We start from the raw sequence: 246,058 nt of genomic DNA, 5'->3' as shown, positions 1-246,058 counted from the left end.
ACATCCAGACTTTTCCCCGGACTCTCTCCCGGCTAGCCGTGGTGCACTAACCCCCTGCAGGCTGTGTTCACGACGCCAACCCGAGTCCTCTCCGTGAGCTCTGACCGAAGCCCGAGCCTCAGCTCCCAGCCCCGCCCGCCCCGGCGGGTGAGCAGACAAGCCTCTCGGGCTGGTGAGTGCCGGTCGGCCCTGATCCTCTGTGCTGGAATCTCCCCGCTTTGCCCTCCGCACCCCTGTTGCTGTGCTCTCCTCCACGGCTCTGAAACTTTCCCCCTCCGCCACCTGCAGTCTCCGCCCGTGAAGGGGCTTCCTAGTGTGTGGAAACCTTTCCTCCTTTACAGCTCCCTGCCACTGGTGCAGGTCCCGTCCCTATCCTTTTGTCTGTGTTTATTCTTTTTTCTTTTGCCCTACCCAGGTACGTGGGGACTTTCTTGCCTTTTGGGAGGTCTGAGGTCTTCTGCCAGCGTTCACTAGGTGTTCTGTAGGAGTTGTTCCACGTGTAGATGTATTTCTGGTGTATCTGTGGGGAGGAAGGTGATCTCCGCGTCTTACTCTTCCACCATCTTCCCCTCGTCTCTATACAATATATTTTCACCCTTAAAGTTTTATCATTAATGGTGTTCAAGCTCTATAACACAACTCAGATTGATCCTGAATCCAGAAGCATAAAGTTCTTGATCTTGCTCTCAAGTCCTTCATTTCGTTTTCTGATTATTTGCAATAGTAGCTCTCAAACACGGGTAATTTAGCCCTTCGGGGAATTTGGCAATGTCTGGAGAAATGTTTTGATTATCACAACTGGGGGTGCTACTGGCATCTAGTGAGTATAGGCCAGAGATGCTGCTAACCATCCTCTAATCCACAGAACCCTCCCATCTCCCACTGTTATCCCACCGAAAAGTCAACAGTGCTGAGTTGTGAAACACTGGTTTAAAAAAAACCTTACTGGGAACATTGCTTTTTTATCTTTCAGCTACTATAGAGGATTTTCTAGGTCCTATATGAAAAAAATGTCAGATTTATAAGAACTTATACATTCAAATGAAAGTTGTGCTTCAAAGTCAAAGGGACAATAGGGTGACAATGGAAATCAGAACCTAGGTTGAGGGGGTTTGTTTTCTTCCAGAAAATGGAGGCTTTTTCATAATGGAAGGAGGAAAGGAGGAATCAGTGGATGTAGGTGCAGATAATTTCGAAGATGTACAGATATAAAGTTGAGGTCACCTATTTAGAGGGAGGTGGCAGTGGTGTCCTAGGAGGTTTATAAATAATGGAAGTTGAAATATCCACTGTAGAGAATGGACAGTGGCTGTGCCCGAAGTTAAATGCGTCGGGGCATCACAGTTCAGGTAGCTCATCGAGTTAGTAGTGTTAAACATAGCCTTCAGGAGAAAGAGACTATGGAGGAATAAGGAAGGGCTCATTTCTTACCAAGTGGACCAGGGTACAGGACAGAGTCCTAGCCATAGCAAGGGGGGAAGTAGTAAAAGAGAGAAGCCCATTTATAATGGCTGGACAAAAACAGTGGTGGTCAAGGGAAACGATTGGAACTTGATGGGCATGGAAAAGCCCAAGCTTATACAACGAGATTAATTGTTAATCTCACCTGCAGATGGGAATGAAAATCTTATTCACATATGTTTCAAGCACTAGCTCCCACATTTATTGGAATAAAGGCTGGCACACTGTGGAGGCTCAATAAATATTTGTTGAATGCGTAAATGCTACACAGTGTTCTAGTACTGGAGATGCATACTTTGCTGAAGAAAATGGTCTTTTCTTGCTTAAACTGCTTTGATTTGTGTTTTCTGGCATTTTGGTACTGAAAGAGATATAACTGATACAAGGTACAAGCACACTGTACTCTGAGACCCAAAGGAGAGTCATTTGACAGCCTTGAGGGTTCAGGGGAGGCTTCCCAGAGGACGTGAGCTTTGAGTTTGTGTAAAGCATGCCAAGGATGAGGCAGGATCATTTTATTTTTGTAAGGATGGGTCCAGGTGGGTTGTGGTAGGCAAGGTTGACACTGAGAAATTCACCCTTTGCCCTAAATCCCTTTACCCTCCTGCCAGAGAAAAGTTGTGTAGGACAGGAATATCCAACAAAAGCTGTAAGTCTAGGGAGACCTTACACACGTTAATTGTGAGCCAGCTGCCTGTTTTACATACTTTACCAAGGACCATATGTATCAATTCCAAGGTCAAATTATACCAAATTAAGGACAGTCAATTGAAGAAATGGTGAAAGTCCTTAATGTGGGGATGGACAGCAAAGCTTTTGTATTGATGTCATCACTTGAGTAACGTCACTGAGCTGCTAAATATTCCTACCTCATTTTCCTTTTTAGCAGCATGAAATTTGTATTATCTCTTGACATTAATCAGTATCAAAAAAAAGAAATATTCAGAATGCTTGGAGTAAGGAGTAGAAAGTAAAATTTATTTTTCTATTCAAGATAAATATTCAGCTACATTATCCAGAAAACACATTTCTTTGTATTAATCCATAATTTAGATATTATGTTATAAAGCAGAAACAGCTGTATTTTTTGGCTGAGATAAAATACATTTTTGCTCCTTTAGGCTTGATGTTTTAAGTTGTTGGACCTAATTCTTGCTAACGTGTCTTTTCACATTTGATCTTGCAACAACTTGCAACAAGTAACCTGCTAATTATTAAAATACTTCCCAAGGAATCTGATGCACAAAATGGGGCCAAGGGAAAAAGTCCTTTGATGGCTTATACCAGATTCCAGAAATCTACTAGTCTGATGAAAAAAACTAAAAATGCATTTATTTTTTTAAAGCGTTTTGTGTTTTTCAAGATACTTTATCATATATTAATTTAATAACTCCACAATAATTGTGTGAATTAATAAGTATTATAATTTTACCCATTTTATAGTTTAGGAAGGTAAGGAGGTTAAAGAACTTGGCCTAAGACCCAGGGGCTACTGTGGTAGAGTCAAGTCACCAGCATTGCCTTTCTCATGGGTTTCATGTCCGTGCTACCTTCTTACTTGTGGAAAACCGTCCTCCCCTCCAACATGTGGTCTGATTGGCAGCTGCCTCATCTTATATAACCTCAATCTTCTGAGCTACCCTAACCAACCTTGGAGTGGCCACTTGACCTAAGCTGGACTAATAATAATAATCTTCCTGACCCAACTCATGAATGCACGAAGAGAGCCTGGAATCTCTCTTACAGATTAGAGTCTTTCCTTTTTAACTTGGATGAGAAGATGGATGGAGAAAGGTGAGAGAGGTGATGTGGGGAGAACATCCTCTTCTCTGATTGGGATGCTATTCAGATGAGAGCCAGAGGAAGCCACTGAAAGTTGTCGTGGTAGGCACATTGAGAGCGCTGGTCCATGAGAAGGAAGCTGACATACAGACAGAAACGGAGATGAAAGAGAGGGAGCTGACAGCATTCATGTCTCTGATCCAGTTGCCCCTGATGACAATTATGTTTTTATCCTTCTGCCCATTTGGTTTCCTGAGCCAATAAACGCCACCTTTTCCTTTGCCTAAGCTACTTCTAACTGGGTTTCTTCAACTTCAGACAAAAGTCCTGACTAACACAACTGTGAATAGGCAGAACCAAAATTTAAATGGATACTCTTATTCCAGTTTCCCTGCTATTTCCACCAAACCACAATATCCATCATGCCTCTACTCTGGGGTCCTCAGGTCCTTCTGGAATCAACATGTCATTTATACTGACAGTAGTAGACAAGTTGTGCCAGGTGCAAGTTTCTGGCTTTCTGTCTTGTCTCTCATGATTTATGCTATCTGATCATTCCAGACTGGTTTTTCTGGTAAGACAAGCTGAACATCCAGGTGGACTCAGGATAAGCTAAGTTCTGGGCTGAAGTTAAGTTGTTCAGATCTTGCACATTTAAAACTAGCTGGAAATCTTTGCTGTTAGGTCTCAGATCCAGTTTTCTCCCTTTGAGGAATTAAAGCCAAAGAAGTGGAAACATGAAGGATATTTTTCAAATGTGGATTTTAATGGTCTCCCAGAAGAATTAATTTTGGAACTACAGCCAGCTCATTTGGCCTAACTATATCCTTTGTCATCTTATTCATTAGAATAAGATGGCATGTTCTTCCTGAATGACAGAAAGTGGTTGTTTGTGCTTCTGAATTCACATTATAGCTATCATTACATATTCCAACAGCTTTTAAAAATCTTTAATCCATTTCATTTTTTTAAGGAAAATATTGGTTATTTTGTTATCATAGAATCCTTGACCGAGAACCTTAATTCCCAAATAACATTACTTAAAAGTAGATTTATACTGAAAAAATATTTATGTATTCATATACGTAAAATCATGTATTTCATATATGATGTAGACTTTAATAAATTGCAATTTTTTGCATAGAAATAAGACATTGAATTAAATGACTTACCTCAAGCCCCCAAATTCTGATTATACAGTATTCTTAATAATAACTCTCTGTGATTGATAAGTCCTTTTTAACTCTATTCAACTAGCAGGTGAAGAATTCATTTACAAGGGCTACGTAATGCACTCTATAGTATAAGTTAACATAGGATATATCATTCATGATAAGAAAACATATACACTTGGTTGTGCTTGACCATTTTCCCCCCTAAGGATTTACTCTCTTAACAAATTTCACATATAACATACAGCATTGTAAATTATATTTACCATTTTGTACATTACATCCATGTACTTATTTATCTTACAAAGTGTTTGTACTTTTTACTGCCTTCATCAAATTCCCCCTCCGTACATCTCCTGCCTCTGGTAACCACAAATCTGATCTCTTTTTCTATGAGTTTATGTGTTTGGTTGTTCATTTTTTGAAGTATAATTGACCTACAACATTATGTTAGTCCCTGTTACACAACATAGTGATTTGGTATTTCTATACATTTCAAAATGATCACCACGATAATTCTAGTTATAATATGTCACCATACAGAGATACTACATGGTTATTGACTATATTCCCCACACTCTACATTTCATACCTGTGACTCCTTTATTTTCCAACTGGAATTTTATTATCTCTTAATCTCCCTCACCTATTTCTTTCCTCCCCCCACCCCCTCATTCTTGGTAGCCACCTGTTTGTTCTCTGTATCTGTAATTCTGTTTCTGTTTTGTTGTGTTTGTTCAATTGTTTTGTTTTTAAGATTCAATTGTTTTGTTTTTAAGATATAAGTGAAATCATACAGTATTTGTCTTTCTCTCTATGACTTATTTCACTTAACACAATACTCTCTAGGTCCATTCATGTTGTTGCAAATGGCAAGATTTCATTCTTCTTTATAGCTGAGTAATGTTCCATTGTATATATACATACTACATCTTCTTTATCCATTCATTTTTTGATGGGCACTTGATTGCATCCATATCTTGACTATTGTAAATAATGCTGCAATGAACATAGGAGTGCATATATCTGTTCTAACTAGTGTTTTCATTTTCTTTGGATAAATACCCAGGAATGGAATTGCTGGATCATATGGTAGTTCTATTTTTATTTTTTGAGGAATCTCCAAACTGTTTTCCATAGTGGCTGTACCAATTTACATTCCCACCAATAGTGTATAAGACTTCTTTTTCTCCACATCCTCACCAATATTTGTTATTTGTTGTCTTTTTGATGATAGCTATTCTTCTGACAGGTCTGAGGTGATATCTCATTGTGGCTTTGATTTGCATTTCCCTGATTAGTGATGTTGAGCATCTTTTCATGTGCTTGTTGGGCATCTGTATTCTTTGGAAAAATGTCTATTCAGATCTTCTGCCTAGTTTTTAATCAGTTGTTTGTTTTTCTGATTTTGTGTTGTATGAAATCTTTGTATATTTTATATATTAACTGCTTGTCAGAAATATCTTTTGCAGATATGTTCTCCATTCAGTAAGTGACCTTTTTGTTTTGTTGATGGTTTCCTTTGCTGTGCAAAAGCTTTTTAGTTTGAGGTAGTCCCATTTGTTTATTTTTGCTTTTGTTTGCCTTGCCTGAGGAGACATATACAAAATAATATTACTAAGACTGATTTCAAAGATAGTATTGCCTATGTTTTCTTCTAGAAGTTTTATGGTTTCACGTCTTACATTTAAGTCTTCAATCCATTTTTAATTTGTATTTGTGCATGACATGAGAAAGTAGTTCAGTTTGATTCTTTTGCATGTAGCTGTCGAGTTTTCCCAGCACCACTTGTTGAAGAGACTGTCTTTTTTTCCATTGTATATTCTTGCCTCCTTTGTCAAAGGTTAATGGCCTATATAAGTGGACTCTCTGTTCTGTTCCATTGATCTATATGTCTGTTCTTGTGCCAGTACCCTACTGTTTTGATTACTCTAGCTTGGTAGTATAGTTTGAAATCTGGGAGCATGATAACTCCAGCTTTGTTCTTTCTCAAGATTGTTTTGGCTATTCAGGATCTTTTGTGTTTCCATACAAATTTTAGAATTATTTGTTCTAGTTCTGTGAAAAACGCCTTTGGTATTTTGATAAGGATTGCACTGAATCTGTAGATTGCCTTGAGTAGTAGGGCCATTTTAACAGTATTATTTCTTCCAATCCATGAACACGGTATATCTTTCCATCTGTTTGCATTGTCTTCAATTTCTTTAATCAGTGTCTAATAGTTTTCCAATTACAGGTCTTTTGCCCACTTACTTAGATTTAGTCTTAGGTATTTTATTCTTTTTTAAAAAATTTATTTATTATATTTATTTTAATTTTGGCTGTGTTGGGTCTGTTGCTGCATGCGGGCTTTCTCTAGTTGCGGTGAGTGGGGGCTACTCTTCATTACGGTGCGCGGGCTTCTCATTGTGGTGGCTTCTCTTATTGTGGAGTACGGGCTCTAGGTGAGTGGGTTCAGTAGTTGTGGCTCACTGGCTCAGTAGTTGTGGCTCACTGGCTCAGTAGTTGTGGCTCGCGGGCTCTAGAGTGAAGGCTCAGTAGTTTTGGCACATGGGCTTTGTTGCTCTGCAGCATGTGGAAATCTTCCCAGATGAGTGATCGAACCTGTGTCCCCTGCATTGGCAGTCAGACTCTTAACCACTGCACCACCAGGGAAGCCCCAAAGCTCAGGTACTTGACGTCTCATCGCAGAAAGAATTCAGCGAGAGACAAAGTGATAGGTAAGAAGTGGATTTATTCAGAGAGAAATACACTCCACAGACAGAGTATGGGCCATCTCAGAAGGTTAGAAAGGCCTTGGGAGGAACACACTCCCCAGAGTGTGGGCCATCTCAGAAGGTGAGAAAGGCCTATTTTATTCTTTTTAATGTTATTGTAAATGGGACTGTTTTCTTAATTTCTCTGATAGTTCATTGTTAGTGTACGGAAATGCAACAGAATTATGCATATTAATTTTGTATCCTGCAAGTTTACTGAGCTCATTGATGAGCTCTAGTTTTGGTGGCATCTTGAGGATTTTTTTATGTTTAGTATCATGTCATATGCAAACAGTGATAATTTTATTTCTTCCTTTCCACTTTATATTTCAATTTAGATTACAATTTAGATTTTCTTATCTGATTGCTATGGCTAGAATTTCCAATACTGTGTTGGATAAAATTGGTGAGAGTGGGCATCCTTGTCTTGTTCCTTATCTTAGAGGAAATGCCTTCAACTTTTCACTGTTGAGTATGATGTTAGCCGCCATGGGCTTGTCATATATGGCCTTTATTATGTTGAGGTATGTTCCCTCTATACCAACTTTGCTGAGAGGTTTTTTTTTTTTAATCATAAAAGGATGTTGAACTTTGTCAAAAGCTTCTACTGCATCTGTTGAGATGATCATATGGTTTTTCTTCAGTGTGTTAATGTGGTATATTGATTGATTTGAACCATTCTTGCATCCCTGGGATAAATCCCACTTGATCATTTGATCCTTTTAATGTATTGTTGAATTTAGTTTGCTAATATATTGTTGAGGATTTTTGCATTTATGTTCATTAGTGATATTGCCCTATAATTTTCTTTTTTTATGATATCTTTGGTTTTGGTATCAGTGTGATGCTGGTCTTGTAGAATGAGTTTGGAAGTTTTCCTTTCTCTTTGATTTTTTAAAACAGTTCGAGAAGGATAGGTGTTAACTCTTTTCTAAATGTGTGGTAGAATTCACTTCTGAAGCCATATGGTCCTGGACTTTTGTTTTTGGGGAGTTGTTTTATTACTGATCCAATTTTATTGCTGGTCATTGGTCTGTTCATATTTTCTATTTCTTCCTGGTTCAGTCTTGGAAGATTGTACATTTCTAGGAATTTGTGCATTTCTTGGCATATAATTGTTATATTTTCTTCTTGGATTGATCCCTTGATCATTATGTAGTGTCCTTCTTTGTCTCTTTTTACAGTTTTTGTTTTAAAGTCTCTTTTGTCTCATATAAGTATTGCTACTCCAGCTTTCTTTTCATTTCCATGCGCATGGAATATCTTTTTCCATCCCCTCACTTTCAGGCTGCATGTATCTTTAGATCTGAAGTGAGTCTCTTGTAGGCAGCATATGTATGGGTCTTGTTTTTGTACCTGTTCAGCCACTCTATGTCTTTTGATTAGAGCTTCATCCACTTACATTTAAAGTAATTATTGCTAGGTATGTACTTACTGGCATTTTGTTAATTGTTTTGTCTTTCTTTGTTGTTCCTTCTTTTTTTCTCTTCCCTTGTGATTTGATGATTATCTTTAGTGTTATATTTGGATTCCTTTCTTTTTTCTCTGTATCTTGTATAGATTTTTGGTTTGTGGTTACTGTGAGGTTTATATATAGCTATATACATACATACATATATAGATGTATGTGTGTGTATAATTATTTTAAGTTGCTGATCTCTTAAGTTTAAATGCATTTTAACAACCCTGAATTTTTACTCCCCTTCCTACCATGATTACAGTTTTTTTACATCATATTTTACATCATTTTATTTCATGTATCCCTTAACTATTTAATGTGGATGTGGATGATTTTACTACTTTTGTCTTTCAACTTTCCTACTAGGTTTTGTGTGGTTGATTTACTACCTTTACTGTATATTTACCTTTACCAGTGAGATTGTTCCTTTCATAATTTTCATGTTTCTAGTTATGGCTTTTTCTTTTTCACTTAGAGAAATCCCTTTAACATTTTTCATAAAGCTGGTTTGGTGGTGCTGAGCTCTTTTAGCTTTTGCTTGTCTATAAAACTTTGGTATCTCCAACAAATCTGAATGAAAACCTTGCCAGGTAGAGGGTCCTTGGTTGTAGGTTTTTCCCTTTCATCACTTTAAATATATAGTGCCACTCCCTTCCACCTGCAGAGTTTATGCTGAAAAGTCAGCTGGTAGCCTTATGTATGTAATTTGTATGTAATTTGTTGCTTTTCCTTGTTGCTTTTAATTTTCTCTCTTTATTGTTAATTTTGGCCATTCTAATTACAGTATGTATTGGGGTAGTCCTCTTTGGGTTGGGGCTCTTTGTGCTTCCTGGACCTGAATGTCTGTTTCCTTTCCCAGGTTAGGGAAGTTTGCAGCTATTATGTCTTCAGATATGTTCTCTGCTCCTTCCTTTCTCTCTTCTCCTTCTGGGACCCCAGTAATGCAAATGTTAGTACATTTGATGTTGTCCCAGAGGTCTCTTAAATTGTCCTCATTTCTTTTTATTCTTTTTGCCATTCAGATTCAGTTATTTACACTACTTTGTCTTCTAGCTTGCTGATCCATTCTTTCGTATCATCTAATCTACTATTGATTCCTTCTAGTGTATTTTTCATTTCGGTTGTTGTATTTTTAAGCTCGGTTTGGTACTTCTTTATATTTCTAACTCTTTGTTAAGAGGGAACAGAGAAATATGTTCCAAACAAAGGAACATATTTTGCCTAATTTGCTTTTTAAAATTTCTATGTATTTGGTAGGTTGGTTACATTTCCTAACCTTAGGGAAGTGGTCTTCTGTAGATGTTCTGTGCATCCCAGCAGCCCACTCCCCTCTGGTCACCAGAGCTATATGTTCTAGGGTTGCCTCCTATTTGGACTGTATGGGTACTTCTGTTGTGGTGGCCTGGCTACTGTGGGTGGTCTAGTAGGTGTGGCTAGTGCCTGGTTCAGTTGGTTGCCAGATCCTGTCTTGTACAGAGGTTGCTGTCCACTGTTGGGTAGGGCGTGGTCACACGGCTACTGTCTGTGGGGCCCTAGAGGATTTCAGGGCTGGTGCTGGGTCAATGGTGGACAGAGCTTGGTTCTGGAGTGGTTGGTTGCAGGGCCGGGGGTCCCAGATCTAGTGTCGACCTGCTGGTATGTTGGGCTGTTTCCTGAGACACTGGCTGCAGTGTCCAGGGTTCTCAAAGCTTGTGTTGGCCTGCTAATGAGTGGGGCTGGATTCCAGGGGCAGCTGGATGAGGGACCCAAGATCTCCCAGAGCTGCTGTTGGCTTGCTGGGGGTCACTGCTGGAGTCCAGGGTGTCCCAGGGCTGGGGCCTGCCTGCTGGCAGGTGGGCTGGGTCCTGGGGCTAGTAGCGGCCCACTGTTGGGCAGACTCGAGTCCTGGGATCTCTGGCTGCATGGCCCTGGGATTCTAGATCTGGTGTCAGCCTATTATTGGTGGACAGCTGAGGCCCATGGGGACACAGGGCTAGTGCTGGCTCACTCATGCGTAGAGCCAGGTATTGGGGTCTCTGGCTGCAGGACCCTGTGGGGGGGGTCCCATAGTTGGTGTTTGACCCACTAGTGGGAGAGGCCAGGGTCCAGGGCGTCCTGGAGCTAGTGCCTACTCACTGGTGGGTGGGGCTGGTCCTGGGGCTAGTGCCAGTGCACTGGTGTTCAGGGCCAGATCATGGGCTCTCTGGTGGACAGGGCTTGGATCTGGGGTGGCTGCAGGCTCAGAGGGTCATAAGGGAGCAGGCCTGCCAGTATGTGGCACTGTGTCTCTGCCTGGCTAGTTGCTTGGCCTTAGGCGTCCCAGTACTGGTACAGATAGGCTAGTGGGCAGTGCTGGGTCCTGGTGCTTACACTAGAGGGAGGATTTCAAAATGGAGCTTGCTAGCACCAGTGTCCATGTGGTGGAACGAGCTCCCAAAAATGGCTGCTGCCAGTGTCTATGTCCCCAGGGTGTGCTCCTGTTGCCTCCTGCCTCTCTGGGAGGCTCTCCAGTATCAGCAAGTGGGTCCGACCCAGTCCCCTTTCAGATTACTGTTTCTGCCACATGAGAGCTTGATGTGGGGCTCAGACCCCTCCCTTCTTGGCGAGAATCTCAGCAATTGTAATTATCCTCCCATTTGTGGGTCACACACCTGTGCTTATGGGCTTTGACTATACCACATCTTGACCCCTCCTACCCATCTCATTGTGGTTCCTTCTCTATATCTTTAGTTGTAGAAGATCTTTTCTCCTAGTCTTCTAAAACTTCTCATTAACAGTTGCTCTGTAAATATTTGTAATTTTGATGTGCCCATGGGAGGAGGTAAGCTCAGGGTATTCCTATTCTACCATCTTGGCCACTTCCTCCCAATGGTCTGTCCTTGACCATTTGGATGTGGCCATTTTTATTGAACTAATTATCAAAGCAGCAGTAACAACAATTACAACAACAAGTACTCATTTAATAAAAATATTCAGTGAAGAACATTAAAGACAAAACCAACCTCAGATCCATAATTCAGTTAAGAGAGAGACCAAAGTTACAGTGAAGAATTTAAAAAGGTCAGATCAAATTCTGTGTTCTCATTGACCTGCAGGACTGAGTGCCAAGTCAGCTTTAGCTATCTCTTTTTTTCCTTACCATGCTCACAGTTTCTTTTGCCATCAATAGAGATGATAAAAGGCAATAGGAGCAAGAGGCAAAAACAATAATAGGGCAGTAGACTCTTGCTTGTGTTTAAGTTTCTCATCAGTCCTGGTTTATGGGCTTTCCATGAATATACATGTTATTTATTTTTCTTTGCCAAGTCACCTGATTTCTCAAGTCCTGGCTTAGGAAATGTGACAGGCAAGGAGGCATGTCATTGGCTCTCAGAGAACAGTGTCACAAGTGCCTTTTGTTTTATTTTTATTGTACAAAGCATAAAGTGCTATGTAATTACAAGACTGGATTATTTATACTCTGAGGCTAAAGAAGGTAAGGATTAGTCCCTCTATTTTTTTTATTCCTATTTTTCCTAGACATTTCTGCTTTGCTAAACTCTTAGATTACAAGATATTATTTGCCAGAACAATGATCTACATTTTGATGTCTGATGTGCAAATACTAATCTCTTCAGAATAACTGAAAATTTTAATATTTTGAGGATATGAAATAATACTTTGAGGTAAGCTCTAGGATTTGATATAAAATTCATATTTGTCCCCAAGGAAAAGCAAAACACTGATGTGATACCTACTCAAAACTTGGTGGGTAATTGTGAGGAATTTGAGAAATTGCTTTCTAAAGAAAAATTTGTTAAAAGCATTGAGTAGCTGAAAAGTAAATAAATAAAATTATTCTAAACTCATGCTATATCTATATACTTTATGTGTAATTTTTTGTACACGTATTTTTCTTGTTTAACTATCACAGCAATATGAATGGATGAGGCTTCACTGCCCCCATTTTGCAAATAAGTCTGAGACAGAGTGATTAAGTAGCTTTCCTGCCACCTATAGCTAGTAAATAAAACCAGGATTTGAAGCCAGGTCTATAAGTTCTAAAATCTACATACTTAAGCCCTATGTTATACTCTTTCCTTTTTTATTTGTTTATTAAAAATAATAATAAAACAAATTTTTAAATCTACTTTTTATATTGTGGAAAAGTGACCTGCCTGAAGCCCTCACTCTTTCTAGTGACTAATCTGAATCCTAATAAGTGAGGTCATGCTTCCTGAACTAAAGCTGGAACTTTTGTTAAATTGGTGAGAGTTCTTTAACTAAACTAGCAGATTAGGACTCAGATTCATGAACACTCAGTATATGAATTCAGAAAAAGACACTGGCACACTATTCTCACCTAGACAAAGAGCCATAGTCTGAAAACCTGTTTGAGTAGAAAAAATTGAATCCTAGCTCTTGAATGAACTATTCCAGCACCCATACTAAAATACCTCAAAAAGAACATTTCTAGAGAAAATGTTAGTAACTTAGTGGTAGAGATACTATAATAAAGAATGAATTACTTTTGCTTTGTCGATCTTTCTTTCCTTCTTTTTTTCCTTAGTCATCCATTACTCTTAGCTGCTGGTAATCATAAAAAAGACATTGTCTCGGATTTTCAGGATTTCTTAGTATTAAGTCATTGTTACTAGGTGGAAGGAAGTTGACTACTTGGAATTTAAGTGACTTACTCAAGATTACAACAGTGAGTCATTTACTTAGCTGAAAAGGGCGCATGGAACTTCCTGGTTATAAGTGTTGTACGTTGGCAGCTCAATCTGCCTTTTCTCCATTGCTTCCCCTTCAAACCCATGGGCTTTTAGTGCAGGACAAGAGGGCTTGTTCTTCAGTGTGACCATCACTGCTGCTCTCTGACGGGACATCAGCTTGAATTAGGATTTGTTTCTATGCTCAGCATACAAACCTCATGGTTTTATTTTGAGAAGTTAGATCTTGAAGTGAAGATTCCTTGTCAGTTGCTAATTTCTTTGGACAAAAATTGCCTTAAGAGTTGATTGTTCCTGGAGAACAAAGGTTTTGAAGTTCAGGCAGTCTAGGGTCAAACTGTAAGCAGGCATAAGGAATGAGACAGCCCTTTGCCCTCTTATTTTGAAATACAGTTTACACCCACTAACTATCCACATGGTATGATGTAATATTTCAGGGGAGGCACTGTTAGCTGTGACTTACAGGTATCACTGTTGTCTGGACATGAGTGATTTCTAGAATTTATTTCTCATGAAGTAAGATTTTATATGTAGTGCTTTAGTGCTTAGAAATTAATGTTACATACATATTGATAATTCTTAAATATCGTTAATTTTTCTTTATATCTGTTCAATTCTGAACTATATACCATATTCTTTCCTATATTGCAGTTGTCTCTATCACAATTTTTCTCATGAGTTTTGATTACATAAAATTAATAGAAAACTTCACCTTTCTTTAAGTATTGCCTTTTACTTCTCCCTGCATGGCCCCCAGGGATAGATAATATTGCTGATTAAATATTTAAACTTTTAATAACATTTTCTGAATTCTTCTGCTCACTTCCTACTTTCCTTAAGTAATAACAGTCACTGCACATCAGAATACATGCTCTCAGTCAAGCAATGTGATTTTGATTCCTAAGTCCAGGTCATATGATATTCTTCAAAGCTGTTGCACCATCCACTAGTCATTCCCGGAATGTACTTCCTCCTCAACTACATCTCTTGCCTCCGTTAAAAACTGCTATTAAATTTCCTTCTATAGATTTCTTACCTGCCCACAATACTTACTGAATTTATTGTCTTCAGAGAATAAAGGATAGCAATAACACTAAGAGAAGAGGGTAAGTGTGTTCATTGTAGCCACTTTCCATCAGTGATCCAGGAAAACATCCACATTCTTCCAACCATATATGCCAACTTACCTGCTTCTGTAATGTTATATTTTGCCTTCTTTCCTATTATAACAGATTAATTATCCATGCTGTTATTTAGAATCAAACCCTCCACTTGTGCACTGGATCCTCTCTAACAGCCTCACTTCATTCAGGTTCACTGCTTCATTGTCATTACAAAGACCTTCTCTAACAATCTAAAATAACAGCTTTCCCACATCATTGCCTTCTATCCCCTCAGCCTGTTTTACTTTTCTTCAAGGCAGTTATCATTACCTGAAATGATACTATACATTTTCTTGTCTCCTTCCACTTAGAACAGAGGTTGGCAAACTATGGCTTGAAGGACAAATCTGCCTGCCATCCGTTTTAATTAAAAAATTTAATTTTAAAATTTAGGCTTTAAAATTTTTATTGGAACTCAACCATGGCCATTTGTCTGTCTTTCTCTGATGGCTTTGACATTTACAACAGAGTTAAGTAGTCATGAAAGAGACTGTATGGATCACAAAGCCTAAAATACTTTATAGAAAAAGTTGGCCCACCCGGCACTAGACCTCAAGCCACACAAAGGAAAGTACTTTATTTTGTTCCCTGCTGTATCCCCAGTGCCTAGAAGAATACATGGCACTCAATAATTATTTGTTGAAGAAAGAAAAAAAGAAAGAATGAATAAATGGATCATCCCTGCACCATCTTGATTCAGTCTTCTGTTCTCATTATCCTTCTATTTTCCATAAACTCTGTCCTCTGATTTGTTTCTTCCATTAACCTTTTTTTTTCCCCCCACATGCATCAAATTTCCAGTTGGAGGAAAAACCCTAAAAATAGCTAAGTAACTTCTGGAAATATGAAACTTAAGTTAGAGGAATTTTTTTTCTCTGGCAATAATATATATTTTTTTCTTTGCTAGCGTTTGTATCATTGTGTTCATTTTGGAGCAAAAACTCTGTCAGGAAGAAATGATATTTCTTTTAATAGTCATCCTTCACAACTAGTTACCTAACATATTTCTTGATACTCTTGGCAATTTTTGCTAATAATGTTGGCATTTTTTTAACCTTTTTTACTCATTTTATGGAGTTTGATTTTTATAGAGTAATCTCCTTTTATATTTGGTTGACTGAGCACTTTTTATTTTAATATGTATTATGTTTACCCCTTCTTCAGTTTTTGTTCATGAGTGTCTATCCAAAAAGTAAACTCTCCTGACACATGCAGTTGTTTTGATTTCACAACTTACCCATGCCGGAGATACTTTCCATACTAACTTTGATCTCTTGCAGATGGGGAGCAAAACCAGTACTAGATAAGCGAACTTTCTATGCCTATACTTAAAACAAAAGAAAACAAACACAAATCTCTGCTGGATCTGATTACTCCTAGGTGACTAAAAATTCTGTGAACCTGTGAAATCTGGAATGTGCTGGCAACAGAGAGCTGGGATTATCTATTAGAATCTTGGATTATGTATTTGAAATAGGAGGTTAAAGCTCTAATGTATCCAAAAACAATCTAAAGTGTGAGTTATTATTGCTCCCTTAGAGGGAAATTACAACTGTATGATATCTGTGGTAAAAATATGTGACTCTGAATATATAATTATTCACGTGATAAGAGTGGATGCACCAAATCAGATCCATCAGAGCTGTCCTGACATGATCACTTCTGTAATTTGCTTCTAATACCAAACAGACCTTCATGGTTCCTCAGTCAAGGTGATTTGCTGCTGCCTTATCATGAGTAATGATGAAGACACTTGTCTCCTCTCTCTGCCTCTAGCTCTGACCTCACTTATTTAAAATTCTGAGGTTCACTCCTGACAGATCTTCAGTTCACATTCCACCTCACCTACATACAGCTCTATAGCTCCTTAGTTATAATTTATTTGAGTCTCATAAGTAGTGATAATGGCCGAGAAGCCGGATGAAAAATTTTTATTTCTAAATATCTAAGTAAATTCCTAAGTCTATTTCAAAATATAAAGTTTGTAAATAATAAAAAATTTTTCTTTAATAATAATGACATCCCTAACTAACTTTGATGTTTCCTAGTTTTCTAATTACTGTGCTGGTAAAGACAACTAAGATACTGGGAAACAGAAAGATTAACCTACATCATGTAATGGAAAGTTTTTTTTTCTTAACTATTGGTTTTTGTTTTATTTTTGAACTCCAGTAGATTGTTTTTGCTTGTTTTTCATAAATCTCTGGCATTAGGTACTCAAAATAAACAAAATTTACCAAGTTTATTAAACATGTATATGATTTTTTGGTAAAAAGGGAACCTTCATATTACATGACAGCATAATATAATTGAAAGAAGTAAGTTCCTGGGAATCAGGAGACCTTGACCTGGAATTCCTTCCATTGTGTGATGCTAAACAGGTCACATAACTTCTCTGGGATTTGATTTCCTCATCAGTGATGGGCGAAGTTTGAATTACGTGATCTCTCTTCCCTTGCAGTCTTACACTGGAATAGTCTCACACTCTATTTTAAGGGCCTCTGTCATATGTGTTGTGGAAACAAACTCACAAGCTGGAATCCAGGTATATATTCCTACTTCCAATTTTTATTGCTTACTTTCAATATTTCGCTCAAAATGAGGATCAAATTAAATTCTTTTACTCATCTTTTGTTATTCCAAAGGCACACCCAAACATGGGTGTGTGAGAAAAATGTTCAAACATTTGTAAACAATCAACTTTCCTAATGTGAAGGCCAACCAAGCAAAATCCTAAACAGGGCAAGGCAATGAAAACAGTCTAAGTTCTGGCTTGGACTCCTTTAAGGGGTCCAGAGTTAGGATTCTTTGTTAACTGTATCTTTTTTATCTCTCATTTTTCTACAGCTGTGTTTTATTGCTTAAGGCAAAAATGGTGCAGAAAGATAATGCAACTGACTCATTGAAACATAAATCTCAGCATAATGATTTAAACACTATGACTTTGTATTAGGCTGATCACCAAGCAATGTGATCAGGCAACTTGACTCAACATCAGACTGCACAAACTGTGAAGGGCAACCTGACGTTTTGGGTGCCCAGACCAAGCCTGTTGCTAAAAACAGCTTAAAGCGTTGGTTGAAAAAACTCTTGATTGTTTGTATTCATGAGCTGGAATACTCAGGCCATGAAATCAGTGAAGTTGGGAAGCCAGAGAAGTAAGCATAGTACATCTTCTGAGTGTATTTTCTGACGTGGATGAACTTGAGGGTTGATTTTTACATCTTTGCAATTTTATGGGGATGGGTGACACCAGGAGGAGAAAGAATGGCACCTTTGCTAGTAACCTGGCAGGAAAGGGAATCTGGAAAAGAGAAATGGAAAAATGTCTACAAGGAATTTTCAAATGGTCAGCTCTGGAGTGTGTGCTCTGAACTTTCTCTTCCTTTGTTTCCATAAAATCCTTTGTCAAGTCCACATTTCTCAGCAATATTTTTCTGTGAAGTGGATTCATTATTTTGTGTGTGGTTGGGGGAGGATGTTGAGGAGCTCAAAGAGAAGGACCAGGAGACAGATGAAATCCGAGTTACATTTATACCCGATCTCCTAATTTAAGCTGCCAAGGATACTTTTTCAAACATAGGGGAGAGGGTGGGGAAGATTGAATGGGCTTTGAGTAAAAACAGGAAGGTTGTTTTCTCTGAAAACTCAGTATGATGTTTGGATAGTGCTGCTTAACCCAGACGCCAGAGTAAGACACAAACTGGGAAGACTCATCCTTCCCTCTCTGGCCAAAAGCTGGACATCCTCTGTGGAGGAAGTACACAGCCGTCTTTTTTGAACCCACAGTCCTGAGCAACCCTGAGCCACAGCACAAGATCTGGCAGTAAAACAGTCATGTGTGTCAGGAAATATACCCTGGGCATGTGGACTTGCTATTGTTAGCCTGGAGGAAATAGCAGGACAGAGAGGCTAAGAAACTTGCTCAAGGTCACAAAGCAAGGAAGTGACAGCACTGGGATTTGAACCTAGGCCACCTGACTGCAGAATCAGCTTCCTCACCACCATACTAGATCCTAGAGGATAGGTTCTGGAAATCAGATATCTGGGCTGTTCCCAGGCTCCACAACTGTATTCAATAGACTGCAAGCTCCATTGAAGTAAACTGGACAAGGCAAGGAGTATGTCTGCTCCACTCATCACTGTACACTCAGCAGCTGTTAAATGATAGGTATTCAGTGTAAGGCCAACTGGCCCGAGGCAGGGGAACACAATCAGATTCACAGGTTGCATCAGACCGAAACTCTCCGGACCACCCAGTTCCAGAAACTGACCTGGAGACATTCCGGACCACCCAGTTCCAGGCACTGACCTGCGGACTTTGCACCCGGCCCAGCTTACCGCCTTCCGAGGGGCGGGACTAACCGTTCCCCAGGATACCCGAAAAGACCACCAAATAAGGAATACCCTGCGCCCTCCCAGATTCACCACACCCCTTTCCCTTCTTCCCCTATAAAATCTTGCCCAACCCTCGCCCGGGTGCGACTTCTCTGGCCCCTTTCTCTCGGACCAGTGAACCTCGCCCGGGAGCGCTCCCTAATAAAGCTCCCTTGAAGCTTTCCTTTGTTTCGCGGTGCCGTTTGTTAAGATCCGACCTTACATTCAGTAAATATTTACAGAATGAGTAAAATGAAACATATCACTACATACACAGGATGTCTTCTCTCATCCAGACTGGAATTCTCTATGCTGTACAAGTCGGTAGGATGTACAAACTAGAGCAGAAGTACTTTATTTTATTTATTTTTTTAGTTTTGGCTGTGTTGGGTCTTTATTGCCGCTCGTGGGCTTTTCTCTGGTTGTGGCTAGCAGGGGCTACTCTTCATTGCGGTGTGCGGGCTTCTCACTGCAGTGGCTTCTATTGTTACGGAGCACGGGCTCTAGGCACGTGGGCTTCAGTAGTTGCAGCACGCGGGCTCTGTAGTTGTGGCTCACGGGCTCTAGAGCGCAGGCTCAGTAGTTGTGGTGAATGCGCTTAGCTGCTCCGCAGCATGTGGGATCTTCCCGGACCAGGGCTCGAACCCATGTCCCCTGCATTGGCAGGCGGACTCTTTTTTTTTTTTTTTAATAGATCTATTTATTTATTTTTGGCTGCGTTGGGTCTTCGTTGCTGTCCGCAGGCTTTCTCTAGTTGCAGCCAGCGGGGGCTGCTCTTCGTTGTGGTGTGCGGGCTTCTCATTGCGGTGGCCTCTCTTGTTGTGGAGCACGGGCTCTAGGTGCATGGGCTTCAGTAGTTGTGGTGCGTGGGCTCAGTAGTTGTGGCTCGTGGGCTCTAGAGCGCAGGCTAAGTAGTTGTGGCACATGGGCTTAGTTGCTCCGCGGCATGTGGGATCTTCCCCGACCGGGGCTCGAACCCGTGTCCCCTACATTGGCAGACAGACTCTTAACCACTGCGCCACCAGGGAAGCCCGGCAGGCAGACTCTTAACCACTGCGCTACCAGGGAAGCCCCAGAGCAGAAGTACTTTAAATTGTTATTTTGCTTTAAAAGATGAAAGAGAATGATCTCTGATAAACTCATAGAGATTAAAGGAATATGACACACCAACTTTATAAATGAGTGACCAGACCCAGAGTGATAAGGAACGCTGCCAAAATCACACCGTCAGTAAGGGCCAGGACGGTGTTAGAATAGGCAAACCAAGCATGTATCAGGGAGGGGAGAGAGAGAGAGAGATCAACTCTAACCAGCTCGTTCAAAATGTAAAACTCACAAAATCTAGAAAAACAGTAGTCCTAATTTCAGTGTACAGGTAAGTTATGTGTCATTAAAAATATTAAAGTGTTATTTGAATTACATAATGGGAGCCGTGGTGGACCCATAGTCTTTTCTGTGCTGGGACCTAGAAAGATCTAAGTCCTACCCAAGCCAGAACCAGGAAGTGGACTCAGACGCCTTTGCAGAAAAAGGCTTTAGTCTCCTAGGCCTTCCCTGATTTCCAAGGATTCAAGCAGTAACTAATAAGGGAAGTGAAAGAATGCAGAAACAAGGAAAAGCAGACAAACAATAATAGTTCAGTGATAAAACACAATCCTGGCCCTTACTGATGGTGTAAACTTGGAAGAGTCCCTTACCACTCTGGGTCTAGTTGCTCATTTATAAAGTTGGTATGTCATTTTCCTTTAATCCCTAGTTCCTCCTCAAGGGATACCCGTAACAATCCAACACGTATCTTTAAGTTGTTCTGCAGGAACTAAGACCCCCCCACCCAGGTGGAGGATGATGACTTCATGCTGAGCACAAGCTTGTAGACCCCAGACTGGTCAGACCCAGGTTGATGATTGAGATTCCTGAAACACCACCCTGTTACCTCACCACCAACCAATCAGAAGAAAGTCATGCACTCTGCAACCTTCACCCCAAATGTTGCCTTTAAAAACTCATCCCTGAAAGCCATCGAGAAGTTTGGGTCTTCTGAGTATGAGCTGCTTGTTCTCCTTGCTTGGCCCTCGCAATAAACCTTTCTCTGCTCCAAACTTGAATGTTTCGGTTTGTTTGGCCTCCCTGTGCGACAGGCACACAAACTTAGGTTCGCCAACACTCTTTCTCCCTTTTGTCACATGGAGCTATTGTGTCAAGGGCCTGGCTTGATTCTGAAGGAGATGCTGAAGGAGGGGTGAAGTAGGGAGAAGGAATGTGGATGACGGATTCCCAGCCCATTATTCCTTTTGCTCATTATTCCTTGAGGCCACAAATGACACAAGGAAGAACTGGACTCATTAGTCATGTTCTTTGTCTTTGTCATATGTCCTTCTTCCCTTTTTCTCCTGCTTCGAACCTCCCTCTTCCCCTCACTTCTTCACCACAGCAAACATGTTTTAATCTGAAATTTTAGTCAGGTCACAGGATCGGTGTGAACCTGATGACACTGAGTGAGCCAGCGTGATGCATTTTCTGTTCGTAGCTCAGAACCTCGGTATTCTGCTGTTCCTGAAGTATTTGTCACCTTTCTTTTCCTTCACTGTTTTCTAGTTCACTCCTCTTTTAGGGCATGTGGGTGGTAGGAAAGGAGGGAGACAGTAGGAGACTCTGGGTCGGAGGCCCCACCCTCCTGCTCTACTCCAGGGGAGGACTGGGGGGTGGCGCTGAGCCACTCCCACTCAGCGCTCCGTCTGTGGGCACAGGAGGAGGCCTGTGCCACGCCCGCAAACCCTCCCAAATCGCTGCTGACTTTTCTTTAGGCTTTATTTACAAAAATTTGTGACTACAGATAATCATCTAAGTCTTGGAACCAGAGGTGGGTGCAGGTTTTGTGGAGCCTCAAATATGTCCAAATTTGGGGCCCACTTTAAGAAAATAAAGACCTAAAGTTAAAAATATAAAATTAGCACAGAACTTTAGAAGGGGCCTCTATAAATCAAGTCCCTTAAACTACACGAAACCAGCTTAAACTATATTAACTTCAGGCTAAATCCTGGGAGGGCTTTTGACTTTTAGACTGAAGACTTTTATTTTGTGACTGTAAATAAGTTATGAGGGCAAAGATTGTTTCATATGCCTTTTCCACTTCTCCAACATTTAGCCACAGCACCTACTACTGCTGGATGATAAGTACTGGTCCATGAATTGTGTTGTTGTGGATGAAGCTATCTGATAGGCAGGCATCGTGCTAGACTGATGGGATCACTATAATGAATTGCTCTGGAAACATTTGGCCCTAGAAGTGGTGGGGACATAAGGGAGGAAAAGGTCAGTTCTATTTGGGGCAGAGACAGAGTAATCAAAAAAAACTTCAGAGACAAGTTGATCCGTGAGTTGAGACTCGAAAGATGGGTCGAGGTGTGGGGATAGTGTTGAAAGGCGTTTAAAGCAGAGAGAGAAGTATGAGCCGAAGCTTGCTGTCTGAAACCACATAAGGAGTTCATGGAATTGTAAGTAGTTTGGTGTGGGAGGAGCGTGAAGCACTAGAAGAAGAGGGGTTATTAGCAAAAGGTAAGGCTGAAAGGCAGGAAAAGATGAAATACCAGAGGGCTTCACAGGAGTTGGGACTTTAGTCTGTGAACCATGGGGAGCTGTTGATGGCTTTGATGCCAGGGAAGAACACGATGTGCATTTTTGCAATATTATTCTGGCACTTGTATGAAGAACAGACTGGGGATGCAGCAGCAAGACACTTAAGACCCCACTGCAGTAAAAGGCCGGGAAGGGCTGATCGAATGCTGTGACAATGGTGGTGGTAGGGCAGGCGAATAACCAGAGATGCTAAGGAGGGAGCTCACAGTGTTTGGTGACTGATGTGTTGAGTAAGGGCTGGGGTGAGGAGAAAACTAGGGCAATGATTTCAGTCCTGGCTTAGGTAGTTGGGTGGATGGTGGTGGAACCAGGGCATGTAGGAAAAGGAGCAGGCTATGGGGGAAGTGAAGTCTCTTCTGAATCGATGCTGTTTGAGAATCACTCAAGCAGTAAAGTCTAGTGTGATTCAGGGCTGAAGCTGAAGGGATCATTGAGTCAAGCTTGGATATGGATTATCTGTCATCAGGATGAGGTGGTTGTAATTGGGTTACTCAGGGAGAGCCTTCGGAAAGAGGAGGGCAGGGGCAGGGTTGGAGCACTCATGTTAAGAACAGGTAAAGGCATTTCCACATTTGCTCCGTTGGAAGTTTTGGAAACCTACTAGCTGCTACCTGTGTCAAATGGCACAAATGCTCCTGTAGCAGGTCCAAAGTACTCTGTCAGCTCCTTCTCTTCCCTGGCTAAGAAATATTGAGCTGTGTCCTGATTAAATCCTACCTACTGTCCCCCATGTAGGGTTGGGTCCCCCAGCCGTGTGTACTACATTCAGCACATATCACAGTTTAATTGGTGGTTTCATTTTTTTTTTGTCTCTGTCTCTAGTCGGGAGCTCCATGAAGGCAGGGAATCGTAGATCCCATGCTTACTCCAATGCCTGGCTCATTATAGGTGGTCAATAAATAGTTTCTGAAGTGGTAACTGTGGATGGAAATGGGTGCCTGCAGGTGATTGCCACTGGATAAGAGAGCTAAATGGGGATCCAGTTAATTCCTCTGGGAGAAGTCCTTGCTGAGCAGTAATCTCTACTTGGTGCCTAGTACATAATGTGATTTCTATAATGGCATTCATAAGAAAAGTTCTTTATTTTAGCAACAGATTTGTCATTTATTAAAAAATCAGTGTATAATAAATCTTATCATGTAATGTGTGGAGAGCTGTGCTCCTGTTGGTTTTATTTAGAAATAAGTAAGATTTAATTACATTCCTGGCACCAGGTCATTACTTTTTCTTTATACAGAGATTAAAAGGCCAGTCTCTGGAATCAGAATGCCTGGATTTGCATCCTGAATCTGCCACTTACAAATGTGAGGCCTTGGGGAGGTAACTTGACCATTCTATACCTTACTTTCCGTATCTGTAAAATGGAGGTCACAGGTCACGATAGTAACTTATTTATAGAGTGATTGTCTGGGGAATTATATAACTTAATATGTAAACAAAGGCTGACATGGTAAGCACCCAATGATCATTAGCCATTCTTACTGTTATCTGGAGGTTTGTTTACTTTAAGAGCAGTTTTCCATGGTAAAGTTTAAAATGTCCACTCTTAATATCAGTTCAGTATGTACAAACATAGAACTTTTTATTTTCCCTCCTAAATTTATTTCTCACTTTAAGTCTTCCTCATCTCAGTAAAATTATGCCATCCAACCAATGATTCAAACCATAAAATCTAAAAATAAACTGCAGTGCCTCCCTTTCCTTTTCTGCCCACGTCTAATACATTTCCAAGACCTGTTGAGTCTATCTTCCAAATATAACTAAAATCTGTATGTGTTTCTTCCATCTCCAGTGACTCCGCTTTAACCATTGTTTGCCTGGACTTCTGCAAGAACTTCCCAATTGGTCTTCCTATGGTTACCCTTGCCCTGCTTCAATTCATTTCCCTCATTTTTAAATGCACAGGTTAAATGTGCATTTAAATGCCAGTTCCACTGGCTAGGAACCCTTCCATAGCTCCCATGGTTTTTAGGAGGAAATCCAAATTCCTCATTATAGCCTACAAAGCATGCAAAGCATTCATGAGCTGTGGCTGCCCTTACCATCTTACCTCTCCAACCATTTTCACCAATGTGGCTAGAGCCACATAAGCCTCTTTCTTTCCTTGATCATAGTGATCATTTTCTTCCCTACTGCCTTGCAGTCCTCTCTGCCTGAAATGCTCTGCCCCAACTCTTTACCAGGCTAGACATCTTATCCTTGAGATCTTCATTAGAATACTAAGTGCTTGGAGAAGGCTTTTCTGACCCCTCTTTCTAAGATGGCCTTCCTCAGTTATTTGCTCTCTTATCTGCTATCTGTTACTTCCCTGGTATTATTTGCTTGTTATTTTCTGTTATCTGCATTTCTTGGTAGAAATAGCTCCATGAGGGCAGGGACATTATCTGCCTTTTTACCACTGTGACCCCTGTGCCTAGCAGAGTACCTGGCACAAAGAAATATAATGAATATTTACTGGAAGAACTAGAAGACTGAATGAAAGCTATTGTGGCAAAAATTGACTTGGAAATCAAGAAACCATAGTACTCTCAGTGTATTCATTCATTCATTCAAGCATGTATTGAAGACCTACTATGAGTCATCCATGTGATTTATTAGGTGTTAGAATAAAAGATAAGCAAGTCATTGTCTCTAATATTGAGTATAACTGAAATATTATAGAAATGCAGAGGAAGGAGTTTGGAGAACGAAATAATTTAATGAGTGATATTTTAGCTGCTTCTTGAAGGATGAACAAGTTCACAGGCTAGGAAAGGAGAAGGCATTTTAGACAGAGGGAAGAGTATACTCAAACACATAAGGGAAGGAACCCAAACAGCAGGATTGTGGAAATGGATTATTGACCAGCTGGAGCAGTGGTGGGAGCCAGAGCAGGAGGAAGGATAGATTGGTGCTTGATAAGGCAGAGCTGGGCCTTCAGGAAAAAGGAAGAGAAAACCATTATGAAGAGTTTAAGGAATTCAACATTAACAGGTCTGAGTTAATTATAATAGAATTATATATAAATATAATTATAATAGAAAATAATGGAACTGGGGATGGAGAGACACAGTATGATGCTATTTTAATAGTTCAGGTAACAGATGATGAGGACCTAGACTTGCAGAGTAGCACTAGGAGTAGAGAAAAGTGGTTCTGCACTCCACTGGGCATTTTGTCCTAGCTAGGTCTCAATTTTCTTTCTGCAAAATGAGAGTTTTGACTAGATAATCGCTATGATACTTTTCAGCATCATGATCCCATACATGCCTTAGAATTTTTCTTTTGTTGTAAATTTATCTATCTAGTTTCCTAAACATGGAGAGGCCATGCCGTCTACATCTTTTTATCATGTATATATAGGTAAGTGCAAATAGAATGGGCTGTGAAACAGAAATGGCCAAGTTCAAATCCTTGATCTACCACTTTCTGTTAGTATGACCCTGTCAGTTATTTATGCATTCTATGCCTCAGTTTTTTCATCTGTAAATGGGGATATTAACAGTATCAAACGTAAAAAGTTAGAAAGATTAAAGGAGACAATAGAGTTAAAATGTTTAATACAGGATTTGGTACATTTCCAGTATCTATAGTGACTATCATCATCATCACTCTTTCTACTTAGCGGAGTGCTTATCACCTAAAAAATACTTACTGTATTCTTTTTTTTTTTTTTTTACTTACTGTATTCTTGATGAGTGATTTCATGAATGCAGTGAAAGAGAATAATCATTCAAGTAAATTATGTCAAATAAATCTCTATTAATTGTTTTCTGGATTATTGAATAAGATTGTTGTTAATTCTGTGAAAGTAGATAAGCAACAGCTAAGTCTCCAGTGCAAATCTGCACCTTGCCATGTTTAAGAAGGTTCATTTAGATTGACATATGTGATGAAATCAGAGCAGATCAGAAGAATATGTGGCAGAATTGCCTAGATTTTGTGACACTTCTCCGATTTTTTTCTGTTTTTGAAAATCCATAATAATTAAACTCTTGTGACTTTGTCATAATTTTTCACATATCATCCTGTTGAAAGATTTTCACATCATTCTTGAACTTGAACTGTTTATTTATGTGGGTATAATAGACTGGCAATTTCCAGACTTCAGAGCTGCTTTAGTTAGAATGAGTTATTATTGTAGTCAACTCTGACTTTTTCTGCTTTACTCTTTTAGAAGCACAAATATTATACATCTTCCACTACTTCCACTCCTTCTCCTTCATTTTGTGTTTCTCCACTTTGGGAGGATTTTAGGATGGAGATAATGATAGAGTGCACCATAAAACTATCCCCTCGATTGCCAATGACATCATCTCTTGTCTGTAGAACAGGAAGGGAGGAGGGATGTTAACATGGGCCGTGTCTGGAACAACATAACATTGGTTCAGGTCTATACACATCAAGCGCCTTAAGAGCTTAAAATGGAATTGGTATTACAGCAACATTCATGTTTGAAAATGGCATTGTACCAAAGGTAGGATAATACTGTCGTCTTAAATTTAGCAGATATTGGGTTAGAAAAGCTCTGCAATCAATTCTTTGAAGAAGGAACACAACATTGAAAGGAAAGAACCTGGTACTCATTTTGGCTTTCAAAATCCCTCCTGTGTTTCATTATATGGTGTCTAGGTCCCCTTCTCATTTTAATAGTCCATGAGTTTTGGAAACTTACCAAAGATATTCCTATTTTAGTTCTTAATCTATTAAAATAATTTCAGTATCAAAGCGTTTTTGTGGCATATTTAATTTTAAATGCTTTGAAATCAAGACTATTTAGCAAAGGAGAAAATCTTAGATTATGCTGCAGGAAAAGAAGACGGCACATTACTTAATCTGCCAAATGCAAAAGAAAAAAAAAAGATTTATTCCTGTCAACTGGAAAATAAATGTTCCAAAGATTGTAACCACATCTGTAACATATATTGATGGCTTGGAGGAAGGCTGGGTCACCCTAGTGCTCACTCAGCCATTACCGTCTTCCCAGAAATTAGAGAAGTGGGGCTACTGGGGGTCACTCTTTCAGCACAATTCCCTGTTCTCTGTTCTGTTGAAAGAGTTTTAAAGAGCAGGCCAGCTGGCAGCCATGCTGTGTGTTTGGGACAGGGGTGGTGAGATGAGGAGGGTGAGGTGGGAGGAGGAGGCACTGTGGCAGAGAAGGGAGTGGGCAGTAATGGGGGAGGGAAGGGATGTTTAGGGGGTACCCTAGTGTTGACTGATTTAGTACAAAGTGTTCAAGGAGGCAAACCGTGCTTCCTTTTCACAGAAAAGACTTGACAGCTCTCCATGTCCTTCTTTCCTTGGACTCTCCTCTCTCAAATGTATCTTCCCCACTGCTGCCAAAATGAACTTCCTACCAAGAGGACTAGGTCAGGCCAGTTCCTGTTTAACATTCTTTAATGGCTCTCCATGGTTGCCTGACAGCAGGAATAGGCAAACTATGGCCAACAGCCCAAATTTGGCCTAATGCCTTATTTATTTATTTATTTATTTATGGCTGCATCGGATCTTAGTTGCAGCGCGTGGGATCTTCGTTGCTGCATGTGGGATCTTTTCGTTGCGGTGCGCGGGCTGGAAGCAACCCTTTGCTGACTTAAGTGGTTGGAAAAAAATTTTTTAATAATATTTGATGACTTGTGAAAATTATGTGAAATTTCAATTAGAGTCTCCATAAATAATATTTTATTACGCCAGGCTCATTCATTTTCATATTAGCTGTAGCCACTTTTGTAGAGTTGAGTCAAAGCCATATGCTTCTCTTAGCCGAAAGTACTTAGTATCTGGCCTTTTACAAAAAGAAAAAGTTTATCCTTCCCTGTGGGATAAAATCCACTGCTTTCTGACTCTCCCTTTATTATCCAGCAATAACACAGAACTGCCTGGAATTTATTAGCTGTGCCCTCTGTCTGGAATGGGCTCTTTCTTTGCTGTACTCACCTCTACCAATAGAGGTGAGTACAGTCACTCAATCTTTAAGACTCAACTCTGCCATGAATTCTTCTAAAAGGCTTCTCTGAGGACCTTTTCACCCTGCATACAGCAATCCTCCCACCCTTAAGGCTGGGGGTTTTTTTGTTTTGCTTTTTGCTCTTCTCTTAATCTCTGTGTACAATCCTATCAGTATTCTTGTCTCCTTACATTGTACCTTCTATTAGTACTATCAGCTCCCTGGGGACAGAGGCCACATTTTATTCACTAATACATCCCTGGCATGAAGCATTGTATTTAGCCCTGAGTAGGTAAATGATAAAGGGTTGCTGACTGATAAGTGAATGCATCCATCTCCCCGTGACAGTAGTTCCTGGAGCTGCCAACAAAAGGGCTTTATGTGCCCTGGTTAAAAGTGATACATTCTAGCGGAATTACTAAATGTCCACCAATTGTGACATTCCATTCTCCTTCCTCAGGTTCTCTTCTTAAAATCTGCAGAGTCTATAGCCATAGACTATGGTGAGCCCATTTATATTAGCTTTCCACTTAGAGAAAGGATTTGAATTTGCTCTTCCTTTAAACCCAATTCTGGGTACATTCACTGTACCAAGAAAAAAAGTCTAGGGCAGAACAGAAATATCATTCAGTGTTTTTAAACCTGCTCAGGCTGATAAAATTTAATGTTTCCTTTTGTCACAGAAATTAAAAATCAGGATGAGCATTACTTGCTGACCTTATCATTCTGCTGTATTCACCAAAGTCACAATTTTCTTAGATTAAAATCAAATCTTGCTATTGGTAACTTCAAATAATAATAACTTGGGAAAAATTCAAAGTTGGTTAATTTAATGCCTGAAGGGAGATCTCTTAAAGTGAGTGCAATGCATGTTTTATGGAAATATTTGTGCCATAAATATCAGTGTCTTCATGGTAGTAAAATCATTTGTTTTATACTTATGGCTAAAATTCACCCCCCTTTCTTTTTTATTCATCTTGGAATGGCCCTCTTTTAATGTGCTTTGTTAATTTTATAGCAGGGTAATGGTGAAATAAAAACGTGTTACAAATCATTTTGCAACTTCCTCAAGTAAAATATCTATAGAATTTGTTCATACCTCTGATTTTTTTCTACCTGATAGCACTTTAGTCCTTGAACAGTTAATTCTTATTTCTTTCTCAGTGCCTTCTTTTTTATGCAAAATTAGAAATCCAGATACTTTGCTTATTAAAACATCTTGTGGAAGTTGAATCTCTCTTGGAAACACTATAAGATTTTCAAACACCACTACTGCAGAACACTGCAGGACATGAAACCTCTGCCCTCTTTTTGGTTATTTTCTTTATCAAATTCATGCTGGACCTAGGGCTTGGCTTAGCTGAGCATTGAACTTTGGCTGTTTCATCACAAAATCAGGGTTCTTATTCCTCTTCTTAGCCCCCTAGTAAGTATCAGCTTCAATAAATTAAAGGCATTTTGTATTGCTGATAATCAGAGCTGTAGTTACTGTAGATAGAAACCGGAGAAGATATCATTCGAATTTAAGGACAAAATTTAACTGGCATAAAGTTCCAAATAAAACCAAGTTATGAAAAAATAGGTAAAACCCCTCCTTATTTATTTATTTATTTTAAAATTATTATTCTTCTCTGTCCTATTTACTTACTGGTCTGGCAGAAGGCTATGGTATGAATGACATGTAGAATAACAGGAAAAACTACCAACTTCTTGAAATGAGGCTAGTCCTGACTGGGTCAGGGATTGGCCCTGGGTCCTAAAAAGCTGATGTGGACTCCTGTCATAGATTTCTCTGCTGCTTAAAAAATGGTTGCTCCATCCAAGTGGGAGTAGGGGCAGTACAAACAGTGTATCTTCCCTAGTTTAAGGATGGCACTTTACTTTCCAGCGTGTGCACTATACCTGCAGAATACATCTATAGCTCAGTTGTCTAAATGGATAATTTTTTCTAGAAGAGGTGATGCTGACGAAAGGCTAAGCAGGATCCTCTGAATGTTCGTAGTAATGTAGACAGGGTTCTTCAAGGTCAGTTTGGGCTTACATAAAATTGTGCCTTTGCCTACATATACCCCATTATAATTTATTTGGTAATTTAGGGCAAACCTCACATTTATTCAAATCATCATGGTGAGGCAGTCCTGCTCTACAAAGCCTTTTCAGACCCTCAAGTAATAAGCATAAATCTCAAAATCCTGAAGAGGTGGTGAAGCTTTTTCCTCTTGGCTGGAGGTGGGAATGGAGGACAGTTTATTAAGAAGAGTGACAGAGGGACTTCCCTGGTGGCACAGTGGTTGGGAGTCCGCCTGCCAATGCAGGGGACACGGGTTCGAGCCCTGGTCTAGGAAGATCCCACATGCCGCGGGGCAACTAAGCCCGTGTGCCACAACTACTGAGACTACGTGCCTAGAGCCTGTGCTCCGGAACAAGAGAAGCCACCGCAGTGAGAGGCCCACACACCACAGTGAAGAGTGGCCCCTGCTCACCACAACTAGAGAAAGCCTGCACATAGCAATGAAGACCCAACGCAGCCAAAAATAAATATAAATAAATACATTAAAAAAAAAAAAGAAGAGTGACAGAAAAGTCAAGGACAAATAAGGTACAATGTAGCGACTCTTCACTACAACTTTAGAGAGGAAAAAAATATCAGAGCAAGATACACTGGTGGCATTTCCTCTTTAAGTGGTTTTCATAAAATTACTTGATTTTTATAGGGGGGATTGCCAGACTCTTTCTAGAAATATAAACTGTCACATTTTATAATGCTGTGAATAATGAAATGTCCCTTTGTGAAAAATACTGCTCCATTAAATTTGAGAAGTCACAGATCCTGTTATTTTCCAAAACCACTGAGGAAAAGTACTTTGCACTAAATACTTCTGGTATTATGTGGACTAGGGAAACACTGGCTAGTCCTGAAGCGTCTCTGTTGCTGTCTTCCTGGTGACTAGCCAGGGAATTGGACTCTCCTTGCCTCAGGCTGCCCGCTGGCTCCACGTGGAGATAACATAACTTATCTTTTGGCATGTTTTGAGATTTATAGTTTACTGAGTGCTAGGAATTCCTAAGAGAAAAGGGGCTTTTTCTATGGCATTAGCATCTTCAGTCATGTGAACAAAAAAAGAAGAGAGTGTCACTCATCATCTAGTTATACAAAGGGTTAAGTCGGAATCTACTGCAGTTGGCCCACCGACAGAACAGTGCACCCTGAGGAAAATACAGCATGGAAAAAATGTATGAGGCATTCTGTGCTTTGGATAAACAGGCCCCTAGGTAGTTAAGAAGCACATCTCAGGAAGAATTTCAGTGAGCCCAGTTTCTTGCAGAAAAGCACAAAAATCATTAATTTGAGATATCTGTTCTATGTGATTAGCAATAATCTTTTACTAAGATGTTTGCTTGACTACCAGTATTTCCTAGCAAAAAAATTCATAGGTATACTGGCTCCTACCCTGCCTCTTCAGAGCAGTTTCTCAGAGCTACTGAGAGACTGTCTTCCTGGCTGTAGTCCTCAGTAAGACCCCAAATAAAACTTAAACTCACAACTCTATGTTGTGTGTTTTTCTTTAAGTTGACAGACAGTATAGTGCTACTATCTCTTAAGTTATTTAAATCTTTAAAATGGTCCTCATTTTTAAAGAATGTTTCAAGTGCTGGCCCTTTAAAAAATACGTTTTATCAGAATGCCAAAAACAGCCATTTTATTCATAATTTTAAAAAAAAAGAAGTATCAAAAAGCTGTGCTGCATAATATCACTGACCAGGGAGCTCACATTCCAGCTGATGGTTTTAATAGTATGTAGGAAAATCCAAAGTCATTTTTTAAAAGCTTTACTTAAATATGCTTTATTATAATGAAACCTTCAGTTTAATCGAGGTGAGGGATCAGAAGCCCTGGAATGACAAACATGGTAGATTCTCTGAGTCCAGGGTGGTTTTAGAAATCCAATCAACACATTATCAAGTCATATTACCACTGGCCATGCTTGTGCTTAGGACTGATTTTCAATACTATGAAAGAAAGAATTAATAGAGAATAATATTAAATTAATAAAGAATAATATTCTAATATTAAAATATGGATCCAAAACCTCTTAACTTGCATGTGAAATTGATCATATTTTGAGGTAAATTTTTTTTTAAGTTTTTAAATGTTATAGCTAAAATGTTACCAACCAACATGAAATTCTTTTGATGTGTCTGGAAGCTGATACAGTAGAAACTAAAATTTAAAAATATGTAGTAGATAAGGTTAAATCTTTGGAGTGAAGACTATTTCAAAACAATTTTTTATAAGGAAAAATAAAAAGGCTGTTTAAGTTGATTTTCAAGTTAATATTTATTACTAATACAATTTTGATTTTCAGTATGCATCTTTCAAATACAGTCTATTGGGATTAACAAAGGTGGAAATGTTAAGCTAATAAGCAGGAGAACATAGTCTATTTTAGAAGAAAAGGTGTGGACAGTGTAGATACTTCTACTTTAAAAGGAAATCAAATGTGAAAATCTACTTTCTCTTAAAAACAAACATTTCTACAGTTCCTATCTAATTATAATAACTGAACCTATTTGATGTATTTTTTTATCCAAAGTTTCAATTGATTAATATATATATGTATATGCTTGAGCCCTAACTGTGTAGCCCTTTCCAGTGTGGGTGATGGGGCCAAAACATGAGACATATTCAGAGATAAATGGACTAGAATTGTGCAGTTATAAAACTTAAAATACAGCACAGTATTTAAATCATCTTAATAACAGACACTTCACACACATGCAATGATATATTTAAACTCAAGATGGAAAGGAGGTGCCAAATTAGTGTACTTTTAGAGAATGCTTTTTAATCCATGGTAGAACAGAACTCTGTACCTATGTGACTGCTACTAGTAGAAAAATGTCTTACAACACATGTGGTATATATTTACAAAGCAACAGCTCTTCTCTAAAAAGACTGTTATTTGGAATATAAGACAAACTGTTTTTATTTTTGTGAGAACAGTAGTTATCTAGGTATTCTCAAAAGGAATCAGATATCAGCATGGCAACCTTAGCTCAAACACTAGCTTGAGTGTAAGCAATCTAACTTTACTCCTTTTTGAGTAAACTGGAGATAAATACCCATACATTTTGTGATGATTTGACAATGGCACTTCTGCTTTTCAGAATTATGTCTGCAAAGTATGACTTCTTGAAACATTGACTTCTAATAAAAATATGAGACAGTCATTTCCTTGTGAATGAAAAATGCATAACTTTCCTGCCATGTACTGTCATTTTCATGATGTCTAGAATAAATTCAAATAGCTTAATACCATGATTATTTTGATCTAGTGCATGCAAAGAGGGAGATGGCTGTTTTACAATAATATTTAAGTTTAAAATGTCTGCTTCTCTCTATTTTGAGTCTAGTGAAAGTTTTAGTGAATAATATAATGTATATCAACTTCTGGAATTGAAGTATCTAAAATCTAAGGAGTAAAGGAAATAACTTCTAGCATCATAAAAGAAAGCAACAAAATAGGATATGATCCTGTCACACAAAATCTTTTCTGCTAAATTCTGCATGTCTTAAAACATTGACATGTAGAATAACTGAATCACTATAAGAATTTTTATGTGGGGATTCCTGAAAATTCCTGACAGATTAATCAATATACCAGACATTATTTTTTTAAGATTCCATAGGAATTCTTTAGGAATCAATAATTACATCTTATAATTTGAGAGAATTAATGCTGTATCAATTTAAGATAATTTAACACTATAAATTTAGAAAGTACTCTTCTTAATAACTGAACAAATTAGTATCTGGGTGACTCCATTACCAATAGAATTTACTGTGATTTCTTCAACTTTTTATTTCTTTGTTTCCAACATAAGGGATTACTTGTATCCTGGCAATTTTAAAAAATTTTATCCTGTGAAAGAGACCATCATAGTGATAAATTCAAGAGTCAAAAAAAGTAAAACAAAACAAAATAATCATATTTAGAAACCTAAGAAAGTTTTGAACACTCAAGATGTTTTCATTTTAAAATGTTCTCAATTCTTGTTTATGATGTAAAATACTTTGAATTTCCTTGTATTTAATACTTTGTGGGTATGGCAGTGAGGAGCAGGTGTTTGACTGATTGTCTCATGGTCATGCTAACAAGGCATGGGTCATGGAATTGTCCAAGCAACTGTTTAACTTCCTTTGAACATCCTAATGATGTCTTTCTAAAGAAGCACCACTTGTTGCATAGGCTTCTGTGGCATGCTTTCCATAACTAAATAAATGGTCATGACCTACGTTTGCATAATAACAGACACATCCTCTACCACTTCCTTAAATCCACTAATAGCTTTTTTTCTTCACATCAACCCTCACTCCACATAACACATAGCACAAAACCTGCCGCCCAACAATTCCTCTTGGACCTTTAATGATACATGTAGTGACAACAGGGACCTCATCCACTCCTAAACTTAATCTGATATTTATATGATGAGCAATAAAAATGCATACTGCATCAAGGGTCATTCTACAAATGAGAGAAACTCAGAATATCAGAGCTGTTAAGGATATAAGAGATTAAATAATCTGATATTCTCATTTGACAAATGAGAACGCCTGAACCCAGAATCTATTCCTGTCTCAGGCTATTGGCTTTAAGTAGATTAAAAATAAATCCTGTAGGGCTTCCCTGGTGGCGCAGTGGTTGAGAGTCCGCCTGCCGATGCGGGGAACGCGGATTCGTGCCCCGGTCCGGGAGGATCCCACATGCCGCGGAGCGGCCGGGCCCGTGAGCCGTGGCCGCTGAGAGGCCTGCGTACCGCAAAAAAAAAAAAAAAAAAAAAGTAAATCCTGTACCTAAATCTTTCTATTCCCCACATATTACGCCATTTATCTCAAAAATCCATCTGAAATGTATAATTGTCTTACTCTCAAATATTTATTTCTTTCTGAGAACATCTATATTTCAATTCCAAAAACCAAATTTTATCAGATTTTAAAATATATTTCAGAGAAATGCTTAAAATACCACCAAGGAAATCCTTTTTATGTAATTATTATTCATTGTCATATCCCCATTGAAAAATTCTCCAATGTTATATATTCTTGCTGTTACTGCTAATGACAATTAGCATACCATATTTCATTAATTCCATCCTAGACTAAGGCACATACAAGAAAATACTTAAATTTCATTTTAATTGAGAGAGTTTAGTTGCCTAGACTACTCCATATTAATGAAAAGAATGGAATTAAGATTATGAATTACGTATAAGTGCCATCAGCACAGAAAATGAATTTTTCTTCAAAGAAATTCTCTATGCATCTGCAGAGAAGGAAGTGATTCACACTCACATGTGCATATACACACACACACACACACACACACACACAAACTCAGATAAATGACCTATGAGAACAAGCCAAGATCAAAAGTGAATCTAAATCTGTTGGAAAAGTCAAAACCACTGCAAAGAAACATTAAAAAAAAATTATAAGTGGCACATGATCAGTTCTTCTAACTTTCATGTTTGGCGTCTCCATCCCCTAGGGTGTGGGTTATAGTTGCAATTGGTTACTGAAACACAGTAATCAGACCTGGTCTCCATGGACATTATTTCAGAATCATTTCTGGAAGGCTGCCTATAATATGCATATGGTACCTGTGAATCATGTTGGGAGTTGGTGGGCATACTATTATTGGGTAGGAATGCAACATTATACTCTTGCCTTCCAAATGAGCCCATATTGGCCTTCTGGGTTTGAGGGACATAGGACAGTCTTTCATTCCAATCCTCAGACGGCCCTGGAAGCACCTTCCTCCGAGCTGCTGAGACCACATTTGCCATAATGGATTCCTGAATGTTTCTGGGTCTGAAGGCATCATCCAGTAAACCAAAAGAAGACTTGGCTGCTGCTTCCCCAGGAGTTAGTCTCTTGTTTGCTTCCTCTAGCCCATCAGTTGGTTTGCTAGAGTAGCTATAAGCAGGCTGGTATACCCAAGGAGATGTTGTAGAGATGGTGGGTGGGACTGGTCTTCCAGGAAGAGAAAGAGAGCGTCCACTCTGCTAGAAATAATGAAAATGTTAATATATCTCATTCATGTTGGTTTATGCTGATTGACTGTTATTCCAATGTATTCTCCACACCATTACTAAGCACTATAAAAATCAAATCACCACAATGCTTAGTCCTAAAGCCAAGATAGGCTGCCTCTACCCGGTGTATTATTAATGCTGGTCTGGGACTTGGCCCTCATTTAGGACCTCCTCCTTGCTCTCCTTTTCTGAACCCATAGCTCCAATTGCTACCATCTTTCTTAGTTATAACCACCATGGCAGGTGCCCTGTCATCACTGGGAGCCACCCTTACTTCTGTCTGCACTCTTCATATTCATATCTATATCCACAGCCCACCCTCATTCTAATCCTGTTTTCCTGATACCAAATAAACTTAACATACTGATAACTCTGGAAACAGACCATGAGCTACTGGGCTTTGTACTTTTCCCAAGTGACTTTTAATATGTTATATTGATCCACTGATTACAGCAAAAACAAAGAAAAACTACTCAGATGTATTCAGTGTTACTGGTCTGATGGAGTAGATCGCCTTTCTCCAGCCAGATTCTTTTTATACAATAGTGAAAATCACATCAATCTTTATTTTCTGAGTGTGGTGTATTGCCCATGTCTTGAAGGAAACATTTCAGCCACGTGTTTCATTTGTGCTTTGGTTCCTTTTATGTGTATTACATTCCTTATTTCCTTGAGAGTGTGTGTCCCTGAAATATTCCCTTGTATATGCTAAATGTTCAGTTTGTCTAATATGCAGAAATATAAATTACTGAAAGCTCTTTTATTCTCTCTTTTTACCCATTCTGTATTTCCAGGGACCTTGAAGTCTGGTTATATACATTATATTCTCACACATTCCCATTCGCATGAGACCCTTAGACAAACTCTTGGCAAAAAGTATCAAAGGCACACTTAAGAGAAATGAGTCAACTTGGAAGTATCATAACATTGTGTTTCTTGAACAAAAAGCATTGCCATGCTTAAAAATGTGTTCAGATACTATAAATGGTTTCAACAGCTTTTCTTTCTTAATCAAGTTCTTAAATTTAAAATGAATAGCAACACCTGGATTTGGACAAAATGTCTCAGATTAAAATGTTTAGGTATTTCTGTTGTTGTTATTCCATTAGGCACACAAAGAAGGTGGGTGGTTCAATCTTGGTTTGCATATAAAGAATAAGGGAGTCAATATAATGAATCTTGATTCTCTCTTTTCAGTCATTAAAACTTTAGTAATAATGGGGAAATTTCCTGGCAGTCCATTGGTTAGGACTCAGCACTTTCACTGCGTGGGGCCCGGGTCCGATCCCTGGTGGGGGAACTAAGATCCCTCAAGGGATGCAGCCAAAAGAAAAAAAAAAACTTTAGTAATAATGGTTGACTTTTAGCAAAAACTTGTTTTCATTAATCTCCTTCTCTTAATCTAAATCCAGTAAGTCAGTATTTAAGGACTTGGTTTCTATTCCACATTGTTAGTGCATTGTTTTCATTCATTTATTCATTTAACAAAAATTTTATTGAATACCTAATGTTTCTAGGCACTTTCCCATGAGCAAAAGATACAAAGATGCTTCAGATAAAGTCCCTCTCCTCAGGAAGCATACAATCCAGTACAGTTTTTAGCTCTGCAATTGTGAGTTAGTCAATCAGAAGTCAATTTAGAGAAGAGACTCTTTACCTATCTTGACAGGACCAATAGCCAGTTTTGTACACTGTGAGAAGTATTAACATTCAGCATGATAAAGAGGAATTAGCTCTTCTCTCCCACAGTATGTGTCTATGTCTCCCTTTTGTCCTTATCTCTGGAAGAAAGAGAACAACATTGGTCTATAGAGTCCCTGGGACGCTTTTCACATTCCAATGATATCTGTTTTCCATCAGATACAGCACCTGCTTTAGTCTGGTCTTTAAAACAATAGAGACGTAAAGGATGGCAACAAAAAGACTCAGGTCTCCATAGAAATATAGGAGAGGCTCCTGAATATACATACAGGTAACTAACATCACTGGCTAATAACTGGAAAAATAAATAATTATCAGTATATTTGGAAGTATTAAGTACAATGTGAAGGCATACACCTCAGTGATAGGGCATGAAAAACACTGGATGAAAGAGAGAACTTTATTTTCTGGTCTTTGTTCTACCCACTTAGTTGGGAAATCTTCAGAAGAATGGAATCTTAACAGAAATGTAAAAGTTCAAAACACTGTTGAATGATACTCTAAAAACAAAGACATCAGGGATTGTTTTTCAGCTAAGGCAAAAAACATTAATCAGTTGAATGTGGGGAGAAAGAGTAAAACTTTGAAGTATAATGTTGAAAGAGTAAGTCATAGTTTTCTGAAGAGAAATTTAAAATAGCATTGAAGCTTTTAAGAAAAGTCTCATGTAGAATAGACATACGCCAAATATAGCAGCAGAGCAGGTCGTAAAGGAAGAGTGCAATGACCTCAATGAACAAAATGACAATTGCTCTTCTATATACTCCTCAGACTGCCAAATGTGACTTCATACTCCTTTAAATGCTAACAATAGAATAAAATTACAAATTGTCTTAGGTTAGAGATGCAACTGTGGTATAAATAAATAGTTCTTTAGGTACATTTTTGTTTCTGTTCGTGCCAAAAGTATTTCAGGCCTCTAGTCTCTGCCTGCACCCAAACCCCTAATTCTAACGTATTTCCCCAAAGCAATTTTCACATTTTGTTCTTTGGTGCTATTTCCTTCTGTCAATCTCTGTCCCAAGGCTCATGCTGTTCTCTGCTTGGCTGGCTAAATGAAGCCATGTGATCTATCCTGAGCCAGAAATGACCAAAGGGACCTGAAAATAACAGAAGTGTTTCTTCTGTTTTGGAGTTTAGATGTCTGATGGTAGAATCCTAGCCACACATGGGTTAGATTCTGTGTTGGAGTTTCTATCTTGGGTTGTATTATTATCAAAAGAATTTAGTTTTGATATGAGAGCACTTAACTGTAACCAGTATGTTAAATTGGTTATTTTTTTGTGTATTATTATGTATGATGTGTCATCAAAATGCTTATTTCTTTTTGTCTCCTAATACTATTTAAGTTTTTTTAATGAAAGAAATTTTTTCACTGCTGCTTATGAAACTTAGCAGGTCCTGGGACATTCTGCTTCCTTTTCGGACTAGTCCTATCATTACCTTAAGTTACCCAAACCACTTGATTTCAACATAGAATATTCCAGCCACTGGAATAACAAACTCCAATCTCCTCTTAGAGTTAAATCTCCTCTCCTTCCCCAACTGCGGCCCATTTCAGGAGGATCACCTTCCTTCAGGGAAGGCACTGTGGTTGGCTTCTTCATGCTTTCTTCCACTTCCTCTCCTAGCTTGCGAACCCTGACTTCCAGCCCCCTGGGGTTAGAATGACAGGATAGAGAAAGAAAGAGCAGAAAGAAATTTTTACTTGATTTGGTAACATCATATTCTGGCTTTTCACTCTTAGAGCCAGGGAGGCCCAGAGAAGAAAACTTTCAAGGGATATTTGAAGATTCTTATTCCTATCAGATAGCTCATCTGTAGTCCTCGGTTCATGCCAATTCATCTCAGTTCTAGGGGTTAACTTGTAACTCAATCTGCACCCCCTAGAAAGCTGTCTACCTACCGTTGTAGCTACTAGGGTCTGTTTGCACCCTTGGAGAGGCCCCAAGACGACCCCATCCAGCTCTTCCTTACTCCTGGACTGCTCTGGTCCATGGGGAATGCTCACATCATTTGCCTTTGGGAGTGCAGCAGCAGATTTCCTGGTTCTTTGCCAAAACAGTTTTTTACACCATCTCTCACCCTGTAGATATCCTGGGAGGGAGTCAGACTGACTGCAGCCCACCCACTCTGACCTCCCATCCATCTGCATGCTGACATCTTGGATCAAGTTCCCTAAGAAGCCACTTTGAAACTCTTTTCTCACAAGGCTGGAGGTGAGAGGGTAGGGCCCCCCAACTCCACCTACTCCAAACACACACTTGATCTGCAGCATTCCAGAATTCCTCCTCACAAAATCCTCTCTCCTTACCAGACTCTGACCCCCTTTAATAACCTGGACCTAAGGAGTTCAAGAATTGTGGAAGTGGTTTGCTATTCTGTGAACACACTGGGACACTCATGTCTGCTATTTTCTTTGTAAAGTCTATGTTTTAATCTGGAATCTCACTTCAGTGTGCAGCATCTCTTATATTTGAGGGCCTTGGGGGAAATTTCCACTTTAATATTCTGTTATATAACATTATCATTTTCAGTAGAGCATATAGTTCTTTCTCTTATTTTTCTTTTTAAAATGAAATATAGGTAAAAAATAGAATGAAATGTGTTCTTTTCTACTAATTAATTTCAAGAAATTTATCTAATAACTTCAAATAGTCTTAAAAGTTGAAACCTTATACCACACCCAGGCCTTGCCCTAGAGAAGGTGCCTCACTCACTTCCAGGGCATCTCAGGCAGTGCTTAAGCTCTAATCGTTGAGAACATCTTCCATATATTGAACCAAACTTTGCCTCCCATAACTTTACCCCATTGATCCTGATAACATAAAGTACATCTACTTATACTCCTCTCCAGCCATTCCTTCACATATTCCAGGCTGCTTCCGCTCTGTCGGAGCACCTTCACCACCTCATACTCTTCTTCACTTTTCCAACGAAGGGAAAATAACATCTATGGTGTTCACTCCCTCAGGTTTTCTGCATCCTTTTTCCGCCAGTTTGTTAGATAAAACTAATGCAGATATAATGTCTTGATCTCCTTAAGTAGATGTACTTCCAGAAACACAATCACCAGAAGCAAACCCATGAAGATATCATTCAAACTGACTGAGGGGCCATGTCATCTGGCAGGTGGCATAGTTAATATTGCACGTAGAACAAGTCTCTGTGTATTTAGACCAGTGTGCCATTTAAGTGTTGAATCCATGAGAGTACATGTCACTCTTTAGCTCATCCAATAAAATGCATGCATTAAAGGCTGCAAATATTCACACTGAACTCACGAATCACCTAGTGTTATGTATTCCCATCAGAAGGATAAACACAAAGGAAGCATTTTCCTGCTTCTGCCTTCAGCAATAGCCAACACTAGTAGATCACTTACTGTGTGCCCAGTGGCGGGTGCTAATTGCTTTGCGTGGAATATTTCATATATTCCTCATAACAACCCCATGAAGTAGGCACTTTTAAGATCCCTATTTTCCAGATGAGGACAGTGACACTTAAAGAGGGTAAGTAACTTCCGCAAGGGTAGAAAGCTAAAAAGTGCTAGAGTGGGGGGAGTTGAACTCAGGCAGTCTCATATCAGGGTTCTTAATCAAATACATATGACACTGTACTTGGAATGCAATTGTTTTGAAAAAATATCTTTTCAAAAAAAGATTTGAATCCAAGCAAACTAAATGGAATGAGATGTTAGAAATTTTGGAAAGGGTCATTGAAATCTTAATTTTGGATTAATTGATACTGGCATCTTGCCATTTGTCACAAGCACAGGTAGGCACCAGTGAGTAGGGAATACATCACATGAGATGTACTCCCTCTCTCTGAAGATGAGACACCGGGCACCCTGCATTCAGGTCAGCTGAAAAGTTCAGAGGAGCGGGGGGCCTTTCTCCGCTTGACATGAACTATCTTTTATGTCAATTAGATGTTGACTTATCCACATAGCTTGTTAATGAAGCAGCTTAGTGAGCTTCCTTGTTAAACTGTCCAGTAACCAATTTAGCTGCCAGGAAACACTTGACATTTAAAATAAGGAAAGGTCATCTGAGGTTTACCTAGGACAAAGAAGTGAATTCTAAAGCAATGCAAATAGCCCTAGAAGCCAAAGAAGTTGAATGTGATATACGTTTTGAAGTTCAAACTGTTTCATACCATAAACCTTATAAGCTAAAAAATTCTCTTGGCTGAAATCCTGCTTACACATACACAGTAGAGAATCTCCAGCTGACAAATGTTATTTCAACTCCTTCGACTCCTTTCTCTCTAAACACACATGATCAGTAAATATTCATCACAAACATATACTTTATCATAAGCAGATTCTAATAAAAGCCAACAGGAATAAATGGCATTTCTTTTGACTTATAAATCACTGATTAGAACTTCTACAAAGCAGAGGTCCATGAAAGGGCACATGAATAGAAGAAAGCACCAGGCATCTGCCAGTTTTCCATTTGCTCAGGTTAAAATATTTGGAGTGATTGTTGACTCCTCCCCATCTCTTACACTCCACACCTGAACTGTCAGCTTTAAAATACATCCAGCATCTGACTATTTCTTACCATCTCCATTGGTACCATCCTGGGCTAACCCACCATACTCTTTTGCCTGGATTATTGCTATAGTCTCCTAATTAGTTTCCCCAGTTCACCCTTGCTCCTTTAGTCTAGCCTCAATACGGCAGCCATATTGAGAATCCTGTTGAAACCTAAGTCAGATTATGTCACTTAGTCCTCTGTTTAAAACTCTGTCATCGCTTCTCATTTCACAACAGGAAACAAAGTTCTTCCACTGACCCACAAGGCCCTACAAAATCTGCTGGTTTCACCCCTCCTTATACCTCTGATTTCATCTCCTCCTGTTCTCTCCCTACCACTTTCCTCCAGCTACGCTGGCCTCTTTGCTATCCTTTGAACAGATCAGGTACCCTCATGCCTCAGGACCTTTATACTCGCTGATCCTCTGCCTGGAACACAGTACTCCAGATATTAGGGTGATCCTACTTCATTTCCTTCAGGCCTTACTCAGCTATCTTATGATCACTATTTGGCTATTCTCAATCTCTCCCTCTCTTCCCCCCAACCCCAAGATTCCCTATCCCCCTTCCCTGCTTTATTTCTCCCCTTAGGCTTATGCCTATCTAACATAATAAATGTTTATTTAATTATTTCGTTTATCTGCTTCTCCCCACTAGAATTTAGCTCCATCTAAAGTAGGGGTTAAAAAAATAAATAAATAAATAAAAATAAAGTAGGGGTTATTCCAATCCAACAATGGGCAGAAGACCTAAATAGGCACTTCTCCAAAGAAGACATACAGATGGCCAAGAAGCACATGAAAAGCTGCTCAACATCACTAATTATTAGAGAAATGCAAATCAAAACTACAATGAGGTATCACCTCACACCAGTTAGAATGGGCATCATCAGGAAATCTACAAACAACAAATGCTGGAGAGGGTGTGGAGAAAAGGGAGCCCTCTTGCACTGTTGGTGGGAATGTCAATTGATACAGCCACTATGGAGAACAGTATGGAGGTTCCTCAAAAAACTAAAAATAGAATTACCATATGACCCAGCAATCCCACTACTGGGCATATACCCAGAGAAAACCATAATTCTAAAAGACACATGCACCCCAATGTTCATTGCAGCACTATTTACAATAGCCAGGTCATGGAAGCAACCTAAATGCCCATCGACAGACGAATGGATAAAGAAGATGTGGTACATATATACAATGGAATATTACTCAGCCATATAAAGGAACAAAATTGGGTCATTTGTAGAGATGTGGATGAATCTAGAGACTCATACAGAGTGAAGTAAGTCAGAAAGAGAAAAACAAATATCGTATATTAACGCATATATGTGGAACCAAGAAAAATGGTACAGATGAACCAGTTTGCAGGGCAGAAATTGAGACAGATGTAGAGAACAAACATATGGACACCAAGGATGAATTGGGAGATTGGGATTGACCTGTATACACTGATGTTTATAAAATTGATGACTAATAAGAACCTGCTGTATAAAAAAATAAATAAAATTAAATTAAAAAAAATAAATTAGGGGTTATTGTTTTATTCATTAAGACATCCCTTGAACTAGAATGGTGCCTGCCAAGTAGATGTTTAGTAAGTATTTGTGAAATGAATGAATAATAATTTCTTTATCAGACTGCCATAATCAGGAAATTCAGTTATCTTCACCAAACTTTTTGGTCCTGTCCCAAGATGTAGCCCTTCTCACATGTCATTTACATGTGATGAGGAACTCACACAAATAGACCCATCCCACCACCCCGAATACATGCACACCAATATGCACATCAAGACATGTTTGGCAAGACAGATAGGATTAATCAATGTTTATGAAAAATCAGATTTTCTAAACAGGTAAAAGATTGTAACATGCTTCAAATAAATGATTTGCATTTAGGTCAGTGGAAGTGTAAGGGTTTTAAACTGCTTTGATTCCCCAAATGAGAAAAGTCTTAGAAAAATGATTCATGAATCCTAAAGACAGCCCAAAATCTACTTGTAAGATTTAAAAATAAAGACCAAAGAAGAAAAAGATAATGGAAATTGGGATAGGTTAGAGTTGGAGAAGAGAAAGCTGAAAGCTAATTTACCACTTATCGTGGGATTGCAAGCAGGTGTAGGAAATGGCAGTTTCTACTTATCTGATCTCTTGGGGCAATTCCAGCTCTGAAGAGTTTTCGATTACAATTTTCCTGACAATGGAAGCAGGTCAACATTGGAAGGAAGTTCTCCATAGGGATATAGAATTCCATTACCTAGAGATCTTTAAGTATAGGACAAATGCTCCCTTGATGTAATTTGGATACAATTAAGTAGTCAGGGAGATAGTAGAATTTTAAGGTCATTTTTGTTCTAGTCTCTTAATAAGACAGTCTCTATCACATATTCCCTGCCTTCTCAAGTGAACCTTAAATCTTCCTGGTGGAAGAAGTGGAGTTTTGGGAAATTCTGTTGTAGCTGTCTCTTATCTAAAAAATGGAAGTGTCCATTTTTTTAAACCGAAATCAGCAATATTATTCTGCTTACCAAGAATAGTGCAGATAACCAGGACTAATAAATTGTACTATTGAATAGAAAAGTAGCCAAGTAACCATACATTGCTTAAATAGTTCCATGAATGCAATAAACATACTTAGACATCAAAATAAGAGATAATGTCTTGTAGCTAGAGCTTCTCATCTTGGCTTTGCCATTAACCTTTTATCTTAATTCATCTTAGATTAACTATCAGATTAAATTTTTGGCTCTAAAACAATAAACTTTAAAAAATTTTTATTTTAGGTTTGAAGGCAGTCCCTTTGTGAGAGAGGCTAAGAGTTATAACTGACAATAGAAGCCAGCATGTTATATTGGAAAGAATGTGAATTTGGACATCACACTGACCTGGGAGTCCTGCCTTTGCCTCTTTTTACCCATATGATTCAACCTCTCCCAGCCTTACTTTCCTTGGTTGTAAAACGGTAAGAATGCTGGCTACTGTTTCAAGATTATGGGTAGAGTAGAGATTGTGTTTATAAATCAAATGCCACGTAGCACAACAGATTATTCTTGTTATTGTGAGAAGAGTCTGTGAGGCCTTAAAAGGTGTCAGAGACCTGGCAGAACCTTTTGTTCAAGAGGCAACTGCATAGGCAGGCTCCTGCCCTAGGATAAAAATAGGAGGGAGCTGCCTTTGAAGTGGCATTAGCACCGCACGCCTCAGATATTGCTGTGCCAGCCACTGACTCCCTCCCACCAGAACGCCGGCAGCAGGGCTGGCCAGAAACATCGCCACTGACCTCATCTCTCTGCTAGCTCTGGGTGGGCCAAAGTATAGACTTCTGGATCTTTTTTAACCTTCTGTTATAGAAGAATAAAAATAACCACATTAATTTAAGGTCATGAAGACTGATGTTAGGCAGGAATCTACACTTATACTTCTGTGGTCCCTTTCATCTTAGAAGCAATGATAACAATAACTAAAGTGTACAGAATTTTTACTATGTACTAGTCACAGTTTTAAGCATTTTGTCTATTAACTCATTTAATCCCCCCAACAATCCCCAATTTCTGCAAATATATAATCCCCAATTTCTGCAAATAAGGAAACTGAGGCATAGAAATTAGGTGATTTACCTGAAGTTACACAGCTCATTTTTGTAAAGGGAAATTGAAGAATTAAGGCCATAGATAATAAAATTTTATCTGAGTAATGTGTTTTAAGGCATTATATATGTTAGTGGAAAAGAATTACTACAGCAGCAATTTTTACCCTCTCATTTTCCTCTATCCTCAGAAAAGAAGTATGTCACTCTCAAAATTATAATCTGTGAAAATACTCCTATTAATATAGACTGTATTATATTTAAGTAGCTGGAATTGCCATTTTAATTTTTTATAATTCTTGGGGAAAAGCCTTACTTAAGTGCATTTTTGTAAAAGTCTAATTTGGTTTGAACATAAAAATAAAATCTTTTAAACACATTTCAAAATATTTTCTGAAAAGAAGTTTTCTCTCCTCAGAAGATTTAAACAGTGAAAGTTATATAGATTTCGCACTATTGAAAAGAATGAATAATAGCAAAAGTTCAGCTCTCATCAATTTCTATAGAGAATTTCACAATAAATAAAGGATGCTGATCCTGTATGAAATAAGTGAATTTTTGACCTTGTGGAAGGTTTTTGTAGAGAAAAATTATCAGTGCCTGGCATATAGAAAGCACTTCATAAAAGAGAGTCATGTGTATTAGTATAAAATTAATACTTATACTATATCCCTAAATAGAATTATATTTATGATAAATTATAAAACCCATTTAAGGGTTTCCCTAGTGGCGCAGTGGTTGGGAGCCGCATGCCAATGCGGGGGACACAGGTTCGAGACCTGGTCCGGGAGGATCCCACATGCCGCGGAGCAACTGAGCCCGCAGGCCACAGCTGCTGGGGCCCGCGCACCTGGAGCCAGTGCTCTGCAGCAGGAGGGGCCACCGCAGTGAGAGGCCCGTGCACCGCAGCGGGGAGCGGCCCCCACTCGCTGCAGCTGGAGGGGGCCCGTGCGCAGCAGCGGGGACCCAACGCAGCCAAAAATAAAATAAAATAAATTAATTTTAAAAAAGCATTTAAAATGGTTTAACTATGTGAATATAGCTTTAGCTGTCCATAATATTCTAAACATCTTCTTTCCTGAAACAAATCCAGGCAACCATCTCCTCCCTCCCTCATTCACAAAAAGAAAAGTTACCATGAATGTGCATTTGTCCCTAGAAGGAAAGTAGGGATAAGAGATATTTTTTATAGCTTATGTGCCTGCTATTTGAAGTGGAGCTAATATCCCTTAAGCAAACTCATTTCCCAACTAGAATGGCTTTCTCAGAGGAAAATTTTATCAGTTAAGGTATTAAGAACAATTCTTAAGATATGTGTGGGTGCTATAGAACAACCTTGCTCGGGCCCTCTGCATGATAACATTCTCCAAATTTCCTACTGGCAGCTTTTTAGGCAATCCTACTGTTACAATTCCTTATAACATTTTTAAAAAACAGGAAATCCAAGCTGGTTAATGGTAGTGACAGACACATCAACAACTACACAACACGTGACATTATCTCATAAGGATGCAGAGGATACAGCATGAAGAAAACAACTTACTTGATCTTTGTAACTGTTCTTCTATCCATTACGTTTTTAAGCTTATTAAATAGATCCTTTGATTCATATCCTGGGCCTTGGGGAAAATGTTTAACCTACTGTTCTTGGAAAGTTTAAGATTTTTTTTCAATATTTATACTGTGTTAGTTTCTGTTGTACAATAAAGTGAATCAGCCATATGCATACATATGTCCCCATATCCCCTCCCTCTTTAGCCTCCCTCCCATCCTCCCTATCCCACCCCTCTAGGTCATTGCAGAGCACCGAGCTGATCTCCCTGTGCTATACTGCTGCTTCCCACTAGCTATCTATTTTACATGTGGTAGTGTATATACGTTGATGCTACTCTCAACTCGCCCCAGCTTCCCCCTCCCACCCCATGTCCTCGAGTCCATTCTCTATGTCTACATCTTTATTCCTGCCAGAGAGAAAAACAAATACCATACGCTAACGCATATATAGGAATCTAAAAAAAAAAAAAAAAGTGGTACAGAAGTTTAAGATTTAGTGCCAAATCATATTTATGTTTCCTTTGTCAAAAACATGGCTCCAGAGTGATGTTTAAAATTAGGAATAATAAAAATATAACTCTTCATCTAGGAAATCACCAACTTGTTTCCTTAAGTGCAGAATAGATAAAAATTTTGCTTAATTGCCTTACCATATCTCTCTGGAACAAATGGTACATTTTATTTAATGATAACTTTCTAGTTTGAGGGAATTTACACAATAATTTCATATATGTCAGTTCATTTTAGAGACACAAGAACGCCATAAAGTAAGTGGGAGTTTCAAGTGAATGGTGGTTTTTCAAATGAAGAGATAAAAGACCACTAAGGGGGGCTTCCCTGGTGACGCAGTGGTTAAGAATCCGCCTGCCAATTCAGGGGACAAGGGTTCAAGCCCTAGTCCAGGAAGACCCCACATTCCATGGAGCAACTAAGCCCGTGCGCCACAACCACTGATCCTGCACTCTAGAGCCCACGAGCCACAACTACTGAGTCTGCGCATCACAACTACTGAAGCCCACGTGCCCTAGAGCACGTGCTCTGCAACAGGAGAAGCCACCGCAATGAGAAGCCCGCGAACCGCAACAGAGTGGCCCCCACTCGCCGCAACTAGAGAAAGCCCATGCACGGCAACGAAGACCCAAAACTATCCAAAAATAAACAACTAAAAAAAAAAGACCACTAAGGGATAAAATAGATTAAAGCAGAGTGTACAGTGATAGTCCTGATGGTGTGCTTTTCAAATGCAAATGGGAAATATGGAAACATCTTTTATCAGAAGTGCCCCAGGTACATTTCTTCAAAATTAGGAAGCATTTACTTTACTTGAAGATACTAATCCCAGGTATAAATGTAGTTCCATTAATGGTTCAAGGGGATGTCTCATAAGGTATTAGGATGCTTGTCTACTTATCAAACTTTCAAAATTAGAGAGCAAATTTTTTTTTTTTTTTTTTTTTGCTGTACGCGGGCCTCTCACTGTTGTGGCCTCTCCCATTGCGGAGCACAGGCTCTGGATGCGCAGGCTCAGCGGCCATGGCTCACGGGCCTAGCCGCTCTGCTGCATGTGGACCAGGGCACGAACCCGTGTCCCCTGCATCGGCAGGCGGACTCTCAATTATGCGCCACCAGGGAACCCCTAGAGAGCAAATATTTAATTTTGCCCTTGACATTAGTTATTACAGCTTTTCCTATTGGCATAGCTTTCTTAATGCACTTATAAAATGGCAGTATGTAATTATCTAGACATAATATTGCATATTAATACTACAGCAAATTTTTCTATGTGGGCCACTCATTTATTCAAAAGATCTCATTCCTTATTATTTCCCTGACCACTCCTCATTACCAAGTTCACCTTCATTTTGATATGATGTTAGGTAGCTATTGACTATCCACTTGCTAAACAATTGTTTCACTTTCAGTATTGATTCATACAAATGCATAGACGAATTAACAAAAGCCTTATGAACTAACTAACACTTCATCAACCCTCTAAGCCACTTTGGTTGTACAGTCTTAGCCTAATATAAAAGGTAAATTCTTCTGGAAGTATTAACATGTTTAGGCCATCATAAATATACATTTGAGATTGAGAGAAAAGAAGAGATCCTTCAGTAAGATGTATGTTTGAAGTTCTCAAGCAACTATCCATTAAAGAAAAGAAAAATGCTGGGGAAGGGATGGAAAAAAAATGTCCAGAGCTTATCTGTTTGTAAAAAGATTCCTTACTTATACCAGTCAAAAAGTTCCTATCAAATCTGTTTTGATCTGTTTTGCAAATATTATGAGACACTTTCTGATAGTGATATTCAGATTTTCCAGTTGATGGTTGTTTTCCCATTCCATTCTTGTCCTTATTCTTGCGTCTCCCAATATTGGTAAATCTAATGGGGATAAGTCCCTTTTAAAATATAATTAATAAGTCAGCGATGATTGACCACCTGGAATCACATATGCTAGTGACCTAGGCTAGAGCTTTTGTGTGTTTTAGCTGGGAGGAAATTTATCTCCCAATTCCTTCATTTAAAGAGCCTGAAGGAGGTGTGGGTAGGGGGAGCAATTCTTACAATTTCTCACTGTGGGTCAGATAGTCCCAGATGAAATCCAACTCTGATGTTACAACTAGTTGTCTAGACCAGTACATTTTTTGCAAAAAAAATGAAGTCTAGATGAGACAAAATGAAGTCTGACAATGCAATGCATCCCCATGATACACTGATAATTAAACATCTATGAACCATTCACAAAACAGGATTTTCACTTTGCCCGTGGTTGACAGGGGTAGGTAGAATATCACAGAAGTTTGGAAAAAAAAGACAACAAAACAGAGGTTGAATAGTGAAGCAAAGAAGGTAAATACTAAATGGTTCTTTGTAAAAAAGTGCTTTTTGTATGAATGCATAATATGTTTGACGTAATTTCATAAAATGGAAAATGCATTTGCTCTTAAAATGCATTTTAAGAGCAAAGGATGGAGATCTAGTGATTCAGGTGAAATGATAAGCAAAGAATAGCAGAAGTTCTGCTTTACAGAATTGCAAGCCCTTTTCTTACTTTACTCCAGTGTGCCTAATGGCTGCCCTAGGACTAGAGGCGTCTCTGAGTTTCAGAATGCTCTCCATTCTCAGGAAGTATCTGCGTGTGTGTCGAGAATAGACAGGAGGAATTATAGTCACACTTTACAGACACTGGAACCAAAGCAAATCTTCTGGTCAGGGCTTCAAGGAAAGAAAAATTATTCTCTAACCTCCTAAGCTCTGCTTTTTGTCTCATTAGAAAAATGATGTCTTTAAGATTTTTTCTTCAAATATTCTGGAATTAAAGTGGTAAGGAACAAACAAATTTTGTCTTGTGTTTTAAACTGACCTTGGTTTTTAAAAAGCATTGAACTGCATCAAAATACTCACAACACTTAAAACCCAAATGTTTTTAAGGAGCTATTTATATAGAGAATTATAAAATCTTAGAGATGAAAGGCATTTTAGAGATCCTGCAATCAAGCTTCCATGAGGTATAGGAGTTCCTTTTATAACACCCCTGATAGGCATTGCAATGGAAAAAGCACAGGCTATGAAAACAGATAGACTTGGATTCAGCTGGTGAGTCTGCCACCTTGCTGGCTGGGTGACTTTGGGCAATTTTCTTAAGCTCTCTGAGCTTCAATTTCCTTATCAATTAAAAAAAAATGAAGATAATTTCCACCAAATAAGGTCATTGTGAAAATTAAATACATGGATTAAGACCCTTAACACATTTTATATGTCTAACACATATGTTAGTTAGTTCCTTCTCCATTCCTTCCCCACAAGTTTTTGAAGTTTTCTTAAGTTAAACTGAAATTTACTGTCTTGTAACTTCCATTCACTAGTCCTGTTTTTCTTTTTCACAATGGAGACCTTTACTCTCTCATCCATACCAAAATTCCTCAAATATCCAGCTCTCCTACCTCCTTTTTAGTCTTTTCTCCTCCCACTGGTAAATGTACAAGCATATATCTCATGTTACAGAACTTCCAGACACATCACCATCCTTTTTGTTTTAGAAATAAACTTTAGTGCGTCAAAGGCCTGAAAACAATACTCCTGTTAGGATCAAAGCTGCTACTCATTGGGCCTACCTGTCCCTTTGTTCTGTTCACTCTTCTAATGTTTAAGCAGCCTCTTGACTGACTGCATTTTGTCAATCCAGCACACAATCTGATTGTCTTAATGTTAAGGTTAAACAAAAATATTGGGATCTTTCCCTGTGATCCATAAAGCGCACAAACTTCTTTTTAGTTTTGGAGATTTTACAATCATACTTGTTTCCATTTTAAAAAGCTAATTAGCATTCAAAGTGCTTCAAAATTCTCCTTTAGTCTAGATCCCAAAATAAGAATGTTTTGATTACTGCCAGAGAGATTTCAGTTATTAGTAAGAACATTTTTGATTGGAGATAAGAGACTCTACTGCCCTACGGCCAAGGGAAGTCATACAATCCCTTTGCCCAGAGATAAGAAAAATCAGCCAGGGAACTTTGTACAGTCGCTTCTCTAGATGATAAAATTGTGTCATTCTATTCCTAGAAATATTTATTCTCAGACTTGATTAGAAGCAGGGGGTTAGATAAAATCACATATCAAGGCCCTCTTTATTCTTCTATTTAAAAAACAAATTTAAAAGACTGTTCAAAGCAAATTATTTGCAACACACTTTAGAATGGTTGCCTGTGAAGCACTCTCTGAGCGGGAGGAGAGTTTGCTGCCACCTCCTGGGCTTTTAGAATAAAGCTGTCAAGATCAGCACTTCAGGGCCTGTTCCCTTCAGACAAGGCATCAAGAGCATTTGAACTCAGGTGCCATTTACAAGTCTGGCTGTCCCGGACTGAATGAACTAGAAAACTATTGATGGGTTTTAAAGAATAAAGTTGATTTCAGTGTTTTGTGTGTCAGAAAACTGGTTTTCAAAGTGAGGTTCACAGCCCATTACCATCAGAATCACCTGGGGTATATGTTACAAAAACAAATTCCTGGGCCCCATCCAGGGGCTACTAAAATCATAATTTCCCTGGGGCGAGGGGAATCTTAATTTTTCCCTGGGAACAAAAGTTGGAAAACTGCATATTAGAATACTGTGAAGTCAAAAAAATAATAATAATACCGTGAAGGCAATAGTTTGCTCACACTAAAACACTGTATATAAAGGAAATAGTTGGTGAACTGAAGTGAAAAACTAAAATTAAAAGTTCTAAGAGATATATTTTGTTTTGCTCTTAATTTCAGTAATACCACCTGAAATGAATTGTGACATTTTGCTGGACATTTCATAATGTAGAATTCAAAATCTATTTAGCCCATATTGAGTTTATATGAAGGATTATAAGTGGCACCATCTGATAAGCATTAACAAGTAGTCCAGTGGGCCAGACCATCAATAAATTCTGAGTGTGATTAAAACAAGAAAGAAACTTCCAACTGTGAAAGGGTTGGTATGATACTTTAAATTATCATTTTATTTATATCAGTCCAGCCAATTCCTTAGTGATTTTTAGCTCTAGAGGATGGTTTTGTGAATACTTCTTTATCAAACTGAGATATGCTAGCAGAAAAAAGAACTAATGCTATGTAAGAAAGAAACCTAGTTGTTTTTTACTTTTTAAGAAAAAGTGTAATTAAACGCCACAAAAGGAAAACTTAACTAAGTCAATTTAACTGTATTTGAAACTAAAGCAATTTTAGATTGAGACGAAGTTTTCAGAATCTATTCTTGTGATTTTTCTCTCTTCAAGATCGTCCTAACTTCTGCTTCTGACTCAGAAGAATTCTAGAAGTACCAGAAAACCCACAAAAATTCCCTGTGTTTGAAAGGCAGCTGGAATTTTAAGTTCCTCCCTACATCAGTCATTCAGCTTCTGAGAATTGTTTTTCATCACTTGCGCTGTGAGCTGGGAGTTTGCTCTGTTCAGACCGAGGTTTCACTCTTTCTGGTTTTGGAAACTGATCACGCTTCTCAGGCAAGGGGATCAATTACTCTAAAAAGACCAGGTTGCTGACCCTTCATCCTGGGACAGTGTTGAGGAGGAGGGATAAGAACAGCTGCCTGCTGCATCGTCAGAGGCCAGCCAGGTTCTCTCAGAGCCCCAACTGTTGCAGGCCTGAATTGGGGTAGCTTCGGGGATTGGGTTGCCAACTGTTCCACTTTCTGTGTGATAGGCCTAGTTAAGCTTCAACTGTCCTACTAGAACCTTGCTCAGGATACCAGCTATTCTATTTTGAGAATATATTTCATTTACAAGCATTTCCCCTAAGAATTCTCTCTATATTGCTAAATACACCACACTTATTTTCTTTAATATTGGTACTTTGAATTTATCACAGTCCCTTTATAGTGAGTCTCAAAGCTGATATTAAGTTTCTTTTTAAAAAAATACTGTACCAGTCTTTTTGAATCCTGGTCTCATCTTTGTATACCACTACAACAATGCTAGTACAATAGATGAAGACAAAAGAGAAAAAAATTGACCAATAGGCTGAATACAGAGGAATATAGAAAAATAAAACTTCAGTAAAAAGAAAACAGTAGAGAAGAAACAAAGCTGTCTCAGTAAAAGACTCCTGGGGATATATTATTCTTCATGTCAATATGAGATTTATACAGACACTGCTGCCGCTTTTTCTATTTTAGTTCTCTTAGATCCCTTAAACTGGGATTCATATTAACAGAGAAAACAAAAGAACTTTTTAAATCATTGTGTGTGTTTCCCTCCTTGGTAGTTTATGAAATAGTAGCTATTGTTTATTGAGTGCCCTTTATAAGAATATTAAAAGCTAACATATGTTGAATGCTTTCTATGTACCAGGCACTGTTTTATACCCACTGCACATATTGGTTTGTTTAATCTTCACAAATCGTGAGGTACACCTATTATTTTCTCCATTACATAGCAGAGGGTACTGAGACACAGAGAGGCTGAATCGTTTGCCTAATGTCTCCCAACAAGCAAGAGGCAGCCTGGGATTCAGCTACAGGCATTTTGGCCCAAGTCCACACGCTTACCCACTACAAAATATTGTCTCTGTATACTTGGTGTTTATGTGCATTATCTCACGTAATCATAGGTGAATTTCATTTAAAAAATGGTTACCTTATGCTTCCCCTAAATCAAATCATTGCTTTAATTTATTTATTTTTTAATTTAAATATTTGCAGGAACATTTTTCTGCATTATTGTTACTAAAATTTGAGGAATTTCTCATCACTATTCTTTTTTTCCTTAATTTACCTGGTGTAAATTAGCACAGCTGTAGTAATATATGATGGCTTGAAGTGGGTGTTTGAGGAATTTAGTCAAACACATCATGGGTATTCACTCAATGGAACTAGCAAAATGTTAGACTTCCCCCTACCATTTGAGTTATAAGCAAATAGGCTGGTAGAAATAAAAACGACACCTTTCTCCCTCCCCTTGTACCTGTTCACAAGTGTCTATCATTTGGGTCTACCAAACTCTAAGAAGTTTTTTCAACATTTCTTTCTTTGATTTGGAAGGTATAAAGTAACTTTTGAGTTATTCCTGAGACAAGTATAGCTCATCACCTCTGATGGGCAATTCCTTTCATATGTGACCTTTGTCTTGTGATCAAGTGAGGTAATGTAGCCTTGTGATTAGAGAATAGCTCTGGAGTCTGACTGTTGGGTCTTGAGTCTTAGCCTCATCACTTTAGACAAGTTTCTTAACTTTTCTTTACTGTATTTTCTCATCTGTAAAGTAGAATAATAATAGTACCTTCTTCATACACCAGTCATTTTGTGATGACTAAAAAAGTTAAAATTTGTTGTCTTTAGAATGGCACCTAGCATATAGTAAGTCCTCGTAATTATCACTGTATTAGTGGATCTATGGTTTTAAATTAAGGCAGTAAAGATCTGCAAATATAATGAGGGTTTTTTACAATTAACTCAGAAGTTCACATCTTCTCTCCTTGAAGTTAGTGACGAGAATGTTCATACCCACATTTAGAATCCATTACAGTAGTTCTTTAGGAGATGTTTCCAAAATGACAATGAGACATAGTTTAAAGCAAACAGAACAAAACAAAAAACTACTGGAAAAAACATAAGGTATAAAAATGTCCTCTCTGGGAACTTTTCAACAGAAATACCTGTTGAGAAACCTTCCATTGAGGACATTGCAGCAGGAAGGGTTTGCTGCCTCATCCATATCCAGGATGAATGCTAGCTCAGCCAGGAGACACTTCATGGAACTCTAAGATTCCAGTGACGACTGCTTTTTTGATATATTTTGAAACACTGAAAACTGTGATTCTCTCAGCATTATTCTGTGTAGACTTATTCCTGTTGAAATGTCTCAAGTTATTATTGGTTTAGTAGCAAACCAAGCTGGGTGCTGATTCACTATGATAAGCAAGTTCCCTGAATTACTTTTAGTGGGAAAGGCATGAAGCCAAGGGGAGTACTTCCTTTTATGTAGAGCCTTTGATTTTGCTTTATTTTTTTTTAATGACATTCCTCACCGCTCCCAGCCCATGAATATCACCTTTTCACCCTGATATAAGTGAAAGAATTTTGGGAACTCATACAAAATCACTGTCAAATCCATCATTTCTACTTATAAAACAGATGCTTATTTTTCAGAGACTGGTTTTCACTTCCAACATATTATCATAGCATCTGATTTTATGAGCAATCTTATGATAGTAGGGTCCTTTCTAATGTCTCTCAAGTGGTCAAAGCCATCCATTAAGCATATGTAGAGTAGGCTCTTGGTGGATGGTTTGCTGAACACATAATTAACAGGTCTCAGGGAGTGGGATTCTGGGGTCTAATGAGACTATGGAAATCTTGTGGTACTGAAGGGAGAGCCTGGACTTGGATGTCAGATAGTATGTAAGTCCAACCCCAGCCCACTACTTTATAAGCTTAGTGATTGCTGGACAAGTTGGTTAGCCTCTCTGGGCTTCAGATACCTTGTCTACGAAATGGAAATAATAATAATACCTTCATGTTCAGGGTAATTCTGAGGAGTAAATGAGATCACAGTGTAATTGGTTAAGGGTGTAGGTCCAGACCAAATCCAGGGTCCACTACTTAACGCTATGTGATCTTGGGCAAGATATTCAGCCTCTTTGTGCCTCAGAATCCCATCTATAATCTATACACTGAGGATTATGATGGTACCTATCTCATAAGGACTACTGATTAAAAAAGATAATCTATGGTGGTTGCCAGAGGGGTGGAGGTGTGGGTGGGCAAAATGGGTGAAGGTGGTTAAAGGTACAAACTTGAGGTTATCAGAAATAAGTTCTGGGGATGTAATGTACAGCATGGTGACTATAGTTAACAATACTGTATTGTATATTTGAAAGTTGCTAAGAGAGTAGATCTTAAAAGTTCTTATCACAAGAAAAAGAAATTTGTAACTATGTGTGATGTTAATTAGATCTATTGTGATGATCAATTTGCAGGATATACTAGTATCAAATCATTATTGTACACCTGAAACTAATGTGATGTTATATGTCAATTATATATCCATTTAAAAAAAAAAAAGAATCTATGAAGATACTTGGCACAATTCAGGGCCCAGAGTTTGTGCTCAGTTAGTGTTAGTTATTGTTATAATTTATGTAAAGTATTAACATTGTTCCTGGCTTTTAGTAGAAACTTAATACATCAACCCCCCCACCCTACCTTCTGTCTTTTTCTTAGACCTCATGAGCTTGTTTAAATGGCTGCCACAGCTTCCATCCCCACCCATGTCATCCTAACTGAGACCGTAATCTTGACTCAGGGCCTTTGGGTGTTCTTGAAAACAGATCATTCCACTAAATAAAGATACCAAAGAGCCTCCCTGACTTCTAAAATGTCTCCTGAAGAACAAAAAAAAAAACACTTTTGCTTTTTGATATTTACTTGCAAGAAGAAAAAATTTCTCAGTTTATACCTAAAATGTGCATTTCTTTTCAACTTAGAGCTAATTGCAAGTCTATGTTTGTTTGTTTGTTTTCCATGAACAACCATTAATAATTATCAAGGAGCTCAAGAAGTAGGGGCTGTGAAAGCAGGATTCCTCCATGGTATATTGGAATGTTATTATTTTAAATACTATTATTATTATCAGGTAGAGGAAGAAGGGTAGGCTGGAAAGTAGGTCCTTGTAATTATTTTTATTAGGACCCTGAATGTATATCTTACCAGTCATAACACACACATAATTTAGAAAAACGTGTCAAGAATGAGGTGTAAACAGAGATACACGTGAGGAACTTTACATTTAGAACCAAAAAATGAAAATTTAAGAAATTCTGTGTATCAATAACAAACAATTATTTAAACTATAGGACCCTGTAGAAGTCTAACTTTTTTTTGTACTTGAGAAATACTTTATTAGCTGGCATAGTTCTGATAAAATCAGGAATCTGACAGGATTTGATATTTTAAAATTAAATTTCTCTTCACTCAATTGCTTCTGAGTAGTGAGGTCTATGATTTCCAAGTGCCAAATGGTAATTTAGTGTACAAATATACATACCATAGAAACATTAAATTTTTTTTTTTAATTTAAGAAATTGGCTGTACCTGATAACATCAAGGAAAGAATAGTCTGATTTGGGGGCTCCTGGTTTTTATTGGTCTGATGCTCCACAGGATGGCCTGTAATTTTTTTCCTTTTTTTAAACTCAGACTGGCCTCTTTTAGCAATTTTGCCTGGTGTTTGGGTCCTGTGGGAATTTACTAGCTTGCTTTATGGCCTTTGGCCAATCCTGGTGGGAAGTCTAGAGAAGAATTCATTTCTGCTTTTTCCCAGAATACTTGTTGACAAACTCAGCGGCACTGAAGTGTTACACGAGTCTTTGTGTCCCCCAGAGTCCAGTGATAAGGGGATATGAGACCAGCAAGGGTCAGTGCTTCTGGGAATATAATGTTGGCTCTTAGAATTTACATATTTTTCTCATGAACTTTTAACAATTTTTAAAACAAACTCAACAACTGTGATTTTAGGAGGGAATGAGAACACAGCCCACTGCTTCCCTCTGGAAGCATTTTAAGCGTTTAGCTTTTCAGAAAACAATCACTTCTTTTTGATGATCATGACTTCAAATACCCTTCCTGCCAGGCCAGTGATGACTCATAAAATAGCAATGGATTTCAGGAATTCACTCTTTGAATTTGGGTGCTTGCAGGTTCTCAAATTTGTAACTGGATGAAATGATACACAGCAAGGGACTTCTGTTTGAAAGATTAAATGCAAACTCAGACACTAACAGCCATGTGTCTTGTGCTCTCAAGAAACGTCTGTGAAAGTGCTGCATTCTGAATGTTTGATATGCCTGTCAGCAGCAAAGAGCCTTCAAAATTTTTTAAGCTAGTAACTGTAAACAAAACAATGGCCCCACATCACTTAGTCCACTCCCTTTAAATGCAGATTATTTGTTCTTGACATCTCAGATGTGACTCTTGTGGCCAGGCTAGAATTCAACTGTGTGATAATACTCAGTTGCCCTATGAAACCCACTTTTTGAAAGGGGTCAGCACTATCTAGAAGAGTTAAAGAATCCTGGCTTACTCTCAAGAACTACTGTAACTCAGTCAGTTTTCCTGTGGTTAAAATGAGTTGCTTCTTGTGAAGATTAAATGAGGTACATGTAATCATTAACAATCGTGCTAGATATATTTTGAAGTACAAAATTTTACATGTTCCAGAATGACAGCCCCAATGTGTCTTATAAAACATATTCCTAAAAATGTATGCTTTATACTATCAATGAATAGTCAAAATGCAGAAACAGTGTGATTTTCCTCTCTCAAAGCAGAATGTGTTTATTATTGAAATGTTAGAAATAAGACTGTAACTGTTCTAAGATCAAAGCGGCAGTGCTCAGATTCTCAATCTTACCAGTTCTGTGATTCAATCTGCCCTCCTATAAGACTGAGAGGAATATGTATACTTACATTTACATAGCACATTTCTTCCTAGTATATCTAGTGTTGTTCACATTCACTATGGCACAACATTCCAGGAAGAGAGGTTTGAGACATCACTAAGGGGACACTGGTAGAAAGAAATTTGCATAAGGTCCTGCAGTAAGTGAGTGACTGTGATTACATTTTATTTTATATTCCAATGCCTGTTAACCATGCAGTGGATTCCTTAGGATAATGTATATAAGGCACCTATCATAACGCAAGCACTCAGTAAATGATCATTGCTATTGTGTTGACGATAACAACTGGACTTCATGGGTGGGGTGCTGTACCTAGAAATTAAGCTAACAAAGGACAAAGATAAAGGCAAGGTCCTAAACTAAACAAAAACTGCCTCCCCATACTCTCAAACTAGCCAAGCAACCAATCCGAATATCTGCCACCACAACAAAGCCAACACCCCAAATTCAAAGGGTGCCCAGTGGGAGGGAAGCTGAGGTCATGAGTCCTAAGTCTCCCACCTGCTGCACTGACATCATTTCCAGAACTCCAACCTGAAAGGTGGTACACCCAGCTTATTCTGCTTGCAAGCTCCCATGGGGCTCCGCGGCTGGGGAGAAGAGGCAAATAAATCCCTCCTTCTCCAGGGAGCTAGCTCAGTCCTTCTCCCTCCCAGCCCCCATCTCTCAGGGTGAGGTTAGACTCTGCTGTGGATACAATTTTGGAGGATTCCCATGCCTTTTCCACAATTTGGGACTGTATGGTTCCAGATGAGATCTGTGCTACCAGCTCCCAGTCGAAGCTGTGGATGCTTTTAGTGCATGCCTGACATGCTTCTTAGAAGCTTTTTGGGAACCCCATGACGTCTCAGTCATGTTAGTTGTGTCTTTAGTCATCAGCTCCAAACAGTGGCTCTGATAAGATGGCCACCTGTCCAACAGGAAATGGACCCCAAACACTTCTCATTCCTATATACCACAAACCACTGGACAACTGTAAATACTTGTGGGTCATTACCATTCTAGGCTACTGTTGAACCAGTGATCTCAAATTGACTACTTTGTGTTCCATTTTCTTCCCTCTAATTCATGCCGTTCTTTAAATGCTATGTTAAGAATGCAAAGTTACAAAAATGATCTCCTTTCCTGCCTCACCTTAAGATGCCTTTTTTGGTTGTTCTATTAGAAAAGAATGCAAAACGCACAGCATTCAACAGACTTCCTTTGCAAAGAACAAGTAATACAAACAATAGCCTTATATAATGGATAGATTGCTTTTTCCTTTATCCTGTATGAATCTTCCTAATTGATTTCCCAAAAAGGCAAATAAGAGGCCAAGCTACATCCTGTGGTTCTAACCTCTACATAAATTGCCACCAAAAGCAATGGAAGATTTTCCAGAGAAAAAGCAGAAGAATAAGCCCCATTGTTCTGTAGCTGACTTAATTCTCCTCTGTGTTATGTCATACAAATACCTACAACTTGCAGTTTTACAATGTACAGAGAAATGGAAATGTTCACAGAAAAGAAATTCAGATGTTTGGGAAGCAATATAAGAGAAATATCAGAGAAATGACTTAGGTCAGAACAGCTCATACAGGGAAGTATTTTTTTTTTTAATACATTGAACAGATTAAAGAAGAAAGTAATATTTTAATAGGGTAGTGAAAATATAGCAGATTGACAGTGACAGCAGAAAAAGAACAGGAATACAGATATTTTCAGAGGATTAAAATGGTACCATGTACCCTCACACCAGGCAAGCTTTTATGAGAGGTCTCTAGACATATCTCTTGTATCGAGTAGATGGTTTTCCTTGGAGCTGTCAAAAATGCTTTGTGGGGCTTCCCTGGTGGCGCAGTGGCTGAGAGTCCGCCTGCTGATGCAGGGGACACGGGTTCGTGCCCCGGTCCGGGATGATCCCACATGCCGCGGAGCGGCTGGGCCCGTGAGCCATGGCCGCTGAGCCTGCGCATCCAGAGCCTGTGCTCCGCAACGGGAGAGGCCACAACAGTGAGAGGCCTGCGTACCGCAAAAAAAAAAAAAATTGCTTTGTGGTTCTCTACATTAATTCATGTTGAATATTTTCCATGGTTGGTCGGACTTGGACTTAAAATAGATATGAGAAAGTTCTTCAGGTTTACTGTCAGTAACATTATTAACTTCAGAGCCAGCTGGATGATGGCATGGCATATGACCAATCCAAATTTAAAGGTAACCTTGTCTGAATCCTCCTGGTCCATCAAATATAAATAATAAAGTGAAGGTGCAGGAATAGAATTGCAAGGAACAGTGGGAGAAGCAGTCGTCAGAAAGCAAAACAAACACAAGAAAAAAAAATCTGTGACGTCACTCAGAAATGATGCTAATAATTGTGAGTTCTCACCCTACGGCCTCCACACACATGGGATTACTTGTGCTTCACAATCAGCCCCTGGAATCAGTAACCCTTCATGCCCCAATCATGTGATTTCCCAAAGGAAAACAATAGCCATATGTACCTTTAGCTGCAGCCTGCTCACCTTTTTATATGTTACTCCATTTTACTGTACTCTACCACTTGCCTCAGCGAGGAAAACAAACTTATGCCTTCATGGGCAATTGGAGATGTACTCAATTTCTTAGGTAACTGGGGAGAGAGGATGGGAATCAATCTCTAAGGATAATTATCCTTCTTACCCATCCAGTTTACTTTAAAGAAGTCTTCTGAAATGAGCTAATATATGTAAAACATCTGGCAAGGAGCCTAGTACATAATAAGTACTCTGTAATTATTAATCCCCTCTTTCTTACCTACCTTACTAAACTATGTACATTCCAACAGTCCCCAAGGTACCTTCTCTGCAACATCAAACAGGTGGCTGAGGTTGACAGACCAGAGCTGATCCCTGTCCTCGATAAATTTCTTATCCTTTAATACTAGTAATAGAGATAAAGCACTACTTAAAAAGGAAATGTCAGTCAATACATGCTATGTTTTCACTACATTTGAACCTTTTCACTGTAGGAACACAGCTGTTATGTTACATAAAGACTGTGTCCTAATGTTGATAACACTGATCACTGTTTTTTTTGTGGCTAAAGCATAAACCCTAAGGATCTGCTTACTTAATATAATGACCCATGTCTATTTAGGGGTGCTCCCAGACTTTTTAAGTGTGCAAAGAAGATAAATATGTTTTAAGTCAATCTGAGTTAGACTTTTGACTCATTAAAAATATTCTCCTTGGACCCAGATTGGGAGGTGACATCTGAAATTAACTTAAGTTGAGGACTTGCTAGACATTCTCAGGGACTCAAGTAACACTGCAAACAATTCGTTTCAAGCAAAGTGGACACTCAGCTTCAGCTACAAGATTACTCTTCCGCAACAGATGGTTTCCACACCTGAACTGTGACACCACTTTTCTTTGCTGAGAACTTCGGCCTTGGTGCCACAAAGTAAGATGTCGAGGCTGATTCTTGCTTTGGAGAGGTGGGAATGGCCACGGGCACTGGGGAGGCGCTTACTGGTGAGGTGGCCTCGGCAAAGAAGGAAGGCTGAGAGCTATAGGCTGGCACTGAGTACACAGACGAGGCCTGCACATTAGTGGGCGAGCCAGCATTCACTGGCCGAGGAGGAATAGCTTGCTTCATGGCTGGCAGTGAACTGACCTTGACTGATGACTTTGCAGGGAGGCCATCCTTTGCATCTGGAGGTTGGAAAGTAAACAAGGATGCATTTAACTGATAAGGTTGGTGCTTCATGACATCCAAAGCATTAAGGGGTTTCTTGCCCTTTTTCTTGCTTGATTTGGAGGCCTGTGGGGCTGATGGCTGGGACTTGACAGCAGCCAATGGGTAGGAGGGGGAGTGGATGGGATTGTAGGCCACAGGAGGAGGTGCTCGGACATTGGAGGAGTACTTCCAGCCGGCCGGGAGAGATGGAGTGGGAGACTGAGCACGGGCAGCATGGGCCTGCACGGTGTCTGAATCTACCACGTACTTTTTCATCCTCGACTGCCTTTTAGCAAAGAGCTGGGCTCCTTTCCCACTCATTCCTGGAAGCTCATTGGATGGTCCCATTGCGCCAGTATGAGCAGTGTTTACCGTTGGTGTGGGAGCTGATGGTTTGGGAGTGTAGTTCAGACTGGCTACCGATGCTTGTGGTCCTTTGAAGGGACCAGCCAGGCTCAGAGCACTAGCAGGCCGGGCAGTAGGGTAAGAAGGCTGCGCTATTTTGATGGAGGAAACAACGGTGCCATGTGATGGGTTGGATGTGGGGAAGGCAGGAGGTTGGGCTGGAGCCACTCCTGGCGACCAGACTGGAGAAACTGGAGTTACTGGTTGGGAGGATGAGGACTTGACAGAAGGCTTTGGAGCGACAGGAGGTGGGGTCTTTTGTTTTGCAGTGGGGCTTTGCATGAAATTACAAGCCTCTGCTCCTAAACTGAGGTAGTCTTCTTCTGGTCCGGAATCTCCTCCTGCCCCAGTGCCCTTTTTGCCTTCCGAATTTTGAAGAAGTGACAAGAGTTCAGGATTTGGGCTTACTTTGGGCTCTTTAAAAGTGAACATGGGTTTTGTCGTGCTTCTCCTTTTGGCCTCCTGCAATATTCCTGTTCTTTTTGCTGGCACCGCGATCCTTTCATCCCGGGAAGCTATTTGTTCAGATGAATCGTAAAAGGCTGGCTGGGACCATGGGCCAGGCTGGGGCCACGGAGGGAGCTGTGCTGGGCCAGCTGTCGGACTTGACACTGCTCTGGAGAAGGTTTCAGGTGGGGGTGTGACTGCAGAATAAGGTGGAGGCGCAGGAAAGTCAGCAATGGGACTGGTCATGTTTCGCGTTGGAGAGAATGGGGTTGCTGGCTGGTTCACGGACCCCGGGAAGGGTTTGGCCGTTCTATTCATAGGGATCATCCTCTGAGCCTCTGCTGTCTCGGACAACCCAGTGAAGCCATTCTGTTGGGGCACATGGCCAAGGCCATGGCTCACCTCGATGTAGCTTTTGCTTGCAGATCTCTGCACTCTCACCGATTCTTCTTCCTTCCTTTGGTAAGATATCATGGTTCTCAGGCCATCCATCTGGGCAGCATCTGGTTCTCTGCTTGGCATTCCACTCACCCTCTCCTCCTCTTTTTGGGCTGTGATCTGATCCATTCTCTCCCTCCTCTTAGCAAACATGAGGGCCCCCTTGCCTGTGGTGTCTGGCAACATCTCCATCTTGTCCCCTCTGCTCAGTTTCTTTTCAATGTCCACTAGTCCAGAATCCCAGTCAAAGTTCACAACTTGTGTGTTGTCGTCAGTGTCAGACAACAACTCTTCCTCCACCTCGGATTCGCTTGCACCCAGAAATGCTACTTCACATGTATCCTCTTTGTCGCCTTCTTCCTCCTCCTCCTCTGCCTCTCGATCAAGTTCACCAGTCCCGTAACTGACTAGGGTGTATTTCCTGGCCCTCCGACGGCGCTTCTTAAACATCAACACGCCCTTGGAGTTGGGGTTGGGGGCATGTGTCAGAAGGAGCGCAATGCTTTTGCATTTAGATTTTGCTTCTTTCACCTGCTTTTCTGATAGGCTTTCACTCCTCCTGAGCCCTAGGGAAAATACAAAAATTATACTGAGTTGGCGAGTTCAAGGAAGACTCCATGGCAACCCAGAAATCAACTCTCCTGGGGGAAAATGAATGCAGAAAAAACATGTTTACAGTTGGGTACTGAATTTTGAAACAATCCAACTCATTTCTCTTTCTTATTTCTTTCAAAATGTATACTTCTGTAATGATATACATGATGGTATAATACAGATATAATTTGTATATATATAATATGCCATTTCATTTTTTCCTGTAAATACATTTTATATATGTTGGTTAGAATATATGTTTCATAATTTGTTTCTGTATGGCTCCTTACACTTTAACAATAAACACTGGAAAATAAATGTCAGTTAGTCGGATGTAATTAAAATTACAAAGGAAAGAATTTAAGGACATCATATTTTCTGAAAACAAGTTAGGACATACCTTGCATTTCCATATTTAAAAAATAAAATGTTGATATAAAACATTTCCAAGCATTTTTAAAAAGTGGGAGGGGGAAACAAGAAAATACTGTTTACCTGAATGTTTCAATGTAATAAGTTTAAATATTTAAGTTTTCTGTTTCTTTTTTTTTTACTTTGCCATTCTCCCAAAGTCTTTGCATTCACAGCTACTAAATTAATATAAAGTCAAAAAACTGAATGAATAATAATTGAAGGTACCGAATCAATAATTAATAATAATTCAGAATACAAGATTATTGTGAATACATTTAAGAAATTTTAGCTACAAAGTTGTCTAGATAAATTTGTTTGTAAATGTATTACCATCTTGGAAATATAATACTACTTTAGTTGCAGCAAGAATAAGTGTAAATCTTGGGGAAATTTTTAAATTATATTACTAGTGACCCTTATAACTGTGGGTAAAAACTGATGCGGAAATTAAGTCATGTAAAATGAGAATTTGACAGTTTTAAAATAACAAAAAGCTATATTTCAATTTTTAATTTTATTATTATTGTTATAAAAAATAAATTGGTGGCAAATTAATTTATAGCACCAGCTAATTATAATCATGTGTTCCATGATAAATGAGCATGGTTCACAAATAATTTTTGAGTTCCTCAAAATAGTTAAATGGAAATTTCAGAAAATCTTTTTGAATATTTTTTTGACTGGAAATCAGCTCTATTTTTCACTGGAAAAAATCAGACTTAATGGTTACTTTTTCAAAAATAAAATAGAATCAGAATAGTTTTATAACAAAATTACAGATATTCACTGGTAATCAAATTTTATTTAGAGAATATAGTAAAAAGTGTGGTCATTCCTAAATGTAATTCCTTTTTTGACTCGTGTTATACAACTTACTATTAAATTGACAGTCACAGTTGTTGCTAACTTCACTGCCAACATGTAAAATATGTGTGAGTGCTGCCTTAATGCACTTGTTTAATATGCTATAAATGTGAAGATGCATACAGATGCTTAAAGTATAAGGAATGATTAACATCACTTGCCAATTCAACTACAAATGGTTATGCTAAAAATACGCTTTAAAAGGAATAACAATAGTTAGGAGACTTAATATACTTTGAATAACCAAGATCATTACTTTTGTGTATCATTCATACATTCAAGTGCCTTTGACAGTCAGTTTTTACTTCCTCAAATGAAATTCCAAATTTGTTTCTAAAAAGCACATGAAAGAAAATAGCAAAAATCATAAAACCTAACTGCCATTCTTATCTTCATTCTCCAATCTGTAATCGCTCCCCTGGGTAAAACAAAACACTGTAAAAAGCCTTGACTTTAAAATATATTTTGTGTTGGGGGACATTTAAATGCCTGCACATGGCCCTGGGGATTGACTTTTGTGTCTAGAAGGTAGATGAAATGCTTTGCGGTCTAGTGAAGACTTACAAAACGGAGAGGATCATGTAACTGCTTAGTATTCCACATGTCCTTGTCCGTCAAACTCACTTCTGCAAGCATCATCATGCTGCACAATGATTTTTTTTCAAAACGAGGATCTGCTTTTAATATCAGTGGTGGAGACTGTATTTTAAAGACACCTCTCAGCAGCAGACTCAACAGTTTTTGACAGTTAAACTCAGCATCCACATGACTTCAGATACCCTCAGATGCTATTTTAACATGAAATATCACAATATTCTGAGACAAATCAAAAAGGCACATTAACAGTATTATTTTCTTTAACAGTTCCTGTGTCTTTGGGAATAAAACAAAATGCATTAAAAACATTTAAATCTACTACAAATTTCAAACTTATTACTTCCAGTTCAGAAATTGGTATTTTCCACAATTTCATGTTTGTTATTTTGTGCATTAATAAATTTTTTAAAAAAAAGCCAATGAGAGATGTAAGAAAATCTTACCAAAAAAAAGAAAAAGAAATTCATGCAGGCAAAGCAGGAGCAAAATACCCTATCTCCCAAGCCCCTTCCAACAGCCCAGCAGTGGCCCCCAGGGCAGGACTTACGTGCGTGGCGTGCTCTGTGCTTGTGAGGTCTGCTGTGATCCCTTTCTGAGCGTGGATCTTCTCCCTGCTCTGTGCCTTCTGATGAGACTGCAAAGGATACCAGAGAAGGAGGTGCTTCTGACTGCCCTCCTTCCACTGGAGAATCCACACACCCCTTTCCTGCCTGAAGCCTGCTCCCTTCCGTCTTCTGCCTATCAGAGCAGTCGAAGATCACTTCCACTCGGGGCAGCCCGGTGTCTCCTGCTTCACTTCCCTGGATCACTCTCAACTCTTGGCCACTGGAGATCTGGATTATCTTGCTGGACCTCAGACAAGGCTCCCCTTTCTCATTAGTGGGGACAGAATTTATGTGGACGATCCCGTCATGCTGTAAATTAGGATCTTGGTCAGGAGGCTCAGATTTTTCAGTTCCCAGGAGAGCCACTACAGGGGCACTCGTGCGCTTGTGTCTCTCTTGTGAAAGGGACAGTTGTAGCTCAACCACAGTGCCTGGCCGCCCCGCTTCTGCCTTCTCCCTTAAGATAACCTCCTCTGGTAAGCGTCCACTTTTAGAGTCATACGTGTGAGGAGCCAGGCCTGTTTCTTCTTTTATGCTCCCAGAAAAACCAGCACCACTTGCTTGGTCCTCAGCTAGAGGAGCTCCACTCTTGACCTGGGCGATGTAGAACTCCCTGTACTGGCTCTTTGTGGCTGGTCGAATCTGTAGGGTGGTACTTTCCACGTACCCTTCATGGATGAGACGCTCGTGGTTTTTGTTTTCAGTTTCAGAGTTCAAAGTCTCACTTATTCCACTGGATGGTCTGCACACAGAAAAATCAGTCCAGACAGTTAAATCAGAGTGTGTTACACCTGCCAAAGAACTTCCTGACACTTTTATGATGTCTAATACAGGATACAGTAAAAATATTTCCTCTTAAATGTCAACTGCAACATATTTGAAAACAGAAATTGGCAACATGTTTATATTATTATTTAAAGATCTTCCAAATAAACTTGTCTTTTAAAGCAAAGCAAAAATGCTCACAAAAGGTTATGAAACGGAAATCCATCCTAAATTCAGCTTTTATTTTTTTCAAAGCACAAGTTATAGCTACATGGATGCCCTTCATCTATAATTATTGGGGTGTTTTCAAATAACCATGCTTGTTATAATATGACAAAGCATTTTAATGTCTTATTGACTAAGTTTAGGTCTGGACATTTTAAAGTCTCATAAACATATTCAGCAGCTTCAGAGCAATATTAATATACAGATAACTCAAGTAATTCTTTTAGAGGCTGTGCTTTCTTGAAAGGAATGAAATAGAAGCTGTTTTTTTAAGCTCCAATGAGCATGTGTTTTGTAATAAGTGGACCCCAGCCCAGTACTCTTGTGTAAAGAGAAATCCTTTCCATGCTGCAATGAATCATTGAGTCATGGAGTATTTATAATCTGAGATGTCTCCCCTTCTCTACTTGAACTTGCTCTCTTGGAGCATTTTCCTTATAGGATCTCTGAAGTCAAACTGTTCCTTAATCTCTCAGCTAAGGAGCCCACAGCTGTTCACCACAGTCCTTTGATTTTGACCTTTACCATTCCCAGATAGTTTTGCAAATTTGGGTTTGCAAGAAGCAGTGTCAGTTAAGGGTTAAACAACTTCTTGCTAAAACTCTAATTTAAACTCTAGCTGCTTTTAGAAGAGAAGCATCATTCACAGAACAGCTGTAGGAGATGCCTTCATTTCTTACATTTGTAAGTTTTTTAAAGAAGCAGCAGCGCCTATCTTGGCCCCTTTCTTCTTCCCACAAAATGTACCCTAACTAATGCAGGGTCATCAATTGAAGGGAGTGAGCCCCTACTTCTATTCTACTCAAGGGAATTTACCTTTGAATTTAAAATTTAAATTTAAATTTAAAATTTAAGACTAATATTCAAAATAATTACTCCTAACTTTGCTTTTGACTGCATTTAGCAAAACAAAAATAAACAAAACACAAACTAACAGTCAAATGAAATGCAGCTTTCTCTATGCAAATAATCTGTAAAGCTTCCTGGTAATACCAAAAAAAAATTATAATATAGTATTTTTTAAACATGTTGAAATGATGAATACACTGTATGCAACTGAATTTGAGGGTACCAAAAGGCCAGAGAGTTTTAATTTAGGAAGGCCTTGAGATGGAAGTAGATTAAATCACTTTGAATTATGTTAGCAATCAGTTATGAAGCTGAGAAGAGAAAAGTTTGAATTCGTTCCAGCCTTACACCCTGTAATACAGGCAAATGGGTCAGATAAATGTTAACATTTATTGGTAGCCAAGGTAAAATGGATAGCTGTACATGAATAAAAATCATAAAAGAACTAGAGGTTAAAGCTTTATACCTTAACATGCTCATTTCCATTCAGGGCACATAGGTACTCAATTCCACAATTTATGTGTCATAATTATATGGGTATATATATATAATCATTTAAATGAAATTTACCGTAATAGAGACAATGTTAAAGGAGGATTTTTTTAAGGTAGTCTGACCCAGCTATCTCTGGGCAATAGTCCAGGAAAAGTAAATCGCTTGTCCTCTAGGGATAGACAACAGTTACATGAGTGAGAGAAATATTTAATTCCAGGAAACAATGTTCAGTTACCCAGATTGGTAGTGGTGGTGGTGGTGGTGGTGGTGGTGATGATGATGATGATGATGATGATGATGATGATGATGATGATGATTACCTTTGGGCTGATTTTAATTTGAGATTCCATTTTGAATCTTGTCAATTATTTATTTATTTTTTAAAAGGAAAAATAATAATAATCATGATTCCAGTTCTTAAAAGTAGCAGAGAACGAGTCTATTTATTTCTGAAAGTAAATAGGTACCTAAGACTCAACTTTAAACCATCAAGGACTTTCCCAATGGTAGTCAATCATAATCAAAACAAAAACTAGTAGGGGATGTCTCAGACTACAAGTGTGTTCTGAAGAGACTGGCCTCATTAAATCAGCAAAGACACTACAAGGGAATAAGTTAGAAAAGGTTTTTCTCCCATTTTGGATGTGATTGAACACTTCAGATACCTCAGAGATTGATGCATAATAATGGCCAACCCTGTGACTACACTTGGCAACATTACTGTTAGATCCCTTTTAAAAGCAAATGTCAGCTTTATAAATAAGTAGGATCCCAGGGGCTTAAACACTGGGCTTGAAGGGTAAATATTTAGATGGGAGATTCTGAGACAAATGCTAGATTTCTTTTATTTTCACAAAATTTTGGCCAAAGTGAGTTCACATTTGTATAGAAATGGAATCATATTGAATGATTATCAGAGGGGTAATGCTGTACGTAGTCTTTCTGCAGAGTTAAGGCAAAACCTAGAAGGTTTTGAAATTCTGTGTGAAAAGTCCTTCTCTTGTCTTTCTGAAGGCTGCTCTCTAGGAAGCCAGAGTGTTCCTTTGTGGATTCATTATAATGCCATGGTCAGGGCCTCATTTGCAAAGTTAATGTGGACTATACTGCTATTTGCACATGGTAAAAATGTTGATGCTATAGTTTTTTGTGATTACCCTCATTGTTTTCTTTTGTTTTTATGTTTAAAGTTTACTTCTGCATTTTTAAGCAATTAGGTGAGGAGGGTAATTTGGAAAGATCAAATTGACAAGTGATTTGCATTGATAGTCCAAAAACTAACCATCAGCTTTTGCCCATATCCAAATACTGGTTTTTCTGGCAAACAGAAATTGGACTGCTTTTAAGGGTTTCTTGGTTCTTTTCCTTCTCCTAGGCATCCTCTTTCTATTCAAATAAATATTATACAGTATAACATTGTGACATTTAAACATTTTAAATTAATCTAGGAATCTAGGAATTTTAATTTAGTGATCCTGACCCACCAAAACATCTTGACCTAGAAGTATTATGTTCAATATACTGAGCTTCCTAAGGAAGTAGTCTAAAATACCTGAGATTTTCAACAGAGTTCTTGAAACAAAATCTTCAAGTTAATTCTCAATTAACCAGAAAATTCAGTTGATTAGAATTGCCATTTTTCAAACACTATGATTTTTCTGTTTAACTATACTGACCTACGGAGCACCCTCATTTCCCCATAAATAACAATTTATATGGTAGTAGGAGCTATAGCTTTCCCATGTAGCTTCGGGAGAAAATATACATTCCAACTAATCTTCTTACCTTTTGACGAGCATTTGGAGAGAGTCTGTTATGCTCTCCATGAGCTTGACGACTTCTGGGTGAGTGAGGTCTGCGCAAGGGCTGCCATTGATAGAAACCACTTCATCCCCCTCACAGAGCCCAGACCCGGAGGCTTTGCTCTGGCTTCGGATCTGAGTGGAGTGAAAAAGGAGGCAACAGTTAGAATTATATAACATAAAAAAACGTGCCACTATCTCTGAGAAATTTCTACTTGGGAGAGGTAAATAGATCTTCAGACTGTAAAAGCAGCCCTGAGTTTTAATTTACCTGTTAACCTATAAGACCATCTTAAACACTTTTCACCCGTTACGCACAATTTATTATACACCATAATGTCAACATTTAATTCATAGCATTTTAAGTAAACAGAAAAAAAGGAAATCAAATCTATGGTGAAGGAACTAGAAAAACAGAAGTAAAGAATAGTGAAGAATGGAGGAAGACAGATGTTTAAACTGATTATACATTAAAAATAATTATTTCACACTGTGAAGCTTGATCCAATCAGAAAGTGGCTTCTCCCATTAAAATAAAATTTAAAAGCCCTTCTCATTGCCAGGGTGGATGGAACACCAAATGTAAAAAGGACGTGTAGGGCAGGACAATCAATTTAAGGAGATAGCTGTACAGCTCAATGAACTGACGAAAGCCATCCCAGTAAAATGGGGAAATTAGGCAGCAGGATATTAAGAATTACGTCAGAGGGAGAAATCCTTAATTGAAATCAACTATTCAGGACTTGATAATAAGCAAACTTTAGCAAAAAAGAAAGAAAAAAAAGGGATTATTTTGCAAAAAAATAGAAACAGCCCTGCTATAAGGATTGCATCATATTCCAGCACAGATTCAGTGGGACAAGAAATGACTAAAAACCTAGAAGAGAACCTTCAGATCCTGGAAGAAGAGAAATTCAGAGGAGTAGAATAGCAACAGAGCTCCCACCAGTCCTTAGTGAAGAATAACATTCAGTTATTCCTGGAGGTTTACATTCTGTATAATTATGATTATGGTAAAATGCTGTGCTGGTTATTATCCATCTGCCCTTCCAGGCCCATTCTCTACCCTCCCTGGCGCCTCTTTATGGCAGTGGGAGGATTGGCCTGTAGAGACTGCAGTGACCAAGTTCCCTTGCCTGCCAACTCCTGGTTGGATTTGGTCAACAGGAAGCCCCAGTAAGAGATCAAAAAGCAAGGGAAATGAGAGGTCAGGGAGGTGTTCTCCCTGCAAGACCTGCTGGGCCAGGATTTGGCAATGGCTTTGCTCCTTGATCTAGACAGTTAGAGCTCTTGTCCGTCTGTCCCTCTACCATGCCTTAACTCTTGTTATATTCCAATAACACACACCATCTCTTTGTATCTTCAGGCCTAAGGGTAATAATAGCTTCCTGCTCTTGATCTCTGGGTGCTTCATTATCATTTGTTGGTTCACTTGAGCCTGCCTTTAGTCCCTGCATTACATTATCTTTAATTACTCCTTTGAACAGGCCACCTATTTCCTGCTAGGACCCTAAATGATACTAATGTGTTTAGATTTCATTTTATAATGTGAATTTAATAGTTCTTCATGAACCATGTATCATGATCATATAATCTCAAATTTAAGAATACTTTAAGATAATCTTATATACATTTTCTACCAAGGGGATCCCTGTTTGACTATTAAAATTAAGATTCTGAGTCCAAAGAGGCCAAAACCAGGTAAGCAGTGCTTGTTGAAGAATGTTTTCATAGCCAGGCTCATTTCTGATTTGGCATAAAATGTATTTCAATTTATCTCTAACAGATGCCCACAAATTCTTGCTAAGGTCTTAAATGATAATTAATATGCTGACTGAAACAGGTTTAAAGTTTATATCTCCAAGTGCATTTATATTTTAAATGATACTCTTGGAAGCAGAAGCATATCTTTAAGTGCCAAAGCAATGATGCTATTGAAATTTGAAGTGATTCAGTTAGTTTTGTTCTGGGAGGGTCTATCCTTTTATTGTTATAAGTTATAAGAAGGCCTTCCCCTTTTTCTGAAAAATCAATCTCATTCCTTTTGTTTTGAAAGAATACACTAATTTATTGCAAAAATTAAATGAACTCAATATTTCCAAGGTTATAAGGAAGCAACAAAAGCAATGAGAAAGAGAATTTCACCCAGTTTTGAAAAATATTTGTTTATTGACTGCCAAATATATTTTTTTGTTGTCTTGCATGAAATTATTAAAATAAAGAATCATGAGAGAGTTGTTAATAAGTCAAGAATAAAACAATGCTCAACAATGAACATTTAAGTTAGGAATAGAGTTATTCACATTTCATTTAAATTTATTTAATTTATTTAAATAAAATAAGATTAGGTGGATAATAAAGCATGTTTCTGAAGCATAAAACCATTCATCCAGTGGAGTCAGATGTACTAGAGTACAAACAGAAAATTCATCCTTTTGAGAACCAAAGGGGTTTTATGTTGATAAAACAGATGCGTCATTATACCCTGTACCCCGGCCCCCACCAGGCCCAATCCTGAAGCTGAGGTTCCGTTTATCAGCAATAAGTTGTGTGAGTTTTGAGCAGCTTCATGGGTTTGCAGAGCAAGATGAAAAATTGGTCCTTGGAAAAAAAACAAATCCACAACTTAATAGAGCTGTCTATCATCCAAACGTGTTGCTTGATGGGAAAAGTGCAGTTCATCATTATGCTTGTCAAGTGGAGCTTTTAGTGGTATCCAAATCAGCAAAAGCACTATGGTAGGAGCCATTAGCATTCCTTCAGAGCGTACATTCTGAGGTCAACATTTGGAATCAACTGCTGTGATTGTGTTTAGCTGACCTTTTACATTTGTCTGAACAGCAGGAAATATTTTTTCCCTCAAGAACCATGTTAAATATGGTGATACTTTCCTTGCTGCAGAGACTTTTCTAAAGGACTACTCTTTCTCCATTTTTAATAAGACTAAACTAAACAAAGGTTATATGCCAAGTCAATTATGCCCAAACATATCCCTTGCAATCACCAACTTCACCAATATGGTTCTGTTCATAGGTGTATTATGAAGAATAAACATTTATTAGGATACAAAAGATCTTTACCTTATATTGTGTATAATTATGTATTTTTATAATTTGTATAATTGTGTATTATTATGTATCTGAGTAAAAATTCTATTCCCTGAAAACATTCTTACTTGTTAAAATGAAATACATTGTCAGTAAAAAGAGTAAGTTTGCATGTAAAAATCATTACTATTTATAATGCTGAATCTCTATCAGTGAAATTATCAACCAGTCTTCTCCTCAGGCCATTAGTCCTAGATTCATAAAATATGTGTCCTAGTGGAAAAGAACACCAACTCTGATGAAAGAAGACATAGGATTAAATTGTGTGGCTCCAAAGCTTGCTAACTCTCTGAACTTAGATGAGTTACATTACATCCTTAAGCTCTAGTTTTCTAAAGTGTAAAATAGAACTAATAAATTTGATCTCTCTAGATGGTTAATAAGGATTAGAAATAATATGTGTCAAGTTCCATGATGCACATACAGCTCATAGAAGTGCTCAAGAAGGGACTAATGAATAAGAATGCATTGACTTCCTACACACACACACACCCACACACACACACACAAAAAGAACATGCCAAGTAAAAAGAAAAACTGTAAAATGTTAGTACTTTGTCTATAAGATGTTTGAAAATATCTGGATTTATTTTCAGTTTTTATCTATATGCTTGGCATTATCTCATTATAACCTAAGATAAACAATATTTTATCTGTCTTTTCCTCAGTGAGTACACATTTCATAACTGAAATATGGAAGAGAAGACAAGCCTATGTATTGTTTCCCAGCAGAAGTAATAATACAACTATTTAAATATTAGTGGCTTGTTTTTATTGAGCACTTAAAGCCCTTTACATCCTTAAACCATTTATCCCTATAAAACATTAATGAGAAGTATAAATGTACTTCTACTTGTATGTGTTCAGATGTGCTGTCATTACTCTCATTTTTATGGATCGGAAAACAGAGACTCAGAAAAGTTAGGTACTTTGCCTAAAATCACACAGCTAGGACCAGAACTTGAACACAGGGATTTTGACTCCAGGGCTTGTGTTTTTAACCATTACACATACTGCCTACCTAGTCGATAGTCTAAATTCTCTACCATGAGCCCTACAGTGAAGAGAGAGAGGAGTGCAATAACAATTGACCTACAGTGAGTAAAGTCAGGGAGGAAATGGGAGAGACTAGGAAGAAGTGATAGAAACTTGCCTGGTCAGTCCATAAACCAATGTTGGGAAGGACAGGTTTTTTTTATTTTGTTTTCCTTCTTCTTCTTTCCTCTTCTATTATTTTAAGAGTTATATATATGTAATATTCTTTAAAGATTTTTCAATCTTTAATTTTTAATTGTCAATTTTATGACCCAATATGTTACAAATTCAAAATTGAGTAAAACTATGTTTTGCAAACTGTGATTTGAAACAACATACCTATGTGAGCATGTAATATAACTCCCTTTCTTTGAAAACATTCCCTTAGAGACCTCATTCCACACCTAATACATTAGTCAGATGAGTGAGTTTCTATCCATAAATCCTGTATTCCCTTTCAGTGTCTCTCAATTTAATCAGAGCACAAAACTAAGAGAGATATTGGTAATGTAGATATTTACCAAATACTGTGTTTTATTGTTTATAGCCCCTTGATCCACGTCAGGAAAGATTTATTTTACTGCAACCAAGTGAAAATGTAAAGTCAAGCCTTATTTAGGAAATTTAGCAACATTATTTCATTTCATAAACTAAATCTGAGAAGAATGTCAGCTACGCTCATTTACTTTTATGATAAATAATTCCCTGGTAAAATGAAAAAAGCTCCATTTCTATTAACTTATTATTGATTCATGTCCACGTCTTCCAGAACTGACTAGAAAGCAAGTACCAGGTTTGAGTTCTCACAGAACCTTGTACTTAAACTACTTTGTATTGTGTATATGACGTATCAAGTGTGTCAGATTCCTGTTAGCGAAACTAAATCTTGGGGCTGCATTTTCACATACAGTTCACTGACAAGTCCTCTTGGAAGATGTCAGAGTAAGTGGTAGAACCAAGACAGTCTCCTCTTTAAATTCCACTACTATATGTATTAAAATACATGAAAGAGAAAGAGAAGATAGCATAAATTAACCTGTCTTATGCAGGGCTATTCTTAGTCCATAAAATAAAGTCTTGGGACCTGGAGATAACTAAGACAGGATGAAATACATGATCTCAGACAAGTAAAAACATTTTGATGGAAGCTGGAAAATAGTCTATGATCTAGTAGCTCTTTCTGAAGCCCCAGCCCTTCCTCAGTTTTCCACTTCAGGCCTTTGGCAAAACTTCCCTCATACTTCTAAGGCAAAATTTAATAAGCATTCCCTCACCCCAACTGGCTCTTAAACCAAAGACTTAGATAAGTCTGTGTTTATCAGCTGTCCAGTGAAATGGTCAGAATGGTCACTGGAAGGTACAGCAAGAGCAATGATGATGGTTAAAGTTTTAGAAATAAGTAAATAATCCTACTTTTAATGGGCTTGCTTTCCAAATTCTGAACTCCAACCTCAGCCCTTGAAGGGGGGTTTCCTAATAACAAAACTGAGTTTACAAGTTGTTGGGAATTCACGTTCACAGTGGTACAATATTTTTGGAAATCAATAGCAAATAGCAATGTAACAGTTTCCGAATGACAAGGCAAAAGAAAACAAGGACCAGAACACAATGGAATAAAAATAATAATAAACCAAGAAAAATCTTAATAGTAGGAAGCAAAAAGCATCTTGGAATTCAGTGCAGAAATTCAAACAGCAAAATGGAAAAAAAAGACTTGAGGACATATCTAGACTATGGGGAAAATAAACAAGAAATATAACCAGTAACTGAGTAAATAAAAAGTCAGAGAAAACTGTGGCAAAGAGTTGAATGGATTGCTCGACTTTTGTCCCAAGCCCCCTTGAATATGCCTTGCGTGCAACAGAAGCTGAGAAGATAAAATAACATTTCCCAGACTCTCCTTCAGCTAGGGTTCTGGGTGTGATTTAATTTCAACAAGCAGGTGTACCTGCGAGAAACTTGCACTTGAAATTGAATTAAATGGAGAGAGGCATTACACTGTGAGGCATCCATCTTGCTGGTGCAGATCTGGGAGATGATTCTCCTCTGGCTACAGCAGTTCTGCTGGCAGTTTCTTAATCCCAGATCACAGCTAAAGTGTGTAATCCTAGACCTAGCACTGGGCCAGCCCAATAGCTTCCTGACCCCTTTAGCTTCCTGATTGTGGCAAATGTTGCCAATCCCTTGGGTAGCCGGTTCTACAGTGTTGTTTGAAGTCATTTCTGGAGGCCCTGCCTAAAGCCTGCCTTTCCAGATCTTTCAACAATTCTGTAAGTACTTCTTATATTCCTTTTCTCCCTAAATTAACTAGAGAGTTTTCTATTTCCTGCAAATGAACCCTGAGCTGATACAGAAAGATAGAATCAAGGGCAAACATAGAAGGTAAAAAAGGACAAGAGCTAAAACAGCAACTATTTCTCAGATACAGAAAAGAAAAAAAGATGGACACAGATGCTGATATCTCAAGACAGACAGGAGAGACAATGCAGGAAAATGCAGGAACTAACACCAGATAAATTGTACAGGTCACCATCTGCTAAGAATACAGGAGGAAAGGCAGAAAGGGATTAAAACTTGAGGACAATGAAGTTCAGAAAAACCACTGTAGAGTACGTACTAGGAAGTTAATATGAGAGAAATAAAAGCTTTGTGAAGAACTTAGAGGGAATAAAGTAAAATGATTATTAATATGCACTGTTGTTCAGACAAATGTTCTAAAAGGAGAGTAGATAATTCCTAAAATGAAGCGAGGCTTTTCTCCTTTAAAGCATTGATAAGTATATGAAGAATTGAATAAGAAATTCAATTATACAAATTGTCTAAAAATAGTGAAAATAATTCTTAAAATGTATATTCAAGTTGGGTCATGGATGCAAATACAAGTAGACACTAGGATTTTTCAGTTATTCTATACTCAATTCCTCAATTCAAACTCAATAACCTGTTTCTCATATTGAGTTTTGAAGATTATGAACTTTTCTGCTCTGGTCAGTAATATAGGTCCAAATACTGGGCAAAAAGTTTTCCTTTTGGATGATTGTCTTTATCCTTAGGGACCAAGTCACCATAAAAGTAAAAAGCATTCCTGGTAGCAACTTTGGAAAGATTCCTGAAGTAAATAACTCTCTTTAACAGGAATGAGGGCCCTAATCCATGGGGCTGCATACTTAAGAATCTGCATACCAATGTGATTCCACAGGCAGAAACGATGCTGCAATATAACTGCTATGAGCTGTTATAAAGCAGCCACCATGATGCTAGAAAACCAACAAGTACAAATATGGAATGGTATTCTCTGCTCTTCTTTTCTCCCTAAGAATGTAAACATCCCAGCTCTTTCAGAAAAACACTGATGGACCAGAGCCTTAGGTAGGACATGCCGCTGTCTGCTTTTTTGTTGGATTAAATTGTGAAAGATTGCACAGAGGCTTTGAACTATAGGCAGATTCTTTTTATAAATATTTATACAGAATATTTTTTTAAAACTTTTAAAGACCTCATTGAAAAAGCACATGTAAAACCTAAAAGATTAGATAAATAAGTAGTCAGTATAATCAGGATGACTCAGAAAAGAGAGCAGAACTAGAACTCGCTGTTTGGGTTTCTCAAGTCTCTGTTCATATTTATTAACTGCACGCCCAACAGTTAACTAAATGATTATTATGCTGCAGTACCTCATCTATTAGGAATTTAGTTATCTAAAAAACTAAGTAAGCTCAACAGTCTTTTGAGTGGTCAAAATACAATTAAAAAGTTCACTAAAACTTCTACACATCACTGTAAGTGTCTGGGATCATTTTTCAGTCTATTTGCTCAATTTTAAACAATTCTGATAAGCATTTTGTTTAGTTTACAGAAAATTAGAAATGGGGAGACAAACATGCACGCTGTATAAAGATGTCACAGTTCACACACCACCAAAGCAAGGAAGCAAAAGGCAACATTTAAAAACACATGAAAATCTTAAAAAAAAAAAAAAGACTCAGCATACATTTAATGAAAGTGTAAAAAACTTTCACATGCTCAATGGGACTTAGTGGCTCTGCTGTATTTGAGTAAAATAATGGGCATTAATAATAATGATCGCAATTCATTTAAAATATTTAAATCACCTTAGTAGCCTAATTAGATGCAAAAACACATGTGACATCTTTTAGAAAGAGTACCATTCCAAACAGCTAAAATAGAAGTTTTTTTATTTAAAGGTAAAACTAGGCCTGAGGCATTGTCATATTAAGAAAGTGAAGGAACTGGATTAGAATTCATAATCTGAGGTCCTTAATACTTTGCTTGTGTTGGTGTTTTTACTGAAATTGTTTCATTTCAGACACTGAATATGTCTCATGTACCCAGAAAAATGTATCTGTTTTTCCCTACCTCTAGATATGCTTGTGCAGGGGCCGGGAATGTTAATCAAGGACTATGCTCTTTCAGGGAAGGGCCAATTTAAATAACCTCCTCCAAAGTTTTAGTTAACTGGAACTTCAGTCAATCATTAGTATATAAAAGTGTGTGACCTAAAGCAGCAATTCTCAAACGTTTTGGTCTTAGGACCCATTTACACTCTCAAAAATAACTGAGTACTTAAAAAATATTTTGTTCTTGTGGGTTCTATCTATTGGTATTCACCATGTTAGAAATAAAAAGATATTTAAATCTTTTGTTTATTAATTTAAAAATAAAATAACAGTATGTTAACACAAATGTTTTATGAAAAATAATCATGTTTTCTAACACTAAGATAATTTCATGAGAATAGTGACATAGTTTTCTATTTCTGTAAATCACTTTAATGTCTGAGCTTAATAGAAGACAGCTGAATTCTCATGCGTGCTTCTGCATTCATTCTGTTGTGTTACATTGTGTTGATTGAAGTGTATGAAGAAGATCTAGCTTCACATAGATAAACAGAAAAGGGAAGGGTATTTTAATAGCCTTTTCAGATAATTTTGGATATTCCTTGATACTACATCAAATTCAGTAAGTGGCAATTTCTCAAACTGCAATGTGGAATCTGAAACCATAGCAATGAACTTTTCATACTTCATTATATTAAAATTCTTTAGTCTGTTTTGCACTTTGCGGTACGCGGGCCTCTCACTGCTGTGACCTCTCCCGTTGCGGAGCACAGGCTCCGGACGCGCAGGCTCAGCGGCCATGGCTCACGGGTCCAGCCGCTCCCGGGCATGTGGGATCTTCCCAGAACGAGGCACGAACCCGTGTCCCCTGCATCAGCAGGCGGACTCTCAATCACTGCGCCACCAGCGAAGCCCCTGTTTTACACTTTGGATAGATCTTTAGTCCATCATGATTCTGTTACATCATGCACTAGTCATAGAAAATATTGGTTCACTGAGTTATACAGATCTTCCAAACGTTGACACATTTAATCATACAGTATACAAAATCACACCTCTTAATCTCATCAGTGATCTCAACAGAGAAGTCTTTAAGTATTGGGAAGCTGTCAAATTCACGGTGGCAGGTGCAACTTTCTAATTTTCCCTTGAAAGCTCGAATACTGTCAGTTGTTTTCCTTGAAGTGACAGGCTCACTTGGCTCATTTTCCAGAAGGTGTCTACTGAATACCCAAGTCTAAATAACCATAGTTTGTCTGTCAGTCATTCTTTAAGTAAAAATGATGTTCCATGAAAAAAATGACTAGTTGAGTTTGCAATTCAAAAAATTATGCACGTGCTTCCTCAACACAAATATTCAGAGTGCTTTACATGTATCCTCATTTTGTCATGCAGAATATTAAAAAGATGTGTGCTCAAGATTTAATAAAATGCAAACTTTTACAGCTTTACCAAGGACATTCTTACATGAAACCAGCAACTTGTTTCTTAAGTCAAATGGTGACAGTGATGAATACAACGACTTCTAGTACAGGTAGGTGTCACTGCCTCAAATGCTAAGGTGTCATCCACCTTTGCTTTTACACCATCAGTGCAAATGTCAACAGAGTGAAAAAGACAAACAATGTCTTAGTACCATTATGAAAATCATTTAGATATCACAGATCCCCTGAAAGCATCTAAGAGACCCCTAGAGGTCTACAGACTACACTTTGAGAACTACTCATCTAAAGGGACAGGGATGCGTGATATGCATCTTTGCCCTCTTGGGTATCTGAGTTTGAGAAGAGGAAATTTCATCAAAGGCAATTCAGAGACAAACAAGAGTAAGGTCCAGCCTAGGGAAGAAAGGCTGACAGAAGCCAGGAAGTGATACCTTTTAAAAGCATGTGCTAAGAGAGCATGGCACAACCATGAATTCAGATAAAACATCACTCTGGTGATCTGAGGAAAAGAAGCAAGCAGTTTCAGCCCAGATTCCAAGTACATTCTCAGAAGAGAGGAGAACAAAGGGGAGAATAAAATCTTAATTGGGCTGGAGTGTCAAGGGTGCTTTTTTTTTTTTTAACATCTTTACTGGAGTATAATTGCTTTACAGTGGTGTGTTAGTTTCTACTTTATAACAAAGTGAATCAGCTATACATATACATATATCCCCATATCCCCTCCCTCTTGCGTCTCCCTCCCACCCTCCCTATCCCACCCCTCTAGGTGGTCAAAAAGCACCGAGCTGATCTCCCTGTGCTATGCAGCTGCTTCCTACTAGCTATCTATTTTACATTTGGTAGTGTATATATGTCCATGCCACTCTCTCACTTCGTCCCAGCTTACCCTTCCCATTCCCTGTGTCCTCAAGTCCATTCTCTAAGTCTGCATCTTTATTCCTGTCAAAAATAACTTCCATTCAGTTTCCAAACTACTGGCTGGTTGAAATTCATTGAGAGCTGTGACTGCAATACAAAGATCTTTGTATCTTTTATAACCCAATGTATGTATTGCGAATATAGGCGTGCAATAAATATGAGCTAAATACTATTTTCTATGTATTCTTTCTTTGTAGTCTCTTTTAGGTTTAAGATTACTACAAAAATATCATGTGATTAATGGGAAATTCCCAGTGTATTTGTGGAAGAGAATTGGTCCTATCGAATACTGGACATCAGAGATAACTGAGTTTTCCCCAGCAAAGGGGATGGCCACACCATGACTCAATAAGCAGCTCTGCAGCTGCTCCTGCGAATCACTCCGTTTCACCATCAGTCCCCTGGCCCCATAAGAGGTAAGGTCACAGGCAACCAGTAAAACTAAAACTTTATGTGGGTTTGGTTGCACTTTATGGAGATAAGCACATGAGCAGAAGCAGTGTCAGGCACTGGAGCTGAGGCACTACCACAGGTGCTGTTGCAGGTCCTATGTGCTCTGTCTGCCTTGGAAGCTCCATGTGAGCTGGGTAGGCTATGGAAGTGGATTGCCAAATCCCATACTTCAGGAAGGGAAATCAGGGTCATGCCAAGTGCCCTCTGTGTCCATGTAAGTGTTCTGTTGATGCATTTTAAAACCAGTCATGCTCCTTGCTGGGATTGACCAATTATTTTCCTATTTATTTCTGATTAAGGAGAGCCTACATGAATGTCATCACCTTGCCAAAAAATTCTGGGTCAGAGCCAGCCAAGGAGAGCCTTCCAGAGGCAGGCAAGAACCCTCAGCTACTCTCACTTTTTACCTAGCTGGAGGTCAGTGTTGAATTTACAAAGGAAATAGAGTTGGAGCTTGAGGCTTTGCTTATGTTACCTTATTTAATTAATTAGTTAAGTAATAATCCTACATATTCACTGATTGTCTTTCATGGACAGAGTTCTGAGGTCTGAAGTACAATCATGAGTATTGCCCTCAAGAGCTTTATATTCTAAGATAGATAAGAAAGTAGATAAGTGTAACCCAATGTGACAACTGCTATGATTAAAGTTAACGCAATATGCAGGGGGAGCACACTGCAGCGTCACAGCCAAGGATTACTGGACGAGGGAAGATTTTCTAAAGGACACATAAATATTAGCCTCACGAGGAAAGGTCAAGGGGAGTCAGAAACACAAAGGCCTAAGAACCTAGCATGCAGCAAATTCTCAGTCAATGCTTGTTGGATGAACTATCTTTTCACAATGCAATGCTGCCTCCTATTAATACTGCAGTTTCTTGTAGAGCACTTCAAAACAAATGCCTGTTAGCTCACCTACAAAATGGCTAGGAAAATCCCATCTTTGCTATTCAAGCAGCATTGGAACCACCTGGGGACATGTTAGAACCACAGAATTCCAGCCCCCAACCCAGATGAACCACAGTCTGCATTTTAAGATCCCCTGGTGATTCATATACACATTAGGGTTCAAGACTGTGCTGTTCCAAAGGCTTGTCAACCAGTGATGGCCTTCTAGGACAGTGGTTTATAACCTTTGGGAACATCAGACTCTATGGAGAGGACTTTCAAAATGCAGAAATCCAGTTTTTATTCCCTTTTCTTCCATAAAAACCAAATCTTGGGGGCTGGGACCTATGTATCTGCATTTTTAACAAACTTCCCAGGGAACCCTGAGGCCTGTTCTTTGACACAACCTGGTGTTATTTTCTATAGAATACTTTAGGGAAATACGTTAGGGGCCAACCATTTTTCTGTGTGTGTGTGTGTGTGTGTGTGTCTGTCTGTCTGTGTGTGAGACGAAAAGGCAGATCTTCATTGAATGACTTTCTTCCAAGTGATTATGTTATTAACTCTTCTGAGCTTCAAATAACCATACTTTTCAAGGAGACTAGAAGATGAGTTTATGATCATTAAGTGGTTTTTTTTGGCACATTCTTTTATTTTAACTATATAATTTTTATGGTTCTGAAAACGAACATGATCCAAAGTCAAGACTTTCTGGATTAGAAGTGGTGAACATAATATAAGCTAGAATGCTGCTAAAGGCCGCCTATGGGGAAAATTATAATCCACATTTTATCCCTAAGCAGATCATGCAGGCAACTAACTAGCTCTTCAAAACTACTCTATGTAGCCTGCAGCCATATAAAAACTCCAAGTACCATTTGACAGTACTTGTGCTAAATGTATAATGCAAATATAACAACACATTCAAACTTTGATTTACTTCAACTCTCAATATAACTTTTATTCTCTAGCTGGTCATAAAATTTAACATGCTGAAGACAAGGAATTCCCATTTGTTCTTGATTTTCATTTGAAACTAAATATGATGAAATTTTCATTTCTTCTCTATTATTACATAAACCTGAAGCAAAGAAATGGCATTATCAAGCCTTGTTTTAAAGGAAAAATGATCTCCACATTAATTAAATTAGTTGAGCATAATATAGCATCTTCTAATATTTGAAGGAAATGGAATAGTCAAATGGCAGATAAATATATTTAAGTATTTTAATGAGTTGAAGTTCAGTATAAAAGCACTTGGTATAACTCAAGCACACTACACAACATCCTCTATAAATTATACTTTTAAAGGAAAAAATAAACCGTATTAATTTCTTCAGACAAGGACTTTACTACTTTTACAAATTGTTTGTAAAAGAAAATTTAAGCAATATTGTCTCCTCTTCTTCCCATGAAACAATTTGGATTTGAATGAAAATATCAAATCACTACTTTTTTCAAATGAAATGGTTTGGCACTATCTTTCATAGTAACACAACATCTCTGTTACTGTTTGATCACATTTGTATTTGTTAAGACTCGCTTTCATTCAGAGTTTGCTTTAGAGAGAAATAAAAAGCCTCCGTTTTGAAGGCATTCAACCATTCACCAAGTACTGTCTCCAGGAGCGGGTACTGCTCTGGGCTTGCCTTCCCCAGGCTAACTCCAGAGACCAGGAAGAACTTGGCAATTGAACCTAAATCTTAAAAGGCTGGTTATATGAAATGCCTTGATAACCACAGAGAATCATCAGGATCCAGAGTGAGAGGGGCACTAAACCCACGAGGATTGATTTCATCCAACAACAAATTATGTATTAAGCATGTAGTATATGCAAGGTACTGTACTCTGAAACATATGAAGATTTTTATGGCAGAGTTCCTGAGCAAAGCTCTCAGAAGTGGAAAGCTGTTGCATTATCTGCTGCAGAATTTAGCCACCAATTTCTTTCATTTATTTGTCCGTCCTTCCTCTCCCCTCTCTCCCTTTCCTCTATCCTCTCCTCCCCTTCACCTCCTCCTTCTCCCTGCCAATCTCTACCCCCCCACCTCTTTCTCTCTCTCTCATATTGATGTCTCTTATAAATTCTCCATGGACTACAATTATAGTTGATGGACTCAATCTACTTGTCATTTACAATGATGTGAAAAGAGGTATCTTATGCTTGAGCCTACATTTAAGATCCATTCTCACAGATTCCTTTATTAACACACTTATATTTGACATGTCTATAGTCCTTGAAACAAAATATACACAGCAAAAGTATAAGACGATGTTATTAGCATATAAGTATGTAAGCCAGATGTTCTGTCTGTTCCCCAAAATCAGTGTTTAAAAAATTGAGGGCTTCCCTGGTGGCGCAGTGGTTGAGAGTCCGCCTGCTAATGCAGGGGACACGGGTTCGTGCCCTGGTCTAGGAGGATCCCACATGCCGTGGAGCGGCTGGGCCCGTGAGCCATGGCTGCTGAGCCTGTGCATCCAGAGCCTGTGCTCCACAACAGGAGAGGCCACAACAGTGAGAGGCCTGCGTACCGCAAAAAAAAAAAAAAAAAAAAATTGAAATCCGTATTAAAATAGGAAAATATAATTGGAGGAAATATGAATTGACACTCCTGCATTAAGAGCTAAGATAGAAACATGAAAAAGACCCAGGCCACAGGGAGCCTGACACTGGTGATGAGTACAATACTGTGCTGTGCTTTATAGAGTCCAAACTGAATTGTGGATTTGATTCCGAAGACTGTAATTATTTGCTAAGAAAATGATGACCATATTATGAAATCTAGATTCTGGCTTGTGTCATATAGGGCTTATATATAAATCTAAGTTCTTTATTCAGTCTCTGTTGTTCAATAATTTAAAAGCCAACCTCAAAAAAAAAAAAAAAAGCCAACCTCTCAGATAAAACGGTATTACTTTCAGTTTTTTAACATTTTACTATGACCCTTTTCGCCCCATGCCCTCCATTTAAAAAAACGTTACTAGATCCACCAGAGGGCAGACAGCAGAAGCAAGAACTACATTCCTGTAGCCTGTGGAACAAAAAGCACATTCACAGAAAGATAGACAAGATGAAAAGGCAGAGGGCTATGTACCAGATGAAGGAACATGATAAAACACCAGAAAAACAACTAAATGAAGCGGAGACAGGCAACCTTCCAGAAAAGAATTCAGAATAATGATAGTGAAGATGATCCAGGACCTCAGAAAAAGAATGGAGGCAAAGATCAAGAAGATGCAAGAGCAGAAACTAACACATCATTGTGAAGCAATTATACTCCAATAAAGCTGTAAAAAAAAAAGAAGATGCAAGAAATGTTTAACAAAGACCTAGAAGAATTAAAGAACAAACAAACAGAGATGAACAATACAATAGCGGAAATGAAAACTACACTAGAAGGAATCAATAGCAGAATAACAGAGGCAGAAGAACAGATAAGTGACCTGGAATACAGAATGGTGGAATTCACTGCTGTGGAACACAATAAAGAAAAAAGAATGAAAAGAAATGAAGACAGCCTAAGAGACCTCTGGGACAACATTAAATGCGAAAACATTCGCATTATAGGGGTCCCAGAAGGAGAAGAGAGACAGAAAGGACCCGAGAAAATATTTGAAGAGATTATAGTTGAAAACTTCCCTAACATGGGAAAGGAAATAGCCACCCAAGCCCAGGAAGTGCAGAGTCCCATACGGGATAAACCCAAGGAGAAACACACCGAGACACATAGTAATCAAATTGGCAAAAATTAAGACAAAGAAAAATTATTGAAAGCAGCAAGGGAAAAACAACAAATAACATACAAGGGAACTCCCATAAGGTTAACAGCTGATTTCTCAGCAGAAACTCTACAAGCCAGAAGGGGGTGACATGACATATTTAAAGTGATGAAAGGGAATAACCTACAACCAAGATTACTCTACCCAGCAAGGATCTCATTCAGATTCGATGGAGAAATCAAAAGCTTTACAGACAGCAAAAGCTGAGAGAATTCATCACCACCAAACCAGCTCTACAACAAATGCTAAAGGAACTTCTCTAACACAAGAGAAGAAAAGGACCTACAAAAACAAACCCAAAACAATTAAGAAAATGGTAATAGGAACATACATATTGATAATTACCTTAAACATGAGTGGGTTAAATGCTCCAACCAAAAGATACAGGCTTGCTGAATGGATACAAAAACAAGACCCATACATACACTGTAAAAAACACAAACACGTGGAGGCTAAACAATACATTACTAAATAACCAAGAGATCACTGAAGAAATCAAAGAGGAAATCAGAAACTACCTAGAGACAAATGACAACGGAAACACTATGATCCAAAATCTATGGGATGCAGCAAAAGCAGTTCTAAGAGGGAAGTTTATAGCAATACAAACCTACCTCAAGAAACAAGAAAAATCTCAAACAATCTAACCTTACACCTAAAGGAACTAGAGAAAGAAAAACAAAGCCCAAAGTTAGCAGAAGGAAAGAAATCAAAGATCAGAGCAGAAATAAATGAAATAGAAACAAAGAAAACAATAGCAAAGATCAATAAAACTAAAAGCCGGTCCTTGGAGAAGATAAATAAAATTGATACACCATTAGCCAGACTCACCAAGAAAAAGAGGGAGAGGATTCAAATCAATAAAATTAGAAATGAAAAAGGAGAAGTTACAACGGACACCACAGAAAGACAAAGCATCCTAAGAGACTACTACAGGCAACTCTATGCCAATAAAATGGACAACATGGAAGAAATGGACAAATTCTTAGAAAGGTATAACCTTCCAAGACTGAACCAGGAGGATATAGAAAATATGAAGAGACCAATCACAAGTAATGAAATTGAAACTATGATTAAATTCTTCCAACGAAAAAAAGTCCAAGACCAGAAGACTTCACTGGTGAATTTTAGTCAAATATTTAGAGAAGAGCTAACACCCAACCTTCTCAAACTCTTCCAAGAAATTGCAGAGGAGGGAACACTCCCAAATGCATTCTATGAGACCATCATCACCCTGATACCAAAACCAGACAAAGATACTACAAAAAAAGAAAATTACAGACCAATATCACTGATGAATATAGATGCAAAAATCCTCAACAAAATACTAGCAAACAGAATCTAACAACACATTAAAAGGATCATACACTATGATCAAGTGGGATTTATCCCAGGGATGCAAGGATTCTTCAATATACACAAATCAATCAATGTGATACACCATATTAACAAAATGAAGAATAAAAACCATATGATCATCTCAATAGATGCAGAAAAAGCTTTTGACAAAATTCAACACCCATTTATGATAAAAACCCTCCAGAAAGTGGGCATAGAGGGAACCTACGTCAACATAATAAAGGCCATATATGACAAACCCACAACAAACATCATTCTCAATGGTGAAAAACTGAAAGCATTTCCTCTAAGATCAGGAACAAGACAAGAATGTCCACTCTCGCCACTATTATTCAACATAGTTTTGGAAGTCCAACATAGTTTTGGAAGTTTGGGGAATGTAAATTGATACAGCCTCTATGGAGAACAGTATGGAGGTTCCTCAACATAGTTTTGGAAGTCCTAGCCATGGCAATCAGAGAAGAAAAAGAAGTAAAAGGAATACAAATTGTAAAAGAAGAAGCAAAACTGTCAGTGTTTGAAGATGACATTCTCTATACATAGAGAATCCTAAGATGGCACCAGAAAACTACTAGACCTAATCAATGAATTTGGTAAAGTTGCAGGATACAAAATGAATGCACAGAAATCTCTTGCATTCCTATACACTAATGATGGAAAATCTGAAAGAGAAATTAAGGAAACACTCCCATTTACCATTGCAACAAAAAGAATAAAATACCTAGGAATAAACCTACCTAGGGAGACAAAAGATCTGTATGCAGAAAACTATAAGACACTGATGAAAGAAATTAAAGATGATACCAACAGATGGAGATATATACAATGTTCTTGGATTGGAAGAATCAATATTGTGAAAATGACTATACTATCCAAAGCAATCTACAGAGTCAATGCAATCCCTATCCAGTTACCAATGGCATTTTCTATGAAACTAGAACAAAAAATCTTAAAATTTGTATGGAGACACAAAAGACCCCGAATAGCCAAAGCAGTCTTGAGGGCAAACAACGGAGCTGGAGGAATCAGACTCCCTTACTTCAGACTGTACTACAAAGCTACAGTAATCAAGACAACATGGTACTGGCACAAAAGCAGAAATATAGATCAATGGAACAGGATAGAAAGCTCAGAGATAAATCCACGCACCTATGGTCAACTAATCTATGACAAAGGAGGCAAGGATATACAATGGAGAAAAGACAGTCTCTTCAATAAGTGGTGCTGGGAAAACTGGACAGCTACATCTAAAAGAATGAAATTAGAACACTCCCTAACACCACATACAAAAATAAACTCAAAATGGATTAGAGACCTAAATGTAAGACTGGACACTATAAAACTCTTAGAGGAAAACATAGGAAGAACACTCTTTGACATAAATCACAGCAAGATCTTTTCTGATCCACCTCCTAGAGAAATGGAAATAAAAACAAAAATGAACAAATGGGACCTAATGAAACAAAAGCTTTTGCAAAGTAAAGGAAACTACAAACAAGACAAAAAGACAACCCTCAGAATGGGAGAAAATATTTGCAAACGAATCAACGGACAAAGGATTAATCTCCAAAATACATAAACAGCTCATGCAGCTCAATATCAAAATAACAAAAAACCCAATCCAAAAATGGGCAGAAGACCTAAATAGACATTTCTCCAAAGAAGACATACAGATGGCCAAGAAGCAAATGAAAAGGTGCTCAACATCTCTAATTATCAGAGAAATGCAAATGAAAACTACAATGAGATATCACCTCACACCAGTTAGAATGGGCATCATCAGAAAATCTACAAACAACAAATGCTGGAGAGGGTGTGGAGAAAAGGGAACCCTCTTGCACTGTTGGTGGGAATGTCAATTGATACAGCCACTGTGGAGAACAGTATGGAGATTCCTCAAAAAACTAAAAATAGAATTACCATATGACCCAGCAATTCCACTACTGGGCATATACCCATAATTCAAAAAGACACATGCACCCCAATGTTCATTGCAGCACTATTTACAATAGCCAGGTCATGGAAGCAACCTAAATGCCCATCGACAGACGAATGGATAAAGAAGATGTGGCACATATATACAATGGAATATTACTCAGCCATAAGAAGGAATGAAATTGGGTCACTTGTAGAGACGTGGATGAATCTAGAGACTGTTGTACAGAGTGAAGTAAGTCAGAAAGAGGAAAACAAATATCGTATATTAACACATATATGTGGAACCTAGAAAAATGGTACTGATGAGCCGGTATGCAGGGCAGAAGTTGAGACACAGATGTAGAGAACAAATGTTTGGACACAAAGGGGGGAAAGCAGCAGTTGGGGGGTGAGGGGTGGGATGAATTGGGCTATTGGGATTGACATGTATACACTGATGTGTATAAAATGGATAACTAATAAGAACATGCAGTATAAAACAAACAAACAAACAAAAACTAATACTAAACTTTCTTTGGGTTATTTGTATGGAAATATGTTAATATAAATGTTTCAGACATTACATGAAATTTCTAAAATTCTTATATGTTCTGGTATAATGTTATAAGTCATAATTCTAATTATTACTTTAAAATGTATATCTCAGAAATAACTAAATTTCCTTGTCAATTGCATTATTATGAACTTTCATCAAATCTTTAACCATGGTCACTTTTAAATCTTTTGTCATTTACATACAGTTCTGGGTGTACTCTGATGCTTTTGCAAATATGTTCTTATAAAAGGGTTTCATCTTCAAGGAATTCATGGAAAAGACTCTGACAAGTACAGGTTTCTGGTAACTGACTATACTGCTGAACTGAATGAATAGTCATTTTCAGAACCCCAATGGAAAACTGATGAATTCATAAAAGTGCTAACAAAAGCTCAAGATTAAAAAAATTAATTACATGGGACTGAGTGAACTGATGAGGATGATTATAATTTTTGTGGCTTTCTGTTTGAATTAAAAAAAAAATCCCACAAGGACTCAGGCAAAAAATATACAAATCAATTTTCACTGCAAAGTAAAGGAGCTGTTACAGTGGAGGATTACTGGACTGAATGTCAATATTATGACGTAGTATGAGTCTGTTTCGTGTTTGGTGAATGCAATCATTGTTGCTTTTATTGTCATCCATTTACAATGCTTGGTGTTAGTTTATTTATCTCTTGTAAAAATAAAATACTGTGTGTGTGTGGGAAAAAAAAAAAGTTACTAGTATTGGATTGGCCAAAAAGTTCCTTCTGTTTTTAAGTAAAATAAAAGACACATTTTCCATTTTCACAGAGCTTTATTGAACAATATATTCACTGTTTTGTTCCACTACCTTCTCCCATTTTTCAGGCAACTTCATAATTCCATCTTCCCAAAATTTATCTTTTTGAACAAAGAACTGTTCCAGGTGCCTTTTACAGTCTTCCAGGGAATTGAAATTTTTTCCATTAAGAGAATTTTGTAAAGACTGAAATAAATGGAAATCCGAAGGTGCAGTGTCTGGTTAATATGGCGGATGAATCAGAACATCCCAGCCAAGCTGTAACAGTTCTTGCCTAGTCATCAAAGAAACATGCGGTCTTGCGGTATCCTGATGGAAGAGTATGCGTTTTCTGTTGACTAATTCCAGATGCTTTTCGTCGAGTGCTGCTTTCAGTTGGTCTAATTGGGAGCAGTACTTGTTGGAATTAATCATTTGGTTTTCCGGAAGGAGTTCATAATAAAGGACTCTCTTGCAATCCCACAATATACACAACATCACCTTCTTTGGATGAAGATCGGCATTTGGTGTGGTTGGTGGTGGTTCATTTTGCTTGCCCCACAATCTCTTCCATTCCACATTATTGTACAGCACCCACTTTTCATCACCCATCACAACTTGTTTTAAAAATGGAACGTTTTTGTTACGTTTAAGTAGAGAATCACATGCGGAAATATGGTCAAGAAGGTTTTTTTCGCTTAACTTATGTGGAAGCTAAACATCAAAGCGATGAACATAACCAAGCTGGTGCAAATGATTTTCAGTGTTTGATTGGATATTTTGAGTATGTCGGCTATCTCTCGCGTGATATAACATTGACTGTTCTCAATATCTTGATTTGATTGCTGTCAACTTCAACTGGTCTACCTGACCGTGGAGCATCGTCCAGCGAGAAATCTCCAGCGTGAAACTTCGCAAACTACTTTTGACACATTCGATCAGTCTCAGCACCTTCTCCGTACACTGCACAAGTCTTTTGTTGCGTTTTTACCTTTCTTCATATAATAAAGCATAATATGCCGAAAATGTTGCTTTTTTTCTTCCATCTTCAATATTAAAATGGCTACACAGAAATTCGCCAATTTTGATGCTTTTTTTTTAAATGCACCCTGATATGACAGCTGTCACAATACAGTCTAACAAAATTGTTTTGAATAAATTAAGACAACTAAGCACTAGTAGAGCCATCTTATGGAAAGAACTGAACGAACCTTTTGGCCAACCCAATAAAATAGGCGTGTGCCTTCTCATATACCTTTGGGTTTTTGGTTTGTATTAGGAATTTTCTGGGTCCTCCTTATCTCTTTTTTCGTGTGTGTGTGTGTGTGTGTGTGTGTGTGTGTGTGTGTGTATGTGTGAAGAGAAATGTCTATGAGCCGCTTGACAGTAGACATGACATCTTTCTACCTGGTACAAAAAGCCAAATGCACTTCCTAATGTGATGTCTATTAGCCTTAGAAGCCCACAAATGCAATTAAAAAACATTAAAATGGTGAAGCAACAAGGCAAGATATCAAGGAGACCAGAAGAAATATGAACTAATGTAGGTGGCCACAAAAATTGTTATAAGCATACAGTAAAGGAAAGCCTGGTAGATAATAAATGTAGATTGAAAGACAAATAGTAATTAGGGAAACAGTGTCTGTGTGTTGTAATACGCTGGCTACGGCAGATTACCCTAGCTCTCATAGCTAAATGGAAAAGCTATTAACATAATGGAGCAGATGTATCTGTTACAAAATAAAATATTACAAGTATTATAAAGAAAATTAAAAAATAAACAACAATCTTGTTTTGGGGGGATTACCTAAAATTCAATTTATTGTTTTATATACAGATATTAGTGATGTTCAGTAGGTCTTTAATTTATTAGTTTCTCTTTTGATATTGACATTTTTTGATAGAATAAGTATGTCAGATTGTGAGATGGTCATGTTTTTTCCCAAAACACATTCCTTTATTTTCCTTGTAAAACTGCCTAAGAACTGGGCAGTCATATGATTTCTCTAAGTATATCCTAAGGCTTCCATGAGCATTCCTAGAGCTTACAGCCAAAGAAATAGTCCTGGAATTTCAGATATTAAAACTTTCTTCACAGCCAGAAATTTCTGTGATACTTGCGTCATTGCACACAAATTTACTGGATAATTTGTATTCTAGTAAAAGACCTATGTAGTCCACTTCTGCTCCTAAGAGTATTCATTGTGCTACCTTTTCGATGAACACTCTGATTCCATCTTGAACAACTTCTTCATCAGAATCTTTTGTCTTCATATATTGTAAAGTATAAAAAAAGGCAATGGTTAGGACATCAACTTTCACACCTTCATGTTCAGTCTTAACTTTAAGAAGTTGTTTTTTGTTTTTTAATTTATTTATTTTTGGCTGCATTGGGTCTTTGGTGCTGCGCGCGGGCTTTCTCCAGTTACAGAGAGCGGGGGCTACTGTTCGTTGCTGTGTGCGGGCTTCTCATTGCGGTGGCTTCTCTGGTTGCGGAGCACGGGCTCTAGGCGCGCGGGCTTCAGTAGTTGTGGCTCATGGGCTCAGGAGCACAGACTCAGTAGTTGTGGTGCTCGGGCTTAGTTGCTCCATGGCATGTGGGATCTTCCCAGACCAGGGCTCGAATCTGTGTCCCCTGCATTGACAGGCGGACTCCCAAACAATGCGCCACGAGGGAAGCCCTTAAAGGTTTGTATTGTTTACTGCTGATAGTGTCAGGGTGAGTGTGGCCTGAGTGGGTTGCTGCTTCCCCTTCCCCTCAGCTCAGATCTTCTTCTTGCTAGGGAAGACGACATCTTTGCCTTTCTGGTGCCCCAGAGACTCTGGCTAAAAGCTCAGTCAACCCAGATTCCCTCCATAGATAGACAGTGGGCCAATGCATTTTTTTTTTTTTTGCTATCAATTTATTCTCTTTGTAGAACATAATAGTTATATTTGCTGAATGCTCCAACTGGATATGTGTTCCTAGACTAGCTTGGTGTTAATGTTATTTCAAAACAATTATTTGGTTATTCTCAGCAATGTTATCTGCACATATTGTTTTCCAAAGGTAGATATTTATTTTCCATTTTAAAACTTGCCTTGGTTATAAAGAAAAGTAATTTTTAATAGATCTACAAACTGGCAGACCTGGGAACACTGACTCCTAAGTCAGAAATGGAGAAAGCCAAGAAGCAACATAATTTGCTCTGTAGAATTCCCTAAAGACTCAGGAATTTGTGGAAACAGTTCCCTCTTGAAGTAAGGATGAGGGTAGGGATGAAAACAGCAAAGCTAGTTTAAAAAAAAGACATGAGAACCTCCCAATACCATTTTCCTATTCCCCAAGTCAAGCAAATGTCCTTTATTCACCCTGCAGGACAGCAGGCACAGCTGAGGGTGGGTGTACCATAGGGAAAATAGAGGCTTATGTGAAAGATTAACTTCTAGATCTTCTTTTTTTTTTTTGGCTGCACTGGGTCTTCATTGCTGTGTGCGGGCTTTCTCTAGTTGCGGCGAGCGGGGGCTACTCTTCATTGCAGTGCGCAGGCTTCTCATCACGGTGACTTCTCCTATTGTGGAGCACGGGCTCTAGGCCCACAGGCTTCAGTAGTTGCGGCACAAGGGCTCAGTAGTTTAGGCTCGCGGGCTCTAGAGCACAGGCTCAGTAGTTGTGGTGCACGGGCTTAGTTGCTCCACGGCATGTGGGATCTTCCCGGACCAGGGCTCAACCCGTGTTCCCTGCATTGGCGCGCAGATTCTTTACCACTGCGCCACCAGGGAAGTCCCTAACTTCTAGATCTTAAGACAAACCCCGCCCCCAGCCACGCTCCCATCCAGGCTCCCAGAACTCTGGCAGCTAGACTTTATACCCTTCTAGAAGGAGATTAGGAGATTCTGATTAGCCTGTTAATTAGATATTAGAGCTTCACCAAGAAACGGCCCCACCTGCTCACCTACAGTAAGCAGGTAGCAAGAAATTGGTCTTCTAATCTAAGGGAAAGCCTCTATTATAAAAGAGACCAAAACAAGCAAAAAGCAAACATGGAAATTATGCTGGGAGAGGAAAACATCAAAAAACTTATCACTAATATCTCCAGAGTGATATGAAATTCATGAAACAGAAACAAGATGGTACAGAAAAGAATGAGAAAGACTCTTGGCAATTAAAAATATCTCAGCAGAAATGAATAGTTTAGTAGAGAATTTGTAAGATAATGTTGAAGAAATTTTCTAGAGGGTCCTAGAACCTAGCAGGTTTAAATAGCAAGATGAAGAGATGAAAATAGAAGAAAAAAGCTAAGTTACACAATGGATACTAATAGTCCAATGTATAAATAATAGAAATTTCAGAATGAGAAAACAAGAATGAAAGAAATCATCAAATAAGTAATTCAAGAAAATTTCCTATTATTGAAGTACAAGTTTTCTAGACTGAAAGGACCCATGCAACAGATGAAAATATGCCCAAACCAAGGCACATCATTTGAAATTTCACAAGAAAATCTTATGTTTCCAAGAGAAAAAGTTACATACAAGGGATCAAAAAAATCAGAATTGCTTTGGACTTCACAACAACACTGGAAACTAAAATACAGACTAATACCTTCACAATTCTGAGAAAAATATTTCCAGCCTAGATGTTATACCTAGATAAATTATCAATCAAGTTTGAGGATAGAATAAAGATAATATCAAAAATACTAGATCTCAAAAAACTTAGCTCTCATCACCCTTTCTTAGGAAGCAATTGGAAGAAGAATGCCATGAAAATGAGGAAGAAAAAGAAGAAAAAGGGAGACATGGCATCTAGGAAATAGGGAATTGACTCAAGAGAAAGGAAAGGGAATCTCCAGTATGATTAAGGGAGATTCCAGGAATTAGGTGTATACCTGGCAAAGAGAGCTACCATTCCAAATTAGAACAGATCAGAAGACTGTAGGAGGGATGTCTCCAAAACAGACAATATTAATAGAGTTCCTAATACATTTGAAAATATCAGGAGGATTACTTAGATGCAGAGAGTTTGGGGGTGAATTAATGATAAATACTTAGAAAACTGAAAAGAAATGACGGCTGTTAATTCTAAGGAGAAAAAAGTTGTGAAAGAAAGGAAAAAGTACTCATAGCATACTATATGGCTTAACTTCATAATATAAGCACTGGATATTGATTCAATCAAAATATGATACAGTTATATCGTGAGGATGGAGCAGGGGCAAAGGGAATTATGTGAGCTTGAGGCAGGGAGTAGGTAGGGATAACAGAGCTATGATCTTCATTTTCCATAGTGGTGAGCAAAAGGATAATGTTTACAACTAAAAAAATAAAGAAACAGCACAATAAGTGTGTATTTTATAAATAAGAAGGAAAACAACCAAAGGTAAAAATGTTGCCTTTGGGAAATCTAGAACTGATGGTTTTTCATCACATCCTTTAGAGATATTTGGCTCTTTAAACTAGGTGCATGTAACTTTGATAAAGATTAAAAACTAAATTTAAAAAGGCATCATGTCTTTTTTCCAAATTTTTGTATTTTTAATATTCTGGTTCTAAGGTATACTGGATTCAAGTAACCTGTGAATCTAAACTTTGTGTAAATAAAAGTTGTCTTGATTTACTCAAAATTCCACTGTAGAATATTAAATAATCCGTGGGATTTATGGACATGAAAGATTAGCCACTTGCCTAATTCTTCAGTGAAAAATGAGTATCTAGCTAAGGAAAATACTAAAGAGCTGTTTTTATTTCGGTATCTGTCCTTAATCTACCAACCAGTAACAAAACATGAGTATATATAAATGTGCTTGTGTTTTATCTATAAAAGACTGTGTTCTAAGATTTTGAGGTGAAGTGGATTTTCTTTTTCCTTTTCTTTTTTTTTTTTCCTGTCAATTGATCCATTCTTCCTTTAGCTGTACATGGAAGGGGCAGGATGGTGCACAATTTCAAGGGACATGCATCACATTAGATACACATTAATGACACCCCCTATAGGGCACAAAGTCAAGGAGAAAAAATGGTGGTTATGAAATGGGAGTGACCTTTGACCTCTTGAGAGGAAAGTGTGAGGGTAGAAAGAAAACCAGTGTGGAAAAATATTCTACAATGGAGAGCTCAAGAAAATTCCACTTCATTCCACTCATTTCAAACCTTAGACCTAAGAGACTTGTGCCCCAGTGAATGACTTCAGAGTTTTGGTGCTTAGAGATTTTCTAGATTTATGTCTCAGCAGCATTGAGAGAGAAGGAAGGGAGGGAGGGAGGGGAGAAGGGAAAAAGAACAAGACACAGACCCTCTGTGCAAATGATATAATTGAATTCTAAAGGCGGAATTAAATGTTTTAATAAGTTCAACTTGCTGAACTTTTGCTTCCTCTCCCTCCTTTCCTCCTCCCTTCCCCTTTCTCCTGGCATCTAGCCCTGGCAACTCAGACAGTGATGAAGTCATAGGCTTCAAAATATGGCCATGGTATGAAGGCAGCAGCAAAAATTTTTAAACAGCATTTCAGCACCACACTGCAGGGCCGAGAAGGGAACCTTGTGTAATGTGAGCAGCTATGAGCTCGTGCTATTTTATTAAGGTTGGCCATCCCTGGGGGTTTCATTATGTGTGTGTGTGTGTGTGTGTGTGTGTGTGTGTGTATGTGTGTGTGTGTCTTCTGCAGTCTCCTATTTTATATGACAGTCATCAAGAAGTCTTCCTTTTCTCAGACATGCCAAAAGGAGAGTGGAGATAACTCGGTATTAATCCTAACTCTGGGGTTCTCACCTTTGAGCAAGGTCTTTGACATTAAAAGCAAAGAAAGATTAAAATGAGAATGACCTCTGACATCCCCTACTTCTAGACTTAGCCTCTGTATGTGTCAGTTTCTTGCTCCTTATCACTTCATTAAGTCACTAAACCTTGCTACCTGGAAGGAAAGATTGATGGAGTGATAATGGATGGCTCTCGTCACATTGTGGCTGTGCTCTCCCACTTGCTTATTAAAGGAGACTGGCTTTTCCTCCAGGTGGACCCAGATTCTGGAGCTCCTTTCTGTTAATAGGCCATTCTCCGAAGCTCTTTAACTTTTCCCTTGCCAGATCCTTCGAAGGAAAAATAACTTCTTAGGCCAGAACATGGTGGAATTTAATATCTCTACTTCAAAACCTTTTAAAAATACCAGGCAACAGTGCAAAAGCTTGAAGATAGTAGTAGATTAGAAGGAAATTCTTCTCTGTGTTTAGAATCTACCTTGTGTTTCCCAGAATGTCCATCTTGTTTTCAAATCTGATTTTTCCTTCAGAACCCAGACCAAATGGCTGCTCTTCCTTCATGGAGCCCTCCCCCTGATCACCCCACTTTACCTTCCAGGCAGGAGTATCTGCAGTCTATGAACTCAGTAAAAATGACTTTGGGGGCTTCCCTGGTGGCGCAGTGGTTGAGAGTCCGCCTGCCAATGCAGGGGACACGGGTTCGTGCCCCCGTCCGGGAAGATCCCACATGCTGCGGAGTGGCTGGGCCCGTGAGCCATGGCCGCTGAGCCTGCGCGTCCGGAGTCTGTGCTCCGCAACAGGAGAGGCCACAACAGTGAGAGGCCAGCGTACCGCCAAAAAAAAAGACTTTGAATTTATCTTCTGGCACTATTTAACTTTTATTTTAATTATTAGAAAACACATTATCTCCACTTCTAAATTGTGTCTTCCCCCAAACAGGAAACTTGTTTAATCTCCTTACTATCCGGACATGTAAATTAGTAAGAACAATAACCACAGCTAAACCATTTGCCATACATACACTATTTCTAACCCTCACAACAACCCTGAGAGGCAAGGACTATTAAGTCTATTTTGTAGAAGAAACTAAGTCTCTGAGAGAGTAAGTGGCTTGCCCAGGATCACATTGTCAGGAAGTGGCCAGCATCTCACTGAACTTATCATTCAGCCAGAATCTGTCTTCCTCACACTCTGCTACAAGTTAGAAGGAAAGAAATGAAGGAAGGAGAGAGGGAGGAAGGGAGGAAACAAAAAGTTAAAATCTCAGGATTTTACCCATTTATTGGAATAATACTTCACAGACTCCCAGAGTAGTGAGAGATTGAAGAAATTTAACACAGCCTATCCTCTGCTTTTTACACAGAGAATAATTGAGACCAAAGTGGTTAGGATCGCTGGTCAAGGTTACACAGCCAGTGACACAGCTGGGACTAATGCAGACCTTAAGGATCCTGACTGCAATTCCCAAGTTGCTTTCTCTGTAAGATGTAAATTTTGAAGCAGGCACTAAAACATTAAGATATTTAAAACAGGATAGCAGTTCATAGACATATAAGCTTGATCGTTTGCTTAAACTTTTGTTTACTAAAGTCCTCTGGCTACTAAGAAGCAAGGATTTGAATTTCTGTGTTTTCTTGAATAATTTTCTCATCTCCAAACAGATAGGATAATATATAAAATATACAAGATAACATAATTTTCTTTTGTCGGATCACCAAAAAGGCATGTTATGCCTTTAAAACGCCCTTCACTGCTTAGCAGTCCTAACAATACAAATAGTGAATGCTTCATCTGTGAGCACCCTGCTAAATGCATACTTTTGAACAGCACAAAGGCAGCAAAGTTTAGAATATGACCAAGCTAGTGAGGTGTGGGTATTAAAAAAATATATATGGAAAAAAAAAATCTATATATGGGCTTCCCTGGTGGCACAGTGGTTGAGAGTCTGCCTGCCGATGCAGGGGATGCGGGTTCGTGCCCCGGTCCGGGAAGATCCCACATGTAGCGGAGCGGCTAGGCCCATGAGCCATGGCTGCTGGGCCTGCGTGTCCGGAACCTGTGCTCCGCAACGGGAGAGGCCACAACAGTGAGAGGCCCGCGTACCGCAAAACAAAAAACAAAAAACAAAAAAAACCCTATATATATTTAAGGCCAAGTTCAGGGCCTTGTAATTTCCCCCAATTAGCTGATATATACTTTCTGAAAAATGTGTTTAGCAAGCATGGGCAGTTGACCAAATCCTAGATGACTCCAAAATCTAATAAGCAGAATCGTGTGCTTTTATAGCTTCATGCCAACACCTCCACCCCACCCCACCCTCTCTCACAATCCTAATACTATCTCTTCCAGGAAGCTTTCCTCTTCTGCCTAAATTCTTTCCCCCCTCCCCCAAAGCGAAATGCATAGTGGCAGGAATCTGGGACATCTAAGATCCTGGGAATAAGGGAAAGGGGGCTGCCTCTGAGAGAGAACTCTAAGATCATCAGCAACAGATGAGAATAGGAATTTTCAAAGTTACTTTAGATAAATGGACTGAAAACAGACCAGAGCAGCCTAATGGAAGGAATAAGCATATGGAAAGAAAGAGCGTATCTTTCTGAATGGGCTGTTCAGTAACAGAAATTAGACAAGGGTAGGAGGCAAATGGTGCCCAACGAAGTACTGCCCAGAGGAGAAGGTATCCAGATGAAGGGCTTGAGCTGCACAATACCAGGTGCAGGCAGTTGTGGAGGTGAGTGCAGCAGGCACCCACAGTTGCATCTTTCAACTCACACTCTTTGTTCTGATTCCACACACAAAGCCAGCTTGAAATAATAATGTTTTGTTTGTTTGTTTGTTTGTTTTTGCGGTACGCGGGCCTCACACTGTTGTGGCCTCTCGCATTGCGGAGCACAGGCTCCGGACGCGCAGGCTCAGCGGCCATGGCTCACGGGCCCAGTCGCTCCGCGGCATGTGGGATCTTCCCGGACGGGGGCACGAACCCGTGTCCCCTGCATTGGCAGGCGGACTCTCAACCACTGCGCCACCAGGGAAGCCCAGTATGTGGTTTTTAAGGGAAGATACAGCACTAAACAGAAGATGCAAGTATTCAGTCTCCTTGTCAATGTGTTTTTACCTCTTTCTAAAGGAAGAAATCAGAATTCTAGCTTACCATCTGTCTTCTTGGTGTTTAAGAGCATGAATCAGTATCCCCAGATTGGGTTACTGCTTGAACAATGACAAGACTGTTTTAGATTTTGGATAATTGAGGGTCAGGCCCTGGAATATGTGAGATTTACAAAGATCAGACCACCTTCCGGAGACCTTTTGTCAGTCTGTCAGTCAAACTTTCCCTACCTCATTATATCTTCTTTCAAATTTCAGTTAGAGTTCATTGATTTCTTCTCTGACCCACTGATAGACTTTGATCCCTCTCTCTTAGGGCATATCTTATGCCTGGTATTATATTTACTTTACTGTAAGAGAGTGTATCTCCTTGAAGGCAGGTATTGTTTTGTTTTGTTTATTCAATTGCTGTTTTTTAGTATCAGTATAGAAATGAATAAGATACAGTCATGTCCTCTATATACTCATGAGTAGGGGTAACAGACAGAAAAACAAGTTATACATGTGGCAAAGTAATAATGAAAGTGTGTATAAGGAACTGAAGTATTACAAAAGAGGAAGAGATGAACGATGCTGGGAGGCCTACCTAGAGGAGGCGATGTCCGAATTGGATTGTGGAAAATAAACAAAATTTCACCCAAAAGATCAGAAAGGGAAAAAGTATTCAAAACAAAGGGGAAAACATATGCAAAGGCAAAAAAAAGTGTGAAATGACTTGGGAATCAGAACACAGCTCAGTACTGTAAAAGTGTGAAGTGCAAGGGAGTGAGTCACTCGAGATCTGAGATCTAAGGCTGGATAGGCAGAGAGAGGATGAAATGTTCGTGTATTCCCCAGATGGAGTATGGACTTTCCATTGCAGATGACAGAAGCTAGCAAAGGCTTTTTATTACAAAAAAGACTGGATCAGATTTGTGTTTAAAAATATGTCTTTTGTACCCACGTGGACAAGGGAACAAAGAGAGGTAAGACAGAAAATAACAAGATTAGATGGATAAATAGAGGAATAGATAGATAGTGTTAAATTAATCAAACAAGGAGGCCATTAGACTGAGGTGGCCCTAATGCCATGGTCACCAACCTAAGCAAACCAAAACCTAAGCCTCAAGGCCACAAAATCAAAATGCTAAGGACAAGCAGTCACAAATAGCCAGTTAGGCTTTAAGTTACAGCCAATCAATAATTACCTTACTTTGCTTCTGCACCTTCTCTATTTGTCTTTCCCCTGGCTCCTGCTGGAGAGAGTGCCTCTAACCACTTCAGGTTTGGCACTGCCCAACTGGAATCTACAAATGCTCAAACAAGCTCTTAAAATTTTCAATATGCCTCAGATTGCCTTTTAATAATAGGTAGGTAGGTAGACAGATAGATAGATAATGGATAGATAAAGTAAGAAGGCATTCGGAAAAGTCCAGACCAGTGCTGGCCAATAGAAATATAATATGAAACACAAATGTAGACCACATGTATAACTTTAAATTTTCTAGTGCCCATGTTAAAAAGAAACAGTGAAATAAATTTTAATATATATTTATTCCAATATATATAAAATATCCTTTCAACATGTAATCAATATAAAAAATTATTAATGATATAGTTCACATCCTCTTTTCATCCTAAGTCTTTGCACTCTGGTGTGTATTTTATATTTATAGTGCATCTCAATTCAAACTAGCCACAATTCAAGTGTTCAATAACCACACGTGGCTATTGGCTACCATATTGGACAGCACAGGTTCAGACAATACATGATGAGGCAGTGACAGGAAGGACAGGATACATTTATCATATACTTATAAGATGAATTTGACAGAAATTAGGGACTGATTTATGTCAACAATGAAACACTAGTTGAATATAAAGTTTTCTAGTTTGGAAAATCTTGCTGGATGACAATGCCATCAGCCAAGTCAAGGAAGCAAGTTAGGGAAAATAAGATGATGAATTTGTTTGGGACTTATGAATCTGAGGTGTGTGCAGGACATTGTGCCTAGTGGGTATAATAATGCCTACAGACTACGCTATATAATGCTTCTATGTTTTAAACACTCTTCTAAGAGCTTTTTGTACATAAACACATTTAGGGACTTCCCTGGTGGCACAGTGGTTAAGAATCCGCCTGCCAGTGCAGGGGACACAGGTTTGAGCCCTGGCTGGGAAGATCCCACATGCCGTGGAGCAACTAAGTCCGTGCGTCACAACTACTGAAGCCTGTGTGCCTAGAGCCCATGCTCCGCAACAACAGAAGCCACCACAATGAGAAGCCTGTGCACTGCGACAAAGAGTATCCCCCTCTCTACGCAACAAACTAGAGAAATCCCGCACACAGCAATGAAGACCCAACACAACCAAAAATAAATTTAAAAAAAACCACACATTTAATCTTCAGAACAGTGCTACAAGATGGGTACTACCACTGTCCCCCAAATGAGAAAACTGGGGTACAGAGAGTCACTTGGCCCAGGCCTCATTATTATCAGATATCAAGTGACGAGCAAAGATTTAAACCCAGGCAGTGTGGCTCCAGGGGCAAAGGTTACAATAACACATTGCACAGCCACTCTCAAAGCAGGGCCTATGGAATCAGACAAGTCTGGGTCCAAATAACTCCTCCTTCACTAATTGTGTGACTTTGAGCAAGTGTATTAATCATTGGTTTTCTCATCTGTAAAATGGGAATGATATGCGTATCCCATGCTGAGAGGAATTACTGACGTAATATATATAAAATGTTCATCACAGCAATAGGTATACAACAAATAGTAAATAGTAGCTGATCTTATTATTACATACATTGGGCTTGGAGCTTAATGTAGAGCTCCAAGTTGGGATATACATTTCCCTTCAGATACCTAACATGGGATCTGGTGTGAGTTCTGTCCGTTGAAAAAAAAAAAAATGACTTTGATTCATTACAAAGACATGTATTTAAAGAACTGCACAGATGAGAGCTAAAGGCTGGGATCATCCTGCAACAATAAGCTAAGACAATCATGGGCATTTACATCATGAGACAGCACTGCTGAGTGTTCATGGCAATTAGATCCTATGAAGAATTGCATTGGAAGTAAAAATCTTGCTCTTAACCCTCAAGAAACCTAGAAGAATAGACTGAATACATCATGAGAACACCTTTGTTTGTGTGCACTTTTATTAGTTAGTGATAAAAATAATCAATATAAATTATTTAGCATATAGGGATCTATGGTTGTTTGGTTAAAAGCCCAGACAGTTTAATCATAGGGTTTAGGTTTATCACATCTCCCATCCAGATAATCTCATTCTTGTATGGGCAGGCATTTGGGTAAGAAAACAAAAGACAAAATTAACTAAATTAAATAGCCAAAACCATAAACAAAGGACATCTTGCTCGATAATCTCTGGCATTTTTAACTTTAGATTTCCAACACATTCATGTTAATTACATGCTATTTCCTGCCAAGCCTACAGTCATGTGCTCTTAGTTAGCACTGTAATTAGCTTTGCCTCTTACAAAACACTGATTTTTTTTCTAGCTGATGAGCTGCTGGGCACAGAACCTCTTGAAGAGTTTTAAAGAAAACTTTAGCAGCCAATTAGCACCCAACTCTCATGATCCCCCAGTTCACATTTTGAATCAACAGTGCTCATATTGATCCAACCAATCCCATGGATTGGCTCAACTCTCCAATCCCTCAACTCTCTACATTCCATTTAGGTGATGGGTCTCCTCTTTCAAACCAGGGCTAAGCCAATAACACAGTTTAGTGCTCTGAAGGCCAAGCTCATGTGATTCTTCTCATCTCAGGTTCCGTCCAGAGTCCCGACTAGGAAACCTCTCCACTACAAGATGTTCAAGTGGGCCACATACCTGGCTTGCCCAACAGGCACAGCAGATGAGTAACAAGTGCGTTTATAGATTTCGTGGCGCTCCAGCTGTCGCTGATGTAAGTGTTTTCTGCTAAAATTGGTATATTTTTGGCCATCTGCTTCATCCCCTGAGCAGTTCAAACATCACCATCAGGGCCCAGTGGTCTGAGGAGGCCATACTTAGATTCTTTGTAGGTATAAAAGAGTTTGTCAGAAGGTTGCCTAATATGGTGACAGTGACTGACCCAGAGGCCTCCTAGAAGAACCAAATGTTCAACAGCAATAAAAGGGAACATTAATTAGCTCAGGGACAATACGTGGGACTGGAGATCAGCCAGTCAGGCTTTAGACCATGTGTCTCCCAACTTGCTGGGTAAGACTAGGTAAAGCATGAACTCACTCCATGCCTCCATCACTATAGTCCAGGAATCAAACTTGCTGATAGAATAGATTTTCAGCCCATCGAATACAAGTGAACATTCATTTGAGAATCCTTTACAATTTAGAAAATTCAGAATAATATTTCAAATGCAAAAACCATATATATATATATATATATATATATATATATATATATATATATATATGGAGGAAAAATGTGGGGAAGAAGAAAAGACCCCCTAGAAGCAGTTAAATAAGTTCTCAACAGACACCTAGAGACACCTGACGAAGCTGCTGTTTGGGTATAGGAGGAAGCCTTTGTCATGGGAGTCTGTTGGCCAAGAGATGTGTCTGCTGAGAGAACTGTGCTTGAAGAGTAAATGGAGGGCGGGAGGGAGCTTGCTGGCTTACATACAAGTATTCAGCAAGTGGATGGGTCCAAGAGCTGAGTGGTTCGAAGATGTCAGAAATTCACGCAGACGTGTTAACAAGCTTCACTTGACAATCTGATCAAATGGACTACGTTTTTCCTCTGAATTTTAAACCAAGTGAAATCAAACAGGCCTCATAAAATGAGGTAAATCTGTGTGAAGCAAAAAGTTTCCAGATAAATTTCATCCACTAAAATTATGTTTCTCTACAATGGCCAATCCTACACACTCTGTTGTGTTTACTATTTCATTTCTACCCTGTAAAGGACTTTTTCCTTTTAAAAAGAACACACACACCCACACCCATACTCCTACCCCGCCCCATCCCCACACACTACACATTTGGCTTCCTGCCTTCAGTCTCTTCCTTCTTTAATTAATTCTGCAAACCAGTGTCAAATGGATTAATAAATATTTCTCTCATGTCGCTTTACTATTCAAGGACTAACGCTGGCTTCCCATTAATTCTCAAATCTACTCTGCTTGGTTTTAGTAGTTATCTTAAGAAAGTAAGCCTAGCTTTGCCTGACCACTTGCCCAGGGTTCAGAGTGGAGGATGCTTTCTCTATGGTCAGAGCCAGAGTAGAGCCTCTAGATAACAACAGAAGATGCCTCAGATCTGAGTAGAAAGAGAAGCTGAAACCATGCAGAGGAGTCAGGATCCAAAACTGGAGGGGGGTTAAAAAGCACTGTAAGTGGGAGGGCTTAGGGACAGGCTTGGGAGTTTGGGCAGGGGCTGCTGAGCCAGGCCGGAGTTCCAAACCTAAGAGCTAATAGCAAGTCCAATCTAAACGTCTTCACTTATCATACAAGCAAGACCCCCTCAGTCTGACCCCCATCCCCTGGCACCATCTCCTGCCATGCTTCTCTGTCACCCCACTCCTTCCTCCAGTCTAGAGTGTGGTCACACTGAAGTTCTCCCAATTCTTAGAACACACCAGACTCTTGTGAGACTCTACACCTTCACACACACTACCCACTCTGGAGTGAACTCCCCTGAATTCTTTTTTGTTGAACTTCATTAAATGCTATCTTCTCCCTTTTTTATTCTATTCTTTCCTTGCTCAGCCAAGCTCGTCCCTGCTTCAGCACAAATGTACATGCCATTTCTGCCTAGAATGTTCTTCCCTTCACTCTTTGTATGGCTTGCTCCTTCTCATCCTTTGTTGTTGGCTAATATCAGGACCGACATCCTGCCAGCCCCTTTCCCTGCAAGCACAGATGTTAGAGCTACAGGAGCCTCCCATTTGGCTCTGCCCAAGCACCCTTCAGACTTCCCTGCAAAGGTCAATGACTGAGGAGCCTCAGTGGCAACATGTATCTGTCTCTTTCTCACTCTTCATTCTCACTCCTCTCTCTTCTCTTTTTTATTCTCTCTCCCAAAGTCCAGTCACTTCAGTCTTAAGGGTCTCCAAACTTTGACAAAAGGCTCAACTTTGATTAAAACTTCTCTAGAACATCACTCACCTGCTGTAGATGATGAGCAGCAGGTCTTGCAGTTCCCTTCCTTAATTAAAAAAAAAAATGAGTAAGGTGGTCACACCAAAAGGAGTCACTGAATTAGGTCAGAACTGGGCTTTGGGAACAGAATTTGAAGCCATGGAACCAGTGATCTTACCTGCCTAATTTTATGCTTATACACAAGGTAGCTGATTTGCAAAGACGTCTTAGCCTGGTCCGGGCTGAGTCCCAGGCTGTGTTAGCCTGGTGCTCTTACCAGAAGACTCTGAATACATTTGGGAGTCACAATTCCCTATCTCAGCTACCCTGCTCATACTTAGTGTGTCCATTTGTTTGGTTTTGGCCTGTCTCTCCCTCTGGCAAATAAACTCTATGAGGTCCAGGATCACATCTGTTTTGTTCTTCATTGTACCCCCAGTGTCTGGCACCATACTTGGCACATAATCATGCTCTGCAAATATGTGGTAAATAAGTGATTGAACAAGGGACTTACTTATTCTTCAAGATCAAGAAGAACGTTAATTCCTAGGTAGAGTCTCCCCTCCCTTTCTCAGGCAGCTATTGGTTCTTGCCTCTAAGCCTCCACAATATTGTACATTCTACTATCACAGAGCAAGGGATCAAACATTTTCTGAGGGTCTATCATAGGTACTGTGGCAGCTGTTATTATATATGCTTCTCCTTTCATTCTTTCAAGAAGTCTAGGAGATAGTATTGTTTTCCAGATTTACAGATGAAGAAACAGGCTCAAAAAATCCAAGTCACACAATCCATAACAGGTGGCAAAGCCTGTATCCAAAGGTAGGTCGGCTTCCCTCTTTTGCAAAACCCCTTTTCATTAGATCATGCTGCCATACAGTTCTCAGCTTGATATCGTAATTTATCTGTTTACAGGTTTGTCCCACCACTGGAAGCAGAGACCATGCATATACATCTGTATATTCACAGCATTGAGCATGGCACCTGCCATACCATATTTAAGATCAGAATTAAAGAATATATGAACGAATGACTGTGGGTCCGTCTACTGATGGAAAGAGGACTTTGTGGCCTCCAGCCCTCTAGGCTTGCTCTCAGAGACTGCCTGTATTGACCACACACTCTCTGGAGAGCTTGTGCCCAGGTCCCTGCCTAAACACAAGTTGGGCCTCCTCCACCAAGTCTCTGACCCTTAATCCAACCACTTGTTTCTTCTGTCTCTGCCACAAGATTCCTGAATACTGAGTGTATTTGACATACTTCTGCCTCATGGGGTATTTCTATCGTAGTGATCAGTGTAACACCACAGAGGCATGACTACATGACACACTCCTTTATTACTTGGAACATAACCTATTTTTCTTTATTTGCAGCTGAAGTCACTGCTACCAAGGGGCTGTCAGTCAGTCAATAAGGTGAGCCCATGACTCTGGCAGATTCTTTTGGGAAATCAAAAATAGCATGCGCTCTGTCTTCAGATGCTTTCAGGCTTACTAGGGAGGTATGATCATACATAAAACAATGAGAGAATGAATGGTACAAACCAGTTTAGAGTAATAGGCCAATTTGAGTCACAGTGTGAGGCCCTGGCTGTCGGTCTGAAGCTTGCCAAAGCCTTAGCTATTCCCCATTGCACTCCAAAAAGCTCTGCACATGCTATTCACTCCCCAAGAAGCTGACAATCTCCTCCCCAGGTTGGGCACAGGGTCTCACAGGCATAATCATGACCCAGGGCCTGATGCTTTCAAATGTAATCAGAGTCTTCTGGCAAGAGCACCAGGCTAACACAGCTTGAGACTCAGCCTAGACCAAGCTAAGATGTCTTTCCAAATCAGCTACCTCGTGTGTAAACATAAAATTATGCAAGTAAGATCACTGGTTCCAGGAATTAGGATGCATTTCCAAAGCTTGGTTCTGGCCTAATTCAGTGACTCCTTTTGGTGTTTTGGTGTGACCACCTTATTCTTTTTTTTTTTTTTTCAATCAAGGAAGGGAACTGCAAGACCTGCTGCTCATCATCCACACCAGTTGAGTGATCTTTAATCACTTTTAACCAGTTGAGGGAAATTTTAATCAAAGTTGAGCCTTCTGTCAAACTATGGAGACCTTTAAGACCAAAGTTACTAGACTTTAGGAGGAAGAAATAAAAAGAGAAGAGAAAGGAGAGTAAGAAAGAAGTGCACATTGCCTTTTGAAGCTCCTCAGTCATTGACCTTTGCAGGGAAGTCTGAAGGGTGCTTGGGCAGAGCCAAACGGGAGGCTGCTGTAGCTCTAACATCTGTGCTTGCAGGGAAAGGGGCTGGGAGGTCTGGATCTGGAACTCTTCATTTTACTATAAATTGAATTCCTTCCCTCTCCCCAAATGAAAGCTATGGTCATTTATTATCTACAAGCAGAAGTCCAAATTCTTACACATTTTCTTCAGAATAACTCATAAATAGAGAAACAATCCTTGGAGCTTTCCGAAAAGAAATACTGAATGCACTCTCCAAAACGTCAGTTAGAAATAAAACAGAATCTAAATGTCCCACCTTGCAGAGTCCAAGCAATTCCTAATTTTAGAAAGAGGTGTCACCCAACCTGCTGTATAAGGCTGTGCTAAGAGCCTCGGCTTTTAGGGAAGTTCCCTGCTCTTCCCTAGCACAGGGCTGTTTCATTTCACGTTTATATGCCTCTCTATTAACACCTTCCTCGCATCTCCGGGGAAAATAAGCATCCTTCTTGGTCTAAAGGTGCCCTTAAAAACATGACCGTATACGATATGAAAAGCTAAAAACAAAAACAAAACAGAATGAAGACACACAGGTGCACAAGTACATAAATTAATGTTAGAGATATTAACAGACAAATAAAATGTACACAGTATTTGCTCTAGCTGTTCAAATAAACAGTATGAAAATAGCTTTTTGCTCATGAAATTGAGTCTGAAAATTGAGGCAGTGTGTGCATAGTAGCAAAAGTGCTCTGTTTTACTTGAGTTTGAACTCAGATTCCCCCATTTGGTAACTCGTATGAACGTGGGGAAAATAATGATAATTTTAGCTAATATTTATTGAGAAATTGTTACACATCAGGCACTGAGATAGTAACTTCACATATTACATAACTTTTCTGAGTCATTTTCCTTTTCTGTAGAGTCATGATGATAATATATCCCATATATGTTTTTGTGAATATAGAAAAGCATGTAAAACACCTAGAGATGGGTAAATACCTAGCGGTGAATGCTAGGTATTCCATTAGAGATGGAATAAGTGACTATAAAAATGACTTTTAAAAATAAAAATGGAACATAGCAATAGCACTGCTAGTATATTTAAACAGTCATCTAATTCTTTGTCTACTCTTATATGTATCAGTATTAAGTGGAGAAAAGAGTCTAAAAGCAGAAATTCTGGTACATATTAGATATTTTAATAACTGAAGAAAGTAAAACTAGAAATAACTAAAGGAACATTTTCTTTGAATCAAAGGGAAAGTCTAAAGAATGAAAAGCATATTTTAGATTTTTCCTTGATGTTATTTGGGTGGGCTGCTCTGTGTTCTGAGAGAAAATAAATTTTATTATAGTCCTAGAAGAAAATTATTAGACCTTAGTTCTTCATCTGTTCTACCTTTATTAACTTGTTCTGTGAACTCGATCCAGTCAATTAACTTTTACACTTGTCCACCTGGATATCTGTAATTAACTCATTAGAGATTATTTATTTGGAATTTCACCTAAAACAATGATACGGATAATGAGATATCTAAAGAAGACTTTGTCTTGGCATAATTCAGCAAAACCGTGGTGGTTTTATTCAGAGAGACATAGATCACATGTGCAATACACATGAATGGGCAACAGCAACCCACTGGAAGTTTTTGGCCCTTTCGGAGATGTTGATAGGGGAAGTTGTTGGAAGCTTTAAGGGGCAATGTCAATAGCACTGAATAACATTCTGTTTCCTGGTTCCTCTGATCCAGCCAGGGCATTTATTTAATGGCTAGATGAGATGGAAAAAGGAAGAGCGTGTACAACCGTCAGCCTGAAATAGAGTGTGGGACGATGTGGAGGTAGAGTTACTGGCCGAAATCCCTCTCAGTAAAGGACTGTGCTCCCTGCCACCCACAGTGGTTCAGCCTAGTTCTAACTCTAGCCCACTTGTAGACTGAAGACAGTGGAAATGGCCACATATGCCTACTGCTACCTCTCAAACCTGGAAAAAGATGAGATTATTGTCGAAATCTGAGGCACCGCTCTCCAGTCAAGAGGCGCCAGTGCCAGCTACTACAGGGAATCAGCTTGACAGCTCTGCTGTCAATGTCCTGAAAGGAGAGACAGAGGGCGAGTCCTGTTCCAGGAGCACGAGGCACAGCCAGGCACATGGAGCAGGCTGGGCAGCAGGGTTGAAGGACTGGCAGAAGCTGAGGAATGTTGAGCAGACAAGCAGGATCAGCTTGAAAATCTCAGGGAAGAAATCACAGGGATTCTCTCCTCTAAAAACCTTCCCCCAAACCCTGCTCTATCCGATTAGAGCAGAGGCTCTCAAACTTGAGTGTATGTGAGGATCACCTTGAGATGCTTGCTTTTTGGTTTTTTTTTTTTTAATATTTATTTATTTTGGTTGCGCTGGGTCTTCGTTATGGCACGCAGGATCTTTAGTTGCTGTGTGTGGGATCTTTAGTTGCGGCGTGGGGACTTCTTAGTTGTGGCACGCATGCGGGATCTAGTTTCCCAACCAGGGATCGAACCCAGGCCTGATGCATTGGGAGTGTGGAGTCTTACCCACTGGACCACCAGGGAAGTCCCGGGATGCTTGCTTTAATTACAGATTGCCAAGCCCTACCCCCAGAGATTCTGGATCAATCTCAATTGGAGCCCAGAAATCTGCATTTTAGCAAGCACTCCAGGTATTCCTGTAGCAGGTGGTCTAGGACCACAATTGGAGAAGCACTGACCTAAAGGGGACCCATCAAGCTTTGTACTTCTTAATGACAATGCCAAGCACCAGTAATGACATGAAGATGCCATTGGATCTCATATCCAAGCAATTCTAATTTTGGATTTCTTGGTGTATCAAGGGCCAATGACATTCAGAAAACATTTTCTGAGAACCCATCATGTGAAAAGCATTGAACAGCATTAAGAATAGTCACGTGCACAGATAACTTCAAAACCAGGCTGACTTCGATAGAATCAAGTGCTTAGGCTAGGAAACCTGCAGATGAGGAGTCCTTCTAAATGCTGGGATTTAAGAAAGCACTTTGGGAGCGGCGCCATCTGAGGTGTAGCTGGCAGGAAGGTAGGACTGCATCTGGTATGAAGAAAAGCACCTCAAGCAGAAGGAAATGTTTAAACAAAGGCAGAGACGATTGATCCAGATTGATGGCATGTGCCTGGCCTGTGGAGTGTGTTAAGAGCAGAGACAGAAGCAGAGTAGAAGAGAAGGCTAGAAGGGTGGGCTGTGACCATACCTCAGAGAGCTTTGAACAATAGGCCAAAGTTTGATTTTTGTCCTAAAGGCAATGTATGCAGGATTTTGAGAAGATGAACTGAAATGGATGTTTCTTTTTTTTAATTTTATGGGTAACACAGTGTTTAACTTAAACAGTATTCTTTTTTTATTGAAGTTTAGTTGATTTATAATGTGTTAATTTCTGCTGTACAGCAAAGTGATTCAGTTATACAAATACATACACATTCTTTTTTTTTTTTTTTTTTTTTGCGGTACGCGGGCCTCTCGCTGCTGTGACCTCTCGCGTTGCGGAGCACAGGCTCCAGACGCGCAGGCTCAGTGGCCATGGCTCGCGGGCCCAGCCGCTCCGCGGCATGTGGGATCTTCCCGGACCGGAGCGTCCCCTGCATCAGCAGGCGGACTCTCAACCACTGTGCCACCAGGGAAGCCCATACGTTCTTTTTTATATTCTTTTCCATTATGGTTTATCATAGGATATTGAATATAGCTCCCTGTGCTATACAGTAGGATCTTGTTGTTCATCCATTAAACAGTATGTTTTTTTTTTTTTTTTTTGCGGTACGTGGGCCTCTTACTGCTGTGGCCTCTCCCATTGCGGAGCACAGGCTCAGCGGCTATGGCTCACAGGCCCAGCTGCTCCGCGGCATGTGGGATCCTCCCGGACCGGGGCACGAACCCGTGTCCCCTGTATCGGCAGGCGGACTCCCAACCACTGCGCCACCAGGGAAGCCCTAAACAGTATTCTTAGTAGCTAGTATATCCATGGAGCACAGAATGTTAAAGAAACAAGATAGTACATAAATGTAAAATTTCCCTTCCTTCCACCCTTGTCCCTCAGCCATTTGTTCTGGAAGCCACTAATGCTACCTATTTCTTTTGTATGGAGAGGACTGTTTGGGAAAATAGCTTATGGCCCAATACTGGTTGGATAGTAATGGAGAAGAGAAAGGTTAATGACAGAGACACCAGTTTCACATTGCAAAAGTCCAGGTGATGAAATGAAGGCTTGAAGTAGAGTACAGTTACTGTAAATATAAAGGAGACTCTAAAAGGATATTTCATCATCCTTTACTCCCAATGTCCAATCAATTTACAAATGGCACAGTAGGAGTCGAAGACGAAATTTTGCCTTGAGACTTGAGGAATGGTAGGGAGGGGAAGTTATTTCGTGACAGGGAGATGAGGAGGCTGTGTGGGAAAGATGAGGTCTATTTTGGAAATTTTTGTTTGAGAAATGACAAATATCCCATTAGAAGGTGAACTATTGATACATAGCTTGGAAGAGAAATATATACTGGGAAGTCAAGGGCAAAGAGGTGGTAGTTAAAGCTGTGGGATTGGATGAGCTCAATAGAGGAAGATTAAGGGGCTACTGAGTACTGAAAAATTCCCACATTTAAGGGGGCTGTAGAAGAAGTGGGGTCAACAGAGACTGAGGAGAAATGGTCAGAGAGTGAGGACATGTGTTATTGAATCTAGGGGGAGAAAGAATTTCAAAGGGGGAGGGGTGGGAGGATTTCTGGTCAATACCAAGCCGTGGTAATAGGGATGTGATGCAGTAAGGAGAAACCGCTGAAAAGAAATCAGTGGACCACCTGGTGATGAGCAGATTACTGATGAGCTTTAAAGGGTAACTGCTGAAGAGTGGTGAGGGCAGAATCATATTAAGGGAGCAAGTGAAGGAACACAAAGGTACGGAGGCCCTGGGGAGACCTTCCTCTCAAGAAATCTACTGTGAATGGAGGGAGAGAGGAAAGGACCTGGAAAAGGGAATAAGGCAGATAAAGGACTTTCTCCGCAAGTGTAGCAGAAAAGGTTGAAGAGAAAAGGGTGGAGTTAGGAAGATATTTGATGGAACAAGATCCTGTAAGAGATTGAAGGGGAAAAATTGAAACGAAGGGAGGAAAACCAAGGAGTTCATGCACACCATGTCACCTTGGCCCTCTCAGCAAAGTAGCTGAGCTTGCCTCCATGCTTGAGAGAGACTGAGTTTGCTTTTGGAGGTTTGCTTCCCCACCATCACAACCTCTAAAGAGCTGTGCTGAAAGTAAGTTTGGTCTCTTTGAATAATCTGGGAAATGTGTTCAAGAACTATCATGTTCTTTCTGTAGCCCATAAAGAAAAGCAGAGGCAGGAATGTAGAATTCCTTCCAGATGACTTTCTGGGAGACAGCCATTGGTCTCCGTTATTTAGGTAACTTATGCAGCGATATTTGGAGAGAGAACTTACACATCACTATCACACTAGGCTGATCAATTGCAATTTTCTTATTAACATCCTGTGAAAACTACCAAAAGGTATGTACAGTTTACTGGGGAGGGGTGGGAGATGAGTGGAGTCAGTGCACCTCCCTGTGATTTGGGTCAATGTAGACTTTTCCCTAGAATTCAATACTGGTGATTCTCCAAGGACAGAGTGCAATGCCTTCTTCCTTCTCCTCCCTTTCCTCCTAAGCCTCCTCCCTTTATCTTCACTTGCCCATCCTGGATTTACTCCCAAAATATGGAAGAAATGCAGAGAGGCAGCATTTCTGCTTAGGTTAAAAGAGGTTATAATAGGGACATGTTAGTTGTGAAGTACTATGTGTCCCCCAAGAGGAGCATAAGGACCTGCAAACATATCTGATTTTTTTCCCAGGTTAATATATTTTACTTTAGCTATTTTTGTTTTTAGCTTTTTTCTTTTTCTTTTTTTTTTTTTGATAGCACTCCAGTTTTAAATCTCACCTCCTATGGTTTATATTGTGCCTGCCTCAAGCGATTATGTTATATAAGAAAATTATGTAAGTACATTTAAAGTTAGGCATCTATTCGTTCATCCTGAAATTTGAGATGACTCCCAGGGAGTGTTTTCTCATTGTTCACGGTTTATTTCCTGAATTCCAGTAGCAGTAGTGTGTATGTGAAACCCACATTGCCTATTCCCTCCTTAAGGCTGCATATTAGCTGGTCAAAACACACACTCTTAAGGCTATGCTGCCCTCAAATGGTCTAGGTTGGGAATGACCAACTATTTTTTTCTGGATGGAAACCAGGTTTCCAATCAGACCTGTCTGACTGAAGCATTAACTCCTGACCAGGAGAAAAACAACAACAACAACAAAAATTATTATGTGCCAAGTCTGAGGAGCATGAGGGAAAACGAAGATTTTATTTCCCAATATTCCCTCAAAAGGTATAGAGTAAAAAGTACAATAGCAATAGTCACAGGCTTGTTTTTGTTAATTATAGAGTAACTGGCTGCACGTGTGTGGCCACAGGGATGCAGCTGCGGGATATGAGTTGAACTGGCTCCCTTAGGCCTTTGGTGCCAATCTTCAGCTTCTGTAGGGCGCTCCCCTCATCAGAACTCATGACATCATGTTCCACTACTAAGGACATACAGTCCTTTGGAAAGAATGCGTTCAGGGAAAATATTCATCTCTTCCCCATGTGGCCAAGACTCAAAAAGGAGGCCAGCAATTATGGTGATTACATTAATCACAAAGATGGCTTGTGGAGGAGGGTACCAATGTGGAGGGCCTATAATGGTAGCTCTGTTGGGACTCTGCTCTAATTGGCCACCACCAAGGCCTGCTAATGCCTATGCTTAGCTTCCCAGCTTGTTGATGGGGAAAAGAGGAGACCACCCTCAAGGGGATGAGCAGACTCAGGGTGTGCTGGGTGTTCTGGGCTGGGCTTATGAGGCAGGTCGGTTATGAAGCTGTTGGCTACTTAGCTAGAGAGCCCATCCTGGAACAGGTGGGCCAACTAAAAATGCAGGCAGTGCTGTCCCTTGTGTTTTGCCACATTGTTTCTGATATTTTGGGTGATTTCGGTTAATCGTGAAAATCCTTCAATAATGAAAGATTTTCGGCTAGGAAAACACTAGTTCTCGTACACTGCTTTTGGACTGGGCACAGAGATGAATTGGGCTAGTCCAATGAGTAGAAATGAGCTCTTGATTTAGCAGTTTTCTGGTGCTGTGGGAAAGCCCGGGAAAGAACACTGTAATTAGTAACTTGGGATCTAGAATCAGCTCTGCCATACACTGGTTATATGACCATGAGAGAGTCACTTAACCGAAATTTCTGGGCTCAGTTTCCTCATCTGCAAACTGTGACATTTAGCTCAGATTAGTGGTTTATAGACTGCTCTGTGGGGAGGCTGTTCTTCACAGGCTACTGCCAGGACACAGAGTCCTTTCTTCCTTCCCTTTTTAAGCATAGCAAGCCCACTTTGATCCATTTTATAGATCTAAATTTGAAAACCACTGGATCAGATGGTCTATACACCTTTCCTTTCCAGCTACATTATACTGTGATTGGGACAGGTACTCTGAATGGTGATAGTGACACTTACTGGTGGAGTTCTTTTTCTTCTTTTTAATCTTAAATGAAATCACATATGGCTCTAAGTCCAAACACTTTCCTATAAAATGAGTCCCATCTGATTCTGGGATGATGGCTTGTGTGTGTGCTGGAAGAGGGGTGAAGAAGGAAGGAGTGTGAATCACTGCAGTCCCACAGCTCCTGGGGGACATAGGCCAGGGAAGAAACTAGGTAGAACTCACTAAGCAAACACCAGATAGTTTTAGGAGTGTAGGTATGTGCGTAAGTGTGGTTATACTCTATCAGGAAAACCAGCCAGAAAATGGAAGATCATGGTTAAGGAATGGTCTGGAAAAAATACGAAGGAGCATAGGCAGAATAACAACTTTTTAAGGAAGAAGATATATTAATATATATATTATATATAAGATATAACAACTTTTTTCTCAGGAAGGTATAAGTCCTGAATGGGCCCCCAAAGGAAAAATACACTAAAAAGAGTTGAAAGGGCTTCCCTGGTGGCGCAGTGGTTGGGAGTCCGCCTGCCGATGCAGGGGACACGGGTTCCTGCCCCGGTCCGGGAAGATCCCACATGCAGCGGGGCGGCTGGGCCCGTGAGCCACGGCGCTGGGCCTGCGCGTCCGGAGCCTGTGCTCCGCGGCGGGAGAGGCCACAGCAGTGAGAGGCCCACGTACCGCAAAAAAAAAAGAGTTGAAAATTTTCCAGAAAACAGAGAAAAAGATTTTAATACACTGTACATATGTATCATTACTAGTAGGAGCCATCATTAATAAAATTAATATTATTTGTTTTCATCCAGGAAGCTTTCCCTTTAAGTTCATTTAAACACAGGATATAATATAAAATGTGTACAACTTTATTTCTCAACCACCAAGAGTTTTTTTCCCTCTGTAGTGTTTAAGTTGAGATTGTACAAGTGTGGATGAGTGATAATATGGGATACAGATTAAGTATCGGACCAAGGGACTCAGAATTATGAAATAGCCACTGTTCTGGTTCAAGTATGCTGAGTGAATGCAGAAAAAATTTATTTTCCATGTGGTGTTTTCATATCGCCATCTGTAATCATATTTACTGAGAGACTATACTTTATGAAATTGTTCAAACTGCAGTTCATAGTTCCATGAATTTCTGAGCTCCAATTTGTATGCCCCCCAATAGATTTCTCTATTGGTGTATCCCATTATTGTGCTGAAAATATAATATAGTTAGAGAATATTCATCTGGTGAACAAATATTTACTGAGTGTAAACAACTACAAAATAAGGCAGTAAACAGTGACTACTAGACACATAGCGTAGTAATATGTGCTTATGATATAGGGTTAAGGGTGGGACTTTAGGTAATTTGTTCAGGAAAGGGTTTATGGAGTAAACTTGTGGTACAGGCCTTGAAGTGTAAATAAAATTTAGGTAGAGGTGGGAAGAGAGAACGTGGCAGGTGGGAATGGCAGGAACAAAGCTATGCCAGTGAGAAAGCACAGCCAACATTCAAGGGACAGCTAGGCAGGCAGAGGGTGTGTATTGCAGGGGGTGGAAGGGGGAAGGGATGAGGCGGAATAGAAGACAAGTCTGGGCAGGACGTTGGATTTATATTGTAGAGGCCTTTGTATTTGCGCTGAGGGCAGGAGCAGGGTTATACGGCTGCAAGCACAGAAGCAACATACAGAATGATTTAAAAGGAAAAGTGACCAATCCAAAATTGCCTCTGGAAGACTATCAAGGTAGTCCAGGTGTAAAATGATGAAGGTTTGAGCTAGAGTGATGGCACTGGAAATGGTGTGTGAATGTGTGTGGGGTGGGGAGTATTAGTGAAAAACTGGAATTCAATCCAAGGCCACTGCACAGGGTAAAACAATAAGTTGGACAAAATAGAAAAGGTTAGAGTCCTACACATAAAAACATTATAGCCGCTTTTCAACGGTTGGGCTAAATGTGTGTGTGTGTGTGTGTGTGTGTGATGTCAGGAGTAATTCATGTGTTATATTTGTACCCATAATTAGCCAGAAAGTCCTGGTGTCATTTTCCATAGTAAAAGAACATTCTTTAAAAATGAAAGCGAAAAAACTAATCTGGAAGCAGGGAGATGTGGTTGGGTACTGATAATCATTACTTTGTAAAGGAGGTTGAGTATTTTTCCATTTCAGCAAGTCATTAGAACAAGTGGAAAATCCATTGGAAGACAGATATACAGTCTGTAAACAGAAGAAGGTAATGTAAATTACCCTGATTATTCATAAGTCAACTGGTGACAAGGATGATGTGTAGCCAAAATTTCCCTGCAAATGGTTTGTAGTGCTTTTCTTGTTTAAAAAAAAAAATGAGTAGTAGACCCAATTCTTTTGTATTTTACTTCCCTTTTTCTCATGCTAGGGAAAATGTCATAGTTTATGTCAGATGTAACTAGGCAATTGAAGAAAATGACTAGAATTACAAAAATTAAAATGGTAACAAGATGTAGTCATTGAATCAATTCAACAACTGCAGGTTGAATGCTCATTATGAAGGCAACTTTGGGCTAAATTTTGGGAGAACCAAGAGAAAGAACAAATTCAGCTCATTCATAGAGAGGCTTGACATTAGCTGAGCAAATCTGGCTAAAGAACAAGAGGAAACTAAAAAACAATAAATTATATTGTGGGCCATTGATGTTATCAAGGAATTCATCCAGAGAATTTAGAAAATTCCCAATCCTCAAATTCCATAATAGCATATAACTCCCCCATAAAATATTCATGTAGCAACAACTTGATATCATCTAAAGTATGTTGGACTACAATGGGGGCTGATTTTCTGGATTCACTCACTTGGCTAGTGACCCACTACCTCAAGCCAGCTTTGTAGAACTCTTGAATGGAAGTTATGCCTTTGCAAGATTGCAAATGTCAATGCTATGAACCTTAGGGATTACTTGAAAGAAGTCAAAACTGGGACTGTAGTACTATACACGGTTAAGTATAGTAAGATGCCTGTTCAAAAGGGGCTAAAAGAACAGAGAAATCCCTAGGACAGTATTGGCTTCTCAGAAGATGTGGGGTTGTGTTGATAATGAGTCATGTTCAGGATTGGTAGAGATGGGGGGAGGAGGGAAGAGGAGAGGGGAAGGAAGGCATCCCAGCATCCGGCCTTGCCTGATTTCTTGCCTCTGGAATCTTCTCTGCCATCTGTGGAATGGCTACACCCCACCCACGGGCTTAGCACCACCTCAACCAGTAGAGTCAGTCCTTTTCTTGGGCAGGGGTGATTTCAGAAGCTCTGACAGAGGACAGCGAGCCTATTATTAAACAATAGATACCATAGAAGGCACTTTATTTAATCATCATACCAAATCTGTAAAATATTTATCATTTTCCCCACTTTTATATATAAAGAAATCAAGCCTCACAAACGTTAAGGAACTTGAGCACGATGGCAGGAGAATGAAATTCAAATCCAAAGTTTTTTACTATGGTAGATTCCCTCTCAGGCTCTGGAACACATATTCTTAGCCCTGGGTTTTTGGGGGCAGTGGACTCTGTTACTGATGCTGATCAGCTTTGCTTGTGTGACCCCATTTTGACAAGTTTCTGCCTTGTTCTAGAGAACCATCCTGTAACTATATTCCTGCTTGTCTTACTCTTTGTGACTTATCCTGCCCTCGATAAATTACATGAAAAACAACTCCTCTACAATGGGAGACTTTTCTTGCCCCTGTCATACCTCCTTTTCCCAGGATGGAAATCCCATTTCACCTGAATGCGTGGACTCTACTACCACCAGGTGCTGCCTGTATACCTAGGTTTCTCAGAATGGCTGTCTTGGATCCTTTGTCTCTGTCATCCATATACTAGTCCATTTCCACTCTTGAAGTTTGGCTCTTTCTGAAAGGAACGGCTTGCCCAGACTACCCCCAATTTTATGTTCCCATATATTTCCCAAACTCTATTCTACTTGTTACACTTGTCTAGATAGATTTGGGAATCTACCTCCCAAATTATTTATCATTCCTTGTGCAGGTCTTTGTCCAGCTCCTTTAGCCCTGTAGCTGGGCTATGTGTGACTCATAATGTAAGTACGGCAGAACAGTGGTGGGAAAAAGCATAGTGTGTTCTTAAGAGGTGCAGAGCTTGACCTAACAAGGGTGGGAGGGTATGTGTGACAGGTCGTTGAAAGTAAAGGTGGATTAGTGAGGTGGAACCACATTAAAAACAATTTTAGGGCTTCCCTGGCAGTGCAGTGGTTGAGGGTCCGCCTGCCGATGCAGGGGACTCGGGTTCGTGCCCCGGTCAGGGAAGATCCCACACGCCGCGGAGGGGAAGATCCCACACGCCGCGGAGCGGCTGGGCCCGTGAGCCATGGCCGCTGAGCCTGCGCGTCCGGAGCCTGTGCTCCGCGTCGGGAGAGGCCACATAGGTGAGAGGCCCGCGTACCGCGAAAACAAAAACAAAAACAATTTTAAATCCAGGATGAGACACTTGGATATAACACAGTAGTGATGAGAAATTATTACTAGAGCAGGATGGACTGGAGAAGAAAAGAGTGAAGATAGAGAAACTGAGAAACCATTAAACTTGTGCAAACATGAAGGGATGAGAGCCTGAATTGGAGTTTATCTATTATAACCCATAGGAAGGAGATAAGAGACACAACGTGAAGCAAAAACTATAGACTCAGTGAAAGACTGGATTTATAGAGAGGCAGAAATCAATAATGACTGCAAATTTGTAATTATGGTGGCACCATTGGTAGAAGCAAATAAATCTAGGAAGGGGAATCAATATATTGGGGAAAGGAGCCTAAAACCCCAGCTCTCTTTCCAAGATGTTTCAGTAATAACACTGATTATATTTGAGTACGTTGTTAGCAAGTATTCAAGCAGAGGAATGTGTTGAAATCAGGTGAATTGTTGAAGTGAGACTAGAAGGCAAATGAGAGGATCAGGGCTAAACATATCAGTTTGGGATAGATGTGGGAGTAGAAGTCATAAATATGGATGAGGGAACTGTAAGGGAATTCAAGCCTAATCTGGCAAGAGGTCCGTTGTTTTACACAGTCTTCTGGGGCTGGGCGTTTGCTGGGCCAGTGGCCAAGGATGGGCAAGGGAGTTATGGATGGACTGAATATTCATAACGAGAGAATCTGTTATACAACGTGGCTCTAAAAAAGTCCCCCTCTGTGCCTAAATATGGCATCTCTAGTGCATGAGAAACCTGATGATAGAGCGCCTTTGTGAGCATCTCCCATCTCATCCCACTGAGCAAAGCTGCACACAGGCTGCTGCTACAATTCCCTTTGGGTGCTAAAATGTATTCTCCCACTGAAGATATTGCAAAATGCCTCTTTTCTAGATCAAATGTAATAATTATCTGAGTTTAACTCTCAGCTGTGTTTAACTCTCATTCTCAAATTTCCTTTCCACAATGTAGATCAGGTGACCAAGATAAGCAAGTTGTTGATTTTATAGCTAAGACAATGTCCTCAGCTATAAAATGGGAGCCTTAATACCTGATTTCTCTTTCTGTGAAGAAAGAGGAACCTGAAAATAGGTCAATACAGAACTTATATTTTGTCTGAGTGATGGCAGATTGCTTATTTTGGTGTGATTCTTTTAGCTTGTATGTTCAGAGACTAGTGATGGGTGTAATCAATATAACGTTTATGTAACTTCAGGACCAAACTAGGCTTCTTTTAGTTCTGATCCTAATTAAAATTAAAAATTTTGTTAAAAAAATAAAAGAAAAGAAGGAAGGAAAAATGTGGATATTTACCGTGGGTTCTTTTGTGAGGAGGGAACTTTTTGGATACAGACTGGCATTTGCCCAGTAATATTCTGAGTTCAGCAAATAACTCAGCACACATGCATTAAGTTTCCAATGAAAAACATGAAGCTTAAAAAGTAAGTGGAAAGTACTTGGCAGGACACATACTTACATTTGATGAAGGGAAATTTGTTGGTGGTTGGCCAAACCTGACAGGCATAGGGATTAACCCATCCTCACTCATCACAGTAACAGAAATTGCCAGTTATCACTGGCACCAAGTTGTGGCTTTTCCAAAGAAGTCGGCACCACCCTGGAAGGAAGCTGACCTCTGTGTGAGTGTACTGTGTGCGTTTGCACGAACAGTGCAAGGTATGCCTGACAAGTGAATGAATCATTAAAGACATGAAACTTCTCTAATATATAAGCTACTTTCTAAAACGCAGAAAAAAGTCTGATAGTTGATGTACTATAATTCTCTTCTTTCAGATATGAGTCTGAATATAGGTCTCTCTTCTCATTGTGATAACATTTTTTAGCACAGTAAAAAAATGAGACCTTTCGGATGATTTACCCATAGTCACACAGCTAATGAACGGCAGAACAGAAATTCAAACCCATGACGATTTCATTCAGAAGTTCAAATATTTTCCACTGCATTTGCTGCCTGCAGAAAAGTGGTGTGGATGGGAAGACAAAGCAGGAGGCTGGCAGGGATAGCCAGCCTACAAAATATATATTTCTAATTCTACGATATCTAATTCATTTCTAACATTCGAAGGAAAGGCACTAAAATTAATAAGCACTTGCCCTGTGATGAAAAATAAACTCAGCCTCAGAGAGATTGTAGTGGCTTCTCCAAGGTCACAGAGCTAGTATATGAGAGAGCCAGGATCCAAACCCAGAGATAATGTGACTTAAAATGTTAGGCAATGGGCAAAACATTTTCAACTATGATACCTCTTTAAACCTGACAACAATCCGAGGAGAAGAATGCTACAGTGATGGAAAGGAATTGGAATCAAACACAAGAGACAGATTTGCTAGGCTTCGTTATGGGTTACTTCAGGCAAATTAGCTCCTGAATTTTGGGAGGAGGGGAGGGAAGAAAAAATATATTAAAAATGTTTTACTTTCCCAAGTGGGAAAAATGAGGAGATCAGATTCTGCTTGTAGGCTTAAATCTCTTTCTTTATGTATGGTAAATATTATTCTGTCTTCTTTTATGTTCTGATGAGGGTCTCAATCAGAAGTTAAGATAGTTCTTACATCAGAATTTCTGCAGAGATTAAATAGAGTTCTACAGGAAAGCCTGCAGTTATGTTCAGGACAACCTAAACAACCTATGACGGTCGCTGGGACTGCCCTGTGAGGTCTACCCCTGTAGAAAACTTTGGTGTTGGGGAGAATTTTATTTCCCTTTTCATTCTTTCTCAAAAGAGGGAAATTCCATTCCCCTCACAGATGGGACAATATAACACTTCTGGATGTCTCCTGTCACTTTTCTTCTGGGAAGACAAGCTAATGTGATTGGTGAAGAGCCTGAAAGCCACCGAGCCATGATTTTTCCAAGGACTCTGGTCATTGAATTGAAAAGTAAGTGACAGCCGATCTTTTCTCTTACTGGTTTGGACGGGCTGTGCTCATGGGCAGTGGGTTCACCTGTGCTTCAAGATCCAGGAAGTAAGCAAACTTTCCCCAGGTAGGGTCAGCTAGGCTTCTGATCTTCTTGCCAGCTTTCTTGTCTGTGAACAGGTGAGTCAGGAGGCCCATCACCAGAGGCCAATTAACTTTAATTTAATAAATCTTAATTCCCTACAGGAAGTGCTATTTTAGCCTAACTTAATAAATGTTAGTTCCCTAAAAGGAAGTGCTATTTTAGTCTCAGGTCCAAGTCACATTGTCCTGTCCACGTTTACTGTGAGTAAAACTGATAATTTAAAGTTAAAACCTAAAAGGAAGGTGGACTGTGTGAGGGCTACTCTAAGGCTAGAACTCTTGAGATAGGCATTTCGGTCCTCTGCTGTCTTGAAAACACTGGCATAACATAACCGTCAGCTGGATCTGGCTCATGTTCTTAAGAGTCATAGGTTTGTTTTGCATTTTTCTTTGTTTTCTGCTTAAAAGGCACATAATAAATACCTGTTGATTGATTAGAGTAAGTTACTAAACAGGAGCTGGTGTTTAAATTAATCATACTTGAGCCAAAACAGCTGGTCTAAGGCACTGAACCAATCTCAGAAATCAAATATATCTACCTTCCCACCAGAAAATAACATGTTGTATTTTAAGATGAAGGGAGAGGAGGAAGAGGAAAAGGTGCTGAAGGGACCTCTTACTGGCACCAGAAGTGCTCAGTCTGAAAGCCACTCCAGCTTTCTGCCACCTCTGAGGGTGTCATGCTAATAGCCGGCAAGTCCGAAGAGGCAAAGGGTCATCGAGGGTCAAAACAAATGAAAAGATTCCATGTACTGTGGAATTTATGTTGATGTTCCTCTGAGGAAAGCAGAAGTAACTTTTGATTGACTGCTTCATTCATTCATTTATTGCAAGGAGGTATAGAGCACCTATAACTCTTCTAGGTAGAACAGTTTTCTTTGCACTTGCAAATGCTTCCAAGATGAAGGGAACCTGTAGAAAGCCCGATGTGGTCATAGATCAAACCATGTTCTCCAGGCCAACTTTACCAATAATAAAGCTGATTTTTCTTTTTCTTTTTTTGGCTCCATCTGTCTAACTCTGGTCTGTTTCTTAATTGGTTCCGAAATTAAAAGGGAGAGAAGGGGATGATTCATTATTGCCCCCTAAAATTTCACAATGTTTATTTGTATAAAAAAAAATTAAATTTTACGGAACTTGTTCTTAAAATATTCCTTAGTTTAGACTGGTTTGCATCAACCAAATTTTTGGTAAGTGCCAATGGACAGTAGTTAGATGTTACACTTCCTGCCGTGTTCCTGTGATGCAGCTAGCTGAAGAACCATGTTGGCTGTAGGATGGAGGAAACTGAAAGAAGTTGCCCAAATAGAAGGCCACTCTGCTTCCACATTGGAAGATGGAGGTGGCCAGTGGAGACAGGCTGGGCTTGGCTAAGATTCTTAAGAAGTTTAGGGTTTTCATTCAGAGCTCATATATATGGAAAGGCAACAAAGGCCCCCCACTGCACACCTTACAGTATGATGTCCTCAACTTAATCCTGGAAACCCTTTGAAGCAAATATAACTACATGCCTACCTTAACCATAACAAAATGGAAAGCTTTATCAAAGCATTTAACACTGAGCAATAACTTCCCGAGTATACCTTATAAGGCATTTGAGGATTCAAGCAAAGCCCCTTGAGTATTCCTTGTGTTTTCAAAACACACTCTTGGTAACCAAATAAACTAACTTGCTAAATAGGTTTATTGACTCCTAGCCAGTTAAATGTCAGAATCATTTACCAAAGTCACTCACCTTGTTTCTGGAATGTTGGATCCGTAGCTCTCTGTTTTGGCAGTAATTGGATATAGCATGGTCGGTTTTCTATTACAACTCCTCTCAACTTATAACAGCAAAATAAGGTTATCTGCATTTGGAAGTATACTTATCTTTTTATTATTTACAAACACATTTGTGATTGGTGAGTTAGGGTAGATGCACGCATGCATCTTGTCCAAGGGAGGTATCAAGTTATTAAAAAGTATACAGTGGAGAAAAAAAAAGCTGCAAAACCTATTCCTGTTTTTCTTAGTGAGTATTAAGGAATACTACAGGACAGAATTAGTCACTAGTGCCCTGGATCCTGAAATAATCAATAAATAATCAAATGAAATAATCAAACTACTAGAACTCTAGATTGGCACAAATGGAAGCACAATCTGTGGAAATTTCTCAGTAATACATCTGTTTATCTACATTTTGCTCTCACTAAATCATTGAGCACCTTAGGTTAGAAATTCAGTTTACTCATCCAAGAGTCTGTGCCTGGTACATGGTAGGCATTTGACATATAATTGTTAAGTGAATAAAAGCAGTTGATAATTTATAACTCAGGAGTAAAATAGATTTCAGGTAGAAGCTTCTGCTAGGTGAGTTGAATACAATTTACAGGTACCTCTCCAGGAAGCCTCACGAATGTCAGTTATTATCCTTTTCTATCATTATTAAATAGAAGTCCTAAAGAATGAACAGAAATGGCACCTAATATTGTTAATTAAAAGTAGACAAAGAGGGCTTCCCTGGTGGCGCAGTGGTTGGGAGTCCGCCTGCTGATGCGGGGGACATGGGTTCGTGCCCCGGTCTGGGAGGGTCCCGCGTGCCGCGGTGCGGCTGGGCCCATGGGCCATGGCCGCTGGGCCTGCGCGTCCGGAGCGTGTGCTCCGCGGCAGGAGAGGCCACGGCAGTGAGAGGCCCGCCTACCGCAAAAAAAGAAAACAAAAGTAGACAAAAATATAATTGAAACTATAAAAGCACTCAATCTTTTTCTTATGGTAAGCACCCAATATTAAATGGAAACAATAGAACATTCCCACAAAGCAATTCTATTAAGCTTCACTCTACTTTTTAAGAAGGAAGGTTTTCATCTAAGGTTTTCATCAGTTTTGTTTCCATTTCTACTAATTTTTCATGTTTTAAAAGATAACTGATTTTTTTAAAAAAAAAAAAACACCCTGTAATCAACTTCTAAATAAACAGGTACTTCCACATATTAGTGATCTTGTAGAAAGAACACCCAGAACTTAATAAAACCCCAGAAGACTTTAGAAAAATCTGAATCACAAGAACGTAGTGCTTATTTGGTTTCAGGCCATGGGCTACTTCATTGTTGGGATTTTCTAAGTCAGATAGTGTTACATTTGGAATATGCCAGCAAGCATTAAAAATAATGACCGTAAAAGAAAATCTGGCCTTCCCCAGTCAGATGTAAGACTGGACTTTCCAAAGCCAGTGTTCTGCTTAGGGCAGCAGAGGGCAGTAAACGCACTGTTAATTGATCACATAAACCTTTTATTACAATCTGGAGAGAAATGTATTTCCATACAACTGCATTTTCCATTTTAAACACTACACGTGTAAGTGGTTTGAAAGACAATACATTTTTTTTTGGTCTCAGATGCATTTTTGGAGCCATACAGAATGTTTACAAAGTACAATGAGATATCTATATAGTAATTCAAGGACTTACAGTTCATCTTAATATAACAGAAAAATGAAGACAATACTACATTGGGACCTTGGTCTAAAATTTACCTGTGTAGTGTAGGAGATACTAAATGTGGTAACCTATCAGAGACAGAATGCTGTGTTTATATTAGCAATGAATTTAAGAGGTGCAAGGGCCCTTGAGGTCAACTAATTAGCCAAGCCCCTCTTTTTAACTGACCTGGAAAGTTTACTGGATTCTCTCAACTGGATAGAAGCTAAGCTATAATCAGAACAGCAGTCTCCTCATTCCTCTCATTCTACAGTTTGTTTTTTTTAATTCATTTATTTATTTATTTTTGGCTGAGTTGGGTCTTGTTTGTTTGCTTGTTTGTTTGTTTGGCTCCCTGACCAGGGATCGAACCCACACCCCCTGCATTGGAAGTGCAGAGTCTTAACCACTGGACTGCCAGGGAAGTACTATGCATTGGGTCTTCGTTGCTGTGTGTGGGCTTTCTCTAGTTGCGGCGAGTGGGGGGCTACTCTTTGTTGCGGTGTGCGTGCTTCTCATTGTGGTGGCTTCTCTTGTTCCGGAGCATGGGCTCTAGGCACGCGGGCTTCAGTAGTTGTGGCGCACGGGCTTAGCTGCTCCACAGCAGTTGGGATCTTCCTGGACCAGGGATCGAACCCGTGTCCCCTGCATTGGCAGGCAGATTCTTAACCACTGTGCCACCAGGGAAGCCCGTACAGTTTTTTATTTTGCCACAAAGGTCTAGGAATCTAACTTGGAAATGCAGTAGTGTTCAAAATCACTCGATCTTGTCTCTGCAAAAGTTTCTTTTCAAGAGGTGGGGAGAAAATAAACCCAATAATGTCACATATTTGAAGCTTTAAATTTTTCTCTACCTATGGCAAATCAATATATATATTTCACAATCTTTGAAAGTAGTACCCTGTCACTCCCTAACCTCAACCCCAAGACTAGGTAGAAGACATTGCTCTTTCAACCTCAGCAAACTCACATAAATCTGGTCCCCTTTCCTTCTTGGCATCCTCCAGCACTGTATCATGATTAGAGATGTTACTAAATGAGACCAGAATTGGCTATCGATGCTTTCTTAGTTGTGACCTTCCAAAGCCTGGGCTTCAATCTGGAACATCTGTCGTTCATTTTCCCTACTAATTTAGGAATGTCAGCATCAGGGGAAACGGTTAAATGACCAATAGTAAAATGACCTCTGGGAGAGAAGACATCTCAGTGAAGCCAGGACACTGCTGTAACAGTCACACTGAGACATTGCATTTCTGGACTTTGTTGATCTATCTGGAACAGGAGGTCTGACTAGCATTAGTAAGTTCAAGGGCCGCCAATGACTTTCTTCTGACCCCCGCAGCAATTTCTTCCTTCTTTAAAGAACACATGCTGCAATGAACATTGTGGTACATGACTCTTTTTGAATTATGGTTTCTCAGGGTATATGCCCAGTAGTGGGATTGCTGGGTCATATGGTAGTTCTATTTTTAGTTTTTTAAGGGACCTCCGTACTGTTCTCCACAGTGGCTGTATCAATTTACATTCCCACCAACAGTGCAAGAGGGTTCCCTTTTCTCCACACCCTCTCCAGCATTTACTGTTTGTAGATTTTTTGATGGTGGCCATTCTGACTGGTGTGAGATGATATCTCATTGTAGTTTTGATTTGCATTTCTCTAATGATTAATGATGTTGAGCATTCTTTCATGTGTTTGTTGGCAATCTGTATGTCTTCTTTGGAGAAATGTCTATTTAGGTCTTCTGCCCATTTTTGGATTGGGTTATTTGTTTTTTTGATATTGAGCTGCATGAGCTGCTTGTAAATTTTGGAGATTAATCTTTGTCAGTTCCTTCATTTGCAAATATTTTCTCCAATTCTGAGTGTTGTCTTCTCATCTTGTTTATGGTTTCCTTTACTGTGCAAAATCTTTTACGTTTCATTGGGTCCCATTTGTTTATTTTTGTTTTTATTTCCATTTCCCTAGGATGTGGGTCAAAAAGAACCTTGCTGTGATTTATGTCATAGAGTGTTTTGCCTATAGTTTCCTCTGAGAGTTTGATAGTGTCTGGCCTTACATTTAGGTCTTTAATGCATTTTGAGTTTATTTTTGTGTATGGTGTTAGGGAGTGCTCTAATTTCATTCTTTAGCCAGGACATAGAAGCAACCTAAGTGTCCATCCACAGATGAATGGATAAAGAAGATGTGGCACATATATACAATGGAATATTACTTAGCCATAAAAAGAAACGAAATTGAGTTATTTGTAATGAGGTGGATGGACCTAGAGTCTGTCATACAGAGTGAAGTCAGAAAGAGAAAAACAAATACTGCATGCTAACACATATACATGGAATCTAAAAACAATGGTCATGAAGAGCCTAGGGGCAAGACGGGAATAAAGATGCGGACCTACTAGAGAATGGACTTGAGGACATGGGGAGGGGGAAGGGTAAGCTGGGACAAAGTGAGAGAGTGGCATGGACATATATACACTACCAAATGTAAAATAGATAGCTAGTGGGAATCAGCTGCATAGCACAGGGAGATTAGCTTGGTGCTTTGTGACCACCTAGAGGGGTGGAAAAGGGAGGGTGGGAGGGAGGGAGACACAAGAGGGAAGAGATATGGGGATATATGTATATGTATAGCTGATTCACTTTGTTATAAAGCACAAACTAACACACCATTGTAAAGCAATTATACTCCAATAAAGATGTTAAAAAAAAAAAAAGAACACAAAGCTAAGCCTTAGAGACCTCTTACTTTCATTTTCACTAGTTGCTTTGTTCTTAGCCAGCTTGCTTTGTTCTAAGTCTGTAGTCTTTCAGCAAGTCAAGGGCTAGGCTGAAATCCCAGAGCAAATTTCTCCAAGGCCAAAGAAGGAAATGTTCTACAGTCTTTGGAAACCAATAACCAAGAACATTAGGTTATCTTATCTGGATGTTAATATATTGGATGTTACACATTTTTCACGAAAATTAGACATTTTATGGATTAGCTCTGTATCTTCATTACATCACATTCTCTAACAAAGGTTAAAGGTGCATGGATAGGTCCATGGTTTGTTTTTTGGTTTTTGGGTTTTTTTTTTGCGGTACGCGGGCCTCTCACTGTTGTGGCCTCTCCCGTCGTGGAGCACAGGCTCTGGACGCGCAGGCTCAGCGGCCATGGCTCATGGGCCCAGCCGCTCCGGCATGTGGGATGTTCCTGGACCGGGGCACGAACCCGTGTCCCCTGCATCGGCAGGCGGACTCTCAACCACTGCGCCACCAGGGAAGCCCCGATAGGTCCATGTTTTAAGTAGACACTACATTTTTTGTAAAATATAAGGTTTTTCAAACAAAGTCAAAGGGAATACCACCATAGAGGCTCTGGTGTTATAAATTTTACTTAAGATGCTGTATATCTTATGATTTCTTGAGGAGATGGCTAATATCTAAGGGAATTATCCAGAGCTGTGCCAGAAACATGGGGGAAAAACATGGAACCTCTTTGTATAGAAACTACCAGGTACTATTCTATATTCATTTTCCCCAGATGGCAAATGGTTATCTAGAAGTGACAATGGATGGGGGGTTTCCCATTGTGCTTTTGGTTGGTTGGCCAGAAAAGCCACAGAGCCTCAGGCCAAGGACCAAGTGGAGCTTTGTTTTCTTGTTTGTGTGCTGAAATGTATTACCGCCTGGCAAGGATTAGGTGTGGAAACCTGAAGCCAGGATTTTCAAAATTCTGGCTCTGAGGCAAACCCCAAACAACAAAGGGAAGCTATTTGTTTGGAAAGCCCAGTGTCTGGGAATGTCAGAGCTAAAAGGTCAATTGTAGAGTTATCAGGAAGTTCAATGAATACCTTATTAACATGAGAGAGACAGAGACAGAGAGAGACAGAGAGAAAGGAGAAAAAGAAGGGAGGGAGGGAAAGAAAAGGGAATAGCATAGAGTGGGAGTTAAAATGGGCTCCAGGTTAAAAACCACTTACTAGTTCAACCACCTAAGCCTCTGTTTTCTGAAACATTAAATGGGAATAATAATACCCACCTAGGTTACAGGGTTATTCTAAGAATTCATTGACTTAATCTCTGTAAATGACTTAGTGCAGTGTCTGGAACCTGTAAAGTGTGCTCAGTAAAAGCTAACCATTGTTACTCTTATTTTAAAGTAACTGGATAAGAAGGAGGGAAAAGATGTACCCATTGTGAGGTACAGTTCCTTAAACACTCCCATGTTATTAGCTAATCATTTAGAGCCTTGTGAGGAAGGACCTACTCTTCAAGTAGTACATCAGTGGATTCAGGTCCTATAAGAATCTCATCAATTTATTCAACCTTTTGAATTTATAGAATCTATACAACCTGGGACAGACTGGGTCACCATTTGTTCAGTTTGCACCCTGCCCAAGAGGAACAGTTTAGAGGATCTTTCATTTTCCAAGTCTTGCACCCCAGATTTGGATTGCATCGTCCCAGAAGAAGTGGCATTTTTTTTTTAGTTTTGCATAAATGTTCCATATGACCTAGCAGCAGCCCTGGGGTCCAATCCCAAATCCCACAGCTTCATGACCAGACCTTACAGTCATGCCCTGGCTTCCCTTCTCCATGTGAGACTGCAGAGAAGTTCCTCCCTTGGGATCTGCTGGGTAAGGAGGGAGCTGTGCTCTAGAGGCCCAGCCTCTGGGGAAGAGAAATGAATTCAAGCCTCTCCTAGCTGTTGACTCCACCCAGAAACTGCCAGGGGGAGGGAGACTGCCTTTTCTTCCTCCCTAGAGAGCTCATATCTCAATTCTGGCCAAAAGGTATTGCTTGAGTACTGAGGTGTGGGAGCTAGAGGGAGAGATGATGGAAATAAACCACATTTTCTGTTTCCCTTTTCACTCCAGCAGCCTGAATGGATGGTGGAGAGCTTCACAGCCATTGTCATTGAGTCCCTCTGTCTGAACTGCCATCCTCTGACCCACCTAAGATTAACTGTGCTTGTCCTGTCAGACTTGGGTTTCTGTGATCTGCAATCCCATCCCCTTTCTATTTCTTCTTAGCATCTCAAATGTAATAATTTAATTCATCCTCAGACATGTTTAACTCTCATTCTCTACCCTACTTTCATACATGTCCTCTCTTTCATTTCTCTTTTCATATGATGGGACAAAATACACCACCACGAGGCAAGCTCAGTAATGTGTATCTGCAGTGGAGTAAGTTCTCACCCAATGGCTGCACCCGTAATTTCACTTGGCCCTCAGTTTAATTTGCCCTCAGCTTTTGGACATTACAGACAGTTTGCATTCCTCAAGCCCAGGATCATGACTAGTAGGGTAGTAGGGAGAAAAGTGCCTGTCATTCTCCAAAGATACGACCTGCCAACAAAATGTGGATAAGCCCAAGAAACCATTTCCAAACAGGGAAACATGAGTGGATCAGTTTGGGGCAGATGGAAATTTCTGCCAGTTCTTAATTTTGCCAATCTCCCTAGCTGATTTCCCAACCACTCAACACAGGATGAAAGGGGAAAAAATGACTTCTATTTCCAACACTTAGGCTCTATTAGAAATGATAAAAGTTTTTTCATAATAAGTAAAATAGATAATAGAAAAATTAGGGGCCTGAGGATTATCCTGAAACCCTTTACAATTATGGAAAATTCATAGCAAGGTTAAGGGTTTTTTTTTTAAAGTAAGAACTGAATATTTTCATTACCTTCTCTGTTTGTAGGTACTTTATAGCTAAGTTTATTTTTGCATTGCCAGAAAATTTTTAGCTGTTCACTGATTAATGGAAGGAACATGTACCCCCAACCCAAAGGCATAAAAGTTCCAAAAATGCATTATCAATGCTTCCTTTATAAATTGACTGTCTTCTATCACTCTGTGATTGGGGCTTCAGAAAGTTTTTCTTTTGTTTTCCTATTACTTTTCTAATCAGGTTTTCTCTGTTTCCTTTGCTGACTCTTCTTTCTCCTCTATTCCTAACAGTCGGTTCTCTCAGGGCAAATTTTTGGCTTTTCTCTCTGAAAGCAATCCCTCAGTAGGCTTCTCTGCTCTCAGGGATCCAGCCATTGCTTCTACGTGGATTCTTCAAATCTACAACCACATTAACAACTGGTTGCCAGTCATCCACTACATGAAAGCCTGCTCTGTCTTCAAAACAATAGATTCAAAAGTAAAATTACATCTTTTCTACAAACAAGGCCCTAGCTTCTTATTCTGTCAGTGGAGTTAAGACTTAAATGAAGGTAACATCCAAAGAGCCATATACTAGAAATTGACAAGGGATTAGAAATAAGCCTGCCTTCCTGGTGATTCACTGCATCACTTTTGGGACCAAACATTTTATGGGTTACTTAATTATCCTCTATTGCTTTACATTTGCGTGTCAGTGATTTGATGAATATTTATTGAGCACTTACTCTGTGCCAGGTGCTGCTCTAGATGCAGGCAAACAGCAGTGAACATGAAAGACCCTAAAGGACTTTGCAATTTTAGAGGGAAGAAGCCAATGATAAACTCATAAAAATATAAAATAAAGTACCAATACGAGCAATATAGAGGGTAAAAACAGGCTAATGTGACAGAGCAGGGATAAGATGGGGTGGAGGCTGCTTTAGATGGGTGGTGCCTCTCTGAGGAGGTAGTATTAGAATTTACACCTGGATAACAAAGATACAGAAATGCAAAGATGGGATGCAACATATAGGAAAAGTATGTTGCAATCCAAAGGGAGAGTATATTCAAAGGCTCTGAGATGTGGACACACTTAGCATATTTGAGGAAAAGTAAAAGGAAATGAGGCAGTAAAAGGCAGGTATCAACTCATGTGGACTCTGTAGGGCATGGTTTTTCAACCTTGGCACTATTGACATTTGAGACCAGATAATTCTTGTTCGACCCTGTTTTGTGTAGTGCAAGGTGTTTAGCAGCATTCCTGGGCTCTACCCACTAGACTCCAGTAGGCTCTCCCCAGTAGTAGCAACCAAAACATGTCTCCAGAAAGTGCCAAATGTCTTTGGCATTGTGAGGGTGAAATAGTCTCCAGTTGAGAACCACTGCTGTAGGCCAAGATAAGAAATTTGGATGTTATCCTAAGTGCAGTGGGAAGCTATTAGAACATCTTAGGCAGAGAGTGACAAGAAATGAGTTGCACTGTAGGACGTTTACACTGGCTTTTGTGGAAAAAGACAAGAGTAGAGGCAGGGAAGAAATCAGAAATCTACAATATAAGCTTAGGTCAGACACAATGGACTGAAATGGTAGCCAAGAGGATTCATCTAGGAATTAGGTAGAGGGGGTTGAAAGGAAGAAAAGAATCAAGCATGATGCTTAGGTTCTTTGCTGGAGCCATGAAGTAGTTGGACCTAAGCCTTAAGCCTGAGATGGTAGTGCCATTTATTGACAGGGAAGACTAGGAAACAGAGTGGTGGGTGCAGGAGATAGAAATCAAGAATTCTGTTGGCCATACTAAGTTTGAGATGTCTATTAGGTATCCAAGTGCAGATGTGAAGCAGGCAGTTAGATACATGAGTGTGGCACCTAGAGGACAGTCAGGATTGGAGATTTAAATTTATAGATCGAATTTGAAGATGAGAACTAGATGGGATTCCCTAGTGTATTAACTTCCTGTGGATGATATAACGAACTGAGTACACACTGGTGGCTTAACACAACAAAAATGTATTCTTTCACAGTCTGGAGGCCAGAAGTCCAAAATCAAGGTGTCTGTAGGGGCTGTACTCCCTCTGGAGACTCTAGGGGAGAATCCATTCCTCACTTTTTCTAGCTTCCGGTGGCTGTCAGCGATCCTTGACTGCGGCCTTTTGGCCACACCTCTCCAAGCTCTACCTCTTTGGTCACAATGCCTCCTCTTCTGTCTGCCAAATCTCCCCTGTGTTTCTCTTATGAGGACATTTGTCATTGGATTTAGGGCCCACCTGAATAATACAGGATGATCTCTTCATCTCAAATTCCTTAATTTAATTACATCTGCAAAGATCCCTTTTCCAAAATTAGGTAACCCTCACAAATTCTGTGAATTAGGATGGTGACATATCTCTTTGGGGCCACCACTCAACCCACTACACCTAGGGAGAGAGTACAGATAGAGAAGACAAAAGGCTTGCTCCAAGGCTGGCACTCCAATGACAGCGCCTTGGAGACTCCAACACACAGAAGTTAGTAGAGGATGAAGAGCTAGGAAAGAACAGCCAGACAGTGCAGGGGCCACAGACGACTAGAGCGAGAGCCTGGGGTTCCTGTTTCTTTTCTCTCTCTCATGTTTCTTTGCACCATATTTGTTCCAGAATAACTTTGAAAGATACTCCTTGAATTGAAATGAATGTTTACAGTGATCTTCTTAAAAAGCACATTGTTCAGGCCATTAAACTTCCTTGAGCTTGTTGGAAAAACTCAGAGGTAATCATCCACAAGTTTATTGCTTTAGGTGAGCACATGGAAAAAAGAGAAAGAAAAAAAAACGTTTTATTTTGTGCCAAGTTTTTACTATAAAAGTAACCATCACTCTTCTTTTAATTCCCAAGGCACAAAGGACTAACATTTGAAACCTATTTAGCAAATTCTTTGAAACTTGTAGCAAACTTCCAAAGTTAAATTTAGGATTCAAATCTCTGTGATTAGTCAGTGAAGTGAAAGGGACGGAGAGTAATGATTCAAGGAAACTGCTTTCCTCTGATGCCCTGATATGGCAACGGAAAATATATCTTCACTCCGGAGGAAAATATATTCATTGTCTTTTCATAAAAATAATAGATTCAGTGTTACCAGTAACTTTAGAGTCAATACTTCTCAGCTTTACATACTAATGAACAAATATATCCTAAAACCCTTTGAATAGAAATATATCATGTAGGATCAAAATGTCATCTGTCTTACAGTGTAAAAATTGGTAACTTGGAGAAATACATTTTAAATCAGAGTAAAATGAATGTATGGCATCAGAATGCAGGAACACTAGTCCTTCCCCCGCACCCTCAGGTGTGGCTCTCTTACTGGATGGCAAGGTACTCTAGATCCTACCTCTCAAAAACTCTAGGGGGAGCAATTTGAGGGAAAGTTTCAACTTTTCTTCTAGTCATCTTCCTTCTAGAAGGAAAACGATGACTGAAGCAGTCTGTTTCCTGAGATGATTGAAGACTGCAAGAGGAGGCTTGAAGAATTCTCTATAGTTTCCCTGGGCTCACACAACTGTGGACAAGTTGTAGGGCGGAGCTATTCAGGATCCTCATCCCCTCCACTGGAGATGGATTCAGTACTTGCAGTCTTGTACTTTTGACCCTCTCCTCCATCTCCCACCCTCACTCCTACCTGCCACAGGGTCCTAAGGGGTAAACAAAACTATATAAGGCTGAGTTCTGCTTGTCTAGGGCCTTACACCTCCCAATCAAGTACAAAATCTACTAAGTAATGGACCAGTCAATTAACTTGGTGTACGAAGTTGAAGACAAGTGCACTTTATCCTTAAAATCGGAGGATTTAAAGTAATATGACGTGTCTGCACATCTTTGAGATCACCTCCCACCACCCCCACTATCATACACGCACCACATATATCCAAACCAATATTCTGATCTGAATAAGCATTTGGATGGTAATGTCAACTAATGGAAACATAAACAAACCACATTTTTTTGAGATGCAGAAAGGATGAAAACAATGCCTACTATTCGAGAACACAACAGAGTAAATTGAAAAGTGCCTTGAAAAATAAAAGTTAAAGCAGGAAAAGTGTCAAGGAATTGCTGAAGCTAAGAAATGATGCACGACTTGCCAAAAGTCGAAAGTTCAACAAGCAGCTCTTTGATGTGACTAGAGAATTAACTCATCTCTGCATTGTGTTCACTACATAAGTGGAGGGGTATTTTGGCAAGAAAAGTGGCAGCAGATTCTTGGCTTTTCCCATCAGGCTCTGACAGGAGTGAGCAGCCCTGGGTTCCAGTGCAGACTCTGTGACCTTCCCCTTTTGTGACTGAAATAAGTCCTTGTCCCCTTCTGAGGCCCTCTTTCTCCATCTACAAAATAGGAGCAATAACGAACACACACACATTCGAAGGTTTGTTGTAAGGATAACATGTATTAGCAGATACGAAAGTGCTTTGAAAAAGTTTAAAGTTGCAAGTCATTTTATCATGCAGTAAAGGGAATCAGGATTGAGATTTTTCTGACACTACTCAGTCCTCGTAATCAACTAGGATAATCACCATTGTTTGCATCAGACCTCCTCAGATAGTAATTAGAGGAGCTACCATGTATTTAGTGTCACATGAACAGAGCATTTAACAATAATCTTTGATATAGAGTTATTACTCCATCTTCACAGATGACAAAAATAAAGTCCAGAGGGATTAAATGGCTTTCCAAACCACAATTCTGATAAACGGAGGAGCTGGGGTTTGAATCCAGATCCGATTCCCAGGCACATTCTCTTACATACTAGGCCACACAGAATGAAGACCAGAGAGATGTGAAACATGGCCCCCAATTGCATGGGTGGGTGTATTGATGGACCCCAGCCTACCTATTCTCTTCACTAATTCTCAAGAGCCTTTCAAGTCAGCAGCATCCACTAGGTCCCTGACATGGAAGATCACAGGGAACTTCCCTTGGGAGGTGCCTCCTGTGTTTGTGGGGAATGGTTTTTCCAAATAAAGATCCCAGTTTCAAAGACCTTTGCCAGGACACTCTTTGGACCTATTGTGAGTGAGTTCATAAGCTTTTTATCACCATGTTATCTTCCTGCATCTATTCTCCATGTACCTAAAGAAAAGGAATAAGATCACCCAAGCTCTATGGCTTAGAAACCATTTTATTTTACTGTTGAGTTACACTTGCTGCCATCTGTCCCACCAAGCTTCCTCCCTGTTGTTTTATTATGAGTGCTCAATAAGCATTATTGATTGACTGGGTGTCTAAGTAGGGACTGATTTACCCAATAAGGAATATTTTTTTTTTCAGGTTCAACAAATGTTTTGTTTATTTGCTATTTTGATGACTACAGATAAATGTTTCCACTATGGAAAAGAAAGTTAGCACAGTACATTCTCACGACTGGGTAACGGATTTTCTGAAGTCGTTTTCATTAGGGCAAAAACTTAGAAAAAAACAACCTGAATACTGGAGGCCAGTACTTTATATAAAGTCCCTTGTAAAAACAAAACAGAATAAAAACAAACCAAAAAGAAGAGGGCAGGGCAAAATTTAAAAAAAGAAAAAGGGAAAAGACAGGAAGAAAGGACACAACGGGAGCCGACTCATTGCTCCTCTTCAGCCGCCACTTTGGTCTCGTCCTCGGGCTCCCTGCCCTCCTTCACCGAAAGAGCTTCTAGCTTCTCGGCTACTTTCTCGGCACTGTCATTTTTGCCTGTTCCTTTCTTTTCTCTCTCTTCAATCTCTTTCCTGCATTCTTCAAACTTCGAATTTCTGTGCGTTCTCGGCGTTAAGGAAGCGGATGGCCGGCAGCTCCTGCTTGGGGCGCTGGCCGGCGAAGTCGGCGTGGGTAGTCCAGACCCAGGCGCGGTCACTGCCCGCGTTCGGCTTCAGCTCCACCACCGGCGTGATGCAGTGGTTGGCGCAGGTCTGGAGGGTCTCGTCCCTGCGCATGAGGAAGCGGATGGTCCCCTTCTCCTCGTGCTTCAGCAGCTTGACATGCCTTGTACCCAGCTCCTTCCCCTCCGGGAGGTCGTTCTCCGAAGCGAACCGGAACAGCTTGGCCCGCATTTGAAAAAGTTCCTCTTCATCTTCTTCCAGCGTTTTAATTTCTTGCTCAGGAAGAGAAACTATGGGCTCAAACTGGGGGTCATGGTTGGACTCGTCGGCATTCTCGGTGGACGTGTCGTGCTCCTCGTGGGTGTCCTTGGCGGCCGCCATGAGCGCGGCGGCGGCGGCTCGGCGAGCTCCGTGGTCGCGGCCTCCCGGCGGCCGGTCACAGCTCCTGCCTCCGCGTCTGGCGTCGGCGCCTCCCTCCCGCCCGCTCTTCCCTCCGCCCCGCGACCCGAACCCCGACCCCTGACCCCGGCGGCGGGAAACGCGCTGGCAGGAGTAATGGTGATGTTGACAAAATTACGGTAATTACAAGCTAAAAGAATGAAGTTGTGACTACTTATATCTACATTGTGTAATGTGAGTGTGCTGGTCCAGTAACTTTTTCTGTGTTCTCATGTCTCTTCCTCCTCTCTGCAACTCTTAGAGCTGTTGGCCACAATTTACTTCTTGAAACCACTTCCTTCCTCGGCTTCCATAAAGCTTATACCATCCTGATTCTCCACAGCCTCTACTTTAATAACTGCATCTTCTCAGTTTCCTTCAAGAGCTTTTCTTCTCATACATGGACATTACCTCCGGTCTTATCAGTCCCCTAGCCTCTCTTCAAAATCAGTCCCCATCTATGGAGATGGCTTCTGAATCTGTCTTCAAACCCCTAATCTCTCTCCTCATTTCCAGTTTGTATCTACTTTTCATCTGGATTCCATCTTACTCTGTGTTTCCCAGGTTAAAAACCTTTGAAATAATCTTTGATGATTTCCCTTAGGTTTCCAGAACAGTTCATACAATTCCTCCTATTTCCTTAGTAATAGTTCTAGAATGTATTATGCCTTCTCTTTTATTTATTCAAAGTATATCTATTGAATTCCAGGCCCTCATCTTGAAAAATGCACAAACTTCTGAGTAAGGCCCTGTTTCCTTTTTCTTATCCCTTCTATTCTTGCACATGGTTGCCAAATTTGTATTCCCCAAATACTTTTTTACTTTCCCACTCTTGCACTTGACCTCTTAAGACAGCTCTGCTTTATCTATGAAATGAAGTCCAAATTCTTTGCCTGAGAGTCACATCCTTGTAACATCTGGATTTAAGCAACCTTTGGAAACACATCTGTTTTTCTCTACTTGAACCTGTTGCTTTGGTTAGGCTGGTCTTCCTGTTCCTCCCCTATAGTAATGCTTTGTTCATTTCGATCTCTGAATATTGGCTCAAGCCCTTCCTCTCACCTAGAATGCCTTCTGTTCTCTCATCCAATTCTTCCAGTTAAAAAGGCCCAATTCTTCAATTCTTCTCTTCCTAAAAAGCTTCTCCTGGTTACTTCAGCCCAGAGTAAAATAGGCAAGGGAAACATTCTCTAAATCTGCAGCTCTCATGGCCTCAGAGCCCACACGCCACCTAAGACACACTATTGTGGGACATTTCATATTGTGGAACTGAGTTATCATTTAGCTTCTCACATGTGAACATTTAAATTTCCCATTATGTTGTACCTTCTCTGACAACAGAAGCAGTTTGGCATGGTGGTAAAGCGTATGAAGTCTAGAGCAAGACTGTCTGGGCTCAAGTCATCACTTACTATCTATGTGATCTTGGGCAATGTATTTTATTACACCTTAGTTTTCTCATCTGTAAAACTGTGGATAATATTATACTCCCCTCATAGACTTATCATGAGGATTCAATGAGTTAATATGTGTAAGATGCTTAGACAGTGCCCAGCACATAATAAGTACTTTGTAAGTGTTAGCTATTATTCTTCCTTATATATTTCCCCACGTATAGCTAGATAGATAGATAAACATATCTATCTATACACACACACATTATATCTATATCAACATCTATATCTATAGATCTGAAAAAATAGTTAATCAACTAACCAGTTAATTTGGGAAGTGTGGAAATACCATCTATTTCAAGAATATATATATGTTTCTCTCTAGCTCAGTTTTGTGCCTGAATTATGCCTAGAGTTCCTTCAGCTTCTCATTCTTTTCCTGACTTAACATGAGTGTTCTTCTAAGACAGAGAGATGGGCAGCAGACTTAATTTCAGTTAAGACTTTGACCAGAATAGAAATGCTCATTTTTAGTTGAACATCCTTTCCCATTTGAGACATAAATATTCCCTAAATGGCAATGATGAGTCTATATAAAAGGATGCTTTGTATTACAATTTGTGTTCGGTTTGGAAATAGGATCTAGGACTTTCCCCATGAATAATCTTTCTGAAGTTAAAAACAAGAGAGAGAGAGAGAAATGGGGGAAAAAAAAAAACACTTAAATGATGAAGACATTTAAGGCACATCTGTAGCCAAATTGCCTTTTTTTAAAACACCTTCTTTTGTTTTAAAGATGTGTACAGATGGTAAAATATGATTACATGAAAATTTATGTACTTAAATCTTTTAAAACACTGAAATAAAAATGTGATTTTATAACATAACACAGTAAAACCTATATGAGAAGAGCATACATAAATGGTGATGCTAAGGAGAAGTTACAGGCAGAATCTGAGGAGAGAGCTATAGACACCATGTAGACAGATATGGGCCATGTGTCAGGAGAGGGGATTCCTGAGCAGGAATCCTGGCCTTCTGGGAGGGGTGAAGGGGACACAGGATCTGCTCCACCTTTCTGCATTCTAATGCATTCTTCACCAAGCCCAGAGGAGTTCAGTTTTGTTGGAGAAAAATTCACTGGAGAGGACCAAGAGAGATCAGTACCTCTGATTCTCCATGGAGCTCATCAGTACTCAATTTCACGCTGGCTTATGGTCTTCACTTTGGTGATCTTTGGCAGTCTATATTAATTCCTAGGAGTCTATAATTAGCAGCGTGGTTCTGCAGTTACACATGAAAATTATGAAAATACAATAGGTATTACACATGGCACAAAGTGTTCAAAGCTTCATGGTGTGCACAATTATGAGCAATTTTTGATTTTCAAAAGGAATGGCTATAGTTGGAGAAAGGTTGGGTCCTGCAGAATCTCTCCTGTTCTTGCCTGAAGTTAATACCCTCTAACACCACTTCTGAGACCCCTATGCCTTTAGTCATTAATTAGTGCATTCAAATAATCAATGAATAACGAGAACCTATCCTGTCCCAATGTGATGAATCCTATGAAAGGAGAAGTACAGGGTATTGGTGAACTTTAGAAACAGTGGTGTGCCCATTAAAAGCTTCAAATTATAATAAATGCAGGAGAACTTTTATCATTTTCTCTGAACTCTGAACATAGTTTGGATGAATCAGCTAAACATTTTAGCTCAAAATGAATCATGTGTTTAAACTCATATGTGAGGGTTAAAAAAGTGTTGTCTTCCTACCCCTTATTACAAAACTTCCGTTAAATGAAGTGCCAAGGTCACTTATTAGTTATGCTAATGGAACTACAACCTTGTTTTCTTTCTTTTCACCTTAGGTTCTTGGGGTGGGGGGAGGCAGAAGGACTTATTTAAAGGAAAAAATGTAGGCTTTGCAGGGTTCTGCGTTAGAATTCTGACTTTGCTAGTTTCAATCTGTATCTACAACTTTGAAAATTACTCAACGTCTCTGAACTTCAGTTTTCTCTTCTATAAAATTGGCATCATAATAATTCCTTCCGGGGTTGTTGTAGGACTAGAAATAAAGCTTTATAAAGCACCTGGCACAGTGCCTGAAACTTTATAAAACACTTCATAAATAGTATATGTTAGTATCATTGTTGAAAGCTACCAAATTCTCCTTTGTTGACTTGTATGTGTAATAATGAGAAGGTGCCTAATTGTTCTATCTGGAAAGATGAATTAAATACCTACTATTCAATGTGATCAACTAAAATACCAACAAAAACAACTGAACAGTAAGATTTAATACTTGTGTTTACAGATTGCTATTACATTATTTCTGGCATTTTTTTTTTTTACCAATCTACACTCTTACTGGAATGGAATTTGAGAATTATATGTAAAATCAATGAGTTAATTCAGAATACATAATTACAAGTAACTCGGATTCAGACAGAATATCCCCTTTTCTCATAAATAAAAAGTTTAGTGTTGAATATTATATAAGAGAAAAAAAGAGAGCTATTTCACTAAATTCAATACCAGAAGAAGGAATAAGCTATATGTGATAAATGAAGTCTTGGTGAATTTATCTCTACTGAAAATGCCTATTGCTCTGGTTAGGCATCTTGCATATCTTATCTGTAGTCTATCTTCATAATCATCTTCAAAGTGGTATAGGGAGATTTCCGCCCCCACTTCTAATTTTTCCAGGGTGGGGAGGTGGGGACCTATTGTCTCCTCTTTACCACTCTTCACTCACTCTTGGAGGAGGAGGAAGAGGGCCTTGCCTGATGGTTGAGACTGGGAGCAGGGACTGGGCAAGCCCAGCTCAAGTCACACCTCCTCTTGCTCTTCCCAGCTCAGGAGACACCTTACCCAGGATCTGTTCTCAGCTAGATCATGTGATAAGTTCAGAAGAGTGGCTGGGAATTCCCTGGCGGTCCAGTGGTTAGGACTGCTCTGCACTTTCACTGCCAGGGCCCTGGTTCAATCCCTGGTCAGGCAACCAAGATCCCACAAGCCGCAAGGCACGGCCAAAAAAAAAAAAAAAAAGCTCATTATGTCTATCCACCTTGGCCACATCCTCAAATTCAGCTTAATTTAGTTTAGTTTTTTTTGGGTTTTTTTTTGCGGTACGCGGGCCTCTCACTGTTGTGGCCTCTCCCGTTGCGGAGCACAGGCTCCGGACGTGCAGGCTTAGCGGCCATGGCTCATGGGCCCAGCCACTCCGCGGCAGGTGGGATCTTCCTGGACCGGGGCATGAACCCGTGTCCCCTGCATTGGCAGGCAGACTCTCAACTACTGCGCCACCAGGGAAGCCCTTAATTTAGTTTTTAAAAGTTTTTATATTTAAATCTTCATCTGTTTCCTATGTTTTGCTTCTTAATTGTTTCCAATCTCTTGGCTACATCCTCAAATTCAGTTTAATTTAGTTTTTAAAAGTTTTTATATTTAAATCTTCATCTGTTTCCTATGTTTTGCTTCTTAATTGTTTCCAATCTCAAGACTAGATATAATTTGCATTTTATGATGAAAAGACTTATGTTTGGAGAACATATATAGCCCAAGATTACACAGTAAACAGCTGAGTTAGAATTCCAGCCCTGGCCCACTTTACTGTACACTTTAGTTTCTTTTCAGGATACAATGTTGCCTTCTTTTTGTTGAACAGTAAAAATCACATAACAGCAGTAATAAAACTCCTGGTCCTATTTGGAAGCTGTATATTTTCACACTTGCGCCGCAACAAACTTGCTATCTCTTTATGTACTGGTCCTGTCTGGTAACAGAAAGTGTCTGCTCTGAACTTCCGTCCTTATATTCTGTCTCTACACAAACCAAGTACATAGAGAAAGAAGACAGGGGACAGAATTAATTAGGCCATAATGTCAGTCAACTCCTCCCTCCCCCAGCTCCCTCCCAACATATCTCACTGTTTAGGACTAGTGATTTTTCTAGATTTATCTATGCAATAGCATGAAGCCTTGAATAACTTTATACTTGGGTAAAACTTTCTACGTACTTGTGTAGAAATGGACCTTCAGAGTGCCTGGTTACATTATTTGCACACTTGAATATCTTTCTCCTTTTCCACAGCTGATTTAGTTTATGGTTCTGACTTTCTGGGACACAACCCTGTATTAACTATATTTAACTACATTAACTGTATCTTCTTATCTTCTATATTCTTGATACTCTAACATCGGGGACCTCACGGACTAGAGAGGGACTGCCTCTCCCAAGTTAGCTAATTCCTAGAGATAGTGAACAACGTGCTTTGCCTTTGAGCACAATGTTGATGCAGAGCAACCGATTCTGAGCGCACACCCCCACCTGCCTCCTCTGTTCAGCGCTCCAGGAGGCAGCACTCCTCTGCCCTAATCAGCTCAGGACCAGGTACCAGACAGCGAGGGGCCACCTTGATAATCCAGAGCCCTCCAAGATCATCCAGACTATCCAATCCTAAACCTGCTCACCTGGCCTTGCCCACTCCCTCCCTGGAAAGCACCGTAAAGGCTTTGCCCAAGGTCTCCCTCTCGCCCCTCCTCCTTACCAACCCCGGTTGTTCCCCATGTGGCCCTTCATGGTATGGCATGTCCCCTCCCCTTGGGAACTGTGAGTGACAAACTACAGTTGACCCTTCAACAGCACTGTGTGGGTTCACATATATGAGAATTCTTTCCAACAGTAAATACAACAATACTCCAGGATCCATGGTTGGTTGAATCCAAGGATGAGGAACCGTGGATACAGAGGGCTGACTATAAGTTATGCGTGATTTCCAAATGCAAGGAGGGTTGGAGCCCCTAACTCCCACTTTGTTCAAGGACCAACTGTATCTTTTCAATGGCAATTATCTCCCGATCTTTTGGCCTTACCATATCTGAATATAAACAAGATCCTGAGTATATTTAAAACAAATCCATACCCTTGCAAATAGCAAAAGAATACATGCAACCATATATATATTTTAATATACTTGCCTTTTTGTAGCAAAGTTATACTACAAATATACTATATATTCAAGTCTTAAGTTATACTGTAAAGCCGTATTACCGTAAATTAATGAAATAATAATTTTCTATGATTCTTTAGATAAATAATATACTATTGAGACAAGGATATGGAGGTTGTTTTCTATTGTGATTTCTTTTAATGGAATGTTGTTTTCTGAACTTCATTACATGCATTTGATAGTGGTTTAGAGTGAAAGCAATTTGAAGCCACCTGGTTGCCTTACAGATTCAAATGGAATTTTTCTGTAAGCTTCATGAAGACAGGAGTTATTTTCAATATAAATATTATGAAGCCAGAATGAAACAAAACTAATTATAATTTTTATGTACATTCTAGAGGAAAAATGCAGGATAGCATTACTTGATACTATATGTAAAAGCACCTAGCTAGGTGATCAACATGTAGTAGAATTTTTTTTTTTTTTTTTTTTTTTTCCCCGGTACGCGGGCCTCTCACTGCTGTGGCCTCTCCCATTGCGGAGCACAGGCTCCGGACGCGCAGGCTCAGCGGCCATGGCTCACGGGCCCAGCCGCTCCACGGCATGTGGGATCTTCCCGGACCGGGGCACGAACCCGTGTCCCCTGCCTCGGCAGGCAGACTCTCAACCACTGCGCCACCAGGGAAGCCCAGTAGAATTTTTAAATGCTATTTTTCCCTACCAATATCTATAAGAGCACCCAAAAAGATTTGTGTTCCATTTTAGAGGGAAGTTGAAGTATTGAAAACTAACAGCAGTCTACCAGGGTTAGGGTAGTATTTCTCAACCTTTTTTCATGATCATTTTCTAAGGGAGTCTTTTTTCCTGATTGTCCCCAACCCATGAAATGCTAATGCTACAGATATACTACACACATGTGTACGTGCTGTGGTCCTCTGGAGGCCCACAAACCAGTATAACAGCTAAGGTATTTTTTTGCCCCTAGAGAACTAATTTTTACCCCCATGGGGGTGATCTCACTTCACTGATAACCAGTGAGAATACATGGTTAGAGTTACCAATGGTTCTTAACCCTGGCTACTCACTAGAACTACCTGAAAGGGATTTAATTACCAGGTCCCCATTCTGAGATTTTTATGTAATTCATCTGGAATGGGACCCAGGCTTTGTTATTTTAAAACTCTCCAGTGGGTTAGATCTAGAAAGATCCTTTACTGCTAACCAGAGAGAAGCAAGTCTAAGTGCTTATTCAATACTTTAAGCCTGTGACAAGTTAACCAAGTAACATGACATGGTGTGTTTGTAATTTACCTTCATTGTAAATTGACATATAATACATCAATTCTTTCACACTGTAATAAAAACTTGTATATTTATATGAATGTCCTATGTACAATTAGGGAACAAATGTGGTGGAGAAAGTGAGCAATGATCATGATTCCGGGAATGTGGTATTTAAAGGAGAAAATCCCCCCTTTTCATTTTGGGGCAGCAGAGGGACGTTACCCGGGGCAGGAGAGTGCTCAGTTTACACTGTGACCGCAGGAGAGCCTGTTTTGGTAGAATCATAGTTCTCAAACTGTGGTTCCTGGACCTTAGAACTTACTAGAAATGCAAATTATTGGACCTTACCCCAGACCTACTGAATCAGAAATGTGTGGAGTGGGAGACAGTGATCTTTGGTTTAACAAGCCCCCAGGTTATTACCGTGATCCACTCTTGAGTTTGAGAACCACTCAGCCATGGTAAAGCATGGTTCCTGAGCATCGTGTGTCCCAGCTGCTACTTTTCTTCCTTAAGAAAATTTGCTTTTTAATCCTACTGCTGATTTTTATCCTGTATTTGATTAATTTGTTCTTAATTTTGTTCCTGTGAATCAAGATCTTAACAATCTGGACCATATTAGTGCCATTAATGAACTTCAAGAATTCCATCTTTCATAAACCACCGTTGGAAATATTAAGTGAAACAGAGCTCTAAACCAAACACTTTGAACCTCTCTTTAAACAATTCTACGGAGGGAAAAGAAGAAGTTTTTTTCTGTTGTTTATTTTTGTTGTTTATTTTATTTTCTTTTGCTTCCAGAGTTAATTAGCCAAAGAAGTATTCTTTTGGACTATTATAGACATTTAAAATTATTTATGTTTTGCTGGAAATGCCAAACGTAATCAGATCCCCAAAACTAGGGTGACATTAAAGAAAAAGCAAGTTAGGTTATGGTGATAATTATATGTTGTCTCTCATTATTATTTAAATCATGCCAATTCCTAAGCTACACTGTCCTTCTTTAAAAAAAAAAATATGTGCTATGGAAGCACTTCCTACCAGAACTTAAAACATATTCCACATGCTAGAATTAAACTGTTCCATTCCCTTAAATTGTTTTACTTTTCCACATAGTTCAAAATTGTCTTTTAACAAGGGAATAGATCCAAAATCAGAAGTGTGATGATTCCTCCTTCTGGGCCAGGCCTTTTAATAGAATGCTGATTCCTCCCATACAGAGAGAGGAAGAGAACCTAAGACACAGAGGATAAGAGTAGAGTTTGAGGCAATAAACTTATTTCGGGTGGCTTTAATCAAACTTAAGAGGACTGGAATGAAGGTCATCCTCCTCCTCTACACTTTAAGAGGAAATGCTGCTTTAAATAGGCTCAGGTTGTTAACATGAGCATGCTTAGAAAATAATATCGTATGGGAATCCAGGCATAAAAACAAAGTGCTGTGTCCCATTTGTTATGTAGCTTAAAGGGGAAGGCTGTAACACGTTACATGTCTCACTGCCCATAAAAGATAATACATCTCTGCTTGTGACCTTATTGTTCAAATATACATTGTGCCTGATGTAAACCATTTTCCCCATATGGCTGTAAAAGAGATAATACAGAGATGACAGAGAAGTTTATCACCAGAGACTCTGAAGTTCATAGAATTCAGTCAGTCTGCCTAAAGATGAATTAAACTGATTTGAAGCCAAGTAAAAATGTGATCTGTTATAAAACCTGAAACACCAGCAAAAAAAAAAACCTCATCTTGATAGAACAGAGAGATTAAGAAGAGTGTTTGGTTAAAAATGTTAGCTGTAACTTCACAAGAGTAAGACAACTAATCAATTCAGTAAAAAAATTGGTCAACTCTAAGTGCTTGACCCAAAAGTCCTAGCCTAAATGTATTTCTTCTAACCATACTGATTTTTACAGAAAAATAGAAAACCTTTTATTGATTTCATTCTTAAAATACCCATGGCACTCTCTCAGCACTTTACATAAGACATTTAGAAAAGAGAACATGCTCAATTATTTTATGATGAATTTGAAATGTTAGAGGAAATTATAAGGAGACTAACATAACTTAGTGTAACTTTTCAGGATTTTACAGTCTCCAACAATATTAATGAAGACAGAAAATGCACTGTACCCATTCAAATAAAGTTTAAAGAACATAAAAAGAATAACCAGTTACTGCCTTAAATTTACGGTTAGAATGCAACAGAGAGTGAGCAGATGATGTGGAGGCTCACGTAGGAAAGCAGAGGCTAACCCGGGGTCTGATTGCCAGAGTGTGGAATCCTTTGAGAGCTGTTATCTTCTTTCTGGGTGGCAGATTTCTAAAACTGGGTCACAGAAAAAATGAGATAGTCAGTGACCTCTCCCAATCATCTGTCAGCTGTATTCCAAATAGCACTGGAGCTCACCAAACAGCACATCTTGAGCCCTCATTTGGCAAGAAAGTGCTGGTTTTGCCTCATGTCTTACCTTTCTTTCTAAACCTTCAATGTCATATCTTGCTTTTTCCAGGTATTTTCCTGATAATGGTTTTCAACAGTATTAAACTATTCAGTCAATATCTGCTTTCAAAACAGCCGTAAGAGAAACTTTTGAGGGACAAATTGTTGACTATTTCAATTACATATATGTAACACACTAGTTTTGAAGTCATCATGTTATGGAACTTTGGAGATAATTATACAGGACAATTTGGGGCACATTATCTTCCTTTTTAAAACCTGTGTAGCAACTATCTTGGGTTGTTATTACTTGGTTTCTAACATCTTTATCTTAATACACACCTTGCTTTCTTGTCCCAAGTAAGATGTCTCAATGGCTCTCGCCTAAGGTATACATAAAGTTGCTTGCACGATACACTAGTAGTTCAAATCTGGATCTAATACTTACTGACTCTTTTTTTTTCTTCTAATTGTTTGGTTTTAGTTTTTAGAATTTCTTTTTTTCTTTCTTTAACTTATCCTGATTTGGGACAGCCAAGGGTTTTGTGTCATGGGTGATTTTTTCCTATCAATATTCTCTTAGAGTAACACTATATTGATCTTTGGAACCTAGAATGATACATAGCAAAACATCTTTTATCAGAATTCTTTGTGTTCTTTGTATATTTCTTGAACAAGATCCTTCTACAAAGAGTAATGGATAGGAAATAAGAAATTAAAGAAATAACATGACTCTTAAATACAGTCGGAATATACTATTACAGAAACTTTTGGCAGGTGCAGATGATAATGGTTTACATTTATTTCATGCTTACTACATGTTGGGCACAGTATTAAGTATTGTACATTCATTATCATTTAATAAACAGCAGTTCCAGGAGATAAGTACCATAATTGTGCCTGTTTGTTTCATGAAGGAACTGAGGTTTAGAGAGGCCAACAACTAGTTCAAAGTCGTACACCAGTTAAGGCAGGATGCCAACACAGCTCTTCCGGACCCCAGTGCTTCACTGCCACAACATCTGCTTTCCTATCGGCATAACCCTAAATGCCCCCTCAATGATGTATATTTTTAATGTTAACTTTCAGCTAAACTCCACCATAATTCATTTTTTAAGCATTGTATATAATTGCTAGATCCACTGTACAAAGCCATTGAAGAACTAAGTAACCTATTATTTCCTTGCCCAAGGACATTAGTTGTCAAAATAGCTCTCCTAAAAACCAAAACAAATATGATAAGCATGATGGTTGAAACGTAAAATTTATTTTATTTTTTGTTATTGCTCTTGTTCTTGTTATTGGCTGGTAAAACATGGCCTGCAGCATTGCCATGAAACAGAACTTCTGACTTCAGTTTGAATCAGCATAAAAGTTAGCCATTAGCTCAGCCTACTTTCAGCTAACATATGTTGCTGTTTGACTTGAGTTGCTATGCTACTCCCAATAGGGGTATGTCCTTTTCCTTTATTTATTATGGGAAGGCACTGTTTTGTTTTCACTGTAGATAGTCCAAAAAGAACAGAGGAGTTAGCTAAGTGACTGGGAATTTGGTAACCATCTCGATTTGCCTAGGACTAAGGGGTTTCCCAGGAAGCAGGACTTCCCATTTTAAAATCAGGTCTCTCCCTGGCAAACTGTGATGCATTGCTACTCTACTAGGAGTAGACTTGTAGTTTTATCAATTCTTCTTCTATAACACTAACTTATCTCAAGTACACTAGATTCGCACTTGATTTGATGTTGAAAAGCCATCCTAAATTAGGTCTATGTGGCCAAAGTAAAGTTGACATCTGAGGAAAAAGCTTAAATACCTCCTTGCCTAAAGTAGAAATCCCCAGATTTTGAAGTATGTGTGGTATCACAACTTAAAAATTTAACAGAGAACAGATTGGTGGTTGTTAGAGGTGGGGGGTTGGGTGCAGAAAATGGATGATGTGTACTGAAGTACAAACTTTCAGTTATAAGATTAATAAGTTCTGGGGATGTAATGTACAGTATGGTGACTATAGTTAACAACACCATATTGTGTATATATATATATATATATATATATATTTAAATTATTTATTTATTTATTTATTATTTATTAGTATTTTATTTTATTTTATTTTTGGCTGCGTTGGGTCTTCGTTGATGCACGTGGGCTTTCTCTAGTTGCGGCGAGCAGGGGCTACTCTTTGTTGCAGTGCACGGTCTTCTCATTGCGGTGGCTTCTCTTGTTGCGGAGCACGAGCTCTAGGCACGCAGACTTCAGTAGTTGTGGCATGCAGGCTCAGTAGTTATGGCACGTGGGCTCTAGAGCACAGGCTCAGTAGCTGTGGCTCACGGGCTTAGTTGCTCCACGGCATGTGGGATCTTCCCAGACCAGGGCTCGAACCCGTGTCCCCTGCATTGGCAGGCAGATTCTTAACCACTGTGCCACCAGGGAAGTCCCCATATTGTATATTTAAAAGTGCTAGAAGAGTAGATCTTAAAAGTTCTCATCACAAGGAAAAAGAGTTGTAACTATGTGAGGTGATGGATGTTAACTAAACTTACTGTGGTGATCATTTGCAATATACACATATATCAAATCATTATCTTGTACACTTTAAATGAATACAATTATATATGTCAAATATATCTCAATAAAACTGGGGAAAAGAAAAAATTTAAACTTTTACATATAAAAAGCACTATAAGACCTGTCCTAAACATTCTCATGCTGACAGAAATTTGGTTGTGTGCAAACCTGGCATTACTTCCACATATATTTGTGGCACTGAAATCAATATGAATATCAAGTAATGTTTTGCTAACACTCATACCTCAATATGAGCATTTCTCCTGAAAATGGTCATCCTGAGAGGTTATACTCCAATGACAATGACTTAGCTCAAGACATTTCTAAAACTCCTTTTTAGAATTGGCTTTAAAGTCAGATTCATATAGTTTATAGCCTGTCCTCAATTTTTATGAACATGGTATTAGGAGCAAGGATGATTTTCCTTATTCATCATATATAGGTCCAAATAACTTGATATTTTTCCCCCCAAAGCAAATTCCTGCCTAAAAGGGCAATGCTTGCAACTTCTTATGTTATTCAAAAGAGCATGACACAAGCCCTGAAGACCATCCCAAAAAGATGTGACAGCATTGCTTTGATCAATGGCAGCATGTTAAGCTTAAGAAGACAACTCCAGTTTTAAAGAGAGCAATTTTGGAATTACAAGCTCTATATGATTGTTCCTTTCCCCCCACATGACTTATGTTAACTTAAAGTCATACCTTTTAACTCTCAGTTAAAAAGCCTATAATTTCAGTGTTCATTTTAAGCCCAGACCTCAGTGTCACCATGCTATGTATCAATCCACTTAGATTTCCTTTCATGGTGTCTGCTGAAATACTGAACCCCTCTCTTGCAGCTTGCCATGTGTCCTCCTCTAAAAATTACTTTTCCCCTCAGGCCTGCTGTCTTTACCTCTAAGATATCAGCTACTTAGCTTGTATTGCTTCGTGGAGAAGTCAGGGAACATGGTTGGATGTGTGAGGTGTTTTTAGGTAAACCGGTCAAACACATCACCCTCTAACAGAAGGTTTTTCAATGTCAGCACTATTGACATTTTAGATTGGATAACTGTCTGTTGCAGGGGACTGTTCTGTGTATTATAGGATATATAGCAACATCCCTGGACTCTACCAGCTAGATGCCAGCTGTGAGAACCAAAAATGTCTCCAGACATTGCGGAATGTCCCCCCACAGGGCAAAATTGCCCCTGGTAAAGAACCACTGGCTAACGCAAGGAACAGAGAGATGTGTTGGTCTCTTTATAGAGTTGTAAATCATACGCATTATGCGGAGCCAAATTAAACTTTACTGAGCTGGAAAGGAAAAAAAAACAAGCCTCACATTTATTTATTTATTTTCTGTTTCAGAGCATTTAATGGATTTTCTATGTGAAAACAACAATGTAGGAAGTAAAATACTTTTAATTGCTGAAGCACAATTGAGTGATTTTAATGGAGACACTGCTAAATACTGGGGTTTCCTACATGTGGGGAACAAGGAACCCAACCTCTTGGAGCTCCAGAAGTATGGACAATAAATGAACAGTGACAAGTGAAATAAGAGTTATGACAGAAGTAAGACCCTCACATTTAAACCAAATAAAAATATTTCTTACTTAGTTGATTGGTATAACAAAATCTGTATCTGGAAAAAAATGCTATGCTTTCCAGGTGAAACACTAACCACATATGCCAGATAGAAAGGTGTCCATTCATTTTTTTTTTCATTCCACTAATATTTACTGAGCATCTGCCAAGCAAGAGACACTACCCTGGGCAATGGGGCTACAGTAGTGAACAAGACAGACAAGATCTCTGCTCTCAAGAAGCCTACAATTTAGCAAGTTTGGGAGATGTAAGCAACACAGTAAGATATGTACCATCCCACAGTAGGTGACAGGGTAGTGTATTAATCATGTTTTTTATTGTCTATATTTTATGATATTTTGACATCTTGGTGGAGCGGGGAGGATTTCTGGCTGGAGAGACATTGCCCCTCCCAGAGCTATTTAATTCCTAAAATGATAAACAACATGCCTGAGGGCACTCCTTTCATATGCAAATAAACCAATCCTGACTCTATACCCCCAACCATCTTTGTTATCTAACTCTCACCCACCAAGCCAATACTTCCCGTGCCCTAAATCAATGCAGGTCCAGGTGCCAGACAACTAGGACCGCCCTTATGCCCCAAAGCCTGCTGGAATTATTCAAACTAGCCAACCCGAAACTGTTTTCCCGCCCTGCTTTGCCTTCCCATGGAAAACACAATAAAGACTGTGCCCTATGCTTTCCCCTCATTCCTTTCTACATCCTGATTGACACTGGTGCTTCCCCATGTGGCCCTGCATGGCACAATACGTCCCCTCCTCTCTGAAAGTGTAAGGAATAAAGATCTTCTTTCAAAGGCATTAACCTCTCTATGTTGTCGCTCAGTCATCTCTAAAGATTTAAATCCTACAGCTATAGTCATTGAGATTGGCGCATACAAAGGTTACCTTATTCTAGTCAAGGGGACCAGAAAAGCTTCCCTGAGGAAGGACAGAATTAGTAAGGTGAATACATGGGGAATACATTTCATGCAGGGAGAAAAGAATATATAAATGGCCAGGTGTGACCAAGTTGCAATGAGAGTAGAAGTGCAGATTCACTCAGAGTGTTCATCTGGAAGGCAACCAGAAATCTTAAGTATTTACATCAGGTAAGTAACAGGATTTACTCTGTTTAATCCTTCTAGCTGCTTTGTGCGGGCAGAGACCAGATAGTAGTTTTGAAGCAATATAGGAAAAGACTGATAGTGTCCTGAATGAAGCTGGTGACTGGGAATGAACAGAAGCTTCCCTCAGTCCAATAACATGCACAGAGGAGGCATTCAACTTACATTTGTTGAATAAATGAAAAAATGTAAGCTCTCATGCTTGAGTCATAGGACAGTTTTTTCAATAATCACTTAAAGCCAATTTACTATTATTTTGGAAATAATTCTAATAATGTTTTCTAATCCACAGGCAATTAGAAACAAACAAGGGAGTGGCGATGGAACTAGAGATACACTCACACACGCTGACAGGGCACCCGAAAGCTAAAAAGTGAAAGAGGAGAAACTAAAAAGGCTTTGTACGTGGCAGTCTAGCATTCTTTGGTATAAATGCCAATGTGTTCACAAATTTTAACACAATACAATTTGGAAACTGATGCTCACGTGAGAACATGGAGTCTCCAACGAGGCTGTTGCAACAGGCATGACTCTATTAAGTAAATCAAGAGAGGATATGTAAACTTCTAACAGATTTATTGTACAATGGCAATTATTTTTAGTTCTTAGCTTTTAGAGCAAAGATTATATGAAAGTTAGAAAGATTCAAAGTGTAAAGTGATGATGCCTCTTAGCTGAGCTTCCAGATATCTGGAATATGTGCATTATCTGGAGTAGCTCACTCTCTAACAGTGGGAAAGCCATATAAACAAGTCGCTGCCATATGTGGAAATGCATTACTCAGAATGACAAAATGGAATCTTTGCCTTTCTCATTTATAAACTCATAAAGACGATGTTTCTTACAAAAGCATGTAAAGCATGACACAGCATTTCCAAGCGGCAACCCCATTGTTATCAATGTCCTCTATGTCAGTGGGTATAAGAATTAAGGGGGATTTTTACAGTGTGAGTTCCCTCTCCGTCCTCCATGGCACAGCACAAACATGTATTCTGCTGCATGAGCTTCCCTGCCACCAATTTATGACTGTGTTCTCAGGCATTAATATAAAGCTCACTCAAAAAATATTCCTAAATAGGGCACAATGGTTAAACTGGCAATGCTATAAATATTACAGGGCCGAAGTATATTTTCATCTTTATTTCTCTATGCCAGACACTGTTAAGCCAACTGTTAATATACAAACTTTGTTGTTGTTGTCAAGGAGAGTATGCAGCTTCTTCAGGGCTATTTTAAATGCTGTAGCTCATTTCAAATAAACATTGACCCAAGGGTGCTTGACAGTGAAAAATCTGTACGCTGTCATAATCCTTTTACACAGAGCAGTATTTTCACTGTATAGACCCTGCTAAAGGTATAAAAAGCTCCCCCCCCCCCCCCCCCCCGCCCCCGTGGAAATCCCATCAAAGAGGAAAAAAATCCCTTTTTCCTTTCCTTCCAGACAGAGAGGAAAAAGAAAAAGATATCCTTATTCTTCAAAGTTGAAGTTTATAAAAACAAAATGTCTTTGTCAAGAGGCCCAGCCACTTTGTCCTGTGTTTAAAATACATTTAACTCAAATATCAGGGGAAAAGATAAAAAGTAATGGTGGATTATTTTTCAAAGCATCTGAAAGTAAGTGTATATATATATATATATATATATATATATGTACATATATAACAAATCAATAAATGCAACATATTCTAAGACAGCCTCTGAAGCAGAGATTAAACTATATATTAGCTTGGCTACATCGAAATATTTGACAATTAAAAAAAACTTTTAGGGAGAAATGCAGTGAGGCTATCAGTGAAAAACACGTTTTTAAAGTGCTGTTCTAACTTGGATAACAATAACTTTTCTAGAGACTATTTAGAATTATTCAAGAAACAGATACAGTTTTACCTTCAATAAGTAAACATATCCTAAAAGCAATGATAATATACTAATAACCAATATAAATTGAACACCTGTTATGTGCCAGGCACTCCATTTAACACTTTACGTTTTCTGATTTGATCCTTGCAACAACCCTACAAAAAAGGTTATCCTGTAATAAAATATTATTTTTTCTATTGGAGAAACTGAGACTGAGTATTCAAAGCCCCACAGCTGCCAAGTGAGGGTACAAGGATTCAAACCCTGTCAGTCTGACCACACCCTGGAGATCCAGTAGTGAGCCAACCCACTCCTCCTGCAGTCTCTGGTCTACTGGTCAAGGTGGACTTCAAACACTCAAATGGTACAGAGAGCCCCCCCTCTTATCCAAGGGGGGTACATTCCAAGACTCCTAGTAGACACCTGAAACCATAGATAGTACTGAGCCCTAAAGGTACTATGTTTTTTCCTATACATACTTACCTATGATAAGGTTTAATATATAAATTAGGCACAGTAAGAGATTAATAACAATAACAATAAGGCAGAACAATTATAGTGTAATAGAAGTTATGTGAATGTGGTCTCTCTCTAAATATCTTATTGTGCTGTATTCACCTGTCTTCTTTTGATGACATGAGATGATAAAATGCCTGCGTGATGAGAGGAAGTGACGTGAGTGACGTAGGCACTGTGTCATAGTGTTAGGCTACTATTTGTCTTCCAACAGAACCTCAGAAGGAGGGTCATCTGCTTCAGGTGATCCTGGGTCATGGAGCCATGACGATGTCGATGGTCACGTGTCAGGAGCAGAGGATGTCAGTGGTTGGGGATGGGGATGGGGGCAGGAGGATGGATTGGGACGGCGTGAGATTTCATCATGCTACTCAGAGTGGTGTGCAATTTAAAACTTATGAATTGCTTAGTTATGGAATTTTCCATTTAATATTTTCAGACCGAGGTTGGCCACTGGTAATTGAAACTGAGGAAAGCGAAACCAAGGGTAAGGGTGGACCACTAGACACATATAGGTGCTCTGAAAGAAAAGTAGAGAATGCTTTTACAGAATACAAAATGGGGTCCAAAATCAGGCTATCTGGGAAGAATGGAGAGTAAATGATCCTTGGGCTGAGAGGTAATGGTTAGTAGGAATTAGCCAGGCAAAGAGATGGGGAGTGCTCCAAGCAGCATAGGGAACATAGGGAAAGACCCCAAGGTGAAAAAGAGCTGATTCCACTAACAAAGCTAAAAGAAAAAGAGTATATCTGAAATGTAGTAACTGAGAGAATGGAGGGAGATAGTCTTGGACATGTAGGCAGGCCTTGCAGACCATGTGAGGAATTTTGTATTCATCCTGGGTGCGGTGAAAATTGAAGAGTTTTGAGTAAAAAGAAGAATGATCCTATTTGCAGTTGAAAGTCCTCTGTCTGCTGCTTGGAAAATGGACTGGAGGATGGGAAGAGAGAAGTTTGGAGAACATTGCAGGAGTCCCAAGTAGCTGATGATGATGCTTGAACTAGTGGTGGCAGTGAAGCTGGAAGAAAGACAATGTGCTTGGGGTGTAGGTAGAAGTAGATTTACAAGACCTGGTGGTGGATTGGTTGAAGAGGGAGGAGTTCCAGAAACCTCATCAGAGGCTTTCCTTAGCTCAATGTTCAACTCCTTTCTACTTCTCCTGTGTCTGATGGGGACCAGCCCTTTTCAGAGTTAATACCAGGGCAAATATTTCCTGAAAGGGAGAAGAGAGGGAGATCACGGACTTAACAGTATTGGTTAGTGGTATTAAGTTGTAAGTGTAACTAAATTTCCTCAGTGTTTCTGGGTGTCAGAGATGGACAAAGAGGTGGGAGAAAGCTGCCTGCCCCTAAGGAACAGCTGGGGGATCGTCTCTCCAATTTCCCTTACAAATGTGTCAAGTTGTAGATCCTGGGAAGTTGTTACCCTGCTGGAGAACATTTACAGTTAGGACAGAACTCACAGTTCAAATGACAAATAGAATCTGACCAAGTATGTTGAGTAATATTTTCTCATTTTTATGGGAAACTAAAAAGAATTATCTTTGAAAACAAAATAGTATATATTATACATATACTATTTTATATAAATATAAAAAATATATATAATGTAAATCACAAAATCAATATATATTAATAAGTACTATCTATTACTAGGCACTTATTTGTTAAAATACTAATAATTCATAACATTAAAATAATTAAAAGTCAAGCCTACAACAACAAAATAAGTAATTAAGCCCAATATTAATGGTTAGAGATTAGAGAAATCATGTTCCAAAACATACTTTTTGCTCACATTCTGGCTGTGGATATTTCAGTTTAGGTAATCAGTTCTGAGACTGATTCTACAGACTGCTATTAAAGTGACTCTCTACAAGATTTATTCTTCTTTTCCTCAGTATCTTTATACATATGCAATAAACCACTTCCCAATGGCCACAAGGGGAGTCTCTATGTCAGTGTATGGAACTGTGTGTCTGAGTATGGAATTGCCTAGCCAGAATTCATACAAAGAAGAGAAGCCAAAAGAGTGAGGGTGTTTTAACTCCTTCAACGTCAATAACATGAGAGAATGTGGGATGTTGAGCCTAGAAAAGAGAGACTAAGGATGACTATTTTAACTACTTTAATATATATTAGAAAGCCTGTAATATGAAAGAAGAATTTAATTTACTCTTTGTGGCCACAGCGGTAAAACAGGGTTCAATGGATAAAGCACAAAGGAAAGGGAAGCAAATTTATGCTCAATGTAAAGAAGGCCTTTCCCAGTAGAACTGTTCAAAAGTCACACAGGCTATGGCGGCTCACTGTCACAAGTGGTACCTGCAGAGACTAAATGACTATTTTTTGCATTAATGTTTTGTGAAGTTTGGTCAGTTTGTTTGGCTAAATTGGTTATTTGGCTAGATCAGAAAGTTTGGTTAAAGATTCTAAAGTCTCCTTCTATTTCTAAGATTCTTCATGTAACTGATTATGTCTTCAGCCTCCATTTTCACCATTCTAACAGTCACAAATTCCTATTTGGTGATTTAGGTAGTTCATTGGCATCACATTGGGGATTACGAGGGAGGAATTTGAAGCTACGCTAAGTAATTAGTGCATTCCACTTCTCTGGCCACAGTGATTGGGTCAGGGGTGAGCGTGTGACTTAATCCAGTCTGATTTCTTGGGAATTCTGGGACAAATATGCTTTATTCCTATCAGCTATGGATAGGAAGCATGTAGTCTCTGCAATAACTGGTCGTCATCTTAGGACCACAAGGGGAGGTCTTGCCTAGAATGAAGTTAACAAAGAAAGCAAGCAAAGAACTGAAGAGAGAAGAACCTGAAGCTGGTCAGGTTGTGGACACCAGCAGATCAAGCCATGCCTGAAGCTGCTTCTCCCAGTGGACTTTTCAATTATATGAGCCAATGAAGTTTCTTTTTGGTTTAAGCAGTTTGAGTGTGTTTTCTACACATGCAAACAAATGATTCCTAACTCTGATTCTTATCCACATATGTGTAAAGTCATCCATTCTCAGAAAGTGAAAAAGAGACCAGCTGTATTTTGCATCCAGGGATCCACTGAACAACCAAGAGATCCCTGTGGGTTTTTGTTGTTGTTGTTGTTGTTGTACCAGGTCTTAGTTGCAGCAGGCGGGCTCCTTAGTTGTGGTATGTGAACTCTTAGGTGCGGCATGCATGTGGGATCTAGTTCCCTAACCAGGGATCGAACCCGGGCCCCCTGCATTGGGAGCGCGGAGTCTTATCCACTGTGCCACCAGGGAAGTCCCGAGATCTCTTAATACTAATGTCTGAATCACATAAACTCAATTTTTGTCAAAATCTGGCTTCAAAATCTGTATCTCTTTCAGAACAAACCATGTTAAACAACACTGCAACTAAAAATTTACTAAAGATTTAAAACAGATCTAAAGCAGTTTTACAGAAAACTTTTTTCTTTTAATTTATTTTTTATTTTTCGTTGCGTTGGGTCTTCGTTGCTGTGCACCGGCTTTCTCTAGTTGCGGTGAGTGGGGGCTACTCTTCGTTGCGGTGCACGGGCTTCTCATTGTGGTGGCTTCTCTTGTTGTGGACCACGGGCTCTAGGCACACGGGCTCAGTAGTTGTGGGCTTAGTTGCTCCGTGGCATGGGGGATCTTCCCAGACCAGGGCTCGAACCCATGCCTCCTGCATTGCCAGGCGGATTCTTAAGCACTGCGCCACCAGGGAAGCCCCCGAAAATTTTTTAACCTATTTGCCTAAACTTAATCCTTCTTCCTCCTTGCAGGGCTACTGTCAATGAAAAAAAGTAGTTACAATCAATTTAGACATCCTACGGGGTTAATGACCTTGTGAATTGATGATAATAAATGCTTAACTAATTTCTTGATTTGCTTAAAGTTTTGATAACTTCTCAACACTTAGAACTGTAAGGACCTTAAACTGTTTTGCATGCTGTTTTCCAACCTTTCATATTTTGATTCTATAGAATTTGGGTTTTGATCCACATCAACAAGTCATCCTCATTGGGGTTCAGATTTTATCATCATTTACTCCTGTGCCTATACGTAAATTGAAAAATGAAAATTGAAACCACAGACATGCACCAAAGCCAGATATTAGCATCAATCAACCTTGCTTCCCAGCTGCTGGTTTGTGGCCCATTAATGTGTTGAGTTACTGATTTTTTCCTTCAATCCTCAGGGCAGCTGTACAGGGCCCAGGTAGACCAAGACCCCATATCAGAAGCCTCTGGCCAGGAGCAATGTTGTCTGTTCACCCAAAATGCAATAGAAATATTTTCATTTCCAATGTGTGGCATCACAATAAAAAGTCTATGATGCACTACCCTAAATAACACTGCTTAAAGGTTCTACCTTGTTCCTCTTCTATTGAACTTGATAGATTCCAACTCTGGAAACCTATAAAAAATATTGTTTTGCCAGCATATTGGTAAAGGAAGACAAGCTTTCCCTTTAGTTTGAATTCAAAGAATTCCAAAAAACTCCAAAATTTATTTTCCTTCTCAGTGATGAGATAAAGAAGTGTTTTTCACTTGTCTCTTTCCCTTGAAAATTATTTTTATGTTCTTTTACTCAGTGTTCCTCTTAGATTTAGCAAGTGCTGGTTTAAAAATAAAATTGCAGATTTTCAGGGTGGAGCATATTATACATCACTCATGGACAAGACTCCTACAGCCAAACACAGAGATGTGAGAAATGATGCAGAGATCACACAACACTATCCTTGGAAAATTTGTAAGGGACACTCCAGAAAGATAGATATTTGTTCCAATGATAATGCCAATGAACTACCAAGGGCCTGCCTGTGTATTACTCTCATTAACAATGGTTATTTAACATTTCAGGTTTTAAATTGCAGAAAGCAAATTCTTACACAGGTGTTCTCATATTGCAACTTAATGTTGACACAAAAAACACCATTTCATGGCAAGCACTAATCCTAGATATGGTCTGTGCTCAGTTCCCATGAAGGGTTCTATTGAGCCAGGAAAAAGTAATTGAATGTCGATAGTGCATGAAATCTAGCTATTTGTTGGCTAAAGTTTACATTTTATAACTGGCAGAAGATCAATTGCTTCAAGATGCTTGCTTTCATAGGATAAAATTTCATATTTTATTAACAATAACCAGTCAGATACAAGCTCAAAACTCTGTTATATTTCCAAAGGCAGGGACAGGAAGCTTTTCAGAGCATTTCTTTTCCTAAACTAGAATCTTCCTTTGAATCCCACACTAAGTGCTGCCTTATTCTTTGTGGGGTCAGTGCTGCCTCTATCTCAGAATACAGGTAGGTCAGCGAAAACACTGTCATCTATTTTCGAACATCATGGGATCTTTGAAGTGAAAACTCTTATAAATAGTTGAAAGCATATTCTCAGAAGTCTGTTTGGAAACTATATGGTTTTGTTCAGAAGAAGATACCTGCTGAGGAAAGAGATTACAAGGCTGTGGATAGCCACGAAATCAAAGGGTTTATAGCAGCTGGCACACTGCTTATGCTTCACCGTGCTAGATTCACACAGAGTGGTTTAAAAAACATGTTGAAATTTTGAGCAGTCAGAAGTGTTTAATTCAGAAAAAAACCCAAAAACCTGTTATTTGCAGAATTCAAATTAATGACTGATGTAGTAAGGAGTTTTCACTCAGGAAATAAACAAATATTTGCTGATTTTTAAATTATGTATAAGGTTGGCCCTGCAGTAGGCATTCCATAAAAGCCTGAGGCCTTTGTTGGCAATCCCAACCGAAGAGCTCTTGATTCAGTGAGCCAAAGGAATGGAAAAAGATCCATGGTATACAGGTGGGTAATAATGGACTGGGTGTGGAACTAGTAGTTTCTGAGACTCTGGGATCCCACTGATTTGCTCACATAATTTCGTATGCCTCACTTACTCCCAGCTATTTCTGATCTATGCAGCAGACTTGGATTCTTCATATGGTTTAGATTATAGAGAAAATAAGTGATATCAATTCATTTCAATATAGGATTGCTTTTTTTCTTCTTTCTAGGGAGAGTCAAGCTTCTTGGGAGTATGGCACAGATGTATACAATTTTTCACAAAGGAGCCCACCATTTTGTAAGTGTTCAATAAATATTAAAAACAAAAATAACCTAATGACCTAATACTTGAGGAGTTAAAAGTTCTCATACATTGAAACGTCAGCTGTGTAATAGTTTAATATCATAGCAAGGACCCAAACTAATAGTCAGAAGACCTATGTTCTCATCCCAGCTGTGCTACTGAAAGCTCTGTGAATACGGACAAATCACAAACTTCCCGATAGTCAATTTCCTTACTTAACGAATCCCTAATTTCTCAGATTTATTGTAATAATCCAACAATGTTCTTTTAAAATTGGAAGACCCTATAAGGTATGATATCCATCCTTTTGAACATCTGCATAAGATGTGATGGTATTCTCATATCTTAGGTAACGTGACTTAATAGCTATAATTTAATATTCTTTATAATAATAAAATGTTTATTGAATATAGCACTCATTTTAACTCTTAATCCAACTCAGAAAATATTAATTTGAGTCATCACCATGGGTAAAGAATTCACAAGTCAGATATTTCCTTATCCTCAAGGCAGTCATAATCTAACAAAGATGATAGACCCAGATACACCCACTCATTTATTCAGCAAATATTTATTGAATTCCTACTAGATGACAGGCACCGTGCTACAAATATGAAAAAGTCTGTACCATGACTTCAAGGAGCTTGTGTTCCAATAAGAAAGGGAAAACTTTTTTTAAAACCTGCAAATTATTCCCATACAATACATAAATGCTTTAATGGAAGTATGCACGACACAGTTTAAGAGTAGGCGTAGGAAGGAAACAATGGGGAAGATAAGAAAGTACTAAAATATGATGACTAGTACAACTGATGAAAAGCTCATGATCAAATTTATGTTAAATTACCTATGTGATGTTTTACTTGCTTTCTCTGGTAGTTTCTAGATGTGTAAAATGGGGGAAAAATTCATATTATCTTCCTCATAGGACTTCTGTGTGAATTAAATGAGGTAATGCAGATAATGCTTTAGTATTGCACTTAGTTAATGATAAATGCTTAATAAATGTTTAATTATTGTTATCACATACATCTCCCATCTTTATTGTTTCTGAGTGCCTAATACAATATTATATACATAATAGGTTCTCTCTAAATTCTTTTTTTTTTTTTCTGGTCACACCACGCATTACGCAGGATCTTAGTTCCCCGACCAAGGAAACCCACACCCACTGCAGTGGGAGCACAGAGTCTTAACCACTGGATTGCCAGGGAAGTCCCTCTCTCTAAATTCTTAGTTGCAGTCCTACAGAGTCATTATTATGAACGTTAATCTAAAGGATTACCATCATAAATATCTATTCCAACAATATAACATTGAAGAGGTAATTTTTGTTTACTAAATTAATACCATCCATTTACCTTCTTAGTCCTTTGACTTTTTCTTCTATAAGCAGAATGAAGAAAATAAATAAATCAGAAACAAAATATACACATCCATGATAAATCGATTGAGGGTTCTAATTAATGGAATCTGACTTAAGCCAGATCAATTTATTAGTTATGATAATCACTATACATTTATATTTTAAAAGTGCACAGGGACTTTCCTGGTGGTGCAGCAATTAAGAATCCGCCTGCCAATGTAGGGGACACAGTTTGAGCTCTGGTCCAGGAAGATCCCACATGTTGCGGAGCAACTAAGCCCGTGCGCCACAACTATTGAGCCTGTGCTCTAGAGTCGGCGAGCCACAACTACTGAAGCCCGCGCGCCTAGAGCCCATGCTCCACAACAAAGAGAAGCCACTGCAATGAAAAGCCCGCACACTGCAATGAAGAGTAGGCCGCACTGGCCGCAACTAGAGAAAGCCCGCGCGCAGTAACGAAGACCCAGTGCAGCCAAAAATAAATAAACAAATATTTAAAATAAATAAATAAAAATGCACAAGTACTTAAGTCAGAAAGAGAAAAACAAATACCGTATGCTAACACATATATATGGAATCTAAGAAAAAAAAAATGTCATGAAGAACCTAGGGGTAAGACGGGAATAAAGACACAGACCTACTAGAGAATGGACTTGAGGATATGGGGAGGGGGAAGGGTAAGCTGTGACAAAGCGAGAGAGTGACATGGACATATATACACTACCAAACGTAAAATAGATAGCTAGTGGGAAGCAGCCGCATAGCACAGGGAGATCAGCTCGGTGGTTTGTGACCACCTAGAGGGGTGGGATAGGGAGGATGGGAGGGAGGGAGACGCAAGAGGGAAGAGATATGGGAACATATGTATAATTGATTCAGCTGGTTATAAAGCAGAAACTAACACACCATTGTAAAGCAATTATACTCCAATAAAGATGTTAAAAAAAAAATCAAGAAGCCTGAAAAAAAAAAAAAACTGCACAAGTACTTTTTGGAACGTTCCATCATACTTAATGAAAAACTATTTCAATTTTGTAGTCTCTTTGGAAATAATTGAAGGGCTCTGTACACATGCACACACAAAAATGAGGATTTGAAGAACTCATTCAGCTAAAGTGAGGGGCTGGATTCAAGAGGAAGAAATGAGGTATAAATTTTTCTATTAAAAATTAAAATCCAGGGCTTCCCTGGTGGCACAGTGGTTGGGATTCTGCCTGCTACTGCGGGGGACACGGGTTCGAGCCCTGGTCTGGGAGGATCCCACATGCCGCGGAGCAACTAGGCCCACAGCTAGAGAACCTGCGCGTCTGGAGCCTGTGCTCCGCAACGAGAGGCCGCGATAGTGAGAGGCCCTCGCACCGCGATGAAGAGTGGCCCCCGCTTGCCACAACTAGAGAAAGCCCTCGCACAGAAACGAAGACCCAACACAGCAGAAATAAATTAATTAATTAATAAACTCCTACCCCCAACATCTTCTTAAAAAAAAAATAAAATAAAATCCAGCTCTTCACTACTGGGAAAATATAACTAAATATATTTCTTTTTTTTCCTGCATTATTAGCCAAAGCCAGATAAGAAATCCCTTGATTTTAGAGCTTTGAGAGGCATTTGATTTTCTAAAAGGACATTCTGAACTCTTTATGCTGATACAAATTTAAGGATGTAAATGACTCAGTTACTCATGAAAATCTAAAAGCATTAATCTAAATTTTAAAAAGGTCCAAAGCATTGGCCAGTTTATATTCTTATGGCAAATAAAAAGTAGCATTCAACTGGCTTTGTTTTTCTGTATGCATCTATTCTTTTTTTTTCTGCCAGTTTTTTTGAGATATAATTGACATATAACATTGTACTGGTTTTAGGTGTACAACACTATGACTTGACACATGTATATATTGTGAAATGATCACCACAATAAGTTAATATTCATCACCTCACAAAGTTACAAAGTTATTTCTCTTGTGATGAGAACTTTTAAGATCCACTTTTGTGGCAACTTTCAAATATGTGATACAGTACTGTTAGCTATAGTCACCATACTCTATGTACATTGTATCCCCAGAACTTAATCAACCGGCTTTATTTATTTTTTTAAACATCTTTATTGGAGTATAATTGCTTTACAGTGGTGTGTTAGTTTCTGCTTTATAACAAAGTGAATCAGCTATACATATACATATATCCCCATATCCCCTCCCTCTTGTGTCTCCCTCTCACCCTCCCTATCCCACCCCTGTAGGTGGTCACAAAGCACCGAGCTAATCTCCCTGTGCTATGCAGCTGCTTCCCACTAGCTATCTATTTTACATTTGGTAGTGTATATATGTCCATGCCACTCTCTCACTTTGTCCCAGCTTACCCTTCCCCCTCCCCGTGTCCTCAAGTCCATTCTCTACGTCTTCGTCTTTATTCCTGTCCTGCCCCTAGGTTCTTCAGAACAATTTTCCTTTTTTTTTAGATTCCATATATATGTGTTAGCATATGGTATTTGTTTTTCTTTTTCTGACTTACTTCATTCTGTATGACAGACTCTAGGTCCATCCACCTCACTACAAATAACTCAATTTCGTTTCTTTTTATGGCTGAGTAATATTCCATTGTATATATGTCCGGTTTATTTTTTGCTTCTGCTCTCTCTTTTTCTCTTCTTTCCCTTCCTCTCTCCTCTCTCTTCCCATCCATCCTTCCCTCTTTCCTCCTCTTTCATTCTTTCTATTCTTCCTCCCTTCCTTCTTTCCTTTCTCTTTATCTCTACCTTTCACTTTTTTTTCTTTATATGGCCAGGGATCAGGATCTTTCTTAAGTGCTGGCAAAGAAGCAGTGAATAAGATAGACATGATTCCTTCCTCAGAGCTTACAATCTTCTATGGAAAACTGTTAATTAAACAAGTGTTTTTATTACAACATTAGCAGTGCTATATAATCAGGCAAATACAGTGTAGGACAAGAGCACATATTTGTGGAATGTTTAGTTCATGAACAAGAAATAGTTCATTACCCAGGGTTTTCGAAGTTGGTTTACATTTTACTATGTAGGTATTTATGTATAAGTATATAAATACAAAAATACAACGTAAGAAAACTGCCTCACAGTATCCCAGGGTGATTAGGCTAATCCTCTTCACCAGACATTTATAAAATAAAAGAACAAACGAAAGAAAGATTAAAGAAAAAAACATCCTTTTGTATCTATGTGGGGATGACCTAAAACTTTCTGAGTAATGTCTAATCTTTCTAAAGAAATGTCACTGCACACATTTGGATGCCTTTGGACCTAGTCTGGATTTTCAAGTCTCAAAGTATCAGTTATGACCTAATAAGACCTATGCCATCTGGTTTTTTCTTGTTGGGAGAAGCTTTTTTTCATTTACTATAGAAGGACATATTTTAATTGTATTTCTTCCCACACAAGTTTATATGCAGGTTGACAAGCTTTCTCAAACATCAACACTTCTGATTCATCATAAGGTTTTTTTCCTGCAGTATAATCACAGATGACTGTTTTCCAAATGCTTTTTATAAGTTTTGATCCTGACCAATTAGCAAATAAACCCCTACATGGACTGATTAGTTCTGAACAAACCTCTTGCCATAAAACATCAACACTTCTTACAGGGTAACACATCAACAATTATGGTTCAGTTCTAATTTACTGCACCTACTTGCCTTCTTGGAGGATGGCAGCAGGCCAGGCAGGAATATCCAGGCTGGTTTGAAAGCTCGTTCTGGTTGCCTAGCAAACCTCCTGTCGTAGGAGCCTGGCAGCCCGGCCTCTACAGAGCCCGAGCACCCAGCACACACCCTCCTCCTCCCAGGATGAGGTCCAAACACAAATGCTATTTTAATAACAGAATACTTTCTTCTCTTCCGTAATCAACCCATGTACATATTTAACACAGAGCATTATAAAATTAAAAATGGGGGAGAAGTAGTTGAATATTTCTAGATCAGTATAATTTCCTGACCAATTTCTGTAGAATATCAGCACAACACAAATAAGTAGGATGCTTTTTTTCAAGATAGATGGCACAGCTAAATTTTCCAAAAATTTAAATGATATCCATAGAGTATATATGTAAAACTAAGGCAACTACTAGATACCAATAGCAGCAACAGCCTTTGCAAACTCTCTGTCATCTATGGAACATTAAACATCCATCATTTTCCAAAGTTCTGTCATGATTGTAACTCCTCGGTCGTTTTTAGGAAAAAACAAGCTCTAGAATAACATCCTTGAAAGCAACCCTGGGTCAGCATGGCCACCAGTACGTATCATAAAGCAGATACAAGTCTCTACATTCATAGAGACATAATATAGTACTATCTTGCAGCTATACTACTAGAATGTATAAAATGTAAAAGTTATTTTTTTTTGACAATTCTACTTTTCCAGCACAGAGGGCTAATGTTTTCAAACATGAACGACACTCTTTCTCTTTCCCTCTCTCTCCTTCTATCTTTCTCACTCCCTCTACCTCTGTCTCTCTCGTGCAATTTCAAGAAAGCTCTGGGAAGCAACATGGTAATGGAGAAATACTTATCTGAGAGTCAGGGCACTTGAATCTAGGTTCTGCTCAGACACTACCCAGTTGCATAGCTTTGAACAATTCATTTTACTTTTCTGCGCCTCAATTTCCTCATCTGTAAGAGTACAGGATTGGCCAGGGTAATTTTAGGGTCTCTTCTGATTGCAACATTTTATGTCTTGTCTGTAAAATTAAAGAGAATCCAAGAGCCACTATGAGTTAGAAAAATAAGAGTAAATATCTGAATAATGTCAAATTTTGATTTTTTTTGAATGCAGAAAATATCTGTGGCAGGAATCTCATCTCCTCTGCTCCACACCTGCTAGGCTCCAGGCTAGGCTGTGCATGTTGGACAAGCTAGTGAGCTAGGACTAAGAGGAGGTTTTGGTTTTTGCTGAAGGGGAAAGAAGACGACTCCAGGAAGAGAATGAAATAGATGGTGACTCCAGAAGTATGCCTCTAAGAAAGAGGTGTCAATCTACGGACAGGGATGGTCTAGGCAGGGGCTAACAGAGGGTGAGTCCCTGCTGCTTCTGCGTCCACTTGCTGAGGTGGGGAGGGGAGCGCATTCTCACTCTTTATGGACAGAAGCCCTGGGGAAGCAGACCGCCCCCGCACTGCTGGGCTTTGGCAGACTTAGGAGAGCTGGAGGACAGCACCCTGGCTCCTCTAGTGAAAGGCACGTTTTACTATCATAGTAATAATCTCCTTTATTACATTTTATAACTTATAGCATCTTACAGTCTTTGTTGCATTACACCTTTGAATAATGTGACTCTTGTAACTGACTGTATTTTTCTCTGTGCTTTGACTGCTAGAAAGTTCATAGACCAAACTGCAGCCTGGCTCTCAGGGTTACTGTGCACTGTGTGATTTTGTACAGGTTTGCACTGCACATCTCCAGGGGGTGCTGTGTTCCCTTTTGAGTAGGTGTTGGCGCCATTTAATCAAGGCAGAAGAAGTAGTCCTTTAGTCACCCTTATTATTCTTTCCCCCTATCTCCAATGGGTCATCCAGACCTTTCCACTGCATGACACAAACATTTCTTAACCACATCCTATTCTCCTCAACCCACTGCAGCTGCCACAATTCACATCCTCACCATATTCCACAGTTGCAACAGCTTCCTAGCAGCTCCAGATATGTATAAAACAGCAGAAGGTTTTCTCCTCTCCTGGAGGACTCAAGAATTATGGAAAGAATTTTCACTGTTGCTCCCTATCACACACTGACAGGACAAAACCTAAGATCTCTATCGGGGCTTACAAGGTCTTCCTAATCTGGCCCTGCCCACCTCTCCAGTTACCTCCTATAATCCCCAGCTCTGTTCTCCATTCACGGATGTGCTTGTAGTTCCTCAGACATACACCATGCCATGCCTCCTTGCTGGTTCAAATATTGTTCCATCTTCTCCAAGTGCATTTCTCCTCGAGAAAAGCTCCTACCCTCTCCCCTGTGACACTGCACATTCTGGAGGCAGGGTCTGTGTCCGACTGATCTTTGTTTTCCTGGTACCTAGCAAGACGGGGGTAAGGGATTAAGAGATACAAGCTACTATGTATAAAATAAATAAACTACAAGGATATATAGCACAACACAGGAAATACAGCCAATATTTTATAATAACTACAAATAGAATATAACCTTTAAAAATTGTGAAACTATTTTGAACCCCTGAAACTTATATGATATTTTACATCAACTATACCTCAATAAACAAAATCTCAGAAGTTTTTAGACCTTTTTAAAATGTCTTAATAAATAAATAAATAAACAAACAAACAAATAAATAAAATGTCTTGGGGTTCTGAGGCATCAAAGTTGGGAAACTGTCACACTGAGCTTTCAGGGTACCAACTCCATATCTATAATTGTAACCCAAACTCAGCAGGCAGAGAGTTATAATCACATATTGCACCCCTAAGTTCATGGAGAACTCTTACTTATCCTTAAGACAGTTCCCACCTCCTTTTCCTCTGAATATACTGGAGACAGAATTAAACTGATGTTTAATTTTATTAACATGTTTATTAAGTGATGTTAATAATAATTAAATACAGCTGCATTCAGGAGCTCTATTAGGGTTAGACTTTAATGAGCCTGAAGGTAATAAATGTTGCTCAGGGAAAGTTATGGAGTTCAAGATATTTAGGCTTTTGTCCTCACAGAACAGCCTTAAAGGATAAGGAAGAATGACATAGATCATAAGCCCTGACACCTGGGGTCTATATTAAAGGTGGAGCTCCTGATATTTAGGTGATGACAATGAACTATGACTAGCAAAAAAATGCAATAAATGGAGTGGGCTTTGGGGATGGAAAAAAATCAGTGCATTATTTCCAAGTAGGCTGGGCTTTTAAGGCCAATAGCCATGTGATTCGAGGTTGGCATATTACTGGCTGGTGAGTCTAGGTGGCAAATCATATCTGATGCGTCACATGCTAGTAAGTCCAGGTAATGAAACTGTATTTCCTTGGGTTCTCTTGCTATGTCAGCAATATTTTCCATCCTGATGCTTCCCTAACCACACATTTGTTTAGTTACCATGGCACTGAAATGACCACATTCTTGAAACTTTGGTGTCCTCCACAAAATTAATTAGACTGTAAACAGAAATTCTAGCAAAGTGGTACATCTCATCATGCAATGAAATTACCAGTGCAGCTGGGAGCATATGCCATGGAAGGAAAAGGAGAATCACTCTTACTCTAAGAAAAAATCGGTTATTGGATTACTACAGCTACAAAGACTGTGTATTAGGTTTTATGTGCCTAGGACGGCAATTTGCAGAATAGTTTTCAAAATTCCAGTAATATGTTGGCTACTCAACTTCAATGCACAATATTGGGGCTTTTGCAACTGACAGACTGACAGAAACAAGACTGGAGAGAAGCTGCTTGATTGCCTCGAGAGTGGCCTAAAGGAAAACCGCCCTTTAAAACAGTGGAGATGCCAGCAGGACAGACTGTCACTTTCTAAGAACTGAGCTTTATTCACCTGGCCAGAGAAGACATAATCTGAAAGAAAATTTTTCTATATCTTTTTGGAGATTCTTCAGCCCTTCACACAGAAATGGTGTGTAATACATCTTGGGACCAGCGCAGATGACCCTGTCAAGTGGCTAAGAAGGTGGGCGTGAATGCCCAGGGGCAGGAGAGGAAATGCCAGCAGGCACAACCCATCCAACATTGAGCAAAATCCTGGCCTTTTTTGCTCTGAATCCCCTTTTGGCTTTTATGTTGCCAGTGCATTAGGTGCATGTTTGGGGAAATACTTCTACCCTCTTAAGATCCATGTTATTATTACTAATGAATTAACTCAGAATGCTCATGGCTTTGTTCCATCCCAAAAGATAACACCTAAAAGGCAATGCCAAATTAAAAATTTCTATCATTTGCAATCACGCCACAAGACTCTCTTCTGCTAATTCTAGATCCCCATGCTCTGAAAATTAAAAATGGGCAAAGATTTCCTGCAGACCTGTACAGTCCTGGAGTAAGGGTATACCCATGACAGAAGAGATTGTTTTCGATATATATCCACTGGGGAATGCTACACACCCACACAAAGCTGCCAGGTACTGCCTTTCACATTTACAAGCTGTGATTTACTGACAGATATGTAAAATCTGATGTATTTAGTCAGCTCCTGTCAACCACATGTGTACTGAAACACAAATTACATAGAAGTGCAAATTATTCCATCTGAGATCAGCATTAATTGAAACTTAGAGTAACAATCCCCTTAAAACTTTCTTGAAAAACTTGTTGCCACATGAACTCCAGTGGTTTTTGTTTTGTGGTTTGTTTTGTGTTTGTGTGTGTGTGTGTGTTTAGTGTAGCCTATTGAGCTAACTGTCCTTTGCTCATGCAAGGAATTTTTCATAAGGAGAGGTTCAGGAAGCTAAGGAAAGGAGCTACGTTATAGAACACACAGGTTACACTGATGTTAAGAGCCAGTATCCTCTCCAGTGGGTCTGCAGTCTGCAGGCATGTCCTCAGCTACACTCAACAGCCAGCCTCTGTATTCTAGGAGGGATGGCACAGGTCAGTTAACCATCTTGTTTGTATTTAGAGCTAGGAAGCAAACTTAAAGTTCAATATTTGGGGTTTTACATTATATACTACGTGTGAAATTTAGCTAAAACGCCAATTTTCCCAAGTTGCCACCATGCTGTGTGTATGGCTGAGACATTTTCCCCCCAGATATATGCAAGGAACCTGGATACTGCAGTTCCTTTATTATATATCCATGACATGTATTGTTTTATTTACAAGATTTACTTTGTATTTTAGCACATATGTATAATTAAAAATATATGCATAGATAGGGCCAGCTAGTCCAAATATGGCGAAATTATACTATATAGATGATACTTCCAGTAAAAAGATCTTATTTCTTCTTGACAGCCTGAGCCTATTAGCTGTCTGAAATCCCTAGGTATAAAGTGATTCTTATAGGACACTTTTCCTTGGAGTTTAAAATGTAAGACAATGGGCTTCCCTGGTGGCGCAGTGGTTGAGAGTCCGCCTGCCGGTGCAGGGGATGCGGGTTCGTGCCCCGGTCCGGGAAGATCCCACGTGCCGCGGAGCGGCTAGGCCCGTGAGCCGTGGCCGCTGAGCCTGCGCGTCCGGAGCCTGTGCTCCGCAACGGGAGAGGCCACAACAGTGAGAGGCCCGCGTACCGCAAAAAAAAAAAAAAAAAAGTAAGACAACACTATGTCTCTCTATCCTATTACAAAAGCGGCCTTATATTCACAACTAACAGAAATCAGAAAATGCCAGAAGTTAATGTACTGGAAAAGGCTGTTAACCCTCTTTGGTTTTATAAACAAATATGGTATGTGTCTCTTTGTGTGAACATGTAGGTCCCAAATGAATATGTAGGTAGAAAATATATAGGTCCTATGAATATGTAGGTAGAAAAGAGTTAAGAGCAACACCTATTTGACCATCCCATCAGGCTAGAAAGTAGACAGTTGGAGTTTCCTCAGGGAATTCTTTAGAAGGATAAAGTAAGGAGCACCACCAATATGGCATATTTTTCCTTGCAGAACGGATCATCCACCTGCGGATCTTGGAGCAGAAAACCAATCTATTTTTTTCTCTAAAACTGAAGGAGTTCTTGAGGGAAGGAAACAGCCCTGTACATTATGCAGAGGTATGTCCACTTCAGATAATATCTGATTAGGACTGGTAACAAAAAGAATTTAACAGTAACAAATTTTCCGTGTGGTTAACTGGAATTACTAAGTGGCTAAAAAATTAAACTGAAGTACAAAAACATGTTTTCCATGTGAGTTTCCCTTTGACCTTCACTCCTTCCTCATTTATTTAACCATTCTATGAGCATATGCTAGACACTAAGGATGCAAGGATGAATAGGATACAGTCCCTACCCTCCGGGTGCTCCCAGGGTAGTGAAGGAAACAGCCATATGAACAGGTAATTATGAAACAATGTGTTAAGTGACAATGATATGCAGAGTATTATAAAAATATAGAGGTAATTCATTCAGGGCCAAGACACCTCACCTTCTGAGGAGGTGACAGAAGTTTGCCAGGTGAAAGAGGAAGAGAATTACATATTGAGGGAGAAGCAAGAGTTAAGACAGGGCTTCCCTGGTGGCACAGTGGTTGAGAGTCCGCCTGCCGATGCAGGGGACACGGGTGCGTGCCCCGGTCCGGGAAGATCCCACATGCCGCGGAGCGGCTGGGCCTGTGAGCCATGGCCGCTGAGCCTGTGCGTCCGGAGCCTGTGCTCCGCAATGGGAGAGGCCACAACAGTGAGAGGCCCACATACCGCAAAAAAAAAAAAAAAAAGAGTTAAGACAGATGACCAAAAGAAAAAAAAAAAGTATAAATATAAATGTATGTATACATGCATATATGCATATATGTGAAGAGTAACTATAAGCAATTGGTGTTACTGAAGTTTAAAGCTCAAATAGTTTAAAAAAATGATAAGACTAAAGAGAGCATCATCAGTAAAGGATCCATTTTTCCAAAATTAAAGAGCACTTGCTTTAGTCTGAAAGCCATGAGGAAACACTGAAGGATTTTAATTAGGAAAGTAGCATGGGCCAATATATGTTTCGCCAACATCACAACAGCTGGCAGTTACGTAGAGGATAGATCTGAAGGTAAGATCTGGGCTAGAGACAGAGACATGAACAGCATTATCATAATAGGGGCAGTAGAACCTCCGAGAAGGAAATAATCTCCTAGGGATAGTGTGCAGAGCAAGAGGCCGTGGGCTGACCATGGAACCCTACAGCATACCCACATTTAAAGGCTAGGTAAAGAACTTAGGTGGATTTTATTGACAATCTTCCTTGGCCGGAGGAGATTATTCTTGATTTGGCCGGTGTGCCCACCTACTGCCTGGTTATTCCATGATTAGATTCGTGTCCAAAAAAGAAATGGTTTCATATGCGTATTTTGAAAATATTAATTTGATTTAAGATTTATTTCATCCTCAGCAAAATTGTTCCAGTATGCAATTTTAATAAAGTTGGAGTATGAAATATATATTTCTTATTAGATCACACCAAAACTACAAAGAGTTTTCTTGATGGTTAAATTACCTTACAGTGTAGAGAGAGAAAGCATAGGAAATGATTGCCTTTCCTCTGTTCCATGGTGGGTTATTTTATTCTTAGAGCCCATGCATGGTCCACGACAGAACAAGTACCTGGTAGTGTGCCCACTGTAGGTGCCAAGAACTGTTGTATCTACTCTAATATGTGTGAAGCTGGATCACTTAAATAAAAGTTGTTCTTCATGATATGGGTGATCTCACCCACTCCAATGACTTCAACCACCAGCTGCACACAGATGCATTCCAAATCCTTGCCTTTCTTCTGAGCTCTGGAGCCTTATGAACAGTTGCCAACGAGGCACTGTGGATGGCCTCCAGGGACCTCCCACTTCAAATGCACAAAAGTAAACTTGTTTTCTTTCTCATACACGTGTTCCTTCTCCTATAGTCACTATCTCCAAGAATGACACTAAAATTTGCTCAGCTACCCAGGTCAGCTCAGATTCTTCTTTCTCCTACACCACCTCTTGCAACCCTTCAACCACCTAACCCTACAGAATCTAATTATTTTGATCAATGGTCTTCATCTCCTCTTTTCTACTCCTCATCCTCTGTCCTCTCCCAGCCTTTAAGTCCCTCACCCAACCAATCCTAACTCCAGGGTTTGATCATATTATTCCTTAAACGTGTAAAATGTTTTTAGTGGATTCCCATAGCCTTTTGAAAATTCTGACTTCTTAGAGGCCACAAGCCCCCCCATGATGTGGCCTAACTCCCCAGCTTTATGTTTCGTCTGTGGCTCTCCACCCTCAGCCTGCCCCACACGTTCACATTCAATTATACCGTTGAATGTGAATTCAATTATATTTTTTTATATGCAATTCGATGGACTTGGGAATCTAAAATAGTCATTGCATTACCTCTGACACACTTGAACAAGAATTAAATAATTTCTAATTTACTCAATAATCACCTAACGTAACGATACACGTCATGTCTTTTGGCAAAAACAAAAACTAGATATATTGAGTTAAAAAGGCAAATGAAAATCTTATCCCGATGTTTGGATTAAGTCTTTTTTAAAAATAAGGAGGAATTCCCTGGCGGTCCAGTGGTTAGGACTCCACGCTTTCACTGCTGAGGGCCCAGGTTCAATCTGTGGTCGGGGAACTAAGATCCCGCAAGCGCACGGTGCAGCCAAAAAAAAAAAAAAAGTTTAGGAAAATGCAATCTATAAAATTTCCTTTAAAAATTACTCTCTTGTTTCACACAGTCTAATTAGAGTCTGTTTCATTATAATTTTATCTGAACTCTATATGCTGTAGTGCAAACCCTGTGAGTGAGTCATAGGATAACTATTCCCAGTTTGTAGCCAATTCTCCAGAGAAGCGAAGGAAAAAAGAAACAACTGCCTTTTAAGGAAATCAAACCTGTTTCTAGAGATAAACCTCTGTCCGTTTCTATTGGAACATATTCTCAACAACCAAAAAAGAGAATACTATAAAATACAGGTCTATGGGATGAGCCATGTGGAAAATACGTCTGTAGGTTTATTTAATGTTTCTCCTATGTCAAAATCTATTATACATAAACACATTACATAAACATGTGCACCTGGGCACATGTGAAATGGTAAAAATAAAAGGACATTTCTTTCTCTGCAAACATTACAACATCTGGTCGCAGTTTGGAATTATATTTTGGCTACTCTGTTAAAGAAATTTGTTTTTAAAAGTAAAAAAAGAAGAGAACTTGGAGTTTCTAGGAACCTTATAAAACATGAAATTTGTATTGCAAAGCATTTGTATAGAAAGCTGAATGGGAAAGATTGTAAAAAGTAGGGCCACGCAGCAGGCACTGTTCAATTAACCCCTCTCTGCCTAACTCTACAATTTGATGGGAAAACTATCACTTCAGTTTTTACTTCTCTCTAACTCTGCTCATTCTCTGATTTTGAAAAGTGAAAGAATATAAAATTTTAGTATTGGGAGGCTTGATATTTAGCTATTTTTCCAAATATTTTGCAACTGTTTTATTCTCCTTACATTATACCAAAATATGCCTGCCACTAGTCTTTTTGTCAGTGTCTTGGACTGAACTAGAAAAATGACTCCTGGCATAATCAAATTCTTCTTTTAAAGTAAAGCACAAGGGATTGATGTTTATCCAGTAACACAAATCCATTTTTACAGATTGAAATATTTTTAGTGTTGCTACCTGGAAGTCATATATAATAAGAAATACACATATACATGTATGTACATATATCTACATAGTATAAAACCAGGTTTTGTTTTTGACTAAATTCTTTCCTACTTCTCTTATCCAAACAACAAAGCTATAGCTGAAGAATTCAAAAATTAAAAACTTGATTCCCGGATATTGTCACAACACCCTAATGCCATTATTCAGTCAGAGAATTGCAGTCGTTGAATTCTATGAATCTGAGGGGGGAGGGACTTGTTTTTAACGAAGTTACTTTTAATCAACTGACAGGGTTTAATATGAAGAATAGGTAAAACACTTGTACTAATCAATATGAAGAACACAAATAACCTAAAAGTATTCTAAAGATATGAATAGGCAATTCACAGAAGAAAAAACACATACAGCCAATAAACAAATGAAGAGATATTCAAATTACCTGGTAGTCAGAGAAATACAAATCAAGACCACAAAGAGATAACATTTTATACTTAGAAGAATGGCAAAAATTTAAAAGTCAGATCAAGTGTTGGAGAAGATGTAGAGGCACAGGGTACCTTAGGCATTGCTGGTGGAATTGTAAAATCATGCATCAATTTGAAAAAGAGTTTTTTCTCCTAAACCTGATCATTTACAAATCTATGACCCAGCAATTCCACTCCTGGGTTTATAGCTAAAAGAAACACTTGCCCTCTTGCAGCAGGAGACATGTTCCAGTAGCATTGCTCAAAACAGCAAAAACCTGGAGCAGCCCACATGCCCCTTGACAAGCAAATGACAAGTAAACTGTGAGATGTTCACATGGTGGAATACTATACATCCAACAAAACAAATGAACAAGTTGCAGCCATATGGATATATCCTAGTGATAATATCTTAAGTGAGAAAAACAGTCTCCAAAGACTAAATACAGCAGGATGCCCTTTTTATAAAGTTAAAAACAACTAAAATTAAAATATCTACTTCTTAAGAATGCATACATATCCAATAAAACTATATAAAAAGAAAGGCAAGGGGGCTTCCCTGGTGGCGCAGTGGTTGAGAGTCCGCCTGCCGATGCAGGGGACATGGGTTTGTGCCCTGGTCTGGGAAGATCCCACATGCCGCGGAGCGGCTGGGCCCGTGAGCCATGGCCGCTGAGCCTGGGCATCCAGAGCCTGTGCTCCGCAACGGGAGAGGCCACAACAGTGAGAGGCCCGCATACCGCAAAAAAAAAAAAAAAAGAAAGAAAGGCAAGTAATGATGAATACAGAATTCAGAATGATGCTTACATCGAGTCAGAAGAGGCAGAATGATATGGTGGGAGATGGGGGTCCATAATGTTAGATGTAGGTTATTTTTTTAGTTTTTGGTTAGGAAGTTGAGGTCACATGTGCTTATAATATTATTAAAAATAGCTTAAAAATGTGCTGTGAACTAAGGATTATAATTATTCCAATTCTGTGCTCCTGTTGTCCAAAGTAAAAGAAAAAATTTTAAGTAAATAAAAATTCACAGTCTGGCTCAAACACTTTGGAAGGCATTATTTTTTAGAACAAATAATGACCTTATTTGTTTGTTTTTCTGTTCTTTTGAAGGACATTTTTACATCTAATATTTTTCATTATGTAAAGAATACTTCCAAATATCAAAGTAAAACATATAAAATATCAACATATTTAGCACTAAGTCCAATGGATTTAATCTTCCCTAACAACTCTGATTTTGCTATAAGAGTAACTATTGATACTTTGTCTTTCTCTCTCTTTCTCCTTCCAATATCCTAAAAAACACTTTCCCAGACCATCTTTTCCCTCAAGTAGATGCCATCTTCAGTCTTTCTGTTTTCTCACCAGTCACATCCTATTTGCTATCTTTCTTTCACTGCCAAACTTTAAATATAATTGTCTATACTTGTATCTCCACTTGCCCTCCTCTAATTCCCATTCACTTCCCAGCCACTACTATGTGGCTTTCAGCCCTACTGTTCTATTAAGAAACGATCACCCAAATCCTCCTTTGTGTCAATGTATGCTCTTATCATCCTTTTCCTTGAACCATGAAATATTTGTCACTGATAACCCGTTCCTTAAAATACTCTCCTTTCTTAACTTATCAGAAATGCTTTTGCTCTTTCTATCTCTCTTGTGACCTCTTTTAACTTCTTTCATTGGCTCCTTTTTCTCTGTCCATACTTTATAAATTGGTCTTCCCCAAGATTCTGTCCTCTGGTCTCTTTGCTTCTTGCTTCACGTATCTCAGCTATTTCCTCAGATAATCTCTAGTACTGGTAACTCTCCTGAGCCCAGACCCATGCTCTTAACTCTTCATTACATAGCTCCTTCTGGATGTCCAAATTCAGTTTATTTACAATTAAATTTATTTTCTTTTCCCCGTAATTGCTCCTCATCCTCCTGTGAAATCTTTCAATAAATGCTATATCCATCCCTTTGTCTTCCAAGATAAAACCTCCAAACTACAGTCCATTCTTCCCCTGTTCTTGCCATCCACATCTATATCTTTCTAATTTGTTTGTATTTCTTTCTTTTTCAGCCCCAGTGCCCTTAGCCTAATCTAGAGTCTCATTATTTGTCGTTGGGAGTATTATAACCACCTCCTAATTGTTCTCCATCCTCCAAGCTCCACACTTAAGTCCATCTCCATATTACTATCTTTCTAAGCATGCACCAGATTGTGCCAGTCCCCTGTTCGAAAATGTTTAATGAGAATTTGAGAGAAAGAGTTTCTTACAAATAAGATGATGCATTTGAAAGGAAGAAAACAGTGGCTTTTAATCCCTGGTTTTTCTCAATTTCTCAGTTAATAAACTCAAGAGAGTCTAAAATTTGGTATCTTTTAACTCTTTCCATGATGGTGAGGTGGCAAGATCTTCATTATAGCCTTTCTCACAAAGAGTTTTCCTTTGAGTCTGACACAAAGACTTCATGCAAACTGTAGAAAACAAGTGTACAGTTTCGAATGTCATCATAGGAACATGCCAATGAGCTTTTATGCGTGCACAAAGAACAAAACAATAAAAAAAAAAAAGACCCAAACGTCAAAGAGGGTCATTTTGAGTAGTATCTGACTGAATTCTGTTTTATACATAATTCACTGAGATTTATCCAGTACTCATAAAAGAGGTCATTATAGCATCAGAACTGAACAATTTCTCAGAAGATACTAGTCTCTACAGCTGCTTGCCGTTCATTGATCATGCCATGCTCTTGTGTCCGTGTTGAATGTGTTCCCTAGGCCTGGAATGAATAGTCCAGTTCAGGGTCCAGTTTGAATGGTGATTCCTCTGTATTGCTTCTTGATGCTACTATGCAGAATTAATTTATTCATGATTTTGTTTCATAATCCATTATATATTCATCTCTTTAAAACCTTGTCACCTTCTTAATAGTTATAAATCTGCCTCGTCCATGGAAGTTTAACTTTCTTAAGAGCGAAGACAATGTCTCATTTACGCCAGAATCTAGCATATTTGTGGTTAAATAAGAAATATATTTGGTCTTTGTCCCTAGTACCTGACACAAAACTCCTAAACCCTTGGAATTTCCTGAGTGATAAGAGTGTCTTTTATTATTCACAAAGAGGCTTTTTGAGCACACCTGAGTTTATCTAATGAGGTGATTGAGAGTGGGACCCCTAGACAGCCTCAGGATGGGGCTGGTCACCAGAAAGACCAAGTGATTAGGGGCTGGAAGTCTCAGCCCCGCCCATTGACCTCTGGGAAGGGAAGCGGGTGCTGCAGATTAAGCTCTATAAAAACTCTTGAACAACAAGATTTGATGAACTTCAAGGTTGGTGGACACATCACTTGCTGGAAAGGTGGTGTACCCTAGTTCCACAGGGACACAATTTTCTGCACTCAGGACTCTTCTTGACCTTGCCCTGTGTACCTCTTCATCTGGCTGTTCATCTGTATCCTTTACAATATCTTTAATAATAAACTGGTAAGTGTAATTAAATGTTGCTGCAAGTTCTGTGAGCTACTCTAGCAAGTTAATAGAACCAAGGAGAAGGAGAGGGTCTTGGGAGTCCCCAGTTTATAACCAGTAAGTCAGAAGCACAGGTAACAATTTGGATTTGCAATTGGTATCTGAAGAAAGGGCAGTCTTATGGGACTGAGCCCTTAACCTGTGGGATCTGATGCTATCTCAAGTAGATAGCATCAGAATTGAGTTAAATTTGTAGGACACTCAGTGTCTGCTGAGATTGGAGAAATGCTTGGTGGTATTGGGAAAAAACACATTGGAATGGTACTTTTTACAAAGCAAGTGGTGAATACGCCTACTGAATTAAAATGAGCATCAGAAGCCAATGCTAAAAATTAGATGGAATCCATAAATCTTGGAAGTGTAGTTGATTTTACCCTGAAATAACTCCCCTAATGGTTTGGAAAATTACATGAAAAAAATTCTTACAGTGAAGTCGAAGCTATAAACATAAATAATAACTGTGTGTTTAGCTGGACATTTTCCTTATTAATGCTGTCTGAGATTATTTTATAAGTGCCGAATCTCAGTGTTTATTAATAGTGAACTTGGCCAACTAAAACCCTAAAGTCTTATTTTTCTGAACTACTATCTAGCTGGTATCACTCATCACCTTATAAAACTGATTTTTTAAATTAAATGCAGAAATTTGCATTTACTGGTACAGCTAGGGCTCCAAGGTAGATGTGTTCCATTAGAAGGATAAGTTACAGGGAAAGAATGATTGCCATTTCTAGAAGTCTTTATTTGAACAGCTGTCATAGGAAGAAGGAGTAAACTTGTTCTATATTTCACTGAAGGCAGAGTTTGGGTCAATGAGTAGAAGTTACAAGTCGGAAGATTTCACCTAAATATAAAGAAACTTTCTCTTTGAGTAATGGTGACCAACGATGAATTCTTTAGATTTTATTGAGTCCCAAGACAAAAACTATTTTTCAAAAGGCTGGTTGCTTATCTATTGTAATGTTGTGGTGTTGTAAAAAGAAGTCCTCCATCTAGGGGCCAGTTGTATCAACTGAGATGTCTCTTTCAACTCTAAGGTTTTATGATCCCATTAATAGTTTCCATACTTCGCAGTTGTTGCCATTCTGCAGTCAGTCCTATTTTGCACCTAGACTTAAGCCTGTCAATTGATTTAACCTGTTAATTCATGTCTGCCCCAAGAGAAATTTCTCTTTATAAATTAAGCCTGTGTTCTCATTGTATATAGATCTATTATAAAGAGAGAAAAAAGGTCTCTGGATGGAAATGGGACCTGTAAACACAATGATTTTTAGTACATGTCTCATCTCAACTCCTAGAATTAATGACCTAAAGAGCTTCCAAATGTTAGTCAACTCTTAACCCCTTCCATGATGGTGACAAGGCAAGACCTCATTATGACTTCTCAGGCAAAGAGTTTTCCTTTGATTCTGACAGAATTTCATGGAAACTATAGATAAAGCGTGTAGAGTTTTTAATGTTATCATAGGAACGTGCCAAGACACTTTCATGAATGCACAAAGAAAATAAAACAATAACAGGAAGAACAAAGGATCAGGCACCAGAGAACATATTGATATTTCCACTCCAGCTACTTGAAAGGTGACTAGATTCAACAGAAAAACAGGTGGTGAAGGCGGGAAAACAAAGACTGAATTCATCTCAGACATACATCTGAAGTTTATAAGAGAGAAGCAGACAAGGACTATGTAACTGATTCATAATAATAGATACCCAAGATATTTCATGCAAGTATAACACAGGCATTTCCCAATTATCCATGATAATAGAACCAAGGATAGCAAAAAATGAACTGAAATCCATATAATTCGAAAATAAATTTGCCTCAAAATTCCATCCTCGTATCCTTTAGATTTTTCTAAAATCAAAATACTTTCTTATCTTTCCTTCATCCATATTACAGTAAAGGGGGTACTCAGTAGTAAAGGGACTAAAGGACAGACAATGCATAGGAAAATCCAGAATAGATCTCCTGGGTATTTACTGAGGGTCTCTTGTGTGCAAGAAACCATCAGATAAAAGAAATGCAAAATATACTCCCTGCCTTTAAGGAACTTAGCATTTTCTTTGTCAAAAACACACACTTATGAAACATCAAATACATTAGCAGTATATGATTAAGCACCAAATGCTTGGGCATTGACAATACATGGCATTGACAGTTTTAGAGACTAAAGTACTCATATTTTGTTTGGGGAGAGATTCATGAAAACAACTGGACTGAACTAAACTTTGAAGGATTGTTAGGAAAAAAATGGCTGGGTAAGATAAGAACGAAAGATGTGTTCTTGTGCTGTGTTCCTCTAACCTAGCTTAAAATGACCTATTGAACTCGGTTCCCCTACCTCCTCCCACACACATCCACCCACAAGCTAAGCTTTTAAACAATATTGCTTTTCTATGAAATGCTTAGAGGTAGTCAAAATCTTCTAAAGCCCTGGTCCCTAAAAGCATTCTTCTCTCTCTCTTTTTTTTTTTTGGAGGTCAGTGAAGCAGTTTCCCCTGTCTATCCTATCAATTAGCAGAAACTGGCAGTGCTTAGAAACACCATTATTTCCCATAAACACATTCACAAAATTAAACAAGTAATATCTAAGCATTTGTGCTCATGAAGATTAAGTGATTTTGAGTGTTGTGAAAACGGAAATCCCCAGTGCAACACTCCTCTTTTAGATATGAGCAGAGGCATGTTCAGCAAGGTCAAAAGCAAATTAAGGGACAGAAAGAAGAACAAAGTCTCAGCACAGAAAAGGAAAAGCCAAGTTGAGTGATGGCGTCTGCATTCTCCACAGCATCATTTGCCATAAGCCATCCTATCATAAGGAAGAACTGGTTCAAAGGAAGCGTTTGGGTCTACAAAGTCAGGGTTTCTCTCTGCACCTGCAGCAAACTTTAGAGCTAAAACAACAGTGAAAAACAGCAGCATGGGTTGATGCAAAGACAGACTCTAGATGAAAAGCAGCAACACAGAAGGAACCTGAGAACGTTCAGCATTTCAGCTAGATTAATGATTTGGGGGTCACTGCAGAACACAGGCTCTGGAAATGGAAAACCAAAAAATGGGGGGTGGGGAATCATGTTCACGTCATCTGTCTTCCACAAATGGGAGAGACCAGGAGCATGCTGTGAGTGACCAGGAAATGCCATTGTGCAACTGCTGAGTCATCTCATTTGTAGTTTACAGATAGCTTTTGGTATATGGATATCAACTTCTAGAAAGAGTCAGAGATAAGCACCCAGGCTGTGCTCTCTGGAAATCACATAGATATACGTATAATCACAATGCCCCCAGGGACACTAATAATTGGAAGTTTGCTATCTCCTCCTGCATACTCAGGGACAAGTTCACTCACATCCTTATGTGGCAGCCTTCCCGAGGATGGGTGTGGTCCATAATCCACCCATGTCTGCCCCATCAACCACTCTTTCCAGAAGTCTCCAAGACAAAGCTGCCTCTCTTCTAGGAGTGTTGAGGTTCCTGTGTACAAAGCTGGAGACCTGTAAAATCTTCAAGGGGTTAAACTGCAATGTCTGCAGTCCTTGCCACCCCCTCCTATGTATGAGAAGGAAGGGCCAGAGCACACCTTTCCACAGCACTGTGTCACACATTGTCACTAGGACGCTGACACAGCTAATACCCTTAGTTTCGCAGAAGACAGTTCCTACTGCTGCAACATACTCTCCCTCTACTGGAGTAAAAGGTTGTCCCCCCGCCCACACCCCAGCAAGGCTGGGGAAAAGGCACCTCCATTTCCCACAGGCTCTTCCCTCTCCCACACACCCAAACATGTCACCTACTCTATGTCATGACATCCCATGGACATGTTTTTCTCTTGGGCTCACTCAGGACCAGCCCCACTGCCTCCACAAAATTAAACTAAGGGCCACGCACATGGAATAGATGGTCTCCAGGTGTGTAAGTTTCCATCCTTTGGATATTTCAACACAAGGAGCTTTATCTTTCATATTCTGCTTCTCTAAGGGCAAATTTACAATCACCAGTACTTTTTGTTGATGCCTATAGGATGTCTGAGAGTACATATGAGCAATGCGCTCACATCTCAGCACAGAGTCATTCCTCCTGGGGCCCTGCTCCAGGCCAGGCTGCTGGGTCTGTCTAAGACCCCTTCTGCAGCACCAGCGAACTGAACAGTAAACCAGAGGTTGTCATTCCTTCATGCTTCATATTCTGTAGGTATGATCTTTTATATTATGTATCAGACAAGTTAGGGACTTTTAATTATATTAAAACAAAATTATATAAACTATAATAAAAACTAAATACAGGTTTTGCAATACTTTTAATAAATTAAAACCAGAAAAAAAAAGAATTCTAAGACCTAAATTTCAATGATGTGTTTCCTAAAAGGAAGGCTCCTCTTGAAACCGACCCTGTGACTCTAAGAAAACAATACTACAATGATATTTATAACAATACTTTTGTATGTGGCTTTATCATGTATACAACCTATTTTCACATGTCTTTCAAAAGAGAGATATCAGAGTTTAATTATTTCTTTAAGATAAGTTTTTAAAATTCTGATTTATCTGACTATACCATCTTGATAATTCCATGGAAAGCTGCAAACCCTGATTCCCTAGGCATTAATACCTCCTTGTCCCTTACTTTGAAGACACTGATCATCTTTATACAAAATTTTTATCTTGAAACAATCTGGAAATTTAATGGAACTGGAACATGTGGGAATTTTTTTCTCTCAAAAATTTTTCTTTCAAGACATTTTTAAAAGTTACAAATCACTATCAATATTTTTAAATGTTTCAGAATGAAAGTATGTTACCTAGATTATGTGATCTTGACATTTACTTATTTTATCAGCCAAAGAGAATTATACTGACTAGCATAATAATGAGTGACATGTATATGATAAGAAAATATCTCTTTGCATATAACAGTTGGCCTGAAATTAATTCAGATACTCTTCATTTTCACTAAAAAAATATAGCATACTCTCAGACTACTTTTAGGGATTAATTCTATAGGAATGATCAGATAAGCACACAGATATATTTTATATATACAAAAGTATTCATATGAACACTATTTGTAATGGTGAAAAATTATAAATAACTTATATGTTTAATAGGGAATGGATTATATAAATTATGGTCAATCCATACGATGTAATTCTATGCAGTCATTAAAGAGATGATGTAAATCAGGATTCATTGACACAGAAAGATGCTCATGTTGTGTGTTTAATAAGAAAGCACATTTAGTTCCATTCTTTTTACATGGAGTTGAATGTAAGTATGACTGTAAGTTGCTGTGTGTGCAGAGAGGGGACTGAGGATTCATTCACCAAAATGTTAATAACGTGTTATTTCTGGATGGTATGTATTTTATTTTTATCCTTTTCTGTAATTGAATTTTTTTACAATGACAGTGTGTCATTTTTTATAATCCAAAAATAAAAGCCATTTTCAGTTCTAGCTATTTTTTAAAAGATAGGCTTTAATCCATTTGTGAGGAAGAACCATGATTTGATTCAAAATACTGCACTTCAAGATGTGGAACTAAACTAATCCAGTGCAAGTTTACCAAGGACTATCTCCTTTTTCTCTTTGACACATTTTACACAAATGAGAGGCGTTTAAAGAATAGATGAAGAATATCAAGCACATTCCCTCTTCTCCGTCAAATTAAAATTTGTTGTATAAGTGAACAGGTAGGTCAGAATGAGTGGTTTTAATCTATGAGATAATCTCTATCCACCGTCTCTCTGGGGTTTCTAAGTAGGGTAAGGAAAACAAAGCTTAAAGTCTGTAAATCATGTCAGATCCAGAGTTTGAGTAAATAAGTTAGATTTATAAAAACATCAATTGTATTTAAATCCATGAATTCTTAATGATATTTTAAAAACATGTTGATCACATTTGTGTATGCTAGGGAACTACCTCTTTATTTAGAAAAATAATAAGGAAAGAATAAAGCATTTACCAAAAAAAAAAATCAGAAAATGCTGAATTCAGTAGTAATTCACTGCACTACAATTTTAAGCATTAAAAAAGTAAAATCTAGCCAAAAAGCACATTAAATTGATACCATTTTGAGAGTTTTTGTTTTACTCATTTATTTATTTATTTATTACATATACGTCCTGCAAATTATGGTTTGGAGAAATGAGAATTAAAGTCCGATAAAAATGCTGTATAAAGAAATGCCCTTCCAGAAAATACTGCTTTATTTTTCAAGTTAACAGAGAAAATATGACCATTCATGGGTGTTTTCTTTCATCTTTTACCTTTTTAAAAAAAAATTTTATTTATTTATTTTTGGCTGCGTTGGGTCTTCGTTGCTGCATGCAGGCTTTCTCTAGTTGCAGAGAGTGGGGGCTACTCTTCATTGCAGTGAACAGGCTTCTCATTGCGGTGGCTTCTCTTGTCGCGGAGCACGGGCTCTAGGCGTGCAGGCTTCAGTAGTTGTGGCTCGTGGGCTCTAGAGCACAGGCTCAGTAGTTGTGGCACATGGACTTAGCTGCTCCGCAGCATGTGGGATCTTCCTGGACCAGGGATCGAACCTGTGTCGCCAGCGTTGGCAGGCGGATTCTTAACCATTGCGCCACCAGGGAAGTCCCTCATCTTTTATCTTCTTGATTTAAAATAGACCCTAGCTAAAAGGAACCTTAAAATTACATATTCTAAATCTTTCCTTTTATAAATAGAGAAATTGAGTCAGACAATTTTAGTTAAGGTCACAGAGTAAAGTCAAGTTAGACCAATGCCTAAAATTCACGCCTCCTGATTTCCAGTCCAATCAATGGTCTTTTCACTGAACCTCTTGAATTGGCATCTGGTAACTACATAATATCTAATAAAAATAGGAACACACACACATATAAAGCCTATATATCACTCTTCTAATTACCCTCTAAACAAATTGTTCATTAAAAAAGCATCAGATAAAGCTTCAGCATAATCAGGCTTTTCAGTAGTTGCCATTCTCACACAAAAGAATAAAAGATATACGTTTACTCATTCATTTATTCAACAACCTTTTAATAAGAATATGGCTTAAGTACCTAGTTACACATATGTGTATGTCATTCACCTTGAAGAGCACTGTTTTAGAAGATGCCAAGAGCTAGGCTCCTGCTTTCAAAGAGTAAGGTGACAATATAAGTGTGGAAAATGCTAATTTTTAAACTAGAAATACCAATGAGAAACAAGCTTCTTTATCATAGCCTTTAGCTCTATCAAAACAATAATATTTGTTTGCTAAGTACAAAATAGGAAGGCATACTGTGGTCTGAAGTCACTCTTTGCTACCCTAGCTCCAGGAGCCTGGGGCCTGAGTAAGAGCCGTGGTTTGACCACAGTGTGAGTACTTCTAAAGGAAGAATGCCCTTGTTTCATGCTGTGCCATCCCAGTCCCCTTCTCCCTGCCCTTTACCCTCTTCTTTAATCCTGTGGCAGAAGCATGTTCTGGCTCCTACTTGCCTTTGATACAGATTCTGAACCACTCATTTATTCTTATCATTCAAAACATTTATCCTTCAAGCTTCTGATAAAATTTATGAACTTCCTCAAACGATGTGTACTTGCTTTCAACTGAATGCAATTTTATCCCTTACTAAATTAAAAAGGAGAATCATTATTAATCAGTCAATTAAAAAATAATAGTCTTCATTGCATACTTACTATGTGCCTGGGAGAAATAAATATAAACATTCCATTGCAGAAAAGATCATGGGCAAAGTCATAGAGACCTGGGAGAAGAATTAACATGTCAAGTTCAGGAGAAAATGAGAACAGCCTCCCCGGAAGAAGCAAGCTGCTCAGACCAGAGACAGCGATAGGAGGCAAAGGGCCTTAAAAACCTTGAAAAAGAGTTTCTATGAGAGAAGGCCTGGACTGTGGAAACACACTCCTGGAAAGTAATTCTCCATACTTGTTCATCTCAGCTCTGAATCAAAAAATCCAGCATGTTTTTATCTTTCCATGAAAATCAATTAAGAAAGAGAGATGTATGCAGAACTTTCTCTCTCTCTCTCTCTCACACACACACACACACACACACACATGCGCATGATATCATTCCTTTTTTCTTCTGCAGATAAGGCAACAACAGATTAGGTGTCTTGCTTAGGAAGCTATAGGGGGAAAGAGAGGCATAAAAAGAATAGAGATTCTTTATAGATAAAGAATGAGAATTAAGAGAATGGGGGCAGTGAAGACAGAGAAGAAGGAATTTTCCTTCTCAAATAAGAAAAAGAAACAGAGGGTAAGAGAAGTTGAGGGTAATAAAAAACAGAATGGAAGACATCATAATGGGATCCTTAATTGAATTTGTGTCTACTCTCAGTCCTGCGCCTGCAGCTGAAGGAAACCCTTGGTAACTCACTCAACACGAAGCTACATGGTCATTTTGGCACAGAAGAAGCAGACAGCGATGAGCATTCTCTCCCAGATTGCAGCTCTGCCTCAGGATGAAATTGTTCTGATTAACATTTCCCCATCTGGCAGGCAGGCAGCCAAAAGATTGGAGACCTGAAAATGGGTCACTGCGTTTTGACTCCCTGCAGCAGGCCATACATGTAATGTAATATTTACACAATTCAATCTAATATCCGTCATGCTGAGCACCATCCAATGGAAAATGTTATGTTTTTCATGAAAGAAATAAAAATAAAGGTGACTGCTACGGTAGTACCTGACTCCCAAGGCCTAAGCCTTTCACAAACTTTTTCATTTTAGCTTGATCTTGACTGATGAAAATAACTTTCCACTGTTTGAAAAGCTAAAAATACACAGAGTTTAACTACTATCATTTACTTAGAAAAAGCAGCCTTATATAGTAACAACTTCTAATTTAGAAGACAAGAGTGGGGGGTTGGGGGGAGGGACTGAAATGCTCATTAGCCTTCCCCAAAGGCCCTGGCACAGAGTTTTCCTGACTATTCAGAGATCAGCATCCTATATTTACTTACCAGGGACAATTTATTTTTCTTTTATATTTTCAAAGCACTTGAAATGATTCCTTCTCTTTGTGATGATTTCCATATGCTGTTTCCAATGAAAGGGCGATGGCTTACTGAGTGAACATAAGGCCACATTCTGAAACCATTACATGCCATCTCACAGGGAGAGATCCTGAGGACTGCAGAAGCCCTTCTTATGATACTGAGATCCGGATCTCAAAAGGCATTGCAAGGAAGACAGCAGATAACCCTTCAATTTTATAAAGGTTGGTTAAATAAAATTAGAATAACCACAAATGTGATAGCAGTAATTTTTAAAAACCGTTGAATGTTTCCTGTGTGTTAAGTAATTTGCATGCTCAATTTCTAACCCTGAGAACAATCCTTGGAGCTAGGTGCTAACACTGTCCCCATTTTATAAATGAGAGAACTGAAGCCCAGAGACTAATATGATTGAAAGAGTCAGAGTTTACTTGCTCTAAACAGAGCTCAACATAAATATAGGCAAACAATTCTTCATGGCTTGAGGTATTTTCCTTTTAAAAATCTGTACTCAGCAGAAATCAACACAATACTGTAAATCAACTATACTCCAATAAAAAAAAATCTGTACTATTTTTAAGCGGGACAATCATTTTATTTGGCCTTGTAAAATGTATAACTTAAGGGTTTACTGCCTCAAGCTGATTAAACTGCATAACAAAGAAATCTTGATTAGTAGTTGATACTTACAAACATTTTGTGAAATGTTGCATTTTATCAACAATGAAAAATTGCCCTGGGTAAAAGACTCATCACAAATAGTTTATTTAGCTTTTGTGCTCTTAACTTTCATTTGATATCTGGAGTACAAGAGATCGGATTACCACTTTTCTTAATTTCTGAAGAAAATAAATTTGTGTAGAAGACAGTTACTTCCTCCTCTAATTAAAATAATAATAACAACGACAGACTCCTTTACTGCATGATTACTCTGTGTCAACTATTATCTTAATATACAATCTTTTAAAAGTATCACAAGACATATTATTAACTGATTCCTTGGATCTCAGATTCCTCACCTGTAAAACTGGTGACATTTTTTTATCTATAAAAACAGCAATTCCATTACATAGTATGCTATTTTACAGATAAGGAAACTGAGGCTCAGAAAAATGTGTTTAAACCTACACGGTAAGTGGTAGCCAGCATTAAAATGCTCGTATCCTTTCAATGGGTCAGTTTCCAAATAATATCTAAATAAGATCATCTCTTTTTTGAAGGAGAAATGAAATTAAGACAAACTAGAAAATATAATAACATTCTTTGCTCTAGGTCTGACACTGAAGTCAAAATAAACAGGATCTATGTATCAAATTCTATTTGACACTCCTTAAATTCTTCTTCTCTCACTGGGAGAATCAATGTCAGAGGAAGAAGAAAGGTTAATAGAATTTTTAACCAAACATCTACATAAGAAGCGGTAGTAATAATTCATTTAAATAAAGTGTTCTAAAGACCGGCCAGTAGGCTGTTACATTATGAAAAACTGAAAGGGATGAAGAGGAACTATGAAGAAAACAGCTCAAAGTCATTCTCTAGGACCAGTATGTTAATCATCTAATGATGGGAACATAACGGCATGGTCAGGGTTCCCAGGAGAGAGTTTTTCATATTTATCACTGTGAAAGACTGGACTTCTTATAGCAATTTCTCATGGAAATGTGTGCCAGCTACACTGGCGTCTTCACAGTTCCTTGAATGTGCCAAGCATGCTTCTGTCCCAGGACTCTTGTACTTGTAGTGCCCTATGCCTGGAAGACTTCCCCCATTATCTGCCAAGCCAACTGGAACTCCCATGGACTTTTATTTTCAACTAAAAAATGAGAAGGAGCTCTAACTAATGTTTAATCCACTTTCATATACGGATTGACACCAGTACCCTGGTCCAGTCTGGTCCAGATAGTTATGAGTTTCATACAGTACTTGAGGTGACGCCACCGAACAGGGGACAGGGGCTCCTAACACGGCAGAGGGGAAAGAGGCTTCCTCATATGTTCATTGTCTTGCAATATATTATGTTTTACGGTGCTTGATTAAATGAATTTCCATGTTATTATCTAGTTTTAACCCTCACAAAATGACACAAGTTTAAAATATTCCTGAAAGGCAGCTATTGATTAAAGATAACATCTACATTTCAGGCACAAGAGAAAAAGATATATATTCCTTCAGAAACTCTTCATCAGCCATGTAGCGAGATTAAACACCATTACTGTTTAATCATATGTGACAGGTTGGTAAAATATTCAAAATTACCAAGAACACTATTTGGAATACGGATTTATATCCACTGTTGTCAGAGAGGAACTTTTGCCTTATTGTGCTCTATGATACCAGCTAGTGTTAGTATGAAGTAGTCAGGACTAAGATATTTCATAACCAAGCATCCAGAGCAAGAAAAACTTCCTGATTTGTTTTTTTTTTTAACAGTGGTTGAAGTCAGGCAATACTCGATTTAAAGCATTACAGAATTAAACCAAATGATACTGTTTAGAAAGCGTCTCATGGATGCATTTTTAAATGGTTAAAATAATACAATATGGCAACAAACCGAGATATATTTTTTATCAGCAAATATTGTTGAAGATGTAAAGAAAAACCAGGAAATTGGTAGAAATAATATTAGACCAACCTACATGTTGGAGGAGTTTTGCTGTAAAGTTAAATAAAAGAACACATGTTTCTGGTATATCCCAGCCTACAGTATTTTCTTGATTCTATTTCAACACTGAAATAGATGAAGAACTACTCCTTTGGAGAGCCGATACAGAAAAATACTGGAGATAAGTTCTCAAAATAAATGAATTCTTTAATTAAAAAAAAAATCAATGTTTTATGGGAAAAATGTAAATAAAACCACTGATGAAGTAGCCGCCTTAACAGGGATTAACAAAGAAAAGATTCTAGGGTAGGTTGTGAAGTGCCTCACATAAAATTCATTCAGTACATTATTTGTAGGAAAGTTACGTTGAAGAGAGAAGCAAAATAAATGGAAGACAAAAGTGCAAAAGTGCTGCAGGATGTCATCAATATGGTTAATTGAATAAAAACTCACATTTAATATATACTGGAATCTATAAAGCATGTTGCAGTGATATCGGGAGTGCAGGGGGTCGTTCAGAGCATGCACTTTGGTGTCCAACTGGCCTCTGTCCTAGGCCTGCCTGGACCTGCTCTACAACCTTAGTTATTCACCTAACTTCTCTAAGGCTCAGTTTTCCCATCTGTGAAAAAAAGGATAGTTAAGCCTACTGTGAATGGTATAATACATAAAGCACTTAACTGTACAGAGATTTTTTTTAATGTTATGGTTATTTTGATGATATGATGGGGAGACTTTGAAGTATTTTTAGAAGTGGTATAACAGGTGATTTAGAACAATCTCTCTGGCAGCTCTCTGTATCATGAACCTGAGGAATGTGAAACCCAAAGCAGGGAGACAGCTAAAAGGCCAAGGTAGTTATCGAAGAGACAGCTAGTGAAGGCCTGAGCTGAAGGAGTGGGAGTAGCACACCGAGCAGGAAGTGAGTGAGCTACTGAGAAGGTAAATTCAGTACCGCCAGTTTCCACCTCAGTGCGTTGGTTTCATACCCCTTTAATGTGTCTTAAGCTACAGGGTAAAATTCTCAAACATGGTCCTACTGCTAGAAAATTTTTGCTTCAAAAATAAAGTAGCATGCATATATACACTAATATATATAAAATGGATAACTAATAAGCACCTGCTGTATAAAAAAATACATAAAATTCAAAATAAATAAATAAAAAATAAAGTAGCATGGAATTCCCTGGTGGTCCAGTGGTTGGGACTTGGCACTTTCACTACCGTGGCCTGGGTTCAATCCCTGGTCAGGGAACTAAGATCCCGTAATCTGCAGACACAGCCAAAGACAAAAACAAATAATAATAAAGTAGCATGTCATATTTGTTAAGAAGACATGGGAAATCTGATTAGAAAAAAATTTTTAAATCTATCCTTCAGAAGACAGAATTATGAAAGTTTCTAGTCTGTTTCTATTTCATTTCCTAAATTATTTGTTCCAGAAACAAAAGTTTCAAATAGTGATCTGACACTAATTTAAATTAGTGAATATATACTTGAAGTCAGAACAGAAGAAGTAGGTGTAGTTTATGGGACTACAAAAATCTTTCCACCATGGTCTGTTGAGGTCTTTCTTCCCTTCTTAACTGGCTGTTCAAACTACACTAAACCTCAAAATGTGTGTAGGAGCTTAGAAGACAAACCCCAGAGTCAAACTGGGTGAACCCCAGGTCTGCCCCTACCTACCTGTGTGACCCAAGGAAGTCACTTAACCACTTTCTGCCTCTGTAATGGGGATCTTAAATGGCGGTAACCTCACAGGGTTCTCCATTATATTTAAAAGGTGATCAAAGAATTGTCCAGCAACCAGTAAACATTAATATGAGTTTCTTAAAATTATCTCCAGAAGGCAATAAGATGTTGGGAGGAAAATGATACTCTGAACATTATTATAGATTTTTTCTGGAAAAAATAATCTGTGTCCTAAAACGGTGAAATTCAAGCCAGGTAAGTTTTGATAAAGGAAGGAGTATTGCCTAAGTAGGATCAGATAGAACACAAACACATAGTTCTGTTCAGGAAAAGTCATCCACTACATTGTTTTATCAGTGCAGTACCCACACTGCTTCCAAAGAAAAGTGGAAAAGCTAGTCTTGGGTGAGTAAGATTATAAAAAACCAAAAACCAATGGATAGGAAAACTATTTGTTACATAATCAAGTGACACAATCTTTCATTTATAATGTTTCAAAGAGTAAATCCACCACATTTTTTAGTACTTTATCTGAAACACACCAGATTTATACACAAGTTAAGGAAAACTACATCCAGACCGTCATAACACAAAACTATATCTACTATCGCTGATGATCTGCCACATGCCAATGGATTTCACAAAGACTTTGAAGATAACAGTTTGTTGAGAATGTGGCCATTTCTGCTTTTTAATAATAAGAAAAGAATGGTAAATAATTCAGAAAAATTAAGTGCCTAAGATAATTCAATACTGTAAATATGTTCTCACTGAGGTGGTCAAACAATGAAATATTCCCCAAAGAGCAAATGTTATATCTGTTTCTCAGATGAGCTTTTAACTTCATGAAGTTGTTTACTCTTTCAGATTATTTAATGAAGCTGATGCAGGAATTCTCCATTTCCTTTTACAAAAACCTCATGGCATTTAGTTTCATCATGAATCTGTTAGAACAGACACAATAAACATTTTGGAGTCCATATATTTTTCAGGTTTATTTACAAGTAAACCAGTTCCCTTTCCAGTCTTGTCTCTCATTGCATGTTAGCTCAGAGATGTGTTTCCTGTAATCCTTACAGGAAGATTATAAAAACCCCTAATGGGCCCTCAGGCCCATTAAAAGAAGAAATCATTACAAATGCTTTTAAAGATCAAATCTTAGATTGGTGACATTCTGATACAATTCTGTATCGAAGTCACTGCAATGTTCAGCATTACTAAATGATATCCTGTTCTCTTATCCAGGATGATGCAGAGTGATATGATGCCCCTGCTAGAGGGAAAGAATCATATTTGACTTAAGGCTGTTTTATATAAGATTTTTTTCAAATAATTTTTTTCATAATCAGTTTTTTTATCTATAAACTGAGAATAATAAAACTTTGTCTACCCCACCAGTATCAAAGGAGATAATATATGTTAACACACTAAGACGATTGTAGGATAAACAAATGAAGTATTTGTAGCTAAATATATAAATTAGCTTATATTCCTGAATACGTTAACTAACAGAGGGAGCTAAATTATTTTGGAAGCTGACCTGTCTTTTAAAACCATTACCATGAAAAATATGCAAATATTATCCAGTTAGGTATAATGTGTATGTCCCAATGATATTACATACTGACTTTTGGAATTTGTAGTATGAATTTATTAAAAAAAAAAACCAATCACCTTTATACCCAATAAAAGTTTAATACCCAATAAAAGTTCCGAGTACTTCTAACTTGAGAGTTCTAGCCTCTAATAGGTGTTCAAGAAATAGGTGTTCAAGAAACACCTCTTTAGACTTAACCAAAGGTATGCATCTGCCTAATAACGAAATGCATCCCAGGTTATAAAGTACTGATTCACATTCAACAAAAGAAGAAGAAAAGGAAAAAGAAGTAGTTTACATTTCATTAAGCTCAAAGTCAGATTTTCATGCATTCTACCTGGAAACAATAGCTTCAACATGATCAATGGAAGTCATATGAGTTGGTGATAAGTTTTCAATCTAACACACATCAAGTATGTGTGATTGATAATATGAACCTGTATGATGGAACTGATGTTTTTGAGGAGTGCCTATCATTCTGTTATAAATGTGAAACTATTTTATTTCTTCCAGTAACTGCTTTTGACTACTATTATAAAACCAAATCCCTACCTTAATAATACTTTGGTCAGATCCCATGCATTTCTGGTGGCTTTTGGTTATTAAAACGGTCTAGTCCGATTACAGCTTGATCTAACACCTAACTCTAATCTCTCTCCCTAAGCACGGTGGCTGGCTTGTGGCTCCAGGGCTTGGCAAGAGGAGGAAAGTGCTATCTGCTCTTTACCAGCCTCCCACCCACTCCTCCCAGGTTGAAGGCAGGAAGGAAGGCTGGAGAAGGAGGGGGAAGGTAGATCTATTTATTCATAACTGAATGAGGTGGCATTTCTCTCTTTCTTGGTTTTTGTGCTTCTCTGGTTAATGTCGAGTGGCCATCACTGTCCTCTCTGCAGCTGGTGTCCAAATGCGGGGACACTTGTGTGGTTCCTTCTAGGAGCCCTGGAGGGCTTTGCCCTGCATAGTTCCCTAACACAGGAAATAGGGCTCCTGTCCAGCACTTCTCTAGCCCTTCCAAGCCCCCAATGCCAGCTTGTTCCTGCCAGCCCCTGGCTAAGAGCTTGGCCTTTCTGGGTAGGCCAAGCAAGATGGCTCAAGTCCTGCCAATGACTTTCTGTGATATTCGTTCATCCATGGGAAATGCAAGGATCCTTGCCTTACTAAATGGACAGGTTCCTATTCATTCTCTCTCTGTTTCTCTTTTTCTCTCTCCTTTTCCCTCCTGCATCTTTCTCCAGTTTTATTCCCCCCACCTTCCTCTCCCTACCCCCATCCCACTGTTCACATAGGCACTAGGCAGGCCAGCAACTGCACTGACAAGGAAGACGTCCTACCAGGGATGCACCTGGAACATTTCCTGGCATATGACAAGGGCCTGATAAATGCGAGCTACATATGGACTATGTCTAGATAATGGCAAGGTTCATGCATAGTCATAGTCATTATTTTATCTCATTGTCCTTCAACAAGTGATCGGTCTTAAAACATGCAATTCTAAAATAAAAATTTTATGTAACATCTGCTTAATAGATTTAGCTAGTGTGCACGGATTTCTATAAGCATAGCTATTTTTAGAATCTCTAAAAAGTGCTCAGAAAAATCAATAAATATTAAGTGATCAGTCATATTTACTAATAAAGATGTTCCTAGGTTTCCATTTGTAGTAAGGAGCATTTATCCTGAAATATACATATTTAAACATCAAAATCTTTCCTATTTTTCCCTTTAGAAATAGCTATGTTTCTTGAATTATTCTATCTGAAACATTTTAGATACCTCACTGATGTCACTAAGGGATATGAATTATGTATTTGAATGTGCTTTGCCTAAATACTTTTATTCAAACGTTTAAAGAGAGGATATACAATAATAGATGAGAATCATTAAATCCACCTTGCCTCATAAAATGGATGATTGTAATTTGTCATCTAAATTTTAATAAAGTTATTTGAAAACTGGATTAAAATTCATTTTAATAAGTACCATAGTGGTCTATACTTTTGAAGAAAGCTTCCATTTCTTTATTTTAAATAAATTTATTTATTTATTTTTGGCTGCATTCAGTCTTCATTGCTGTGTGTGGGCTTTCTCTAGTTGTGGCTAGGGGGGCTACTCTTCGCTGCAGTGCCTGGACTTCTCATTGTGGTGGCTTATCTTGTTGCCGAGCACGGGCTCTAGGAACGCGGGCTAAAGTAGTTGTGGCTCACGGGCTCTAGAGCGCAGGCTCAGTAGTTGTGGCGCGACGGGCTTAGTTACTCCGCGGCATGTGGGATCTTCCCAGACCAGGGCTCGAACCCGTGTCCCCTGCATTTGCAGGCGGATTCTTAACCACTGCACCACCAGGGAAGTTCCCCATTTCTAACCATTAAAACATGTAAAGAATAAACTGTCTAAACATTTTTTGTTCATGATTCTCAAAATGTGAGTTATTTCTGAATCATTCATAAGATTTGTTTGCAAAACAAAAATTTCTCGCCATTTCTTTATGTGGAGATTTTCCAAAGTGATTTTCCAAGAGTATGTCCAGGGACATAGCCATGTAAGTAGATGTTCCAAATAAGAGAGTTTTGTAAAACAAAAGTGCTAACATACTTTTCATAAGGACATCTGCACAGACACAATGGGGTTTTATGTTGTAATTATGTCTGAATAAATTTGTTTCTGTGGATGATGTCTTGGAAATATACCTTGCAAGAGTACTGTTTTATGACTCTGTATTAGAAATGTTTGCTTCTCACCACATATATTTAGAATAGAAACTAAAAGATATATAAACATTTAAAAACTAGGGCAATGTAATTGATTATTTAGGGCCTTTTAGAAATTCAATTTATCTTGAAAACAAAGCAGAATTTTATGGCCTTGAGCTTCAATGTCAATGAAAATTTTTATTATTAATATTTCTGTTAGTGATCTTTAAAAGTTGGGGTTCACCTACAGTTCAGCCAGCGAGCCAAATACTAAAAACATTTGAATATCTTTCAAAAATGACTAAACATGTCACTAGAAGGATATTTACTGGGAATTATAAAGCTATTAAATTCTGATCATTCTTAATAATATTAGAATTACTTTTTTTCTTTTTCTAAAAATATTAGACTAGTTTTTCTTTTGCTATTTCAGCTTGCTAGATTTTCATTCTATATAGAATTATTGAAAATCCAAACACTAGATATTTACAACGAGCCAAAAATTTGTTGTTATCTAAAGAGCAGCTTTGTAGAATACCCATTTTAAGGGGCATGATTTAAGCACTGTGTGAAAATTTCTTTTTTTTGAAAATAATCTCTTCAGTTTCCAAACTATTCTTTTGCATGTTCTTCAAAACTGTGAGCATTTTGTTTGCCAGCAACCATCCCCTACTCAGCCTTTCTGTCTCTTTTCTCTTCATCCTCCTACTTGGAGGTAACTTGGCTCTAATAAGTTTTAACCAGTCCTTGGAAAAGAAGAAAATCTATGCCAAGCAACATACACTTCACCTTGATCTCAATGAGAGACCTTTAGTAGAATTGAGTTGACTTAATGTTTTGCGTGAAAAACAGTGATTCCAGTGAGGCCATGGCCTTGATAACGTAGAAATTGACAAGCACTTTGTTCCAAGGGTTTTTGGGAACAAATAATGCTAGTAATAAGAAATTAAATATAATAAGTTTTAATTAAATATAAAACCAGACCAAGAAAAGTGGGCATTGCCAAAGAAATTTAGAAATTATACCTTCTTCAGAAGGCTCTCTGGTCACTTTTACATGTGGCAAAAAACTATAGATTATTGTCTCTCTCTCTCTCTCTATCCCTCTCTCTCTTTTACACACACACACACACACACACACACACACATATTATAATTAAGGCAAACATCCAGGTGCTTTCATAATATTTTAAAATCAGTAACTTTATAGCAACACAAACTAAAAAATTAAAGCTAACATCCCGATGCTTTAATATAATGATCTTTTTAAAACCAAAAATATATTTCCTGGGTATTTTAGGAGAGATAGGGGGAGAGCAGGACTAAATTTCTTGATCCTCATACAGACTAATAGCCTCTTTGAATCCTGGTAATAGAGATGCTATCAGCAGAGGAGCACCTCCAAAACACCCTTCACTAGCAATTTGCTTCAGTTCTTCAAAAAATCACACAGTGGTTCCACTTTGAAATAAGCACATCAAGAAGTCGGGAGAACCCATTCTATTCTGTAGGTCTGGCTTTGAAAGAGCCACCAGGAATCACAGCTTCTAGCCACTCCTGTCCCCACATTTTAACTGGTAGGCAAATGATTCTAAAACTGTACACTAATAGGGCTGTAGAAAACTCGAGCAACATAGAACCTCACTAATGGTAGAGTCCAGTTTCCACCGTACTTCTCTCCTTTTCCCACCCCACTCAAAATCTTTGTCTCTCTCTCCCTCTGCACACACACACACAAAGACACACACATCAGATGAATCAGGAAGGGTGATCTGTCTCAGGCCCGGCTGCAAGTTAGATCAGAGCTGGAATTAGGACCCAAATCTCAGTAACGGGAGCCAGCCGACGGCTATTCTAGACCCGGGACAAATCCACTTCAGTCTCATGAATTCTGTATACGCTGAATTAGACATTAATATTTTGTCTGATGTTGGCTGCCATTCACTCCTAAAGAAACACAGTGAAACCAACCACCTTTCCGTACCCTTTAATCACTCTGCCAGTTCCAAGCCGAAGACCAAAGACCGGAGGCAAGTTACTTAACCTCTCAGGGTTCTTTCCTCATCTAAAATTAGCGGGTTGAAGTGGGAATCTCTGAGGAACTTTTCAGTTCTAAAAATTTCTGCTTTCTCCCGTTTCATGCTTCATTCCTGATGTTTGAAATTTTCACTAGGTGGCAGGATTCCACCATCGCATTATGAAAGGATTTTCCTATGGAAGCCTGGGTGCAGAAAATTTCAAAGAAACTCCTTTTTTCACAGTGAACATTAAGGAAAAAAAAAAAAGCCAAAGGGAAAGAAGAATAACTACAAAGGCCAGTGGTCCATATATTTCATAAGGATCTAGATACATTTTTAATGTAAGTATAAAACAGGAAATTAATCAAACATGTTCTTTCCTATAGTACTTCAATTTAGTATTACAATCAGGTGAAAGTCTGCTTATTTTCATGTATTTAAAAATTTGTTTTAGCTGAATCACAATTAGACAATGTCAGATCCCCTCAAGCAAACTGGTAAGCATATTGAGCTAAGAAAAAAAAGCAATCTAATGGAAACACAAACATCTAAAATATTTTAAATCATTATTAGATGCATTTCAAAGTTACCTCTAAGTACTTAAAATATATTTCCAGTGTCTTTGAATTTTATTTTGAGCACCTAACCAGACGAATGCACATGATAGAACAGAGTACTTGGATTTTTGCATTTATTAGCCAAATCCTTAAAAGAGTATCCTTTCAAATAGATTTTATGGCATCTTCATCATATTTTTTTTAAATTATTGCCCCAAGTTGGGCTTCTCATAAATGCTGTATAATAAATGTCATTACCAATACTTTATGAGGCCCCAAAAAAGCCAAGCCAATTGGTTATGCTGAGCTGAGCACTTCTCCTCGGCCAGAGCCAAGGAAAGTGACATGAAACAATAACAACTGCAGATTCTAATATTGCCTAGAAGAAACGTCCCCAAGTGTCTTGCTGGATGCCGGAGAAGAAGCTAATTACGTAGGCTTTTGTTCAGCTAATAAAATATGGCACGCTTTCTTCCCCATTAATGGCTGATTAATTACACATGTGCTATATGTTACTCTCCAAAGTTTCTTTGGTAAAAACAAAAAACAAAACAAAAAAAACCCACACCCTAGAAAGATTCAATGTCAGCATCAAAATCAAACTAATATAGAGACTACTGGATCAGAACTTAAAAAACCATCAACAGGTTGCTTTCATTCCTTCCTTCCCAGCCCAGAACCGTGATAACCCATCCTCGATGGTCCTACCTTAGCAACTTGTAAGGGCTGCTGCTGCTCTTTGCCACCTTGCAGTCTGAACCCCCAGGGCGCCCCTCCGGTCATGGAAATGCAGATAAAATCCCCGGTGCCCATTTTCTTCTTTTAGCTGGGTAACATGAAGAGCTTGAAAAGACAGACGAAGCCTGGGTGCGGTTGAGGCTATGCCGTGAGCTTCGGGCTCCCGCTAGGGAGGCAGGACTGGGGCGCGCAGAGCCTCCGCCGTAGCAGCCGCTGCTGCCCCGGCCGCCGCTTCGAATTTGCGCTGCTAATGGGATCCTTCGCAAGGCGGCAGAGGCGCTGGAGGCATCAAGCGCACAGCCCACTCTTGCGTCACGCTCCTTTGCTCAGCCCACCTTCAGGAACGGAAAGAGCCTCACACAGAGGAGAATGTCCCCCATTTGGGGCAAGATGCGGGGCGGGGAGGGGAACAAAAGTTCTCTAGCTCTAACGAGAGAACCCAACCCTTAAAAGAAAGGATAATAGGAAAACTTTCATTGAATAATTCTATAAATAGTAGAGGACAAATGAAGGTTTTAATCTCCAAGCCGCAAGTGACATCCTAAAACATGAGCTCTGAGAAGTGAACTACTAGAGGATTAGATTCTCTCAAATAAATGTTTTGAGAATTACCACATTGATGATTGAAACAGACAAAAAGAAGTTTAAGTGGGTTAAATTATTATTTTTCTTAGCTTTTGCTGTCTGTAGCCTGCAGAACTAATCTGCAGGAAATAAAAGAAAGCGAAACATTTATTTTTAAAAGACAAAAACCTTGTACTCTGAAAAGTGCTTTTCTGAACTGGTGCTTATATAGTTCAGAAGAAGGAGAAGAGAGACAGATAGAAAGAGAGAGGGAGAGACTATTTCCCCCTGGAAGCTACATTCCTATAACTACATCTATTGCCTGGTTTGGAGTATTTTAAATTTAAATAAGTGTTTCATTTTCTTCCTTCTTCAACAGGAAGGAAACTTCTTAAAACTGAATAGTCAGCCAACTGAATACGATGTCACCAACAAGTTTCTTCTTTTTAGTCTTTCATCTAGTGTTCTGAGTCTGGGTGGTCCAATATAAAAGTTGATTTTATATGTGGCCCAAAATAGTTTAACGTTTTAAATCTGAATATGACCTACCCAAAATTGCACAAATGGAACATTTTTATTTTCCCATAATACTTTTATTTTCCATGACATTCATCCACATAAAAACACACTAAATAAAGAAGAGCCTGGGAAAGTTAGTTTGTGTTACATGTGGCACCAGACCAGTGACTTCCAGACTCTGCCTGTTTCAGTACTAGGAAGCATCATACAAGGAACATTTACACAGCCCTGCTCCCAGAACCCAAATGTGTCCATGATTTTATTTGTGCCTCATCACTGGAGTAAGAAAGACCATGTAATCAGAGACTGGTGGCTCCAGAAGAGACCTTTAGAAGGTCATGAAACCAGATTCTCATCCCAAGTTTTCTTCTCTTCAGAGAGGTGAATTGACTTTACCAAAAATCTTTCTTTGAAAAAAAGAATTTTACAAGTGACATCCTAAAATATGAACTCTGAGAACAAAAGAAAAAGAAAAGAACTTTTTACATTTGTTCGTTCTGCTTTCTCCTGTCCCTTCCACTTCTCACCCACTCCAGTCTAGCTTCTGTCCCCACAAAAGGAAAAGCTCTCAGCAAGGTCACTTATGACCTTCTTGCTTTTGTGTAGCCCTTAATATTATTGACCACGTCCTCCTTAATTGTTTTCTCTCTTAGGCTTCCAGGACACAGCATGCTCTTGGCTCTGCTCCTGCCTGTCCAACCACTCTTGCCTTTGGCAGTTCTTGGCCTCTACTCATCCATTAAATGTTGGTGTTCTGTGCCAGGGCTGTGTCCTGGACCTCACCTTTTCACACTGTAGACCCTTTCTACGTGTTCTCTCATTCACCCCACAGAATTTAACTTCCCCCTTCAATCCCAGACATCTTTCGTTAACTCCAGGCCAGTATATCTAACTGCCCATTATACCTCTTTCTATGTGAATATATCAAGACACCTAAAACTCAATATATTCAAAATCAAGTTCATTATTTCTTCCCAAACTTCTGTCTTCTCCTCCTATGTTCCCCATCTCAGGAAAATGGACTAACCCATTACCTTTCTCTTATGCATGGTTTCCTTCAACCCTGACTTAAATGTAAATGTGACACTGGAGACTAGAACTGGGGCAGCCATATTGTGACCATGAGGTAAAACCAAGAATAACAGCAAAGACTCCAGTTTCTGACTGAATTAATGCCAATAGCTATCCACCTCCAGTTCTCTTATTGTGCAAGAAAAATAACCCATACTTCTTTAAACTGCTGTAGGTCTAGTTTATTGTTACTTGCAGCCAGCACGCTCCTGACTGCTGCACTCAATGAATAGCTTCTCCATCCAACCAGTTCTTTCAGACAGTGAAACAGGAACTGATATATTGCTATACTTTATTAGAGATTTATTCTGTTAGGAACTTGCCATATAGTATTTTAAAATATTTCTTTGTATATTTATCCTCAAAGCAGCCATGCTAGGTAGTTATCAGTGTCTCCCTTTTGCTGGTAATTAACTCAGGCTTGGATGCTAAGTGTAGAGTCAGGATCTGAACCTTTGCTGTCTGAATTAAAAATATCTGTTCAGGGCTTCCCTGGTGGCGCAGTGGTTAGGAATCCACCTGCCAACGCAGGGGACATGGGTTTGAACCCTGGTTCAGAGGGATCCCACGTGCCACGGAACAGCTGGGCCTGTGCACCACAACTACTGGAGCCCGCACGCCTGGAGCCCGTGATCCAAAACAAGAGAAGCCACTGCAGTGAGAAGCCCTAGCACTGCAATGAAGAGTAGCCCCCACTCACCGAAACTAGAGAGAGCCCGTGCCAGCAACAAAGACCCAACGCAGCCAAAAATAAAATAAAATAATTTATTTTTTTAAAAAAGGAAAAGTGCCTCCCCCTTTGGGGCAGAAATGTTAATGTGCCATTTTAAACCAAAAAAAAAAAAAAATCTGTTCTTATTGCTATCCTATCTCCAGGCCTTATGTTTTTCCTTATGCTCATCTCATGCTTCCAATTACTTATTAAGACCTACGGATCCAACTTCTAAATAGATGGCAAATTTGCCCCTTCATCCCATTTTCACTGGTATGATTACTTCTATCTCTGTGCTGGATTGCAACAGTCTCCTAACTAATCTCTCTGTTCCAGCCTTGTTTCTACCCTCAATTCACTTTTCACTCTAATAGCCAGTGTAAAATGCCTGAAATGCAGTATCTACCTTGTTTTCTCTCTGTTGAAAGGCTTCAAGGTTTTTCAGAAAAGTCAAAGCTCCTTTACATAGATAACATTTTCTCCCTCCCACTCCTCACTTCTCCCACCTCATCTCTCACCTTGAATTTTATGATTCAGACAAACAGAACTACATTTAGTTTCTCTAACTTGCTTTGTTTTTCCATCTGCAAAGGCATTCTCCAAGCTATCTAGTCCTCGCCCACACACAGATCACCTGATAATTCCTGCTCATCCTTCTGGCTTCGGATTTAGATATCATATTCTCCAGGAAGCTTTTCCTAACCTTCCCACTCAATGTCCAGGTGAGGCGTTCCCTCTGTGTGCTACCATCACTCTGTATTTTTCCCTCTGATCCTAATGGTCTCTTAAAATGAATCCTTCACTAGATTATTTGCCTGTGAGTTTAGGGGTCATTTCTGACTTTTTGAGAATTGTATCCCCAAGTCTAATACAGTTCTTTTTTTTTTTTAATTAATTAATTTATTTTTTCGGCTGTGTTGGGTCTTCGTTTCTGTGCGAGGGCTTTCTCTAGTTGCGGCAAGCGGGGACCACTCTTCATCGCGGTGCGCGGGCCTCTCACTATCGTGGCCTCTCTTGTTGCGGAGCACAGGGTCCAGATGCGCAGGCTCGGTAGTTGTGGCTCACGGGCCTAGTTGCTCCGCGGCATGTGGGATCTTCCCAGGCCAGGGCTCGAACCCGTGTCCCCTGCATTAGCAGGCAGACTCTCAACCACTGCGCCACCAGGGAAGCCCCTAATACAGTTCTTGACCCTTAACTGATGATCCATTAATATGGGTACAGTGAAAAAATAGATAGGATTTCCCAGAATAAAGGCATAGAAAAGAGAGCCAAAGAGTTTTCTTTCTCTCCACTTCATTTGACTTGGAAAAACCTGAAATAGAGCAAAAGTTTTGAATTATACGACTTAGAGACCATGTGAGGTAGGTAACTGTTGCCTCCTCACATTTTGCCTCTTCCCCATTGGTAGCTTTTTTTTTTTAAATTTTTGGCTGCATTGGGTCTTTGTTGCTGCGCGCCAGCTTTCTCTAGTTGCGGTGAGCGGGGGCTACTCTTGGTTGTGGTGCACGGGCTTCTCATTGCGGTGGCTTTTCTTGTTGCGGAGCATGGGCTCTAGGAGCGCGGGCTTCAGTAGTTGTGGCTTGCAGGCTCTAGAGCGCAGGCTCAGTAGTTGTGGCGCACGGGCTTAGTTGTTCCGTGGCATGTGGGATCTACCTGGACCAGGGCTTGAACCCGTGTCCCTTGCATTGGCAAGCGGATTCTTAACCACTGTGCCACCAGGGAAGCCCCATTGGTAGCTATTAAGTAGGTAAAACTGATCTTCCCACCCCAGCAGCATGGATGATCTAAGTAATCAGAGTAATTTTTCCTCCGTAACACAGAGATTAGTTCAGGAATGGGTACAAACCTAGGCCTAAGTCAAGGACATTCCTCTGGTTCCAGTGATTAATTTGTATAAGGCCCAGCCACAGGGAAGCGCAAGACTTTTCCAGGTAGCTGTCAGGGGCAATATCCTCCCCCCATGGATATTGATAGCAGTGGGGGAAGCCAGTGTAAGGATGAAACCGCCACAAGGTGGTAGTGGGAGAGTCCTCCATGGGTGTCTAGGCTCCTATATGTCTTTCTAGGGGTGTCAGAATTCAAGATCCTAATGCTTCTTTTCCTGAGCTATTTCACAGGGTTGTGTTTGCATCAAGCAATATTGAGAAATGTGGTAATTTCTCAACCTGGGACAAGGAGCAAGTTTGTTAGCTGATTGTTAGCCAAAAACAAAATAAAAGCAATGGACTCATTAACTTTAGCATTCCTTAGCTGTTATGCAAACCCACTGTGTGTGTAGCATGCATCTGGGTCATATCATGTCAACCCTGTGGAGTCTGAGGCAAGGGTAACCAGTGTAAACATGCTGATGTTCATGCTGCTTGCTCCACCCTGAGTAATAAAGCTCTTTGTCTCTACCCAAGAGTCTCACATCTGCTTTCAGCATCCATGAAACAGTAACAGGGTAACTTAGTAGCTTGCAAAGAGGATGCAATTAAATCCCAGACCCAGTGGGGTGAAACTTAGACACTAGTAGAGAAATGGAACCAGAGCCCTGGTTAAAAAGCATATAAGCCTGCTCTTTATTTTATTTGGGATTTAAGAATCACGTCAAGAGAAAAATAAATATTTTCTTAAGGGAAAAAACTGTGACCTAAGTGGTTTTGAAAATGATCTTCTTAGACTAACTCTACTTCTGTGCCATTTAAATGATTTAACACTATATCAGATGCTCTGTTTTACACTACCATTCATTCATTCGTTCATTCATTTCATTTTTCATTCAGCTAATAATATTTATACTATCTTTCCCAATTTTGACACCACATTAAGATTTCTGAGCCTAACATGAACTGTCAAGGCATATTATGAAGCAAAAATATTCCATTAGGAATTACTTATTCTGCAATAATTTCACATTGGCCACCCATGCCTAGCTCGTGCCTCTTTTTTATTTTTCTAATTCAGTTTTTCACTCAAAAATATCATTACTTTCCATTTTGAGCTAATGTCTATGGGCTCTTTCTAATTATTAAAAAACCTAGATGTTACTCTTCAGTATGAATAACATAGTAATATATTAAATTTTGGAGAAAAATAAAGCATCACAGCAAAAAGAAGAGACATTTCTTTTGGTTCCTGATCACAATTCCAGTGTGGGTCTGTGGGGAGGGGGATCAAGCAAATCTCAGGATGCCAGCAGGGTGTCTAAGAAATCAACTAAATCCTGACACTATCTACCAGGAGATAAGGGCCCAGTCCCACAAGACTGCCTCCCACCCCCACTCACACACCCTGCAGACACCAGCTGCAATCCTAGGGTATCACTTGTGCTTTTGACCAACTGACTATAGATCAGAGGTTCCAAAGACTCCCCTCCTTGGGTGGATTAATTTGCCAGAGCAGCTCGCAGAACTCAGGGAAGTGCTTACTTACATTTACCAGTTTATTAAAGGATATGATAAAGAATACAGATGAACATTCAGAGGGAAGAGATGGGTAGGGAAGAGAAGGTGTGTGGGAAGGGGTATGACGCTCTCACGGCCTGTCCAAGGGCACCACTCTCCCAGCACCTCTATGTGTTCACCAACCCAGAAGCTCTCCGAGCCCCATCCTTTTGGAATTTTATGGAGGGTTCATCACATAGACATGATCAATCATTAACTCCATTTTCAGCTCTTCTCCCTTCTCAAGAGAATGTGGGGTGTGGCTGAGAATTCCAAGCTTCTAATCATGGCTTGGTCTTTCTGGTGACCAGCCCTCACTCAGGAGCCATCCAGGAGCTCACCCAGAGTCACCTCATTAGAACAAAGGCACTCCTATCACCCAGGAAATTACAAGCGTTTTAGGAGCTCTGTGTCAGGAACTGGAAGCAAAGACTAATATATATTTTTTATTATCTCACAACATTATTGTAAAATTATGTGAAATTTAGAATGACCAAAACTGAAAAAAATGCACCATGATTTCAGTATTGAAACCAAGCTTAAGTTTTCTTTCCTTTCGGGACACCAAAACTTGGTGCTTATTAAAAGGACTTTAAAAAAATGTAGCAGGCCTCTTGCAACATTAGCTAATATATTTATGTGAGTTAAATTTGAATGAATCACCAAATGAAACCACATGGATTAAAGTCCTTGTAGGATAAATACATATTAAAAGTTTCATTTTCAAAAAGCATACTTTATAAAAGTGGTGTGTATGTATGTATGTGCCTGTGTGTTCATGTGTGTGTGTACTTTAGGACAATGAAGAGGGAGTTAAATCAACATATTAGAAAAAATAGTTTTAGATTTTTCCAAAACACTGGAGGGCATTTGTCTCTAATGTCAAGGAATGAAATACAATGCTATGACTCATGATGTCTGCTGACTATAACATTTTGCTACTTTATGTTTTTGCTAATAAATATTTCATTTTTTTGCATTTCAGATAGTACTGGATTATCTGAAACATCAGAAAAACTAAAGATAATTTAAGGAAAAACATAAGGTAATGTCAATGAATTATCAAAGATGAGATTTTCCTGATAGCTTTTATATTTTTAAACAAACAAAACCATTTTTCCATAGGTACAATCATAATTTGGAACTATCACTAAATTATACCCTCCAAAATCAGTGTTAAAATTTGGAGCTTTGAAACAATGCATTTTTTTTATTGTCTTATTTTTCTCCCTGCAAAAAATGACTGACAACAATTAGACATAAGATCGTGTATACGAGAAGAAATGAATATCCCAGACAAAGACAGCAAGAGGCAACATGCTGGTTGGAATTAGTTACAGATATCAGAACTTCATTCTGTGTTAAAAAATAAATATACAGATAATCGATACAATGGATAAATATTTGTGAACTCATATTTAACAGTTACGCAACTCTGACTATTGGAGAATCACTAATTCATCATCTGCTGACCCCGCTAGGGCCTGCTGCCACTCGAGTATTTGTGTTGTTTCCTGGAATGCACATGAGTGAAATGCCATGCGAGCAGGTGGTGTTGGGCTCTGCGGCATTCCAGTGAAGGCGATAAGGAGCCGTGTGAAAGAAGACACCCCCAGGCCCTGCTGAAAGCATTTTCCCTGCGCATCTACGTGCCCGCTCTTGCTTTGAGGCTGAATGTGGTTTGGGGAGAAACCAGCACTGTTGCTACTGCTGGTGATTTAAAGTTCCATCACGGAGGCTTGCGGAGCTAAAGAACGCACACTAACAACTCCTACTATTACACAGACCCCAGAGTGGCTGCCTTGCCCAACCTTGCAGCATCAGGGAGTCTATCAGTTTGCTAGGCCTCCATTACAAAGTACCACAGACTGGATGGCTTCAAGAACAGAAATTTATTTTCCCACAACTTTGGAGGCTAGAAGTCTGAGATCAAGGTGTCAGCAGAGCCTTCTGAGGCCTGTCCCCTTGACTTGTAGATGGCTGTCTTCTCCAAGTGTCTTTACATGGCCTTCTCTCTGTACCTGTCTGTCTCTTAATCTGCCCTTCTTATAAGGATGCCAAGCATTGGATGAAGACCACCCCAATGACCTCATTAGGCCGAATTACCTGTAAAGCCCCTATCTCCAAATACAGTCACATTCTGAGATACTGGTGTGTAGGACTCCAATGCATGAATTTGGGGGGATAAAATTTAGCCCATAACAGAGAGCCACAGCATACAGTCAGCCAAACTGCCGGTTAGTTTCCTTTCCAATATACAAGAATATATAAAATGGAGGTGACGAGATCACTTTTGAGATTTTGATAATTTTGTTTGTTCTTCAGATTTCCCACTTTCTTCCTATTCCAAGAAAGTAGTCAGGCCCTTACAATTTCCTTAACTCAAGGATTTTTCTGAGCAGAAACAGAAGGTGGTAACCGTGATTCTCAGTTTCATAAGGTCTAAACACCATGAAATGATTTTGCAAGGTGTCCCAGAGCAATGCCTTTGAGAAAAGCAAGGCAGGGGCTTAGTTCTGACTAGGAGGGACTAGTGGTCGGTAGACCACCATGCTGCTGTCAGGGAAAGAATGGCAAGGCCTCGGGGGAAAGGGCTGCAGGGTCTTTAGAGGGAGGCCAAACACCAAAAGCAGGGCTCCCCCAATCCCTGTCAACCTTCCTCAGCCACATGCATGTCACAGAAGCTGCAGTTAGGACCTGACTGCTGGCCAAGACCATGGACAGTTCAGTGACCAGTGAGGGCAATGACTGATGACCTGCTCCTCTGTTGAATTCTAACACCTTTGCAAACTCCAGGGAGGAAGGAGCCCTAACCACACCTGAGATTGGCTTTCAGCCAGCACAGTGAAATGGGGGACTAGAGTTGGAGTAACTTGATTAAAATGGTAAAATTATATTCTTGAGCAAATTACATTCTTTAGCTAATTTATGCGCTTTTAAGCATATAGTTCATTCATTCATTCAAAAGTCATTTGAATGAATGAGTGCCAGATGCTCATTCTAGGTTCAGGTGGTGTAGCTGTAAGCATTCCAGGCAAAATTCCTGCTCTCTTGGAGCCCATATTTTACTGGAGAAGCCAGACAGTAAATAAGTAAACAAAATAGCTTCAGAGAGAAATGAGAGCTAAAAAGAGAGAGGAACAGGGTAACATGGCAGAGTGAGGGGAATGATACACACAGGAGATCAGAAAAAGCTTCTCTGAGCTGAGACACGAATGATAAGGAGACAGTTATTTGAAAGACAGGACGAGTGGGAGGGAGAGCAAAACTATGCCTTGTCAGTGCAAAGAAAGAGATGGAGGTTAGCAAGTGTAGTGCATGTGAACCCATTACAGGAGAATCTATCATGAAGTTAATGAAGCAGAAGCTCAGGACCCTCCCTTCCAAGGCCCCGGAAGGAACACCAGCAATGTGTTCACATGTTCACATGCCTTTGTAAAATTTGCCAAAGTAAAATACTTGAACTGAATTTGGTTAAGATTCTTGTCTTTTTTCACTCCGACTTCCCGTCCAAGTGGTGGTGGAGCATTATTGAAATCCAGCTCAAGGGAAGATGAGTTGGGGATTGGTTCAGCTTGGTTTTGGTGGAATATATTTATGTGGTTCTCAGTCACATTCATGTCAAGTTATTGCCAGCTGCGCCAGCATAGGAATGAACAGCTCCCAGGCACACTCCCCCCATGTGTTGTGCCGATATGCCTGGTGTGGAAACACTGAATGGCAGGGTCAGAGGTCTTACCATAACACCAACCCATTTTAGGGTGCTGACACTGTATTTGGTAGTAAAGGAGAAACATAAGTTGGCATTACAGCACCACAAATTAGTCTGTGGAAACTTTTTCAGTAGCTAAATATAAAAATTGCCAGTGAAGAATTAGTTTCTTATTGATGCCTAGTCAAATGTGAAGCTTTCCCCTTTCAGGAACATGCTAGATGATGCAGCGCATATAATTATAAATGCACCATGCTTTTTTTGGCTACCATGAAAAATAGAATTTATCAGAATTCCTACGTTTCTGGGCACAAACCTGCAACCATGTTACAGTGCAAGTCAATTATCAATAATAAACCATGTGGTGTGCAAGCCAATTATCAATAATAAAAACTAGTATTAATTAACTATGCTAGAGGTTAATGGAAAAAAATATTACAAAGTTATTGTCATATAACTTTGTCTTTGAGGAAATCAAAGAGAACTCAACTAAATAATGTAGGGAAAAACAGGTGTATCAAACAGTTAATAAAAATATTGTTATTTATCTGAATTTTAAAATGTCTGTAGTAGTTATCAGGTAATTTGTGGGGGGGCGTTCACAGATAAAACTAACACATTTTTATTTTTGTAATTTAGTTGTCTCTCTTCTGATCTTTTCTTTTTTGGCGGTACGTGGGCCCCTCACTTCTGTGGCCTCTCCCGTTGTGGAGCACAGGCTCCGGACAGGTAGGCCCAGCGGCCATGGCTCACGGGACCAGCCGCTCCGCGGCATGTGGGATCCTCCCAGACTGGGGCATGAACCCGTGTACCCTGCATCCGCAGGCGGACTCTCAACAACTGCACCACCAGGGAAGCCCGATCTTTTCATTTTTCATCAATCTTTCCACCCTCTCTCTAACTTCATAGCTTTGCAAGATAAATTAAAATGTCTGCTTTGCCCTTAGGCTTCTGGAAGGTAATAATATTTAAAGTAAATACATTTCCATTTACAATGACAAAATGTCTATAAAGTACTATTAAAAATGCCTAATAAAATAAATAATGCTGATGGGGTTCTTGAGTGAAGCCTTATATTGAGCCAAATTTTAGATAACGAGTGATTTCTTAAGTTGGGAATCACTTTTAACCTATGAAAAAAAAAATTTAATTCAAATCACTGCATTTGTTGCACCAAGGTGATCTTTTCGAGACTAAACCACATTGTGCTTTCAACCTGTTGCAGGTTTGCTATCTACCCTGCCTTTAAAAACCTGCTTTCATGCATTTATTTAATAAATGTTTATTATTTATTTCTAGGCATGATGGCACTGTTCTAGGCATGATGAATATGGAAATTAACAAGTCAGATGAGATACATACCCTCTAGACACTCATATTCCAGTAAGAAGGACAGACAATAAAGACAACCCTGGGCTTCGTCAGAAGGTGGTAAGTGCAACGAAGAAAAATAAAGCTGTAGGGGTAGGGTAGGGAGGTTGGCTACTTCAGGGGAAGCTTTTTGTCTTGAGGAGGTGATATTTGAGCAGAGATCTATTCTGTGCTGTTGCAGTAGTGGTGGTTTTCACTGTTTGTTTATTTATTTATTTATTTATTTAGGCTGTGTTGGGTCTTCGTTGCTGCACGTGGGCTTTCTCTAGTTGGGGCTACTCTTCATTGCGGTGCATGGGCTTCTCATTGAGGTGTCTTCTCCTGTTGTGGAGCATGGGCTCTAGGCGCGCGGGCTTCAGTAGTTGTGGTGCACGGGCTTAGTTGCTCCGCAGCATGTGGGATCTTCCCGGACCAGGGCTTGAACACGTGTCCCCTGCGTTGGCAGACGGATTCTTAACCACTGTGCCACCAGGGAAGTCCCTCACTGATTTATTTAAATCATAAGAATATTTGACCAAGCAAGATACTGTAAGTATACTTTTTTCAGAGGCAGCACAGGTCGGGGGAGAGGCAGGAGCTTAATGTGAATTCAAACCCCAGCTCTGCCACTGTTTTCTACACAGCCTTGGGTGCATGGTTTATCTTTTCTGAACCTTGATATTCTCCTCTTTTGAAGTTTCTCTGAGAAATAAATGAGATTTTTTTTTTTTTCCATGCCACATGGCATGCAAGACCTTAGTTCCCAGGGATCGAACTTATGCTCCCTGCAGTGGAAGCATGGAGCCTTAACCACTGGACCACCAGGGAAGTCCCAAAATGAAATGCTTTTAAACACTTGTTTTTCAAACAAATTTTAAACAAGTGCCTGGCACATAGTAACTGCTTAATAAATCTTTCCTTTAACCCCTCCCTTTGCTCTCTAAGATGTTCCTTTCTGGATGGCAACGCAGATGCCTTAGCTCAGAGTCTTTGGAAGGAAGTAGCTTTTCATTGTAGGTCAGTGCAATGGACTTCCCACAAAAGTGAGGAATTTCATACAAAATTGCTAATTATTTGCAGAACAGGCAGCAACAACTGAGCAAAGAGAGAATAAAAGGGCCACCACTGAGTACGAGAGCAGACGTTCAGCTGACCAGATTTCATTACTCCTTATAACTCTTTGGAATCAAGACAGGCCTGGGTTTGTGTCGCACCCACTAGCTGGTTACCATGGCTCTCTAAGCCTCAGGTTCCTCGTATTTGGAAAAGAAAAGGCTGTTTTGAAGAACTGTGATGTATATTGATGCTTAACTCTGTGCTGGAACACAGGAGGCTCTCGCTGTATATTTGTTGTTATTGTTATTAGTAGTGGTCTATCCATTTTCGGCTCAGGATGCTTTCCCATTCACTCTCTTAGCATGAAGTACAGTAGTAGAAATAGGATCATATCCTTTACCAGAACTGTGAAATAAGGCCCTGAGAGAGCATGGTTTCCTCCATAGTTTCATCCAGGGACTGAATTTCAGTCTGAATTCCCCAGCATCTAGAACAGCCTCTGCAACCAACTAGGAGCTCAAAAATGTTTGCCGATGGGTTGACTGTACTGTCTCCCAGTTTTCCCACTGAGCTTCACCTCTGGATATAATAGAATTGCTGAACCACATAGGGATTTGGGAGATTCTTTTTCTGTCCTTCAAGTAGAGGAACCCCTTTGCCTTCCAAGATGGCCAGTGAACCAATTTCTGCAGGCCCTGGATTTTGAGTTTTCCGAAGGTAATCATCGCTCCTTAATAAATACACATGGAATGAAATTGCATAGAATCAAATTGAATTAAATGGAAACACAGTAAATGCAAACTTAAACTAACATATTAAACCTGGTTTGGACTTTATTTCCAGATTTCAACTTTCATTTACCATCATGTAGAGTGACAAGGAACTATACTTTGTCCATCTCTGATAACTTTCTCTTTGAAATCTTGAAGTGGTTATAAACATTAAGTCCCACCAAGTGTCATTTTCTAAATTCTCTGAGGAGAGGGGAAAGAGGCAGCCAGGTGAAGCAAATTGCCTGAGGTCACACTGGAATCAGTGAGAGAGCAAACCAGACTCAGAGCCTTCTTACCCCATCAATGGTGAACAGGGAAAGTTATCTGGAGGTACTTAGGCCATTGCCCTGACGACATATTCAGGGGATTTTCCTGCATTTTGTTTTCCAGCACTTTGGCAAATCTGGCCTTAAGTATCCCTAGGGGTAGCATTTCCTTCCACTTTCCATCTTTCCAACTTGGGTAACTATGCCAGCCTCCAAGAGCTTCAACTGCCAGGAGAAGTTTATTTAAAGTATAACTTCCAGTTCTCTTTTCATATTTCTATTCTTCCCATTACTATCTTTTTCTTCCTTTTTAGTGCTGATAGTAGTAACGTTTAGGATTATTGGGAATAGAGCTATCATATGTGAAACACTTCTTCTAAATGTCTTTGAAAAAAATCTTTCTTTACATCTTTAATTAAGAGGTAGGTTTTTTGGGCTTCTCTGGTGGCGCAGTGGTTGAGAGTCCTCCTGCCAACGCAGGAGAAACGGGTTCGTGCCCCGGTCCGGGAAGATCCCACGTGCCGCGGAGCGGCTGGGCCCAGTGAGCCATGGCCGCTGAGCCTGCGCGTCCGGAGCCTGTGCTCCACAACGGGAGAGGCCACAGCAGTGAGAGGCCCGCATACCGCAAAAAAAAAAAAAAAAAAGAGGTAGGTTTTTAAAAAATCAAAACATTGAAGTAATGTTTGAGCAAGACAGCTGTTCTGCCAGATAGCTATAGAATTTCAACAAAATGTAAGAAAAGTTTTTTGAAAGGCATACATAAACAGGCATGAAGATTTGCACAGGTTGACAATTTTAAAATGTAATGTTATGTTGTCACTATAGGAAAATTTAATGCACGCGTGAGATATATATATCTCATATATATATATATATATATATGAAATCCAACAGAGCCACTGCACCAAAATATCAAGGAAGATTATGTCTCTTACTCCATTTTTCATTAGGTAAGTAGTTTTTTAAGTCAGAGGTAGAAGAGGAATAGATTGGGTTGCTCTAACTTTTATTCCTATGAGGTACACACTCAAAGTTAAACATGACAGAACCTGACTTGGAGGGAAATTTTCAGTCAAAAAAAAAAATCAGATAATGATCATTATCATTAAAACTGATTTCACTTCACTCTTTTCAAACCAATTTTATTCTGCCTTAGCAATAAATGAAATCCAGATGTTAGAGTGATGCGAGATACTTCGTTTTAAGCCCAGTAAAGCAGAGCCATGATTTCTAGTTAGTATAACCATTCATTTGAAAAACAAACCCTTTAGTCTCCTTACAAAATTGTTTTGGTTAAGGAAACCCTGGGATGTAAATCATTAAGCATTACCAGTACCCTCAGGAGACAAGCAAATAAATAACAGATACTACCCAGGTACAGTGGCAACTCAAAATCACAAAATAACACAGTTTCAGGGTTTTAAGTAACTTTTGTTCAAAGACTGATAAGATTTATAGTATGGTAAACATGCTTTTGCCACAGAAGTAATGGAAAGACAAATACATACACATTAATATCCAAGATGCAAAATGAGTTCAGGATAACATCTGACTAATGACGTTCATCATTAAAGATTAGCAGAACAAATCATTAATAAGAATTATAAGATTTTGAAGTGGAAGCATACGGGCAACTGTATTTGGTAGACAGCATACACAAATATTATTTTAGTCCAAGGACAACTAATCTCAACAACTTTGAACTAGTAAATAATTTCCTTTCTTTGGTGTATGAGAACATTTGTGACATATGATTATACGAATTACCTCTACCTCGTTTTTGCTTGTGAAAGAAGGGGGAGGAAAATGTAACTATTTCAAGGGTTATCTGCTTTTGAAAGAAATTAAATAGAAGGCATTCTTATTATCAAATTATACATTATCAAACATATATATCAAATATAAATTATTACATTCTTCAAATGAATTTCAAAGAGTACACATGTAATGTAAACATGTGTAATGTAAAAAGATACATGAGGAACTGTATTAACAGAAAGATGCAGTAAATGACCATCTTTAATAAATACACTGTTTTTGATCTGTATGAATGACTGATTTGTACCGATGCATTTATTCACTTTGTCCTAGTCTCCTTGTGAAAAATAATACATTTTTTTGCAACATAGGTATTGAAAGGGGAAGTCTGTGACTGAACAAAAATGGAACTAATAGGTACAGCCAGGAATTGAGTCTATACTCTTAAAATTATACTCTTTGGCATTAGTCTTTAACCAACAATGCCATTTGACTTAAATGATACAGAACAATGCAATTACAGCACCATCTTTCACTGCCTTTAGTCATTTGAAAGAAAATGACTGAATTCAGTTTATGGTTTTAGATAAATCTAAGAAAATTTAAACATGCAGTGATTCTCAGCCAAGGGTAATTTTGCTTCTGAGGGGCAGTTGACAATGTTGGGGAACACTTTTGATTGTCATGATGTGGGTGAGAAGATGGTGTGCTACTGGCATCTAGTGAGTAGAGGCCAGGATGCAGTTAACACCCTACAATGCACAGGACAGCCCTCCGTCCCCAGCGAAAAATTATCTGGCCCAAAATGTCAACAGTACCTCAGCTGTAAAACCCTGGACTACAGAAATTGGAGGCTTAGAATCTTACACACACACACACACACACACACACACACACACACACACCCCAGAGTGTATATAATTCTTATTCCTGGTTTGGTTCAGACATTTTCTAGGAATCATTTTGTTAGATTCTTTCAATCTGATGTATGGAATTTTCCTGCCCCCATTAAATTCCACACATGAAGTGTTCTGAATCATCTTCATTCCCTCAGGTCCCCATCCCAGCACAGCCATATTCATCCTCAGAAAAGCACCTCATCAATTACCTTAATGATTTAGTTAAAATCATCCTACAAATGCTGTGTCTACTTCCTTCCTTTCCACATATTTTTTTCTATAACTTCACTCATTCTTTTCCATCTTTAAGAAAGTATTTCCTCTTTTTCAAGGAAATGCCTTATCAGTTCTCCTTTCCCCCTCCCCCTCAAATTCACGTTTTCTTAACCCTGCTATCTTTTTAGGTTATTCCCTATTCCTCTCCTTCCTTTTGCAGCCAAAATTATTGAAAGAGTAGTCAACATGACTGTGTCCACTTTATTATAATCTAACATCTGTTTCAATGACTCTCTGCAAATGCCTTCCTAGCCAAATCTCAACTGTAAAACCAATGGTCTTCCTTTAGCCATAATACTTACTGTTAAAAATCTCCTGTGTCCTCCTCTGATACCTACTAACCTGATTCTCCTTCTATCATCATTTTTTTGATCCCTTCACTATCCCACCCACTACATATATCCCACAAGGATCTGTGTGCAGTATGGCAGTTATCATACTGTGCCTCTCAACTTCAAATCCACCCTTCTACATTGGCTCTGTGATGCTCAAGCTGGGACTCAGACTGCGTTTCTGCTTTGCCAGCGGCTCCTCATAAGGTCTGCCAATAGAGGGCGCTGGACAGAGACCGCAAGGCCAGAGCAGAGAGAAGGGACTTGTTTCCACTGGATTGTTTCCAGTTCCTGTAGCAGTTACTTCTAATAGCTGACCTTGATTCCACTCTGTGGCTATTCTGACACTTTGCAGAGCCAGTCTCATGATACCACCACCAGCCGAGCAGCAACCCCTCCTCAGAGAGCTGGCCCAGGCCCACGGGTCCCCTTTCAAACTTCCATGTTTTAATAAATTCCAACTTCTTCCTTTTATTTGCCCCAAACCTATGAAGGGTATTGGGGAGAGCTGCTTCTTTCAGTTGCCACCTCCATGATGCTTTGGTATTCTTACTTGCCTTTTCAGTTGTTTAATAATAGAGCCAGTAATACATAGAATAGCCATGATTATAGCTATCATCTTATTTATTCAACAGGAGAGTAACGTAACATTCTTTTATCCTAGAACATTTTGAGTTTACTTTTCCCCTAGCTGACATGAATGGTATATGGGATTTTGGTGTTCATTTAGTGTACTGATATTAATTACGAGGAAAGATCTGGCTTCCAAAGTTTAACTCACCCTTCCATCATGCCTCCAAATAAGGCTTCCATTCCATCCCATTGTTATGGGGTGCCAGTGGTTATGGTGGGGTGGAAGGGGGAACTAAAACTGGAAGAAGTTTGAAAGGTTGAATGAGGGAGGGGGTTTCAGTGACTTATACATAAACCTTGATGAAATGAGTACTTTTGGGCTAAACTAAGGACATCCATAACCTTTGCCTCATGATACGGTAGGCATTATGCATTAATAAAATTGAAGCTTTACTCATTCAGGCTTATTTATTTTTATATTATCCCAAGACCCCCAGTAATCATAATTATTCGAAGAAAGCTTCTAGGTGTGGTAACATCATAGGGGAATGTGTTCTATCTTGAGTTAGGAGGCCATTGAGAAGGAGTCAAGACTGGAAGGTGCTGAGACAGGTACCCTAACACTGACTTACACTTTTCATTTTGCATCTTCAGGCCTATGGAGGGAAGGCAAGCCTTTACAAAGAAAGGGATCTTTGGGCCTAGAAACAGGAAAGTTAGGAACACATGAAATCTGCTCTCAACATAAAGAGCAGGTAGGAATCCTCAGTTTCTAGGGCTTCTAGCCATAGGGGGAAACTGTGAGGGAACAAAAGGCATTAAAATGTTATAAGGGTGAGGGAAGGCGTTATATGGGAAATCTCTGTATCTTCCTCTCAATTTTGCTGCGAACTTAAAACTGATTAAAAAATAAAGTCTTTTCCAAAAATGTTATAAGATTGCCCAAGTTTAATATAATAATATAAATTGCTTAATTATATATTTATTAATTTATTTTGAAGCCAAGATTTTTAAATTATAAAAATAAAAGCCTATAGTTTTTGGTTATAGCTATAAAGAATAAATTTGTTGAATAAAGAATTTTTGTAGATTGTTTTTAAAAACAAAGCAAATTCATATCCTTTATTTAAAACACCACATAGAATAAAAATAAAAGGAGGATGTCCGTTATTTCTATGTAATTGAAGACTCTATTCATCCTCTTCTTCACACTAAGAATAGAACAGGAGGAAAGTGTTTTTTAGTACATATGCATTTGAAATTCTCAGTGATCTGGAGTGATTTCTATTCATCTCAATATAAAGAGTGGCTTAGTATGAAGCTTTGCTAATGAGGAGGACTTGATTTACAATCCTCCCTGATAAACCTATAGGCATCTCAGAACCAGATATTTGCTAACTCCAAGGAACTAGAAGATACAAGCCTACTTGCTTCAAAAAATATTTATTGAGAGCCATCAATGTGTTCAACCCCATTATGTGATCCAATAAATAAATCATTCATTTCACAGGACATTTGTTGAGTTCCTATGATGTGCCTTGTACAAAGTGCTAAGTGCTCAGGAATAAAGGTGGGTAACATATAGTCCCTACCCACAAAGAACTCACTAGCTAGTTGTGGGACCAGGTATAAATGCAAATCACAACATACTGTATGATATGTGCTGGAATGGAGGTAGATTCACTACTTTTTGGTATCTCAGTGGTGAATAAAAGAATTATGCTGGGGGTGGTGATGAAAGGAGTGCTTATGGAGCACTGCCAAAAGAAGAAATCATATTTGAGGTGGAGTCTGTAGACAGAAGAAGAGAGAGAGAGAAGAGAAAGAGAAGTAGAAGTAGGTAAGGAGATAGGTAAGGAGGGAAGCAGGGAGGAAGAGAAGGAAAAAAGGAGGGAGGGAGGAAAGCTGAAGGATAATACAGATGCACAGAGACACTAACAAGGACATGGAGACAAAAGTAAGCATGTAAGTTTAAGAACTACTGTAAACAAAACAAAACAAAACAAACCCCCCCAGAAACCTCAATTAAATAGTCAAGAGACTAGAAGGGGGAGCTCTCATGCCCTGTGACAATAGCAGAGCCCAACAGGAAGAAGACAGACTCCTTTCCTGGCAAGGGCTCAGCCAATGAAAAGCCACTGGACTCTTTGTTTCCTGTAGCCTGCCCAACTTCCTTTTCCCCTCTATAAAAGTGTTCTTCCCTTGCTCCGTGGGAACTTGCACATGGCTCAGCATGGTTGCAGACGCTACATGACAGCTCTCTACTGATCCTGAGTAAACCCATCTTTGCTGGAGAAATGTCTGGCAGTCTGTTTGATTTGGGTCAATACTACTAATGGAGAGGTGTGGCTAGAGAATAAAGGCTGGGGCCGGGGCAGTGTTGGAATGCTAGAGCTGATGCTGGAAGCCTTGACTGTAGTATATAAAGGACCTCGGTGCTGTGGTAGATTTTGGACTTTATCTTAAAAGCAGTGAAGAGCTAACAAACATTCTTAAGCAAATAAATGAGAAATTCAGGGGGGTTTTGGTGGTTATTTTGGTTTGTTATGTTTTGGATGTTGCTGTTTAGATGCGTGTTTTAGAAGGTTACTTTGGGAGTAGTGTGCGAGGTAGAATGTACGTCTTGATGCCTCTGCTACTAATAACAATTAGCCAGGTCTTGACAAAGAGCTGTGAGAGATGAGGGGGATCTAAACTACATAGTGACAGTAGAAATGGAAAATTGTTATCAGCTCTTGCCTGAGACAGGGTCTGGAAACAAACAAACAACTTAGATTGGAAAAGTGGATTTCCAGTTATTAATGGCATAAACTTTGGCAGGTTACTTAACCTCTCTATAACTCAGGGTTTTTTTTGTTTTAATCTGTAAAAGATTAATAAAAATAATATCTACCTCATAAGGTTGTTAGGAAGATTAAATGAGTTAATATATTAAAAGCACTTAGAATAAATAGTACCTGACGTAGTGATTGTAATATGTGCAAGTGATTATTAATATTATCTATTCAGAGGAGAAGTAAATCTCATATTTTTGCAATGAAGGAAGAAGAGACCATTTAATTTGGAATGTAGGGAAGAGGAAAATGCCAAAGGCAAAGACTGCTGGAGTTCAGAGGGTACTCCAGTTGCGGGTAATAGCAAGAGCTAAGGCTCAGAGCAGGGAAAGGATAGGAGATGTTGAGGTTTCAGGAAAAGGTTCAAAGGGTCATGCTTCAACAGGAAATAATTTCTTCAACAGGCAAAAAAAAATCTGAGAGCCTAAGGGTAAGGAAGACTCAACCTTGCCTATTAATAGGGGACCATAAAAATTTATCATCAAATTGTGATACTTTTGAAAGAGAAAAAAATAGTAAAAGTGATAAAAATTAAATCATTTATATTTATTTTAATATATTTTTGAAATATTTATTGTCCAAAAATTGTTTTATTCAAAATTATTTAAAAATATAAGTCTTTCTGGGAAAAACTACATACATTAAAGGAAATTTTTTAAATTTTAAAAATTTAAAATTTTTAATCTGAACATTTAAAGATGACTTAAGTGTACTAATTACAAGAACAGAAAATTACAGGTAAATATCTGTCATGAGCAGAGACGCAAAAGTCCTGTGTGAGATATGAGCAAATCTAATAAAGGACATATAAAAAGGGTAGTACATCAAGACCAAACGGAGTTTATTCCAGAAATGCAAGATTGATTTAACATTTAAAACTCAGTGTAACTCATTACATTAACAGAATAAAGGAAAAGAACATATAGTTATCTCAATAGATGCAGAAAAAGTATGATCAAGGAAAAACAAAACAAAACAAAAAACCCAAACCTCTTAGCAAACTGGAAATGTAAGGGAACTGTCTTATTTCAGCAAGAATATCTTTTTAAAAAATTGACAACTACATTTTACTTAATGGTTAATTTTAAACATTTGCCTCTTCAGTTAAGATTAAGATAAATATGACCACTATAACTACTTCTATTCTACATTGTACTGGAGGTACTAGTCAATTCTATAAGGCAAGACAAATAAAAGAAACAAAAGATATAACAAAGAGTAAAAAGTAAAAAACTTTACTTTTTTAGGGAAAAAAGTAAAGTCATTTGCAGATGACATGATTATGTATGTATGTATGTATGTAAAAAGTCTAAAAGAATGTACTATTAGAATTAATAAACACAGCTACTGGAAACAATATCAATATCCAAAACTCAGTTGTATTCTATATACTAGGAATAATTAGAAAATGAAAATAAATTTTAAATAACATTATAAATGGCACTGAAAAATAAAACTCCTAAGAATAAATCTTAAAAATGATGTGCAGAGCTTCCCTGGTGGTGCAGTGGTTGAGAGTCCACCTGCTGATGCAGGGTACACGGGTTCGTGTCCTGGTCTGGGAAGATCCCACATGCTGTGGAGCGGCTGGGCCCGTGAGCCATGGCTGCTGAGCCTGCGCGCCCGGAGACTGTGCTCCTCAACGGGAGAGGCCACAACAGTGAGAGGCCCGTGTACCACAAAAAAATAAAAATAAAAAAAATTTTTAAAAAATGATGTGCAAAACCTCTGTGCTGAAAAGTACAGAATATTGCTAATGTGATTATAAAGACCTAAATAAATGGAAGGATATTCTATGTTTATGATCAGAAGATTCATGGTAGTAAAAATGTCAATTCTCCCCCAGAGTGATTTACAAACAATTCAAAATCTCAGACTTTTTTGTGTGTGCCAATTGAAAAGCGCATTCTAAAATTTATATGAAAATGCAAATTACCTAATATAGCCAAGGCATCTTGAAGAAAAACAAAGAGATTGGAGGAACATAAAGATATCAAGGTTTGTCATGAAACAACAGAAATTATAACAGAGTGGTGTTGGTTCAGACCAGTATAACAAAGTAAGGAATTCAGAAACAGATTCATGCATATAAAATCATTTGATTTATGGCAAAGTCACTACAGCAATTCAGTAAAATAAATGATAGTCTTTTTAATAAAAGGATGCCAGAAAGAAGAGATACAATACTGGAAAAAATTAAATATGACTCCTAGCTTACATAAAAATTAATTTAAGATGGATTAATAGGCTGAATTAATAGACTGAATATTTGTATCTCTCAGAAATTAATATGTTGAAACCTAATCCCCAATATGATGGTATTTGGAGATGGGACCTTTGGGAGGTGATTAGGTCATGAGGGTGGAGCCCTCATTAATGGGATTAGTGCCCTTATAAAAGAGGCTCCAGAGTTCCCCTTGTCCCTTCTGCCAAGAACCTGGGAAGTGGAACCTCACCAGTGCCTTGTGCCCTGATTGTGGAATTCCCAGACTCCAGAACTGTGAGAAATAAGTATATAGAAACATTCCATACCTTAATGTGAAAAGTCAGATATTGAATTTTCAAGAAGAAAACACGGAATACCTTTATAGCCTTGAGAAAAGCATAGATTTCCAAATAGAACATACAGTTCACTAATCATAGAATAAAATACTGATGAATTTACCTTTATTAAAATTAAGAACCTTTACTTTATCAAAAGCCATCATGAATAGAGTAAACAGGAAGCCACAAATTGGAAGAGGATATTTGAAATACATATATCTCCCAAAGGACTTGTGTCCAAAATAAAGAAATAACTCATATAAAACAATAAGAAAGAGACACTTAGCCCAAAATTTTTTAAATGAGCAAAAGATTTGAATAGGCACTCCACAAAAAAAGGTATCTAAATCACCAATAAATATATAAAAAGATGTTCAATATTATTAATAACAGTGAAATGCAAATTAAAACAGTAATAAAATACCAACAACACCCATTAAAATGGCTATAATTAAAAGGACTGAAAATACGAACTGTTGGCAAGGATGTAAAGGAACTGGAACTCTAATGTTGCTGGTGATAGTGTTAGTGATAGTTCGGAAAACTGTTTAGCAATATCTACTAGAGCTAAACATCCCAAACTCTATGACACAGTGATATCCACTTCTAGGTATGTACTCAAGAAAGATGATTACCTATGTGTGCCTGCCAAGTATATATATATATATATATATATATATATATATATATATATATATACCAAAAATGCCCATAGGAGTATTACTCATAATGGCCCCAAACTGGTAATAAACCAAATGTTCACTAATAGTGCAATGGATAACTTAAAAGTGGTATATTCATATAATAGAATACTATACAACAACAAAAAGGAATAAACCTCTGTAATACCCCAAAGCATGGATGAGTTTTACAATGTTGAAAGAGGTTAGAGATAAAAGAATGCATATTGTGGGACTTCCCTGGTGGTGCAGTGGTTAAGAATCCACCTGCCAATGCAGGGGACACGGGTTCAAGCCCTGGTCTGGGAAGATCCCACATGCCACAGAGCAGCTAAGCCCATGCACCACAACTACTGAGCCTGTGCTCTAGAGCCCATGAGCCACAACTACTGAAAGCCCACGCACTGTAAAGCCCGCACGCCACAACTACTGAGCCCACACACGGCAGTTACTGAAGCCCACCCCGCCTAGGGTCCGTGCTCAGCAACAAGAGAAGCCACCGCAATGAGAAGCCCACACACCACAAAAGAGTAGCCCCCGCTCGCCACAACTAGAGAAAGGCTGCGAGCATCAACAAAGACCCAACACAGCCAAAAAATAAATAAAGAAATATTTTTTTAAAAAAGAATGCATACTGTAATATTCATTTATATGAAGTTCAAAAGGAGTCAAAAGTAATTTTTTTGGTTACAGAGGTCAGAAGAGTAGTAACTTATTTGGGGCTAAATCAACTGGGAGGAGGCGTCAGGGTGTGTGTGGTGCTGGAATGTTCTTCCCTTGATCCGAATGGTGTTTGCACACTTATATACACATGTAAAAAATCATTAAGCCTTAAGATAGGTGAATTTTATGGTATGTGTTATATCTTCACTTAAAGAAGATAAATATAGATAGTAAAAATGATACGTACAGAATTATTATCTTCATTATGTCTTCATGTATCAGTTTCTTAGTCATATTTCTCTAATATCATGTCACTGGTATTTTCCTATGGTCTTATTATTTTGTATGTTTGTTACAAAATTACTTGCAATCTTTAAAATGGTGTTTTATTGTTAATATATATGAAACTGTTAATATCTTCAGTTGATTTCTTCTATTTCAACCATACTTTTTTTTTTTTTTTTGAGGTACGTGGGCCTCTCACTGTTGTGGCCTCCTCCCGTTGCGGAGCACAGGCTCCGGACGCGCAGGCTCAGCGGCCATGGCTCACGGGCCCAGCCGCTCTGCGGCATGTGGGATCTTCCCGGACCGGGGCACGAACCCGTGTCCCCTGCATCAGCAGGCAGACTCTCAACCACTGCGCCACCAGGGAAGCCCTCCCATACTATTTTTAATTATGAAAATACTCTCTACAGTTACTGAGGTACCTGGTCAGATCAATAATAATGCTAAATTGAGAATATTTTCCATTTTAATTGCATTATATTGAAATATAGTAATATTTCAGCCAAAATATTTTCACAAGTACTCTCTTTTTGCCTCCACTCAGAGTATATTTATTCAATAAATGTTTTATTAGATGAAATTTGTCAAATTATCTCTCTCTATGATTCTTTTGAATGTTTTGCCAAATTTAAATTCATTTGAGTTTTATTCTATTTTGGCACAGAGAATTTTCTCCAACAAAAGTGGGAACACAAAGGACATTCAAGATATCCCAAAGATCTATTATCTAATTTCAAAATCAAATCTTGCACTATTTGGACTTTCATTATTTCAGTACTTACAAGTAAGTTGAATATATTGTATTGCACTTAGATTGATTTACAAAGAACTTCCTTAAGGGCTCAAGCATTTCTAAAATTTGATAACATGTAGCAAAGAGAGAAAGCATCTACTTCCACACTGAATCTGAATTATTTTTTTATTTCAACATCAAATTTGTAAAAAAAAAAAAAGAAGTATACAGTTTAGTAACTCTAACTGCATGTACATACAAAATATTTATAAAATTTAACAACTATAGCTTCTATTTCAATTGTTAGATCATCACAGCTCTTTTAGGATGCAATTATGAATTTTGTATGTACCACAACCAATACGATAAGCACATTTCTTCAATGTATATATCTTAATTTAGTGGAACATTGCTTTTACCATGTTTTTACAAAGTTGTCCATCAAAATTTGTGTTCATTTTATTACTGAAATAAGCCAATAATTTTATATCAATGTTGAACTTTTAAACTAAATTTACAATGTTTTTAACAATAGTGTGAGATGCTTTATCTAAACAGAATGAACTTTAAATAGTTTTACTTTGATTCCATGATTTGTATGGGAAAAAATCTTGAACCATTTTTAATTGGCTGGCTTTTATTTGTAGCACCTGATATGTTGTTGTAAGAGTCTCATCATTTAACTATCTGTGACGTTAGCATCCTGTTAGAACTAATAAAATAACAGCTATCACTTCACTTTTTGTACAATCATAAGAAAACTGGGAATCTAAAATGAGCGAAATGTAGAAGTAAAATCATTTGATCCAAATGGAAAGTCCTGCTGCAGAGTGACATGTAAATACACCTTCTGCAGCTGCACATGTTAAATCATGATCTCCAGGAACAATCATCTTAAAATAACATTAACTTTTGAAGTGGATACTTTCAGTTTTCACATGCTCAGCAATTATGGCCCCATTGTTGGATGGGGAATTTAAAAATTTTGAAAGTTACACCTTCAACATTAGCTTTTTTGAGAAACAGAAACTCAGTACTTAATTTTTCATGAAACACTCTTGGCTTTCAGCCTATTACTGTCAAAAGAGTTGACTGCAATTTTTATAAAGGCATGGATAACAAAATAAGAAAATTTTAAAGATTTTTACCATGGGATACTGACAAAACTGCTGTAGCAAGAGCACTCAGACCACTCTCGGTACACAGTATGGTAACCAGCCTCCATTTCCTGAACATATTTCGTGGACAACTAATCTGTAATTACCCACATTTCCTAATGACCCTGCTGATTAGCAGCCTGGCAGCTTGTTACATCATGAAATCTGTAGCATGGGCCATGGCATGATTGGCTAGAACACCAAACAGATTGCAGGGGCAACTGTGTTGAATACTTCTTCCTCCACCCTCAAGACCAGAAGGATTTAACTGTTCCTAGTCGCCTGAATCCAAGGGCACATCATTTTATCAATTAAGACTCCACATGCTATCCTGAACAGCAGTTGTTATTTTATATATGTATAGTTTATATATAATACATATATATATATATATATAATATATATTTAGAAAGGTTCTGGAATAGAAAGATATTCTCTCTAACCAGGCAACTCTCTTTATATGTCCTAAACTGAGAATTCTTTTCCCTGCATATTAGCCTCATACTTCTAGATGAGACTACAGCAGAAGTTGCAAGTACAGAATAAAGGCCCATCAAATTGATCTTCACTTATTTTAATACAACACTTAACACTACTTGTTTAAATCAGGAAAAAAAATCCTAAAGTGGATGGTACAAGGGAATAGGCATAAATGGGGATTGTCTCAGGCATACTGGGGCATATGAAAACCCTAAAGTAGTTTAAATTCACAGTGGAAATAAATTCAATTCAAATCCACAAATATTTGTTGAGGACCTACTAAGCCCAAGAACTTTAGCTATAAGCTGAAAGGAAAATACAAATAGGAATTGAGCCAATTCTTTCCTCTTACCCTTAGGAAGGATAAGGGATATATACAAAGGATTCATATTCAGAGTAGAATGGTATGACATTTTCTTGAAAATTAATGATGTAAGACTCTTGCATTGAAGAAAATACACAGTATTTGTTTCCAATGATTAAACTTGAGCTTTTGAGTAAAAACGAAAATTTGGAAAAATTTTATCCACCACTGTGAGTTTGACAGTTTCCCAATATCGAACGGCTTTTCTGATACGATTCATAATATGATAGTAATATGAACAAATGTGATAGTGAAAAGTGTCAACATTTCAAGGACTTGCATAACTCAGTGGATCAATACTTTCCAAATGACTAATGTGTAAGCAATGTTACAAAAATCACACATGGGTAGAAAATGGCCATCCAAATTGCAAGATAGACAAATGGATTTTAATATAACAGTCTGAACATTTTATTGATACGGTTTCAGCGTTCACATTACAAACTAACCTTTAAGAAACAACCCCTTGTTAAGTTTTGGTGTATATCCAAAAAAGAAAGAATATCCACAGTTTTCTGAAAAGGCTATTAAATACGTCCTTCTTTTTCCAACTACCTATCGCTATAAGGCTGAACTTTCTTTCCTTCAGCCAAACAGCTAATCACAACAGATTTAATACAAAAATGGTTATGATAATCCAGCTGTCTTCTAGTAAACCAGGCATTAAAGAGGTTTGCAAAAATGTAAAACAATGCTACTTTTCTCACTAAATTGTTCTGTTTTAGAAAATATATTTTTTCATTAAAATATTATTTACACTGACATGTAATGGCCTTATTGCTATTTTGAAAGGAATTAATATATAAAGATTGCCTTATATAATACAACTGTGTCTAATTTCATGACACTGGTGCTACAGGGAAAACAGGGGAAAGAGAGATTATGGCAGAAAAGATACGGAAAGTTTTCACAAAAGACCTGGTATTCCACTTTAGACTCTGAAAAGTAGGACTTTAAGAGGAACTCTTTTTGAAAGGATGAAAAGTCATACGTAAAGGCTTAGAAACAGGAAAGCATCTGTTATTCTCAGGAAATAATGAGTAATGAGTTCAGTTGGCTGAAATATAAGGAAGGCACCATTCTCTCCTGCTTCTCTTGTTAACTCTCCCTCTCCCTCTCCCTCTCTGGCTTTTCTTTCTCTCCCACTCCATAAATCTTGATGCTTCCAACAGTTTTGTCTTTGGATCTGTCTTCTCACTCTATATGTCTCCCTCAACAATCATGTCCATCTTCAAGATTGGAACTTCACTTCTTGGCTGCTGAATCCCAGATGTTTATCTCACATTCCTTCCTGAGCTCTAGAATTATATGTTCTGGACATCTTGAAAGCAACAAACCAAAAATGGAATAAATGTTTTCCCAGAAGCCACTCCCCCTCCTATATCCCCTTTCTTGGCATCCCCCCATATTCAGAAATAACTCAGGTCAAAAACAGCAGAGTCACTTTAATCTTCACTCTCACCTTCCTCCCCTATCTTCTTTCAATTTCATCCCCTTCCATCACCACTCTTCCTTGTTTTTCTTTTCTGTACTATTATGGTATTTTCTTAGTTCTTTTCTGCCACTAGTCTCACAACCTTCCATTTTATCCTCCTTATTGCTACTAAATCCAATAGTACAAAAGTAACAAATCTAATCATGTTTCCCTATCTTGAAACCCTTTGATGCCCGCCCCCCTCCAAGGATTCCCTAACACCTTGGTGGAACATAAAATGTCATCCATTACCTGGCCCTTGATTACTTCTCCATCCTTAATGCTTGGCAGGTACCCTCCACAGCCCATAGCAAACCTATTTCTTGATTCTGCCATATTAAAGAACTTGTAGTTCTCAAAATGACTCCTGGTTGTTTTACTTTTCCATGACCTTGTTCAGGTGTTTTCTCATCCAGGAATGTCTTTTTCTGCCCCATCAACAAAGGATACCAATTCACCTTTCATCATTATTCTAGAGATACATTTCCTCTAAGAATTTTTCTCTTCACATTGGCTTAAGTAACATATTTATTTTCCTCTTTTAATAATAACATTTAAAGTGATTATTAGCATGTGAAATCTGTTTCTGAAGCCGTTCTTAATTGATTTCCCCTCTTCACAGCACAAAATACTGAATAAAGCATTTTGCAAGGGTTCATCTTGTTTTAAATAAAAAGCAAAGAAAATTTAAATATCTAGCAGAAAGTACCCAAATCCATATTTCTTCTAATATTTCTACATATAAACTGGCAAAAAAAAGAGCCAAGGTTTACAAAACACATGTCCAATAGCCATGTGTGTATTATGTCCTTTCAAAACTTTCTTTCACAGATAATTTTATATTTCTGGAATTCCTTGAATATTTTGCAAATTTAATTTTTGCTAGACTTGACATTCTTTTATATCACAGAGGTATTTTGTTTTGAGAGGTTTTTTCCTCAAACTGAGTCACATTTCTAGTCTTTAATATTAATATAGCTGGTTATTCACAGCTCATTTTAAAAAGGATTAAAATTCTTAAGCAGCAACATCATAGCTGTATTTGCCATCCCCTGAATTCAAGTGATATCAGAGGTACAGATATGCCTGCCAGAGACTTGCTTCATTACTGAGCTCAAGTCCCCCAAATCAGTGAGCATCCAATCCAGCAGATAGAAAGAAGCCCTGAGCAGCTGCACAAAATGAAAGGCTTTTATAGGTAGAAGGGAGTGGGAACAAGGAAGTTTTATCAGGCAAAAAGCAAATTGGTTACTGCAAGGTTATTTTCCTTTAGGGGATGGCACGGGTCTATCAGGCAGCATGGGTCTATCAGGCAGATTACCTCGCTACTGCTGATCAGGCAACTCCTGATTGGTGTGAGATTCCATTTCTGGGAGAGCCCAAACTGTAATTAAGTCTTGGTTTGGTGACATGGGGCTTAGTATGAGTGACCCCATTTGAGGCCTGTTGTCTTATCTTAAAAAAACAAATTTGGATGGAGATATACTGAGGAAATGCAAAATGTTCAAAGCTTTTATGCCTAATTACATGAGGAAGACATTATCCCAGTTATAGAAACGAAGGGTCACACATCTACATAGGAGCCTAGACTTCAGTCTATCACACTCATGCAAAGAGCAGGAACAATGATTATAAAGACCGGGAAGTGCCACTCATTTGCTAACTCAGGTGATTCAGTGATAAGAGATTTTTTTCATCGGTCTGTAATTGCAGCAATGTTTTTCAGGGCCTTGTAAGCACCTGATGCATGGGAGGAGGGAGCTGGTTCTTTTAAAAGGGCTTAATAGAGAGAGGCAAGAAATAAGGAAGCAAGGCAGTGACGAATTAGAAAAAAGAAAAGGTTATGTGAAAACCATCTGAGAAATTAGCCAACATTTGTGGAGAGAATATAGAATGTAGAAGTTAGGGTTCTTTATGTAGATAATGAGACTATCAAGATTTAGTGAAGCCAAAGTTTTATGACAGAGTGGTGAGATCTAACAAATCAGATTTTCCCTCATTTATATTACCATTTAAAAGATTTTGTTTCATTGTAAACTGTATGGTTAATTTAGTGGGGCAATAAATGGTTTAAAACCATAGTAGAAACAGTAGATACATTAGTGATAACGTTTAAACAGGACAGATAGTTCAACCTCAGAAATAGGAAAGAGGAGGCGGTTCCTCCTCTCCAAGAGAGTACAATGGAAGGTCATCCTATCTAAGGAGAAGGTTTTGATTTCCCACTTTCTGCTTCCCACTCAGTGACACTTTGCACCTGCTTTCTGTAAAGATGAGATCTTAAAGCTGAAATTTGGAGGCAGAAGAATTGGCTTTTAGAGTTAAAGCATTGTGCTACAAAAACAGATTTGTATCTTCCCTTGGACGGCTTGGAAACTGTCAGTGCAATCCAGGGTAAGAAGGTGTGGAACCTAGAAAGACAGAAGGTAAGAGCCAAATTCCCAGGAACTCAAGCACTGTGTACAGTGTTGGGTTAAAGTGAGCCATAAATGGATGACTTCCCTTCCCCTCCCCTCCCTTCTCCCCTCCCCCTCTCTATTTGTTACACATTTTAATGTGTGTGTGTGTGTGTATATATATATATATATATATATAGAGAGAGAGAGAGAGAGAGAGAGAGAGAGAGACAGAATTCTTTTATAAAATTTTGCTTCCAAGTATTCTCTTGGGGCTTCCCTGGTGGCGCAGTGGTTCAGAGTCCGCCTGCTGATGCAGGGGACACGGGTTCGTGCCCCGGTCCGGGAAGATCCCACATGCTGCGGAGCGGCTGGGCCCGTGAGCCATGGCTACTGAGCCTGTGCGTCCGGAGCCTATGCTCTGCAACGGGAGAGGCCATAACAGTGAGAGGCCCGCGTACAGCAAAAAAAAAAAAAAAAAAAAAGTATTCTCTTGAAATGCAGTTATAATTCAAATTTGCTTAACTCTTAAAATAGACTTTTATTATTATTTTTTTTTTGGCTGTGTTGGGTCTTCGTTTCTGTGCGAGGGCTTTCTCTAGTTGCTGCGAGCGGGGGCCACTTTTCATCGCGGTGCGCGGGCCTCTCACTGTCGCGGCCTCTCTTGTTGCGGAGCACAGGCTCCAGACGCGCAGGCTCAGTAGTTGTGGCTCACGGGCCTAGTAGCTCCGCGGCATGTGGGATCTTCCCAGACCAGGGCTCGAACCCGTGTCCCCTGCATTGGCAGGCAGATTCTCAACCACTGCGCCACCAGGGAAGCCCAGACTAGAATGATTTTTAAGGCTTCTTCCAACTCTGACATTTGATTATCCTATGAAATCTGGGTTAAGTAGAGAGGCACATTCGTATAGCACATTAACATCTGGTAGAGGCACACCTGAAGTGTAAGAGCAGAGAGGGACAAAATCAGCTTCTGAAATATTGAAATTGCCCCTCCTCAACAAATGAGTAGCTTGCTTTGTAACAAAGTAAGAACAAAAAGGATCACATTATAGCAACAAGTAGAATTTGTTACAAGTGAACAGGGCTAAAAGCAGCAAAGGCAAAGAATACATAGGTGAGATCACCAAAAGACAAGTGCCAACGTGTATGCTGGGCTGTTCTTATTCAATCTTCCAAGTGAGATAGATAATGCAAATAAAATTTAGATAACAAATAATGCAATTACAATACAATAATAAATCCAATGAGAAGCAACCATGCTCATTGGGACAGTGTTTTGATGGATATACTTGTGTATATTTATTTGGCTTGACCACTTACCAGCTATGTGTACTTGGGTTAAGTTATGTGTTCCCTGTAGAAAATTTGAAAAATATAGAAAATATCAAAGAACGAAAAAAATCCTCAATGCAAGGAATTCTGGAAAATATTATTTTAGCTTTCCAACCTTTATACTAAAGGAAAGCAAACCAGAACAGGTGTTTCTGTATTTGTGATGTTTATCACTTTTACCTAAAACATCATCTGAATACATGTGCTAAAGCCATTTCCTTTAAGAGCGCGAACAGAAATGTTCACCATCGTTTTTTGTTTTTTTTTAAATTTATGTATTTTATTTATTTTATTTTTGGCTGCGTTGGGTCTTAGTTGCTGCACGTGGGCTTTCTCTAGTTGCGGCAAGCAGGGGCTACTCTTCTTTGCAGTGCGCGGGCTTCTCACTGCGGTGGCTTCTCTTGTTGAGGAGCACAGGCTCTACGTGCGCGGGCTTCAGTAGTTGTGGCTCACGGGCTCTAGAGCGCAGGCTCAGTAGCTCTGGTGCATGAGCTTAATTGCTCCACGACATGTGGGATCTTCCCAGACCAGGGCTCGAACCCGTGTCCCCTGCATTGGCAGGCAGATTCTTAAGCACTGTGCCACCAGGGAAGCCCACCATCATTTATTAATCAACATTATTTTGGAAGTTTCAATGAGAGCAATAAAAAATGTTAAATGAAATAATTTGTAAAACCACTGGTATAAAAAATATATAGAGCTGATGATGTAGTTGTACACCTAAAAATATCAGTTTTAAAGTAATAAAAAAAGAGAATTTGATAATTTGATCACATATATATTTAAAAATCAATAGCTTTTCTTTCCCTTACTGTCAATAAACAGACACAGAAATGAGAAAAAGCAAACACACATAAAACAGATAGCAATAAAGAATTAAGCTAAAAAGAAAAATACAGGACCAATATTTTAAAAAAAACAACAAAAAACAGAAACCAAAAAAATCTATACTAACTTATTGAAGGGCTCAAAGGCAAAGCAATCAACTGAGTATGGTCTGGGTTGGAAAATCTTAATATCACAAAAATATCAAGCCTGTAGAAAAACAATAAATTCAATTAAAAGTATGTAATTAAAATACAGTAAACTCTACATAATTAAATACACAATTTGAGATACACAGACACGCACACCACACACACACACCTGTAAAACCATCATCACAATCAAGATAATGAACATATCCATCAACCTCAGAAGTATCCATTGCCCCTCTATAATCCCCCACTCTGCCCCCTCCCCATTTCTAGCAACTACTGATCTACTTTCTGTCACTATACATTAGTTTTCATTTTTTGGAAATTTATGAAAATGGAATCTTCTGTTCTCCTTTTTGTTTGGCTTTTTTCACTCAACATAATTATTTTGAGATTCATTCATTTGTTGCATGTAGTTCATTCCTCTTTATTGTTGAGTATTTTACTGTATGGATATACCACAATTTGTATACCTATTCACCTGTTCATAGAAATTTGGGTTAATTTCAGCTTTGAGCCTTTACAAATAATGCTGTTATGAACATTTGTGTACAGACATGTGTTTTTGTTCTTGGAACATTAAAGTCTCTAGAAGAAAACAGGAGAAAAGTATTTGTGATCTAGATTTTAAAGTTTTAGGTTTTTCATTAAGATCTATGTTCCATTTTGAATTAATTTTTTTTTTTTTTTTTTTTTTTTGCAGTACGTGGGCCTCTCACTGCTGTGGCCTCTCGCGTTGTGGAGCACAGGCTCCGGACGCTCAGGCTCAGTGGCCATGGCTCACAGGCCCAGCCACTCCACGGCATGCGGGATCCTCCCAGACCGGGGCATGAACCCACGTCCCCTGCATCGGCAGGTGGACTCTCAACCACTGCGCCACCAGGGAAGCCCTTGAATTAATTTTTAAATATGATGCGAGGTAGGAGGTACAGATTGAAGTTCATTTTTTTGCATGTGAATATCAAATGGTTCCAGTACCATTTATTGGAATGACAAGAAAAGCCTGTTCTCCTTTTTTAACTTTGTTGAAAATCAATTGAATATAAATATATATATTTCTATATAAATATATCCAGAATCTCTAATCTGTTTCCTTAATGTTTTTGTCTATTTTGTTGCTAATACCATACTGATTTGATTATTGTAGCTTTATAATAAGTCTTAAAGTCAGATGATATAAGTTCCCCAACTCTGTTCTTTTTCAAAGTTGTTTTGATTTTTTTTTTAAATAAATTTTATTTATTTATTTATTTATGGCTGTGTTGGGTCTTCACTGCTGTGGGAGGGCTTTTTCTAGTTGCAGTGAGCAGGGGCTACTCTTCTTGTGCAGGCTTCTCATTGCGGTGGTTTCTCTTGTTGCGGAGCACGGGCTCTAGGCGCACGGGCTTCAGTAGTTGTGGCATGTGGGTTCAGTAGTTGTGGCTCGCGGGCTTAGTTGCTTCATGGCATAAGGGATCTTTCTGGACCAGGGCTCGAACCTGTGTCCCCTATACTGGCAGGCGGATTCCTAACCACTGTGCCACCAGGGAAGTCCCTCAAAGTTGTTTTGATTAATATAGGTATTTCATATTTCCATATGAATTTTTGAATAGCTAGTCATTTTCTCAAGAAAAAACCCTTGCTGGGATTTTGATTCAGGTTACATAGAATCTACAGATGAATTTGGGAAGAATTGACTTCTTAACAATATTAAGGCTTCCAATTCATCAGAGCCAAAGTGAGAAAGAACCCTGCCCTACTCACCTCTAAACAATTGCTCTCAATGCCTGTTGGTGGAGATGAATGGGACTCAGAAGTGCTCGTAGAGGCTGCACGTGCTCCAGAGGAAACGGGCTTCTGCTCTTACTATTGCCACCAACACAGGACATTTGTGGCCAGGATGAGCTCTCCAGACCTACTCCCCAACTGGCATAGTGGCAGACTTCTCTGTGTCTCTAAGTCTAGACTGAACTTTTAGACCTAGGAGAAGGGGAGAGGGAACCCTCTCCTTCCTCAGTCCAGAAAATCACCTTAGTTTTTGGTCAATAAAACACTATCCATTTTGATTAATGATAGAAACATCTGTTCCCTTCAAAAGAAAACTCCACCCTTACCCATCAGGGTATGGTTTTAATGCTAGACTCCATCAAAGCAATAGAATCACCAAACTGTCTCTACATTTTCTCATATTTGGTTAATTCAGTCTTATCCATAGTACCCTTGTTATTCTAGTATATATGCTGATCTGTTGTTTATGACAGATTTACTCTGACTAGTATAATTATATATTTTAAATTAGTATATTCAATGTACAATTGACAGGTATTACTTTTTTTTTTGAATATACTAATTTAAAATATATAATTATTTGTTGTAAGAGGTCCCTCCTCCACCCAAAATCACTGGCTCAAACTAGAGTTTATTTTTCTGTCATATAACAGCTCAGAGGTAGACATGAGTTTCATGGAGATATCCAGGGACCAGAGTTCCTTTCATCTTATTTCTTGTCATCACCCCTAGAGAATTGTCCTCATTTAGATGGCTAATTTGCCTTGATCGCTACCATGTCTACATCTCAGCTTGCAGGAAGATGAGAGAATTGGGATGGAAACTCTAAAGATGAGACAAAGAAGTTGCACACGTAATTTCCACTCTGGTCAGTGCATCACAGAATGAAAACCAGTTGTAAAGAAGGCTAGGGCTGCTGTCTTTGGCTGAGTAATCAATCACACACCAGCTGAAACTCAGAAGAATGGATAGTATCCCAGAAAAATTATCAGTCTCTGTCACAAATATAATATTCCAAAATCTAAATTTCTGATATTTTAATTTATAATTAACAATATAGAATTGCATTATTTTTCTAGGTAATAAAGTAAGTGGATTCAAGGAAGGAATCAAAGGAAAATCATTTCTTCTTGTTAATGATCATGTATTCAAGCACTGACTTCAATTAAGTTGTGAGTACCATTTCTACTTCTTCCTATTTTAGTGAATTATCAGCTGCTTTTTATTTCTCAATTCAATCTTAACAGCAAGATTGTGATAGAATACCACATAATAAGCTTTCAATATTATGAAGGTGAGAGTACCTTCCTTATAAGCACTTTGTTACATAAAAATTGGGTTTCATTCACCTCTTAAGTGCCTGTTCTCCTGACTTTTTTGCTTAGATCAAGAAAGTCAGTGCAAGAAAAACGCTGAGTCTTATCTCAGTTACTTCATCAATTGGAAAACCTTTCAAGTCACCAGGAATATGGTCTAAGGGGTGAGCTATGAATACAGAACTATGGCCATGCAGCCGTCATGACTCAAGTTTTCCTCCTACTTTTATAGTAGGTCCTAAAGCTACGTTTGCTGTTCCTCCTCAAACCTTAGCCAGCACTGAGAAAACATGGGAAACCAAATGATTGAAGGATAAATTTCTGAGGCCTAAAATCTCACTGAGACTTTGTAAAATAAATGTTTTCTGAACACCAGATTCTCTATGAAGAGATGCCGCCTCACATATAAGTAAAAAAAAAAATTGAAAAGCAAATCAGATCCTACCATTCCTCAGTTCAAAACTTGAAATGACCCCTTTAAAAAATCAGAATAAAAATCAAACTCTTTTAAAATGGCCTAAAGTATCGTATACCATCTCCTTCCCCACTTTGCCCTTCTATCCTACAATTTTCCCTCATTCCCTCAGCTCCTCCCTTGCTGGTCTCCTCCTCCTGGAGCATGCCAGGCACCCTCCTTCTTAACATGGGGACTCTGGAGGCTCTCCCTTCTGCATGGAATGCCAGGCCCCCAGGTAATCTGCATGGCTGCCTCCATGACCTCCTTCAAGGCTTTGCTCAGATCACACCTTGCGATGCTGTATCAATTCAGGCCCCCTGAAAAGCAGTCACCAATGTGGAATTAGATGTACAAGAGAGTTATTGGGGAAAACACATGTGAAGAATATAAAAGAGGGAACAGGAGGCAGGTGGCATGCAGATCTGACACCTGCGAAAAGCAGTGGAGGAGGTGGGAGGGTTGGGTAGGATGAGCCTCAAATTGCACTGCAGCTCTCTGAGGAAGTCTTGGCCAGGGCAATAGGAACCCCAGAGGAAAGGTTTCTTACAGAGGAGTCCCATGTTGGACAGAAATACTGTGACTTTAGTATTCCACCATACTCAGCCATTGGCCTGGAACTGCTGAGAGGGCATTTGCTTTGGGATGAATGCCCTAGCAAGCCCAAAGACATGACAACTGAAGGCTGTCAGTCCCTTACATTCCTTGAAGCAAGTTATCTTGAAAGGAGATCTGAGTGAACTGCCTCCAGGGCCCCCTCAGAACCCTACCCTAACTACCCTATGTAATACTATAATCACTTAATTACACCATTTAATACTCTCCACTGCCAACTCAGCATTCCCAATCCTCCTTACCCTGCTCTATTTCACCTTATTCCATAGCACTTCATTTATTTTATATCCTTTAATGTTCATGATCACAATGAGAAGAATGTATCCGACATGTACAAGTGAGCCAAGGTTCGTAAGCTTAGAAACTGCACCCATTGTAGGGTTCCCTGGGGTTTCATCCTTAGACTTTATCTACTTACATTCAATTGTCACAAATACGCTATTAATAATGAAGGTTATGACAATGGCACCAAAACATCATTGAGCACTTATTATGTGCCAAACACTGTACTAAGTGCTTTATCTGCATTATCTCATTTAATACCCAGAACAATCTTTGAGGTTACTATTATTATTACTCCCACTTTTATAGATGAGGATACTGAGGTTTAGACAGGGAACACACTCCCTCTACCGGGAGATAGCTCTCACGTTTCAAGTCTGGGCTAAGTGTCCCTTCTTACATTTTCCTGTGGCAACCTGGATCTTCTCACAGAATGCTAATCCACTGAACTAGAATTATAGGTCCCACCAGACCAGGGGTTGGCAAGCTTTTTCTGTAAAGGGCCAGGTAGTATATATTTCAGATTTTGTGGGCTTTGTGGTCTCTGTCACAACTACTCAACTCTGCCATTGCAGTGCAAAAGCAACCACAGAGTAGTATGTTAATGAAAAGTATGGCTGTGTTCCAATAAAACTTTATTTATGGACACTGAAATTTGAATTTCATGTAATTTGCATGTGTCACAAAGTATTATTCTTCTTTTGATTTTTTCAACCACTTAAAAATGTAAAAATCATTCTCAGCTCACAGACTTTACAAAAACAGGCAGGTTGGCCAGGTTTCGTAGTTTGCCCATTCTTATACTATTCCATGAACTTTTAACAGCCAGAGTGGTATCACATCTGACTTTGTATCCACGGCACTTAGAATAGTATCCAGCTTATAGTGGGTGCTTAATAAATACTTGTTACATAAATAAAACTCACATAGCTAGTAGTGAGTGATAGTGTCAGGATTTAAACCTGAGTCAACTGGTTTGGCAGTGCAACGTCATACTGCCCACTCTGTGGCCAAAGCCATAAGTGATGTAGCACACTCAGAGCAAGATACTGAGATACTCAAAAAGTAATTCTACCTAGGAGTGGAAGTACTGGGTCATATGGTAGCTCTGTGTTTAACTTCTTTTCTGTTTCTTCTTGAATCAGCTTTGGTGAGTTATAGTCTCAACTGATTTCAATTTTAATTTGTTTTTTTTTGTGTGGTTTGACATTGCATATTTTATTTTAAAAATAAAATTTCATACAGAGTGACAATATTGCATAGTTGCTAAGAGCACAACCTTTGGAGCCAGACTGTCTGTTTTTTTTTTTTTTAAGTACATTTTTAATTTGATTTGGGAATTAAATTCCTGAGAGAAATGAAAACATATATCCAAACAAAAACTTGTACATAAGTGTTCATGGCAGCATTATTCATAATAGCCAGAAGGGTGAAGCAACCTAAATGCCCATCAACTGATGAGTAGATAAATAAAATGTGCTATGTCCACATAATGGAATATTATTTGGCAATAAAAAGGAGAGAAATACTGATACATACTACAACATGAACGTGTAAAAGGATCATCACAAAGGGCCACGTATTATATGATTCCATTTATATGAAATGTACATAATAAGCAAATCTATAGACAGAAAGTAAATCAGTGGTTGCCTAGGACTGTGGAATGAGGAAGGTAGAGGGGAAAGGGGAGTTACTATACCAATGGATAGAGTTTATTGAGGAGGGATGAAAATGTTCTAAAATTGATTGTGGTGATGGCTATACAACTCTGTGAACATACTAAAAACCATTGGATTGTATACTTTAAATGGGTGATTGTTAATTATATCTCAATAAAGCTGTTATTTGTAAAAAAGTAATTCCAGAAACACCTTGGTGTTGGACCTTGTAGAACACCTGAACTCTATTGTTACTGTTATTGGTTGCTACTCAGCCTACCATGTACCCTTTCCCCTAGCCCCACTTAACTTGGCCTAATTTACTGTGCTTCCATGTATATAACGTAGTCCAAATCTTGGCCATTTCAGTTTTTTTTTTAAAATATAAAGCTGCTTCAAACTGTAGCTTTGTAATTAGAAACCTCTTAGGTTACATAAATGCTTAGAGCATCATAATTCTGACTTTCCAAAGGCCACCTATCAGACAGAACCCTGAGTATTGTCAGGAAATTCCTTCTTTCTGTATAGTCTTTGCAGAGTTGACTCTCTTCTTTCTTTTCCTTTTAAAGTTAGAACAGAAAGACCCTAAGAACACAGAACCCCAGCACATGGGCATTCCCTGTGACCTCACCTTTCAATTAGGATATGGTTACCAGGGTGACCAAGTTAATTACATATGGAATATCAGCAGCTGACCGCAGGTGGAAAGAGCTCAGGTCAGACCCAGGAGGGCTGGGAATCGAGGCTGACCCTCAGGTCTAATGAAGTTCAGGGGCCCAACCACAGGAATAAGGTAAGAAGTTAGTCACTTAAGGGATGGGTACTGGGGGCCACGAGAAGGGAAGCAGGACTGAAACCAGAATTCCATGTCATCAGAAAAAGAGATTTCTGATTAGTAACTCCAATCACTGGTGGAATTGTGTGGTTAATTAATATTTTAGTTATTTGAAAGCTTGAATATAAAGCAGTAACAGGAGAAAAAGGCAGAACCAGTTAATAGAGAATAGCAAATCAGAGTAATATCAAAAAGAAAAAAAATATGAGATGAAAAGAACTTTGGAATTAGAATCAGAAGGCATGACTTCCAACTGACTCTTAAGACTAGTAAGTCATTTTAATTTCCTGAACCTCAGTTTATTAAACTATAAAATGATTGGGTTGAACTCAGACCTTACTGAATATTGAGTTGAATATCCATCTCTCTAAAATCCCTCCCAGCTTTAAACATTAAGGAATTAAAAACGGTCTTAGAACTGAAACCACAAGTTGTTTGTCCTGGTGCCCTGAGTAAGGAGAGAGAACAAATGTACTAATTCAAATTTAATGGTTTTACAGGAGCTACAAGCTAACGAAGTCATCACTTCCTATTTCCAAGTGACTCTACTCTCTCCTACATTGTGTCATGGCTGTGATATGAAAACTTTTTTTTTAATTGCTCTTACAAGTTGCACTGCTTCAACAAGGCAAAGCTTCCTAAACTCTATCAAATATTTCCATCATATTGAGAATATAAGAAACAAATTTAAAACAAAATTTTCATTGCAGATTTTCAAACCTGACCAGTGTTGAACTGGACGCGGGCAGGGCATCACAGCTTAACATCTTACAAAAGTAACATGCGGAAAGGGACCATTAGTGTTCACTACCCTGGAACAACATAAAATGCCTGCAAAACTCATGGAGCATTTCAGCAGAAGCATCATACTTATGTAAGTTTTTACTAATACCTAGGCATTTCATCACTAAAGGAATCTGTCAAGTAGCTTTCACTTTCTTGTACCCCAGAAGAAAGTGTGTTTTGAAAACAAAACACTGGTCTGGTTTTAGTTTGAACAAAGTGGTAGTTACACCAAACCTCGGGTTGTCTGAAGGTCTTTCTATTTAGCAGTGGGGGGTTGTGAGAAAGCAGCCGGATGGTCCTGATTTTTAAGTCTAGAGAGAGAGGTCAAGTTCCAGGTCCCACATAGGTCGCCTTTCTTTCTCAGCTGTTTCTCACAGTACAGTGAGCTAAACGTTGGGTGCTTATACATGCAGCGATCCTTATTTTGGGGTGGGATCAGTCATCCTACTTCACAGACAACGAATATGTAGACATTCGTTGAAGGAATACACAGAAATCTAGCAATCCTAGCTTCAGTGAAGACACGTCTTCCCATACTTTTCAGTTGGGACATCCTTTCCTCCCTTTTTGCGCCGCGCTGACAGCTGCCTTGGGAGTTCCTTCCTCTCTAGTGCATCGCACGAGTACGTCATCAAGTTGCCCGTGTACACGTGCCAGATTCG

At 39.0% G+C, this 246,058-nt stretch overlaps 1 protein-coding gene and 1 pseudogene across 1 annotated transcript; both read right to left on the bottom strand.

Moving 5' to 3' along the window:
- Positions 1 to 35,248: 35,248 nt before the first annotated feature.
- Positions 35,249 to 205,915, bottom strand: SYNPO2 (synaptopodin 2). Its single transcript, XM_012531348.3, has 5 exons — positions 204,443 to 205,915; positions 72,032 to 72,183; positions 67,858 to 68,657; positions 63,222 to 65,407; positions 35,249 to 36,490 (listed from the first exon to the last, which is right to left on the bottom strand). Exons 1-5 carry the CDS (start codon positions 204,545 to 204,547, stop codon positions 35,951 to 35,953), a joined length of 3,783 nt encoding a protein of 1,260 aa, XP_012386802.1. The 5' UTR covers positions 204,548 to 205,915; the 3' UTR covers positions 35,249 to 35,950.
- LOC105747747 (ran-specific GTPase-activating protein-like) lies at positions 140,187 to 141,860 on the bottom strand (annotated as a pseudogene).
- Positions 205,916 to 246,058: the final 40,143 nt, after the last annotated feature.

This window comes from Orcinus orca, chromosome 4, assembly GCF_937001465.1.
Source record: "Orcinus orca chromosome 4, mOrcOrc1.1, whole genome shotgun sequence".
Lineage (NCBI taxonomy): Eukaryota > Metazoa > Chordata > Mammalia > Artiodactyla > Delphinidae > Orcinus > Orcinus orca.
This window is presented reverse-complemented; position numbering and strand designations above follow the sequence as displayed.

Coding starts and splice junctions, on each gene's coding strand:
- SYNPO2 (XM_012531348.3), bottom strand. CDS start 204,547: ATGGGCACCGGGGATTTTATCTGCATTTCCATGACCGGAGGGGCGCCC. Junction 72,184..204,442: donor AGCCCTTACAAGTTGCTAAG/GTAGGACCATCG, acceptor CACTCCACTCAG/ATCCGAAGCCAGAGCAAAGC. Junction 65,408..67,857: donor GCACAGAGCACGCCACGCAC/GTAAGTCCTGCC, acceptor TATTTTCCCTAG/GGCTCAGGAGGAGTGAAAGC.